The sequence below is a fragment of the Labrus bergylta genome, chromosome 15, assembly GCF_963930695.1.
Source record: "Labrus bergylta chromosome 15, fLabBer1.1, whole genome shotgun sequence".
In the NCBI taxonomy this organism is placed as follows: Eukaryota; Metazoa; Chordata; class Actinopteri; order Labriformes; family Labridae; genus Labrus; species Labrus bergylta.
The window spans coordinates 14,477,062-14,763,073 of NC_089209.1; the positions used below are offsets into that span (position 1 = coordinate 14,477,062).

At 39.4% G+C, this 286,012-nt stretch overlaps 13 protein-coding genes, 1 long non-coding RNA gene and 1 other non-coding gene across 23 annotated transcripts; 6 read left to right on the forward strand and 9 right to left on the reverse strand.

Annotated features, from left to right (window-relative positions):
- The first annotated feature begins 12,005 nt into the window (after positions 1 to 12,005).
- On the forward strand, positions 12,006 to 19,498 carry baalcb (BAALC binder of MAP3K1 and KLF4 b). Of its 4 annotated transcripts, none has more exons than XM_020638905.2 (5): positions 12,006 to 12,455; positions 13,724 to 13,908; positions 14,385 to 14,606; positions 16,975 to 17,174; positions 18,594 to 19,498. In XM_020638905.2, exons 3-5 carry the CDS (start codon positions 14,426 to 14,428, stop codon positions 18,756 to 18,758), a joined length of 546 nt encoding a protein of 181 aa, XP_020494561.1. In that variant the 5' UTR covers positions 12,006 to 12,455; positions 13,724 to 13,908; positions 14,385 to 14,425; the 3' UTR covers positions 18,759 to 19,498. The 4 variants fall into 4 exon arrangements, with proteins under 4 accessions (XP_020494561.1, XP_065820039.1, XP_020494559.1 ...); XM_065963967.1 differs by having other exon boundaries at positions 14,389 to 14,606; XM_020638903.2 differs by having other exon boundaries at positions 13,724 to 13,809.
- On the reverse strand, positions 18,930 to 23,469 carry nme6 (NME/NM23 nucleoside diphosphate kinase 6). Its single transcript, XM_020638902.3, has 6 exons — positions 23,204 to 23,469; positions 22,882 to 22,977; positions 21,709 to 21,811; positions 21,445 to 21,484; positions 20,853 to 21,013; positions 18,930 to 19,940 (listed from the first exon to the last, which is right to left on the reverse strand). Exons 2-6 carry the CDS (start codon positions 22,972 to 22,974, stop codon positions 19,789 to 19,791), a joined length of 549 nt encoding a protein of 182 aa, XP_020494558.2. The 5' UTR covers positions 22,975 to 22,977; positions 23,204 to 23,469; the 3' UTR covers positions 18,930 to 19,788.
- An 8,539-nt stretch (positions 23,470 to 32,008) lies between these two features.
- On the forward strand, positions 32,009 to 34,633 carry LOC136182712 (uncharacterized). Its single transcript, XR_010668754.1, has 2 exons — positions 32,009 to 32,879; positions 34,202 to 34,633. It is a non-coding gene; the product is annotated as an uncharacterized lncRNA (long non-coding RNA).
- Positions 34,634 to 36,105: 1,472 nt separating this feature from the next.
- eif2b4 (eukaryotic translation initiation factor 2B, subunit 4 delta) lies at positions 36,106 to 43,185 on the forward strand. Of its 2 annotated transcripts, XM_065964133.1 has the most exons (14): positions 36,106 to 36,189; positions 36,703 to 36,740; positions 38,057 to 38,237; positions 38,346 to 38,555; positions 38,651 to 38,733; positions 39,137 to 39,169; positions 39,652 to 39,743; positions 39,883 to 39,997; positions 40,968 to 41,044; positions 41,194 to 41,296; positions 41,443 to 41,570; positions 41,778 to 41,955; positions 42,105 to 42,285; positions 42,552 to 43,185. In XM_065964133.1, the coding sequence occupies exons 1-14, from the start codon at positions 36,168 to 36,170 to the stop codon at positions 42,749 to 42,751; spliced, it is 1,641 nt and encodes a 546-aa protein (XP_065820205.1). In that variant the 5' UTR covers positions 36,106 to 36,167; the 3' UTR covers positions 42,752 to 43,185. The 2 variants fall into 2 exon arrangements, with proteins under 2 accessions (XP_065820205.1, XP_020494535.2); XM_020638879.3 differs by lacking the exon at positions 39,137 to 39,169.
- A 69-nt stretch (positions 43,186 to 43,254) lies between these two features.
- On the reverse strand, positions 43,255 to 46,262 carry atraid (all-trans retinoic acid-induced differentiation factor). Its single transcript, XM_020638880.3, has 7 exons — positions 46,108 to 46,262; positions 45,811 to 45,944; positions 45,408 to 45,476; positions 44,949 to 45,020; positions 44,731 to 44,852; positions 44,519 to 44,619; positions 43,255 to 44,403 (listed from the first exon to the last, which is right to left on the reverse strand). Exons 1-7 carry the CDS (start codon positions 46,198 to 46,200, stop codon positions 44,299 to 44,301), a joined length of 696 nt encoding a protein of 231 aa, XP_020494536.1. The 5' UTR covers positions 46,201 to 46,262; the 3' UTR covers positions 43,255 to 44,298.
- Positions 46,263 to 47,537: 1,275 nt separating this feature from the next.
- snx17 (sorting nexin 17) lies at positions 47,538 to 75,091 on the forward strand. Its single transcript, XM_020638883.3, has 15 exons — positions 47,538 to 48,378; positions 54,039 to 54,113; positions 55,941 to 56,058; positions 57,671 to 57,735; positions 60,011 to 60,121; positions 62,151 to 62,241; positions 65,423 to 65,510; positions 68,484 to 68,553; positions 69,224 to 69,316; positions 69,568 to 69,771; positions 71,910 to 72,038; positions 72,271 to 72,348; positions 72,721 to 72,795; positions 72,882 to 72,923; positions 73,034 to 75,091. The coding sequence occupies exons 1-15, from the start codon at positions 48,319 to 48,321 to the stop codon at positions 73,151 to 73,153; spliced, it is 1,419 nt and encodes a 472-aa protein (XP_020494539.1). The 5' UTR covers positions 47,538 to 48,318; the 3' UTR covers positions 73,154 to 75,091.
- Positions 75,092 to 75,476: 385 nt separating this feature from the next.
- On the reverse strand, positions 75,477 to 86,016 carry znf513a (zinc finger protein 513a). Of its 3 annotated transcripts, none has more exons than XM_020638899.3 (5): positions 85,879 to 86,016; positions 84,449 to 84,585; positions 82,581 to 82,721; positions 78,205 to 78,969; positions 75,477 to 78,061 (listed from the first exon to the last, which is right to left on the reverse strand). In XM_020638899.3, exons 2-5 carry the CDS (start codon positions 84,486 to 84,488, stop codon positions 77,112 to 77,114), a joined length of 1,896 nt encoding a protein of 631 aa, XP_020494555.2. In that variant the 5' UTR covers positions 84,489 to 84,585; positions 85,879 to 86,016; the 3' UTR covers positions 75,477 to 77,111. The 3 variants fall into 3 exon arrangements, with proteins under 3 accessions (XP_020494555.2, XP_020494556.2, XP_065820204.1); XM_020638900.3 differs by lacking the exon at positions 85,879 to 86,016 and adding an exon at positions 85,550 to 85,805; XM_065964132.1 differs by lacking the exons at positions 82,581 to 82,721; positions 84,449 to 84,585; positions 85,879 to 86,016 and adding an exon at positions 79,877 to 81,039.
- Positions 86,017 to 88,666: 2,650 nt separating this feature from the next.
- si:ch211-278j3.3 (E3 ubiquitin-protein ligase RNF19B) lies at positions 88,667 to 113,564 on the forward strand. Of its 2 annotated transcripts, XM_020638867.2 has the most exons (11): positions 88,667 to 88,857; positions 97,313 to 97,629; positions 97,774 to 97,953; positions 99,023 to 99,519; positions 103,352 to 103,557; positions 103,729 to 103,876; positions 107,152 to 107,314; positions 107,700 to 107,814; positions 110,621 to 110,752; positions 111,324 to 111,591; positions 111,966 to 113,564. In XM_020638867.2, the coding sequence occupies exons 3-11, from the start codon at positions 97,801 to 97,803 to the stop codon at positions 112,276 to 112,278; spliced, it is 1,995 nt and encodes a 664-aa protein (XP_020494523.2). In that variant the 5' UTR covers positions 88,667 to 88,857; positions 97,313 to 97,629; positions 97,774 to 97,800; the 3' UTR covers positions 112,279 to 113,564. The 2 variants fall into 2 exon arrangements, with proteins under 2 accessions (XP_020494523.2, XP_065819975.1); XM_065963903.1 differs by having other exon boundaries at positions 97,313 to 97,953; positions 103,735 to 103,876.
- A 1,088-nt stretch (positions 113,565 to 114,652) lies between these two features.
- On the forward strand, positions 114,653 to 157,173 carry si:dkey-71h2.2 (low density lipoprotein receptor adapter protein 1). 2 transcript variants are annotated; one of them, XM_020638869.3, is made up of 10 exons: positions 114,653 to 114,977; positions 136,190 to 136,332; positions 138,562 to 138,674; positions 145,543 to 145,657; positions 146,048 to 146,120; positions 146,224 to 146,310; positions 147,533 to 147,654; positions 149,128 to 149,162; positions 152,140 to 152,168; positions 152,971 to 157,173. In XM_020638869.3, exons 1-10 carry the CDS (start codon positions 114,893 to 114,895, stop codon positions 153,015 to 153,017), a joined length of 849 nt encoding a protein of 282 aa, XP_020494525.1. In that variant the 5' UTR covers positions 114,653 to 114,892; the 3' UTR covers positions 153,018 to 157,173. The 2 variants fall into 2 exon arrangements, with proteins under 2 accessions (XP_020494525.1, XP_020494524.1); XM_020638868.3 differs by having other exon boundaries at positions 114,656 to 114,977; positions 147,527 to 147,654.
- Positions 157,174 to 161,998: 4,825 nt separating this feature from the next.
- fndc4a (fibronectin type III domain containing 4a) lies at positions 161,999 to 188,248 on the reverse strand. The gene is made up of 6 exons (XM_020638827.3): positions 187,391 to 188,248; positions 179,271 to 179,386; positions 177,038 to 177,242; positions 167,999 to 168,088; positions 165,269 to 165,402; positions 161,999 to 164,054 (listed from the first exon to the last, which is right to left on the reverse strand). The coding sequence occupies exons 1-6, from the start codon at positions 187,464 to 187,466 to the stop codon at positions 164,013 to 164,015; spliced, it is 663 nt and encodes a 220-aa protein (XP_020494483.1). The 5' UTR covers positions 187,467 to 188,248; the 3' UTR covers positions 161,999 to 164,012.
- Positions 188,249 to 197,511: 9,263 nt separating this feature from the next.
- Positions 197,512 to 206,352, reverse strand: blk (BLK proto-oncogene, Src family tyrosine kinase). The gene is made up of 14 exons (XM_020638888.3): positions 206,198 to 206,352; positions 205,116 to 205,202; positions 204,908 to 204,998; positions 204,728 to 204,752; positions 202,918 to 203,011; positions 202,722 to 202,820; positions 202,508 to 202,611; positions 202,203 to 202,352; positions 201,570 to 201,722; positions 201,309 to 201,488; positions 200,636 to 200,712; positions 199,432 to 199,582; positions 198,337 to 198,468; positions 197,512 to 198,230 (listed from the first exon to the last, which is right to left on the reverse strand). Exons 1-14 carry the CDS (start codon positions 206,263 to 206,265, stop codon positions 198,028 to 198,030), a joined length of 1,614 nt encoding a protein of 537 aa, XP_020494544.2. The 5' UTR covers positions 206,266 to 206,352; the 3' UTR covers positions 197,512 to 198,027.
- Positions 206,353 to 211,546: 5,194 nt separating this feature from the next.
- On the reverse strand, positions 211,547 to 228,530 carry rp1l1b (rp1 like 1b). The gene has a single exon (XM_065964037.1). It carries the CDS (start codon positions 228,494 to 228,496, stop codon positions 212,486 to 212,488), a length of 16,011 nt encoding a protein of 5,336 aa, XP_065820109.1. The 5' UTR covers positions 228,497 to 228,530; the 3' UTR covers positions 211,547 to 212,485.
- A 9,013-nt stretch (positions 228,531 to 237,543) lies between these two features.
- trnal-cag (transfer RNA leucine (anticodon CAG)) lies at positions 237,544 to 237,626 on the reverse strand. Its single transcript has one exon. It is a non-coding gene; the product is annotated as a tRNA-Leu (tRNA).
- Positions 237,627 to 248,280: 10,654 nt separating this feature from the next.
- Positions 248,281 to 252,235, reverse strand: sox7 (SRY-box transcription factor 7). Its single transcript, XM_020638875.3, has 2 exons — positions 251,758 to 252,235; positions 248,281 to 250,754 (listed from the first exon to the last, which is right to left on the reverse strand). The coding sequence occupies exons 1-2, from the start codon at positions 251,987 to 251,989 to the stop codon at positions 249,772 to 249,774; spliced, it is 1,215 nt and encodes a 404-aa protein (XP_020494531.2). The 5' UTR covers positions 251,990 to 252,235; the 3' UTR covers positions 248,281 to 249,771.
- A 2,350-nt stretch (positions 252,236 to 254,585) lies between these two features.
- Positions 254,586 to 279,594, reverse strand: pinx1 (PIN2 (TERF1) interacting telomerase inhibitor 1). Its single transcript, XM_020638874.3, has 7 exons — positions 279,542 to 279,594; positions 277,836 to 277,945; positions 277,658 to 277,750; positions 276,562 to 276,643; positions 276,041 to 276,136; positions 271,309 to 271,391; positions 254,586 to 256,693 (listed from the first exon to the last, which is right to left on the reverse strand). The coding sequence occupies exons 1-7, from the start codon at positions 279,558 to 279,560 to the stop codon at positions 255,875 to 255,877; spliced, it is 1,302 nt and encodes a 433-aa protein (XP_020494530.2). The 5' UTR covers positions 279,561 to 279,594; the 3' UTR covers positions 254,586 to 255,874.
- Positions 279,595 to 286,012: the final 6,418 nt, after the last annotated feature.

Sequence of the window (286,012 nt, forward strand, 5' to 3'; positions counted from 1 at the left end):
AAATGACACCAACAAACACATACAATGAACTGACACGGAAGGGAAGAAACACAGAGACTAAATAGACATGGGGTAATCAAACACAGGTGAGACTAATGACACAGGTGAAGACAATGAGGGCAATCGCAATGGAGGGAAACACACAGAGGAAGGAATGGACACAAGAAACACTGAGGACAACTACAAAATAAAATACATGAAACACTGAAGACACACAGAACTCAAGAATGAACAAAACACACTAGAACATAGAGAAACACTAAACACTGAAAACACAAAACTAAATAATACTAAATCATGACACCTTTAGCATCCACAAATATCTGAGTTAATGTAAATGTTATTCTACTGGAAAATCTAAATAAAAATCTGCATTGCTGTTTGGATCATTTTTGAAGACAGTGTGGTTTACGCCTATCCCATATTGATACATATCTGCCTGGCTGTGCACATAACAACGGCGCCATTGAGAATCAGCGTTTCAACGTAGCAAACAGTTAGCTTGAGTTGTCTAAGTTATAATGAGAGGAGGAAGCAGAAGACCTGTCTACAGTTAATATTCATTTCAGTTGGTCACAGAATAGTCCTTATCATATCAAACAGATAGAGTACACATGCAACATTATCTGAGATGTCTATACTGGTTATAAAAGTATGCTTAATGGTGACTCTGTAGCATTAGCTTGTGCTACATTTATAAGCAGCTAAACTCCCTCCACCATTATAGCGTGGGTTTTGAGCTTCAGTTTAACACCTGCCCCTTTAAAATAGTTCATAACAGTCCAAACTAAAGACCAGCAGCCAAAAAAAGACCACTTCAGTTACCTCGGTAACACCACAGACTGCTATTAATGGACGAAGCCTGACGTCAGCCATCTGTTACGGCAGGGGTCTCCGGAGGCTCATCGGCAGTTGTGTGGCTTAGACAGGCCAAAATCTTAAAAAGTGTATCTGGAGAAAATTACCAACCCTGCCTTTAATTTATGCTGTAAAAACTGCTTTTTTGCCTGTTGTGTGTATGTGACTTCCGAAGTTCCTGTAGCCAGCCTCTAGTGGACATTAAACAAACTACAGGATTTTGCGATTTCACATTGGCTGAATTGAAGACTGGAGATTGCCGCTTGGGTAACACCCACAACCGTTCACACTTAGCCAGAGGAGGAGCCTTTTTCATGTGATTGGTATGCAGGGGTTAAATGCCCAACTGTCTAACTCCATTATCAGAGATCCCTTTTCAATCTGTTTTTTGACTTAATACCCCAAAATTCTAAAGCAAAGCTGCTCAGTCTGATGAAGCCACTAGCTCGATACAAGTCGCTGAGTGTTTGTACCATGGATTGGTGTAATTGTCTTTGTGCTATTTATTTAAGGTTAAGGTAGATTGTTATATATTGGTGTTTTGGGTTATTGATTATCATATCATTTATTAGGATTGTGTTGAGTGAGGGGATGTCGGGTCACATGGGTATGGGCGGAGATGTGTTGATTTAACTCACCTGTTCACCTTTTGTTCTCAGTGGAAGAGAGGGGGTGAGCTGGGTGGCCGTATTTGTTGTTGACCGCTATTGTTTCTAGTTCACTGTGATTATGAGTTAATGCACGTTATTATAAGTTAAGTTGATTATCTTTTTTACGTTAATAAAAAAGTCTAACTTATTTTTACGGATCACAGTATTCTTTTGAAAGCGCGTCGGACAAATACATTAGGCCCAACCTCAGCCTCTCAGCGGCTTCCTATTCAGGAACGCCGCTACACTGAGTATAAAAAGGAACGTAGGACTTAAGTCTTGTTTCATGTTTATGTGGCTGGTTAATGTTGTGATTATGTGTAAGTTAAGTGTCTGTGATTTCTCAGTTATTCAAGGCGAGGTTGTTAATCCAGAAGTTTTTCTTGCTGAGCACAAATGACAAATTATATGAAATCAGCTAATAAGTGATAACTCTCCAATAAAATAATAACTGTAATAATTATCAACTTAGGGGAAATTCATTCACAGTTGTCTAACTGTGTATCAGCAGCAGGTTAATTAGCATCATCACCTGCAGTTAGGATCATCATCCAAATGAAGACTCAAAGCTGTTGACATTGAACTGATGTGTGAAATGTGATTTTGTCAGCAGGTGCAAACTGCTTGGTAGACAGACATGAATCAGCGGTATAGTGTTTGCCAAGATGAATGACAAAGTCACTCAATAACACCGTTAAAGCTGCCGAAAGTTGACACTGGTGTCACATTAGATGAATGTTGAGTGGAAACAGCCATCAGCAATCAGCAGGACGACGTCACATTTTGGCGTCTTAGTTTGTTTTTCTTGTTTCTTTAAACAAAGTGGTGCTTAGATTATGCAGGAGTATTTTTGTGTTCTCTGTGCTTCCACACAAATACACACAGGTAAAAATACAGAGTGGTTTTTAATTGGCTTCATAAATAATTTGTAGGCGTTTAAAATATGTCGCTGCGCATGCTGCCATTGCCGTGTGAGGCAATTATTCTGAAATGTAGCACTTACGGGAAATGATTCATTGTCTTTGTATTTCTGCCTTTTAGGAAGCAGAATGTAGGGAACACTTTCAACGTTTTGAATATTCATATAGTCTACCACGTCATATGATTCTTAGGTGAACCAGCCGTTTGAATTTTTATGAAAATATTTTGAGACATAAATTAACTTTTTAGTTTTTGTTTTCTAACCAGAAGAGTCAACGGCATTTGTAGAAGTAGTTTTCAACATCGCTCCAAAAATGCACTTCATTCACTCTCATTAAGATCACCACAAGCTGTTACTGTTGAATGAACTAAAATCAATCCAGCTTTCTTTTGATTTTGTTTTGTCTACCTAAGATATTCCTTTCATCAGTGTTTGTTTGAATACTTTGTGTAAAAGAAAAAAAGACATTTAATAAATCTTAGGTGAGATCAATTTTTTTTTTAATTAAGTGTGATTTACACTTTGTATGGCATTACCGCAAGTGTCCAAAAAAATGCTGTATTGAACACAAAAGCTGAAATCCTAGATATTGTTGCTTTAAGCAAAGTCACCATTTTCTGAGCTCAGCAGCAGCACATAGTGAAGCATCACTTTATAATACCTTCATACCTTTTATCCACCCATGCTGTGGTGATGTACAGTCAGACAAACTCCTGCTCCTGCTTTCACTGTTATTACTCTACTTCAATGATTTCACCTACATTTACTTTACATGAGCCATTAAAGGTAAGTGGCTGCCTGGGTTTGGTTTTATGACCTTTTTCGGTTGCTTTAAAAAATCATTTTGTGCAGACATGCAGCTTAGGCCTGTTGTAGACGGGTTAAAGAATGCAAGACGATAAGTAAGGCAGGCTTTTGTGGTTTAATAAATTACAACACCTGACTGTAAACTTAGGAGATTGCACTGATATAGCATTAGTTTAGACGGTGTTTCACTTGTAGCCCTCACCTCTTCTGTCTGTTTGAGTTGTGAGAAGCATACGTCAGGCTATAAGCTAAGGATGCTCCCTGTTCCCATTACAGTGAATCAGCAGTGTATGAAACAACCCCATCTGCTGCACAGTGAGTGCCATATTTTTTTATCACCACGCACACTTCTGCAACCCTGTAATGTGGATTCATTTTGAAATGTATTGATTCTCTCTGCGTGAGCGAGCTGTCGGTTTGCAGTTTCACCTCAGGAGAGAGTGAGAAGTTTTAAAAGTGTGTTTCAATAGATGTTCAACTCAAACAATTACTTGCGAGGAATAAAATCAGTAAGTGTTGCGCAAGGATTCAAAACAAACAATGGAAAAAGATGACTTGATACACTCAAGGGTTGCCAGATTGTGCCCTGTATCTGCAACAAATCATCACTGTATCCTAGCAACACCACTCACAATTTAATTAGATGGACTAGATAGTGAAGAGCCTTGAGTCAGATGTTAATCTCCTTTCGTACCCCCAAGGTGTTGTTGGTGGGTCTGTATAGTCTCATGTAATAAATATTTTATTAATACATACAGAATGACACAGAACTTATGGAGGTCTTGAATCTGCTGTCTGTCAGCAAAAATATATACTGAGTGTACATCAGGAGACTCTTATTGAAGTATACTCAAATAGTTTTTTTGAATGGTTATATCTTTAACAAGCATTTGAAAGGTACATGAAAACAGAATGGCTGATGGAATGGGATCCACAGTTCATTGACGACTTCCGATAAAAATAGCAAGAGATGAATCTGAAGTATTTATTTGATTGCTCTGATTGACTTTATAAATGTCTCACGTCTCCCCTGGAGAGAAAACGTTATCGTTCCTAAATGAGCACTGAGCGACTAATTACCCAAATTATCTCATAGGCTCATTGGCTTGTGATGGTAGCAAATAGTGAGACTCATTCAGAGCATGTTTCACAATGCGTCTAAATAGTGTCTGGCTTTATTTTACTCCAGTTAAACATTTTGTATTGAATCATTTTGTATCCTATTGTATTGTACCATATAATATTGTATCATATGGTATTGTATAATTGTGTATCATCCTTATGTATCATACCATGTCTCAGAATATCTCATCTTTTTGTATCGTAATGTGTCTTATTGAATCGTATTCTTTTGTATCTTATTGTATCTTATCGTATGATATCATTGTACTATCGTCTCCTATCAGTACATGTATTATCATATCCTAAAGAATAGTATCCTTTTTCATATTGTGTGTTAATGTATCATATCGTGTCATGTTTAATGGTATCCTATTGGATTGTATCATTTAATGTAGTATCTTGTCGTATTGTATCGAATCGTTTTTGTTTCATTATGGGTTGTATTGTATCTAATCTTGGGTTGTGAGAGGGCGTGTGGGGGAAGGGATTCACTTTTATATGTTTCACTTTACTTGGTTCCATCTCTGTTTGGAATATGCGTATGTAATCTGTTTAATTATGTTGCCAGTCCCAGGTAGAGTAGCTGTAGCCATGTGCCGATGCTAATGGGGGATCCTAATAAACAATGAAAACAATCATTTCCCATAATATGAAGATACTTCAGTCATTCAAACAAACATTTTCTCTACATGTAGGTTTTACCTAACCTGTCTGATGATGATGGAAAGTGTTGCTGCATTTATACATCGCTACATAATATACTAAAAAAAAAAAGAAAAGATGTGTTTTAAAAATTAAATGCTTACCCTTTTGATTTATGAGGTAATGAAGCACAATCGATCATGGATGAATACATAATAAAGGCTAGATATCTATGTTAAAATTGTGAGGGCCCTCCCTCTTTCTGCTCAGTGAGAGTGGTGACAGAATCAACTCATTTCAGTCGGGTGTGTTCGTGTCACTGATTGGCTTTGATTAAGTCTAGGTGTAGGGAGCTTTTATATACTCTGAGTCTTCACTTCTCTGTGCTGACTCATTATCTCACCTTCAGAGGTCGACTTTCAGGGACTTTCTTCCTGCGGTTTCTTGAGTTTGTGTGTGTTAGATTTCCATTGCCTGTCTCCTAGAGTATAACTTTGTGTTAACAAAGGTCTCCCTGGCATCCTTTGCTTTTTGATAAGTGCTTTCTGGGTCTCCTGGACAATTTTGGTTTGAGTCAGCTGTTTGGCCTCAGTGGTTTAGTTATTCATTTTCAGTGCATTATTTCATTTAGGAAGCTTGTTGTGGCTCTAAACAGTTTCTGTGTTTTTTTCCCCTATCCAATCGATCACTTGACATCATTATGGTTATCCTTCTGGGATAACTTTGAGACACCCCTGGTTCCGTACCTGCGTCCTCCTCCCCTTGTTGACAAAAATGGAATGCAGAAAATTTAATTAAGTGGCGTTTACTTAACTGCACGTTCCAATACATAATGGATTAGTGATGACACTTCTATTTACAGGCTAGTTTTCACCAAACTAGTAAAAACCAAGGTGTTAAGCTTATAACCTCAAATGTCAACCTGATAGTGGAGGCAGACGGAGAGGATCTCCAGAGTTTTCAGGATACCTCGACTTGGAGCCTTGAATTTGTTTTAATTTGTACAGAACTGAATTTCAATCCAGCTTGTAGATGTTGAACTATTTCGGCCTTGATGGAACCCGACAGCGGACAGCAGAAACTCCCATCCTTAGAATCAGGGAAGTTATACGGCTTAAAACTTCCTGTCTTCATGTCTTACACATGTATTCATAATCATCTTTGAACACTTTGCTACAGCTCCACTATCCATTTAGAAATCCTTCAACTACAGGCAACATCATTCTAATTTATTCTGGTTTCCATGTGGCCTATAACACAGATATTATGGGATATTACAGCGTTAATTGATGGATATTTTATTGCTAGTGACAGAAATAGCCCCTGTACGTTTGGGACTTTGTGACTGTCAATCTCAGACTTAAGAGAGTCTTTATATTTTGGCTCCCAAATTATCCACCATGTACAGCTTTGAATACTAATCTCAGTCTTCTTCTGGTTTCACCCTCTAGGCAGACTAAAACACAGCTCTCAGAATCGAGAAAAGAAGACCAAGCCTTCACTTAACATTCACGGTAAAAGATTCTTGTTACCTTCATTTTTTCTGATTAAAAAAAAAGAGCTTATTTGTCACTATATGGTGAAGCAGATCAGATATAGTGGGGGGGGGGGGGCTTCTAAAAGTTACAGGTGAAATACATGCTAATGCAAGAACTTGGCATATTGCAGAACACTCTTGGGTAACATAATATATTATATATTACATGTATATTATTTGCTTTGTTGTTGAATCAACGCAAAAATATGCAACCCATCAACCTGACCATGTTTCACCACCACACTCAGAAGGAGAACTCCTGCTTTGTTTCATCTTACAAACTCATGCAGGATTCTATTAAACAAGGACCAGTAACTTCTTTGACCCTTTCTACATGACGTACCGAGTTGTTGTTTGTTTGTAACACGCATGGATAAACAAGGTCACAACTGGTCCCAAGCTGCCTTATTGACACCATGATGCAAATGTATTTTATATTGGTTATCAAATCGCTCATTGTCATGATGAAACAAAGAGCCATCCAGTTCCACAACACTTTTTAAGGATTTTAAAAGCAAAACTTGTGCTCGACAAAAATGTTCTTTCTCCCTGTTTTTATGGATCAGTGCAGAAGCTATGTGTCAACAATACAAACAATCCCTCTGTAGAGTCCATATAGTAAAGTGCTTCTTGAACTTTGGGGCGTGGCAATATGAAAAGGGGGAGGCAGGTGGCCCAGGCACGGGTGTGGCCATGCACAGAAAAGGAGCATTCGTCGCTTGGGACCCCCTTAAAATCCAATTGGCCTCAATGGGTGCCAATTTAAGATCCTAAACTATGACTGGCTTTTTGCATTGTCAGAGGTGGGATTGAAAGAGGAAATAAACGTTATTGATTCCTGTGTTTGCACAAACATATGGGAAATAAATCTTCAGAATCTAAATGGTATTGTCATACATTTTAACTTGGCCCTTTTTAGTTCTCATTTTTTTCAGGTGAGGGTGGGCAAGAACTATTTTCCTCCTCCAACGGGGTGAGAAAGACTGCTATAGTGAAAACGTTGGGAACAGAAAATAGGCTTCACAGAAAAGGAGCAGATGAGAGGATGGTCAGTATACACTACTATAGTAGCCTCATAAAGAGAAGCGTGAAGTGTGTACTGACTAAATTGATGACCTTAGAAATTCCTACATGGAAACAATAATTAAGTGGACTGCTTGTCCATTTTTAGAAAATCCCCAAACCTCATAACCTTTTCAAGCCCTAATTGTTGCTTTATCTGAAACCATTCAGCATGCCTCTATGCTTACTCAAAGTTCACACTTATGTGAATGAGTTTCCCAAGATGATTTCCCTTATACTAAGAGTCTGTCCCAAGAAATCCCATGAATACTAATGCTCCGCTCTCTCGCTCACTACAGTATGATCCCCTCTAATGCCCCTTTCTGGAATATTCCCCGCCTTTGATAGGATTAGAGTTTTGTGTTTAGCCCTATAAAATGAATGAAGCACAGAAAGTGCAAAGGCAGCATTTATCTGCCAGCCTTCACCAGAATTTAAAAAGGCGGAAATGTCAATGGAGGCCAGGAGAGGGGCTAAAGATCGATTTCTAGCACTTCCTCTGATCATTTAAATGACAGTGAGGAAAATTACATAAATCAGTCATGGAGAATGACAATGTTATGGTTGCAATATTAATATTTGTGGGTCAAAGGCGGCTTCTCACACTTAACACTTTGAACTCCAAGTATGTCCTAAGACAACTTATCTACTGTCATTAACTTAAATAAAAGGCTGTGTCATCAAGATATGATGAAATATATGAACGTAAACATTCTGAAATGTATACAACTTAAACTCAATGATGCTGTGCGATGCATTTATTCCAGCCCTGAAAACGTACCACTTATTCTTAAATATAAAGCTTTAGCAGATTTATCAGAAATTAATAATTAATGGTACAACAAAGCTCTTGGAATTTTCTTATTAACGGCAAGCGTAAGCAATAAAACGTGACTCTTAATTCCACAAATCTTCTTGTTCGCCCGAGGGCTTAATAAACTTAAGAGCAATAGAGCCTTACCCATCCATATCTCATATTATCACTTTTGGCTATAAAATACTTTTGTGTTTACTCCTTACGCTGATTTTGGGGCGTTGTGGTTGCCTCTCCTCTCTAGCACTTTGCACTAATGAAAAGGTGTCATGTTTGCTCACACCATGATGGATTGAAAGAACACAACCTCCTGAGAGATCTCTGGCTCGGCTCATCTGCAGACAGGGTAGATTGTCGTTTCCAGTCCAGGAGAAGGAGAGGAGAGACGAGGCGTGTCTCTTGCCAGGAACAAAAAAAGAACCAGAGATGTGATTGATGCCGCTGAACCACAACCTCCAGGCAAACGCTCAATCTGGATAAGCCGCTTGTTGTTTCGCTGGAAGCTCCGACATCGACAATTTGCTGATGGAATCTGGACAAGTGAACACGATAACATCTCAGTAGCATTTATGGAGATTTTTGCTTCCTTCATAGCAAAGTTGGATTGTTATATAAATGCAAAAAACCCATTCTTTTTCAATTTGAGGCCGAGTTGGCAAACTAAACAATTGCTGTAAATTTAACAAAACTTAAACTCTGTTTTCCAGTCACCCTCCCCCTCCATGGCTTTGTTTTAAGCAGCTGCTAAAGGTTGATAGCAGACTAAATGGGCTCTCCATTGATTTCCAAAGTTTTGCAGGGCCGGAGAAAGAAATGTATTCCGTCAAATTCTGTGAGGAAGAAGATTGAATGAGCCAATGTGCAGCAGTGAAGCAGCCATATCCAAACCTTCACTGGGATTTCAGTTACATCATTGGAAAACTAATTATGACGCTGCCTTGGCCTTGGAGAGAGGAAAAGATCACTGGGTTTACCATCAATTTGGTCATCAATTTACTGTTTTTGAGTGAATGAATGGACAACTTCTGTTTCAAAAACAGGATGGCTAACTTGTAGACACAACACTGCTCCTCATGGTGAAAGAGATGTAGGGACTTAAGCTGAAAGCCTGAGACATGGACTGAACAGTAAGTCAGCAAGACACCTTCTAGAGAGTTATCAGGGAATTGGAAGCAGTGTCATCCTGGCAATGAACCTGTGAGGCACATAAAACCCACACATTTCTGTTTTCAATGCTCTTTATACAGATTAAAAAAAGGGAATAAACACATTTGTTCATTTATGAGTTTTGAAGGCAGATTTGGTGACTCATGTACAGCTGTTGTCTGTAAGCTAAAGGATATATTGTTGTCGCTTCATATTCAAGAAGTTTGTTTCATGGCAGTTATGAGAGTGAAATGTATTATCCAACTGCTACAAGAAAGTTAAACGATGTATTCCCAAAAGTTCCCAAAAGTTTCCTTTACAGAACTTTTCATTTAAAGGGATTGATCCCTCCCATGTGAATCACTAATAAGTATAGTTATGAAATTCAAATAGCTTTAAAGATCATCTTCTCTTAAACTGAACACGTCAGTCAGATGATACCACTGCAATCAAAACAACGTCTAACAGTATCACAGACAGACAAGAAGGCCGTTGTATTGGTTAAACCTGATCTAAAGTATATTTTCAATATGATTCAGTGACATGAATCCTTGTTTGCAGCTGAGAGCTCTTACCCATGATTCTCTCCAGTGTAGCGTTTGGCAGTGCGCCACATTAATCGCCAGGGTAATGGGAAGACAGGCCTATTGAACCGGCAGTCCAATAGGACAGAGGGGCAGGACATACAAATCAAAGCTGTCCAGCTTCATATTGACCACACTGTCCACAGGAAGCAAATTCATTGGCCGGGTTGATGAGGGAAGCAGACAAGGAGGAATGAGCACAAGAAGTCACAGGGATTTTATTGAGCTCAGATGCTGCCCTGCACGGAATCAAGGATGAAAAGGGCAAGACTCCAATTAGAAGATAGTCGTTTTTGATAATCCCCCCCTCTGTGTCGACATAAATGATGTGTCTGTGTCTACTTTTTGACTGGAATTTAACATAGAGGGTTCACACAATGAAAATGATCATAGTATCAGGATTGCACCAAATTTGCACTTTGATTTTGAGTGGCATCAAGTCAGACCAGCACAGAAAAGTACTGTTTATGAACTAATGGATGGAAGTCGATGCCTATTAAATCTTTTTCTCAGGCGTGCTGTGTGACAGAAATAACCGGCAAACTTCCTCATTACTGAATTGATATGAGAGTCGGCGCTCCATTCTTCTTCTGTGTGATTCAATGACAGCTGACACATCAGAAGTTAAATGAGCTCCATTTACAGAAGTGGATCACTCATTCTTAGCTGCTGTAGAATGTAATCACTTCAATGAAGCGGGACGTGAGATACTCTTTAATGTTTCTTCAGTTTATTGCGGGAATCAGAAGTCCAAAGAAAAGAACTTTGATCAATGTTAATGTGGCTGCCAAGTGAGAAGTTTCATTAGCAGTAAACGAGGTGCAGCTTTAGGAGAGAATCGATTACTACAAGCTTTAGTGGCTATTACAGGATGGCATTACTTTCACATAATGTAGATAAGCCTTTTTTTCACACATTTTGACATTTATTTATTTACATCGGATCCTCGTTAGTTGTTACAGCTATTCTTCCTGGGGTCCATGCAAACAAGACAGAAAAAAACAACAACACAAAAATATGATCAATCAAATTGACAACATTAGTGTAGACAAATAAAATACAATCACAGACAAACCAAGGACTGATACCATTCAGACAATGCATCATGTCATGAGCACTTAGATGAGACAAGTTTACCTAATAAGCATGACAACTTCTACCTTAGTCAACCAAATATTATTCACATTCATATACAAGTCACATGCAGGCCAAACGGATTTCTTTATAATAAATGCGTTCCTTAATCTCTTTTTAAAACTCATCTTATTAGTGATCTGGGTTCAACGTAGTGGCATTTAATTCCAGTACAACATTGCCCTGTACATGACATGCTCTTCTTAGCATTGGATTATTGGATATGTCATTATTGGACATCGGAAATGTCATAGAAGGAAAAGCACGTGTAATTAATACTACTGATACAAATGATTCTCAGTATTGTGCATGCTGACTCACTGCCATAGCTTACTGAGAGCTATGGCATACTGCTTTCTAAGACTCTTGAACACAACAGATTCATTGACGTGTGTTATTTAACATAATGTTTTAAAAAGGCTACACTTGTTGATTTCAGAGAAGAGCTCCACAGATCCAATATATTCTAGACTTGTAAGAGTGTCTTGTAGTGGTATGATTTGAAAAGATGAGTAGATCTCAACAACACATAACCACCAATTACACAAATGTTCACGTCGTCGCATCTCTACAGAATTTAAATACATACTGTAGAGATGCGATGACGTGAACATTTGTGTAGTACTTCAATAAATACTGTACATGAACGTAGGCTGAGTAGTCTTTACTTTGCTAGTCTTGACTGCCCCCTTGTGGGCACAATAGTAAACCGTTCTATATTTTCAGTCAAGCTTATTAAGCAGTAAAAAGTGAGTAGGCCTATTCTATCTGATTAGAACGAAGACAGCTAAGACATTAGAGCTAATTATCGTAGTTTAAATGTGGCCCCCATCAATTGAATGCGTATTGGTTTACAAGTGGAAATTCAAAAGAGAGAGCACAACGTGATGATCATTAAAATCGGCATTGTTGTTTTTTTTTTTTCCATGGAAAAAGCATTTTGGGTAAACGTCTTGTAATCATATTTGCGGCCTCAGATAGCAACTGATCTTCTTGAAAAGATGCTGGATGAAGGCGAATGTATGAAGAGAGGATGAGGATGGATAAAGGAGCAGAAGGACGCTCAGCGTGGCCCCTTGGGGAGTTTCATTATTGACAACATGTTACAGGTCCTTCAGACAGCAGACGGCACGGAGGAGCGCCGGGGCGACACCAAACCACGGACACCCCAGCACTAGTAAGCCTTTAAACATCATTTAGCCTTCTATACAGCGTTCATTCGCGATTCTGCCATTTATCTTACATCGCTGGTGTTTTGGATAAATGTCACTATCATTATTTTCATCTTGGCCCGTAGCGATGGTATTGCTGTGAGAGCTATATTGCTTAAAACATACATTTTAGTGTGCGTTTACTGCGCTTTAAGCATCGCTTGCACCTTGCAGGCGACGCCATGACTGTGTATTGTCACTGACAATGACTCTAAAAAAAATAGGAATGCCTAAAACTGGTAATATATTTATCAATAGGGTGCTTATGTGTGGATGTGTTAGTGTAGGAGTACAACAACGACTGTATTCAGATAGGTCCTGTAACCGTAAAAGGTGGGATTCAAGTCTGCAGATGAGTTTTTTCTGCAGCCTTATATTTGACAAGAAATGTTAATTTTCTATTGGCGGATAGATAGTTGGAGTCGTGTAATGCACATTTAATACAATAAACTGACACAACAGATGTGGCTGCATCAACACAAAACAATACATCCCACAATGCAACAGGAAGGACCAAAAGCAAAAAAAGAGCCAATCACTCACCCCTGAGTGAGTAAAAAGAGCAGTTTTAATGGTGAACATAGTGTGCCAAAAAAACTGTTTCATTATTTATAATTGTGTTGATGTCTCTGGGAGTGCCTTTGATTGGTTCTCCAGCTACCTCAGATAGATGTTTTTCTGTGTCACTTCGTCCTTCCATTTGAAAACAGCTGCTCTGTCCAGCGGTGTGCCTCAAGGATCCGTCTTGGGTCCTATTTTATTTTCCTTTTATATTTTTCTCTTTGCCCATGTTATAAGCATGTATCTTTTCAGCCTGATGACACTGACATACTTTTGACTTTTTCTTAACTATCTGAACGCCTGGCAGAGTGACAACTTCCTACAAATATAAGCAGACAAAACGTAGGTCCTTATCATTGCCTCTGATAATATTGCCTCCAAGGTTGCTACGTGGGTTGTATCTCTTTCACCTTTAGTAAAATATAACCTGAAAAATCTTGGAGTAGGCTCATTTTTGATCAGGCAATGCTTTTTGATCAACATGCTGATACCTTATCCCATTAATGTTTCATTCAAGGAAACATTATTATTGTTTTTATATAATGTGTTGTATTTATCTCTGTAATGCTGGATTCCTGTCTGCACATCAAATTTACCTTCTGGTACTAATAAAAAAACCATGAACCTTATTGTTAATAATAATAACATATTTTACTCCTTCCTTTTCTCTAAGGTGAGGCCCTGCTTTGGGTGATCTACCTGCCCCTGTGTCACATGGTCTGCTTGACCTGATTGATCCCCAGAAGATGCTGCCTTCAGGTGCTGATAAAAATATGTAAATGAGACAGACAAAGTGAACACAGACAGACTGATGGATAGACAAGATTTGATGCTTCTGACGCAGCTGTGAGCTGTGCTGTAAGTGTTTATGCTGGTGACCAGTGAGAAAAGAAAAAGTCAAGTGTTTATATTTGTAGGCTTGAAACTAATGAATTCTTCAGTTTGTTGTTTTTATTCAGTAAAAACGGGAAAAAAAGTATATTTCAATTTCCTTAAGCCCAAGTTGATATCGTCAAATTGTATGATTTTTCCCATAACATAACCAAAACCCAAGGTCAATTAGTGTACTATCATATAAGACAGAGGAGAGTAGGAGATCCTCCTGATCCACGTAACCTTTCCTGAAATATATTTTAACCTTGAAGTTCCATTTACAACCGTTCCATTCTTGAAATCTGATGATACCTAATAATACATATGTATAGGATAGCAAACTTTATTAAAAGTGGTGGTTATCAAAAACTAAAATAAATTACCTGGCGGATCAACTTAACAGCTTGCTTTGATTACACTGAAATCCAGACTTGACTGCCGCTGGTTTTCTTTGTGTGAAGAAAGGTCCAGTAGGAGATTAAAGGTGTCCTGAGGCAGAGCTATGGGCTGTGGGGGGAGCAGGACCGATGCTCTGGAGCCTCGATACCTAGAGAGCTGGACCAAAGAGACAGAGTCCACATGGCTGACAAGCACGGACACCGACATCCCATTGTCGTCCATCCAGAGCATCCCTTCTGAGGGCTCGGAGGCCTGCTTCACTTCTGAGAAAACCATCAGCCCCGGTAAGAAGAAACAATTATGGATGAGTAGACAAGATGAGTGGATACTTTGCTGAACTCTGAAAAAAGGGGGGGTTGCATATTTATGGTTGTATGAATTGGGTCTTATTCATATGTATACCATAGTCTTTCATACATACCAAATGTTGTTATGTATCTGTTGCATCCTAATGTATTCCATTTGTGGATCATACAAACTTCAAAAGCCTGTTTTGGTTAAATTCATCGGTCTAGGCACCTGGGAGTATTAGGTCGGTCTGGGAGTATTAGTAATTGCTTAATCACAAATACAATATTAGTTGTGTTAGTTTTTGTTCACACAGGGCCTGGGTAGTTCAGACTATTAGTCAGTTATTACAAATGATTAGCATTGAGTGCGCCTTTTTTTACTTCTATTAAATCAAAGTGTACAACACATAAACTGGCAGGTCTGCTTTTTAGAGATTTTGCTCGTTTGATCCAAAGACAAATTCATTTTTACTCTCTGTAAATTGAAATAAAGATGAAGAATTGAATCAGAGCACTCATGCTGTGCGAAATAAGGATGCTCTAAAACCCTTTGTTCTTTGAGGTGTGTAGTTAGTCAACACCTACCGCTCAGACACAGACCAATCTGCCCATAATTATGCTGTTCTTTGCTAATTTATCTTTTGCCTTGAACCTTGTGTGCCTTCTTTTTTTTTTTTTAAGCCTGGAGGACATGAAACAGTTTACAGGGATAATCACATCAAGGCAGCCACATCAAACGCTGCAGTGCTCATACAGTACCCGTCTGTCATGGCAACAGATAGAGCTGTGATAGCACGCAAGCTGAGGAGGAGCCTGGATGTGATTGTGAGAGAAAAAAATTCACTGAAGCTTCCACTTTGTAGCGATGAAACAGGATCAGGAATCGGCAAAAATCGATCAGCTTCCGGCAACCCCAAAGATTTAAACAAACAGTAATACCACAGCATGTCTTTGTGTAAAACACCAACTCACTCTGCACTCACATTAGCTCAGTGGTGGTAGTAATGCTCCTGTAAGCTTTCTGCACGCTCTGACCTGTCACTAATGCTGTTTGAATGACACATTTCCCAGGTCTACACTATGCAATTTATAAATAACATCATAATAATGATAATTGTAATGTACCTTTTAATGGTAATTTAAAAAGAAAAACACTCAGTGAATCAATAGTCATGAATAAATGCCTAATGCACATTTAGGTAGTCCTCTATCAAAACTCACATATTGCAATGATCCTGTCCTTGAATTTGTAAGAAAGGCTGTTATGTTTAGATTTGAGCTCCTGATTTACTTACTTTATGGATCCATTATATATCAGTCAGCTTCTGTTTCCTCTTTGTCCAACGAATTTCAGTTCCAGGTTTTTGGTTGAATGATCATAACAGTAATGATACTTATTTATAAAGCGCTTTCAATCAAAGTGCTGTACATGGCTAATAAAAAAGGACAATTTAAAAATATTTAAAATCAAAAATAGTTAAAAACCCACTTGTACTCCAAGACAAGATCACATGGAAACATACAAACAACAATTAATGACTCGTATGAATTGTAAACTAGTTGATAGAGTGTGGATAATCTCCTAAATGGTCATTTAAGTATGACTACATAAATTATTACAGGAACATAACACATGCTTCCTTAATTAAGGCGGGGTGGCAGTAGCTCAGTGTGTGTGGACTAGGGTTGGGAACCGGAGGGTCGCCAGCTCAAGTCCTGGTGCGGAACCCAAATACTGAAGCTGGAGAGGCGCCGGGGCGCTTCCCAAGCACTGCTGCACCGAACCCCCAACAACTCTGGCGCTTTCCTTGTGTAGCAGTGTGGCACAGCCCCACTCTGACATCTCTCCACTAACGCATGTCCACAGGTTCTGTTTGTGCATGTGTGTGATTCTGGACTATGTTTTGTGAGAAGCAGAGTGTAAAAACCAGAATCTCCCTCAGGGGTTTATAAAGTATATAAAATAAAAAAAAGTTAGAATAGTTGTTATTTTATTTCTCCATAGGTAAACAAAAAAAGATCGTATAACTTCATATAATGCTTTGATTTACACATTTTACAAAGTACTATCAGCCATTTAAATGTTAGCTTGTACAGGCATCATACTGTTAGCTATGGCTAGAGAAATAAATAACTCACTAATGCACAATCTGCAGTTTTGTCTACTTGGACCTCATTTGGTCAATATGGGTTCTATGTATTGTAAGTCTATGATCCATGATCCTCACAGTCAGAGAGTCAAATCCAGCAAAAACACAACCTGCTGCTCTCATGGGGCAAAGAGATTTTAATGAAGCCTTATCATTTTGAGAGTCTGATGTTTTTAAGGAGCTAACACTGTTTCGTTTTTTTTTTTTATCAGTTCCAGATTTCTTTGAGGACAGCCTCCCTCTGCCTGCTCAGGCGTACCTGAAGGTGTGTTCATCCATGTCTGAAGCCAGCCTGAACGACGTGAAGCCCAGCAGCCCCCCTGCTATACTGGGCTCTCCCCCTAAAGAGACAACATCACCGTCAGCAGGCACCACAGTGCAACGTAGAAGTGTCCTGCACACAGAAGAGATTGTAAGACAATATTCTTGAAATACCGGTACTTAAAGTCAATAAGTAATATAAAAGCATTTCTGTAAATATTCAATGATTCATTCAAAATCATGATTGGAGTCGAGAGATATTCTCGTAGGTGTGATAGATCTTTTGTTAGATTACTTTGTAAGGGCGTTTATGCATTTGTTGTAGGTAGGAGAATGGATGGAGTAGGAAATCGAGGTGAGAGAGTGTGGAACGATTATGTTGGCATAGTGCCCGAGGGTTGGAGTCAAACACTCTGTACTTCTTTATCTCCAAGGGTCAGAACATTTGCAAGGCTGTCTAACCACTCCGGTGTTTTCTTTGAGAGCACAAACTGTCTGTGCACACACAGACAAGTAGTCAAAAGAGAAGTAATCACAAAACGGTGTATCACTAAAAACAACAGTGAAATCTTGAACTAGGTTTTTCTCTTCCACTCCTGCTCTAGCCTGGGCCTCAGTCAGTGAGTTGGTAGATAGCTTCAATTGCAAATGTTTTTGAATCCATTGCTCCGACTAAGGTGAAGGTTGTCCCTGGCAATGAAAATGGTTTCCTTGGATACATGCCATGGCAAGCTCCAAATTCATTGTGACACCTATAAAGAGAGACTTCACACTTGTAATTTACAATTGAGGAGTGCAAAGCAATCGTTTTTCTCTAACAGCATCACTGAAACTAATATTAAAAACACGTGCCTTGTTTGCTACTGTCCACAGGCTGAAAAACCCTCCTGTGTCAAAAGCACCTGAACTTGCCTCTAATGAGTTTGCCATCTTCTTTTAGTGAAACTAGTGTGTCCACTTAAAATCAATTTAAACACCGTGACACAATTTTATAAATTGTACAATCAATAACACAAACCTTAAGGACATTATACAACACGTTCATTCCTCCTCCTGCTTTATCTTGACATTCTACCTACAGTTTCTCAAAGTCACGGCGTCAGAAGAACTGATACAGATAAAATTGTCTCTCCTCTCAGGTGTCTTCCCACAGGCCTTGAAAACAGCAGTCATCAAACCACTGTTGAAAAAGACTTTAATGAACAATTACAGGCATATATCAAATCAAAAGTATTTGAAAAAGCAGTTTCTCAACAGTTAAATTACTTATTGGCACTGAACAACTGCTTTGATGTCTTCCAGTCAGGTTTTGGACATCTAAGCTCTGAGATCACTCTTGTTAAAGTTGTTCTAGAAAACAACAAAGTTAGTTATCATAACTTCCATACAGACCTCTTTTGGCAACCAGTGGAGCTACCAACTACTACTGGCCATTAGAAAGAATGTTTGAGGCACATGGGAATAAACTTAACTCCAGAAACAAAGAGGCTTCTTTCACTTCTTATTAACAGATTATCTTCACTCAGTTACTTTTGTGTTTCTTTAATTTACTATTCATCCTCATTTCCAGACAAAATGGCAGGACAATCGGATGTCGACCAAGCAGGTAACCATCACTGTGACGCAGAGCATCCATCAGGTTGACAAGAACGGGAAGGTGAAGAAGTCCCTCACCACCTATGAGGTCATGAAACCTGTGGAGGCCCTCAAACAGGTGACCACACAAAACACCTGAGAGCAGGAGAAACTGATGAAAAGCCACAAGAGGAAGAAAACTGTGAAATAAAGAGACCTGATGGGAGTTTTTATTGTGGGAAAACTCTTTAAGGGCGGATGGCTGATGAAAGACCAGTGATGGTTGTTTGGATGGTCTCGGCTCATTTTCTTCAAAAACAATGGAAGAAAGAACGAGGCTGTGTTATACTTTAATCTGTCTTATGTATTTCTATGGTGCCTGTTACAACGTTGAACTGTACTTTGACACATTGAAGACACAGAAATGTTAAACTGTTGATCAGAGAACATTTAAAACACAACATTTAACTTGAAGGATCAAACCAAAATGAAAGACTTCAGGGTTAAGCACAGCAGAATGTTTGAAAGCGTTGAAGAAAAGCTGATTTGGCACATTTCAAATTCCTGCAATGAACTGTACAGCATCTAAAGCCCAATTTTAACGTATGCTATGATAAATATTTTTGAAGCTATTACAACAGAATTAATCAACACTACAGGAAGGATTTCAGTTCTTTCTCACTGATGCGCGGCATGTGCTGTGCTACAATCTGTATGGCTCAGGAAACTGAAGGTGAAGGTGAAGATTGCACTATTTACAGTGAAGCCTGATGGGATTTTGTGACGACAATGTGAGAAAAATAGTCTTAATTCATCGTGTTGTTTTGTACCGAACAGTGTTACATTTTCATATCTAGTCATTTGTGTTTTATAATGACAATAAACTCGACCTAAACATTGTCAGTGCTTATTTGACATTTCTTTACAAAAGGTTCTAAAACCTACAGAGATCAATTCAAGAAAAATAAAAAAAAGTTTAACGACAGAAACATGAGATAGACGTGTTGGCACTTTGAGGAACAAATCAAAAATGTTACACATGCACTTTTTGGGTTTTTAGGTTTCCCCAGTTTGCATCATATATAGCATTTAGCATTGTAGCATCTTCTGTTGCAGCTTGCACTTTGTATGAACAATGACTGCAAAGTGACTAAGTGGTCCTTCAGGGGCTCGACACAGCAGTTCTCGGGTCAACTTTGCTCTGATAGTGTGTGAATTTGTTTTTGTTGGTCATAATGAATTTGTCCCGATCTGAATGATGGCTCTTCTTTCTCCATCCACTCCTCTGTGCAGAAGTCAGGGAAGAAGAAAAGGATTTCTCTTTGTGCTGACTCAACAGAATCTGCAGAGAAATAGATATTAAGAAATTACAATTTCAAACATCAAGTCAGTGGTCAGTACACCAATCACACAGCGTTAAGCTTGACTGAACTGATCAACAGACCTACAGGGTTTCTACAGAGTCCAAATTGACTCCTTTGTTAATTATTTTACTAAACACAGGAAGATGTTAAAAACTGATGAATTATCATATCCTTAAAAGATCCTATCAGGGTTCTATCAATGGTTTAAATATCCCACTCTGTTTTTAAACAGTTATTAAATGGCAGAGGGTGAATATTGTGCTCTATAACGTAAATATGACACGTTATTTGATGTGATCAGTTAATTGATTGATTTCTATTAAATTTACACTGATGTGTGTTTTCAATAAGGAGACGTGTAAGTTGACGAATGTTTCTTACTGAAGGATTGATTGCACAAGTTTTAAATGGCAATTAAAAAGGGCAGCTATTATAAGGCACGTATGAAGGGGACCAAATATTTAACAATGCAACTCGCCTAAGAGATTTTTGGGGCCATTTTGCCTTTACATGACAGATCAGCTAAAAAGAGACTGGAAATGCTGGGAGGAGAGAATGGGGGATGACGTGCAGCAAAGGGTTGGATTCAAACCCACGGCCGCTGAGATTAGGACCATAGCCTCTGTAGATGGGGCGAGCAACATAACAGCTAGGACCATCCAGAGTCCCAGAGACAAGATTTAAATATACAGCAGTTTGTGGTTTTTTGCTCTACAGTTACCCACTATATTTGTCTGCAAAACGGTAACCCTGGTGCAAAAGTATTATGTGATTTCACAGCCCGTGTGCTGCTGCATGTAGGAGTAGGACATGTTATAAAAATGCTGGCCTGTACATTAAAGACTGAGGACTCTATCATGTAAAAACATGACCTTGAGCAAACTTCCTACCTGAGCCGTGAGTGGTGTTTCGTGTGTCTGTGAGTCCATACTGAGCTCTGATGGAGGCAGGCGAGGTGAATCTGGCTCTGAACACTTTGGTCGGTCCCATGAGCTCCCTCCAGTGACGTATGGCGTCCTCTCTGGCTAAAATGTATGCACGCATGGGACCACTGTGGGAAAGATGAGATCACAGTTTGAATAACCGTAAAACAGTGATATAATACGTAAGCGTACATGTGTGTAGCTGTTACAGATACTTTTTAAACTGGATTCTCTCAAACACTGAGAGCATTCAGAGAAAAGTTACCCCTGGCAACTACTGATTCACTGTTGTAATGAGACAAAAAACGACCAATGGGAACACAAGCACCTTTTGCTATCTTCTGTGGCCATGCGGCGCTAATGCTCCAGGGGTGCTCTGCTAAATTTAGCAGTCTGCTTGACTCTTTGGTGACTCAATGAGCAGGAACATCGAGCATCACAACAGGGGAGGTGGGATTTTCTGGGTCAGCTAGGTGGGTTATGTGTCATTGCAAATACTAACAAAATCCAGCAAAGCACAACTCATTCATTTCACATGGGTGTCTTTTCGAAGGCTTACCTCGACATAAATTCAACAAGTCTTTGGTAGAAGAATCGCCCTAAAATCAAAACAGACACAACAAAGTTCACCACTTTAGAGACGAGACAATTTGTGGATTTTTTTAATACTGTTCCTGACATGACGCCTTCTTTTCTTCCTTTCAAAGTGTGGTTACATAATACAGGGAGGAATGACTCACTCAAATGGCTCTATGACAACCTTGTTTGGTCAGAGTCACTAAAGCAGAACTTCATTTTTTAAACCTGTTTATCGTGTGCTCACCTGAATGTTCAGCGTAAAACCTCTCAGAGTCCTGTCTCCTCCAAACAAGATCTTTGTATCGAACGATCACAAAGTTGTTGTCCAGGATTCTCTGGTGAAGAGCCTGAGGGGGGAAAAGGGGCGGTAGTTAACTATTTGTGTCAAACTGTAAAGATTTTAAATGGAACAGGGTCGACATATGTTTAGATCAGCAGGAACAACAGACAGGGTTCTGTGTTTAGATTTATTTAGAGCACTAGAGGAAAAGACGGAAGCATTACAGTGTTATTATATTCTCCACTGTCAGACCTGCTGGACTTTATATTCTTCTCATGTGTAACAAAATGACAACAGATGCTAACTGTGCAAATGTGTGGGACTTAGAAATAGGATCTCTGCCTGATGGAATATTTCATGATCCGCTTAGTGGCTTTGAGGCCATTAAAAAAAAAACTACAATACAAAAAAATACAGAAATTCAGCTCGTAGTAATTACTAAAAGTTTGTTTAGTCAAATAGTGGAATTCTGGAAACTACTAAAAGTGATCAAATTCAGTTAAAATGTATATTTGTTAAAGTGATTTGACAGTATTGGAAACATATTTATCTGACTTAAGGGCATGTTTTTTGCTGGTTGTGTATCGTTTGGCCATGTTGGTTGCATTCTTAGCAGGGAAAAGATTATTTATTTAGTTGAGCTGTACTTTATTGAGTTGTATTTAGAGGAAGTCAATATAGGTATTTTTTTATTTTTTTTTAAGTGAACGTTATAAGAGGGCCACATGATATGTTCATCCTGCTAAACTGATGTTCCTTTTCCCCCCATGATGACCAGCCCTTCAGAATAAAAGCTCTAAATCCAACCGCTTAAGTGACGTATCAGAACTGAATACAGTCTGAACATATTCACAGTGAGTACTAGACCTTTATTTCATTTCATTTATTTATTCATTTCAAACAAATAGCTAAAATACACTGACAAAAGAAGCAAATAACAGTGAGAGCAAACTTTCTGTAATGTCTGGATTCTTTTTTTTCCAGTCTTGATCAATTAATCCTAAACTTTCAAAATAAATACATGTAGCTAGGTCAGTAACAAAAGCAACAACAAATAGAATATGTGACACAAGTGTTTTGTTTATAGCCTAGAAGATGACTGCATCGCTACCGGACGATGGGGTGTCGTGAGCTCACCTCCAACATCAGAGGATGAGCTACAGCATCCGGTTTGATGACCGCCAGGGTGAGCTGGAGCACTTTGGACAGGCTGCGAGCTGTGAGCAACATTATCTACAGGAGACAAATGACAAGTTCACATAAGTTACTGCTCTCACTTTAGTCAGCTACATACATGTGTCTAACTCACAGGTGACACACAGTTGTAACTAGTTATACATATTAAAGCTATACAAGCAGATGTAAACAACACTTTACTGATGGGGGTCTTTGATTAAACTATACTGTTTACTGTTTAACAATACTTTCCTTCCACATTCACTCTTTCACAGATACTAACCTCTGCTGTGATTGTTTTCCAAAATAATGGTCACTTTAAAGAGAAGAGCGCCGCCATACTGAACATTTAAATATATAAATAATATATTTAATATAAATATCCTCGTTACTACATTAAGCCTCCCACACGTGTCGAAAAAAACCGCATTATTTCATTCGGTTTATATAACTGCATGCCACATTTTAGCCTATTTTAAATTTAATGTGCGATATTTGCTGAATGACTTCTCCCCTCACGGGTCAGTCCGTTGCTTAATATTGTCCCCGGAAACTAAACCGGCTCATTTGTTCCTTACTGCGGGAGGCAACAATTAAAATAAAAATATATATATATATATAAAAAAAACATTAACAAATCAAATTTCACCGCTCAATTTTATACATGTAAATATATAGATTTGTTTTGTTCAACTCTACTCATGCTCACTATAGTCAAGAGATTTGACAAAGTGACACAGGATACATTTTAACTAGTGCAGCTGTGATTCTAAGAACCTTGTGTTTTTTTTTTTTCTCATATAGCCAATATTTGTAATAAATGATTGTATCAGATATTCTAGGGACTCCGCGAGTCAGATTGATCAAAAAAAAAAAAAAAAAATCAGCCAAAAACATTCCTCGTATCTTTGAATGTTTCTGCAACCCATGCCTTTTACTCATTTAAAACATTTATCTTGTCATGTGACTTCACACTTTGATTTAAAATGTGACTTTCTTCATGAGCTATGCATCGTGCAAAAGAAAATCCTAAAATCCTGTTTGAATATAAAAAAAAAATCAACGAAACCTAATAATCACAATGTCTCATAATCATGACAGCTTCTGAGTTTCACTTTCCAAAAGCCAACAGGCTGGCCTGTTTAAATGTCCTGACAAATCAGTGACAGATTATCTTTATAGAAAGGGAAATGTTTAGGCTATGAGTAGACCACTAATGATGCTCTCTGGTAGCTCACACGGCTACAAGCAGTGACTGCATCGAGGGAGATTTCTGTCTGTGGAATGTCATCAATGTGAGAGATCAGACATACAGTATGAGTTACAAACACGGAGCACATTCCAGCAACGCAAAATGGCCACACCCTTGAAAAGACGAGGTTGTGTGTATATGTCCATGTGCGCAAGGTTTGACATTCAGAGAGAGAATAGGAGGGAAGAAAGTGGGGGGTGGATGTCCCACATAGGTTTCTCCCACCTGCCCATGTCATGTGACTCGGGGTGATACCACAGCTGTTACCACCCATGAAGGGGATGGAGAGGACGAGAGGAGGTGTTGGCTGGGTGAGGGGTTCAATGGAGTCATTTCCCAAGATACAGCACACAAATCTATGTACCTATACAGTAAAAACAAACAATGTCATACGTTTTGTATTATTATTTATCATGCAGAATTTTGTCAGAGAAGAACTTAGATGATTTAAATTGTAAAAATAATATAAGCCATAATGAGAAATGGTCTGTTTAATGTACTGAAAACATTCAAAGAAAACTAATGTGTGTTGTTAAAATGGGCCATTGCGACTTGCACATTATAAAACATGACATATTGATATCGATCTGCAGCAATTTACTGTAGCAGCTGGCCAGTTCAAGGTTTGCAACCTGAGGCTCAGGTCAATCCAAAGGGTCACGAGATGAAGCTGAGAGGTCGTCAGATGTCTAATGGGAGAAATGTAATTCCTGCCTCAAAAATCTGATTAACACTACTGGACCTTACTCTTATCTCTGCCTTGTATGGGGAATAACTAGATCTTCTTCTTTCTTTTGGTTTTGTTTTGATTTGTTTTTGGCCTTTTTGTGCCTTTATTGGAGAGACAGGACAGTGGATGGAGTTGGACATTGGGGCGAGAGAGAATGACATGCGGCAAAGGCGCCACAGGTCGGATTCGAGCCAACCCTTCGAGGACTACAGCCTCTGTACATGGGGCGCGCAAAATAACCACTACGTCACAAGTGTTAATTACATAATTTAAAAAGTTTCAAAGAATAAAACATAAGAAGTTTGTAGGGTTAAAGTCTCTCTGTTGGAACTTCTTACAACTCAGACACACCAGAAACATGACGAGAACTGATGAAATCTACAATCTGTTGTACTTTCAAAGCGTTTCATGTAAATGATTTATAATATGAATGAAAACTAATGACTTCAAACCTGGCAGATAAATGGTTAAAAAGTACATTTCAAAATGGTAGCTAAGAGGTAGTATCATGAGTAGCATGAAATAGACTAATGCAGAGGAAAAGTGTCTTAAATTGTACCTCAAGTACTTTTGTGAGTGAACTTAGTTACATTCCATTGTGAGCTATTTTACAGTGTTCTATTTAAGTGGATGAACAGGAGAGCAAAGGGGACTCAATACACGCATGAAGACGATGATTTGTAAAGCTTTATAGTAACAGAGTGTAACACATGTTGCTGGTGATTAAGATTATGACCGCAGTTACTCACTGGCTGTTTCAAACAGAAGCCTCATTGTTTTGCTCTGAGCCCAGAGAGACGACTGAGAATGTATAAGAGACTAATGTCAATAATGGCATGAACAACACGTTAATATGTCAAATAAACCTCAAGAAACCAAAGCTAATTCAATCAAGTGTCAGCTTAATAACTAAGGGTTGTGACTCATCATGTTAACTTATACATTGCGGTGACGAATTGATCACCAGGAATGGCATCTCTTAACCCTCATTTAAATCATTTTCTGTGGCACCTTGCTCCTACTTGGTGCCATTATTTTTGCCATTATTTAACTAGTACTCTATTTTATGTATGTCATTGTGTCTGTAAAAGTGTGAAGAGAAAAAAAGTTTAACTGCCCGCTAAACAGAAGTAAAACTCTCGGTTGTACAGCTATGACATGTTGTCGTCGTAGAGACACGGTCAAATTTCTTTCTTAACTTCACAGCAAAAAGTGCAACTAACTAACTCTCTAAAAAGCTCAAGTGTTCTTTGTTCAGGACTCATATGCAGCCAAAATTCAACTGAGATGAAACCTTTTCAGAAGGAAATCATCGCTGTGATCAAAATCTTCCCTTCCCTCTTTTTAATCAGGGTCTCTGCTAGACTTATAAGGACCCCCACAAACTAAAGTCCGGATATTTGTGGGATGAAAAACATTAAAACCATGCATTGTTATAACAGCTTTCAGGATGAACGTCAGATAAGTTGAACAGAACAGTCACCAGTCTTGATCTCTGCTGACTCTTGTGTTAAACATCCTCAGCTGGGTGTCTGATTCAGCTGATCCCCACCCCCTCCCCCTCTCTGTGCCTCCATAAACCCCCACATCTCTGTTTTATCTGCTGCCACTTCTGCTGCTGTTTCTGCTGCTGCTGCTGCTCACTCTCCTGCAGTTGTCGTTCCCTTTTGGTGGGAGCCCGGCAGCTGACTGACGACCCCCACAGGCCCCTGAGCGTCCACAGGCTCCTCCACATTCAGCCATGCAGCAGGAGCCACAGTAAAGACAGGATCATGTCAAAGTATGTTCCGCGTACAGCATTATGAAGGAGAGTATTTTTCCTGTGATGGCTGACATATTTGTGAGACGTTCAGAAAAGTTCAAGTTACATTGCATACAACTGTCACAGAAATACATATTGACATTTTATAAGACTTGTATTTTTTGTCACAATGTCTCCTAGAATAAGTGTCATAAAGGCTCAGAAAAGTTAAACCTCATCATATGTGATTATATATTACCTTATAGTGAGACATTTAGATGTTACTACACAGTCATCAGCACACACTGTTCATCTGCTGCATCACATCCCTGAATGTTCTTTTTGCTGCTCTTTATACACCTTTGTATTGGTGCATCCATGGGTGACACTTTTAATGCACAGGTATATTGGTAAACAGATTCAGTTTGATATGTCCTTTCTGCTGGTGTGTATAACCTTAACACTCTAACTATGGAGAAAACAAATTGACACATATAATTGACGACAGAGTAGTTTCTAGTATGATCGAGATGCATTTGTACGCTCAGTCCCGATCCAGAAAAACGATATTTAAACTAAAGATGTATTCTGTTGTCCTTGTTTGTGGGTCTCAAAAGATGAAATGTTGATGCGTTACAGAGCTTTATAGTAAATTTGACTTTTGAAACATCCTCTAAATGTAGGTCTTCATTGTGTTTTCATGGTAAAAAAAACAAAAACTATTTAGATTTCAAACAGGCAGATCTTTATATTTTGGTAAAATCTAAATAAAAACGGAAAGTTTTCCTTGTGTAAAATTAATAAATGCTTTGGTGCGAGTTGTGTAGTTTGATGCACACTGATCCTCCACATTGTGTCACCTGGTCACTCAGAGGCCGCCTCGCTGTCACACACACACACACACACACACACACACACACACACACACACACACACACACACACACACACACACACACACACACCAGATCAGGGCCATTTAATGGAGACACAGGCCAAAGTGTGACACCCAGAACTCTTTTATGTCCTAATTGTTTGCTTGGTGAGAAAATGTAGGGATTTGTTTCCTGTCATCGCACCTTTTGTGACAGATCAGAGGCTAATGAGGGTGCCATATCTCAAGAAATCTGAATGATTTAAACTTTGATGTAATCGAGTGTGACCACCTTTTGTTTTGGTCTTCGATTTTCCGATGTTTCACCGTAGTTTAAACTGTTTTTTATTTGTTCTTCAGGTTTTTATAAAATGCAATTCACTCAAATATGTGGAGAGTTTTTATGTGTTTTCTCTTTGTTTCTGTAAGACTCCAATCAAACGACTCAACACAGCTTCTTTGGCCTGCATCATTAGAGTATTTAAAGTAAAGTATTTTTTTTTCAGTGCCTCATTCTCAGATCTAATGACCTCAAAGCATCCGTCCAGATTCTCTCTGAGGAGCGAGTTGCCTTCACCTCTCCCTCACCTGTTCCCTCTTTTAGCCTAAATGCCGCTGACCTTTGACGTTTTCTGCTCCGTTGCTCCGCCACACAGGGACCAGCTCTCTCTCTGTGACAGCTGTGTCAACCTCAGGCCGGGCAACTTGTGTGCCCAGAGAAGGACGCAGAGAAGGCATTCATGTCAGAGCGCACTTAATGAGTCAGCAACATGGGACTGTTTTATCTTTGTCAGGATCATGCAGATCACTGTTGCATGTTGGTTTGTCATTGAAGCATTAAAATGTTCCAGAAAAGAACAAAAAACAGGTTTTCTTAGATGATTATAATAGTTTTGAGCAATGCACTCAAGAGCATTCTCTAATTCAGCAATAGAAAGCATGTGTTGTTTTCATGAAGAAAGTTGAACAGTATGAAAAAGTACTCTCCTTTTGGACTAACCAGCAGGCTATCTAGATTGTCAATATGTGTGTGTTGTATATTTTGTCTGTGTTCATGCTGTATTGAATACTCTTCCTTGTATACTGATTTATTTTTTGTATATTTAGGTTAATCGGAAAAAAAAGATGAACAAACACAACCTTAGAACATAGAATCACTTGTTGAAACCTTATTCCCAGCCAGATGGGTAGTGGAAAAACTCAACCTAAATCTAATAATTAAATTAATATTGTTCAGTCTTACAGAATAACAAAAACAATCTAGAGGAAAATTCAAACTATGTTAAAAAAAAATGTGTAAACCTGCTTTAAGAATCATAATGAAATGTCAGGTCATCTCTACACTTCCTGTAGAGACTTTCCTCTGAAGAACAGTTCAATATTCTGCCAGGTCACCCCGTCTTGTGCATGTGCATGTGCATGACCTGATCTGGTGTCAGCTGCAGATTTATTTATACCAATGGAAATCCATGCTATCCACTGCAGGAGGAACCACTCTGGGGTTAGTCAGGCTAAACTCCTACCTGATGTCCCGAGGGAAATTATTTCCTCCTGCCAAGAAAAGTGTGTTGTGACCTCCGCTGAAGCAGAGCTGGGACGTTGGCATTGGGGTTAGATAGCTCTGACAGAGTGGGGAACAAAGTGATTAGCAAACGGGGGCCCCGGTATGTGAACATGGGTTATAAATAACCTCACTGACCTAATTTGTAGATTACATGCAACACAACTGCAGAGCCTCTGCGCCATCTTCTTCACATTTTAGATTCTTTGAAAAAAAAAGATTTGAAATTTAAATCTTACATTTAATCACACATCGAATTAAAAACTTCAAGTTCAGGTGACATTCATTATTTTCACAACCCATGCAGCAGCACAGTCCCTTTTTCTTCATACCACAGAACAAAAGAAACCGAAGAGTTTATAAAAGATTGTTTAAAAACGTACCTCAAATGTCTCATATTCTAACTCAAAAGAAATGATAAGGGTGTAGATTCATACATTCTCAGTATCTCTGAGAAACGATGGCACCCAGAGGGGTTCTTTATACCTTCAAAGTTTTGGTCAAATCCCAAATTTCCCCCTCTCTCCAAATCCCTAAAATGCCAACGTTTTGTTTCATAAATATTTCTTCAGCTGATGGATAAATGCAGCTCCTAAAGACCAGTCATATTTAAGATGCAGCTATCCTAAAGACCAGTCATGATTCAGCTGCAACATGGCATGTTGATATACTTGTGATTTTTTAGGGGCATCATAAAGAAACAGCCATTATGCATTTGTCATTGTTCTGTGCTGCTTTGTTTTCTATGCCACATGTTTGTTTTTGCAGTTTATGTGATTAGAAATCGAGTCAAAGACAGATTTCCCTGAGGGGACAAAAAAATGCATTGCATCATATCCTCTTGAATCATCGAATCATGTTGTAATGTGTTGTATGTTATTATTTCATTTTGCATCGCCTCGTGTCAGGATATGCCGTGTCGCGTATCGTATGGTACTCTTTGTATCGTATCATATCTCATTATATCGTATCTCATTATATTGTATCTCATCATATTGTATCTCATCATCTCGTATGTCATCATATCATATTGTATCGTGACATGCCATACAGTACCATACCGTATCGGGCTGAACTAAAGCCCTGAAATGCAGACTTTTGGAACTCAAGGAAAAGATGGTACCATGTCAAAATCGATCCTGTTTTAGTTTTAGGAACCTTTCAATGTGATACTCTTTTGACTTCTTATAAAGCTCATACACTTTTAAGATCAGCAGCCCTAACTGAATGGAACATGCTGCCGAATATTTGATTTAAAAAAAAAAAAAAAAAAGAAATTTAAAAAAAAATACCTCGGGAAGAGTCAATCATAAGCTGAGGAAAAAGTTTTTCCTTTAAATCAGGGCCAAGACCTATGCCTTTCACAATGAAAATTTTTTGAAAGTTTTTGGGGGATTTAATCGTCTTATAAATGATCACCAGACTGATGATTGGACCTTAAAATAAATAAAGCAGTAGAGGGGTTGACAGATGCGAGAAGAATCACAGAGTAAGATGAGATCTATTTGCATGATGTGTGACACATGACGAAAGAGGAACAGATGATTAGATGAGACGCTCCTCATCTGATCTTTTTGTTGGCTTATCCTCCGCCATAAGTGACAGTGATCAGCTGTTAGGAGGAACAGCAGGATTATGATTTGTGTCTTTACCATTGTGTCCGGTATGAGCGACCAAAGAATCCACTCAACAACAAAAGTCATCTGATATTCTCAGCACCGAGATATATCTGGCCGGGCCTTTGTGCATAGCTGACATTAGTGGAAATGTTGCATTTGTGATACACCCTGGCTTGAAGCCATGGGAAATATAGAACAACTGTCCAATTTAGACAACATCCTGTGTGCTAGGAGAGAAAGAGAGAGAAAAAAAACAGGAGCTACAAAGATGCAATGGGGGGCTATTTGTGGATGGCGAGTGCCTCGAAAATAGCGAGACTATTAGGTTTCAATATAAGCCCCCCTTTCTGAGCTGGAGCTTTCTGTGAATGAGGCCCGGGTTCCTATCACACCCAACCCCGCTCTGATTTTAGAACACAGGTGTTGACCTTAGCGGAGCGGCTTGTGCTTGCAGCAGAGGAAAATGAACCCCAGAGCCCCGGCCTCTACAGTATTGGTCACTGTGTGGTCGCACAGATGCTCCAAAACAGTCATATAAGGATCTACAGAGTCTTTATGATCACTCAGTAAGTAATAAGAGCAAGTAAAAGGAAAGAAATCTAACTCTCGGGGTGAACGGTTGAGCAGAAATCGTTTTTTTTTTTTTATACAGTGTTGCCCATTCCTGTACGTTCCCCCCCCCCCCCCCCAAACGCAGATCAAATGCAGCTTTTGTTTCGTCCAGTGTTGTATCGAAGTGTCATGGCGGTAGGATGGTCACCTTGTAGCCACTGGAGGATTTATTGCTCAGGTTTTATAGGGCCACGAGAACACCCATATAACATTTTCACACTCCTCACATATCATTGACTGAGCTTCATTAACAGAGGTTTACATTACAGCAGATTGATTGATTTGTCTGGGCTTTCTCCCAAAGGAAAAGCAACCCAAGACATCATGATGTCACTTAAAAACAGCTTTTGTCAAAGGTTAGCTTGATAACAGTCACTAGTTCCTGCACTGTAAATGATACAATGACATGAAGTCAAACGCAAAAACCAAACTACATTGAAACTCAACCTTGTCTTCAGCTGGGACTCCCGGCCTGCAGTAACTGCTGCTTCCACTGTACCCCCAAACCCAATAAAACCCGCCCATCCTGCAGTTGCTTCCTTGTTTCCTTGTATCCCTCTCCTTCCCTCTTTTTTTTTTTTTATTCTCAGGAGCAGCCATTGACATTCGGTGTAAAATACATGCAGGGTGGGGTTTTGGTGGGGTCCGTGGGGTTGGGGGGGTTGAACAGAGGAACGGCAGGGGTGTAGGGTGTCTCGAGCCCAGTGTGAACAGCTGAGAGGTGTGATTTCACAGGCTGGCTCCCCCCTGTCAGGGCCCTGATTGGGCCGGACAGGAGGCGCAGGAGAGGCCCGGGCTTCTAAAGGACACCAACAGGTGGGAGGCCGCTTTGGAGGGGGGCGCTCCCGAGCGGGATAGAAAAGGCCGATCTGCAAGGCCTGCTGTGGGCACAATCCATCGGGTCAGAAACGAAGGAGGATGGTCATTCACAGGAGAGCTGAGATGGAGGGAAGAGAGGGGCATGAGGGAGTTATTGAATGGTTTAAAGGAGGAAGAGGGACCCTTTGAGTTGAGTTAGGGCTTATAATTGGTGTAAAGGTAAGCTTTTGGTACAAGGAGCAAAGTTGTGTTGAGTTGAGATTCAGGACTTTTTTTCAGGTGTTTTTGGTCACATTCCTTTTGAAATCTCTGTTTTTTCAAGTTAGCTCTTTATGTTGGTTATAGTTTGTTATTAACTTCACACTTGTTGTCCTACTAGTTTATTTTTTCATTTATTTTTACCACAGTTTGTGTAAGAATCAGGCGTCAAACTGGTAGTTTTAGTCTTTCTGCAAGTTTTACGATGGACTCGGGGGCCACAGTGGAGGAGCCCGACACTTCTGACAGGTGAGAGGAAGTTGAGGTGTGACACAGGAAATAATCAGGGTATTTTATTGATCTGACATTTGTTTCTCACAGTTCTATCAAAGTGAAAGGTTAGTCTTTATATGGCCATTTGGTTGGTAGTGGAGTGCTTAGATTTATCAAAGACGTAGTCACAAGTAGAAAGTGTAGCCAGACTAAAGAGGCCTCCAGCTCAACTCCAGCTGCCTCTTGAGAAGAGCACAAGAGGAGACACAACAGACCTCAAGGTGAGTTAAGATTTTCAAACCATCCATGCTTAATTGTGGTAATATTTATCCATCACTTTCTGTTCATTTCCATTCTTTAAACAGTTGTATAGAGCACATTGTTCCCACAGCAAATCAGAAAGACTTGGCATGGTGTTATGTTTAGATTTGTGACCTTTGTGTGCTGAAAGTCAGAGTTTACCTCACCCTCCACAGTTATTTAATCATGAGGCAGCTCAGCATCACCACATCGGCATTACCCTTCAAAGAGAAGCAGGGGTTGGTATTTCATTTAAGAGCAAGACACATATCTTTTTTTCTCAAAGTTTTAAGAGTCTGTGTTCTAAAACAAGAAAGCCCAGCAAATAGCAAGAAAACAGCAAAGCCTCAAGTAAGCCGCTTTTTCGACAAATGTAAACAAAAAAACTTTATCTTTTAGTCTTTTAGAGGAAAAATTTGAACAAGTGTTTGCCGCCATCATCAACCACCTTCTCTCTCCCACCACCCCCTCCCCCCACCCCCCCAACATCTTGCTCTGTCACAGTTAACCATTGTTGAGCCGGGTTGTTCCTGCTTCTCTGCATCTGTGTGGCTATGAAAGGCTGCTTTGTGCCCCGAGGAGCAGAGCGTGGAATCCAGTTGTTGCCCCTTGTGAGGACATGCTTCCTTATATCCCCATATTAATTCAGCTCTTATGGAATGTAAGGAAGTGTGTGGTTTCAAGGGGACAAGAGCATCGACCACACTGGAAGATTACACATTTCATATTTAATCTAAAAGAAGGATTTACTTGTATTTTTTCATTCAGAACAGTTGTTGGAGTTCGCCTTTGTCTGTTTTATGAGACGGGAGGGGGGAGGTCAGGGTTCATGAGCGTGTGTGTGTCAGGACAACAGGTGAAAAGGCTCGCTCCCTCTCCTTCAGCTCAGGCACGCGTGTGCAGTTTAGGGTTACTCCCCGGGCAGCTCATCAGATCTCAGGGACTTCTTGAAAAAAATTCCTGCCCAGCCCCACCGGCTGACAGTCAAGGAGGATTGACAGAGCACAGCTGTCACCCATTTTAGCACCCACAGGACCCTCAAAAAGGGAAGGGTGGAGGAAGGAGGCAGGGAGGGAGGGAGGGAGGGAGGGAGGGAGAGAGCTGTCAGTGAGGGTGAAGGTTTTGCTCCTGTAGGCCGGATTTGGATGGAAGTAGGGCGATGTCACCAGCTGTCAGGGTTTCCAAGTCTCTAAATAGGAACTGTCTGCTCGGTAACATGGCAGCACTTGTTGCTATTCTGTAGCTATGCAGAGTATTTTGTGAGTGAGTCACTGATGATATTTCTCTCTGTGTGTTTCATCAGGTAAGGCTGAAGAGGACACGATGGCCGAACTGCTCCAGAAGATGATGTCCAGCTTCTATTTCTGTTCCTTCTCCTCTCTCATATCCTTCCTTTTCTCTCCTCCTCCTCCTCCTCCTCCTCCTCCCTTACTTTCCCTCTGTCTCGCTGATGCAACACGCCTTGCTGTGGCTGGTCAAACGGAACCAAGTCAGGTGTTTCTGTGAGGTTTGGTCCCCTTCAACCAGCTACTGCGTCGTGAATTCAGTCAGCAGACACCAGCGTGAAAGAAGCAAAGACACAGAGGCCGTGCAGTGTAAAAACCTGTTTACTTATACACAGGTGTTAGTCTACTGATAAATGACCAATCATTTCTTATCTTAGTTGTTTGGTGTCGCTTGTTTCTTGTATGGAAATGAATGCTTAAAAAAATAAAATTAAAGATGTGAAAAAAGGGTGATTTTTTTTTTTGTGCATGTGAAAGAAATCCAACTAATTTTAAAAGACTCCATCAAAGAGTCAAAAATCCTGAGATAACCCAACTCAAATGTGCTTATTCTGGTTTACAATTATTACATTTAATTATTATTTTTAAATGTAAAACTCATCTTACTGTTTCTGAGTATTTTATAAGTGACAATAGGCTTTACTATGGACAGGTCTCATGATTAAGTATGCCTCTTACATAAACTCAGTAATATGTAATTGACATAAAGTATTAACTGTACCTTTTTAGCAACAAGTGAAACTTTGTTCTTTATATCCTCACTGTTAGAGCACTCATCTGTAGTTTTGTACTTTCGTCTTCACTCATTTCAAATACTAGGCTAAATATAAGTATGTAATGCTGACAAGTGACATTCCTTCAGATGGAACTGGACATTTTCTTTATGTTTAAAAAAAAAGTCCCTAAAACTGTATCGCAAGCACATCAGCACAAAACCCAATATCATTCATTACTTTTGATATCTTCATCACCAGACATGTAATGTATCATCTAATTTCAACCGAAACAGATTTTTTTTATTCCTTTTTTTTTGTTGTTTATTTGTTTTACATCACGTGACAAGACCCATTGGCAGTCAGATTACAAAGCAAGAACTGTGATCCCTAAAATAATTATGATGTTCAGAAGTTTTTGTTGTTGTTGTTTATGATAATGCTCCTCAGTCCAGTGGTCGGTATTTTAAGAAATCTACCTTAGATCATTATAGTCCAATGCTTAAAGCCTGTATTACTCAATGAGTCAACATCCCCCAACGAAACAATTACGACACTTAAATAAAGATTCTTTGAAATAGATGACACTTCTGCCTGTCATTTGCTTGGCTTAAGAAACATGTTGAGTTACTATATTGTGAAGTAGGCCTGTTTCAAAATTGTAAACATAAAAGAGAATAAATGGCTGCATATTTGGCATGGAATTAAAAATTAAGACTTTTAAAAGTCAAGGCTGAATGAGTGCTTTATTTACATAACATAAAGCTCAGAACAAAACAAGGTGGAACTATTCTGAAATCATTCGGACTATGACGTAATCATCTGTACATAGAGTCATTTACAGGGGAGGGAGATTTACAGACAAATTAATAATTATTATAAGTATTGTTGAAAGTTGGACACATGTAAGATAATAAGGCAATATAAGAATAAATAATTTATAGATACAGAAACAATAGGATATTGAAATGAATGAGTAAAACTGTTGAAAGTTGGTCTAACAATAAGCTTGTTAAAAATCAGTAACCCAAACCGATTAAATAATAGCTCAAAACTTACAAAAAGTAAAGAATAATTATTATTATAATTTACCATGAGATATCAATCCAAATCTATTTTTATCTCATGCCTCAAAAGCAATTCAAAAAAGAAAAAGTGTTGAATATGATCGATGAAAGTTCTTCATTTGTCCACCAGGGGTCAATATAATTTTTTGGGGGGGGGCAGTAGCTCCTCAACCAGCGGCCGGAAGTGAAGCGGCAGCGTAAACATGGCTGACAGTGGAGACCCAGGTGAGTTTGAGAGTATGGAACAGCTGGACTTTATGGATATTTTCTGGTAGTTCGATACGTTTTTCCGTAAACACAGATACAAGATACCTTCCAATGTATACTCTTGTTTTTTGGTGTTTGGGACTGGCTTGTAGGAAAGTTGTTTTCCCCTTAGCTGGTGCTGCTAATGTTAGCACTGCAAGCAGATCAACAGCACCAGGCAGAGTGGCTTGACATCGCGATGTTATTGCATCATCTTTTCCCTAATTCTTTTTCTAAAGTAACAGAACAGGTAACGGTGCTGTTTTAAGTCGTCGCTGCGCTTTACAGCTGATGGTAGTCTGCCGGCTCTGAGACTGGTGTCTGTAGCATGATGCAAACCTATCAAGTCCAGTGTCATACAGTCCGCTGACAGCATCACCTGAAGGATGGACCTCTAACGACAGGTCGATCCTGTCAGTGCTGCCTGTTACCAGAGATGGAGTAGAAGTAATGGTGTTGCCAAATGTAATCACATTATCTTTGTTTTGCAAGAGGGAGCCGGCCCGAAGGATGGGATTGTCCAAGCAAAGGTTAGTTTATGTTACATTTACAAATTATCCCTGCACTGCATGCTCACTTCATTTGTCTGTCTACTCGCCGTTATATTGAATAGTTTCTGCTTATTATATGTCCACACTCATGCACTTTAACTTATGTCAATGCTGTCCATTTGCAACTCTGTTTTTGCACATTTACATTCAGTCTTTCATATTTAATTTACAACCATCTACGACTCTGTTTTTGCATGTTTATATTTAATCTTTCATATTTAATCTTCCTATTTAAGACTAGTAATGCTTAGTTAAATCCTGGTTGTATATATTTACATTCTTATTTTCTTTATTCTATATATTTTGTATTACTTATTTACTTTGTAGTTAATATTATATTATGTTTAGATTTGCTAACATTGTGTTTTTTTACTCATATTGTGTGTTTGGATAACCTGCTGCTGTAACGCCACAATTTCCCAGTTTGGGATCAATAAAGTAATTCTATTATATTCTATTATTTCCTTGATTGTTGTCATTGTCTTATGGCTTCATACTTAATAGGAGCTCCATCATCCTTAACCAATGATTGACAAGCAGCCATCTACCATCCTAACCTTTAGTTTAACACCACACTCAGCCTTTTCTTTAACCAAGATATGAGTTGTTGTTGTTTTTTATATGGAGATGACGTTTTAATGAGTGTATGTCATTTGAGTCATTTCATTTTGAGTAAAGAAAAGTGAATCATGTGCACACCTCTACTAAACAATGCTATTCAAGTACATCACAGAGCTTTTCTCTGACAGCTGGCTGATCTCCTCTTGCTGTTTGTCTGCATAACCTTTGGAAAATCCCAAATATGAACTTGGTTATTATTTTTTATTTATTGATACATTTTTTAAAATCTTTAATATTTATTAGGCGACTGTTATTATTTTTCATTAACACACATGACTGTATGTTCAAATACCAGAGGCGTATCAAAGTTATATCAGCCTTTTGAAAGGTAAAGTCTGTTAATGTGTACTTTTGAACTGGGTAGTGATTTACATTTTGACTTTAAAAATGGTCATTGTTACCATTTTCCAGAAGGTGGGTTTTCTCTTGGCTGAAGAGATCAGTGCTTGATTGATGTGGTCTGTTTCACCACCTTTTTCTGATTGGTGTTCTTAAGATTAAATGTCATTATTTACCTTGACACCTTGTGGCATTACAAAAAGATCAGTATTCATTGCTATGGTTGTCCCTGGAAATTGTCTAACACCAAATTGGTAGACATTGCCCAACCTTGATACATAAGGCCCAATTGTGTTATAGTTGCTGACCCTCTTTTTGACACGTTTGCTTATTAGAATGAAGGCAGAGAGATGACCAAAGAGGAGAAGCAGCGCCTGAGGAAAGAGAAGAAACAGCAAAAGAAAAGCAAAGAGAAGAAAGATGACAAGGGTTCACAGGATGGGGGGAAAGAAAAGAAGCAAAGCAGTTCAGATCCTCCATCAGCCCAGCCCACAACACATACCAATACCCAAAAAGGTGACTATTATATTGACAGCACTAATGGTTGTTGTAGTTTGTACATGGGTACATACTTTTCCAGCTGTGGTACATCACTTCAATAACTCTGCTCCCTTTGTCTTTCAGCCCCTTCAGCAGTGCCTGCTCCTGTTCCTGTGCCTGCACCAGAAACTGCCGCCCCGGCAGACAAGCCAGCTAAGAGCAAAGGGGAGTTAAAAGCTGAGAGGAGAGCTCGACAAGAGGCTGAGAGGGCCTCCAAGCAGGGCAAGAAGGGAGACGGCGGACAGCAGGCGGCCACGGGGAAGCCGAAAGCACCGCCTAGTGAGCTGCAGCCAGGTACTGTAAAAGCCTGCAGGTCGTTATCATAACCACGCAGACAATCTCAAGCAACACGATATACAGAGAAGTTTACATCTCTCTTGTGTTTTCAGTGGTGAAGAGGCTTCCAGAACACGTGCAGGTGGACAACCCGGAGGTTTTAAGGAAACTGGCAAAGAAATTGGAAAGACAACAGGTTAGCTTCTTTATCTGTTAATTTAAAGATCAGTATGGTTTAGCTTGACTTGTCGTCACCATGAGCTGTTAAGTTCTGCTTGTCAAACTTTGTGAGCACCCGATGTTGAAGAAATGTTGTTGAAACACTCTTTTGTGAATAACACAAACTAATGTGAGATTGCATGGGTCTTAGTTGTTTTAATACTATATAAATAAGTACAATACTGTATAATTTGTGTAATCTACAAATGAAGACTTTGTCATTAATTGTTATTTACTTTAGGAGATTTGCAACAAGTTCTCAAAATCTTACCTACCATGCTTTAATAGTGCTACAAAGAATAGTGGGCTTTTGAACCATTGAATCCTCACTTAACCACAAGTCCTCTAACTGCATATGCTTGTACTCACATTTCTTTCAGACACCAGGGTACAATGCTGATGCAAAGGCCAAGGTCATATTCTTAAGTGTGCCATTTAGATTTATCTTATTTTGTTCTGTTTACTAACTTGTTGATGCAACATCACTCGAGGGTTCAGGATGCTCATCGACTGGTTTTAGTTCTTTGAGACAGAAGCGGGGCTTCAATGGGATGTGTCTGTTTGAGGAGTTGTTTGATTCTGTTTTGAAACACTGTGCTGGTTGCTGTGCTGGTTTATGTTTGAATCCCTTTCTGCGCTGTTTGTGTTTGGAGAGAGTTTACAACATTTGTTTTTTAATGTGAACAACTTTCTGATGTTTATTTCAGAGCAGCTTCAGATTAGTAATATAAGAATTCCTCCATCACTCTTAGCCCTTAACTTTTACTTACTTTTACTTTTTTTTTTTTTTGCCTTTGCTGTGTGTCTGATGTATGCTTTCCTTTCCTCATAATCTCAGCTTTCTTATGAGTGACTTGTTATTAATGGCAGTGGAATCTCATCTGTTTTGTTACAGATCCCTCTCCGGTCAGACTACGGATACAAAGTCAGCCTGTTTTCTCATCTCCACCAGTACAGTCGTAAAGCCCCTCTAACACAGCAACTCGGGTAAACTGACAAATTGTGCAGAGTGCAGTTAGGTGGCTTGTGTTGGCTGAGCAGAGTTTGATTCATTCCACTGAATCTCATAAGATTACCTTTAATCTCAAATTATTATTGGTTGTTGTTTTTTTTTTATCTGTTGCAGCATTCCCTCCACAGTCATTCATCCTGTGATTGTTCGGCTGGGTCTCCAGTATTCACAGGGAATAGTTGCAGGATCCAACGCACGCTCCGTCGCCCTGCTGCATGCCTTCAAACAGGTACACAGCACAGCATATTATTTGTGATATACATAACACAGCAACAACAACAAGTCAAGGTTTTACACGTTGAAGTGTTTCTGTAATGACAGTGGAAGATGTTAACAGATATTGTGAATATTGTAGATATTGCCTTAAAGGTTGTATTCATGTAACTGTTGTGATAAAAACAGATGATCATTCCATATTATTGGAAAAACTCTTGTCAGTTCACGACATGCTTTGTTTGCAACGACACATCCTGCTTCTGTTTACATGTTAACTTATACGCACTCTGGGGGAACTTAGTTTCAAGTATAAAAATACTTTTGAGCGTATAAACAGCATTACCATGATACTCATGTCTAAACTAAGGATGTTTTTAATATAAACTGCAATAAAAATTAATAATAAAATAATAATCAGTAGGGTTGCTATGGGAGCAGCCGCGTACATTTTCAGGAAGGTTTCCCTTTATTATCTACAGTATGTTCTTTCTCACCTCTTCCACCTCGTCAAACATGGAAGCTGTTTTTTGACACTCCAGAATGAAAAAAACTAAACTGCTATGTTTCATGACTGTTCAAAGTATTGGATATAATGCTCAAGGTTTAGTTGTCGTCAAGTTGTTGAAATTACTCCACAGTTTTCATTGATCAAAAACAATCAAGGCGTTTTTTTTTTGGACCGCAGGAACTTCCTCATAGTTCGAGGAACTGTTGAAACTCTCCTCCTCTTCATTCTGCACCGCAGGAACTATGAATTTTAGTTCCTAGAACCCTGTTTAGAGGAACCTTTTTAGCCTCTGCTTTAGAGTAGGTGCCATGGCGGAGCGAATGCAGACAGAAAAAAAAGGTTGATTTTTTTTTTTAGCAACCATCAACATCACCACAGTGTGATCAGATATTGCACTCTCTAGTGTGCGCTTGACTTTTATGTGACATTTTGGATGTGTTTAAAGTTCTAAAAAGTAAAGTTTCTTTCTGCTCAGGTCATAAGGGACTATACTACACCTCCAAATGAAGAGCTGTCAAGAGACTTGGTCAACAAACTGAAACCATATATCAGGTACAAAAAACTGCTGCAGTGTTATTCATGTTTAAGTTCTTTTCTATTATAATCTGTTCTTCAAATTTTAGGTTCATAAAAGATTGGAAATTGAACAATACTACAGATAAAATAACATTTTTTTGTCATTCTTTTTTTTTTTTTTGCAGTTTTCTGAATCAATGTCGCCCTCTGTCAGCCAGCATGGGTAATGCAATCAAATACATCAAAAAAGAGATCTCAAATATCCCCAGTCAGTGCAAAGAAGAAGAGGTTATTATCCAACTTTGTCTTTCATAATTTAGCCAGAAGTCATAAACCTGACATGTGGAAGCTAACTGATTCTATTCATCCAATAGAAATGATTGACCCTTTTTTTTTTTTTCTCACCCTGACACATTTCCTCTCTGTCTGTTAAGGCTAAACGCAAACTGCTGAACTGTATCGAGTGCTACATTAATGAGAAGATCGTCCTTGCTGCTAAAGCTATTGCCAAGTACTCCATAGAAAAGATCAGTGATGGGGATGTCATCCTAGTTTACGGATGGTAAGCCAGGAAAAATATCATGAAAGTATCTGTGTTCCTTGTTTTTGGTTAGTTTCAGATTCTGCAGCTTTCTGTTACTAGTCACTGTGATTGTTTGTCGTGCTAAATAAATGCATAACTTGCATATTCAGGCCGCAAGTCCTACTTTTAACCTCCCTTAAAACTTCTGTTTCCCTTTTTTCTCCGCCGCGATCTCCCTCTGCTCAGCTCATCACTGGTCAACCACATTTTGTGCGAGGCCTTTGAGAAGGACAGGAAGTTCCGTGTCATCGTGGTTGACAGCAGACCTCGGCTGGAGGGCCGGGAGGCTCTGAGGCGTCTGGTCCAGAGAGGCATCAGCTGCACCTATGTCCTCATATCAGCTGTCTCCTACATCCTTCCAGAGGTAACTAGGTGTTCACATTTCCCACAAAACAGAAGCACACGTTGTATTGTTTTAACTCAAATAAGTTTAAGTTAAATTCCTGCACTTTTTTTACTCCCTGGTTTTTATTTCTAAATGTTGTAATAATGCCTTGAACATTGATCTCATAGGTATCAAAGGTGTTCCTCGGTGCTCACGCCCTGTTGGCCAACGGCTACGTCATGTCTCGTGTGGGGACGTCGCAAATAGCTCTGGTGGCCAAAACCTTTAACGTGCCTGTGCTGGTGTGTTGTGAGACTTACAAGTTTTGCGAGAGGGTGCAGACAGACTCCTTTGTGTCCAATGAACTAGGTAAGGGCTAAAAATGACGTAGCTTGTTTTTTTTTTTAATATCTTAAGAGTGTCTCTGTAGCCTTTTTCAGATTGCGATTCTACAACAGTGCCCTAATGATGCTCTGCCAGATTAGGTCTTTTCTTTCATATTGATACGCACATTACGCCTCTGTGACATTCATGTTGAAGGCGAGACGTCACATGGGCTGTAAATATTGCGCCCTGAAATGGGCTAGTGTTTAACTGTATCACTTCGAAAGTTCATCATCATCTGTGCTTTCCAGATGACCCCGATGACCTCATCGTGACACGGAAAGGGAAGACCCAGCTAGAGCACTGGCAGGAGGTGCCCTTACTCGGCCTGTTGAACCTGGTGTATGACGTGACGCCGCCTGATTTTGTGGACCTAGTCATCACAGATCTAGGAATGATCCCGTGCACTTCGGTGCCTGTTGTGCTGCGAGTCAAAAACGTGGACCAGTGAACGACCTCCCGCTGCAGCCTGGAGTTTTTGCGCTTGGATGTCTGCACACAACACAAAATATCGTGCTTTTAGCATGCAATAAATATATATCTGAAATGGCATAAGCTTTTTAAACAGAGTCCATGTGTGTATTTATGGGAAAAATTCCTAAATTACAGAGGTGTATCACCCTTGTTGATTGAGTTTTATATATTTACTAGATGGCAAGATGCCTCAATAGATCCTTGTCATGAACTATCCTTGTTACAGACTATTTAATTGCCATTATTTAGAGGATAAAATGTAATTGCAGCTAACAACACTCTCCCTGCATCAACCACAACATGCAATTTCAAATGAGCCAGAAATAGTTACGTAATAACTGTGACCTCCACTTAAATTCCTCCAGTGAATGACCTGATCCATTGAATGGAATAAAGGAAGTGTGACACAGATTGTAAAACTTTTTTTTTTGCAAAAGAGCTCAGCTCATTTATTGTTTTGATCAAAAAGTCCACACATGATGATACTTACATACTTTGAATTTCATTTTGGCACAAATGACAACAGAAGAGGGGAAACTAAACTTGGAGAGGGCCGGGTTTTATCCACAGCTACACACCGAGTGTTTTCTGTAACAGTAGTCAGCCAGCAGTCGATGCATTAGTTCTTATTGATTCAGTTTTCAAGTCCATAAAAGCGTTCAAATGAAGGTCAAGCAAAACAGGAATGTGTTTTGTGTTTCCCATTTCACATGACCTCTCTCAATGTTATTGGGAAGAGGTAAATGAACTGCAAACGTATCAACATCAAAACGTTTGCCAAGTTACCAAGGTTAAAAGATAAATGAAGAATAAAATGACAAGGACATACATCACAGCAGATTGTGGAGTGTAACAACAAGTGAAAACAAGCTAGAAACAGTCGGTGACAACGACTCCTCTTTACTCGCGTAGTTCAACTCAATTTTTCCCTTTTCGTCAAACTTATTTGAATGTAACTTAATGTAAAAGATTTAAAACATAGATCCAAGTTGAACATCAGTTTTCAGTGATTTACATGTAGAGAACCTGACTTCATTTTTCCTTTGTACATGTTAAACATGCAATACACAACTCGCCAAATTGTACCAAGTTTCCTTAAATGTGGAAAAGTACATTCAAGTTCCATTGTGTGAATTCAGACATATTCAGTGCATATTTGGCACAGTAAACGTTAAGAAAATCTTCAGAATGATCTGAAACAAAACTTCATTAATATCTTGCCTCAGTTCACTGCGTTTAAAATACTATTTTAATCAATAAATATAAACAATTCAAAACTTGGGGTAACATGTTAATAATCATTTATTTTCTAAAATGCCCTGAAAACGCAGTCATTCGTTTTTTTTAAATGTCCAAAATAAAATGTATAGCTACCCAACCAGAAGGTGTTCAAGTAAACTAAAAGTACAATAATGAATAGAAACCTGGGGGTATACCACACTTTGTGTCAGTTTTCCCTTTCAGAACAGTCAGTTTCAGCTAGGTCGATCATTGCACATGAACAAGTTGACCGCAGTTCAACCTTTAGAGTGGCTTGACTTTCCGCCTCTGGGTGACCCACAGCAGGAGAGAGAGCACAACGGTCGATGCTACAAGAGGCCCAAACACCTGCAGAGTTGGGAACGTCCCCTAATCAAGAGAAAAATAAAAAAATATGACTTTAAATTATTAAAAGATCCAAGTGCACCAATATATTTAACTTAGCAATGTGCAGAATAAAGTGAATGATTAGAACAGAGCCGACCTCTCTGAGACACTTGTACCCATGATAGTTGTCAGCACAGCTGCACTGGAAGAAGCCAGGGCCGTAGGGGGCACACAGGGAGTTCTCCGGGCATTCACTGGCTGTGGGTCGTCAACAATTGTAAGATAAACAGATGTCACATATCACCAGAAGGCCACTGTAGTAAATTGAGATTTATGTCCCAGTGGAAGAATGACGAGATGGAAACTTACACAGCTGTCCAGTCTGATTGCACATATCCTTCTGGCCTTCACAAAGACGATTTCCCGCTTTAACCTCGACCTTTTCCCAGGAGGAGTTGCCTCCAGGACAATCTATTTTTTGTGGCAAAATCCTATAATGACCCAAAAATTAAAGAGTTAAAATGACTTTAAAAATACCGGAGCATCTTACTTAATTTTTTTTAAATGTTATTACACATAATACTTACACATAATTTAACTCACTGAATCCTTGAAAGACTGTGTCACTGATGTTGATTATGGGATTCAGTGAGAGGTCTCTGCAAAGGAAAAATGTATAAATAAACAAATTGGGAGAAATGGTTATTGAAAGTAAAAAAGACATTCACTGCATATTAGCAGTGCTCTTATGATGTACTGAATATTTCCAGATCTATTTATTTAGATCGTTTTAGGTTAAGTTGGAGGATTTTAGTCCTTGCCAGAGGGGTTGGGTCTACCAAATTGTAATTCAAAGTTGTCAAAGTAAGACTACACGTGTCAGCCCCGCATCTTTTTCTGTTTGTTTGTCAAGCAAATAAAACACACCATGATCAACACTGTCAGCATTATTTTCACGCTATACAAATACCTATTATCCTTAAAATATCAGTAACACTCCATCACATCAGTTTCACCAAATCTACAATGGATTTGACTGTACATACATCATTAATGCCTCTGTCGCCCCCTGCAGATCCTCCACCCGAGCTAGTGAACAATTGGACAGATCCAATCTGCACAAAAAGAAAAGTCACATTATTTACAAATCTAGGCCTGGCCTACGTGTCTATTTTAAACCTTTTTCAACTCCAATTAAAATGGACCAGAGGTTGTTGTCATTAAACAAAATTACATATACAGGGGAAAAAAAAAATCACATTTTTGTTGATGTACTTAATAATAATGGATTTATTTCTTTATCCAGTTATTCATAGGTAGCCTATGTTTAAGTTTTGGATAGCTCTTACTTTTACACATGTTTCTGTTCCCAGGCTGAATTTTACCCGACATCATAAAATATAAACTCTACATTTCTGATAAACCATGAAGGCATCATCAAAATCCTACCCAATGATGTGTTCATGGCCACTTGTGTTGTCATTTCTGAAGCAGCAGCGCCCGTGTACCCGACCGGCTGATGAGGCGCAGAACTGACCCACTACGGAGCCATTAAGCACGGCCCCGCCGCAGAGCTCACATACCTGGATCACAAACCATGACAACGAGGTAAAAGTGCATTTGTAAACAACAGTCCCAGCAATGGCTGTACAAACATCAAAACAAGACATTTTACACTGTGTTTAATTGACTCGTCGATGTAAAGACTACAGCTGTTATGTTGGCTAACGAAAGGCGTAGGCCTACCTGCGGCTCGGTCAGCTGAAAACTTGCGTAAAAACAGAGATTAAAGATCAAAATAAGCAACGCAGGTTTCAGCTGGCTGCACCAAGCTTTCATTTTCTTAGCCTGAAGTCATATGATCGACTGAAGCGGACATGTGACAGGAAGTTGCGCTAGTCTTTCTACATCCTGCGCTACAATTACGCATACATTACATTTTAAATATTAAATGTATTTAATACGATTGTTTTTAATAAAACAAAAATGACACTTATATTTAACGACTTATTGGTTTATAAGCGTACGAAATGTCGTTTTATATACCAATAATTTTGCAGGTAATCTGAGACACCTACTATTCAGTATGCACACACAGTAGGCAGATATTTGTTCCTACTTCTTCTGATTCATTTAGTAAGGAAGTGACGTCATTTACGTTTCTGGAACCGGCCGCATCCACCCCCTTTTTTTTTTTATCTTTATTTAAGAAGAGTAATGCGCATATACAATCAGGTAAACAAAAAAACAATATGACAATGTAAATCAAGTAAAAGACAGATTAAATAAGTAAATAACATACAGTACATAAAGAAAAGTACAAATGAAAGACAGTAATATACAGAATATAAAATAAACCAATAAAGACGCTTTTAAATAGTTAAATCATTATTTAAATAGACGGGGGGAAAGGTTTTATAATAATGCAGACATTTGTTATATTTTATGTTGTTAATTAAAAGTAGTGATTTCAGTCGGGACTTTAACTCTAGATTAAAAATGTATTAAATTAATCCACGCTCGTTTGTTTTGATTTGGAGGCGGACGTGAAGTGATGATTTTATGTTTACTTTCGCACAGCATTGTGGGTGGTAAAATACAATTCATTTCCTGTAAGCACCCATACTGCATAAAACCAGGAAGTTAGTATGCATACTGAAATGTTCAGTATACTGAAACTCCCTACTGAATAGTACGTACTGCATACTGAACTGTGGCTATTCGGAAAGGGCCCTCTTTTAATCATAGACTGTAGGTTTTAATGTAAGGAATACCTTCTGTATGAAAACCCTTCAAGCAGTCTTGTTTTGTGCAATAAAGCGTACAAATCAAATTGGCATCAACATAAACGGTGATGTTTTAGATTTTTTTATTCCCTACAAATGTTTACGATATGTAGGCTGTACGCATTTCTGTGATTGTAATGAATCTTGACTACGCTTTCACTGTAACATTGGTCTTCACCAAATAAAGTGGACACTTCGGGTTTTAGCGATTTTAAAAGATTCCAAAAAATAGATGTAAGCATTTTTGTGGCTCGTGGAATACATTTAATGAACATATTTTATCATCGAGTGCGAAAAATAAACTGGACTTGTGCTATTTGTCTTGTTTTTTAAACAGGACTAACTGCATCACCCCCACCCCCCCTGGCTGAACGCTAGATGGTTTCGCCCAGAGGGATTGTTGCAATGTCTCTTGATGGGCCGCTGGGTGCACTGAACACACAGCAGGTCTAACGGTGATGATACATCGACGTGTTCTCTCTGATATTTTGTCACATTGTATCCATGAGTTTCCTCCGTCACTTTACGGATTTTTTTCTTCAACAAACCTAGGAGACAGGAAAAACCCAGCAAAACCAACGCAAGTACAAGTGTCTACCCTGTTATTTCGAAAGGTTTGCCATCGGCTCTGCGACGCTGTGTTTTGGAGAAATCAACTGCACCTTTTATCCGGGGGAACTTCATCTGGTGACGCCAATGAACGGAGCTACCTGTGTACGCTGAAAGTCAAATGCGACAGTAGGGGATTTAAACTGCTCACGTATTACTTAAAAGTGTGCCAAAAGGAATATTACATCGCCAGTAGTGAAGGTATAATTACTTAACACTTGCAACATGGCTGCTGCGGGAACGGCAGTGAGAAAAGTTTGACACTGACGTGGGAGAAGTTTTAATGCCAGTGCTAGTTCGTACATGAGTTTTCTGGCAGATTTTAAAGTCGTCAGCAGTTTCCCCCCCCCCGGCCTGGCAACGCTTTCCCTGGACTTGCAGTCCAGTGGATGTATCGTGTGAGACCCCCCTTTCCTCCTCTGTAGTCACCGCCGACAGTCACTGCAGCAGCAGTGGTGGACTTCGTGGAGAAACTGTGGTTGTCTTCTTCTCCATCGTGAGCTGCGGTGGCGTTCAAGGAACTCTCGTTGGGCAGCAGACTGCAGTGTGTGTTTGAGTGAAAATGCATTTTTCCATCCCCGAGACGGAGGTTCGTTCGGGAGAAAATGGATCGACCTATGTGGTGAGCGTGATCATTTGTGTTTTACCTGATTTCACTAAGCTCGCGGCCACAGGCTTCGCGACTTTCTATGTTTACCCTTTATAAATGATCTCACTGCAAGAGCAGGGATTCACCACCATAGGGCACACTACTACATAATGCATCAAAAACATCCAGCTACAGCCTTTAGACCACAAAATGCCAATTTGTAACAAATGAAGGCACCATATTTCGCAAGGATTAAAAAAAAAAAAAATAGGGACATAGTTGTTGAAACTTTTAAGGTCATTCATCAGGAAATACCCCCCCCCCCAGTCCTAATATTTCAGGATGAATTTGATCAGCTATGTGTTATATTGTTGCCATACTTCGTATTTAGTGTAAAGCCACCCAACACAGTTCCTTTTTTGTTGAAAAGGTTTAAGTCAGCACTTTCTTCCTTTTTAAATTCTTTCTCAGATTTTCTACAATAATACAGCAGTCCTCCTTTTCTATTTAGAGAAAAAAAGCACAACCACATTGCTTAACTCTATTGTTCAGTGCTCTAACAACTCCCAGTTAAATATATAACTGTCAACAACAGCAGTCATGAAGAGCAGTAGACTAATCATGTTTGGCTCCATCATCTTCCATGGTTTGCATGCTCATCTTTGCTTCTATTCTGTGTTCCTCTTTCTTTTTTTGTTTTTTTGTGAATGTTATTTCATGCCATAATTTATTGCACCTTCAGTTGCCACTGTGTTGTGTTGTTACACCTTGCATTGCCTTGACACGTTGGTAGACATGCTCTTTAGAGTTCAGGGAGGATCATTCATGGAGGCTAGTCAAGGACAGCTGCAGTGAAGCACCATGAACTTCTTTTTTTTTTTTTTTTTTTTTTTAAACTTGAGGAGATGAGTCTGCTGTTTTCCTCTTATACCAGTGACAGAAACAGTGAGGACACAAGTCTTGGCAGAGGCAGTATTGTTAAAAAGAATTACTGACCGCCCCAAATAAGTTCTCCTTTTCTTGTTCTTCTTGATGATTCAGACAATAGCACCAGCATGAATGTGTCTATTAACATGCCCCCCCCCCCCCCCCCCCCATCCATGCTCACACGTCATTATGTTGCTAGGAAACAGTTTTGGTTCATTTTCACAGTTACTTATGAATCTGTGTTTTTATGAACAAACACCAAAGCAAATAAAAAAATCTTAAGGAGCATCAAAAATAGTTTTAATTAGAAGAAGACTTAGTGTCAGATGTTTTGAAGAAGGGTGCTGTGGCTCTCATAATCCGCAGATGTTGTGAAATAACATCTGCAACATCTGATTTCCATGTGGACACACAATGACTGTTCTCTATGTCATGCACCTGCTAACAACTATTTTTCATCTTGACTCCATGTGCTCCAGAGATGGGAGACATACAGTATCTTGGAGTATACTCATTAACATTTAGTTGTGTCTGCTTCGAGAAGCACCAGCGTCGCTTAAGATGTAAACTTTGCCATATATTTCTAAAAGTATTGATATTTTCTATGCTGGAATTTGATTTTGATCTGTTGTAGTTTAATTCAACACATCAGTCTTGCTGTAGAAAATTAAATTGTTTCTAACCCGGTGCCATCTAGTACTAGTACTTTCCAGTTGGCTGAGCACACTTTCTTGCTGTACTGCAGTGGGAACGTTAAAGTGCCTGCTTTTCACCTCGCTGCCTGGCAGTCGTGTGACTGTCAATGTGACCTTCCCTTAACCAGCCAACAGGAAGGGACTTTGCTTGATTGTAATGCTGAGAGATGGGCTGTTTACCTTTGAACCAGCAGGCCACAGAATCTGCCGCGTTTGCACAGAGCTTTTTAGAATAACAAGCTTTGCTTGCAAGTTTTTAAATAGGGTGCCATTCCTGTGCAAGCAGAGACAAATCAAAAGCTCTGCCACACTTCCTCTTGCCTTGTAGACTTGTAGCTTCCTCTCTGCTTCATGTGACATGTACTGTAATGTCTCTGGGTGTTTGTGGGTGTGTTAGAGAGAGAGAGAGAATTTGCTGCTAAGTTATGGTGACTCATTTACTTTGGTTAAAGAACATACTGGGACATAAGAACCAAGCCTCTGTTTATAGTTTTGTTAACTATGTTAGTTGTGCTCAACAGCCTGCCTGAATCTAATCGAACAGTCAAGAGTATGTTCACATTTAGGGACACAAAGATGAAAATGTTTTCAGATAAAGAACTATCTTAGTATTCCTCTGAGTTGATCTCATCTCACAAACATGTCGTTTTATGTGAAAAAGAAAGAGCATAAATACACACATCACATGTTGGGGCACGGCTACTGGAAACAGACGGACGCCTCCTGTCAAACTACACATTTATTTAAAATGCAATGTTAAGTTCTAAGTCAGACATTTGTTAAGTAGGGCTGCTACAAACAATTATTTTCTGAATATTTGCCAATTATTTGAGGATTAATCCTTGGGTTCATGCTTTTTGTAAAACGGTTTACATTACGTCTCGTTGTCCAAAATGAGGTCAAATTACTTCCATTTTTTCAAACTGACAGAACAGAATGAGTACTAATGACTCCTCGTTTATTTTCATATACTGTACATTTTGACAAAAGAACTTTCACTGACTTGAACTGAAGAAAGTAAAACCAGAGAATGTTTGACTAACTCGCTTGACAATATAATTGACACACATAATTAAAACGCTATGAAGGAAAATGTACTGGGAAGTAGGATGAGAAATCTTAATCCAATATGTGCCAATTTCTTGATTTGAAAAGATACTTTTTTAAAGCTTTTCTGACTTTATTATCTTGACAAGACAATATATAGGGTATAGGGTTATATTATAACTTGATTGAGAATTTTTATTGTGCTTCTGAGTTACTACATGATTGAAAGTATCTCAATTATAAAACTGGTACTGAATTTTATAAAACTGCACACAGAATGTCAAAGCATTTTCATCTTCTTACATATTGAGAATATTTTAAGAAAAGCCATTTTGACATTAATGTTACATACCCGTGATTTAGTTTGACTTGTACATAAGTATGGCCAACATGTTTTTTTTAGGGCTACATTTCTTTTTCTTTGCAAGCCAATCTTATTTCTTGTACAAATCTCTTAAGTCAGGATTACTTAGATTTTACAATATGCTTTTTCCGCATTTGAATTCCATGTTGTACAGCTTAATCTAAAGACGGCATGTTCTCCTGCATTCTGAGAACATAATTCTCAAGTTTTTTTCTGAGTTTCATGTAGTGTGTGTTGCTGGTTTGGTGACCGCTCACTTTTCACTTTCATGTTTCAACAGGTTGCAAAGTTTTTTTCTTGATAGTGTTTTGTGATGTGTTCAGATCATTGATGCTGATGCTGGTTGTGTCTTTGACTTTTCTCTTCTTGTTTAGTTTGAACTATCTGTCAGATGGGTTTTGCAGTTCTTCTTCCTAGCTGTATTTTCCGCCTGCGTTTTGGTTTAATCCGTCATCTGTGTTAAATATCAAACACAAAGTGGACCTCGCTAAGATCTGCTTACAACCATTTCTTAGTTAAACTCAAACTTTCACTTGGGACAACACAGGTTGCATTGCTTGCACAACATTCCCAGAAACTTGTGGGCTGCTTTATTTTGTGTCTTATCAACAAAAAAAAATACACACTAGACATTGTGCATACTCACTCTAACTTCCTGCCTGGATCCTACTGACATGTGCATCTTTTAGTTCACTCACTGGCCTTGTCACATATTCTTTATATTTCCTCTCTTCTTCAGGACTTTCACTTACCTTTTTTGTTTTCTTCGGTTGACTTTAAATCATCAATGAGATGCAACTACATGAAACAGGGTTGTCTGCAGTCTTCAGAACTTTTTTTTGTTCTTTTTCTTTGACAGATGACCAAACATGTAGACTTTAGATATCCACTGAAGGAGATTAAAGTGCCACCAGTTTTTGCAAAAAGGGAAATCCCCGAACAAGCAGACAGAAGCACTTCCCCATCCTCGGCCAGAGCCGTACGCAGCCTGATCAAGGCAATAGAACATATAAGGAGCGAGTATTCTTATGATCGTTATTACCACAAGTCAGTAAAAAGTATCATATAGATAATGATTATTCTGTGCAATTTAGCCCCAGCTGTTATTTTTTCATCACAACAGAAGAGTTTAAGCTAATTTCAGCCATGACTTCTGATTTCTTTTAGTGTTGGATTTTTTTTGTCTGTGTCAGGATTTCTCTCTAACAGTGATGACGGTGTTGTTGTTACAGTGGAAGTGATGACCTTGAGAAAACTAAAACAGAACACTTTTTTCAAATCAGGCTTGCTGTCTTCTGGCTGAGTTTCTGTTTGAGCAAACTTGAAAGATTTTCTTTAACCTCAGACCAAACCATTTATCTAGAGTAATTTCTAACACTTAATAAAGAATCTGACATGGAAAAAAAAGATTTTCTTTTTTAAATTGGCTCTAACCATGATGGAAAGCAGATTTTTGGATGGCTGATCCCTGTTGTTGTTGTTCTTGCACAGAAGTATCCAGTGATAAGTCTTTCTCTACTTGTCAAAACAAGCTGAGGGGTGCCAGTGAGAAGGAGCTAAAGATTCCCCTTGCCCTGACTCTTGCTCTTCTGTATTTGTTAGCCTCTGCATAATTCAACAAGGCGTTGTTGTGATTGAAAATTGTGCGGCAGGTTCTGTTTTCCTCTGTGGAAATCAGCAGGGTTTGATCAAATCCGATTCACACTTTGTTTGTTTGGCCCTCCTTAATAAAGTCAAGGAGTGAGGAAACTCTCCATGGTTAGAAACTAGAAGATGGATTGAGATTGTGAGAGAAATAAGAAGTATAATTCATACTACTTACTGATATTTATCTACGCTTTATCATTTTAAATCTAGAGTTAATTCATTCATTTTTTTTATGTCTTCAAACTTCAAACAAGCTTTTGATGCATTTCTTTGCATCATGTTGGACTGTGATATTCCAGTACCATTTTCTTCCACACCAATTCTAATAGTTAGATTTGAGCATTGGCGGATACTACGTAACTCTCCAACCCCGGCAGGATTAAAATAAATAATTAATGCTTCTGTTGGATAAACGGTTATTACTTCAAGTGTTACCATCTACATTTACATCCTCGTCATTGTACGGTTATCCTTATTCCGTTATGCTTGCACATACCAAAATTAACATATTCAGTGACAACATCCTTGGAACAACGTCCTTGGGAGTCTTCCATTCCAAATTCCTTGTAAGGGTGGCTGTGGCTCAGTGGTAGAGTCAGTAATCTCTCAACCAGAAGGTTGGGGGGGTTCGGTCCCCAGCTCCTGCAGCTACAGGCCCGATGTGTCCTTGGGCAAGACACCTAACCCCAAGTTGCTCCTGCTGCTTCATTGTTGGTGTATTAAAGTGTATGTATGGGATTAGTTAATGCTGATGGTCACTTTACTTCACAGCCTCTGCCGTCAGTGTGTGAATGGGTAGTGTGACAATTTACCATTTACATTACATTCTTCAACAGCACCAACCTGTTATTATTATGGAATCAGTACAGTTCCCCCCACCCCCCCCCCACCCCCCCCCCCACCCCCGTTTTCAGCGGGGCGATTTTGATACTCTTATCAGTATCAGCACAACTCTGAAGTCAGACCTTTAAACCGTTGTTCTCCTTACCTTTGTCCTCACTTTTTTCTCACAGGCCTACAACATCCACGTCAATGGAGTGCTGCACTGTCGAGTACGCTACAGTCAACTTCTGGGCCTCCATGAACAGGTAAGCCTCCAACCACGATAATAAACGCAGTGCTGCTGGTGTGATTTGGACCACAAGAGTCAGTCCTGCATGTTAGCTGCACTGAGAGCTGTTTAAATGCCACCACATCCACCCAACGTGACCTTTTCGCTCGTCTCGGTGTCGCACGGTCAATACGCTGCCCTCCCATCACTTTGAATCACGACCACGCTCGCTTGAGGTTTGGTGCTGTGTTATTCCTCCCAGACTCAAGACTATTGCATGTTAATAGGCGGTATTGTTTGTGAAAGAGGTTAGTGGAGGAGGCGGGTGACATGGAAGGAATGTTCTTGGCCTTTCTTCCACTTCACCTGCTGGGGAAAAAAGGAACCAAATCTGAGAAAGAAATGTTGATGGAAAGTGTTTGGTTCCCTGGTCTCTGCGTTACTGAAGCTTCACACAGAGCCTCAGACATTTGTTGGCGTTGTTTTAAGACACTTAGTGGAATCGGCATGCACCTTTTTCTTGAAGTGCCATGGCTGATTGTGAACTAATTTGTGAGAAGTCTTTATGTACATATTGAGAAACAAATCCAGTTGCAGAAGGGGTTGCATATTTCTGAATAGGGAGATTTATTTGCTGGGCCCTTGAGCTCTTTGCACTATAAAATGTACACTGCAGTATATAACGCAGTCTTATAGACATGCCTCCTGCTTTCACACATTAATAAATAAGCAAGCAAGGGGCCAAACTTTTGCTATCTCCCTCCTCAAGTCTGTGTTATCCAGGCTGACAGTTGCTGGTGTTGCCTGGCAACAGGGTGTGGGGACGACACACTTGAATCTTTAAGGACCAACCCCACAGTGGCGAATGCCTGACCCTGAAACATTAATGATAACTGGGCACACACAGCTAATGCAGGGAAAATGTGATTGTTAGTGGTTTCTATTGTTTTCTTCTTTTTAATGATTTTCAGCAAAGTCATACTTCTAAAAAAAAAAAAAAAAATGCAGACTTGTTTAAATACAAGAGTGCAAATAAGGAAAGATTTTCTAAAAAGCCGCAGTCCCAGCTCTGATTTAAGCTCCACTTTGTGGATACATCCCTAACCTGTGCTTCAGTGTGTGTGGCTGTGGGAGCTTATTGGTATGTGTGACCAGTGCAGGCTCTGACGTACGGAAAATACCAAAGGGTAGAACACTGAGGTGAAAATCACCTCTCTCTCTCTCTCTCACACTCTCTGCCCGGCCTCTCTTTACACCATATGTGTAAAGCATGAGTAGTTTTACAATCGGGGGGGGGGGACTTCCCGGGGGGGGGGGGGGGGGGACTTCCCTCATGATGAGCGTCATGTCAAGTTTTTCTCTGTTAAATTAAAGCACGTTTAATTTGTGAAATATTTTTGTCTTTTTTACGTATGAGGGTTTAATAGTTTGAGACGTGCACAGTTCAAAGCAGCCAGCCCTCAAGTGATAGAAAGTCGGAAGAAATGAGTCAAGAAGCTGGAAGACAAAGTAAACTTGGACTGACTAGACATTCAGGCTTCCAGATGTGTGTGTATGTGTTTCTGTGTGTGTATGTTTGTGCTAAGGGATGGAAACTTCACTAGCTGGTCGATGAAATAAACCTTAAAATAAACCTGTGATTCATCTTGAGCAGCATGAATAAACCTCTTAAAAGACGGAATCCACGAGTATGTTTGAAAAGGCTGCTCTGTGCTGAAGTGAATGGCTTCAGGCGAATTCCACAGATGTTCTGAAATTCATTAAACAATGAATTTAGCCATCCAGCATGAATGAGATTAATAACAGTTGTATTACCTGCAGTCCTGCAAACTCACCTTCACTACTTGTGTTTTGAAACCAACAGATAAAGAAAGAATATGGCAGCAATGTGGTGCCTGCTTTCCCTCCAAAGAAGATCTTCACGCTGACTCCTGCCGAGGTCGAACAGAGACGAGAGCAGCTGGAGAAATACATGCAGGCTGGTAGGTTATTCATGCTGAATGGGCTCGTCTTGCATTCCGTCTTATTTCTGTCTCATTTCTATTCAATGTGGTTGATTTTGTCAGGGGTTTAAATTGGATACAATTCTTCCCTGACTTGCAGGACTCAAATCCCAGAGGTTTTATTTCACCATTTTTAAGTAAGCGGGTATTTGTTCTTTATGTGGAGAGCGAAAAAAAGATCAGACTAAGACTTTGTTTTCTTCTCCACAACAATCACAGGAATGAGTTGGCTTGGTATCTGCGGGGAGCCCAGCCACACACACATATATACACACACACACACACACACACACACACACACACACACACACACACACACACACACACACACACACACACACACACACACACACACACACACACACACACACACACACACACACACACACACACAAACACACAAACACAGACACACACTGGTCTCTTGATGCCACATGAAAACATAAAAATGTCTCACTGAAGAACTGATGATGTGAGCACAGACTGAGCTGGGACACTGAGCCAAAGCCTCACTAGACAGAGTTATGCTGACACACCTGATGTGAAAAAAATAAAACCTCTAGCCAGGATTGCAGACCTGGAAGGATTTTTAAATGTTTTGTGTTTATTGGGTGTAAAAACAAGCAGAGAACTACTACCTTTTACTTCAAATTCCTCATGGCCGATTAGAAAAGGAAATATTAATCACGTTCAGCACCCAATTTGATATCGGATTTGGGGGAATTTTCGGCATATTTCTCAAATTTTGCAAACTAGTCAGTTGTAAACTTTCCGCAAAACACACATGAATAAGTGGAGCAGTTAGCAATGCGAAGGGGTTTGTTTTAATCCTCTCAAGCACTGGCAGTTACAGCAGAACAAGGAAGCGTTGTTCTCGTGTGTATTTGCTCATAGTCTGGGAGCAAACGCACACAGGGTGTTCTTGGCTGCGAGTGCGCTCGGTTACATCATGGCTTTTTGCATAGTTATGGAAAATGAACGGCCACAAACACAATCTTTTCTGACGCAGATGGCTTACAAGTTTGACATTTTGTCAGAGGGTTAGACTCATTTGTTAAAGGACAATAGTGTACAGTACACACACACACACACTCACACTCGGGCATGTTGTAGTCATGCAGGGTTATCATGCAGATAATTAAATGCACGGCTCTGCAGCTGAAAATCACCTCATTAGAAAACAAAGGACATGAGCAAAAAAACATCTCATCAGCTATTTACCCAAAGAGGACACTACTACAATGTGATTCAACTGCTTTGTAATAATTAACAGTTTATTTAACCTTTGCCTGATAACAAGTGATGCACTGCATATACTGGACACACTTCACAAACTGCTGTTTGTTGCAAGTTAAGATAGGTCACCCACCCATTTTACCGCAGCAAAGTTTAAAAACTGCGAGGGAAACTAAAAAGAATATCTCCGCCTGATGAGGTCTTTGTTTACATCCTGTAAAAGACCCTTAACTTATTGCTGAAGAATGTTTTCATGACATCCTCTGCCCTTACCATAGCACTGAATAGTACAACATGATTCTTTCTCCTGGTTGGTCTCTCTTATTCCTCCTTTTGTGTTTTGTTTTTTTCACAGTGCGTCAGGATCCTTTACTTGGAGCCAGTGAGATGTTCAACAGCTTCTTAAGGAAAGCACAGCAGGTTGGTAGACTTTGGTCCTGTACCTGCACTTGTCTGTTTTCTGCTGTGTCACTGTGGTCAGCAGTGGTGCTCCTTGAACCAAAAGGCTGATGCATTCATTTCTGCCCGGTCAGTAATTACTTTTGGCATTGTGGTCCAGTGAAGAGGGAGCTGTCTTCTGCGTGTTTGTCACAGTTTTTCTTGGGTCATGCCATCTGTACATTTGAGGATGTTGTGATTTTTCTCAGACTGTGTTTGGCTCTGGGTGCAGATAATGTGAGAAATTATAAACATAAACTGAAGGGGGGAGCAAACATTCAGCAGCAATAAAAGTCGCATCGTGTGGGAGCTGGGTCTCTCTTGAACTATTATGTCATTAAAAAATGGAAAAGATGATTCATCCCACCTCATTTGCCAACAAGTCCTTTCTGCAGAACTAAAATGTTAAACAAAGAGGACCATGCTCTAAGAGAACAAACTCTGCTGCTGCTGTTGTTGCTGCTGCCTGACATTAAAGACCATTTCAAACGGGTCGGGTGTTGATGACTTATTTAGACCAGGTAGAGAGGTTGAGACTTCAGCATTCAAGCTGTGACCCGTGTTGCCAGGAGGGCTGTAAATCCAATAACCTTCACAGACAGATTCATCCGTCTGCAGCCATGTCACACTCATTCTGCTTGTCGTCGCCCTCCCCCTCCTCCTCCTCCTCCTCCTCTGTCTTCTTCTCTCCCCTCCCCCCCTGCAGCTCCTTATGTACTGCGAGGACAGCAGGTGCAGAATAGGAGATGAGTTACCACCCCACCTCGTCATTTTCATCTGAACCTTCAGTAGTAGGGGATGTTGTCAGAGACCCCCCCCTGCTGAGAGAGCAAGGATGATCAGAGATGAATTAACAGGCGTGGTGACAGAATGCCTGAGGGCACGAGTCGCTGAGCTTAAGATTTTATACTCCATAAAATAAGCTATCAGTGTTTGTTTTTTAATATTATTCCCTTTTGGCAGTTGGTTTATTTTCCTTATTAATTATTCATTCGTTTGGGGTGTTTTTGTTTCATCACCTGCCTTGTTCAGTGAAGGAAACACTGAAAAAAAACAAACACACCGTTACTGATGAAAACCACGTTCTCATCTCTCTTTGAGTTGACATGGTTACACAACTGGAGGGGAGAACTAGATATGCAATAATCTGTCAGATGATGAATTGATTGAAAGAAAATGAATCTGTAGCAATCTAGATAATTGATATCTTGTTTTGCCTCCTTATGAAAAAATCACCTCAGTTATTCTTCCCAGCTTCCCATTGTTACCAAAAGGAAAACATCACTCTGGACTTTGGGCTTTAGGAGACTTTTTCTTCCCTTTTCTTAATACTGAATGGAAGTAAAAGTCTGCATGTTTGTTAATAGAAAACAATCTATTAATAATTAGCTTGAGTCAAATGGAAAACTGAAGTTAATTCAGCATATTTATGAATGTGAAAACTGAATAGCAAACAAAGACGTTTGGATATGGCTATCACTTTTAGGAGGATATTAATTGTGTTGCATTTAATGCATTTCACATTTCAATGTTGTACTTGACATGACATATGACATAGTGCTCAGTATAGATTGTTTTTTTTTTTTAATCTGCCCCATTGTCAGCTGAATCTGTCTGAAAATAAGTTTGACTGTTTTTTTTTTTTTGGTACAGTCATTTTGTCATGAAGATAATCTGAATCAAGCCACCTCAAGACACGATCAAGCGGGATGTTTGTTTTCGCTGCTTCTGTCTCAATCTTAAAGCTCTTAAAGCTCTCGGAGGAGCTTTCTCTTCATGTTGATTTTGGCGCCCTCTGTGGACAAAGTGGTACCACATTTTCTTTGTGTATGATGCATGTTGTGTTACTGTGTTGGAAACCAAATGAACCAAATATGAATGAATGAAAAACGGGCTGTTTGTGCAGTATGCTGTTCATCACTTCTTCTGAGATCTACCATACGGCAGCAGGTTCAGTCAACTATGTAATTTATGTATTCCTGATAGACTTGTTTGCTTTTGTAAGTTATAGAGAGTTAAGAGTTAGACACTTAAATATGTACTTAAGTCTGTTTAGTCAATGAACTTGGTAAGAGTGGTTCCTGTCTCGTCTCTAGAATATACCCAGCTGCACTTGTAATATATTTTTGTGCTCACATTTCCGTCTGCTGATGTCCCTGTGTTAGATTTTTTTTGTTATCGACCTACAAGAATGAAAACACGTAGCTTACCCATGAAGCTTAAGGAAAGCCTGTTGTGTTTTGTGTTGCTCCCGCAGGAGACGCAGCAGATTCCCACAGAAGAAGTCTCTTTAGACATCTGCCTCTCCAACGGTCAGAAGGTCACAGTCAACATCCTGACCTCGGATCAGACGGAGGACGTCCTCGATGTGAGTGCTCTAAAGTTGTTCAAAAGCACATAAACAAAACAGTAGACATGCTAGCTTTTCACTACCGGGGGCTTGTACTTGAACTTGATCATAAAAAAGTGTCAGGTTTAAGATTTTTTTAAAGTGTGTACATCCAGTAACTGGTGCTCTACTTGTTATATGAGAGAGTAGGTTATATAATCAGGTGTTTGTTGATCATGAACTTGTGTTTATAGCTGGAAATGATATGATGAGTGCAAATGATATGATGAGTGCTGATAAGCACTCATCATATCATTTGATAAGGTTATCATCTATGAGTTTATTTACAACCTCTACAGTGTTCATGTCACTTTAAGTAGACACACTTGATCTCTGTTGTTAATAAAAAAAAAAACTTCCTGAATGTCCTTTAGGTAAGCAATAATGTGTCAGGCCTTTCTCTAATAATTTAAATAATACTATTTATATTAATTTGAATCGCCCCCTTATAAGAAAAAGGCAACTAAACAAATTAAACATCACACTGAGGGGAGGCTGGAATAAAGTAGGTTGGATCAAACAACCAAACTAGAGATTATGATGAATGAAAACCTGAAAACCAACACCTTGATCATATAAATATGTGCTTCTTTTTACACCTAGTACTAACTGTGATGCAACTTTATTAGTGAATCCACTTTTCTCTGATTGACCATCACCACACAATCTGAAGAGAATCACTACAGGAAACTGTTTACTGGAAAACTGGAAACTGGAGAAGTTTACTGATGTTTCATCATCGTGTTCTTTATTTCTCTTGGCTGTAAATCCAGCTTGTTAGGTGGCTCTTAAAGTGCTATTATGAAAGTTTAACCACAGTTAGTTAACCTGTGTTCACCTCAGCAGGTGTCCGAGTAGATATCAAAACAAGGAGGACTGTGTTGTCTCTAAAACCAACAATTGTACTCACATGGAGGATCTTTGTGGCCTTGTTTGGAATCTAAGGAGTTTAAATTTAGAGAAAAGATAAAAAGACCACTTAGCTCCTCTGTAAACATTATGCCGGTAAATATCCAGTGTTTCGCTCCTGATGATGATGATGATGCTCGTTTGTGTACGTACAAGCACGTATGACGAGCACGCGAGGGAGAGGGAGCAACAGGTTACTGGTGCAGTTCGCCTAACGGCCATGCAGTATCACTACAAACACAGTATTTTTGAAAGTTACATATAGCCTCTTTAAACCTACTGCCAGCTGATGTTCAGAATCAGTGATTGGTAGGCTTTTTTTTTTTTTTTAAATGTATGGTTACAGTATAGCTAGAAGTATATCAAACTGGACCACTGACATCCTGAAATACACCTGGATGATCCTGCAGCTCCTTTATGAACAGGCGGAACTCTCCTTGCTCTTGTCTTGTTTTGATGTCAACAGACCCGTTTTTTTTTTTCTTCTTTTAAGCAGTTAAAGAACCACAAAATCTACTTAACTGCTTGATGACTCTGCGTGTACGAGACATTTTGTGTCATACTGCAAATTTTCTCAATTAGAGAAAAATAAACGCATTGGACTCAGTGTGACAGGTTTCTGTGCGCATCCAAAAAAGACTAAATCAGTGTGCAAAGGCTTCAATTAAGCACTGATTTGTCTTTTCTGTCATGTGATAAAGTTGTTGTTCTGTGTGAGAATGTTACGATAATGCTCTATGCAGGTCTCAGAAAGAGATATTGCTTTCATGGTGCACATAAGTTAGCTTAAACACAATCATAATAATGCAGATAGCAAAACAAAGCCGAGACACATAATCATTCTGTGAAAAACTTCAAGACTTCATCCCCATTTCAAATCACTCACTTTTAAAGTGTGGTGTTGAAAAAGACATCTGAAGTATTGTGCTGGTTTTGTCCTAGTTTTTGATCTCCATCTGTCACAGTACAATCTTCATGTAAAGAAAAATCAAATTTTCATCTTGTCTGTTCTTCAAACACTCTCACTTCTTTACATAGGAATAACTTGATTACATTTGACCTTGAACATGAACCCTCTTTGTGTCTCATCTCTCTGCAGACTGTGGCAACAAAGCTTGACCTTCCAGACGACCTCGTGGGTTACTTCAGCCTCTTCCTCGTCCGAGAAGGTGTGGACGGAGGTTTAACATGTAAGTCGCAGAACAAGTTTTACGAACGCATTGTTTAATCTCCAAGTTAATTATTATTAAAAGAAATAGGAGAAGGCAGAGTAAACTCTCAGTAGAGGAAATCTTTAGTTTAATAGTTCTGATTATTTAGAGTCGGTCTGGAATTAATTTTATGCATTATAAGAGCTTCTTTTTTTAAAATCCTGACAGCTCAGATCAGATAGGATATTATGTTTATCAAATAAACTAAATGTGCAATACAACTTCATGAAATCATCTGAAATGTACTACTTTATCATATCCTCTCTGTAAACACACACAAATAACCCCGTACTCAGAGTACAGATTCTTCAAACAGGGACACTTACGGACAGTTACGTTCTGTAATTTCATGCAGAAAGTTTCTTACACTCTAAATTCCCCTCAATGAAGCGTAAAGAGTTTGCTCTGGCAGCAGTTCAGCAGCTCTCTAAATCTGTGTCTCTGTTTGGATATTCACTGTGGTTTATTTTTAAAAGATCTGCACGGCATGTGAGGGTTTGTGTGCGCTATCTGAGTTCCTGTTGTATCTTTGGCTTTAATGCATCATTCATGTATTAGGACCATCACAGAGTGTCGGTTAGAATCAGCCTGTGTGTATGTGGGTTTGCTCATTCAACACAGTAATGCAGTCAGTGTTTAGACTGGCGTGAGCTTGCACAATAGACTCATCAGGGTGACAAACGATTGTTGCAATTGGAATTCTAAAAAAAAACCAAGAAGCTCGTTTCAGCTGCGAAACAGCCCGGCATCCAACGCCAACTTTGAATGATTTAAGTACATTTTCTGGAGACTGTGAGGGGAGTCCACAGTTCTTCTGCAGACAGTCTGATTTGATTTCAGCCAGAAAGAGACAGATATAGACAAATAAATAGTATTGTGTTTGGAAGAAAGTATTTGTTTTTTTTTTAATCTAGAAAACATTTGTTTATAATTCTCTTTCCAATCTTTTGTTTGTGTTTCGGGAATGTTTTTGTACATAAATAAATACAAATTCCCAACAACTCTGCATCCCCAAAGTTCTTCACTGTTTGTATGTGAAGTCTGTTGTCAACAACATAAAACAGATAACTGAACTGGCGCATTATTTATCAATTGTCAGACTGTGAAGTCACAGCAGCCAAATATCATCATAGGAATCAGAAAGAAAACATTCTGGGAACACTCGGAGAGGGGATATGAAAAAATAAGACGTTCAAACACAAATGTTTAAAATGATAACTTTTTCCTGTTACAAGCTGATGAAGAGTGTCTGCTCGAAATGTTTGTGTGGCATTTAAAATACAATTTGAGTGCTGTCCTAATTTCTTTTCTTGTTTCACATTATAACTTGACACAAAGACCTTTATCTTATTATGCAACTTCACACATTTGATAATAGATCCCCAATATAATAGTCACATCATGATGCATCTTTGGTTTCAGAAGTTAGACCTGCCTGCTACATTTGTTAACCTTTTAAATATATACAACAATATACCAATGACCACACTAGTGTGTTGTATGTTGCACAAAACATGTAGGTAGCCCTACAATACATCTGAATTTATAATATTCTAAATATGATTTATTTTCTACTCTAAATTTTTTTTTTTTAGGTAAATTTATTTTCAACTTTTTATTGATTGTACTCAGAGAAAAATAATTTCTTTCCACTTTGTATTATGTAAAAGTTTGTATTTGATCTATAAATGTGAGTATTATTTTGTATTCTTCTGTAGTCAGAAGCAGTTAGGATGGACGTTTAGATGTCTGGATGTCTTTTTCTTGACTCGCTGTTAGTGCCATAGTTTTTCTGAGCCATGCCTCAGCTGTGTCGTCACAGATTCTTTGTCGTCTTTAATACTCCACATCTTTAAGAGACACATCAGTTGAACTGTTGTACTGTTTTAAAGGCACAGATTTCATTCTTATCATTTCCTTAAATCCTTTTCTGTTCTCATGTAATCCTCTGATCTATACAAAGTAGCTCCCAGGAGGCGCTGACACATTTGTTTGCACAAATGGGTTAATTAATTTGTGAACACCAATCATGCAGGATATTTTCACCCATATTTTATGTCAAATGAACACAACACAGTCAGATCACAACATGTTTCAGTTTTCTATTCCCTTTCTTTCCATTTCATCACAGCCCTCTCTGCTCAAAACCCATTTAGTCCCCGCCAAAAAAAAAAAAAACTCCTCTCCCGTTTTCCACCTGCCAAAAAACTCCCCCAATCCTCCTGCCAAATCCTCTCCAGGCAGGCTTAAAACCCTGCCAGGTGAACTTGGAGGAATCTGTAAAATATTGCAGGCATGTTGTATATTCTTGGCACAGCTTAAGTCTGAAACTCTGAGCTGTTTGAAAGAGAGCGGCCATGTGTTGAATATGACTCGACTACTAGAATAAATCCAGCGCAGCAGGCCACGATTCAAACAAAACTGGTGGGAGTATTGACACGACGGGATAACTCTGAGGAGTCAGTCCCTCTCTGACAGGCAGTACGTTCTCCACAAGTCTGTGTGTATCAAAGTGTGAAGTAAAATATGCAAAGACATGTCAAGAAGAAGCAATTGGAAATAGTTCTGCTGCTGTTCTTCTCCACATTTTTTTTTCACTTTTTTTACAGATTGATTGCTTAAAAAAAGATTCCAAAACATTTTAAGCCTTCAGTTAGCATCTGTTTTTTTTTGTTTTTTTTTAAAGTCTCTGCAGAGATTCTCAAACATCAAAGTAACGTGTATGTTTTCCTGCCTCCTCTAAGCATCTTAGCCTACAAAGATGTAAAAAAAAAATCCTTTAACAGACATAATTGCCAACTGAAGGGCTGTTCAGCCATCGGATTTGAGGTGTTCTGCTCATTTTGTTGATGCCTGGAAACCCAGCAGCAGCATGGCTAAGCACCTGAGATCTCCTCCACTCTCCTTAGGGAACAGGATGCAGTGAAACAGCTGCAGATTAGGGACACACACACACACACACACACACACACACACACACACATAGAGCCCATTATCTTTCTTTTCTACATTATAAAACTCACACATATGAAAAGTGTTAGCCTCCTGGGACCTGTCCAGATGGAGTTCTCCAATCCTTCATTGTTTGTTGTTGCCATCATTATCCACATGTCCTTGGGACTTAACTGAAGTTGTTTCTCTCTCTCTTTCTCTCTCTCAGTTGTCCGGAAGCTGCAGGAGTTTGAGCTGCCTTATGTTTCCATCACCAGCCTGCGGAGTTCTGAATTTCACATAATCCTGCGGAAAAGGTACCCACCACCTGCTCACATTATGACTTTGTATTGCATCAAATAATAATTATTACTGCATTTCATGTATTATTTATCTAAGTCAGTATAAAGGCAGCTGGTTCACAGTAAACAAACTGAACTGCTAAATGCGGTATCATTTATTTCAGTGGACCAGTTTAAGTGTGTCATTCTGGGTGTTGCTCCTTTAATTCCTTATCTGCAGTGAAGCATGCGTTCTTAATTTGTCGGAGCAGCCCGCTGTTTTATCTGACTTCACCATCTTCTACAAAGAGCTATTTAATTTGGAAAAGAAACCAGATTTATTTGTTTGACAATTTATCTCTCTGTTGATGATCGTTATCAAGAGCAGGAAGGTGGAGCACTTGACTGTGGCTCAAGAAAAAAATCAGGGATGAGACGGGGACATGCATCTAAAGTTTGATCTCAGAACAGTATTCATTCTTTCATGTTTGACATTCTCTTCATCATAAAGGGGAATATCTTCTGTGGTTAACCAAACAACTCTTTTGAATGATTTCCACCTTTTGCTTTTGGAAAAAACTTTAAAATACTCGTGAGTTTGCATAACATGCCAGATAATGTGTTAAAAGACTTGACGTTGAGCAAGTTGAATCCTTGAAAATTATTCAAAGCATCAATTCCCACAACAAGTTACCGACACATCTCTGAGAAAGTCCCTTAACTGACCTTATACGGTACCAAAATGTTTTGAAAAGCCTTTTTCTCATAGGTTGGCGATTTAGATGAAGGTTATTGGCACTAAAGAGAAGAGGAATGCTCCGCTCAGCATCAGCAATCATTCTGGTTCCATTTTAAATACAAAGCATCCATAATGGGCTCCGGTTTAGCGTGGTTGGTGGATCAGGTGCCCCATGTACAGAGGCTACTGTCATCGAGTCACTGGTGGCAGGTCAGACTCCCGATCCTGACGCTGTTTGGTGCATGTCATCCCCCACATTTCCTGTCTCTCTGTGACTGTTCTACCGAATAAAGACCAAAGCTCCCCCCCCCCCCCCCCCCCCCCCCCTCAATTCTCTACTTCCTCACGTGTCGTCACCCAGCCTCCTGCTGACTGAGGTACACAGGATGTTTACTTTCTTTCTGCCTCAAGGAGACTCTTAGTCCTCCTGACCTAGTTTCTCTGAGGAGTGTAGAGCAGCGAGGGAAGAATGAATGTAGAACTAACAAGTGGAGGTGGAGGAAAAACAGACCCTTAGTGTACGAGATCCAGAGGAGGATCTGGTCCAAAAGAAGTAAAAAAAAAAAAAGCTGTTTTCTGGCTAACAGAGCATGCTGAAAATGGAAGCAATGTCGCCTGTGTCCAGTGAAACCTCGAACCCAAAAAACTGTAATTATTTGTTCACAGAATTCAAGAAATTGAAACAGAACTGAAATTGAGGACAGTTGAGTTCTTGTATATCAGGAGTAGCACTTTTTTTTTTTTTAAAGCAAACATGCTGCATATGGCATGTACTCTTTATTTGCATTGAGTTCATTCAAAATCAAATTAATTGAAATACCTCAGCAGGTTTTCTCAATGAGTCCACTGTCTGTATTCTGTTATTCCCTTTCCCTCATCCTATCACAGTTTCTCAGTCTTCTTCTCTAACCTGCTTTGAATAGCTGAAGTAGTCATGCATCCTGCTTCTCATCAACTACCTCTGCTTCCACTAGCAGCCTTGGTGTCACGCAGCTACAACATGTCAAATTTCCATGCCCCCCAGCAACGTGCTGTGTACGAGTGTAATGAGATTTTTGCCCATGAGCATTTTAAATTCAAAGTCTAAAACATGTTTGGCTTTTTTTGAAGCACATTTTTGGCCATGTTCATATGTAATCCCAGATGTGATTCCCTCTCCTCAAACTGAATTCATGCATTTTTTTTCGAATGTCACGCTCCACTCTTCAGACTGCCCTCCAGCACCCACACATCTCTGCACAGATTTACCAGAAGAAGAAAAAAAAACACCCTCTAATACATCCACAGTGCTGCCTCAGACACCACTCTGATACACATGCCCTTCAGACAACCCAGGGTCAAGGAGAGAAGTGTAATGTAGATGTTTACACCACACTCACTGGACAATGAGTGAAACAGAAAGGAGCTTGCAAGTCTTTCTCATTTCATTAATTTCAGAAATATGTCAAATAATTCATGGTTTTAAAGGCGATTATATATCAGGTCGTTTTAGGCATTTCATTATTAATAGTGACAATTCAGATATTTGTAGAAAAACATGTATATTACCTCATTTAAGGTTCAAGATTTTGTTAGATAAAGCGAAGGATGAAGCATTCCCTCATGAGTTCATATGATTCTGTGTTGAGTTTGGGGTGCGGCTGACACAGTTTTCATGTTAACAGTGTTGCTTATATCCTGTTAGCAGGTACAGCCTACAAATTCCTTTCTAATTTGGTACACTTCTAATAGGCTAGAAAGATGACATTACATCTGCTTGTAAAAGTCAAACATAAACATTTCTTCAACCTCAGTAAATCACGTTTCCTTTCAGCTCACAACATACACATGGCTCCAATCCACATATAGCTCTGATGCTATGAGATGTCTTACACATGTATTACAGCTGCACAGACCTAAAAGAAGAATTACCCTTAGATGGTCAACAGATTTAAATAATTTATCCACAAAATTATCAAGATGAAAGAATCCAGGAAAATTCATATTCACATTCTGGTACTTCTTATTTAAAAAAAACTAAATGCATTTTGACCTGAGTGAAAACTCATTAAGAGATGAGGATTTCTTTGAGATGTGTGTGATTAGCAGCACAGCTGCTGATTTGTCGTGTTTCATGCTATGCAGACAATCACAGCAGATGATATATTTAGTGACAAATAGAAGCTATTTCAGGTTTTGTAAGTAGGTGTGGAATTGTAGCCGTGCCTCTTTGTTGAATGTAATTCATAATAGAAATAGATTAATAAAGATTGTGTCTTTATTCTCTGCAGCTACTGGGACATGGCTTACGATAGTGATGTCATGGACAACAGAGTGGGCCTGAATCTGCTCTATGCCCAGGTAAGAGGCTGCATGACTTAGCTGATCCAGACACTGTTGTTTATTTTCAGCAGCTGAAGTGCTCTCAAAAATACCTTTTCAAATGAGTGTCGCCTTGGGATGTAGAAGCAAACAGAAATTAGAACAAGGCGTGATTTAATTTGTTTTCATTTAGCTTCTGTTCTGAGTTTGCCTGGCACCAGCGAACAACAGAGCCAAACCAAGCTTCACTATGAGCCTCCAAAATGCTTTTGTCTGTCCCCTGGGTCCCTCTATTCTCTGTTAGCGATGTCAGCTTGTTCTGACTTTGCAGCACCTTGACTCTCGTACGTCTTTGTGTTCCTCTGTGATCCTGTTAGCAGCACATCGCTTTTGATGCAACAACTGTGATCTGTCGTGTTAAGCAGGTTTATTTTCAGGGGTTGCGAGCTTGATTAAAATCTGGAACTGCTGAGTGCTGCCTGCACGTCTAATAGGAAAGGTTTTTTTAAAGGAAATCAAGGGGAAAATAAACAGTGCTTGCAAGAGTGTGCATGTTTCTGCGTAATTATTCGCTGACCCGCACTGTTTACATCAAAAGATTAGGGTGTGATTTCTCCCATGTGTACCCAAAGAAACACAGAAAACCTGCTTTTGTTTTGTAAACCCATACAGAAAGATGACGACCTACTTCTTCCTTTTGTATCTTCAGACAGTATCTGACATTGAGAGAGGCTGGATACTCGTCAACAAAGACCAGCACAGGCAGCTCAAATCACTGCAGGAGAAAGGCTCCAAGAAAGAAGTAAGCAAGGGCATCTCCTCCAGATGATTGTGCCTCTACAGAGTCTCCTTGGATACAGCTGTTTCACAGGGGATAATTCTGTCGAGAACAGCCAAAAGTACAATCTGTGATGCAGTTAGCCTCTTTTTTTCCCCCTTATAAGAATTTTAAATAATTCAGCAGATAATTCAAACGTATTCTCTTTGGGGATTAGACAAAGACTGTTATTTTTTTAATTTTCATAATGTTTTTTCTTCCGTGTTTTCTCCCAGTTCATCCACCTGGGTCAGACTCTCAAATATTATGGCTTTATAAAGTTTGACCCTTGTGTCACCGACTTCCCGGAGAAGGGCTGCCAAGTCATCGTCAGCGCCGGCAACAACGAGCTCAACTTCCACGTCAAGCTGCCCAACGAGCAGATGAAGGAGGGGAGCTTCAAGGTCACCCGCATGAGGTGTTGGCGAGTCACGTCCTCTGTAAGTGGAACTCTGCGAGTGCGTCTGTGTGAGAAAGTGAGGGGGAGTGGACTCACCTTGAAGCTTTTCTGTATCTCGTAATAATAAAACAGTAATAATCCAATTGGAATCGCTCCATATTGTTATGAAACGGTGAGCTGGCGGAGAATAGATGCAGCAGCCTGTTTGTTTATGTACAGCCTTTCGCCGCCGCTGCTGCTGCAGTAACAAATGTCTTGAGTTCTGCCAAGCAGTAGTTTTTACTCCTACTTCTCGCTGAAGTGCTGACCTCCACACTATCCATCCTCATCAGTCCAATGACCCAAACACATAGCCCACACAGGATGGTGCTGCATTGATCGAACCAGCATCACACACACACACACACACACACACACACACACACACACACACACACACACACACACACACACACACAGTAACATCCTTTCTTTAAACTGATAATTGTCTGTTGGTGTGAAGGAATAGTGCTTGCTTTCGATCTGTAGTGGAAACAGCTACAATGCTTCTCTGTTTACATCCTCCCCTAACAACTCAAATGACATCATAATAAATACATAGTTTCAAAGTAAAACTTTACAGGAAGAAAGACACAAAACAGACCATAAGACTAATATATGTGGCTTGTTTATTCGGTCACCTCGTGACTGAATTGATCAGTGAACATGAGATTGCTGTTAGACTCAGTTGAGTGGAGGACATTGATTGATTCATCAGGACTACATACTGATTCACTGTAATTAATCAATGCAAGATGTTTCACTGCCAGTGAGAGAGAAGAAAGGAACTGAAAATGATTACGTTGTGTTATTTTTCAAGAATTGTCAGAGGCTGATGACCCATCAGTCACAGTCAGCTTTACATTTGTAAAAAAGCTTTTCCTGATGAGCTGATGATGATGTCATTTGACTTTAAATAGTAAATAGTGTGTTAAGAAAGGGTACATTAAAAAGAAATGCCAACTTTAGATCCATTTCCTTTTTATGGGCAATTCCCAGTTCAAGTTCCCAATTGCTTAGTTTGAGGAATTTAAAGCTACAGCTAGTGCTACACCTACAACACATTTCAGCCATCCTGCACCTCACAGTTAATCCGTCTTTAATCTGCATGTTTCTCTCCTGCTTCCAACGAGTTGTTCATCTTGAAAAGAGACAGCATGACGATCTATTTTTTTTACTTTAAAAAAAAAAAAAGATGACAAAAGCATGCTGTGCAGCTCTATCCACATCATTCCAGCCAGCGTTTGGAAAGATGAACATTCACAGTCGCAAGACCTAATTTAAATGGTGATGGGAACACTGCTCACTTTTGCGTTGCATCAGCATTGGAACAGCAGAGTCATTATGTGAATCACAGAAGCTTTTTATGCTTCTCCAAAAGTACATTTGCACAGAGATGTGGACACATAGCAACACATCTAAAATTAAAATACATTTTGGCTCGTCTGATTATGGACTGAGCCCTCTCGCTGTCCAGTGGGGTGTTTAATTCCTGAGCGCATTTTAAGAGGTCAGAGTAATTTTAATGAGCCCTTTCCTCTCCGACTAACTATTCAAAACATCACATTCGGTGCTTATGTTATCCTCGTGTGTTGTTACTATGGGAGGTGCAGACACTTTCTGGCCCACAGGAAACCGTCACAGTGAGGAGCAGAGGCTCCATTAATGAGGAATGAGGGCTCATCTCCAGGGAGCTGTGTGTGTGTGTGTGTGTGTGTGTGTGCTTCGTGAAGGCATTTAAAATTCTGCACTTGCACATATTTCTGTCTTTCTCTCTTTGCACCCACGTTAATCTTTTAGCACGCGTCTCCTTTAGATTTGGGTGCCTGTGGTTGGTGATGCAGCAGCTTAAGAATTGCAGCTTACACATGGAGATAAAGGATAGCAGATGTGATCTAGCTGCTTACACAACCCTCCAGTTGATGATGTTGAATAGCAGGCTTAAGAATGCAAGCTGGGGTTCGGTTAAGGATGACATATTTTACTTGAATGACAAAGAAATGGAAATTGTAGGATAAATTAAATAATAAATCCCAAGCGGTTGATGATAGCAGTTGTGGTGCATGGCATCGCTAATTTAAAAGAAGATAATGATGACGACCGAATCCTAACTCTCCTTCTTTGTGTCCCACTCTGCAGCAAGTCCCGATAACAAACGGCACGACAAATCCCTGCAGCTCATCCAAATGTGAAGTCAAGCTGGAGCTGGCCTTCGAGTATCTGATGAGCAAGGACCGCCTGCAGTGGGTCACCATCACCAGTCAACAGGTAAACAGTCAGACGGGCTCAGCGTGGGGGCTACCAGCATTAGGCGTAGTAGAGCATTAAATCACAGTGATTGTTATGGTCAATGCATTCAAGCCACACTCAAGCTAGACCGGTATGTATTTTCAAAATGTCTTAAAAGATGTTAAACCACACTGGAATGAATACTCATCAAACAAGATATGTTCCCATCATCATAATGATTGAAGTCTTTTTTTTTATTGTGTGATTTCAGGCTATCATGATGAGTATCTGCCTTCAGTCTATGGTGGACGAATTAATGGTGAAGAAATCAGGAGGCAGCATAAAGAAGGTACACACAACATATCCATTTAATAAGTGCAGTGATGTCATTAAATATCAGCACAATGGTCCACATCCTTTTGAATATTAAGATACTCATATCTGCATAGGATGTTACACCTGCTTCCCCTATTGGATATGACAGGTTTTATTATAGATTTACTTATGATAACACATAAAAAGAGCCAGAGCCTCTTTTTTGAGCAGAACAGATTTATCAAAAATATCTTTCTTTTTTAATGTAGTGATTATAGGATTAGTAGTTCATTGGTTTGTAGTGCTAAAATTAAAACATCTTAAAGTAAATTTAGCAATTTTCGGGACATTTTTTTTTTTTTTTTTTACCTTTGTCGCTTCTGCTGCTGTCTCCATCCTCTTCTAGATGCTGAGGAAACGACACAACGGCTCCATCCACAGGACAGACAGTCAGCAAGCTGTGAAATCCCCCCCTCTACTGGTGAGAAAAGGAATAGCATGCTCTTACTTTGACTTTTGATAGATTTTAGTTGCAGAATAATTGAACTCCTGTTGTTTTTGCTGCAGGAATCTCCTGACCAGAGCCGTGAACAAATCGTCAAACTCTCAGTGAGTCGATTTTTTTCACCCTTAAATTATTTGATGGTGTGAGAGTGTTAAAATGTTTTCTAATAAATCACCGTCACTGTTAAATACATCATTGATTTTTTTTTCTTTAGACCAAGCTGAACTCGGTGTCACTCCGAGGGATCAGCGCCTCCAACTCCGCCAACGACATCAGCGGCAATGATTTCCATGGAAACTACGCTTTCGAGGGAATCGGGGACGACGACCTGTAACCCATGATCCGCCCCACGCCCCTCTTCATCGCCCACTCTCAGCAACTGGGCCGACAAAGATTACAAGCTGAGCTGAGCCGAGCCATGTGAACCACACAGGTGTCCAAGTCTGCGAGATTGTAGCTTTTTCCTGGAGAATTTGCTGCCTTAAGCTCTCATTTAATCTTTGACAGATTCATTTATATTACTCTAGATTTGAACTTTAGCTTCAATCATTTCAATTTCAAAATCCCTGTGCTGTTAAACTCGTGGCCACATACAGTAACTAGCATGTAAAGTTACAGGTACTCAAATAGGGACGCTTGCAGTACATTAAGGTCTGAAAATGTCTTACTTCAGATTCATTGGTGTGTCATCTACAGCAGAAGTAAAGTACTATTAGGCAGTTACATTCTTAAGGTACAACGTAAGTCTAAAATATAAACTACATGAAGAAAAAAAACCCTGCTAGATCCTCCCTTAGTGGCTGCATGTTCCCTCTGAACCAGAAGGCCAAAGTTTGAGTACGACCTGGCACTAGTGATAAAACAGCAGAGCTGGATGTTTGGGGTCATGATGATCAAGAGTCCAGTGAATGTGTTGAAATTGACTTTAAAAACTGTAGACATTTCACAGCAACCGCTTACTTCTATGTATGATCAACGTTTGGCTTGGCTAAATACCAAAATGTCATGTTTTTATACTGTAAGTGTGTCACGCTCCTCATGTGCCAAGTCGGTAAATATCTCAGCAGATGATGAGTCATGTTTTTAGAGGCACAGTCACTCATACTGCCTTCAGAAATAGTCTGATGCCTTAACTCGTACTTTTTATTTTGCCTCGTGGGCCACCGTATCATTCAACAAGACATTGGTTGAAACTTCAAATAAGCGCGAGTGTCAGCCGGTGTTTCCTAAATCTTGCCGAACTTTGCACAGTATTACAGGTGGAGATGAATGTTTGAGTGGAAGCTTGACTTTAAACATTGTGTGTGGCTCTCTAAATCCATCGAAGATTTTTTTTTTTTTTTCAGGACCAATTTTTTAAAGGTTTCTCATAAATGCCAAATTATAGTTTACTAAAGCATTTTGCACAAAATAAACATAAAAAATTATGACAATGTCACTTTTTATATTATGTACATGCAATTAAGTATTCTGAACATTTACTAATATGTTATCATCAATAGCTTATTGTAATCCAATAGATCAAATGTAATCTAAACTGTATAGAACACAAAATTGAAATGGACTAACATGTATCATGGTTTACATTATGTGTAGAGGCATTTTTTTTTTAGTTCAAATGTAAAGTGTTTACAAATTCTGCATCTGATTTTCTGTCTTTTCTGTGGGCGAGTGATGGCGTCGTAGGAGCGTTCCTCCAGGCTTCAGTTCATTGTAATTAGTATGTACATTGTGCCAATCATCTCAGAGGATTTAGAAGATAAGGTGCTTTGATGAAGACGCTCATGTGATCACAAGTGCTGGAGAACAAAGTTTTTAGTGAGCGAGCAACAAAATGAACAATTCCCGCTTTTTTTTTTTTCTTTTGAAGACGTCATTCCATTTTTATAGCTGTTAGCATCTGTCATCGTGTTTTTTAAGCCTCTACATGTAAACGGATACCAACCTATCAGCAGCTTTACTCTCACTGGTAGCCTAAACTGTCGGCATAATGTTCTCAATATAAATGTCTCCTTCTGACATTACCAATCATTTTTTAATTTCCTGTCAAATTCCATGTATGTGGAAGCTTCAAGGTCCTGCTTGTTCATTAATGTGTGTTAGGTGCCAAACTGAAAGTGCATTTATCATCAGCATCACTTTTAACAACAAATGTCAGATTTCATGAAGATTGTATCGACTTTCGTTCATTCCGCTGCGTTTCATTTTGATTGAAGTGTAAAAGGTCAGTGACAGGAATTATGACGCTACAATAAACTCTGAAATCAGATCATACTGTGGTCTTTGCTTTGTTTATGGGCCATGTCATGCTTTCATCATTATGAAGCGTTCGTTTTCAGATGTGTCATGCAAAGAGCAACCAGGAGATGAAAATCTGAACTTCTCAACAGTTTGTTAGAGAAAAGCCTCGCTGCATATGAAATCAGGTTGTCAATTTACACCCCAAGTGCTTAAAGGGATTTATCAGTGCAAAGGAAATATCAGCCAATATTTTTTGCCTTACTATTGATTTAATCTGACTCTGGTATTTACACGTTTAGTATGAGATCCATAGTTGTTGATTTATGACTGCTGCCACGCTAGCAGCCATGTGCAATGAGCTTAATGCTAACATCCTCCATGCTAGAGGAAAAAAAACAAAGATTCAGTCTGCTGTCTGACATTCAATGACATAAATTCCACATGTTTATTTCAAAAATCCTCACTTAAGGCATTTATGAGACACTGCATAAAGACAGAAAATGGACACTTGGGGGATGTCAGTACTAATCAATGGGCGCTCCATCCTGTCACACAAAGTTGGCAACCTGAAAAATCTCTCTCTTGCATATAATAGTAATTCAAAAAGACTCAAATTAAAAATCACAGTTCCTATTTTTTCCCCATGATACCTACATGACACATCACACATTCAAAATGAAAAAGACAAATCTATATATTTAAGTATGCACATCTAGTATGCAGTGTGTTACAGTCATATAAGAAAAATCAGACGACTATGATACACACACATGCTCACTAATGGTGTCATCTTGTTTTTTTCAAAGTAAAAACACAAGAGTGGGCTAGTTTCACAGTCAGCAGTGATCAAAACAACGGTGGTTTGCTTAAGGCAGCAAAATGAACACGTTAATGTCCTGCACATTTGAATTGTAATGATGTGTAGAAAGAAAAGAAAACCCAAAATGTTGAGGATACAAATTGTATTGGCAACATGCCAAATTACATAAAAGTGATGTCAACACATTATTCCCTTTACAGCTTTTTTGTAAACTTTCCAAACGCACCTGTTTAAGTTTATCATTGTGCTTTTTCTTTCAACGAAAAACAAAGACAAGACTGGGGTCTTTCAAAATGCTGAGCATGCAATCTATGAAGTTTTTTTTTCCTCTTTCTTTACAATGTTAAAGAGGACCAGATCACATTTTGTAATCCTGAGGGATTTGGCAAAAGTGACTTTTATAGTTGAAGACACTGGAGATTGTTTTTTTAGTCGGAAACACAAACAAATGAAACAATGACGAAGTGTGAGACAATTCCAGTACTATTGAATAGCACTTTGCTAGTAGTGCATACACAGGCACATGCTCCAATGCAAACAGAGCACAACAGCCGCCTTTACAAGGAGCCGTCTTTCATCTTTACTGAAGCTGCACTGTGTAGTTCATGAAAACATGCCAGAAAATGTAATCAAATTATTTAAATAACCTGACGACGCAAACCAAATATAAGTCGGGTAAATAATGGGATGGGGAGAGACAACGACTAAGTAACAAATCATGGTATTTTTGGCACACAAAAAGAGGACAGGTCTGTCTTAATATAGAAGTCAAAACTGATACAAACTACACAGTGCAACTCAACAACTCAGGCAAAAAATGCGCACAAGTTCAGTTCATTCGAGGTGTATTTGGTAGTGTTCTATGTCATAGGATGAAAAGTGGCATATAGTATGTGGTAATATAAGGGAGATATGTTGTAATAGACTAGTGTGGGGTAACTTACACAATGAGACAGTCAACTTGTAAAGAAGGAAATTCCCTTTTTTCTTGACTCTAACACCGACTCATCCACCTTTCTCAAACCGAAAAGGGATGTAGAGATTCAAAATAATAGTTTTTCCATATTGTGCGAGATTCTACAAATAAACAATTAGCAGCCTTTGAAGACATCTGACAAACACTTAAAGAATGACAACACACTTAAAAACAATATAAAGGCTCTGTGCGAAAAAAAAACTAAAATAAAACAAGTTGCTGGTAGCTTAGTTTTGCTGAGTTTTTTTTATTCTTTTATACAATCTCCAGTTTGTAGCATGAGGGCATCGTCTGTCCTCCCTCTCTGGACATGAACTGCATATCGACCCCTGTTTCTTTTCTGTGAGTCTGACTGCCTGCTCCCATCGCTTTCCTCACTTCCTGTTCTTCATCATGGCCCGTCGCCGGGACTTTGACCCAGCCGTCTGTGGCCAGGCCGTGCTTCTTCTGGTGCCTCTTGTAGTTGTCCCAGTGGCCAGTAGTGTAGCCGCACTCCGCACATTTGTACGGTTTCTCTCCCGTGTGCCGCAGCATGTGCCGCTTCAGGTTCATGCTCTGGTTGCAGCTGTAACTGCACACAGCGCACTGGAATGGCTTCAGGCCCGAGTGCACACGCTGGTGGCGCTTAAGGTTGGCCAGGTTCCCGCAGGCATAGTCGCACAAATGGCACTTGTAAGGTTTCTCTCCTGTGTGCACCCTGTGGTGCCGCTTGAGGTTGTCGAAGTGTGCTGAGGCGTAGTCGCACTGTGGGCACTTGTACGGTTTCTCGCCGCTGTGTGTCTTCATGTGGCGTGCCAGGTGGTTTGGGTAGTGTGTGAGGAAAGGGCAAGAGGCGCAGGTGTAAACCTTGTCACTGCGCTCTCCTGGGCTGTTGGGAGACGAGGACGAGTCTTTAGTCAGCATTTCAAGGGTGCACTTGGCACAGATCTGGGCGGAGGAGCCGTCCTCGTCCTCAAGGACAACGCCACACAACCGGCAGGTGAAAGGGAAAAGTGAAGATGGGAGGGGAGCATTGTCTGCTACACCCCCTCTGTTCACTCTGCCGCCTGCATTTCCCATGTTCTCCAGCAGGGGTGGAGGTTGGTGGCTAGGTGCCGGATTAGAGGCCGGTACGGGTGGTGGTGACGCCCCCTTTAAGCCATCAAAGGTTGGCAGGTAGTCGTTCTGGGTGCCCAGATTTAGATTTGAAGTCGGCCTCACAACTTCTGAAAATTCACAAAATAGGAAGGTGACTGATTACATAATTATACAACAAATAGTTCTGAAAATATGATCTCGTTAGGCCAGAGGATTTTCATGAGAGTTGAGTATAAACATTTTTTTATGGAGATGAGGAAATGATACATACCCTTGGCTGAAGCACCAGACACTTCCTCATTGACTCTCTGCCCAGTCACATGCCTCTTAAGGATGTTTTGTCCACTGGCAGCTTGTTGTGGTGTGTCATGCACCGCCCCCAAAGTGGGAACATGCATGCGCTGGTGCCTCTTGAGGTTGCCCAGAGAACTGCAGGCAAAGGTGCAGCTGTCGCACTTGTATGGTTTCTCGCCGGTATGAATGCGCAGGTGTCTCTGCAGGTTAACCAGCTGGGCCGAGGCGTAAGTGCACAGAGGGCAGTTGTAGGGCTTCTCCCCGTTGTGCGTCTTCATGTGACGCTTCACGTGGTTGGCGTAGCGCGAGGAGAAGCCGCAGATGTGACATGAGTGCAGTTTGGGGAATTTGTCTTCAGCCGTCAGTGCTTTGTCCACCATGCCGTTCCCCACGCCTTCATTGTCTAGCTGCAAACCTGAGCGGATCCCACTCATGCTCCCAAAAGGTGAGCAGAAGTCCGTGCTCTTGGCTTCCCTTGAGGCTTTGCAGCAGCGGAGGCAGTACGGACCCAGAAGGTCTATGCCCGGTCCTAAAGGTTCATCGCGGAGCTGACCGCAGCCCCTGCATGACAGGTAGGGAGGGAAACCGGACTCTGACTGGGACGATCTGCCCTCGTCTTCCCTCCCGTTGTCGGTGGCATCTTGTGAGTTTTCTGGATCACTCTCCATGCTGAGCTGGCTGTAGGCAGGGCTCTCCTCATCAGCCAGAGGGTACACGGAGAAACCGATCTCTGCTGCTACTTCTGTACAGGAGGCAAGGGAAAAAGACGTTTTCAAACACTGCACCTTTAATCTCCAAAAAAAAACAGTCTAGGGTGTGTCCCAAATCTTTCTCTCTTTCAATATGAGCACAATGCATGGTGATGGGCGATAAAGAGCTGGATAAGTCACCACTGGTTGCGTAGTTCTTGATAGCATGCATTGTGGCATACTTTTCTACATAAGTTACAACATTTCTAACTCAACATTCAGACAAAATGTCAAACGCGCTATATAGTATGAGCAGTAAGTGATCTCAAAGACAGTCTGTATATCATTTCAGCATATATCCGTCCTGCTATTTATTAAATCTACAACATTTATATATAACTATTTCATGTTTTCTAAAGTAAAAATATCACTGAAGCAGTACATTGTGGACAAATTCAACACTCCAATCACTAAAATAAAATGTGACTTCATTTTCAATTTAAAGTAAATGGAACATGCAGAGCATATATACACAGAGCCGGTCTAGACGGTAGTCTTTGCTATGTTATTTACAGACACCCGACTTTATCCAACTGTTAAATCACTTGGCAACAGTGTCAAGAAAAAAAATCCTGAAACATGGAGCAGAACCAGACTCATGTATACAAGGATCAGAAAGAGCATCCTAATAAAAAGAGAGCTTATGACATAAAGAAAAAGAACACTCTAGACTTCCAAAGACACTACTTACACTCTTCATGAAACACGGTTTATAAGTGAGACCCCTGGAAGCAAAAGTCCAATCCAAACACTATCCCTGCCGACGGATCTCAATGAAAGGATCAACACTCTCTGATCAATGAAGAACAAGCAGCCCGAGTAAAGTGACTTCATCACACATGTGCTCTCTCTTCACAGCGAAGCAAAGTAACATTTCAGAGAGAAACATTTGATACTCACAGAGCTACCAGCAAGATCACGTTCCATCTGAAGCGTTCAGACAAAAGAAAGCAAAAAAAAAAAAAAAAAAGAGATACTTTTCCCTGAAGGGATGAAGAAAAGCTTCAAGACCACCCTGTTCACTGTGGCTTCAGTCGGCTCAGGGAGCTAAAAGAAAAGCACCTCACTGCTCGAACACTGAGGCGGGATGTGAGGAAGGAGAGGGTCGACGCTGCCCTTTTATCTGCCCCCTGGAAACCCCTCGTGGATGATTACCAGCCTAATGATAATGATGATGACTATAATGGTGAGGCTGCAGCTGATGATGATGATGATGATGATGATGATGTTGATGATGATGATGATGATGATGATGATGATGATGAGGGGGAAACGGTAATGGTGGTGGGAGCCGGGGCTGATGATGATGATGATGATGATGATGATGATGATGAATACGTACCCTCTTATAATGGTGTCCTTGATGGTAATGGTCCTATTTTTATGACCATTATATAATAATGGCGTCTCAGCTCCTTTCTCTACTTTCCCATTTTTCAGATCACTCTCTCTGACAAAGAGGCATGCTGGGAAATATGAGCAGCTAGTTCCATTTCTCTTACTGTGGCACAGAGGGGGGGCGGGGGCACTCTTCATCATCAAAAGCAAACCTACCAGTCCTCTTTGTAGTACAAATGAAACCACCTCTGCTACGTGTCCTTTAGGGTTGAAACCATCCAAATAACTAACATAACAATTCTATCATATTTTCTGAACACGTGTAGTTAAAACTAATGATAACTTTGTGTTTCTCCTGTTATCTTAACTGTTTCATCAACAGACACATTTGCAGGACATGAGAGAAAATGCCTGTGAATTATACTAACACAGAACCAGAACACACAATATTTGAAAGCAGGGCGACACTAAAAAGGAAAACAGAAGTAGATGGTAAGACTCTGTATAAAAGGCAGGCTCTTAGGGCGCGGTCACACTGGCCATCTGTACCGTGCTGTACCCAAGCACGATTGCCCCCCTGCAGTGTCATCCCCCCCGCTGGCCGGCGTGGCCCGCGGTCACACTACACAGGACTATCCGTGCCTAAGCACGGTTACCTCTTGTACATAACGTCGTAATACAACACATGCATGCTTTATGTTATTATGAAGCGTGCTCAGTTTACAAACAAGCAGACGAGAGAGAGAGAGAGAGAGAGAGAGAGAGAGAGAGAGAGAGAGAGAGAGAGAGAGAGAGAGAGAGAGAGAGAGAGAGAGAGAGAGAGAGAGAGAGAGAGAGAGAGAGAGAGAGAGAGAGAGAGAGAGAGAGAGAGAGAGAGCGCAGTCGAGTCCGCGTCTGCACATCAGAGAAAAACACAGAACATGACAGCTACTTTACAGCTTATTTTAAGCCATTTTAATCAGACACAACAATAAATAAATTTAAAAAATAAAATAAGACGCGCGGCCGACTCGGAGAACAACACAGAACATGACAGCTACTTTGTGTCTTATATTGTGTCATGTTAGTCAGATACAGACATGAAACTCTGGATTTCTCCATAATGAAGGCTGTCAGCGTTGTTTACCCGCGTGCTTGTGCTCGTGCATGAAGTGTACCGTGCCAAAGCACACCTCTCCCAAGTGTGCCAAAGCCAAGGAAGTGTACCGTGCCTGAGCACGATACGGAGCGGTTACACCGGTAAAACAAACTGGACTTTAGCGTTGAAGCGTGCTTGGGCACGGTACAGATGGCCAGTGTGACCGCGCCCTTAAGCTACTGTCATTAAGACTTTAAAGACATCAAACTGATTATTATACTAATTATAGTCTGATTTCTCCTGCAGTAGCCTTCTAATGTCTTTACCTTTTCTAAGTTTCTCTCTTTGTTACTAGCAGCTGGTACCGCCTTTTCTGACCTGCTGTGAAATTGTTCTGCTTCACAAAAGAGATTCCCAGAAAACAATTTGAAATGTGATTACAAATAAAATGGTTTTAGTTTCAATACATTTCGACACAAACAGTCTAAGTTAAAGGGAAAATGCTGTTTTCATTGCTGTGCTTTGTTGAAAAGCACCTTCAGTGACAATTTCTCTTCAGTTTACTTTTATTGCAAATAAAACCTTCAATCAAGCATTTTACGGCTTTAAATGTCACATATTATGCAAAATACACTTCACCATGTTTTTCATACACTAATTTGTGTCCATAGTCTGTCTACAAAACCCCCAAATTATTATTAATAAGTCTTTTGACAGCTAGCGTCGCACAACGACGTCAATCCCTGTCTACACAAACACCTTAAACTGAGGTTCTGACATTCTTCACCCTGGAAAGGAGTTTTCCAAAAGGTGCATTTTCAGTGATCTAAAACGCAGGTAGCATGTGTACGAAGGCCAAAGCGCACAGACAAACCTCAGTTTTCAAAAAGACCCGCCTACATGTGGACTAGGCCTGAGTCTGCCTTCTCACAATAAACAACAGCGCATGGAGCGAGAAACCCCGAGCCACATCCCCCTCTCGGAAGAGGTTTACAGGCGTGCTAAAGTGAGTGGATTTTTGGCAAGAAACTTCACAGACTTGTTCTGAGACTTATTTAAACTAGTTGAAAAAAAAGGAGGATAACAGGAACAAATCTTATTTCTGATGTTGCCCAATCAACCTTAACTGAGCTCTTGTGCAATCCAGAACTTAATACTAGATCATGAGTTTAGAAATGGATTACAAACCTGAGAACTTTTCCAGGCCTAGAATCCTGTCTTCATGATCAGGATCATCAAACTCGAGGTTGTCTCCTAGAAGGAAGTCTGTGTCTAAGATGAGGTTGAGGTTTTCTGGAGCTTCAAATGCTACACCATCTTCAGAATCCACTGCAGAGAGGAGAAAATCAACAACATTACATGACTATCATTTAACTAATGGCTCAGTTGTAAAAAAAAACAAAGAAAAGAAATGAAAAGACAAAAAAGAATCTGCATCAGCATTACTAAGTTTGGCAAACCATTTAGACATGGAGAGCAGAAAGCAACAAGCCCTGAAGCTGCTGGAGATTCACAGTATGAATCATTACCGGTTTCACATATTAACTCCAGAAAATAGCACGAGACAGCACGAGTGTATCCGTAAATATCTGCCTCTCCATTGAAAAATATTAATTATAAGCTCCAATCATAAAAAGTCAGAAACAAAATGTTTTTGACATATCTATATTACACAGAATTATAGCTGATGATACTGAGAATGCTGCTGCCTTACATTTAACTTAATATGATAATGATAAATCTTATAGTTAGTGCTGGTGTAGACCAGCTCCTAGTTATGCTGCTATGGGCTTAGACTACCGGGGGAACTGGCACCTTGAGCCTCTCTCTCTCTCTCTCTCTCTCTCTCTCTCTGTGCATATACAGTACATCATATTACTACATGTATCTATCTGTAAATCTCAGTCACTAACCACCTACTTTCCTGGGAGCTCTTGAGCTCTCTTAGGCTCCTAAGATCGTTGGTTGACGGCCTGCCAGAATAATTGAATTGAATATAACTTTCATTAATTATACAACTTTGTTCTGAGGATTTAAACTCTATGCAATAAAACACATTACATAATTTTACATAGATGTCAAAAATCCAAACAAACAGACCATTCACATGTTGCAACAAATGTCTTGGTCAGTAAAAAAGTTTTACAGCTGCCCTAAGTTCCTTCATCACAACAGTTTCCATTCATTTTAAATTAGGCAGTAAAAAGTAAAAGTCCAACATTATCGAATGTGATGGTTACATTCACAGCGATAAAGTAGAGAAAATAACATTTTCTAAAGTAAAGTGAAACGCTAACAGTAGACAGATGGGGCTCTGTTGCTGCAGTCACAGCTAATGATGCCTGAAATTCTTGGTCTTGGTTCCTCCAGCTTGATGGCGTCTGAACAGCTATCACACAGATGTCACTGTTCAGAAAACTACAATGAGGCCAATTCAAGGGCATTGTGCTCTTTAAGCCCTTAATGAGAAATCCTCAAGAAACGCAATCAATGCTGCCATCTGCTGGTCATTCATTACAGGGTTTGACATAATGCCAATATGCATCAACGAGACAGTGTTCCATATCTTGATGAATAAATTAGTACAAATAGATGACATCAGGCTCATACAACAGATTCTAAATTAATGTCGTGGACATAAACGCACATAACGTCCTGTCTACACATAACAGAGGGTTAACATCATTTAGAGTAACCACAAGTAGTGGCCGTCTCTGTTTATACTCGAGAATTGTCATGCAGTGAACACATTTCACGTTTATTCTGACATATGTAAGATTTAATGACGGATTCAACGGCAGAACTAGTCACAGAAATGAAGGTCAGCATGATTGATGTGAAACATCTCGAGGACTCCATCAGCAGCACCTTGTGTTCAGATGTGAAACAGGACGCACGTCGTAAACGACCCTGCCATCAATCAGACGACTGTTTTGAAATAATAAGATGAACAATCAAGCCACGGTAACGGCTCGTCGTTAGAATACAGATGTAGGAAACTAGTTCTGGTGTGTAGCTGTGGACACTACAAAGCTCTTCCAAGTCCTGGTACTTACACTTGACTGGCTGTGGATTCTGTTGTTTTTTTCTTGGCATCTTCCGGTCAGCCTCTCTCTTTTCTGGAACGTCTTCTTGCAGACTTCCACAACCATCAGCTCATTCTTGTCAGACAGGAAGACAGTCTTCAGTATTTCTTTGAATACAAAAGACAAAAGAAACAAAAATAAATCATTATGCAATAGGGTTGGGTCGATTGACGATGCTATCGTCCAAAATGGATGGCTGACAGCCAACGGCGGCTGTCGCAATTTACTGATTCACTTTCAATGGCACCACCACCGCCACCCTGCGATTAATGAATCTGATGTTCAGACATGTACGCCGCCACCAAGTCTTAAATAAGTTCCACTTCCACCTGATGTAAAAAAAAAATGTGTGACGACACCTTGAGGCGTGTAACAATGTTTCACGTATTAAAATTGTTATCAGGGCTTAAAAAGACAAGTGCCAACAGTAGGCATTTGACAAGTGTCCTACCAATCCTTTAATTCGTCTTCCTTACAGTCAAAACCCCACACATGCATGCAGTAACATGTAATAATCAGGGAAGAGTATGAAAAGCAATTAATATCATTTTTAAGAAGCTTGGACCAGTGACTTTTTTGTAGTCTTCAATTTCTTAAATAAATGACTCATTGATGATACATTTGCATATGATAAATTCTCCACTGAATAAACAAATAGTTCTGCTTTTTGATAGGTCAACACACACACACACATATATATATATATATTACCATGCACAGACCACTTTGCATGTGAAAGTCAGTCTTTGATGTGGGTAACAGAAGTCTTTAGAGAACAGTGATGGTGTCATTAAATTCATATTTGTCCACATGTTATAACCTGACACAACAGAAACCGTCACAGTATTGTCATTGTAAGTTAGTTATTGTAACATAATGTACGACCTGCAGCTGCTTCACGTATTCAAAGCCTTGTTTATTCTGCCTGCAGTGTCTCTACCATGTTCTTGCAAAACCTCCTGCTAGATGACACACTTTGCAGAATAAACTCCAGCTGAGCAGGTTTCATGTTAACACACACACACACACACACACATTTTACACCCCAGTATCTCCAGCCTTCAAGCTTACTCAAGCAAAATGGCAGGCTAACCCATTAGCTCTGCAGCCCGACAGAGAGCAATCAAGCGAGTCAGCTAGCATTTTTTTTAAAACATGTCCTCGTAGCACACAGCTAGCTGATGTTGTCACTGAACCTCACAACAAGAAATGTCAGGAAAAAAAAATGTTTGATAACCGAAGCTGCGCCACCCAACAAGAGGCGAAACAAAACGCGTCCTCGCAGGCAGGTCAGAGCTAATGACTGGCAGGTGTTATCTTCAGTGAATACAATCCGCAGCTAAACATGTTAACCTACAGCCTAAAGCTAAATTAGCCGAGTAGCTGTCAAGCTAACTCACCTGAAAGACGTAAATATTCCTGTCGATTGAGAGGCTTTCTATCGCGTGTGTACGAGCCATTAGACGCAGCAAATGTACAAAGTCTGGAGATCCGCCATTTCTTCATGAGCTGCGGCGACAAAGAAAGGCAATTAATGGTATTTTTCATAACTTAATTGATTTTCTGATTCGTCTGAGATCCGACAGCAGCAACAACAAAATGACTTCCGGTCCGAAACCCTTCAGATTAAAAGCCATTTGTGTAATCTCTCTAAAAGTGACCTGTAGTGTAAATGAACAAAAAGGTTTCCTTCTCTAAACCCTATTTAATCCGTAGCTCTGTAAAACGAAAGCTTTCAGCTTTACTTTGTTTGACGATTTTATCATGTAAAAAGATGTAGGCTTATGTATATACCCAAGTTCAGATACATAGTGGAGATGCACTGATTGTGAAAATCAGGGCTGATTCCTATACTAATGTTGAAATGTCTGGATCATGTCTTACAAACTGCATTTTGCAGATCTCTACCAGAGATTATGTAAGACTCTAGTACTGCCAACATTTTCTTTCACATTTCCCAGTAGAAACAAACAGAGTTTGACAAACAGCAAACTTCTTCCCAATAAAAAAACTATAATCTGAATCAGCATTAACTTGTTGTGACACAACATACACAATGATACACAGCCGCTACTGACATTGGTGCATGCTATAGGCTATTATTCTGCAGATGGGCCGATATCACCAATGTTCATCCGATAGATCCTTGCATCCCTAATGCATTTACTATTTACTGCAATGATACAGGGTATCAAAACAGATGTAGGCTATTATTACTCTTTGCTTTTTGTGATATTTTTTAGGTAGAGGTAAAGGTAAAAAAAAATGTAAGTTTTACATTTGTTTTTCCTGTACGAACTGTACAGCATTTATACCATAGACTAACTGTATAGCCTACATTATTTTAGTTCTGTGCTTTTATTTTGAAGGCTAGGTGTTGCATACCGGATGTCTCTTAAAGATGCATCTCAGACACCTTTACTATTTACGTTTGGTTCGTATTTCCGTTTCCGAAACTAATTAGTTTGAAATTTACAGTCTCGCGTTTTGCCTCATCATACTTATCTTGAATCCTTCTATAACTTTAAGTTGCCCTTATTTCATTTATATAAAATGAAAACGGAGGCATTTCTGACTCCATATCTCGACTGAAAAATTAGATCTCAGGGTTTGGATATTAAAAATAAAGTGCTGAACTTGTAACAGGACTCTTCTGTAGAAAATATATTTTTAAGTGTTACAATCAGAAAACTCGCTTTTTTTAAATTGATTTTAACAATCAAATCAAAATAACGTGTTGCTACTGAGAGTATCTTAAAATATGCATGTGTTATAGCCTAATACTTTAGAAAAAAAGATTGGTAGCTATTTCAATAAAAAACAACAAACGTCTGTTAATCATTTGTTAAAGCTCCTGTGAGGAACTCTTGAATTGTGTTGTTTTTTGTGGCCCTTGTGAACATTATGGATCCTTTGGTTATTTTGAGTAAGTAAAGAGTAAGTAAGCTTTTGTAGGCCTACTTTTTATGTTGATTTCAGCCTGTTTCATAATAAGCTAAAAATACTTCTAGCTGTAAGTTGCCTCATGTCATGGACAAACTAAAACTGGACATAATTTCTAAAGCAATTCTGTCCAACCCATTTCCAGAGATGTCAGAGCTCTGCTATAGGCCATGTCTCTCTGTTAAAAGTGGTCTGTAATGTAGTTCATCCCGCTGGTATTAAACAAAGCATTCCTCTTTTCAAATCTTTAATGACAATAACGTAACATTACAGTATTACACTTTAGCTCCTGGCTGCTATACAAATGTATTACAACTTTTCTGGTGCTACATTTTCCCTCCAAAAGAGCCACTGCTGTGACATTCGGTAGTTTGAGAATTCATGTACTTTTTTTCAAATTTCTACATTTTTAAAGTCATGCTTTGCTATGTTTTCAAATTCTTTCAATAATTTGTAGTCTATTTCGTTGAGTATATATCAAATGGCCTTTGATGCCAGGCACTGATCGTCCCCTGCTGCCCTGCTCAAAGAGCGCTTAATGAGTTCAGCCCTTTTAACTTCCACAACTTTACCTTCCCATACACAAAATATATTAAAAAAATAGATTGTGGTCCTTTTTTAAAAAAAAAAAAAAGAAAGAAAGAAAATAAAATACTGTGCATAGTCATGTAGCCCACACTTTTTGAATCTATCTTCCTCAAACGAAACATAATAACTTCCTCACTGATATTTTTTTTTGCTTTGACATGTAAAAGTGCAAACATACAGGGGCAGCAATTTCTAACTTAAAACACCCAACATTTTTTTAATTTACATTTTTAACACAAAAATCATCAACTAATGTCCAAAAACATGTAATCACAGATTCAAGGACGTCTTAAAGAACTTTAGGAGACCCCTGAGTTTAAAAACAAAATCATATTACCTGTCAAAACTTAAAAAAAAAAAAAAAAAGAATTAATATAAGGAGTGTGAAACAACTTCTTAAAAAGAGAGGGCATGTGTGTACATTTGGCACTGAATACATGTGAAAGCCCCTGTTTTTTTTTTTTGTATGGGACTGGGGCATTTATGAATAGGAGATCCTGGGTCTCTGCGTCATCTCATTGGTTCGTGTCACTGCAGTGTGCCTCCCCTCAGGCCGCCGCACAGCTCAGCCGTCAGTCAGCTGTGAACCTGAGGACGGCTCTCCTCTTCACCGCGACTCTCCTCTGCCTCAGCCCGGGTCTACCCCCCCCCCCCCCCCCCCCCTTGCACCAAACCACATCTGCATGGACCGCTGGATTCCCATCCTCTATGCAGCGTTGGCGGCGACATACAGCGTGTTGTCTGTGCGGCAGTGAGGAGGAGGAGATTTCTCCGCTCCTGTTTGGTGCGAGGGGAGGAGTCAGTTGTTGATTTCTACGCTGCAAAAGAGAGAGGCGCCGCACACAGAGGTAAGATACCGTTTACGTAATAGAAATTATTGTGTTTTATCTGCAGACTTTCAAAGCCGCATGTTGACCGCTAATGTCTCGCTGTTACTCATGTCTCTGATGGATATAACGAGGTGGAGTTGAATGCGAATACGTAGTCTATTTAACATGCCACTCCCTGTAATAGCATACTGATGTCCTAGACAGACCTGTCTTTATTTTTATTATTTTTTTTAAAAGAAGTGAAAATATTCTTTTTTTTTTTTTAATGGGGAGGTTTTGCAAGGCTGCATATCATGAGCGCGTTTTTATAGCACCTTACATTTACAAGTGCATCCCCTATATGTAACCTGCAGGCCTGCCCTAATCGAATATTCGGTTAAATAACACGCCTTTTATTTGATCTTTACGTCACTCAGAATACATGCAACACGGTCATAACAGTCCAAGAGGATACTAGTTGCAATGATAACACGTCATGTTAAACTGTATCATTCTTATTGTGGTTATTCAATAACATAAATAAGAGGTCAATAAGAGATTGTTAAGCGCCACATGGTACAGAAGAATCATTTGGTGAAGGATGCCGCGGAGTACAGGTGTGTGTGTGTGTGTCTGTGTGTGTGTGCGTGTGTGTGTGTGTGTGTGTGTGTGCGCGCGTGTGTGTGTGTGTGTGTGTCTGTGCTGAGGTCACTCATATGCCTCTGAAACCCGCATTGCTGATGTGGGCTTGTGTCCAATGAACAGATATTTAATATGGTGTATCATCAGGTTTCCCTCCGCTAAAGGCACAACTCAGCTCATCAGACTAGAAAACTGACCTCCTTCTCTGTTCACTGAGTGCATAGCAACAGCTTCCTAGCAAGTGTCCTCAAACACCCAAAAGTGAAGTGATGAAATGGTATTATGGTTCATGCTGAGGACAAAATTCAGGGAAAAGGTGTCCTATTTCTTTTCTGTTTGTTTTTTGTTTTGTTTTGTTTTTTCAAAATGAGGGGAAATGATTTAGGCAGATGCTGCTGGTTGTGTAATAAACCCATCTGTCATTGTCATTTTATCTGTCATCACTCAGCAAGAGGCAGATCTGATGTCACATGATTTGGTCAAACCTATTGACAATGATGTCCGACATCTCGCACGAAACAATGTAATCAAAAAAATATTCTGCATGCATTGGATTACTTGCTGAACATTTTGTCCAGATTTGATGAATGAATGCAGAAGAGGAATGTGCTGAGAAAAAAAAGAAACCTTCAGCGCTGCCTTTAGTTTCAAATGATTTTGGATTTAATATAATGTTGTGTTGATACAAAGCCAACTGGTACCCTCATTCATCCACTGAAAGTGTTAAAAGCTATTTGGGACCCAAAAAAGATCGTGGTCAAAGTAGGAAAGTAGAAAAGTAATTGTTAACCTTTAGAGGCAAAGATAATCACATTTCACAAGTGTGGGTCAAGCCTTAAAACCACTAAATACTACATTTAAAACCTACAGTATAGCCTCATTTTATTTGACCTTTTATACTGGGAAATGTCCATGTCTCCCAAACCTTTGACGTACATTTTTAACACACATGTGGCTTATCTCGCAATTTGGAGACTTTTTTGTTTTTTGCCACAACGCCTAAAATAGAGGGATGGATTACCTGACACAGGCCCAGGGATCAAATTGATCAGAGTCCCTTAGACCTAAACTTAAGCTCAAAGATTCGGACTAATTGCCTGTCTATTGCCTGTCAGAAATACATGGAAAAACAACGACCACAAAGAGACACAAAACAACAACAAAGAGGCACAACAACTACAGAGATGTCCAGGTTGACAACAAAGAAACAACTGGGACTAATAAAAGACAGATAAAATGTCAAAGAGAGAAACAAGTAGACTCAGATTGACAATTAGGGTTAAAGACATAACGCAGAGACATAAAAGACAACAGAATGACACACACAGCTTCATGGATACACACGAATACAAAGAGATGCAAACAGCTACAAAGAGACAGATAGTTTGACTCCAGAGAGATGTAGACAACTACTATAAATGGCTGAGAAAATACACAGAATGAAAACAAGATACTGAAGGCGAAACAAAGTTACATACGAAGAGATGCAAAACATCTGTGAAGAGATGCAGAAGAAAAAGAAACAACCTCAAATGGACTTTGGAAACATGCATGTTTGGAAACATGCCTACAAATAAATCATCTCTAAGTCTCTGTAATGTAGCAGGACTGAGGGCTCGGTGTTCTTTTACATGTCTGTGCTCAGGAGACAATTGACTCATCTACTCATGTTGAACTTAGGTAACCCCTGTGACATCATTAGGCTTATGTCATGGGAAAAACTGCTGTAATTATCCTTTTAACCTCAAACACACCTGGACTTTTTTTTACCTGAATGTTATTCTATGTATGTGTTTAAATATGTGATGTATTTGTTGTTTGATTGAAATAGATGTGAATTAGCCTGCTGAATCATGTTAGTAGGTAAGAAAACACGACTCCAGCCAAAGGCTTAGTGCATTATGTAATGATCTGCGGTGATGCTGCTGGCCAAAGGATCACTTTCCTTCTGCCTGTTAGAAATGAATTAGAAATGAGGGCGCGCTGCCGTAAATTGAGACTGAGGTGTGCGAGGCAGAAGCGCTGTTTTTCTTTTTGTCAAGCTGATGTAGCGACATGGTGTCTTTCACTCGTAAGGTCACAAGGTCAAGCAGCCATCTTGTTCAAGTCCCCCATAGAAAGACAGGGAACATCCACTTCCTGCAGTGCAGACTGAAACAAGAGTCTGAAAATGTGGAAGGATTGCCTTAGTGGAAAAAAAAGACTGTTAAGTTTTCTATTGTTTTAAATTCATTGGGCAATTTAAGAAAGGATGGTCTGGATTACTTTATTGTATAATGCATAAATCTGTTATAAATGACCCCCCCCCCCCCCTTCCCCCTTCCCCCCCCTTAACTGGAAACACTGCAGTAAGAGTTACTCTTCGGAGGATTTCTCTTTCAGGACTAAAGTGGGTTATTTGCCTCCCATGAGACTCACTTCAACAGTATTGATTTTTTTTCCCTTCTGCAGTGGCGCAACTTAACTCTCAGAAGTACTATAGGTGTTTCTCAAGCATGTAGCAGCAGCAGCAGGTTATTATTCATTCTACATTTATGCACATTAAAAGCTGATCTAGTGTGACACATGACTTGACCAAAGGCATCTTCTTGAAAAAGAGAAGAATAAGTGTTTGAGCTCTTTGTACTCTAGCACACGGAAAACAAGTTCTAGGCCAGATTTTGTATTTGTACATTTATTCCCCGTAATCCCCAGTGGCGCTTTAAGAATTTGTAATTTGTGTACAAGTCTGTGTTAGTGAACTGTTCAGTCTGCGTGAGGGAGTCAAGTATGAAACATCAAAGCAAGGGATCCAGTGGAAAGAGGAGAGGTCAAGTCTTCAAGAGTGTCTTTGGCCTCAGGGGGAATTTTACAGCATACTGTGTACACTCACAGACACGCACACACGCACACACACACACACACACACACACACACACACACACACACACATTCAAGAGAAGAAACGCATTAAGCTGTAAACTGAATATGCTCCCTCTCTTTCCCAGCAACATCTGTGTCCGGGCCTTGTGATGTAAGCTGTGTTGTCCCTCGTGTCTTGTGAGGGTGCCCAACACTTCTTTAAGTCTTTAAACTATTACATGAGAACAAGCTTTTATCTGCTCCACCGCCACTTCCAAAACATTTTTCTACGAGTTCACATGTGTTCGCACTTTATTTGGTTTCTACAGCGAACAATCAAACAAGACCATCACATTTTTCTGATTGAAGACATTGTGCTGGGACATTTAGATTTAAAAATGCTAGCTGAAGACTCTTGATGTTCCCAGACCGCTTGTTATTTGTCTAGGTTTTCGCTTTGACTCAATTTGAGTCAGCCTACTTAAACCTCAATTACATTTCTGCAAATCCAAAGGTCAAACGAACAGCATATCATTACCAAGACTGTTTTCTGTTATTCCTGTCTGTTCATCCACATATCTAAAATGTGTGTTTGGATGTCAGCGCTTTTTGATTGATTGATGATCTGATTCGAGACGATGATCTATAAAAATGCAAAAGATGTTCTGCACAGGATTCATGTGGTGAAAATGATCTATTATGAAAAACAAGGTTTAGACAAAAGAAGAGAGAAAAAAGAAAGCTACACTAAAAGTTCTATAACCATGCAGCACTTGCCTTATCTCTGCACACTTTCTCAAACTGGGTTGGGTCTTTCTGCCCGCTTATCTTTCATCTTTACTTTACTGTGTTAAAAAATCAACAAGGTATGTGCAGATCAACGCTTTTAATAACTTGACTATCTGCGTTTTTAGTGTGCAGTGACGAGCCTTAAAGTCTACTGAGCCATCAAAAACACATAAAAAACCACTCAGTCCTGAGAGTGTTTGCCTGTACATGCATCTGTGTGCGTGTCTGTGTTTGAGCGTGTCTACTTGAATGTGTAGAGATGGTACATATATATATATATATATATGCTGCATGCAAGCTCAGCTCTTTTGAATGTGTTATATGTGCGTTTGATGTCTTCATGTGTGGGAATAATTTCTATAAATAAACAGCAGCACAGTGATGTGTTCATCACAGAGGTTGCTGCTTTGGATCCTGTGCTTTGGCTAAGTAAGTCAGTCCCAGTGGGATATGATTGTTGCAGAAACAGATTATGGGGATTGGATGCAGAAAAAAGATACCCTTGATAAAAAACTAAAAAACTAAAAAACATGTATTGTTGCTGGGAATTCAGTTTTTCCATTTTTACAGAGGGTGACTTACTCAACACATACTGCTCCACTGCTGCGTCTGCAAACAACGGCTTCCCTTAATAGGAAAGACAATGTAAAAGTCTGAAAGCTCATTTTGAACTGGACTAATACCAAATCAAGATTTTATGATCATAGATCGAAAAGACCAGAAACAGCTGGATTCACAGCTGTTTCCAAATGTAACTCAACTGTTTGACCTTAAAGGGAACTTGAAACTGGAGCTGCAAGTTTGTTTCTGTGTTCTGCATTTTGTCTCCAGCATTTTCTTAGAAGCAATGCCAGCATCAACCGTCTGGGTATGGGCTCTTCAAATCAAATGCCATTCCATTTTGTTCCTTGTTTGCATCCAAAGATGAAGATGTGTAATCTCACCCTTTGAGACTCGTTAATACATTTGTGTTGGCAAAACTCTATACTCTATAAATCTGTTCCTTCATCTTGTTCATTGTGAGAAATGTAGCTGCAACAATTGACTGACTGATAAGTCGATAAACTAAAAAATAATCAACAGCTGGTTTAATAATCGCTGAATCTCAAAAGTAGGAACTGCTATTTTCAGGATTTTGGACTGAGAAAACAAAAGATTATTTCAAAGACATCATCCAGTTTATTTTATTCTCTCCCTTTTTGTGAACCAAAACAATGATTTCAGAATCAGAATCGGTTTTTATTGCCAAGTACATTTACACATACAAAGAATCTGTCTTGGTGTTTTGGTGCAAAAAATAAAGCAAGAACTTAAATGAATATACATATAACAATTACAAGATGAATAAATGATGAGTATAACTTTCTGTTGAAGATGTACTTTTTGTAATGTTTCACTGATATATTTTTCAGTGGATACATTTAAGAGTTATTTGTTGACAAATGACAAATGGAAGCTATGTTGAACAGATAATTGTTGCATTAAACACAATAGGAGAAACTGTACACCAAACACGCCCTAGTTTCAGTAGTTTTGATATGTTCTTATGTGCTGGACTCACTGTTTTTTCAGCTGAACACACAGTTACAGTACTTCCAGCAGCGCAACAATTGGAAAAAAAAAAAAGAACTTGCATCCAGAATATCTACACTAATTATCAGGTTATGCTGCCAAAGGGCAAAAGATGTATTTTCTATACTCTCAAATTAGCATATATAATGATGTGCTACTGCAAGAACAGCATGCTATTCATGTCAATTTGTACATCCAGAGGACTGGAGTATAAATACGACTCCAACTCCTCGTCTCTGTGCAAGAAGGCAGGTTAGGCTCTGCAGTGTTGCATGTGTCCAGACGCTTTGTGCAACTCTGGTAAAAGAAAGATGGAGCTCATAGTTACTGAAACCATTACCTGCCTCTGCCAATTGCGGGGAAAAATGGGATATGATAAAGTTTTTTTTTTCCATCTTTACAAAGGCTATCCATCATGATAGTGTATCTGGTGTGGTTTCCATGGTCTGATCTGAAGTAGTGGCGATATGGAGACAGCTATTTTAATTGGTCTAGGCCAGTGGTTCTCAAACTTTTTAGACTGCGTACCACCTCCGAAAATATTTGGCTCTTCAAGTACCACCATTATGGTAGATGTTAAAATACACCGTAGGCCTATTTCAACACACATTTCATGCAAGAGGCAAATTAATTCATAAAAAGAATATTATTTATTGTTGACTGTTGGCAGCCACACTGTAGGACTACTAAGGGCCAGCGCTAGAACTTGCACACACAAAAGTGCAGAACAGTAAAAATGACAACTTTATACCAACAACCTGTTTGGAAATATTTAGTCTCCAGTGTTTCCCACACAAAGACGATACCTGGGCCCAAGTATATTTCCAACCTGTTCTCATTTAATTTGTCATTTATTCATAAAATTGGTGCGTGCCTGAGAGAGCGAGAGGTAGCGGGGGAGAGAGAGAGAGAGCGCCTCTGGGCCTACATTAACAGAATATAATATATCTGTTAATGTAGGCCTACATTAACAGAACATCTGTTAATGTAGGCCTACATTAACAGAATATCTGTTATTGTAGGCCTACAGCTGTTTGCTGTTGTTTCAGTACTGAACGATAACGGAATATCGAGTGGAACTTTTCAAAACACGAGGCGTACTCCTGTTGTTGTTTATGTCTGTGCGCGAGCATAAATTGAGCAGATTAAAGTTGTTTGTTGCAAAAACTAGATTACTTTAGAGGGGAAAACACATTTGATATAAATACAAAACAAATTGTTGTTTTATGCTGAACGGGTTTCTTTTCTATATTGTGGAGATTTCTTTGCGTACCACCACAGGGCGCCCACGTACCACCGGTGGTACGCGTACCATAGTTTGAGAACCACTGGTCTAGGCCTACATGAATCACCTCTTTGCTCTCTTTGCTCTCTGGGTCTGATTATGAAAGCTCACTGAGAACTAATCGAGACAGAATGAGTCATCTGTGCCGTCATTCAACTGCCTCTCCTCTTCCTCACCCTCCGTCTCCCTCAAACAATCACAACTCCCTTCACCCGTCTGCTGGCTCGCTGTGTCTAACAGCTCTGACCTTACTGCTCATGTCTGCGGCCGGGTCGCAGGGACTCTTAAGGTTTACTCCATATAAATGGATCTCCAGGGATATATAAAAAAGGGATTAATGAGGGAAAATGGCAAAGCTTATTTTTTGAATGTCTCTTTTTTTGTAACACTTTTTAAAAGGTCAGGTTTTGAACATTCTGGTTTTGTGTCTGCTCAAGTTTCCAGTTAATGTGAGGGACTGAGCACATGGTTTCATACATAATATATCTTGTATTTATGTGCAGTTGTTCTGCACTAATTAAATATGAATAAGTTGCTAATGATGATGAAGTGAAACAACCACAGAAACAGATCTGATTGAGCCAGCTATGTGTCCGTTTACCTCTGTTGTTCTGTGTAATGCAACTCCATCAAAGAAAAGGTTAATATATAACACATTTATATTCATGTATGAGAGGTTTACAGAGAGGTTATCTTACATCATAAACGTCCAGAAGAGAGGAAATATGAAGAGAATAGAATATGTATTGAGCAAACCGTGGCTGAAGCAGTTTTTGTTTTTTGATTTAATTTATTATATTGTTGCTTCGGTTTAAATAAAGTCCGTCCGATAATGTTTATGGCATCCATGAAGGGCAGGATAATATTTTAGCCTTTAAAACAGAGAATTATCCGCTTGCTTCTTGCAGCACTTTGTCACAGGGTGCATTTGTCTATTAGAAGGAATTTCCTTTCTTTTGCTTTCTTTAAATTTGTGCTGAAGAAGAAAAATCATTGAAGAGGAAAGGGCCACCAAATTAGAAAATAATTAATATCCATTTTCAAACGTCTCACATATTTGATTTGATATAGAGTTTTTTAAACATTTTTAATCATTAAAAAGAATACTCATTTTGAACATAAAGTCAAATCATAGTATTCATGAATGCAGTATTTGTTTTATTCTTTTGACTTTGCAATTGTAAAGCTCTATGTCATTACAGATTGATATAAGATCTTTTTTTTATCATCGCCAAAGCCTGTGATGGATTTAGCAGCTCCACTTTTCAAGAGTAGACTTCTGTAGAAGAAAATATTCGGCCAAATCCACATCCTATCATGTCTGTTTCACGGTTATTTAGTCATGATTGTGATGTTTGTTTCCAGGGTAAAGGACTGAAGAAAAGACCTAAAAAGATGAAGCACTGTCGGCCAGTCAAGGACTAGCTCGTACCGAGGGAACTGCAGTGGAGGTGGAGGAGGAAGAGGAAGAGGAGGAGGGACAGAAGGCAGAGGAGAGAGAGAGAGAGAGAGCGAGAGAGAGAGCGTGTTTGTTACATGACCCAGCCTCGGACAGGCTCCATATCAGCGATGCCCCCCTCAGGCAGGGATTACCTCCTCCTCCCTGCTGTCTACCCCTCCATCTCTCCCGCTCTTTCTCCCACATTCAGCAGAGCAGCCGCCCAGATTGAAGACTCTGAGCCGTGAGAGCTCGCTGCATTCACCCACCCACACATACACACTGCACACACACGCACACACACACACACACACACACACACACACACACACAAACTTAAACACACACTTTTGCATCCTGCTCATGGTCGTTGGCCTGCCCTCCTCAGCTGCTGCTCTCTCTCCACTCCAACACCATGAAGAGGCCCAAGCAGCAGACAGGGCCACTCAGCTTCCTCAGCTTCTTCAGCAGAAAGCCCAAATCAGAGGCGATGCCCGAGAAGTCTGTGGAGGCCCGGCCCAGAGAGGAGGTGGCCATCACCCTGACACCGAGCGAGCACCCCGAGCAGGTAAAACTGAGGGATACTGTGGAACACTGTTTTTGTTGACTGAGAAGTGGGAGTTAGGGAGAAAATCCATGTTGTATTTTTTCTCCTTGTTTTTTTTTTTTTCACATTGAATCAAATAGGATCAATTTAGTAGTTTTAATGAAATGTTTACCTTTGTTTTTTTAAATTTCCAGTTCGAGAGAGACTGTTAACAGCACTGTTTGGTGTTTTTGGCGTAATCATGGCTTAAGTAAACACAGTGACATTCAGTTTTTTCAGTTTAGTATACTTTTCAACTGTTTAAAATCCTCTATCTATTAAAATGAAAACTTAAATTAATTTATATTGAAAGATGTGGTGAAGTGTCTGTAGTAAATCTGTAGCACTTTTTAAGTTTACAAATATTGTTGTCAGTGGTGGCTTAAATTATATTAATTGCAAAATATTTTTAAACTGGTCATACACATTTTGTGTGTAATGTGTTGTATATAGCTTCTTTAAATGTTCTCAAGTTAGATTTAAGGATTGTTTACGGATGAATTTAAACGTTTTTTGCCCAATCATCTACTGATCCTCCTTTGAAAATGTGGGACACAGTAAAAATATTGCTAGTTTTCATCCTTCAATATATAAAGTCAGAAAATAAAAACTAGTTTGTTTGTTGTTCAGTTATAAATGATTATTCAGATTACTGTTAAGACTGAAACATATTAGTTTCTCTGTTCTGTTGCAAAGAACTAGATGTCCAAACAATTGTTGCGTAAGAAAGTAGAAACCTGAGGAGAGGCTGTAGATGATTAACTCCTGATGTATTAGCGTCTGCATGCTTCCTCCAACTCACATATTGTTATAGCCCAAATCCATTAAAGTGTTTATTTAATTAATTGGTAAATTAGGGAAATAATGTTGCCAAGAAACCAAGTTACACCAAATAGAAGAAGTATCTAGCAACATACACACTCCCCTTCACTGAGTGATTTTCAGTTACGACGCTCCATTTGAGAGAGCATTGCTCTTTTCACAAAGTTCACTTTTTCAAATGTATCAGGACATTTCTAATGCATGTTTGGATCGTTGTGATTGTTCACAGGAACTCGAACTCACGGCAGAGGAGGCTGGAGAATCAGGAGCTTCTGGAGGAGAAAGAGGAGAAGGAGGAGGTCAATCAGCAGCAACAGCAGCTGAAGCCGCCGAGGATGGTGCTACTACAGCTGAGTGCGTGGGTGGGGCCGGCAGTGGCTCCACTGGCGTCCTGTCACTCTCCTCCTCCTCCCAAGAGCAGCTCCTGGATGAACACCTGGAAGAGTGCCCTCTGTGCCTGCTCAGCCAACCACGCTGCCACTTTCCACGTCTCTCTTCCTGCTCTCACCGAACATGCTCCGACTGTCTCCGCCAGTACCTGCGCATAGAAATATCAGAGAGCAGGGTGTGCATTGCGTGCCCGCAGTGCCCTGAGACGCTCGCGCCACTGGATGTTCGTGCCATCCTGGATGATCAGGCACTGCTTGAGCGGTTTGAGGAGTACCAGCTGAGACGTTTCCTGGCTGCTGATCCAGATACTCGCTGGTGTCCAGCTCCTGACTGCAGGTGAGAATCAGCCTTATTTCAAATAATGTTTCCTACCTACCTTTTTGCAAAAAGCTTATTATGACAATTGAGTAGAAAATCATGGATTAAAGGAGAGGAAAGGCAGAAAACATGCAAATAACAGCATCTCTAGATTGTCATGTTTAAAAAAAAAAAAACTGAATATCTCAAGTCACAAAGTAATAATTAACTGTTCTGTAGCCCCTGAAAAGACAAGAAAAGAACCCTACAGTACTTCTGTGTTACAATATGGCAGCTCCTGTCAAACCCACGACCTGCTTCACGTTGTAGAAGACAAAACTGGTGCAGTTTTCCCCTGTCAGAATGACTGACAGAGCTTTCTAAAGGATGAACTGTCAGCGAGTGAAAGCTCCTTTTGAGTCTGCATAAATCTCAACGCTGTAATCATTGTAACATTTTGTTGCGACCAAAATATTTTTCAGATCCTGAAAGAGAACAGACTTATGTGAATAATAAAGAAAGCCTCTTTCTTGTAAGGCTAATATGGGTGTGAATTATACACCAAGCTTTCTGCATTGGCATTTTAAGGAAGAATCACCTTTAATCAGTTTGCCATTTGGTGTGCCTGATATACTTAGGATTATATTTAGTATTTCAGGTTTCATTGCACAATCGTTCTACTTGGTGTGAAGAATCATCATCATCCTAAAAAGTAATATCAACAATTCCCTAAAGTCATACAGCAGACATTTTCCTTGTGGTTGCTGTTAATAGTTATAATGTTTTTGCGTTTTAGGTTACAAATTGTACACATAAAACCTGACAAAGTATTAATGTTTCACTACTTGTAGATTGAGTAACTGCAAACAATGAATAGTTGAAAAAAGAACATGTGATAACCAGCTATGGAAAAAAACAGTTCCTACGTTATGTTGGCTAGAAACTGGTTTTAGCTACTGTTAGACGACTGTGTTTTCAAAAAGAAAAGGAGAAGACGCAGTGCGTTGAAACATTAGTCCTTTGCACCAAAATAAATTAAGTAATTTGTGTGCTCCAGTACTTTATTTGGATTCTGCCTGAGAGAACGAGTCCATTGAATTATAATTTGAGTGTTTCCAAATACTTACTAGCATTACATTTTAATCACTAAAATAGCAAGGATTCCAAGCTAATGATTTTTTCAGCTAGAGATGTTAGCCAGGAACTGGATCTATGGCCATGTTAGCTGTTGTGATTTAGCTGTCCTAATGAATTAAATATGTTGTTTTGATAACTCAAAACCAACATCAAGGTCCAAACAACTATACTACTTAACTAGCTCCTAGCTAAAATTACTGTCGATAAGCTAGCATTACCATTAGGCTAGCTCTAAGGTGCACCTTTTCTATCATGTTAATGGTAATATTAGCTATGAGGAAGTGGAAGTAAATAGTATATGGCCATATGTCTCTGAATTTGAAATAATATTTTCAGTTATGGATCAACAGGCAACAATGACATAGAAGTTTAAGCTGTGAAAAACAGCAGTACAACATAATGAAAGCATTTGAGCTGTACCCCTGAGCATTTCAGAGAGAATACAGCTTCTGATAGAATACAGTGAATGTAAGTTAGCGGCATCGGTAGACCACAATGAAACACCACAACAGAACATGTTCTGAGTTAACTCTCGTGTTTCTGCTGCTGTTTGCAACATGTACAGACAATGATCCTTGGCTTAACAATTTATGGATAAGTAATAGGATAGGGCTGCTGATGGGAAATCATAAAGTGTGTGGCTGTGTGCACATGTTGTTCTGGGTACTGGGTGAATATCTGTGGTCAAAAACACACATGCACAAGGACTGGTAGACAGTCTGTCTCCCTGGCTGTCAGTGCTCACAGCCTGGCCATGATGAACGAGTGGAGAAAAATCAATACGCCAATCTGTCTGCTGCTGTGGTGAATTAAATATAACAGGGAAACTAGAGCTCACATTTCAAACGTAGCCTATTTGAAAAAAAATCTGCAGAATTTTATAGTGTAACCTATAAAAAATGTTTACAAGTAGAGGTCAGGGTGTTCTGAATTGTAATGGTTCCCACATAAAAGAGCCTTAGAAGAGTTGACCCATTATGTAAACTGGTCATTCTCAGTTATGGTTTGTGTATTATTATGTTCCCAACATACACACATTCCTTGAGGTCTTAGTGACAGAAGCTTAGTGGGAGATTATGTCGGCTCTGAGAAAGTGTGCTTTGTGTGTCCACACACTTGTATCTACGTGTGCACATTTGGTCATGTTTTGTTTTGCTACTGATTCTACTGTAGATGGTTTCAAAACAAACTGCACACAAACAGAATCCGCACTGCATGGATTACACATGGGATTCCTTAAGTCTGTTTTGATTTTGAATTACTGTAATATTCATCATTTTTATAGTTTGATGAAATTGAGGGGATTTTTATTCTCTGGAATGAAGTGTTTTTGGTTTGATTTTCTGGGTATAATGTGTAGGCTATACCTACAATGTTCAATAACCTAGGGTTAGTTGCAGAGTTTTGTGATAAGAGAGATTTTAATTTAAATTGTTTAAATATACAGTATGTTACTCATACCAACTTATCTGAACTTTTGTCCCCTAAAATTGTCTTAAAAATTGATTAAATGTACTTTGCAGAGATTATTTGTATTAAAAAAAAAAAAAGGTTTGCATTCAGTTTCTCCCCTCAGAGTGCCATGTGTGAATTCTGTAGTCCTAATACATGCATTAAATGCATTTTCCTCATTGAAAAATTGCATTGCTGATCAGAAAATATTTTCAGGCCTAGTTAACATCTGCTAAAAGTCTTCTTCTGTCCTAGTGTTTCTGTCGTAATCCTGTGTTTCTTGGCACGCCAATGCCACCAACTAAATCAATGGAATGAGTAAAACTGTTCCACGTTTTCCATGCATGTTCATTCTTGAGCACAAGCTATGAAATTACTTACTAAAACAGAAGTATCAATTGGTGTATTATGGTGGCGCTAATTAAATGTCTGGTGGCATCACACATTAATTTTGAACCTTCCAAAGTTGTCCTCTCTGGTACTGTATGTTTTTTTGTAATGTCATAACTAGCAATCCATACTGTGGCAGGGCTTTAAAGCAAAAGTGTCCAGTAATTGCAGGTTTTTGATAAAGGTAGGTACCTGGGAATGTTTTTAAAGCTAGTCCTAGTTCAGTGTCAAACACAGAATCAGACACCATCTCAAATCTAGACTGACACTTGAGTGGGAACCAGGCAGCAGCCTAATTATCTTCTTGTGTGTTGCCTTCAAGTCTGTCTGATTCTTTTACCTTTCAGATAAATCTGATAACCACACAAGGCTGGAGATGCTGAATGGAAAAGCCTGAAGGAGCTTTTCAAGCACTTCACAGTAGAGCAGCACTGCCTTAATCCCTAAGGCCCCCGGAATCACTCAGTCACTTTCACTTTGTATTTGATCAGAATCACATGATCTTTTAAATATTAAAATTTATGTTAATGTCACCTCTGAGGAGTGAAGATTAGGTCCATGGGCGTCAGGTTCCACATTATCATCACAATGACTGTTCAAGATCAAAGCATGGGATTATTTCAATCAGGTGTTGAACTCAGGAAACTCATCCCACTGATGGTCGTACATGATTCTTTGAGGCACAATGCAAACAAATGTTTATGAACAAAGACATCAATGAACAATTCTGTGTGCTTCACCAGGCTGAACAGATGCAATTACAGGGCGATCATGCAATATCAGAACTTACTGCAGCATGTTTAAGATATTGCAGTACACACTAACGGCAGTGAATTCCCCGTAGGGATCAATTAACTTCATTTTCATCTGCATTTTCTCTCTCTCTTTTCAGCTATGCAGTGATTGCCTACGGCTGTGCAGAGTGTCCCAAGCTGAGCTGTGGCCGTGAGGGATGTGACACCGAGTTCTGCTACCACTGTCGGCAGCTGTGGCACCCGAACCAGACGTGTGACCAGGCCCGTCGTCAGCGAGCTCGCCACACCTCGGGAAGCAACGACGCCTCCACGCTGTACGTCTTCAATGAAGAACCTGGAGGAGGTGAGACCAGAAGCAGCTGTTGTTACCGCCTTCTTGTCTTTATTTCAAAACCGAAAAAAACTTTTTTTTTCCTCTCTTTTTTTCCTGGATTTCTTATCACATAAAAGAAAGTGCAACATAAATATTGCAAAACGTGTCGCCACTGCTTACATATTTACTCTGTTGCCGAAGATGCAGAGGAGATCAAAGCATGCCCTCGCTGTGGTGCCTACATCATGAAGACTAATGATGGCAGCTGTAACCGTATGAACTGCACTGTGTGTGCCTGTCAGTTCTGCTGGCTGTGTATGCAGGAGATCACCGACGTGCACTACCTCAGGTACTCAGCCCACACTCAGCTCACCTGACACAAATGGCTCAATGCTGTTTGTTTACATTTGGTGCTCTGCAATAGAATTGCCAGTGCCTACAACGCTGTTTGATTATTGTGTGTGATTGTGAATAACAATGGCTTTTGTGGCTAAATATTAGGAAGTGTAATTATAATGTACAAAAATTAAAAATCAATAATTGGATTCCTGTAATAATATATCTAGGTAGCATTGTCTACAGAGAAAGTGCTGCACGTAAAAACAAGAGAAAGAGAAGCACAATTTGATCCCACTATTAGCACAGAAAGTGCCTGGTGGCACAAGTGTGAAATGTAAACCACTGAACATTTTCTTTAGTTCTTCCGCTGGAAAAAGAAATCAAAGAATATACTTGCCTCATCATGAAGGCACTTTCATACGTACTAATAATTAATATATGTATTTTCTAAAACTGTATTCAGATTTTTTTTTAAAAATGGGTCAGTCAGGAAGACTCGGGCATTACATCATTGATTACAAGCTGCTTTCATTGATTTTTACAGTCCTGGAAGGGAGTCAGTGCTGACTTGTCATCAGTATAGAATTTGTGTCTGTGTTGAATGTTGAGAATGTGTAACTCAAGCTATAAGACTAGCTGCAGGCCGGTCTGTTACATTTAAAGTAAAAGTTTAACCCCTCCTCTTTTTGAGGAGGAAAGTATAACTACTGAAAGTGTGGATATAAATGTTTACTCATCCTTTAATGTCTTTTCACACCCCCTCTCCTCCTATATCCCCCTGCCTCTGCAATGTTTCCCCCCATTAATCCCTGTGTGTCTTTCACACTAAATATTACACCGAGTGTCCTATAGAAGGGCAAAGCTTTTAGCATCTGACTGCAAATCTGCCATGTCAGAGCAACAGAGCGCAACCTTAATATCTCCATATAAGTCCCCACACTCAAGGCTTTCAAAACCTCAAGGTGACATTTGCTGCGGTAAAATAAATGCATGCTTTGAAAACTTATAGACCTAAGGTGCTATTTGTGTTGTTTACTGTCACTGCTGCTGCTCCTAGAATGTAATTGCTGCTTCATTAGGACCAAACAGCATCAGTCAGTGTTGTACTGCGTTAGTTGGCAGTTACAATTACAATGCAAAGTCCAATACTAGCTTAAAGAAGAACTTGAATGCGACACTTATTGCATCAAACGTTGCAGTAAGTGATTGACTTCACATATACCGACATAAATTTATCTAACAGCAGTTTGTAAGATTTGATTGGTAGATGCAAACGACAGTAATATGAGTAGAAGAGACAAGGCAGATGAGGTCATCAGTTTTAGCTAATGGTGTAATGACAGCCATCAGACAGACAGATAATAGTGTTGTTGTTGTTGTTGTGTTATTTATGTTCCCCATGTCAACGTCTGCTTTATTTTAAATATTCAGGAGCTACTAAAGGTTTATGTGTATGTTTCTTTTTGATGCATTTCCCCTTTGGTCAAACATTTGAATGTTGTACTTCAGTTATGCTTTTTAAACCTACACCCCTCAATCTTCTTATTTTCTCGTGAATTCTGAACAACAACAATATTAGCATACAGGAACATTGTAACATGAGGACCTAACAAATAAGAGGATGATCATGATTGGGTCTACTTGTCATATGAGTAAGAATGATCTGCACTATTAGGGTTAAAATAAAACCAACAGTCATGCTCCTGGCTCTGAGGGATTCCTACAGGAGACTGGCGGGATTTTGAAAATGTCGAACGAATTAGCAGAGAATATTGGAAGGGCCGTTTTGGCACCAATTCAGGGTTTTCAAAGCACTATTTCTTCGGTGTCGGCCACAGGATCAATGGTTGGATCGCTTCCTTGAACTTTTATTTTGGTGCTTCTGGTGGGCGGTAGAGTGAATTTGCATATTAGCTAAATATTTAGAAATCAAAGCTCAATATTTAGAAATCGTAGCTAAATATTTAGAAATCAAAGCTAAATATTTAGAAATCTTTGCTAAATATTTAGAAATCATAGCTAAATATTTAGAAGTTGTTGCTAAATATTTAGTTTATATTCTATATATTTAGCTTTGATTATAAATATTTACAATCTTAGCTAAATAAATAGGATCAAAGCTAAATATTTTGAATGTAAACTAAATGTTTAGAAATGTAGCTAAATATTTAGAATCATGTATTCTTAACATTTATATATAACATTTAACATTTAGATATAATATTTAACATTTATATTTGCCAATGAAATGATCTTACATTTTTATTCACAAAAGTAAATATGACAAAGTTCACAAATATTTCTCTAAATGTGAATAAAAAGTGATGTTTTAGGGCTAAATTTGGAGAAATGTTGTTGTTATTTGTAGTGTGCGCAACTTTACAATCAGCGCCCCATATGTCTCCTCCTCATTACAATAACATCAGCCTGTTGTGCGTAACGCTGTGCTCCTGGATAAGCACGTTCCTTTCAAAGGTGTTAAATTCAGACACCTTCATAATCACTGCAGTTTTTGTCAGGCTTGGTCAATCGCAATGCGTGTACTAACTTAACTTCTTTGCATTTTGTCCTCCCAGTATTTTGCACGCTAGGACAGAAACGCCCCATATTGCATATTCACTGAGCCAAACATATACTAAATGGACAATGCGTGTTGTTTTGCTCATATTAAAGACGCAATCCTCACTGCGCACCGTTAGTAGATCAGATAGTATATTTATATACTATATACTATATTTATATATATAGTATCAAGTTTGCACACGTTTTAAGACACGCAAACCTTTATTAAATCAGGCCCTAGGTCCCCTTATCCTCAGCTAACCTGTTAGCATGCTAACAGTTCTTTATTAGCACCAACCACAAATAACAGCTGCTCTAGCACACTGCTGAAGAAGCTTTTTTTTTTCATTCTCCATAACAAAGATTCATAACAAAAAACGAAACAAAAAAAAGCAATAAATATGAACAGAACAAAATCAGCAAAAAGAAGAGAGATACCACTTTATCCACAGGGGTCACAAAAATCAACAAAACCAAAAGTTCCTCACAGGAGCTTTAAGATTAAGATATTTTATCTTGGAAAATTAAATTACACAGCAACTCACATGATAGTTATTATGATGTAAGACTCAAATAAAAAAATGTCGACCTCATGGTGAACTAGAGGAAAAGTCTGGAGATTACAGGTTTCAAAATGCTCTGGGTTTTAAGAAACAAAATGTATTTTCTTAACGCTTTGCATGTTAAGAGTTTCCCCTCTGCTGTGTCTTCTGTGTGTCTCAGTCCCTCAGGATGTACTTTCTGGGGGAAGAAGCCATGGTCTCAAACCCGCAAGGTTCTGTGGCAGGTGGGCATGTTGCTTGGAGCACCTGTGGTCATTTCCCTCATAGCGGGCATCGCCATTCCAGTCATCATTGTGGGCATACCAATCTACATGGGCCGCAAGGTACAAAACAGCCTCAAAATCCTGAATCGCATTTAATGTTTAAAGGAACCTGTTGAGATTGTGTTCTGGTGAGCCATTCAACAAGCTGGACCTCAACTGGCTCTATACAGCTCTCTTGGATGTTTTATTTGTTACCATGAGATAGTACTTCAAATAAACTGTTTGTTAAAACAGAAAAAAAATAATTCTAACGTTAATACGTAAATATATAAACCATCCTAATGTGTCTGCTCTGTGATAACCTGGACACTTCCTAATTTCCCCTCATGCATGCTGGGACACATGCACTGATGGACATGGATAAGTGATGGCTGCAGAGAAGGAGACAACAATAAGGAACTAATTATATTTCTATGATCTCATTTATGTTTAATTTACCTTCCAGGTCCATGGTCGCTGCAAGAAAAACAATATCTCAGGAAGTAAGCACTACTTGACTGTAGCGAGCGGGGTGATGATGTCAGTGTTTGTGTCGCCGGTCATAGCAGCTGTCACTGTGGGTAAGGAACTGCAAACAATATGGCCGCCCTCAGTCCTTCAGACTGAGAATTAAAATGAGTTGTTATGTGTTACGCATATTATTTTATAACAAAGCAGTCGTTAAAGCCACCGGTTGATCCTGAAACACAATTTTAATTATAGAGCTCCTGTTTACTATTTCAGGCGAGAACTCATCTGGATAAAAAAGTCATTCAAGATAAAATTGATCCATGTGGGTTTGATCAGTAGAGTGCCTTCTGCATGGTTATGAGAAAAAAACAACAATTTTTATGAACGACACACAAATGTTAAACCAAAATATCTAAAAAAGTTCTGCATATTAATATTTTATTGCCCAAAAAAAAGGACACAACTCTTCTATCTGTATGCTTAATATGAAGGTATCTTTTGCACATGCAAGTAGCTTATTTTAGTTAAATTGTTTCATGTTTAGGCAGTATACATTTATATATCCCATGTATGAATTTACATCATTAGTTTTTGTCATCAATAATCATGTGAGTATACTTGTGTAAAGCTGTTCACTATCATAATTCCTCCCTGCTCCCTCATTCCTGTGGCGACCCTGGGACATTTATCCTGGTGTGTCAATTGAAAAACAAAAAATGTATAAATTACTTTACTTTAGCTTTTCCAGCAAAAAGTTTGACAAGCAAATCACACAGAGATGTCAGCAGCTGGATTTTGTTAGCTTAGGACATAGCCTATGTACCTGATTCCCCTGTCTGTCCTTGAATTTAGCTAACTGCAGGAGTGTCACATTCATCATACAAGCAGATTTACCAAATTGCAAAACTATTAATTGATCTTAAAGTGTCATGAGTATGCAAGGTAAGCAAACGTTCTAAATGCGTTAAATACCAAACATACATAAAGTGTAACGTAGCATTTTGATGACTCATGCTAGATGCTTGAGTATGTAACCTATAGCTCCTGACAAACATTTGACAAACAAATCCTTAACGTGTTAGCATCCTCACAGCTTCTTGCTGCAGTGTCACAATCTTTACTAGAACACACACTTTAAGTCAGACCCTAAACACACAAACTCAGACGGATTAAGCCACATAGAATGCTCTTCTTTTTTGCACCCCCTTGGTGCCAGACACGCTGCCTTTCAACAGGTAAGGCAGGCAACTGCTGAGGACCCCAGACCAGTAGGGGGCCCGTGAGGATTCACAAACTTAAAGCAAAGCAGTGGCCCAAAATGTGCAAACAGTCGGAACCCTCCCTAAGAGGGCCCCATCTGACAGCATTCACTCTTGTTGCCCTGCTAAGCGTCAGATGCATTATGGCTGTGAAAACCAAAGTTTGTCAATGAAAGTCACCAGAGAAAAATAGCTGCAGGAGACAAAACAGGAAAATAAGAGGAAGAGGAGTAAGCATTGGCTGGCAGACATAAGGGTTATGAACGCTGGTTGGAGGGCCCCCCCCAATTCATTTTTGCCGAGATGCCCCAACAGACTCTAGAATCGGCTTGCTGTTAGCATCACAATCCCCATTTTTATTTTTGACTGTTTGTCACTTTAGCTTCACTTTCTTTATTATGAGTTTGGTTATTTTTGGCGCTTTCACCACACTACAGTTGTGATTTAGTTTCTCATGTTTCAGTCACAGCTCACTATCCTGTCGCTTCAGACACACACCAACATACACACACAGCCTCTCACAGGCTGGCAAGGCTCATCCTCTTGCCCTGGTTTCACCCCGTTGCTGTGTCATTCGCGTCCAAGTTCCCGCTGTGTTAATGATGTCCCTTTGTTTGGTCGTCACTCTGCTTTGTGTTCCCAAATTCCTATCTCAATCACAGGTTGCATAATCACACAGCACGGGGGGGGGGGGGGGGGGGGCTGCTGCCCATCGTCCTTTTCAAAAGCACTTTTGGAAGGTTATGAAGGAAAGTGGGGAGAAATCAAACTTAAGTTATTTTGTATTTTAGACTTTACATTAAAGCAGATGATCCATCAGTGAGTACTTCATATATTAATTTATATATTGTATTATTTGTTCTATCATGTATTGTCAGAATTGTACATGGAAGACCTTGTCTTTCCATATCCCATTATAATAAATGTATATTCATTTATATACTTTAATCAACCAGGAAATATCCCAAATGAAATAAAAAACAGCAGCACCATCTTTTGATAAATGAAAATATGCATCAACAGACTGACGACAATGATTTAGATCAAATATGAATAGCATAACATTTATTTTCAAAGCACACAAAGATCAGACAGATTAAATTAGATTGATGAAATGATTCCAATTGATAAATAATTGCAAGTAATATTCAGAGATAGCAGAAGATTCAAATACATGCGTACAATTGATGATCAATGTTACACCAGGTTTCCCCCAATTAAAAGAGATTGCAGAAAATAGTTGTACTGACATTATTTGTAAAACCAAAATTGAAAAACTATGGAGTCTAAATTGCCAACAACACTTTTGCAAATTTGTTCTATGTGGGGGCCCAGTGAAGCAGAAGGGGCGCCCTCTTGTGTTTCATTTGGACAATACAGCAATATGAAAAAGCTGTTGCAAATTTGTATTTTGGAAATTGAAAATGAAAGCCATTAAAAGGTGAAAGGATCTTTCAGGCATGGGGGGGGGGGGGGTCTACTAGTAGATGATGTGCGTTTGAATTATGGGAAGTCCATAATCCAGTGTGTAAGCAGACTGTCAGATTCAAGTGTCTGAAATCAAATTGTTAAAAGATACTTTTTTGACAAAAACCCTAGAAATATGTTTGCAAGAAATGCCTTTTTAATTCTCATATACGTTTTTGTTTTCCTGCAGGTGTTGGGGTTCCTCTAATGTTGACTTATGTCTATGGGGTGGTCCCCATGTCGCTCTGTAGAAATGGATGGTGTCGACCGCAGAGTGAGCCCCCTGAAACACACAAAATCCAACTGGAGGACTTAGCCAGCTGTGAGTGCGACATTATGAGAAATGATTTACTGGCTTTCATTTCAACAGCTAGATAAGGACATTTCTACCAACCTCATTTCATTATAAGTTATGGAGTTGGAGCCAGGAGGTTACTAGCCTAACTTAGCAACAAGACTGGAAGCAGCATGAAGCAGTTAACAAAAAAAAAATATCCAGCACCTATAAAACTTAGTGATGCTTTTGTTACATCTTGGTTGATTAATCAGTACACAAACAATACTATAAAAACTACAAGCTGGGGTTTTATGAGGACTTGAGTGCTGGAAATATTTATTGTTGAGCAAAAACAAAGCACAGTAAATGCCTGTCATCTTGCTGGTTGCCTGGCAACAACAATGAGAGTTAAGAAACAAACTGTTTGGGGTTCAAACAAACAACATAAGTGTGCCTTGGATTTGCTGGAAGGCATTTTTTTGAATTTCCCACCACTTTATACCTCTGTGTTCAGCTAAGCTAATCATCTCCAGCCTCTCGCTAGTGAAACAAGTAACTTGTACATTTTAATTTTGTTGTGCAGCTTGATCTGATGAACTCTTTCCTTCTCTTATAGATCTCCTTTTCTCTCATGTGGTCAGCGACCACTGGACGGGTCAAAACAACCCAACGTCCAGTGACACTAGCGTCCAGGAAGTTAGAGTCAGTGTACAGGAAGTTGGTGTACTCCCCAGTACAAGCATCACACCCCCAGATTTAGATAGCTATGAGGTGTTTGATGACGCCTCGAAACCCCAGTACACCCAGCAGAACAGCCAATCAGACTGTGAGGTTGTAATTGTGCCTGATGGAAAGCTCGATGCCACGCAAGCGCTTGCTTTGAGGTAAATTTTGTCTTTTGGCAAAGTTTTAGCCTTGCTGAAGGCATTGCTTTGAAGACTGCGATGTTATTCCATCCAACACTATGGGTTCAGTTTGAAATGTCTTGATAACTTTTGGATGGATTGCCAAAACATAAAGTTAATTTATAATAACTTTGGGGATTACTTATTTTTTAGATGGATAAATCATCTAATACTTGAGTCCATGTCCAAAGAGCTAATTGTAGTATATAAGCCTGTTGTTTGTCTAGCATGTGACTGTGGGAGATATTTACTGAATGCCATTTTTATTGCATAAACTTCCTGAAGTAATTAACATTATGATTGCCAGGCAGCTTTAAATGGATTTTATTCTGTGTTTTTATATGTCCCTGCAGGGAAGGAACCAATATTGAGGTCCATGTTGAAATTGAGACCCATCCAAGAGGCGCCCGCCAGTCCAGCCTCAGTAGCATCCTGTCTAGCCGAAGCCTGTCAGTGGAGTCCCTGGGAAAATCACAGTCCCTGGGACACTCGCAGTCCCAGTCCCAAGACTACCTGTGTGCCTCTGAACCAGAAGAAAGACAAGAGGGAGGAGGAGGAGGAGGAGGAGGAGGAGAGGAGCAGGAGGGAAGAGAGAAACCAGGAGGGGAAGAAGGAGAAGCATATGAAGGGACAGTTTACCCAGTCTTTGAAATAGATGGTGTATGAGGTCCTCTGATGCAGGCTTTGTGATTGGTTGAAGATTAGGCAGGTTTGTTGGATGAAAACAAATCCATGAGCTGATGTTCCAGCTGGATTGACCTGAGAATCGTTGTCCAAGGCCACTTCCTGCTTCTAAGACAGGCCCTCCCACACGATGCCTTCAAGCTCCAGCCTATAAGAATGATGCCGATAAGAGAAAGCAAATGAAAACACGAGGGTGTGAGAGTGTTTGTATGAGACTTAAAGCATGAGACAATGATAGAAATATTGACGAGGGAAAATCTGTTTTGCAGACATCAGGATAGCATCTAAAACAGAAGTGGCTGAGAGCATGTTCGCTGACTAGTTCACACTTTTATTTTTCTATGTTGTCTTATCTGTTAGGATCTATTTTACTCCCCCTCTGTCATACATCTACTACATGAAGCCCTCTTTCTGTCCACTCTTACACTTATTTTAGTGACCTCACCTCCCTCCAAGGATTTTATGATGCAGTGGTTAAACCTAAATTGGGGAACCATTAACAGATGACGCATGCTTCACTGTCTGTTCACTCTTTTGTGAAAAATGTCCAGTCGAAAATGACATCTGGAACTGTTGAAGCCTGAACCTGTTGTTCTCTTTTGGAGTGAAAGGTGCTCTGTGACATTATGGAAGTTCTTTTTTTTTTTAAATAACCAGAAGGTTTAGAAACACCATCAATGATAACATTTAATCTCAAATCCACAGTCTTCCATGGGGCGCAGACAGAGGGCAATGTCACTTATGCATTGTTTTAGTGCAGCTGTATTCTGAGACTCTAAAGAGGGAGACATTGCTATAGATTGTTTTCTATTAAAATTAAGGCAACAACATGGCAGCAATACTGCAGTGTTTTTCTGGCAAGTTTTAAATCCAAAAGTGGCTGCATGATTCTGCTACTTGCTGTGTGTGCTGGATAAACACACACAAGCAGATTCAAACATGCACATTCACACACACATACACACATACTGTATATGCCCACACGCACAGCAGTGTACTTGCAGTAGAGTGTGCAGCTAAAGCATTAAATATAAACTCAAGACCCTCTCGAATGATCACAGAGCACCAAATTACAACAGCAGCATGCCACCTCAGGCTAAACTCTAACAACCCCTTTTAGATGATTTATGAGAAATACATGACTTTACATGCGCTGCTTAGCTTCCTGAGTGTGAAATATTTGTAAGATCTGAACTCAGACGTGACATGAGAACATGAACTGAGTTGTTGAGAGAATTTAAATAAAGATTTCACCATGAAGGACAAAATTGCAATGCATGTTTTGTATCTGTCATGAACTTGTTTTCTCTTGGAAACCAAACTGGGGATGTTGCAGACTATATCTTTTTTTTATGTTTTGAAGTCTTTACTCTTAAATGTCAAGTCAAATTCAAAAATCTTATAACCACCTGTTATTTGTTATGTATGTCCTGATATACAATGATCCATTACAAAAACACATATAGGCTATGAGGTGACAATGACGCTCAAACATGTATTTGTATTATTTTAGGGATGATTTAAAAAGTGATTTCTTATTTATTTTGCTAGAAGGAACTTAACACATTCTTTTAGTACTGTACATTTAAATATTACTACAGAGTACACATACTGAAAAGATTGTGGGGGGGGCAAGCTTGTAATTACAAGCTTCAATCTGAAGAGGGCGCCATCATACTGAAGTTTAAAGCATTAGTTTCAATCGGTTGACTGTATCATTTGATACTGAGCATAAATTTACGCCAAAGTACCCATTGTCAAAAAGTTAACATCACTTTAATGTTTCAACTGGAGAAGGTGGTCCCAAGTTTGATTTCTTAATACTATTGTACACTCATAGTAATACATCATTATGTATTGTGTAACATTCACTGGAGAGTTTGAATTAACTTGAAGCCAATGTTTTTTATTTATATTAAAAGGCATATTAAAGTCACTTCCAGCCTCTGAAATGTAGTTTAGATGTATAAATGGATTGACTATATCTCTATAGTACCCAATAACTTAACATTGAGTTACTCGATTAAATGTATTCTCACCATCGAATTTTAGAAGATATTTTTGAACCACCTTAACAACAAGGGGAGGCAGGGAAAAGTTCATCAAAAAACAGCAGCGTATTGTTTCTGGTGCAGGTCACTATAAAGGGATAATGCAGCTCTTTTATAGAACAAATACAGTGTAACATGTAATAGTCAATAAACCATATATAACTCCTGTGAAAGTAGAAGCAATTGTAAGCTCGTTAACCATTAGTGAATCTTTTCCACGGTAATGTTTATGTCCTGAAGGACTTGAGCCTAGAGCACTTCAAAGGGCGCTCGGTGACTGTGAGATGATCAAGGTTGGAAGGACACGCCCTTAACTTTGGCAGCGGTGCAGTAGGTGCACGTGCTGGGCTCCTCAGTCTGTGCGTGGAGAGCAAACGACAGCCATTAAGGGTGGGAACTTATATTACTGGAGCTTCCTTTCCGTCTTTTCCTCTCTGTTGGTGCATCCACCGTCGATTCCAGCTTGCTGTATTTTGCTCCCCCTCCCACCCCTCGTGGTCCGGAGACTGGGGAATCCACCTGCCGGAGAGCAGACACACCTCGGGATGGATGCCCTCAAATCCGCCGGCAGAGCGATTATCAAGAGCCCCGGAGTCCCGCGGCACACATGGGGAACTTCAAAGCACGAAAGTGAGTGAGACGAGAAGTGTGTTAATGTTTGGATTTGTTACAATGTTGTCAAGATTTTTTGGCGATGAAGCAGAAGCAGTAAAATGTAGAGAGGAGGGGAAAAAAAGAAGGACACTCTGTGCCTCTGGCTGCTGACGGACTGTTGGTGTTTTCTTCCTCGAGAGCTTTTGTTTGTCCTGTTGCCAAATCTATCCAAGCTCAATGTAGGCCTACTATTGTTTCTCAGTAACAAACAAAAACAGCACAATTACAAGCTGTAGCCTCTTGTGGTGTGTTGTGTAGTTTTGTCTCAATTGTTATTGGTTTATTTTACTTCCGTGTGAGCTGTTCCCACTGCAAGTTGTCCCTTTCCCATTTTAACAGCTGTGGCTGTAAAAAAAAACCAAAAAAAAACTAGCGAATTCAAACGGACACCGGAAATTAGCCGAATAATCGATTATTTGAGTCACAAAGAATTCATCTGAGCAAGATGTTTTAATAGAGAAATTGTTCTAATTGTTCAGGAAATTCAAATACAAATGTGAACTTTTCAGTGACTAATAGTTGAGAGATTGATGTTGTACTCTGTCACATGTAATTGAATTTATTATGAACAAACAAAACAAGAAACTTGTAGACTAAAATAAATTTTAAAAAAATCAAATAGTTCTTGATTAATTATTGAAAGGTTTGTTACTTTTTCATCTCATAATGCATAAACCTGAGGTAGATTACAATATAACACTGAGCCACTCAAGATGAAATAATTTATAAGTTACACTTTATTAATCACACACAAACAGGATCCTATGGACGTGCAATTAATGGAGAGGTCTCAGAGTGAGGGGGCTGCCCACAGTGAGCGCTTCAGAGCTGTTTTTTGGGGGGTTTGGTGCCTTGCTCAATGGCACCTCGGCAGTGCTCAGGAAGTGGACTGGCACCTCTTCAGCTACCAAGCCAATTTCCGGACTTGGTCAGTGCCCGGACTTAAACTGTCGAACCTCCGGTTCCCAACCCAAGTCCCTACAGACTGAGCTATACTGCCGCCACTACATCTTATTTAAGGCTGGGCGATATATGAAGATTTTCTGAGATATCGATATATTTTCAAAAAAGATATAAGGGAAGACAATATCGTTTTATATTGATATAGTTTATGTTGCATTCAAATATGGTTTTATGTGTCATCCGTAGAACTAGCAGTTCACCTAGTTTAGTTTATAGTTTTGTAATTTTTCATGTCCATGTTGACATTGTGCAGCCGACTGTTAATGAAAGACATTTAGCGTTTGGCCCATATGAATTTGTCTTAGAACTCAACTTACATAGATTTTATTATTCTTTAAAAAAAAAAAAGTATGAATATATCATGTATAATATCCCCTGACAATATCGAGATATGAGTTTTGATCCGTATTGCCCAGCCCTACTATTATAATCTTAAACACATACAATACTATAAATCCCATATTGAAGTAAACCCAATGCTTTCAAAGGTGTTTTTCATCCTCAGAAGACAATTCAAATGACCTGAAAGACAACTGTGAAGGAATAAGGGAAGTGCAACAAAATCACTATCAGTAGCCTACTTGAAAGTACTGTATCTTTTGTTCTTAGTTATTCAAAAGATGGAAGATGTGTCATATGATATGTGCATGCTTGCTCCTGGGGTCTAGTGAAGTACAGGAGGCTGTGAGGGCTGACTGAAGGGTCAGAGCATTGAACCTTGTCACACCATCAGTGACAGCAGAGAAAGAGGGGGGCTGCCCTGCTGCCTGCAGCTCTGCTGTCTCACCGATGTGTGAAGTGTTGTCTTGAACGCTCCCTCCCTGCAGCTACATTTGCCCGTGAGCTCTTCACTGCCTTAAATGCTAGCATGCTGCTTTTGCCTCATCCTGGATTCCTTCTTAGTGAATAATCAAACGTCCATGCCAGCTTCCATTAAACATGACTGATTAATTTCACAGCCAGGAGAGCGTGCTCCGTGTCTTCCCTCTCTCTAGGAAATGTTCTACATAAATTGAGTAATGAGTTTTAAGGCTGTGGGACTCAAAAGTTTTCTCTTGGGAATTTAATGAGTCTCTAAAATGGCTTTGGATGCATTATGTTTCTGAATTTAAAGGAAGAATGTGCAACTATCTGATCCAGTAGATGTCGCACTTGAGCACCAGAACTAAACCAAAACACGCGGCTGTTTGGCGACACCTCCGCTGTCCTAAAGCCTCCGTTCTCCTCCAGCGGCACACTTCTAACCCCCCCTCAACCCGCGTTAGCAAGAAGGAGTTATCAAATAGAACGCACCATTAAGCGCAAGCGGTGGACAAAATTGTCCTTAGCGCGAGCTGCAATCGCCCGTGGCCTGCATTGTTGCGTTTGCAGGCTAATGTTAGCACACTTTGCTTAACTCATCTTCATATTGCACATAAATTTACACGGAACGACCGTGATCTGAAAACACTTACGTGACATTCAAATAAGCCGTGAGTAGATTGTTATTATTCTTTTCTCTTTAGTCCTTGATTGAAACGGCTTTATACACAAGGCCGTCCTGTCCATGTAATCATGAGGTATGCACGGCTTTGACATCTGTACAGCTGGTGAGACTCACGCTTCTCACTCATTGTAGACAGTCATGACTCAGAGAGACATTTACAGAGGATGTTTTGGATTTCTGCTGTATTTATGTGCACATTCTGCCTTTTTAAGAAGAAAATGTCAACGTTAAAGTTTTTCCTAAACGGTTTGTTTGCTTGGTGGTTGATGGACTAAAACTTTTGATATTTGTTTCCAGCATCATCACTTTACAATCTCTCTCTGTCTTGGCCATGGGTAATTCATGATAACAAAAGATGGCAAACAAACCCTCAACACAGATATTGTCTGAGTCACATTGTTAGCAAGAGACTCTGGTTTGTGTTCTTCTTCTCTGACTGTTGTTGATGTCAGAAAGACAACGGGGGGGGGGGGGGGGGGGGGGGGGGGGGGGGGGGGGGGGAGGGGGGAGCAGCAGGAGCAGGATGATCACAGCAGAATCCAGCTGCCTGATGACAGGAGCAGTTTGTGTCTGAGAGACACTAGAGGAATCAGGCTGGAAAAAACGTGAACACAGCAGTCACAAAGGGTTACACACAGACAGGGAGGCTGCTGATGTCCAGAAGCTACTTTGCAGGCAATTTGGAGAGAGGACAGCATCTGTATGCCAGCATGTGGCAATGCGACAAAGCTGGCTGAAGGAATGCAAATAAGGCAACTGTGCAGCTGCAAACTAGGTGTGAGTAAAGTTAAAAAAAAAAAAAAAAAAAAAAAAAAAAAAGGGATTCATTATTTGTGTTCTGTCTACTGGCTGAGGTACATTTCAAGCACATTGTAAAGTGGGTTTAGTTTAGTAACCTCTGTTATTGACTGTGCAATTAATTTGTCGATAGGTTCTTCATTTTAACTGTGGCTTGCCAAGTTGTTAAACAGATATGTTGAAGGTACTCTGTAATTTAATGGAGAATCAATATCAGAATAAATTAACATCAGGCAGGAGAGTTACTGTTGAGAGATGAAGTGTTTTATATCCCAAACTATCGATGTTAAAGCTTAAACATTCATGCTTTGTTTTAAGGGTGAGGTGAGACAGAAGCATTTGACCGAATAGAACAGTGCAGGCCCATTGGAAAGACCCTTTAAACACACTTTGATTATTTAATACAAATTGTATTAGCACTTGACCTTAAACACCAGTTTAAGGGTACACTTAATGGAGGGATACATTGGTCTTAAAAGCATCATGACATGCACCTCCGATTTTATTTTATTCCACCTGTCAGTTTAATGTTTAAGAGTCACATGTAGAAGTCATGACAGCCATCCCACTGGGAAAGATAAAGGAGCATACCTCTAAAACATCCAATGAAGCAAAAGTCTGATGTGAACGCTGTGAGGTCAGCGCTCAGGCTGCAGCAACAAGGGACAGTCTTGAGATAAAATTAGCAAAAAAGCTTACTGTACCTGCTTTGACTGCTTAAGAGCAGAGTAATACATCAATGACTTCAGTTTCTCCTCCTATGCAGACCAAGAAAGATAAATTGTTAACAACTCTAAACAAGACAATTTAAAGTTGTTGAGAAGGTTCTTCTCAAGTCAATTATCCAAAAGAAACCTACAACCTCTGATTATTATCTGCGCCAGCTCCCACCTCTAATTGTATTATTGTAATCATGCAACATGTGTTCTATATCTAACTATCAAAAGAGAGGTTAAAACCAAAGGCTACAACAATAAAATACATAAAAATCTTGTGAAGTACAACACTGAAGCAGCATTTTAGAGAACAAAAGACATTGTTCTATTGTAACTGTTCCTCCTCTGTTGAATCAAGTATTGTACATCTTCTCATAAAGGTCCTGTAAAGTCTAAATGAAGCCTAACAAACATACATGGAATCGCCACCTATGTCTTCATGACCTGTATCTTTAAATACATAAATGTATACAAAAGATATCAAACAGAGTAACACTTTACAATTCAATGTGAGACATACACGAGGAACCATGTGTGGAGAACTTGGCAGGATCATGGTTGAAGGTTTTGCAAAAAGTTCTGCAATGATGGGTCTAAGGGGGATGCTGGGGGATCGCAGAGGACCTGCTTATGATCTCCTACCAGAAGTTTTGAATGTATCGGCAGAGGTATAGAGCAAGTAGTTATCCGTTGTAATGCAGTTGGACAATGTGAACATTGGCTGATGCTCTTACGGTAGAGCCTGTGAGTGGTGATGTGGGTTCTGTAAAGGACTTGATGCTGTAGCTGGGTTTTTGGAGTTGCATGATCTATTATTGGTATATATTTTGCCAATTGAAGTGTGTTGGAATATTACTGGGGGGGTGCACTCCTTTTTTTTTTTTTAACATGTATAAATGTTTCCCACATGATTATGAATCTACTGCAAACCTTCTTTACAAACCACAGAGGACCCACACAGTCTGCACGGTAAGTAAGTTAAATCCAGGATGATCGGGTACTGTAGACATGTTACCGTAGCAATGTAAAGAGGAACTCTTTCAACGAGTAAATAATCAGATTTTCACTCCAGCTTACTACCATGAAACAACCTATTTCTGGACTGGTACACAGTCTTCAGTTCCCTTGCCAGCACAGCACTGACATGTACAGCCCTTTCCCGTCGCCCCTCGTGGCCGCTAGTCATCATCTGTTGAGGTCAGAGCCCCTGGCAGAATGGCAGAGGACACAGCATGTGCCTGGAGTACAAGCCGTTTCTTTGGATCACGTCAGAGAGCAGCAGAAAAGACCTTTCTGTATCTCAGAAGTCACACACACTTGCCCTTGGCACCAAGGACGTTCAAGCTGTATGCATCAATTTGAGATGGTGTAGCTTTGGGACAGACTCCATTTAAATCCAGTAAGACTTTGTCCTTTGGGTTTAAAAAGAAAAAAATGTTGTATTGTTACGGTTGTAAATATCAGACCTGGTTTAAGCTGCATGGCACTTTGATCAATATAAAAGAAAAATACAATAAAGACTGTTTTTTGTTTGAAAGCTTTTAAGCTCTGAGGCAAATATCAGAACATGCAGTTTTTACTGGTGTGCTTTGAAGTCCTTAAAGAGCTTTATGTGAAACGAGTGGACTGCACAAATAAGGCGGTGAGTCCGAGCCTGCGCTTGTATTACAGCTGACAGGGTCATGTCTGAATGGCATTCAGGACGCAGTGGTGTCGGTTAGCACTGACCCTGGAGGAGCAATTATCTCTCAATGGCTCGTTAAGACTCAGTTACCCATGAGTCAGGGGCAATGCAGTGAGGAAGAGGATGAGCAGAGGCAAAGGGAGGGCATGATGGGAATATACTGGGTGATGATCACGCGACTGTCAGCAGTACAGTGTGTGATCGAGAGGGACGAAGACAGGGATTAGTGTTTGGAAAAAGTCATTAGGGATCATTTGCTTCCAGATGAGGAGTTGATAAATGGGGACCTGATGGAGCATTTTGTCTGTGTTATGATGCAGATTAAATGCGGGAAAAACACAGCCTGGGATTACCAAAAAAAACCTGTCTGTGTTGACTGAGAAGCCAATTCAAATTACAGAAACCTAGCCTATGACAAACAGTTAGCAGAACAAATATTTCATTTATTTCTTTGGTTCATACTAAGGCTGCATGATGTTATAAAACATGTAGAAAATGGAACCAGAACCATAAAAAATGCACAACATGTGCTCACATTGTTCAATATTTCAATAACCAAATGCAGTGCAGTAAATAAAGAAATATAAAAGTGTGCATAAGCTATGACCTCACAGTTTCTGTGCCTATCTGCTGCAATATATCAGCTGTAGTGCATCATTTTATCACACAATTGGCACCAATTATTCTAAGGGTAGCTGATAGCATGGTTAGTATTGCAATGTCTGCTTCCAACAGGTGAGAATGAAAACGTTGACATTGCAACTTCTTGTGCAGCCCTATACCACTGTAAACTTTGAGAAACTAGTGGGACTAATTCGCTGAACCTTTACATTGTCCCAATGCTCCCTCTCCAGGGGTTAGGGGCATGATTTATCTAAGATGATGTCTACAGTAAAGGTTAGTAAATGACCTTTACAGCAAGGCTCTGTATCTAGAAATGCACACACACACACACAAAATCAAGCACCAAGAATTAGAATGAGAGAGAACAACTTGAAGATACAGGAAGTGTTTTTTATGTATAAAGTGTTCTGAGTGTTTTATTTTTAGGAGGATTTTCAGAGAACATCAGATGTATTTAAAGAGAGAAAGCTTTAATCTATCCAATATTTGTTAGTGATGAAGCTTCCTTCAGTCGGCTTGCGTACTACTCTCCCTGATAAATAGTTCAGGCAACTGTTTGAGGCTTCACTTTCAGTTCTAAAGCAGAAAGTCCTTGCATAAGAAAAACATTCATCAACTACACAAATGGTCAAAGCATGATGCCACACTGTGAACTCTTAAGTGAGTATTTTCAAAGAGGACAGCAAAGCTTTAGTTGTTTTTATAACCTCACGGCCCATCATCTCTTGTTGTTTAAAGGAGAAATCCATGTATTGCACCTTGCACTTCCACAGATCTGGATTGGATATAGAACACACTCAGTCATTTATAAGATCAGTCAAGCCAATATGTGTTCCGAGCTGAGCTTCAGTGTGTCATCCAATGATTTAACCGAGCAGATTTCCAACCTATACTCTGCATAATTCATGCTCGCACACTCCAGTCACAGTCTGAGCACAGATAAGATGATAAAGTGCTGCTAATGAGCTTTCATGGAACGTGCTTTGGGGAAAGTTACCTGTCTAATGGATTTTGTAATTCTAAGATCAGAGGCTGTCCCAAGTTGTGAGCTTCTGCTTGCATCACATTTGTGATTTGAGTTATTAAAACCCATTGTGCAGGCCCAGGGTTTCTCATTTCGCAGATTCAAAGAGCTCCCATTTCAGATTAGATTATCGGGATTCCAGCAGCCTTCTATTGACCAGAGAGGAAACATTACCTTCTCTGCATTCTGTGTAAGTGGTTAATTTGCTTGAAATGGATTTTGTATTTTTTCACCGTGGAAAAGTACTCGTTAGCCAATGCCCATTTCATGGACAGTAAATAGTTTAATATATTTATCAAAAAAAAGTAAGAACACAAAAGTATTACCTTCAAATGAAGTGTTGTTTAGCGGTGAGAGTAACACTAGAGATTTATGTTTGAGTGCATGACCTTTTTTTTTTTTTATTTCAAGTTTGTCAAAAGAGAACGACATGAGCTAAATCCTCCGACAGTGTGATTAGTTGGATTATTGTCAAAAAAGCACAGCTAACTCTGTGACAGCTCTGCACAGACAGGCTTCCCACTTCTCTCCCATAAGTTTTCTTTTCTGTGGAACTTTCTACACTTTTTTTAATGACGGCCTTCTTCCCCTCTGTTTGTGACATCAGATGACGTATAATTATGCCTGTCCCATATAAAGCCCTGCTTATGTGTGACTTGTGTTGTTTTAAACCATGCAACAATAAGGGCTCATGAATTGTGTTCTACTAAACAGTGCTGTTCACACTGAAATGTGTATGCAGTTCATTCATTGATTACAATGAAATATGGACAAATACAGTGTAACCCTCTTGTTGTTTGTTATCATGTAGCTGCAATTTTCCTCTGATGTCGCAGTTTGGTTTGGAAGCTGAAGTCATAGCATTGTACTGCTGTGCCTATAAGTAAACACGAGTAACTTGATAGTGAAAATCTGGATTGACATTGAACCATACTTAAGGTTTTTTTATGTTGGCTGAGAAGTAAAGTAATGATCAGCCAGGAATTTACACCCCTCCTGTTGAATCATGTTGCTCAAACAGTAATATTATGGTTTGTTCCATTTGATCTCGGAAGTAAGAAATTCTGACTTACCGGTCTGTTACGTCATCAGCCCCCCTGAAGTCGGAATTCTGACTCAGAAACTTAAAATCCAACATGGCTGCCACGTGCATCAACAGTCACGTAAACTTTAAGATGTAACTTCTGTGTTTATTAGCAGCTTAGTCCTCTTTTGGTGTGATTAAATCATTCACACTGAAAGTATCGCTCGAGTTCTATCTGTATTTCCGCATGCAAACTGTCAGGTAGTGTGATGTTATCAGCAGGTAGTAACAAAACAAAGGTACTCCTGGGGGCGTCCATGTTGCTTGTTTGACTTGCAACTTGAACGCGGTTAACTCGGATGTGACGTCATTCCCAGCTCAGAGATTTGACTTCCGAGCTCAATGGAACGCACCATTAGCTTCCAACCAGCTCCTACTTGTAATATTATGTAGTGTGTGGCTGAATGCCAACGTTAGCTGCTGTCTGTGCTTAGCTAATAATGTGTATATCAAATGATTTGTTTTTACCTCAAAATATGGTCGGATTTCCCTCCAGATTTCCCTTCTTCGTTCTCTTTTCAGTTGCTTATCACTACGGAAGCTATGAAAACATTTAACAAAGTTAAGCTAAACGTTGAAAGGAAGAGAACAGTGGCACAGAAAAGCTTCTCTTTAACAGGCAGCAACCTCCAGCAGAATTATACTTGTGTTGAACAGCAATCTGCTGTGAGAAATGATGTAAACAATTTAATAAGATTCTGTTTGTGTAAATAGAGAACATGTGTATTTAGGATTTTGTCACACAAACCATGCTTGGATTAGGTGACATGAAACTGTGCAGCATTTATTTATGGTTTGTTTGTGCTGGTGAACGCAGCACTACTCTACCCCACGCTGGGTCGCCAAGCACCCCACTCCACTAAACGCTCTTCTTGTTGCGCTTGTCGTCTTGTGCTATAATCCTGAGGTTGCCATGGCTGTTTTGAAATGTTATAATGCCTCTTTTCTTTTTCTGTCCTAGGTCTTGGTTTAGTCAGAGCTTAGCGGGTTGCCCATCTGTCCTTTATTCCACAGCTCATTTTGGTATTAATGCCTTCAAATCCCAAAAGTGCCAAGGAGAGTCACCTTAATTCTTCCACGTGCTTTAAGGATAACAGGGGATGTTTTTAGCCGAAGATATTTTGAAAATGTGGATCCTACGTTGCTCTGTTGTTCGGAACAAAGGTGCGAGGGATCGCTGAGGTGTTTGTGTGTTTGTTTTTGTTTGTGCTGCTGGAGTGTCAGCGTTTTGTTAAATCTTTCAATATCCCATTTCTGTTTAGTTTGGAAAATGTCAAAGTTTGCCTCCTGGGGCAACAATTACCTTTTTATGTATTGATTTAGTTGCATCTTTGTTTGAACTCTAAATTCATATTCTGAATCCAATTTTTCATGACAGTACTTTTTTCTTCTTTCCTCATGCTGTCTTGTGCCTGTTACATTTGCATCTGCGAGTGATTTTCCTTCATAGTTGCCCTCCACAAATATTGATTTTTCAGCCTTGGCCTCATGTTATTAAAAACTGCTCCACATCATATTTTATATCGATTTTCTTCATGAGACCCCTGCGAGTTGTTTTTATGGGAAGTGTATAAAATGTTGTCATGTGTTACGTACATTGTGTCTGCTGCAAGTGGTTCAACGTGTGGTTACTTTTATGTTCTTTTTTAAAGCCTTCCAGGATCTCTGAGTTTAAATTTGATCGTGTGAAGCGGATGTGGATTTCATGAAGGCAACGTTCACTCCCACGTCCTAGCTCGGATGTAAACGTGCCTGGCTCCCTGTTTCACCTCCATAAACACATGACTCAAACTTATATACAGCTCATCACTATTCTGCTGCTCTGTGCAGGCTCTCTCTCTGGGCTGTTTTTAGCACCAACAAGTTCCCTGCCCTGAAGTGAAGTGAATTATGCAACACCACGAAACTGAGGGGCCCTATCTACGGAGAGCTGCAACATCACACTCACACACAGTAACACACACACATATATATACTCGCACATACATACACACACACACTTAGACAACCCTCTTGTTTAGTGGGTACAGTGGGGTCCTAACATCCAGGTACTTTCACTGTTTGATATCTGACAGCTGTCTGTTAGACTGATGGTGTCACTCAGGTGTCAAGACTGTTTTTTTACTCTGTCTCTGTCAGTGTGTGTGAGAGGGAGATTTTTACTGCAGATGCCTGTGAATATATGTGTGTGCATGTGTGTGTGAGTGCATATCATCTGAACCTACTCCTCCACTGGAGAGCTGAATCCCATCTCCCTGTTCTGTTCTCCTGAAAAATTCAAACACCACTCACCGTTTGTGACACATCATGTCCCCATCTGAGCTCAGCACCGAGGAGCCCCGACTCCTAAAAATAACTTTATACCACTGAGGTGGAATGGAAAACTTGTGTTACCTATTTTTTTTTTTTTTTTTTTCCAAAAACAGTATTTTTGTGAATTCTGGTTAAAACAAAGCACACAAATAAAGCCACAGTGAATTCATGGTTGTCAATTAAATGGAGCAGAGCTGCTGAGCTGATTAGAGAGATATTTGAATCAGCATCAACATTTTCCTCTGCAGTGTTTCCCCTACCATTATATATTTTGGGCTTTTTGTGCCTTTCTTGTAGAGATAGGATAGTGGATAGAGTCAGAAAATCAGGGAAAGAAGTCATTTAAGGATACCTTTCCGATAGAAAAGGACAGCTGTCATTAAAAGTAACACATGAACACCAAGATTCCTTAAAGTGTTTGTGCCGGCTTGTCCCCACCCCCCCCAACGCTGTAAACCTAGGGGAAAACACTGCTCTGATCATCTTGATATTAATTATTTAGCCAGATGATTTTTGACTTCAAAATCAGCTGAAAATGTTAAAAAAAAACAAAAAAAAACTGCGTAGTTGTCTTTGGTAATAATCAATTTGAAACATTAAATTGTTGAGTACATGCTTTTGTAAACATGGTAACCATTTTTGTAATACTTTATTATTTGTTTGATTCATACAAATATATGCCAACATAATGGCAGGAGTTTATTTATAGTTTATCACTGACCTTTTTATGTCTTTGGTTTGAAAAACTGATTTAACCCCCCCTTGTTTCTGAAACCACACGTATACTTACACCCTTCATGAACAGCAACTTTCTGAAACCAAAAGCAACCCAGAATCTTGTAACATACACATTATAATTGTGAAGAAAAGTAAAGAAATATACCAAGCAGATGGGTATCATTTAGTTTAAATGAGTCATTGTAAACTGTAAATCTCAGCTCAAGCACTAACATTGATTACTCCTCTAATCCCCGTGATTCCTCTGAGACCTGAGAGTCTGCGGTATCCGCCTGTGTCAGACCACCTTCCATCACTCAGCTGAAGGGTCTAAAGTGTTTTACTGCATTAGAGGGGATTCCTGTGGGAAGCCCTCAGCTGTTAAAGGGTTGGAGAGATACACCGTCTCAGATTAGATCAGCAGCTCCTCTTCAAGGTGACTTGTTTAGCTTCAGTGTGATAATGGATGGGAAATTGGGATCGAGGAACCTGAGGTTTCCGTTTTTTTTTTATCCTCCACAGCTTTAAACTTAATAAAAAACAAAATATTTACAAGAAAGCTGTTATTTTAATGAATGGATTCCTGTCATGAGAGCTGTTTATAGATGATGGAGATGATGAAATGGGAGCTAGCAGACTCCAGGGAGAGAAGATTAATATCAGCAAAGAGAAAATCATACCCTGTTTGAATTGCTAATGGAAACAATACTTCCACGGTGCTTAGCGATTATTCTTTATGAAGAAATATGTGAGGAAAGATTTCCCTCTGTTTGGAAGTGTCTGCATTGTAGATGGAGTTTCATTATTTTGCCATGATTTTTTTTCTCCAAGTGAACTTGACTATTCCTTTTGTCTAAAAGTCCTGATAATCTTTTTCTCTATGTATTTTTGAATTCAGTTTATTCTCCCCCTTTTTTCTCATTTAAACTTATTGATATTATAAAATATATTTTAAACACGTCTTTAAAACCTGAATTATTTATTCTTGGATGAATCATGCATACGGTAGAATAATTTACTTTATTGCTTTTGTGTGAAAATCATAATTTAACCGACAGCATGTCAGCGTAGACAAACAGTGGAATCTGAGTCACCCAATAAAAGTGATCCAAAGCACTTTCAGTGGACATTTACTGTGCGAGTATCCCTCCATTTTCAATGCCCTTTAGTCAATGATAAATTACAACTGTCAGCAGATTACAAACAGTCTGTAACGCACAAGCTCCCCTCCTGTGCTGTTGTGTTTGATTAATTGGAACATGGTGAAGCAGATAAATGAGCATTTAAATGGTTTTACAAAAGTGTTACCGCAAAAAGCCTTTAATTACCAACAGAGGGGTCAACTTGTCCTCATAACCAAACAGTGAAATAGTTTGTTAGTCAGAACACTCCCCAACGACCCAAAAGAATAATTCAAAAATGATTTATATGAGATCGGTAGCTGTTGCCCTTTTAAACAGGCTATGTGGTAATAATAAAAAGGAAGTTATCATGGTCATGTGTTAAGGCAGCTCATAGTGACGGGTGTAAGGGCAGATCTGGTCTACTTTACTAAAGTAATACCTTTATTGCTAGCCACCAACACCACTACAGTTAAGTTTTGTGACTCTTTTTGTGAATCTTTAGAGAGCAGTCATCATTTGAGAGGCTCCTTGCTGGGAAAAAGTTGTTCATTTAAAATATTTGCTTCTGCCTGTCGCCATAACCAGCGCCAAGGAGGGAGAGATATTGGCTGTTGAAAGAGGACTTGGAAGCGGATGACTTTTTTTTATTCAAATATTATGATATTCGTGGCTGGTGATTTAAAAACAGTACTAAAGCAGAATTTGTGTACATTACATTTTCCCCTGCTGTTTTTTTTTTTTTAGTTTAATTTAGTATCCTACAAAAGTGCTGCTGCAGGGACATCCAAGTCCAAGACAAGATGTAGGCTAAAGTCCAAACCAGCACGGTCTAACTCAGAACCTTAAGGTTAAAACACCATTAAAGTGGATGTTACTGTGGTGCCACCCTTCAATGTGAATTCTTCATCCTGGACATGAAAAACAAAGATTGTATATCTGGCTCAGTCTTCCTGCCAACATCATCACCACCAACTGTCACTGACTGCAGAGCAAATATTAACACAGTTATCCCCTGTTGGAAGACTGCTATAAATAGAATACAGGAAGTCATTCAGGAACATTAGTCAGTGTCTGTATTGACTTTTAATTTGGAGTATGTAATAATGGCTGTCTGCATAATAGCTAATCTTATTTAATTCTCTGGACACTTCTTAGGACAAAACAGGCTTCTTAGAGTCGAGAAGATAAGGCTGTTTAATACAGAATATAAATATGGACTTGATCCTGTCTAATTAAGCATTCACAGAGCCTTTGGAGGATGCTTCCTGTTTAAAGGTGGAGGGGGATGGGAGGGGAGGGGAGGGGAGGGGGGGTCGAGGCTTATGTTTTGCATCATAACTGCTGTCAAGGGTAATTACCATTGAAGACATTATAAGACAGTCTTTCATCAAGTTGTGATTGTGTTCTTTGTGATCTTTTTGAATAATTTGGTTATCATACGGTTTATCTTTTGTGCTTGAAGCGACACTTAACATGTAAATGCTGTTTTTAAATGAATAATCACACGGTAGTGTTGTCATGACACCAAAGTTTAGACTACGATACCGATACCAAGTTTAGTGTCACTATACTCGATACAGAAATGATACTCGAACACAATACTGGTTCAATACTGGTTCATTTACAATTAATTTTTAATTTACATATTTAGATGAAAGAACTGCTTGGCATGAAGGTAAATATTGTTGTCTTTATGCTTAAACTTGATGAATACTGTGATTTTTTTTTTAATTGTTTTTTTTATGCTAAATATCAAGCTACAGCAAGCAGCTTGCTAGCCGTGTTAGCAAAGACTGGAAATGGTGAAATAGCTACCCTGGCTTTGTCCAGTAAAACCACAACTCATTATTTAACTCTGTGTGGATTAAACAAACCTAATTTATTATGCTGATTCATACAAATTACAACTACTTTTTACCTTCTAACAGAGCCAAGCTAGCTGTCGTTGTGCTAGGCTAAGTTTAAATGATGGTTTTACAAAACTTTTGACAAGAAAACGAATTACCCACACATTTGACTATCCTTTTAAATTATGTATATTAAAAAGTTCCCCTTCTTATACTGGTAAATTCATGTTATGAAGGCTAATTATTGACTACAATTAGCCTAGTTATGCTAGCTCATGTTTGATTCTGTGTTTTCTGATCAGCAGTTGTTGCCATAAATTATAAAGCGACTCAGTGTGGTTGTTAGACAAACTTATTATTTCTTCCTTCATATTCCAAAACTATCCTAAACAGCTTCCACTTTGCAGTGTCTTCATCTGCTCAGACAGACCGATAACCCACATCATCTTCATTTTGATTAACAGCAGATATAAATTGAAAATGGAAAGCAATTTATGAGCCGATCATGCTGAAACATTGACATAAGAACTGATTCATTCGTAGTCTCTGGTGCAAACAGTTGATTCATAAACCTGGATTATTTTACCCATGAGGTATTTTCCAGTCAGGGAAAATGAAATAAAAGCTTGAAGGAAATTGTTTTCTGTGTGCAGAGCCTTGTCGACTCCAATGTGCTTTGAATGTGTTTTCTTTGACGCATATTAAATCTGTTTATTGTCTTCGAGGATTTCAATCATCTATTTTATTGCTTTTGCAAACATGCGTCTATGTCTGACAGGTTTTGGCAGCAGAAAATGAAAAAGTCACATTGAGCTCAGTGAAATCTCTATTAAAAAGAGCTTCAAAACACACAGGAATTATAATTAATAGTGATTTAATGGCAAACAAGCAGATGGCTGCTCTGGGGTTAGTGATCATAATGAAGGAAGGGACCTCAATTCATCATTTTTAGTTTCTGCCTCTCTAAGCCATACTTCCATGAAATTGTCTTACTGATACGTTAATTGTCACTTTAACAATAAAGCTGACATGATTGGCAGATAGACTGAAAGTTGTCTTTATTTTTTGTACTTTTTCTTTTTTCCAAGGTTGTTTTGATGAATTACTTTTTCAAGCAAAAAGGCCAAACCTTCTTCTGTTTAGGCATAAACAGACATACATTTTAAGGATTTGCTAAATTTGAAACGTTTACTGTATAATTTGGAGATCTATGGATTGCACAATATGAGCGAAATAAGTGATTGCATTGTTCAATATTGTGTTGGATATGAAGCGCTATTAACAGAAACGAAAGAGTACATTTTAGAGTGGCTGTTATACTCAGGCCGTCATCCAGAGGATAAAATGTACACATACTGAGTGAGAAATCATTGCTTCTTTACATAAATTAATTCAATTATGCATTGCAAAAATTCAGAGTTAGTCATGAGTTTCATCTGAATGCTCATATTGCAATAACAGTGAAAGTGTGATTATTGGTCAGAAAAAAGTCCTGCAGATGGAATATGTATATTAAAATTGGCCTTTAACATTTTATTTTTTTATATTTTACAGCATTGCTGCAGTTTCTCACTGTTGTAAGACTTGCTTTGTAATCTTTTGCAACACTCTGTTAAGGCAGCAAACGTTCAATCATTGAGAGGACTGTGGAGTTAAGGCGAAGTGGTATAATTTTTAAATCATGACACAGTTTTGTATTTTTTCTCATTGGATGTTTATGGGATTCCTGAGTTGGGAGCTTCATGTGGTTCTCCAGGGTAATTCTTCTGTTATCTGATACCGTTATATGGTGTGTACACGTCTTTTGATGCCTGGCCAAGGTGTTCAGTATCGCTATTATCAGGGACCGCCTCCTGGCTGCTGCTGAGCTGTTGGTGAATCTGTTGTTGCTTAGTAACAAAGTCTTTTGGACTCCATCTTTGCTATTGTTGATGTGGTACAGTAAATGTTTGAGGAGTAGTTGGCGCTGTAGCTCTGAAATGAGAGATACTCAATATTCCCAGGCCATTCTAATTGGCCAACCTCTAAGATAAATGTGAGGAGGGGGATTTCTTTTTTTTTGAAGGGGGGGGTTCAATCCGAGCTAGAGGAAGTGAGGTGAGAAAGTTGAGCGGAGGGATAGAATTAGGAGAACGGTAAGAAGAGGAGGAAAAGCTTGAGAGGTAGGACTTAGCTTTACACCCCCCCCCCCCCCTCCTCCTCCTCCTCCTCCTCCAGGGCAGAATCAGAAAAGCAGATATACCCCCACCCACATACACATACACATACGCACACACACACACTCACACACCATGGTAGCCCATCATCCCTGAATGTGCGGCCTATTTTCTCTGTCAAGGTGGTGTCCTAGATTCAAAGTTCCATCGGATGAGTAAAAAAGTACGACACAGAGATTAGATCAAGAAGGATGTTGGAGGATGGGGGTGTCACTTGGGTCTTAAAAGCAGGCTGAATGTTTCCTTATACTGACATATTGATGCTGTTTTTATTTCATTGGATTTGTACCAAGATAGAGTGTGAAACCGATGAAGCCTGATAAAAATAGCCTATTCACTGATCTGAGCAAATTCTAAAAAGGATTTTTTTTTTTTTTTTTTTTTTGCAGTTTGACCCTGAAGCTCACACTTACTCAAACAGTTTCTGCAATTATCCTGGGAATAATCATATGTGTGCCCGCAGTGCATATGCCCTGACTTACTTGTGTATCTTCCCGCTCCTGTTTGCTTTATTAATTAACAGTGGATGGAGGTGTTCAGCTGGAGCAGAATTCACCCGGGTACGTTTTTGACGTCTTAGTGCAAATTCAATTACTGAGCATGGAGCTCAAAGAGACAGCTGGTGATCGCTGCATGTAGCTGAAGGCGTGCGGAGCACATGGTACTTGTTTTACTACAACAGCCCGGATCAACTACTGTGAAGTGCGACACTTATCAAATGCTCATTCAGCAGACTTTCAAATATTTTACAATGCTGAACATCTCAGGGCAATGGTGTTATAACTTGTGTTGCTTGAGGCCCAGTGCAGCAAAATGTTCAGTTGCTCTGTTCCTTTGTTACAATGCATTGGTTCCTTTAGTGCGTCCCGACTGTGAGGCTCTTGTGTGAACATAATGGTATCAGAACACTTGCTGCAACAGCCGGTGTGTCAAAGTGTTGCCAGGCATCAGTTTGATAAAGATGCAAATGTCATCGGTGCACCGCCACAGCCCGGCCCTTCCTAATCTTGTTTTGTGCAATTTTAAATTAGATCACCCTGGCACACACTCAAACGCACATCACAACACACAGGATGCTAATAATAAAAGCTCATATTGCACACTTTCTTTCTTCCTCAGTATTTCCCTCAACATGTTAAAATCCAATTAGCCTCCCCCCGCTTGTTCCTGTCACTCTTATCAGTCCCAGCCCCTCTGAAGACACACACAGGATTTATTAAAAATTTAAGCGCTCCTCTTTTAGGGGGATAATATATTGGAAACCCTGCAGCATCAACATGGAGCCCTTTTAATAATTCATGTGTGTAGCCTGCTGAAGACACAATATGGACTGTAGCACTTCAGCTTTGTGCTGCTGTGACATTTTGAAGGGTGCAGCCAGGCAGTAAATCTCTTGACCACAAGTCAACAGCTTGGGATGACCAAAACCATACTGGTTCAGGGTTGAGCGCTCTATATTTTTGATTTTGAGAGTTGACTCTTTGGTAAGCCCAATCACTTCTTGTGATTTTGATTTCGCTCCAACAGAAGACCTACTGCTCAAATTATTAATTACAATGTTAAGTGGACTTGAGCTTGTATAGCGCTTTTCTATACTTAATGTTTTTTACACCACATTCACACTTACAGCAGAGGCTGCTAAGGAAAGTATCCATCAGTATTAACTAATCCATTCACACACATTCACATGTCACTGACCCAGCAGCGGGAGCAATTTGGGATTTAGTGTCTTGCCCAAGGACACATTGGGGATCAAACCCCAGAGAGTCCACCGACTCTACCACTGATCCACAGCCTCCACTAATGGATCTCAGTGGGTCTTTGATTTTACGTTGGTTTAAAGGATAATAAAAAAAAAGTGCTAATGATAAAAAAATTATGTGAGCTGAGAAGATGAATGTTGGAGACTTTCTAGCAAAGTTATAGTTCAACAAGTTGGTTTTCAAATTTGTCAACCGCTTGCATGTTTAAAAAAAAAAAAAAAAACACCTTGTGAAAGGTTGTCCCAGGTAAATTAAGTTATCATTATAGGTTATGGTAAAATGTAACCAATAGCCTTAAGTAACACAACCCCAAGTAACATTTAATCTCTGATTGCCAGCATGATCTGTAAATTGCATTTTGGCTACGACACAAAACATGGTATGCTCTCCAACGAACCATCAATCTGTGATACCAAAAGATTAAATAGTGTAGTAATATAAGCTGTACTGCTCCTTGGCCCTAGCAGTTGATAGTAAGCTTGTTAGTCTAAGAGTAGCAACTATCGCCAAGTTAATTTAAAAAAGGATAAAAATTATATATATATATATATATATATAATTTATTTAGTGTAGTTTCCATCTTTTCATTATGGTTTTTTGAAAGCTGAAATCTGGCTTGTATCACCAGGTGCTTTATCTCCTATAAGTCATTTTTGGTGATGAGGTTCCAATTTCATCATCCTTTATAGGTAAAAATAGACCAAACAGTTTTTAATAGGGTGGTATTGGACAAAAAAATCTCAATCCCACCCCAATACAAATGACATGAATTAAATTCTGTTTGTGATGTTTAGAGCATTAAAAATCCTAGGGCCGCTGGTGGAGCAGTGGTTAGTTTGCGCACCCTGTGTACTGTATGGAGGCTATTAGTCCTCCAAGTGCGGCCCAGGTTTGAATCTGACCTCTGGCTCCTTTCCCGCACGTCATTCTCCACTCTCTCTCCCTGATTTCTGACTCTGTCCACTGTCCTTCCTAAATAAATCTTTGAATAAAGGAGCATTCATTTCCTTAAAATACATTTAACAGTATAACCCCGTCTAGGAATCATTTCCTTTATTTGATTGTGTTCCTTCAGCGTTCAGTGCCAAAGACTAACACCATGTGTGCTGAGCTTGACCTCTGGCTCACATGGAAATTGGAAAGTGAGGGGATGAATTCCTTCCTCGTGGATCGATAAACCGTTAGAGAACCTGTCTTGGTTCAATGAACTCTTAAAATGACACCTTTTAATCCTTCCCCTCACATAGCTCTGATCCGGGACATCGAAAGAACAAACCTTACTGTTCGCCATGAACCTCAGCAGTCACATTTAATGTCATCAAATATATTCATTGGTTTTAAAGCAGCCCCTTCAGTCTGACTAAAGATAGTTAATAATTCAGAGTTGTTGGACGCGTCGTGAGGGGATGGTGTTCTCTGCTGGTCGCCTTCACAGCTGCATGGGGCCTGCCAGTGACAGATGGCTCCATCAGCCCATGTGGAGAGTTTGGTGCCAGTATTGCAGAACAGAGTGTTGGACACTGATTGTGTCTCACTCTCTTCCTGCATGCTCTTCTTTGTCCATACTCTTTCTCAATCTAAACCTCCTAATTCAATTTCAGTGTGTATGTAATGAACAGAACTGTCTCTGAAAGGAGTAGAACACTAACCGTCATGTTCACTCAGTGGCCATTTTCTTCTGAAGTCATGCAAAGGATGAGAAGGTCAGATGCTGTCATAATGTTTGATTGCTGTTAAAATACATTTTATTTCCAGGTTTAAAAATGACTTCAACATTCTTGATTTACCAGCTTCTTGAAATGTATTGGATAGTGAAAATGTTGAGGCAAATTTGACAATAATTTGTTTAAACTAAAAAAAACATTATCTGGCTAAAGTAAGTGTTGCTTTACATTACTGTATCAATCTGCCTTGTTCTCATTCTAACTGTGATTAGCTACTAGTGCCATTAGCTTGGAGTTTTCATCTTGCTATCATATGCCTGTCACTGTGAAACATTAATAATACAGCTGCGGTTGAATGCGAATATTAGCTGTTGTCTTCGGGTTGATTTTGGGTTATTGAAACTTGTATTTTCACATGAAATGTGGCCTGATGTCCATCCGTACATCGTTAGTTTCAAACCAGAAATCAGGCAGAGAGTTTGGGTAATGACATTCGGGAAAGGAGTCCAACCCAGGCTGCCCATTCGAAGGACTACAGCCTCCGTATATTGAGCACAAGCACTAACCACTACGCTACCGGCGCCCCAGGATGTTGTGTTTTAATGGACATTTTTTTTTTAGAGATATTTGGAGCTCTCTTCATGTCCACAGTCGTCCTCCTCCTCTGTGCACCATGATCAGCTAGAGTACAGCTTGGTGCCACTGGTTGGAAATCACATCCCAGCAGGATATTGATGCCCATGTTGTGCAGTCGATCAGAGCCCAGTGGATTCTGGGTTTGTGGCCTATGTAGCATTTTTTATTTTCTGAGATCAATACTGTTTACTTATCAAGCAGTGAAAGCAGGCAGGCTCAGTTAGTAGTATCAGAGATGCATTTTAAATTCATAAAGTTTATGCATAGTGTAGACTGTGAGGATCAGTCAGTGCTGAGTATTGGAAACGGTATGCTCAACCAACATTAAAGACTGACACTAACTATAAATAGAGTATTTAGGCAACCCTTCATAAACTATTGATTTTTCTCACATTTGTATTCATTATGCGAGAACCCATTCCCAATATGAAAAAGATGCTTGTAGTCTTGAATACCTTTGACTCTTATTGTACAAACTTAACCAGAGCATTTTGTTGATTTCATGATCTGCTGTCTTTTGTCTAAGCAGAGCTGCCAGAGAACTGGACAGACACGAAGGAGACCCTGCTGGAGGGGATGGTGTTCAACGTGAAGTACCTGGGTATGACTCTGGTGGGCCAGCCTAAAGGAGAGGATATGGCCTCAGCTGCTATTCGCAGAATTGTTGCCACGGTGAGTCACAGTCAGGTCCGCTTCAGACTCACACAGCCTTAAAAATGGAAGTTATATTAAGTCTGACATTGAAGAGACACTGCTCGACAAGTCTTGCATAACTTAATGGATTTTAATGTATGAATATTGATATTAGCAACATTGCATACGTTTCAGTCTGCAAGGTCAGCGTCTTTGTTGCGGCATGAAATTTCAAGACACAAGTGACATTGTGACGATTTCAATTACAGCGATGCTTTTTATAGAAATTCTCCTGGGGTTTCGTGAAATTAACGCCTCAAACTAGAGTGCACATTATCAGAAAGATTTAAAGGGCAATACGTTTTTTTTAATTTTAGATGTGATTCACCTCTTTCTTTTGAACCAGGGAAATGTGTATCTTCACATAACTTCATTACAACCTAAGGTACCACAGACTTTGAAAGGATGCCTGCATTTTTATAGAAAATTTCATTTATGGCTGTAAATCTTTTAGTTTAAGTTCAGAGAAAGTATTTTCATGGTCTGAAAATGACTGTAGAAAAATATTTATTTTAGTACTCATGTATCAGTGTGGACTTTAAAGTCGCTTCATTCCATGAAAAAAGTTTAGAATCTGTAAAATCTGTACCTGCCTTACTTGAACTTTTGTTGTTTTCCTCAAACTGTTTTTGTCTCGGCATGTTCATCAGTGGGCTTCATGTTTTTTATCAAGGTCATTTTGGCAGCATGGAAACCCAGCTGTTACATCCAGGATTATCAATGGCAGCACATGTGCAGCAGTCAAAGCAGTGATATGAGGTTTACTTAACAACACGGAGCCAAACAGGGGATTTAACTGAGCACAGTTTTCTGCATCCAATCAGAATGCTGCAAGATTTTCCAACTTAGATTGAAATCGATTGACAGTTTTTCTGAAAACTTTCAGGCTCTAGACGAAAAAAACACCCCAAATAATTGAAACGTTTTCATTCTCACATTCTCACACACATGTACACCCTTTTTCAGTGAATCCTGCCAACAATAAAAAGTCTATTCTATTGGCTTTTTCTGCAGAAAGAAAAGTGTGGCGCAGGCAGACAATCACAAATCTCCTGCTTCTTCATTACAAACTCAACCAAACCTAATGGCAGGATTAAGATTCACTTGATTTACAACAGGACACAAAAGAAAGACACTCTGTTGTCTCTGTCTGTTCCCTTGGAAACCAATCAGCCTGAATGGGATTACTGAATACATTCATGACTTTTTCCATTTCCTACATGCTTCAGTCAGTAAATGATAAGACAAGACCAGAGGGGGACCTGATGTATAAGTGAGACGCTGAACTTGGCGTATCTCAGGCTGACAGATTGCTTTTTGCCTTTTGGCACAACACGAGTAACATGACAGAAGAAAATGTGATTGTTAACACTTCCTACATGAATGAGCTGCCACCATCAGCCACAGCACACTCTGCCTCTCTTATCATAATGATGGTTTTTCCATGTAGTAAGCGCAGTGCAGAGTGTGCTGTTCTCCTGGGCGTTTAGGCTGCTACAGAATCTCAGCACCATACCCGCTGTCCTTCAGAAGTCCTTTAGTGTTTGTTCCAGCACAGATCAAACTCCTTTTCATCCTCAAAGCCTCTTCACTTTTAGCTTTTAGTTCACCTCCCGTCAAAGTACAAGTACTCTGATGCAACATGAATGTAGAAATAGATGATGCAATCTTTGCTTTTTTTATATCCCCCATCTCTTCTTTCCCCTCTGCTTTCCAGCACCGTCACTCTACTGATTTTTAACCTGATATCATCTGGCTGTGAAACTAAACTGCTCTCATTTGCCAGCTAATTGCACAGTAAGGGGGTCATTGTCATTGTCAACAGGCGCTCTCGCAGTCCGCACGCTCAGCACTATATGGCCCTTTTTTTTCTGAAACTCCAGATGGAGCAGATCTGCAGGGGGAGTGAATGGCTGCCAGCCCGACCTCAAGGACTCATTCTGGGCTACACATAGCAGCAGCACAGCCCCCCCCCCCCCCCCCCCCATTCCGTTCTGTCACCTTTTATAAATTCCCCACATTTCTGGGACAACTCATGCAGGCTGCTTAGTTCTGCACAGCAACTGTCACACTAGAGGGTTCTTGGTGTGTAATCAGATGTAAGATCATCTTTTATCTATGTCAGAGTGACGGGCAAGATCTGACTTCACCTGTGGCAAGATTTTCTCAGTCTGATTTTTAATGTATGCGTGTATTTCCTTTCCATAGGCCAGAGCCAGTTCTAAAAAGTTTCGGAAAGTGACTTTGACGGTCTCACCGAAAGGCATCATCATCACAGACTCGGAGACGACAGACCTCGTAGAAAATGTCTCCATATACAGGTAAATAAAAGTGCTAAATTAAAAAAGATTTCAAATGGAAACCTGCACAGTGGTTTGGCTGGTTGAGACTAACACTCCAGCAGAGTGCAAATTTGTACCGCACCAGACTGCACTCAGATTCGAGTTGAATACAGATATTTTTAGACATGCTAGTTGCATAGCACCATGTTACTGAGAAGCATGCTGTTCATCGCTCCATCTGTCCTTCTGTCTTTCAGTCTGCCAGACAGTGACTGAAGTAACTCTATATCCATAAGATGAAAATTAAATACAGACATTCATTGTTTCCAGAATATGAATCCTTCTGGCATTTAAGATCTTTTCTCTTCACAGTTGCACCACTAAGGGTTCATTCTTTGTGTTTAAAGTGAAAAAACTTAATAAGGCTTGGATAGATTGTTGTGAAATTGGGAACAGGCATTCTGCTCTGTTCCAAATTGAAAATCTTTCAGATCGACGGCCCACTGACCCATTTCTCCAGCACCGAGACTGGGTTTAAATGTGTTGTCTAACATAGAGTGTTGGTAAAATGTATGAGTATATTGACCATGGTCAACATTACCATCACTTAACATTAGCATGTTGAGCTTTTATAATACCGACAGAGAAGCATGCAGTGTGGAGGCACTAATAAGGACAAGTGCTTTTTATGTTGCAGATTTGAATGACTTTAAACTCAGTATAAGATAGAATAAGTTAAGACATAACTTTATTAATCACAAAGGAAATTCTGGTGCCATTTTTCTCCAACATTACAGAACAAAATAATTAAGTATAGTGACACAGAAGATCTTTAGAGCATCAAATACAAGTGAAATCCAAAAACATGAAGAGTATAATAAAGTATTGAGTGGATTGTTAATTGAGACCATGCCTGAATAGATGTATGATGAGATAAATAACAAAGTAAGTTAAGTACAAAAGTAATGCTGTTGTATTGATAGTAAAGTTCAAAGGTATGAATAAAATATACAATGAATGTTTGATATATGATTTTGAACGTCATTCTACATGATAAAATAAAGTGATGATGTGTTTGGGAAAATAAATCTGCACATGACTATAAAACCTTTAAAACATAATATAGCCCATGTTAAAAAGTAATAGTGCATGTGATAATAAAGTAATTATTGCCCTCGATGTTAGACATAATTTAGCTCATTATGGAAAAGCTAATGCATACAGTTCACTCCATTTCAAAAAGTATTTTTCAAAATGTGATTTCAAGCTAATTCTTACTCAATAGATAGTCTACTTAAAAAAAAAAAAAAAAAAAAAGTGTTCTTTAGTATGTCACAGTGAGAGTCCTACTGACCTCATTTACAGAGGAGTTCTGGCTTCATGCAGATAATTGAACATTTCTTGCAGACCACGAAGAATTCCATCACTGAATTCACAGTGTAACTAAAAGTGTTAATAAAGTTACCTCAACCATGTTCATGCCTCACTATGAAAAATGTTTGATCAATAATATCCAGTTAACATGGGTTTATGAAATGTGTTGTTTAAGAACCAAATATTAAAACTCTATTCATATTTTTTTGCATTAAACAGTCATCACCTATGCCTGACAATGCTGGGGATCCTTCAAGTTGATTTCTCAAAACTAAGTAATCAGCTTCATCTGATGCATGATGTCCTCTATCTAGGTCACTCTCCCCTCTGTCCATCGCCTTGGCTCCTTTTGCACGATTAAACCACGATCTGCTCAGAGCTGTTGTGATTCTCATGTTTGATCAATTCACTGGGAGGCAATAATGTGAGGGCAGGAGGGGTTCGCTGAGGGGGGGGGGTCTGTTATTGTCTCTCAGCGTCAATGAAAGCTAACCCCCTTCAGTTACATGCTCAGCTCCCTCTACCAAATCAGTGAAGTGTGTGTCAATTGAGATACGTTTGGCTGGTTTCCTCTTTCTGGAAAGCATCCTGTTATTTGGCCCCGGCGTCATGTCATCGAGGATTACAGTCTAAATATCATATGGCTGGACTGTGATTACCAAACAGGCTGTGATATAGACAGGGATAAGTCATTTGAGTGTATCGGTGTGTGTGCTTGTGTGTGTGTTTGTGTGTTGGTTCACATCCCCTTCTGATCCACCTTATCAGCGCTGACAGGCCACAGGCGAAGAGGAATCATCCTCGTCTTTTGATCTCCTCCTCTTCTCTCCTCCGCTTCCCCTCATCTCCTTCCCCCTTTCATTTTTACTTTCTATAATAGACCTTTCTTTTCTGCTCTTATTAACATAAACAGGGCTACGAACCCAGGAATACCCGCGACTAATTGGCCTCTTTGGAGTATAGACTGCACGAGTTTCAGAGTGATGATAGTGGAGAGATTGAAGGGGCCACATGCAGAGCTTTGGTTTACTGAAGATTGATTATTTTTTTTTTCCCCCCCTTTTATGAGACCCCACCCCCACCCTCCTTGTAGACCTTCTCCCCTTTTGCCCCTCCTTTCTCGTGTCTTATTTTAGTTGCACATAATCCATTTATTGGCCAAGAAAACAAGTGAAGTGTGAAAGACTGAGGATTCTCAGAGAATGGATCAAATGGACTGCTGATTGTGCATAACAAATAAGAGGGAGAAACACAAGGTGTGTGTGTTTGTTTGTTTGCACATACTGCCTGTCCACACATGAATTGACTCGAGAGCATTGAAGTATGCACCTCACACACAGAGTGTGTATGTAAATGTGTGTTTTTTTCGAGTTAATTGTGGATTCACAGTTAGTGGAGGTCGGGTTGTTTCCCCTTGGGGGGGGGGGGGGGGGGGGGGGGAGCTTAGTGAGGATAGAAAACAGTCTGAAGATATAGTGCATCTCTTTGGGAATGGGATCCTCCAAGGCATGACCCACCATCCATCCACAACCCCACACACACACACACACACACACACACACCCGAACACACTGCCTTATGATCCTGTTATTTACATTCAAGTTTTCACACTTTTATATCAGGATATTTAAATCAGCAGACTTTAAAAGCACTCTGCTCCAGACAGCGAACTTTCAGCTTACAGTGTGTCTTATTTGCAATATCAGACTTTGAAATAGTTTTATCATCAGCTTGAACCCTCCAACACGAGCAGTACTTCCTTGTAGCACTGCTGCAGGTCAGACTGTTGGCAGGGATAAGGCTCAGAGCGACACCAAGAGATGTTTTTACTTACAAGTGTGAAAATATTTCAGAGCTGGCGGATGGAGTTAAGGTATGAACACAGATGTTTTTTTTTGGGAGGCATAATTTAGACCAGATCTGGAAAAAAGAAGATTTCTATTTTCTTTTGGCTTTAGAAAAAGATGCTGGCATTAAATGTAACTATTTCTTGGTCCTATCTAACCACACTGATACTTACATATCCCTATGCGCAGCACATTGTGAGGTGTTGAGCCTCCATCTGGACTGGTGTTACTGATTAATATTCTGACGGGAGCTCTGAGAGTCCAAATAGCATTTCAATCAGAGCAACACTAAAGGGCTGAAAGATAACTGACAGTCCACCTGGTAATGAGGCTCCATGTTCTGACACATCGTTAGCTCTGTGAGATGTGTCCGTCAGATTCTTAAACAGTGTGTCTGAATATTCATGGCAATATTTGAACATTTTTTGTTTGAATTTTCAAATTGTTCTGATGTTCCTTTTTCATATTTGAACTTAAGATAAGAGTGAAAAGTAAACAATAGTAGTGCATTGTTGAACAGCATATACCTGCTTTATTCAGTGTTCACACATGGCTTTGATGTGTGACGTTTTACTGAGGCTTTGAACTGTAAATATTAAAATATTTCCATTGATATTCCCTTGCTGCCGCACAAACAGCGGTGCTCGAGACAGAGGAGATCAAAGGCTCGAGTCCACAGAGCCTCTTTGGAGATATGATGCAGACTGACAGCTCAGCTTCTGTTGTTCATGCCTAGTGAAAACGTTGCCACGCTGTCAATTATTTTCTTCAGCTTTTGTTTCAAGCTCGAGGATTGTTTTCGCAAATATGATCCATTGTTTGGTTGGCAGTAATTCATTTCTCGTATTCTAATTGTCCTGTGATGAGGTGAATCTGCAAACACAGGGATTTTTAGGAGTTCTTTACACACCGACACACTCTCAAAGAACAAGCTTGTAAGTCTTTACCAGACAGATGAAATCTTGAATGTGCATTCACTCCAATGTAACGTATTCATTCAGGGTAACATAGTTGTCACATGGATTCCATATAAGAAGGAAAACCAGGCATTACTAGAAGTCCCTTTTAACACTATTAGAAGTCTAGCTCTTGCTAACAGGAGAAAACATAATTTCCCCAACAATCAATGTAATACTTGGATGGAAAACACAGTTCAATGAAGACTATTCCTGCTGAAGTTTTATCCTCACAGGCGCTGAAGTGCACTGACCTATTTGCCTATTTCTCCTCTGCCTACAGCTGTATGTTGTGGGACATCTAACAACATTTTGTGGACGTTGGATAGCATCTCTTGTGAAAGTGTAACTCTGTCTCAGAACTCTCTCTTGTGTCTCTTTTATTTTAATAAGAGAGAATAGTCTGCTCATTCCCAAACTTTGACTCTTTTGGCTGCATTAAGTATCTGCCTGTCTGTGATTACTAGAAGAAACCTTTGTGCAAACTTTAACTTGACTTCCTAAAAAAAAAGTTCAAAAATGGACCTTTCAGATAGAACTGTGATTTATTGTTCCACCCCAAAGCATTGATTATCTCATCATTGCTCTAATCTTTGTGACAAGCCCACAAATGCTCAACCATTGTTGCAGTTTCTAAATTTAATTTTGATAGAAAGTAAGCTGCTGCCAATGAGACTGAACCATTGTATAGTATATACATTATTATCTTATTATAATAATGAATGCACAAAACAAATCAATTAAGGTCATAAACACTGCAAAGATGCAAATCCTTGACATTCCACAAAGAAAACTCAAGTTCAGGTTGTAAAGGATATAATAGAGAGAAAGTTTTTTTCAACATCTCAATAAGATGATAATTAAGTTTAAATTAAGCACGTTGGTTATATCACACTTGTTTTCTCAAGTTAAATAGGCCACCCCTTTCAACTTTTTCTCTCCGCTCATTTTTATGCAATTAAGGTCCAAATAGAGGCTGTATCAGGGAGGAAAGAAAAGGGGGGAAATACAGAGGCTGGTGTCAGGGGCATTACAATGTGGGTCATGCATCAGTGGTGCAAGCCAGCAAACACTCTGAGAGGAAAGTGTGAAGGCTTGTATTTTCATGCTTGTTGTTTGATCGAATAAATTGCTGCACTGTCAGTGCTCCTCATTGAAGTCGGGCTGCCGATGAGTGGCTGCCAGCTGCAGATGTTTGTTTTTTTTTTGGATACAGCGTAGAATTTTGAAAGATAATTTAGACATCAACATGACGGTTACAGCAGTCCTGTGGCGTCTTCACTCATTGCAGATCACATTCAATGGGTGTCTCAAACTAATCGATACCAGGTGATTAAGAGACAAACAACGACTTCTGTCAGTGTAGCAGAATTTTATACCAGGCGAAATGAGGGTCAAATGCACCCAATCTTGTCCTTGTCCTGCTCATTACAAAGGATGTGTGTTTAATTAGAGTGACAAAGGTCAAGGGTGTCACTCTGTGGCTCCTTTACACGTCTATTTAAAGCCACAAACATGACACGCTCTGCTGGTTCAGGTAGCAGACACACAGGCTGACTCCAGATCAATACGGCTTCGAACAGCCTGGATAAAATCTGGCAAAACAAATCCATCGGATCTATGTCTGTCGTTTCAGTGAACCCATACAGGCTTTTTTTGGATGGTGGTGGATTTGTTCGAGATTGGTTTTAGATAACTGTTGAATGTAATAGGACATGGAAGGCAAGTCATTCAGATGTCTTGAAGCTAGAAATAAGATCCAGGTGAGATTCAGTGTGACTGCTGGGAATGAGGTCTGAAGTGCTTTGCAGTCACAGCGGAGATCGATTCGTAACTCGAGATTTTTTTTCCCATTTCCCCGCCGACACAAGAAATGCTGACATTTCAACAGGAGTAGCAATACATTACGTGACTGTCAGGAAGTTTACTTCAGACATCTGATTTCCAGCAGTGTCACAGGACTTTATGTAGTTGTCTCAAGTGAAAAAAATAAAACTTGAATGTAGAGAATTTAACAAAAGTTAGCCTAGCCCAATCACAAATATGTTTATGTTCATTTATTTCATTATTTGATGGCGACGGAGCATTTAAAGGAAAAATACCAGTTAGCATCTTTAGTTCTTTCGCATTGTCCTCCAATATTCTTACACTTGCCTGAACGTTTATTAGCTCAGGTGACTGTTGAACAATTCAATCCACAAAGAAATATTGTGTTTACATTTGGGACAAAATGTAGCATCAAATACACTTTATGTGAAAATATAGGGCACTGAAAAGTCCAGTGAAAGCTTGTAGCATCTCTCGTGGATGTCACCGCCGCTCTCCAGTCTCTTTCTCCTCCATCCCCAGCTGTGGGACTTCATCAGCATAATACTCAGAACAACTGCTTTCATCCAGCCATGATTAGTTAGCTTATGCATATGCAAGAGGTTGAGGGTTGAAAAGTTATGGCCCTGTATTGACATATATGCTTGTGTTGCTTCCTTTGATATATGAGGTGTGATGGAGAGTGCAGGCAGCCAGCTAATGCACAGAACAGGATTTCTCTTTGTTTGCATGCATGTCATATAAATAAATAGGATGTTTGCCTTGAGACGTTCATGTCATACATTGATTCCTTTCTGCTGCAGTGTCTCATTTGTCATCATAAATGCAGTCATGTCAGTGGGATTTATAGAGTTGGTAAATTCAATAATGCTTCTTTTGTTTTTCTGCGTTCTCTTTTCCTAGAATCTCTTACTGCACAGCAGATAAAACTCAGGATAAGGTCTTCGCCTACGTCTCCCAGAGTCAGTTCAACGAGACCCTGGAGTGCCATGCGTTCCTCTGCCAGAAGAAGAAGATCGTATGTGATCAGACACTTTGAAATGGGTGTATTTTATGTTTGTATTTTCTTGATGTGTGCAGTAAAAGCTAGTTTGTCTGGACTATGTGCTGAACATTCAATACAATGAATGGCACCAGCAAAAAAAAGCTTGAATGTAGATGGTGTGTGGCGCCATCTTGTGGCTGATTACCCCACAGCTCACAAGATTGTTCTGTGTTAGTGAAACCTTTTTAAGTAATCTATAAGAATGAAACTGTTATCTCATTATCACAGCAAATTGTAAAAAAAATCTTTGTAAAGATGTTAAAGCAAACATTCTTCACCCAATGTCATCACAACTGTTGATTATGTTTTAAATTGTGCCCTGTGTGTTTGGAAACTGTGTTCATTTTCCCTTTTCCCCTGCAGGCCCAGGCTGTGACATTAACTGTAGCTCAGGCATTTAAAGTAGCCCTCGATCTGTGGGAGATTGCTCAGGAAGGTGAGTCAACTGAACAAAGGGAAGGCGATGGATCACAAAGATGAGACCTATTCTTACTGGAGGATTCATTTTGGTTTTCTTTTGTGTTTCTTCATATCTGCAGACAAAAGTAAGAAGGCTCGGACCTGCTGTTCCTGTGCTACAAACAACGGGCAGACGGAGGCGACCGACACTCAGTGTGTTCCAGGAGGTGTGTAGGTCTGATTGTGTTTATCCACAGTATGTTTTATATACACAATGACATGAAGCTTATTGTGCTGGATGGGTTCAAGATCAAAGTCTGACATTCCCCAGCTAATCCTGTGTAACTGTCGCTAGATACATGGTTGTCTTGGTAACAAACAATCAATTCTGTGACTAAACGCTCATGACCACAATAGTTTCTAAAAGGATTAATTAAATACTAAGAAATAAAGAATTCAAGTTAAACTGCTTTTTAAAACTGATTCCATAAGTTCATCCTAACATTTCTAAAACTTTTATTCTTGTCAGCTTACGTAATGTAATTTTATTTCCAGTGCTAATTTATCTGCGCTGGTTGCTGGAAAAATCATTTTGTTTAGAGGTTTTATATTTATTGGCAGGTCTTCGTTTCTTTTTCACTTGATGTTTAAACTTTAAATGATGAATAAAACATGATGTGATGTCATCAGTAAAGACACAATGATCACAGTTTTTTGTTTTAAAAATGTGAAAGGTAATCAGCTGCACATTCAGAGTACGTAGTTGCAGATACATTGGAGTAAATTCTTCCAGATGTAATCATCCTCACAAACAGTTTCACATAAACATGCTGAATTAAAGCTTCTGTGTTCATCTCCATTATGATAATAATTTAAATGACCTTTCTGGTTCTTGCGTGCACTCAACAGCCAGACTAGTAATTTCATAGTTTAGCACTGAACCCTCTGACACACCAATTAAACGGCCGCCAATCACGTCGAGGGACAAATCGGCCAATTATAAGCCACTCATTAGTCATTCAGGGGAGCCGGAGATTTTCTAAGCACCCTCCAATGGCCTGACATTTTTATAGGTCAAAATGTTTTTCTGCTCCTTTTTGGTGTCAAAGGGTTTCAAAAAAAGAGACTTAATCAACCATTCAGGTTGATTTTAGTTAATAGCTTGCTTTTCCTAATTCTCTCCATTAAAACGTGTTCCACTTCCTGCAGTAGAGTCGTAGGGCCAGAAAGATGTGTGATGTGAAAGCCTGGAGGACTTCAGGAGTAATCCTGCACTGAGAGATGGATGAAAAGATTTAAATTCAGAGAGCAGGGAGTGCCACAGGCTGAAGAGTAATGGTTGTGCTGCAGACTGAAAACTTACAAGTCTCCCCTTTTCTCTTCTCTCTTCTGCGTTACTTCACTTCCTCCGTCAACTCGCCTGCAACCTGGCGACTCTGTCAGATCCAGAAACACATAAGCCTGTCAGGATGGAGGAGAAGCTGCGGAGGCCCTTCTTCTCCGCCTCACTCAGCTCGCCCTCACCTCGAAGTAACCCGACACGAAGGAGACCAATCAAACACGACTCCTGGGTAGGTCACACCATCCGCATCCAAAACTGCTGATTGGATTCAAAATGATGTTTTTAAACCTGTTTTATGATTAGATGACAGTTTACTTATGATACCTCTGATCCAATTTCTGCTGCAGCACCTCAGGTTACATGTTGTGTGTTAGTGCTGCCACTGTCCTCAATCTAAAAAAAAAAGGATATATAAACGCAAATAACTGCTAATGTATTTAGAGCACAAGCTGTTTATGAGGTCGTCAACATTTTTCCATTATCCTCATAGGTCAGTATTGGTGCTAGCTTGTAAGCTATTTGTAGCTTTTGAGATGTTTTTGTATGAATTTTTTTAAATCACAATATCAGTGTCTTTCTCCTTTTGTATGGAAAAGTCTTAATGCTTAAAATTTATGTTTTCTATGAAGATAGTACTGTCACATTATCTTCAATAATAATAAAAAACTGTAAGTGAAGTTGTAATCTAAATGAAACCCGGACATCTCATCATTTGGGGAATTTAGGACATTATATGTAATCTGGATGTCATTTCTCACTTTGAGTCAATATTTACCAAAACAAGATGTAGATAACTATTGTGTTGACAGATGTCTTACAGTGATGAAAGAAGTCACTGCAGAGTATTTATTTTGTCAAAGTCATGAATCAGACTGAAGTACTGTTAGCTATACCCTCAGCATGATCCTATAACAATGACATTTACTTAATTTAATTCATAATTTAAAAATGTTCAGATGGGGTTTACCGTGAATAATAAAAAATAACTCTTGCAGATATGCTGGAGGGCTCTTTTTATTTCAGTTTCATTTTTCAGTAATCGGAGCAGTTTCATTCTATTGTTGTAGGAATTTTAAATGTTTGTACTGCTGAGTCTTATCAATCTCCATCCTGGTGTGCATTTAAAGGATTCCTAACACTAGAGGTCGCCATATCATTAAGAATACCTTTCCTAAAGAATGAGCTCACACACGTTCATCTACCTTTTTTACATAGTTTTCCTGATTCTAATAATGGGGGGAAATTCTGCTTATTTAAATCAGATGTTATTTGCTTGTCCGTCTTGATTCTAAATGCTCACCTCTCTGACTTAGAGTAGTTTTTCATGTTAGCCTTACAGAGGGCTGAATAACATTACATAAATGACATAGTAGTTTAAGTATACACTGGACATATTGAAGTTATACATTAGAACAATGCACAAAGATTTAAATTGGATTGACGACCTAGCTTACTGTAATGCAAAAAAAAATTATCCTTATCTTAATTTTTTCCAAACTCCTCCCATCTCGTTGAAGTCTCTTACCCACATAAACATCACAAATGCATTTTTCAATGTCTGACCCTTCAGTTTATTAATGAATCTGTGTGCCACTTGGATGAAATTAGTTATGAGAAACAGCTGACTCAGCCAAATGAAATAGTCCAATCTGTAATATGAAATAATTGATGCATGCATTGATTTCTGTTTATGTGCCAACAGGACGTGGATGATGGACTGGATGATGCCTTCTCGAGGTAACCTTGACTGAGTGACTGCATGTCTGCTGAACTTTGGGAGTACTCTCTTTAATGTACAACAGGAAACACGATTTTTATTGTGCACGAAATTCTCAAATATTCCCAACAAAACAAACAAACAAACACATTTTTGAAACAAATGTTATGTTGAAACTGACTCAAAAAGAGGATTGATCCCCCGTTTTTATCCTGTCAAGTACTTTTATTGTCTGTCGGTCACACTGAGGGTGATGGTCAGCTGTCAGAAACCTTTCACACTACTTTAAATAACAAAACCTACATTGGGCACGGTGACTGACAGTATTTTTTATTGAAATTCACACTGAGAAACAGACACACACAGTGACATGCAGCAGGCTCCTTTTCTCAGAGTGATCCATGAAACAACTGTCTGAAGGTTTCAGATTAGTGAACACTATTGATTTGGTAACTTAATTTCGTGATTGAAAAACGTCCTGTTTAATTAATCAGGGACTGATGAGTAGTTCAAAATAATATGAAATATAATTGAATAGATACATACAAAGGAAGTTAAAAAAAAATAGATTAGAAAATGTTGTTTAAAAAAAACTGAGAACAGAATCATGTGGCAAAGATCATCATTCTGCAAGGCCAAAATTTAATTCCTTAAGTTCTTTTTTTGTATTTTTAACACATTCTTTTATGTCACATAATCATTAATCATTTCAATGCCTCTTTCTGTAGCATTTCCTGGTTTGAACTTGTTCGAACTTGCTCTCGACTTGCCTCTTTTATTTACTAGTCTTATTTATTGGATTATGATTATGATAATCATATCTCAGTTGTTACATTTTTCTACATTACAAAACAATAAACACAAGCTATCGCAAGGACTAAGCTAATGTAATATACTGTAGAAGATTCTGGACTCTTGTGAACTCACTCTGCCACTTTGAACCAGTGAAGGAAATAGACATGCTCACTTCCTTCCATGCCGACATGATGGCCACCATTCCTGACAGAGAAGCCAGGAAGCCCTCTCGTCCACACTGCATCAACACTTGATCACAGAACTGAGATTACAGCACAACAATTTCCATTTTCTTTCCAAGTGTGACAGTGTGTGAAATTGTCATTTCATGACTGTGAGATTCCTGCAGAGAGAGGCGACAGTGTGAGACTCGGCTCATGAAGGTGTGATGACAATAAGTCTTTTTGCATTATAACTGCTCATGCACACACATGGACACATAGAGGAAGTGTTTTGTGTTGTAGTGTTTTGTGTTGTTGTTTTTGTACACAAAACAAACATGATACTTATACCCTCAAAACCCATCCAAGCTCTGAATAACGCCCTTTTATTCACAACAAACTGGCGGCTCTGAGGTCCAGAGAGTGTGCGAGCCCTCTGCACAGCCCTGCAGTGTCTTATAGAACCATCTGATGTGTGTGCATGTGGGTGTGTGTGTCTCCTGCAGAGCAGTATTATCCCATCAGAAAAAGAGAGAGCAGCAGTGGGATGGAGCGCCTCACATTTAACAGAAAGCTGCTCATTAGCTTGTCTTGCCTGCGGCTCACAGATCGGTGTGTTAGCCGGGAGGATAAAACACTTCAGTTAAAGCAAATGAATAAATGAGAGGCAGAGATTAAAAACACAGAATGTGGAAGCTTGCTCAGGTTGAAGAGAGATCAAACAAGGAAAGCAAATCATCACCCACGATGTTGTCAGCAGGGGGGATGAGATGCTGACCTCCAGTCAGGAGTGTGGCTCATGGTTGTGGATTTGCGGAACACTTAGGGAAGAGTCAGATTCGGAAATGCTAGAGGAATAGCTGAACGACTTGTAGAGTATTAGGTCGGACTTGCTCTGCAGAGATTAGCATGATGAGGAGCTCAGCTGTGAAGATGCGCAAATGTTGGAGAAGAAGATCTGTCCTGAAACTACAAAGACTCAGGATGACATTGAGTTGTCATGGCTTCCTGTGACACTCCTTTGGTGTTGCATAATACATTTGGGAGTGCTTTTAGTTCAGCAGCAGTGGCTTGTTGTCTTCGTCCCTTGAAACCTTTTCCAGTGCTCAGATGGAAACATCTTTGACAGCTTGATAACAAATTCAAAGCAAAAGCTACAATGCTAAGTAAAAAAACAAAACATAAAAAACGTTCTGCAAAAAAACGGAGAGCATTACTGTTCTGCAACTTTGGTCTGTAATAATAAATAAGCAAAAATAAAGCAAAGTGACCTGCATAGATCAGCTCTTCAGATTCTTGTCTCATCCAAAAACACTACCTGACATTTACTGTCTTCTATTTCTGTAGATGAAATGCAAATTTGCTTATTTCATGTACATTGTCAAACCTTAATTTGCTGTTTCTCTCTCCTTCTTTGTTTCATCTTCAATTTAAGAGTGTCTGAATTTAAAGTTCCCTCATTGGCCAGTTTTGATGTCCTTGCATTGCTGGTTAACTTCATTTCTCTTAAAACACTACAGCTTCTGATTTGGCGCTAGCACTGCTTTATATTGTTCCCTAAATTGAGCTCGAACAAAAGCAGTCACATCAGTAGACTCATTTTTTAATGAGGACTTTGAGCATGGGTCAGGGTTTAGGCCTTTGTGAGGAATCTAATTGAAAGAGAAGTAGAAAATGATTCAAACAGAAGCTCCGTAAATTCAACCTTTACACCTGGATTTAATTAAACGCTTGATTTTGTATTATGGATTGCTAAATGAAAGGAGACCTTAGAGGAAAGAGGACTATTATGTAAGTGACAGCTCGGTGCTGAGGTGTTTAAATAATTTAACCTCATGTAAATGTTATGAGTTCTTTCTTTTGTGTCATTTGAACCTTCTCTGAGTGCTTCTCAGACTGAAGAGACACAGACTGTGTGCTCTGACAGATTCTATTTACGAATGAGAAGATACTCAAAGAACTGAGTAATAAAATAATCACACATTTACAGTTTAACCATGTTTCTATATTTATGATGTCCTCTTTCTTTATCTGAATGCAGCAACATGGAGGTAGAAGAGATGGACACCGGTAAGTTTAAACAATCAAAGTCTTATTTTTCATACTTTGCTGCATGTTGCCTATGACCTAATTTTAAAAAAACAACACTCAGTCCTGTACAGTCCCATCTCTGTATTTTACAATGAAACTGACAGATTAGAAAAAGCAAATTGTCTTGATAAATGTTTCACATCCTTGGAACCCCCAGGAAACCTTTTCCATTTGAATAACTACATCTAGTTTATTAAACTGTGATGTAGCACATATTCTCAAACCTGTATGTAGGTGTTTTCTAGGTGCCCCTCCCCACATCTACAGCTATTAATTCCCAGCCTCCCATTCCAAAGCCAAAGCACCCTGTGAAAATCACATGCAAGTTATTGAACCTTTCAAATCCAACTGGAATATCAATAAAACAGGCCAGATGCTTTAAATGCACAGGAAGGTTGAGATGTGATATTTGGGTTAGGACTCTTATTCTCTTGTTATCTAAAAAAATATTCTTAAGGAAATAAAAGACAGACTTTAAATGAAAGAATATATAGATTAAAATTAAATGTGCCAAAATGTTGTTGTTTTTCTTCTAGGAAAAACAGATTTTTAAATCTTGCCTACATTTGGAAGTTTGTGTTTCCACCGGCTCGCTCTTCACATTACCCTTAAACATGTCCCCAGTCATTTCAGGAAATAAAATAAATGTAATACTCACATGCTCATGCTTCATTTTGTCGTTTTTTTTATTCCAGTTTTTAACTGTTCAACAACTCAATATTTACCGCCTTTGACCTCTGTAGCAAAGTGACTTTTCTCTCTCTCTTTCTCTTTGTCTAAGACTGGCCGAGTCCTGCGCCGAACCCGTCTCTGACAATGCAGCTATGAGCCCCTCAGGAGCTCTCCAATCACAGTCCTTTGTACATCCACAGCAAAGAGTTGGAATAACAGAAGCCAGCAATGACTGCCCAACTTCCAGCACCACTGAAATGAGACAGAAATCTAGCACAGGTCCCAAGATCAACAGAATAAACCTGAAAAAAAACAAAAAACTGAAAAAACATTCAACACTTGAACAGAGAGGAAAAACACATCACACTCCCCTGTGCACAAACCTGAACCAGAGATGCTGTTTGATATTCTGTGGCTGCTGCAGAGAAGCCTGAATGGAAACCCTGATATTATAAACCGCTTTCTCTGTGAATGCCTTCTTGTCAACACGCACACTCTCCATTCAGTTTAAACGGCCGTCTCCTGCCATTTTCACATCCCCAACAACTGCCAGATGAAAGATGATGAATCATGTGTGACAGCAACACTCCAAGACAAGAAAAAATACATATTTCAACTCAGATGTAAAGACCAGGATGGATGCCAACTTTAGAATACCCATCTTTAATCCAAATGTGTACAGAAATTGTCCTGATTGTGAGTTTCTGTACATCAGGATATCAATTTGTGTGTAAATAAGTCTGTCATCTCATTCTGAAATCATAAGAGTTGTCTAATTTTGTTGTTTGATGGTGAAATAGCTGCCATCCAGTCACTGGAGAGTCCAGTCTTTAAAATCATCTGGAAATTGGTACCATTTATCAACCATGGTGTTTACTTTGTTGTGCTGATTTAACTGTCGAAAAGGAATGTGATATGGTGATAAGAAATGAAGGCCTACAGTCATATTGCATGTATTTGTCTTCCTTTTTTTTTTTTTTGACTGAACCATAACTGTGTCACAGACGAGGCAGGAATCAACCCTAAAGAGATATGTCTAAACGATGATGGCATATATCATGTATCACACAAGAAAGCATACATACGCCTGGTTTTTTTTTGTAGCCAAGAAAATATAACCAGAAGGACTGCTTTCTTTTTGAATCAAAGACTCGAAATGACCATATTTGGCCTTTGTCTACTTCAGATTTTGCTCATCTATCAATAAATCGCTTTACTTTGTTATATGTTAGGTGATCAATTTGATCAAGTGATAAAAAAATCGACTAAATAATACCATCAAGCTGTAACTAAAATTCAAAACCTTTGCTAGAACTACATATTGATGTTAATGGAAGTACTGCACTGAGTTAATCATACACTTTAAAGGTCACATATTATTCTCCTTTTCAACCAGTTTAAATAAGTCTCAGAGCTCCCCAAAACATGTGTGTGAAGTTTCTTGTTAAAAATCCACTCTGATCCTGTATTTTATCAGGCCTATTTACTGCTTTATTTCAGCCCTGCTCAGAACACGCTGTTTTTGTGTCTGTTGCTTTAAATGCAAATGAGCTGTCTCTGACCGCGCCCCTCTCTGGAAGGGCTTGGGCGGCTCGGGCTTTCTCGCACCATGCCAAATAGTTTAGTGAGAATGACGAGAATGAAGATGAGGGAAAATCTCCAAACAGCCTGTTTGAGCACACTTTCTGAAAAGTGGAGCTGGCGAAAAACAGAGAGGATTGACTTTTCTCCTAATTAGGTGGGTTTGTAGACAGACTGGAAACACATATTAGTGTTAGAAAAACATGGTATAATGTATTTAGCATAATGTGTGACCTTTAATAGACTGGAGAAACTCTAATAAGACAGATTTAAAAATGCAATAGATTGAAGGCGAAGCATGTTCACCTGCAAAAAAAAAGCAACCCCAAAACGAATCCACTGGTTCCTACATTTCCCATTATGCAACTTGATAGTGTCTTTTGTACTCTTTCTTGTGGACACTGACTGACCTCATCAAACAGATCTGTATATCAAGCTCCACCCCCTTAGATTCTAAGTCAGGCTTTGTGTTAAACATGATTTAAGTAAAAAAAGAAAAAGAAGCTCATTGAAATCACTACGACATCATCAAGGTTATATGTAATATTTTTTTTATGAAACACAACGCACAACAAAATAGACAAATACAAAATAGCAATATAATCTATAAAATGGCAACACAAAACATATTTCAAAACAAGAGGAACTAAGAATCAGTTTTCAAAATGTGAATAAATTGAGTACCCTGTACTCGCTTGCTTTTTGTGAATAGGTCAATTTTGTATGCAACATTGTGTTTGTAATATAAAGGAAAACGCAACCTTCCTCCCCGTACACAACAACAATAACCTTTCTCTTCCAGAACCATCCTGATATGTCTGTAACAATCAGTTTCATCACTGTCTTGAACTTGAACGTATCTTATGTAAGCAACACATACACGACTACTCTCCATTCAGTCACCTCCTCGTGCAGCAAGCTGTCCCTGTACATAGAGGTGATGTTGAAAGAATAACAATGATGTGAGCTTATAACCATGACTGTAAAGCGAGGCCACACTATAAGAGTAAAGAAAGATATTTCCATATGCATTATTTTTTCAATGTCAAAGCTGTGCCATCTGTGTGTGTGTATATTGTATCATTATAAATGAAGTAGGATGAGTAGATCAGGGCTTCACACTGGTTAAGATAACTAGGACTCTTTTTGAGATGTGACTGTGTAGATGCTTGTATGTTTTGCATTAGGGTTAGACAGTTTGTACAGATGTAATTGTATGTTTTATATTACTGCATATTATTTTTGACTAATTATCAGCCCATGCACAGAGAATAGGACAAATGTATTTGACTTGACACGGACTGACACAGCTCGTCTTTTCCTCTCTTCACTGTAATGTGTAGAACTACTACTGCAAATGATTTTATCCCATACTATGATAACATTCATAGTCAAGAGGATATAATATTGTCCCACCCATCTGTCTGAAGGGTTCTTCTCTTTGCAGTCACAGCGTCATGACTGAGACTGAGAACGCCGGGCTGGAGTGGGGTCTGTGTTGTCATGACACCCACTGGCAAATAATTGGTAGGCTTATCAGGTTACGCCATGAAGCTTAATTGCATTGTTTAATCTCTGCTTGGCAGAAATACCAGCTCTGTTGCATATATTAAAGACAGCTCTATGTCCTCTCTTAGGATCTCATAGACAGCCCCCCAGTTTGTCTTGTTAGCTGGTTTTTGTTTTTTAACATTGACTGTGTAGTTCAAGGTCAAACTTTAGTCTATTTTTTCTGCCTTCATTTTCTCTCTCAGCATCTTGATGTGTCCCCCCCACCCCCCCACCCCCCCCCCCACTAAAACTTTCTCACATTTTTTCCTCCATCATTGACCGAGCATTTTGATTCATGTGAAGATACAGAAGCATCTGCTGAATCAGAGATATTGAGTGGTATTAGGAGGCGGGCAGCTGCCCAGGAGCTCGAAAGCAAGTTTGGTTTAAGTAATGCAACAAGAATATACATTTTCTTAATGCATTTAGTCATAAGATTAATGCTTTAATGTCTTGATAGCAAAAGCTGGATTTGTATCAGATGTAGCGCCATGTAAATGCATTGGCACTAATGGTTTATACTATTGAATTAAGTCTTCACCCAGAATTTTCCATTTTCAGCTGCTTTTCAAGCAAACAAAATTGTCAATGTATAATTTGATTCTGCAGTCGAACCTTTCTAGGTCTCAATTTAGAACGCTCAATCCCTCTTTTAATAATATTATGGCACTTTTCAATCTTCAGGACGACACAGACTCCTTACAGTTTCTGCTCACCTTACGGTATGCAGCTCTTTTAGATTCCCGGCATATCTCCAGTAGTTGCAGCTCTTGTGGCCCAGCTTACAGTTTTCCTTCTGGGAGAGGGTGTCAGACCTGCACTCCGAGGTACAACATGCCAATTGGAGTCTGGAGTGCACTGAATACAAATGAGTCTGTGCGGAGGTTTGAGGCCAGAAAATATTCGGGGGCGCAAATTCAACTGGAAAAAGTGAAGAATTGTCAGATGAGCTAACCCACTAACGTTTACACTGTTTCCTTTCCAATCAAGGTGCTTATTTGTTTTATCTATGCAATCAGTGGGTTTCCAACAGTGTTGTGATGTTATAATGAAAGCAATTGGTGTAGAAACCTCAAGTGATCGTCATTAGCTGAGTAAAAAGTGTACAGAATTTGTAAACCGTTCTGGTTTGTAATGTATTTATGCAAAATAAAAGAGTTTGTACAAAACTTTCACTGCACTCACACTGGATTGATGTCCATCTGTGTAGATAGTGGTTGTGACCTGGTTTTGTTAAACTCCAAGGAAGTATCTTTTTCATAGAGTTTAATTCTAGATATACAGTTTGGCATTCAGAAGTGTGAGACAATAAAATGCAATGTATCTTTTTGTTGAAAATCCATTTCAATCCAAAATTGCTCCACAATTTGATTAAAAAGATTTTGAGCAAACACAACCTCAACTCTGAGTGCAGACAAAAAAATCAAACACTTTACTGAGCCTGTATTTGATCTATCGTGGTCCTTTCAGACATTCCAGCTGAATCTAATCCATACTGTTTTTCTCTCCAACATTTTGCAACTCTCTGTTGTCGATGCAAAGCAAGGTCACTCTGTTGTTCGTCTCTCTAATTGACACAATCACATTGATGTCTATTCATCCCAACCCTCTGCTCGTGATGTAAAACCTCACAGAGTGGTGTACCAAGTGCAGGAAACAAAAGCATATCTGTTCTTGTTGTTTTGAAAAGTCCTTGAACATTTTCATTCCAGAATCCAGTACATTATTTAAACACCAATTAAATCGTTTTATTTATACAAGCAAGCAAACATTTGCAAACTGAGGGAGGCTTATAGGAAGAATGTTTGTATAGCTGCACCTGCTACTTGTTTGAAATATTTATCAGTGTGAGCCTAATAAATCTTTAATCTGTAGACAATGAGCATGGCCCAAAGAGGGACGGGACTGAGACAAGGATAACGAATTTTCAAAAAGCGAAAGCAGAATGGCATTTTAAGGAAGAACTATTTCTTTTAAAGTGCTTTGAGAATGAAGGTTTCTGGTGCAAGTGCTCCTGGATCACTTCATTATTTAGATTTTTGGTTCGGATAAGGGTCTTTCCTCCAGTTTTTGCTAGCTTGAATCTGATCTGATAACATAACTGTGCACAGATCTGTGAGTTGGCAATGCCATATGTGAGTGTTTGTTCAGTGTGATGACTGTTTGAGGAGCTATGCAAATATCATTTTAATTTCTGAAGATGTGGGTGGGTGCATCGCTGCAGGGTGTCTCCAAACTCATTAGATGGTGCAGCACCAACAGAGGAGAAAAACAAAACACTGCATTTGTAAGATCACGTCCAGGGATTCTGCAGAGTGGGTGTCAGAATAACGAATCAAATAACTATTCAAATAGAAAGTTTTATAATACAGTGTTTTACTTTTTTATAATCATCCCTTGCACTTTAAGCAGCCAGAGGGGAGGAGGGGGAGGTGAGCTGCAGCCTCAGCAGCACTCCTGCCCTCAGAAGTTTGGTCTCTAATCCTGGAGGACTGTCCAGAAAAACTCTATGTGACCGTCCTGTCTCGTATCAAAGACTGTGGAGCAGCAAGGCTCTGTGTTCAGGAAGGGGATCAGTCTGCAGGGAGCATCAAAGAAATGCTGCAAGAAAGTAGCACTTTGATATTCTCAGAGAACTCACTGGAGACCTAGAGGCTCCTCAGTGTTCATTCACATTTATGGCCTTGTTGCTACTCTTCTTCTGGCTTTACTTTAGTGTGATGACAATTCTGGATTAAAGTGCTTTAAAATGATCAACACCACAGTAAGCTGTTGTTACTTAACATGCCTTCAAAGTGACATCATTTCCTTTCAAACTTGTACAATTTTAAGAACATCACTGCTCAACAAGTTTTCTTATGTACAAACATAAGTATGAACAATTTCTTTATTCAGAATTATATTTAGGAGACCCACACTAGAACTATTGAGTCAAAGATTAAAGACAGTCTGATTGTCCCCCCCATACAGTGCACTCACTGAAAACATACTACCTGGATGTTATGTTGTCAAAGCAAAACCCTGCATCCTAATACCTTTTAAATGTCCCTCATGTGACCCGCAGAAGAATCGGGGAGAGAGCTTTCTGTTTTTTAATGTTCCTAAATTGTGGAACTCAATCAGACCGGTGACCTCTCTGGGCCTTTTTCAAATTAAACTGAAGACCTACCTTTTTAATCTGCCTTTAATTAGGAGAGATTCTACAACTTTAACTTTTCTTTATCATTGTTTTCACAGTTCTTTGATCTCTTGTTTTTATTCCATCTCAGTCAACCTTTTTACCATGTGTTATTAATTTACTGATTTTTCTCCCTGTTGTTTACATTTTTTTTATTTTTATTAATTTGATCCTTTTTAATAATTGGATCACCTTCCTTTATTGTTTTAATCTCTTTCTTTCTGTGTCTGTTCTTTGTGAAGCACTTTGGGCTGCATGTTTGAATGTATGAAAGATGCTATATAAATAAAGCTTGAGTTCAGTTAATCCTGTTTTTTAGAACATATTGTGTTTCAATTTATAAGTATTATATGATAGTATTTATATGTTTTGTGACTGTTAGTGGATGGTATAATTGCACATGCTTACTTGTACAGCCCTCTACTGATTTACTGTGTGGCATCCTGAGCAGGGACATAAACCACCTCTGGCTTGAGACATTACATTTAGGTTTGATAAGTTAGATTAAAAAAAACCCCACACAAGTAGAAGGACTAATTTGTCACTATATCATATTTCATAATTATAATTATAAAATGTCTATTCTCTCCATGCTGTCCTGGGATCAGCTAATGAAGCTCTTTCTGTATTCATCAGCGTGTCATTAATTGCTAACAGGCTATTTGATGTAATTCAGGAACAGCTAATTAGCTGCTGATAAAATGTTTCACATTGCTCTGATGGCTTAATGTTGTGTAAGTAATGGCTGTACAGTTTGATATTGAGGATGTATTGAGACAGGGTAAGGGGATGACAGATTAGTTTGAACTAGTGCACATAGAACGTTGCTTATAAAAGAAGATAATGGACATCTCATCCAATGTTTCAAAGTGTAGTCAGAAGTAATGACTGTGCAGGCCCTTTTTTTTATTGAGCAGTGAAGCATGGCATGTTCAATTTCTGCCGTGTTAAGTTATATGTGCAGGGTCAAACTAATATTAAACATGCTCTATGTTCTACAGGTTTATCATGAATGGTTGCATTTACAGAAATAGTACATTTACAAAAAAAGGATTTCTGAAGCATCTTTTTTCAAATTCAGCCTCCCATTCATCTCTTAAAAAACAAACCAAAGAAGCCTTGTAAAAAAAACACTTTTATATAGATAGATAGATAGATACTTTATTCATCCCCTGGGGGAAATTCAGGAGTAACCCATAACTCACAAGTTTAAAACTAAAGATCGCTGAACAAACGGTGAAAAGGACAATGTTAAAAACTGTGTAGATACTATTAACAGATGATTAAAATAACAAAAGTCTATTTAGCGTTTTAGGAAGCCTTTCAATAATTTTTGTGTGAGTGTATTTTTACTTTAATTGAATATTTTTACTTTAATTGAAATGTCTGGTCTTCTTTTCCATGTGGTTCTGCTCCATTTTCAAATAGACGTACATTCAATCAGATGGAAAACAGAGGCTGCTAATATATTCCTGCACATGGAAACAAGGGACCAAGGGCTACAATAATGAAAGCAGGCTCCCCATGCCAAAACTATATATAACATTCTATTTATTTATTTATTTATGGATGCAATATACACTTGGATCTCTGAATCACATCTTAGATCAAACCAAAGCTTATCTCAGCCATAACAACAGCCAATAAATCAGCCGCACTACTAATGGGAAAAGGTCTGCAGTGCTGCTGAGGGCGAGATAGAAACATGATATTAATTATTAATCACTGGGACGCTGTAATCACTTTCTATTCTGAGATGAGCTTCATTCTTAGATACTTTAGAGTGATTACACTTGATTGTGGGAACTTTTAAAGGCCAAGTGAAAGTGCCCTGAAAAGTTCTGCAGACAGTACAGGCGATAGCTATTATCAGAGAGGTTTTTTTCTTTACTAAGTGTATACTGTAGGATATACTTTCTAGTAGTTGTTTCAGTATCTCTCAAGGTTTTCTACTGAGCTTTCTCCTGCTCGAATAGTCTGTCATAACATTATTACTCAAAGCATCCAAGCAGCCACACATCAGGAAAGCCATTCACTCCACAAGTGCTTCAACAAGACATGAGCTTATCTCCTCCAAATGGCTGTCTGGTCATTCTTTACATCACAATTCAGAGTTTCTTATCAAGTAGCTGCCCATCTTGTTCCTTAAGGAATGACTTAGAAAATCAGCCTTGTTTGTCAATCTAAAACTTTGAATCTTAATGTAGGAAGCAAAAAAGAAATATGGACCACAACCTTCAGATCATTACCATTTAAAGTCAGTCCTGGTTAAAAAAAGTCAAATATTAAAAGCATAATTTTTGTCCTACATTTTGAAGAAGACAGAAACATGAAATGAAAGGAGTAGATATTAAGATTTCTTAAATGCATGTTGTGGTTTTATTGTTTGAGATTTTAATTTATGCTGACGTGTTCACCACAGTGGGAATATTAGAAAAATGTTCTTCTTTAAGGAAAGTGTCACATGTACAAAATACAGTCTATATAAAAGCGGTAGTCATGCAGAAAATACTGTTGACGTCAGGGTTTAATGAACCACTCATATGCACTATGCATTTAGTATCTCTAAATGAAGGCAGTGATTTCACACTAATTCAACCACTTTATCACTTTCCGGTAAATATGTAGCCCTTGGAATGTGTTACTGGGATTAAAACAGTTTGTGTGATGCGCCTTGGCAAACATTTTGTGCATGAAGTGCAGTTTTCTATCATACCGTAAGACCCAGCCAGATTGAATGAACAAATGCACCTGAGTGACAGTTGATGTACGGTGAAGAAAATGGAAATCTTTCAGTGAGAAAACACCCATCACATTTGTAACTAAGTTGGGACATTCAAAAGAAGGTTTATTTTACATGGCAGGAGGTACAATCATCAGGAAATATACAATATTTAGAGGATAATATGAAGTGTCCTGATCTAAAGCAGGTAAAACAGCAGAAAAAAACATCTTCACAGTACTTCAAATATCTTTATTTTCTCTATTTTTGGCATCTAACTTTGATTGCACATCAAATGTTATTCTACAGGCAAATGACCTGCATGCAACTTCATTTAGCAAATGCATGAAATATGTACACACATGTTTTTTTTGATGTATGAAATGTGAAAAAATACAATGCTAAGTTAGGCAGAAAATGGCATTTTAATATCAGTAACTATAGGAAAAAGACATGTTGTGTTTTTCACGTATTCTCTTTTCTGTTTATTAACAATCTGCCTGCAGCTGTCACATAATAATACAATGATGGCGAGACAATAGATGAACCCTATTTGCAGTGAAGAGATGTAGATTCATTTTAAAGCCGAGTTTTCTACAACAAGGTGAACGTGAGTGTCTTACTGCACATGCTGATATCAAAAATACACTGCCTATATTTAAAGCCATGAAGACAGGCCTCCCAGAGATGATACGTTGTATTGTGTGTTTTCTGTATTGCAATAACATACCAAGCACCTGGCAAACACCTCAATGTTAACTGCACCACATGTTAACACAAACTCATGTTCTATTGAACCTGCAGGAGCTACTGTACTGTAAGGGGGGATTGTGGGGGATCAGGGTGTGTAAAGACTCATGGATCTCCACTGAGACGCTCAACCTGGTCCAAGCCTGGCCGTAACTCAGTCGTCAGTGTGGGTTAAGACCAGCCTTTAGACTAGACATGCCTTCAATTGCACCAACCAAACTTAAGCCTAGTCCTAACTAAGGCTGCACATCATGGCCATAAGAAGTTAGAAGATAAGAAGCATTGAACCATAAATATCAGCTGGAACTTTTCTGCTGTTCAAACCTGCATCCAAAATAATTTCAAGTACCAGAAGTGCTTCACCACAAGGTCTTCACACATCACATTCTCTCACCTTTTTCTGCTTTCTCAGTTATCTTGCCGGAAGCCTAACAAAATTGATATTAACTAATCTGAGGCTAGAGAATAGCTAGCAGGTTTCATTTGATTGGCCAAACTTTCACATGCTGACACTTGCAGATCAAAATGTTTATTCTGCTATTAATGGTGATTCATGCAGTTTGAAGCAGTGCGTGCCTTGCATCAGTTCAAAACTGCAGCAGTCATAAAACTGAGATTTATTGTGCAACCTTAATTTAAACTACACTTCACTCAGTTGTGTGAACTCACACACAACTTTAGCTTTTACCTGCCTGCTATGATGCTAGAATGCAGTGTTTAATCCTTTGCTGTGTTGCTTATCTGTAGGTAATCTTTTATTTTTGGCATTCTCGCGGGTGTTTAAAGACCAAGAAAGACAATAAACCGACCTGTACAGCCAGCACATTGAAACACTGCCTACCAAGAAGTCAAACGTCAAATCAAATAGGAAGAAGCAGTCAACTTGTTGAGAAAAATGTTAGGCCATATACTGTATGATTCTTCACAATCCAGTCGCCTTACTTGGAGATGTTGGACACAAAAAGAGAAAAGACTTCTCAATTCAAAGACGAATGTTTTGTAGAATTCAACAACTTGACCTGATCCTGATTAGGGGTGTCAAGTTTTCGCATGAACAAGGCTTAAACCCAGATGGTGCAACTGATTAAACTTCTAGGTTTGATTTACAATCACAGCTGACTGAGTCCAACACTAAGCTAATTCTCTCTGGGTTCATACTGAAGTTCAATGTTTCCCTTCGAACACTGTGTGCATGCATGTGTGTCTTATAAAAGACAGCATCAGTCGACCTTATTCTCTGATGATGACCCACAGAAACTTTAAATCCTCTCATCTCTTTTCTTCATCGGGGAGAAAGGTCAGGTGGCATTGATGGTAGAAGACCGAGGGGGGGAGGGGGGGCGGGGGTTAGACTTCAGCTTCCATCCTGTCAAACTTCAATGATGTTGATGGACGGCACAGAGGGATGAAACTGCAACAAGATGTGTGAAGATCAGATCAGGATTAAAGACATACTTTTTATCAACAAACACCAGAGCTGATGCTACTGAAGGATACTAGAAGATACTTAATATCAACATCCAGCCTCCTCATAATCTCGACACATTTAAACAAAAGAACTTAATGTGTCGCTGTGTGAAATGGTAGCCAGAGGTTAAAACTCATTGTAAATGAACTGAATCATAGATTAGTCATGGCCTCTGTTACTGAGCTGTGACTGTACGCTTTGTCAGCGACACTAATTCAAATGTAATGAAAACATTTAATTCCTTCACTTTTCACTGAACATCCCCGAGATTCAACCTCAAACATACTTTGTATTCTCATAGTACATGCAACATTTCTTTTCCTACAAATAACGGTAACATTTAAGATCAGGAATTATGTCACATTTCTTTAAAGGGCAATGTGAAGAGGCATGCAGTGAGGAAGGCAAAGCTTGACGGAACATAGAGCAACGATGCTGAGAGTGAAAATAAAATCAACCACAACACAAACAAAAAAAATAGACAATGTGATGTGAAAAAATGAGTATTTACATAAAGCATGGCTTGGAATACATCTATGTGACTATCATTGACATATTTGATACCTTCAGATATATTATATATTGTATACCGTCTAGTATAGACGCTCTTTCTCTGTGTCACAATTTATATTCCCTTTTAAAATAAATGTCAAATTAACGTTTTGCATTTTAATTCTTGCAGACAGTTACTTGTTGATAATCTATTTTAAATGAGACAAAAAGCAGGGGAGAGAAAATTCATGTAGTGTCTCCTGAGGCTAAGCCTAAGGCCAACATCAATTGTCTTTTTTTTTTTTTTTTTTAGTTAGTCATGAAGCTTTGTTCAACATTAAATCCACTGTAAGCATGAGATGAGTTTCAGTGTTGTCGTGTTGCTCGCTCGCACACTGTGATGGATTTCTGGGATAGATACATTGTTAATGCACCTGTTTTTCTCCTATGTTAGATGCCTGCTGTGTGGTGAGAACAACACAGCAAAGTGATTGAAATGGATGGTGACACAAACAGCTGCTGAAAGGATTCTTTGAGGTGGATGCAAAGAAGCACAGGAGCCAATCTTGAGTCACACAGTCAGCGACGATGTTTTTTTCAGCATGCAGGAGGATCATCCATTCAAAGTGATGGAGATGGAGATCAGCCTGTGTGTATTCATTCACCTTGCTCCTCAGCAGCCCTCCGCTGTGGTGCTCCGGCGTGCTCCTCTCCGACGACGGCTTGGCCTTCTCCTTGTTGTTGCTCGAGTCGTTGTCCTTGATGATATCATACTGCCGACAGAACAGGGCAATAACAGCTGGCAGGAGGTGACACACACACACATACACACACACACACAAGAGAGGAAAGGAATTCAGTCAGTGTCACTCTCAGACATGTCACGGCTTCCTCTCAGAGTGCACGTTGAAAGGCCATGTGGATAATGGAATTCTGCTCCCAGGAGAGTGTGGTGGCTGAGCCTTCATCTGGAAGCCTGAAGACAGTAATTCTCTGCGGGATTTGCTTTGTTAGCATTTGCAATTTGCCAGAATCAGTATACTGCTTCAAGTTTGCATGAATGCTCTGAGCTTACAATTAACTTCCCTGCTTCACTGACGTTATGAATTTCTATGAGAATGATATCATTAAATATTCAAAAACTGTCCTGGTAATGACAGGCAGAGCGCTGGGAGAGAACTACTCAGATACATGGCATACATTCATTTAATTTACAAATTATTATCCGTGCATGGTGCTTGTGCTCTGCATTCTAGCAGAAACACATTCATGGCAGGACTTTCACAGTTTCAATGAAATGAAATACAGTTCAACTTTCCTCAGGTGGTCAGTAAAAACTTCAGCTTTGCAGATTTGGTAATGGGAGTTACTCTATAAATAACATCCCTTATTTTGGCCCTGTGGAAGAAACTGACAGAACCAGATGTCATGCTCTAGAAGTCATATAGGCCTACATTACATTAATTAAAGGAAGAAAGAAAATTGATGTGTTTTCAGAGAGTTTTTAACAAAATGGTTTGGCTAAATTACATTGTATGTGGTTGTTATTTTGTAATTTATTTCTAGAGATGCAGCAGTTGAAAGGTTAAATATATGAACTACAGTTAAACAGAAAACCAAGTGTTGCTTTTATATGTTTGTAGTGGTAAATATACAATATATCTTCAACAAGAAAACAATGTCATGCAGATTATTCACTTGTGGAGGTGTTTGACGCACAAAACTAGGTTGGCCTTAATTGAATAGTTCATTGTGGAAAAGCAACATGAGGTATTTTTAGTCTTTCACTCCCACTCCGTGCAGCCTCCGTGTTACTTTAGTTTCTCTCATTAGTATTATTTAACATCTCACTCTGGTGCTCGTGGGAGGGAAGCCCTGCTCTTGGCAGCCCGTCAGATGTGCCACCTCTCATTGTGCCTCAACACTTCATTAATCAGCACACTTCTTCAAAAGGAAACTCAGGCTTCTTTAAGTAGAGGGGCTTCCTTGCAGAGAATAACTCAGAGGAGCGTGATGTTTTGAAAAAGCCTTTGACGGGATGTCAGGCATTGATTTATTGTGAGTGTTACTTAGTTTTATAGACTCTTAACATCACCTTCATAGGGATCCTATACCTGCAGGGCCTTTGCTGGATGATGGTTTATTGATTAGTGGAATATGGATTGGTGTGTCGATGTATTGATCGTACAGCTGCAAGACAATGTAAGGTGTGAAAAACCTCTTAGATGTGCACCATTAGTCTGCATCATTGAGAATGACAGTAAATCTTGAACATTTTGCAGAACCATGGGATGAGTCCAACTGTCATTCAGCTTGTTAGGCAGGATTTTAATGTAATTTCACTAATGGCAACAACTACTCAATAGCATCTGACACTTGGCATTGGATTTATATAGATATACGTATTTACTGGATTTACAGTTTGCCTATTAGTAACCTCTAAAGGATTAGACTGTGTCACCCTGAATGACCAGGATGTTGTGGTTGTTATTTAGATAGTATCACCCTTTTTTTTTTTTACAAACTAAACAGTTCTGTGCTTAAAGCTTCTTGTGTATCAATATTTACTTAGTGTGTTTCCTGTTTTATTTTGTAATTTCTTATCCTCGTTCATTCTTGAGTTCTCTGTGTGTCGTTAGTGTTTCATGTTTTATTTTGTAATTTCTTATCCTCGTTCATTCTTGAGTTCTCTGTGTGTCTTTAGTGTTTCATGTTTTATTTTGTAGTTCTTGTCCCCAGTCTTTGTTGTCTTGTCTTACTTCCTCCCTTTGTCTGGTTTCCCTCCGTGTTGATTGCCCTGATTGTCTTCACCTGTTTCATTAGTCTCACCTGTGTCTGATTGCCTCAGTGTCTATTCAGTTTCAGTTTTCCTTCCCTCTTTTTGCCAGTTCATATGACTTAACTGGAATCTCCCAGTGAGTCCAGTCTTTTTCTCCTGGCTCCTTGTTGTTTTGCTTTTGATTTGGTTTTGAGACTTTTGGCAGACTTTCAAGAAGTAGGCCTTGTTTTTGCCTTTTCGTTTAATTCAATATTTTGTATTTGTGTATTTTATAATATTTTTCTGAATGTGTATCCTCCTCTTTGTTTCTGACACTCATGACTCATATTTCTATAACAGCGGCTCTTCAACACAAGCTCACAAAATTAAAACTTCAACTGACCAGTCAGAAAAGCAAGGACATAAAAAAGAACCCAGAAATCTGTCATAGATATTCAAATTGTCTGAATATAGGCTGAAAACACTGTGTTCATGTACAATGTCAATGCTCAAGAGTAAGACTGTGATTGAAAAATATGTCAAGAGCCTATGTGATATTTGTCCTATTCTCTGGTTCTCTGCTGCTTTTCTAATCTTCTTTACCACATCCAGTCCACACAAAGTTTTACAAACCTACCTGCCCACATTACCAGGACCACCACAATTATGATCATCTCTCCTGTTTGTAGGTGCCGTGATTTATCCAGGCCCTGCACAGTGGGATCATCTAGAACAGAGAACACAAAGGACGGTTATCATGCTGTAAATACAAACTCTGGAACATAAAATACTGAGGACAAAATCCTGGATATTATTGCCTTCCCTTCTTATTTAGCCAACATAACATGCAGAAAATATCAGAACATAAAACATTAAGATGAAATTCAATAGAATTACATCACAAACAGAGCACTAAATCATTTGCATGGAGTAGAAAAAAAACATTAAAAGTCTCTGTAAAACCTGAACTTACAAACTACAAAGAAAGTAGTGAGTTTTTTTCTATAACTTCAGATTTTCAATATTTATCTCTCATGACTTTTTTTTGCCATTAAACAAAAACTGTAGTGGAAAGAAAATGTGGTGGGCATTCCCGTCTGACCCTGTAGCATTAATCCTCCTTTAAGTGGATTGAATATTTGCGCTGATTTCCACTCTTCAAACTATCTCTTTACCCGCATAGATGGAACTCTTCCAGAGCACCACTCATCCCAATTGCCTCTTTTAGTGAATCAAGTTGTCAAGAAACTGGCCCCTAACACCAGACTGTCAGCTCTCTTTACATGATAGCTGTGGGTGGGGACAGTCAACTATAATGTCACTGTTTTTAGTCATGAGAGGGATGTTTTCAGAGCATGTCAGGGGGAGAGAAGGAAGTGGTAACAGAATAAAAAATGTGGAAGATAAGAAACGTGGAAGTTAAAATGAATTTATTTTTAAGCCTGGTAAGGAGGATACATTTTCAGTATTGTCTGTCAGCAAGATAAAATAAAAGCTGTTGTCCTGATAAATGAAACTTGGTGAAAGAGTGAAACATTGGCCAAGGAGGAAGCCACAAACATTTTTGTTTAACTTCTGTTTTATGTCCTTTTCATTATGAGGTTACATCCGGTCCTGCTTACAGCTTTCTTTGATGCCGCCAGAAGTATTTCCGCCAGGCATCTGTCTTTGCCTTGTATGTTTCCCTGTGTTGAATTTCCCAGATATATCTTCTCACAGGTCTTAGGATGTTCATAGCTGAAATTTGATTTAATTCCTTTCCATACTTCACCGCATTACTGATGAGCGTTGTCAACATTATGTTCCGCACACAGTCTCCAACAACGATGTGGGACGAGTGAAAGTTTGGTGTGATGAAAAATCTAACAATATTCCTTCAACAGTTCCCTCCACGTTCTTGAGTTAGACGTTCTCTGCTATGTCCTACACATATTATAACACTCTTACTTGATTATAGCCATTACATTTTTAATGGGATCCAACTCATGAACTCACTCATGAAGTGAGTCCTACTAACGAATCATCCCCAATGTTGAATGATGTATAAAACAGCATTCTAAACTTTGGCAGATACCAGTCACAAATGTGTGAACACGGTTTATTCTAGAAAGAAGCAGCCAATTTGATCATAGTATTTGAATCAAATTTTCATATTTTTAAATACAGTATGCACATAATAATGGAACTTAAATTTAAGATTAATGTACAGCTAAGTTAATTCAGATTCAGCAACTCATAGCCAGGTTTTGACATAATTCTCTTCTATACATAAAGACTAATATGTGGCGGACACACTTGTAGATTTACATAATTAAAAGTGTAATTATGTGGTTATTATATGGTTGAAACGACTTAACATCCCATTTGTGTTTTTTTTGTAGATTATTCATTTCTTGTAACAAATCAGGAAAATGCATTTGTGAGATAAGCAGCAGAGCTGAGTATGTGGGATGAGCCCATAAAAACTTGCCAAATCTTCTACTTTTTGTGCATTGTTAAGAAACGTAACTGTATTAACTCAGAGCTCACAATAGCTTATAGATATTGTTATAGATAGTTATCTTGCTTGGGCACAAAGAAGGGATACTTGAAGCATGTAGTTTCACTCTCAACAGACAAGGAAGAAGCTATTGACCTGTAGTGGTTTAGGTTTTAAGACCAGAAATGATTACAACTCTCAACTTAAACATATATTTTATTGTTCTATACAGACAGAGTGGAATATAACCCAGCAAACCCTTTCAGTAAAATGAGATATGCCTTTATCATCACTCAGGTCAGGAGTCTGGTCAGAGCTGCAGTGAGTTCTCCTCCAGTTTATTAATCCCACAGCTGCAGTTTTCTATCTGAACCCAACCCACTCAATAATAAACTTTCCTCTACTGCATATATGAAAAACAGACTGGATGCTTTTTTTGGTCTTCCTAGAAAGCCGAGCCTTATTCCCTCTTTGTGTGTTACTGCTCCTGCAACAAACTTTTCACTTTTCATCTTTGAGGAATAGTTGTTTTACTTTTTGTTTTCTAAGTTATCTCTAGGTATTGAAAAACTGAAGATAGAAGTGTTGGAATGATGACAGCACATGAAAGGACCTGTCAGTTATGAATACATTCTTTGAGGCCTTTGTCTCCTAGTTTCTTTGACTTACAAACAGAACGTATCGTCTTGTTTACAGTTTTCACGTTTTGATATACTGAATCTTATAACTTGTAAAAAATGCTTTGTGTTCATGCCGACTGTGCAGTGTGCTGATAAACAAGATGTATATGTTTATATTTGACGCATTGATTTCATAGCACAGAGCGAGTGCGCATGCTGACCTGAATATATGTCCTGCTATTCTGTTTCATACATATTTCATGATGTTAACCCACTCCAATATGCTTTGTGGGTCTCTGCTGGAGGAGAATGAGCAGATTGTGGTGCTTTACGGCACACAACAGTTAAGGGTTGAGATAATTAGTCCACCTTCCCTCTTCTCTCCACAAATCCCATGTTGTTGTTTGTGACTGTGAACCGTGTCGGGAAACTGTTTAACAACTCACAAGGGTAGCTGTGCTGATGCCACAAAGATGCCTCATGTGATTCATTCCTGCTTCATGTCTCCTTGAGACTGACAAATTGTGTTGGTTTTAGGTTTCATTACACTGTAAAACAGTTTCAACTGAATCAACGTATTATCCCTGCTGCATATCAAACAAGTGAAGATGTGATATCTGCCATAAGGGATCTCTGAATCGTAACACACAAAAAAGACAATTTGTTGACTTTGTCCAGGAACAAGGCATCATGGGAGTTGTTGTGTTCATTGTAGATTTTTTTCTGTTGACAATTTATGTGGCTTTAAATACATTTGATTCATGATTTGTTCAGTGAATTTCATGTATCTTGCATTGATCATAAATATGATGAAATAGCTTCAGATGTCGTTAGCTGTTGTTAGCATTATATGGCTTAAGGTTCTTTTTTTTCTTTTTTTTTTCACATTTTTTTCTTTTTTTTATTAGGTGCAATAAAGTGACAAACTGGTGATATACAAATGAGCCAAAAAACAAACAAACAGACAAGGTCAGGACAACGGCTCCAAAATACAGTAAAATAAAAAATAAGACAAATAAAGACAGCAAAATAAGACATCAATAGACACACAAAAAAACTCCAAAATATCTGAAATACCTAAGAAAGGATACAAAAAGTGAAAGAAGCAATAGAGAGAGAGAGAGAAAGAGAAGGGGAGCGAGAGAAGGTGCTTAGTAAGGGGTACTTGAGAGGTGGAAGAGAGTTGAAGAGTTGAGCAGTGGTATGTGTTGAATATGTTGATGTTAAACAATGTTGTGGTGTGAGAGGTGAGAGTTAGTGTAATGATTATGTTTTAGCGGAAGTTGACTGTAGCCGGGGTTTTGGGGTTGGTTTGAGAAAAAATAAAAGTGTATGAAAATGCAGTCACTTATGAATTGTGTGTGTGTGTGTGTGTGTTTGTTTGTGTGTGTGTTGGGTGTGATTGGTGCACAGGAAGTAAGAGTTGATGGGTGGGATGTTGTGGGGGTAGTTATGAGTTGAGGTTGTTGATTATTGGGTTCCAGACAGATTCAAATTCGGCAGTTTGATTTCTGAGTGAGGCAGTTAGTTTTTCCATTGATATATATTCGGTGAGTAAGTTTTTCCAATGACTTAAGGTTCTGACACACCAAGCAGACGGCAAAGAGCCAGTGGCTTCGAAGGCCGTCTGTGGCGTTGCCTCACGTCGACTCTTGTTTTGGCCAAAAAGTTGCACTAGAACAAATTGCAGACTACAAAATAAAGACAATAAAATATAAAATACAATAAAAAAATAAAAAAATAAATAAAGACTACAGCCGACGGCCAACCACCACGTATGTTCTGCGCATGCGTGAGAGGATATAACTCTCCACGCCAGCAGGCGGCGGTTGTCCGTTGTTATGAAAAGTTGAAAATGGCACTGGCATTGATTCCGCTCAACGGCCACCGACATTAATTCAATATGTCAAATCGGCCAAAAAAACCCTTTAAGGAATAAAACGTTTCTATAAGTTGGACCATTGTTGGAAACATTTGAAGATTATTTTTACATCGAAGATATATCTTTAAATTACTAGATTCCTCAAGACTTCCCATGAGTCATTGCAAATTTACTGAACTTGAGTTTACATTCAACTGTTCAGTCACAATTACAAACGTTTACATCTCTGATGTGTTTTCATATATTTTTCGAGAAGTTAGTTCTTCAATTCAATCAAAGAAATGACAGCTGTCATCACAACTTGTGCACCAAAAAAACAAAAAATACAAGGCTACGCCCTTGGACTTGAGTACATTACATTCTAACATTAAGAGTGTGTGTGTGTGTGTGTGTGTGTGTGCGTGTGTGTGTGCGTGTGTGCGTGTGTGTGCGTGTGTGTGCGTGTGTGTGTGTGTGTGTGTGTGTGTGTGTGTGTGTGTGTGGGCGGGGGACCATAGACTGACCATAAATGACCTTATAGTTGTATATATTTAAAAAAAATCTCCATCAGATATACAACAAATATTAGATTATCAGCAAACCAACATGATATCAGTTGAATGTACTCAAAACCTTAAACAAAGTTTATGAAGCATGCAGATGTGATAAAGTCAGAAGGATATATAACGGACATCAAACAGTGTGTGGTATCTCTTCGTCTCACTCTGTTAATGAGAGAGTCGAGGTGTGTTTTCTGACTCAGCAAAGACAGCTTGACATCTCTTTGAAGTATCATGCAGTAATTGTGTCTAAGGGGACCTCCTACCTCGTTAGGTTTCGCTGCTCAAGCGTTTATCCTTTGAAATCATTCTTTTGTTTCTCCCGCGTGTGAAACACTTTGACAGCTAAGTGGCTCAGGTAACACTGTCAGTGTGTTAATTTGTCTGGAAATGATTTTGATGACATAATTAGATTTTTTTTTTTCTTAATGAATTGAGCATCTCTGTGCATGGTAACAAACACAAAAATGTATGACTGAAGAGAATCACCTACAGAGTGGTATATCTCACATTTGAATCTCTTGTTGTCAGTATTATGTATTATGATGGAGGAATTATCTTCCCCTACATTTAAGGTAATACTCAAAAAACAGCCCATACAACAATTTTAAACTGACAACCTTATCACAACACATGCATCACTTTTAAATGGCAGGCAAAGCACATAAATATAAACTCTGATTGAAAGCTTTCCATGGAACTAATGGAATTGAAATAGGCTTTGGTAAGGCATATTGATCCCAGGAAGAAAGAATCCACTAAAGCCTATTCAAATTCAAATTCATCTGCATCACGTGGCATGTATACTGCCAGGAAATGCTTTATATGAAATAGATGGAATCTAAATCAGGCTAGACCAGGTGTACATTCAGTAGCATATGCACTAATATGTAATTACATTATCAAAGGGAATTACATTGAAGAAAAAAAAATGCATTATTGATTCATGGGTATCAAAGCTCCTGCTTTCAGAAAAAGCCTGGTATAAACCACAAATCGATTTAGTTTCAATAGGAGGCACTTGGCTGTGACAAAAGATCTCTGAAATGGCTCTGTGAGGGGAGGGAGTCAGGTAGATTAAAAAGGCTTTTAGGAAACAATGGTCAGCCACAAGATCCTGAACAAAAAACGTCACATTAGATTAAGGTGCATTAAGGTTTATGAAGGATACATAGTTGTTATTTTAAGGAGGAAGTGTTGTAGACATCCTTTCAGAGTGGGCTCTGGATTTTTAAGAGATAAAGCTACAAAAGAGATGACATTTAGAAATTGATGTTTTAGGAGTTATGTGAATTTCTGAGGATAGTATATTTCTAGGGAGATCTTGTGCTGATGACCACAACAGCCCTTGATTCTAATTGGTGACAATGATCAGTCCCAGTCAGGGTTAAATTCGTGTCCACATTCTTCACTCAGTCACTCACTCTTTTTCTCTTTTTCTAGCCTTGGCAAGAATGTCTATATGAGTTATGAGCTAAGACATGAAAGTTTACTGTCAAGACTTTGGGCCAGAACGCAAAGTTGTAAACCGTTAACCCCCTTCTCGAGAGATCAAAAAAGTTACATGGCTCAAAAATAATACGATTAAGAGAAGTGGAAGGGAAAAAGCCACATTTTTCCCTACTACATCATCATCATTTTGAAGCTGCTCTTTTTAAGATAAAGTTGTTATGTAATTCTACTTTGAAGCCAAATGTGACTCATTTGAGTTGTTTTACTGTTTGAATCAGTGTTTTACTTTTTTTATATTACACAAGCAAAGCTAATAAGGTTTCAGTTTTTGTTATGAATCCTTTCAGCTTAAGTATTTTTTCTAAACTGTCAGTATTAGCCAATATAGCTATGAATGTTTTTTTTTTTTTTTCCAGCTAATTTAGGTTGTGTGTCATTGTCCAATGTGAACAGGGTGAAGTCCACAATAAATTGTTAACAACATCAGAGTTCAAATATACAATACAACAGGGTCAAACACACAAAAAGACAAGCTGAGTAGTGGACTAAAAGGAAGTGATTGGACTCTGAAACTGGGGCAGGAGAAGTCAGCATTAGGCAGCAATAGATTTACAGAGAGCTGACACTGATTGGCTCTACACTTACGAAAAACAAACTCTCTCAAATGAAGCCCATCCACTGAATGGGCTCTTTTTTCTGACCCACTTGGATGACTTAAAGCGAATTAATGTTGCACAGTGAATCTTTTCCATGAGTCTTGAAAAAGTAGCGCATCACCGGCTTTAGGTCTTGTCATGCTCAGCGCTTTGCTTGTATAATGTTAGGCTAACTCTCTTAAATCCATTGCTTTAAACTTTGAAAATAAGCACATAAAGTGGTTTCCTGGGGCTTTAATGTTCAGAAACATGCAACGAGTTTAATGGCACGTCCTAAATTGACTGAACGGACATCACAGGGGCTCTTGTGCTGAACTTGAGCCTGGTTATTTCTTCTCTTTCACTGATCTTCCCACCTTGAATTATGGTAGCAAAACTGAGTCAGCTAAAGAGAAATGTCTACGATTCACTTGCATCAGCACTTCCAGCACTAACAACCTCAACCAGACCATGAGATAAGAGAGGAAATTAATTTGAGGTATGAGGCCTGTGTCTTAGACCAATGTCAAATGCAAGGTGACTTTATTTTAAGAGTTACCGTATTGCCTCCTTCCATAAGCAAAGCAGAACTAATGTAAAAAAGATTAGCAGAATGGTTACCTCCAAAACGCAGACTCGGCTTGTTATATAAACCAGATAGGTTTTCTTCATCTGTGCTGTAGGAAATGGAGAGCTACTGAACCCATTCTTTGTTGGTCACGCTCTTCATAATTCCTCCAGCCCATGAGCTGAGCCCAGACAGTGAATCCAATGTGTTTCAGAGTGCATGTCAGAATCCTGATTAGGCACCCGGAGTGATATAGAGTTGCATAAATTTAGAGGAGCTTGCCTGCGGCCATGCTTGAAGTGTCTGTCAATAATGAATTGGTTTCTGGGAGAAAATAAATCCCGTAAGAAGAGCGAGCATTTTGCCCCCCCCCAGAGAGACGCTCCAGGACGAGGCTTCAGGTTACTTGCACTTATGTCGGCTCTGGCCTTTACTCTATACCTCATTTTTAAAGTCAGGGTGCTTAAAAGCATTCAACAGCCAGAGGAGGCTTTATAGCAACAACAGGAAAAGCATCTATAATGGGTTTGCTCTTGTCCGTGCCTTGGGAAAAAGGCCTGTGGCGGATCCTATACTGTAGAATTTAAAGCAGAACTTGAGGTTATGTAACAGAGTGAGATGAAAGACTTAAAACTGTTGCCATGACCGATGATGACCTAATCATCTATAGGCCTACTGCATTTTGACAAACAATATAGCATCTTGTAGACTTGAGGAGAGATTTTGAATTAACGCAATACCTAACAGTTAAGTAAGTGATCATGTTGTGAATTTTACCAGCTCCCATGATAACACCAAAACAAACACTGATCTGTCCAATGAAGCCGTCTTCTTTGTTTGCGAACCCCCGAAAGCTCTGCGCCATAGAGCTGATTTATCATTCCAAAAACATTCAAAGCACATAACGGGACGCTATTTTTCTTCATTACAAGGACTGTTCATTTTAACACAACTTTGAAAACACATTTTAATTTTTCTAATTACAAATCCAGACTGGTCGAACATTAATTACCATGATGAATTCTTTGTTCTCTCTGCTTTGCTAATTGGGCCACACTATGTATGACATATTGGGCTCTCTTTAGTTGGTCCACCATTTAGGACCAGATTAAAATATCTCAACAACTAATGGATGGATTGTCATGACATTGGATACAATAGTTATTAGATAAATCCTAATGACCTTGGTGGTTTCCTGACTTTCCATGTAGTGCCATTTTCACAGGAAAAGGCTAATTTAAAGCATTGAAAGTATGTTTCATAAAAAAAAAAAAAAAAAATTCCATCAGCCTGACCTGCAGTACCTTCTTAACACTGGCCTGTTAGCATTGCCATTTTGAAACATGCACATATGCTGACCTTTGTAGCAATACTTATATGGATACTACAAAACTTTTATAGCAGCCTTAATATTGGTAAATGCTTCATCTCTGAGAACAGGGTGATTTAAATTGTGGTAACACAGTTAATTCTATGCTAATAAGATCTCAGAGCCGCTTACCTTGATTGGAGCTGTTGGAGGGAAAGCGGTCAGTCTTCTTAAGGGTGCGAAAATGGACCTTCTTACTGGCTTGGCTTTCCCCATAGAGGCCAATCGACTGGACCTGGATGATGTAGTCTGTCTCCTCCTCAAGGTCCCAAAGGACACATGAGCGGCTGGTGGTGTTGACCTCCCGTATGAATCGCTGCATGTGTCCCTCCTGCCTCTGGGAGGGACAGAAAACAACAGAATGGATCTTTGAGTTAGATAAACAAGTCGATAAATAACGCAACAATCAATACGGTGGACACAGAGGTGATCATGGTGACAGAACAGTAATACCAACACCTGCAAATGTGTCCCTAAGGAAGACACTTCCTTCTACAACAGACTTGTTTCGGTGACCAACCAGAAAATATTCAAGGTGGTTGGAAGCGACATGCTGAGGACTTTATTATGTGAACAGTTGGCACTTAATTTTCACCATATGGAGTCTTGTCTGAAAATTGAAAAGTTGTTAAAGTCTGCTTAATTTAGACCAAGAGTGTTGAGGTGCGAGCTTTCAAAGTCTTGTTTTTGACATTATGGAATGTTATTGGAGAACTCAAGACCCAAACGATCGTGGGATTTATCCATTGTACTTTCATGCAGAGCTTTTCTCTTAGCATGCTCTCTAGTCTGTCTACATACAGTATGAAGCGGCTTTTAGGCCACATGCTGTCTTCTGTGTTTTCATGGCCCTGCTTGACTGATGGAGTTGATATAAATCAGCTTGTGACTCTTTGTAAACAATGAATAATGTAGTGATTAAACAGCCATATACACTCAAGTTAATTACCATTCGTGTTTAAATTTAGTAGCAAAACATGATGAAGAGCCCTGAGGAGAGGCCTTCAGGCGTTTTCCAGCCATTCAGCCACTCAGAGTGAAAAGCAAAGTTAAATGGTTGCGTAACATTTGGATTTGCAGAAAGCATAAACATGATTACAGCAGCATATGGCACTCTTGTCAGTTCATTTTAACATTCAATGGTTTGCCTATTTTTAAGTCTTTGAAATCGTTTCATCCACAGAAATGCTGTTTGGCAGCTTTTCACGCACTCATGTGGAGCCAATTCATGTTGTATCCTTGTTTTCTCTTGATATAAATAATCCATGCCAGGTTTAATTCTGACTTCAGGCTTGAAGAAAGGACTTAGTCAGCCTCCCGCATGCTAAGCAAAGCTTCCAGGAGGGGTTCTGAAGAATATACATCTAACATTTTAGCTTGATGCACAAAATGTACTGTATGGACTCCTGTTAGGGAAGAGGTTATCATTACAGTGTTGGACAAATATATATACACTATATGTTATCCCATTCTGTTCAAAGGTCAAGCACAGTTAAGTGGTAGAAAATGGATTGCTGGGGCATTTCTTCATCCTGACAACTAGCTGAATGGTGTTCCAACAGATTTTTTACAGGTCATTCTGGAGGCTCGCTGCCAAACTATAAATGCTAGACATAAAGTTCTGCTTTTGTTGCTGTGATCATTATCTCTTAGCGGGGTGATAAACTCTTAACATTTATTACCAAGTGGACTGTTTTGTTGTGTTAAACTGATGTGTTTATCAGCCAAAATTAAATTTTCTCCTCTTTAAGTGGGTTATACATGTTCTTATCATTGTCTTCTAATGTGATATTCATTTCCTGGTTAAGGTTGGTGCGCTCATTAACACACACACACACCTGAATGCCCCTTTCTCCACTAGGTAATAGGAAGGTGGACTGTACCATGGGGGATGTTTGCAGGGGGGGGGGCTTCCTTTCCTTTAAAACTTACCATAGTAAAATTAACTGTATTGAGTGTTAACTGTAAAGGGTTATTGTACATTTTAACGCCTGAATGAAAAGATTGAAGTTATTTCTTGCATCCTTTAGAGTCTGTTAGATTTTACCTTTGCTTTTAGAAATGTATTTTTTGCAGGAAGTGTAGGAAACAATTATTTTGTCCTCACAGCCTTTTGTCAGTTGTCTTTGGATCACTCTTTTAGGTAAGTTTACTATTTGATTCGTATTGACAGCTTTTTTACTTAAAATGTGTGTAAAACAGACAACAATTTAAGTTTAAGTGAATTTAAGTTCCTAGACTTTGTAATGCTTTTGCTTTTCCAAACCTCCCAGAACTGCTGGTTCACCTCCTGATTGTCAGGGTTTAATGAACTCTTACACCTTCCCATAGTCTCCCTGCTTTACATCTGAAGTTCAGGACTTACCTGTTGCGAGATGGAGAAGCCAATAATTATATCTCCCTCAGGAACCTCCCAGGATACAGTAGCCGAGTCGGCACGCAGGTGCATGACGGACACGTTGACAGGGGCTGGTGGCCGGTCTGGAAGAGAGAGGAAAGTTTTTTTTTTTAATCTAATTGCGTCTCTAGATTTTAAATTAACTACATCATCTGTATCCACCTGGAAAGGTCCGAGCTTTGTGATGGAACCTTGAACACACCACAAGTGTTTGCTTTGGTTTACTCTCTGATTTCCTCTCTGATTTCTTTCACAGTTTGAATTAGACATCAGGAAATAAACTTAATTACTTTCGTTCACGACTGTTTTCTGATCTACTTTACTCAGTCAAATAAAACATCAGCCTGCCATCTCAACATATAACACAACTACAGCAGTGTTGTTTAATACTTTCCATCACTCATAACTACAGGATTAATTAAAGTCAGTGCTTAAACCTTAGTCAAACCTTAGTCAAGGTTTAAACAATTCTTGTCTAAACAGGGATGTAGGTTTGGTGTCCCAAGGGATGACAAAGACAGATGGTCAGTCTGAAAGAAGGCTGATTATTAGAACTTGTAAAATTAATGCAACATGTACAATGTGTGTTTTTGAGATGTGGCCATGTTACTGTATTGACCAGTCAACTCATCTACTTAGCAACTGTATTAAAAAAACATGTTTTTCTTTCGACTATGTATGTTTTAGATGTTCCCTCCTTCACTCAAACAGTCTCGTCAACCTGACAGTCTGTCCTTTTAAAATAGCCACACTGTCTATCGCTTGTCCTCCTCACTCTGACAGGGTTACATCTCATCACCCTGTATCTTTGCAGCCATCTATCATGATTCTGTTGCTGGTGGACACATTGATTGCAAAGTGGAGACAAAATCTTGGGAGGCAAAAGCCAGGAGAAATAAAAAGAAGGCGACAGATCTAATAGAGGGTCCTGAACGGCTTCACCGTCAGACTGAAGCAATCGCTCTGTCCAGATGAAAGGTAAGATGGGATTGTCTGGGCAGAAGGGGACCGGGAGGCCATCTTCGGGGATTTTGTCGTTAACATGGGTCTAATGGACTTTTGTGTTGTTACAGACAGTCACAGATGCAATGTCGGATGGGTAAAGAGAGTGGACATTTTCTTCAGCTTTATGATATGTGAGGGATAATGTAAAGGTGAATGAAGGTAATAACCAAGCAGCAACCTCTGGTCTTGAAAAAATGAAGCAGAAGTGCAAAATCCTGCAGTTTGTCAAGTGTCAACTTGAGGCTGGCTCCAGGATCATTGGAAGTCACATACACACAACAGGCGAAAAAGCTGCTTTTTCAGCATAAATAAACATTTTTACTGCTTGGTACAAAAAAACGAAATAGGTCTGATTAGCTATTGTCATCACTGGCAAACACTGTACGGGTGGGGGGAATTTTTTATTATTTTTTTTATCCATAGTTAGGCGCGTAGCTGACATGATTGACAGGTGGGCGCAATGTAACGGTTTGTCAAGGGGCTTAAAACCCGCCTCAGCTCCGGCTCTAAGCCTGTCGTTAGGTTGACTGAAAGTAAGGGTTGAGACAGCATTTCCAGCATGGCGGCTGCTGCCAATGAGCCTGCGGAGCCCCCTGCTGTAATAGATGGCTGACGTCACTCAGGCTTTGTCCATTAATATTCACAGTCTATGGTTATTACACAGCGACATACTGAAAAAAAAAAACAATCATTTGACAGAACATTTAACTTGGAAATTACTGAAAATACTTTTAAAATGATGTTTAAGTATTCGATTTTTAAAAAGTAGTCCCTTTACCCTCTTTACTTTCTACTGTTCAAACTGCTTCCATGGCAAAGGTCAACACTAGAGCCTCCTTAAAGTCAGTGTACAGCAGAAACTCAGGTTATCTTTCTTGTTACTGTCAAAGTTTGTTGTTATTTTCTTTTGGCCTTTTTACCTTCTTCTAATTCCACTTTCTATTCTTTTTTTCACATTACAAACAGACCTACCTCAAATGAACTTTCTGCAGACTGATATAAATAAAGTTTACCCTCCAGAGTCTGTGATTAGAGCTTCACAACTTCTATGGAGAAATAGCAGATTTAAAGTGACCTAACTGACCAATGAGGATAAAGTGTTCAACAGAGGAAAAAAAGGAAGGTAATCATTAAAAGAAAAGTTTCTTATGTGTGTTACAACTAAGAAGATAATATACATGTATATGTATAGGTAGATGGAAAACATGCACTAGAGATAGCAATTCTATCTCTTATCAAGGATTTCTACTTAAAGCTTTCTGTAGCACTTCATTTGAAAGCTATAAGGTACTAATTGACAGTTGTACGGTCCATTTGTATCTAAAACATTTTATTAACTCACAGGGCACGGATCTAATAAGCCATAACACAGTTTTCTTGAGATGACAGCCAAAGGCCTTGTGCCACACAAGGACGATATTTCATCCAAAAATTGCTCTTGAGAGAGAAAGATGTAAGACAAAATGATGCAATTGGGAGCGATTTCAAATGATTTGCTGTTTTTCTATATCTGTCCCTCTCACATCCCCTCTTCTATCATTTGCCCAGATCTCCCCTTTTATCGCTCCATCCCTCACTCTGTCTCTCTCTCCTGTTCTCTCTCTCCTTGTGCACTTCTCTCCGTTTTATCTTTCAGACAATCAACGATGGCCTTCGTGTTGGGAGCGAAGGATGACATTGAGGTGGATCCCAAGACCCTCGGGTCACACTAGGCTATCGGTCACTTCCTTTGAGCCCTGGTGGCATTATAAACCACGGGAGGGTCGAGGTCGAACACAGGCATGGCGTGCAATTGTTTGCTAAAAGATTGGTTTTATAGAGGAGAGCGGATGAGATGAACAAGAGCGCAGGCTAATGCTCGGCCTTCACTAACGGATATTGATGGAACTGTGGAGAGAGCAGAGAGGAAAAAGTGGGCTCTGCTGTTGATCACGTTGGTATCAAGAGGTTAAGAGGCTCCGCTATGTCATTTTATCCATTTAATGAGGATCTTTTTATGGACGCGGGTGCCGTAATGTGTAAAGATAGACGTACAGTAGGTTAAGAGCGAGGGCAAGTTACATATCGTATATTTTGTCCTTGATCTTTGGAGAGCTGCAGCGTATGAGTCATACATATATTTACAATAATGGTTTCTGAGTCCTTCTGCCTCAGCCATGTCTAAATGACTCCTAATTTCATGTCACCAACATTTTTATAATTATGCTAATGAGCTTGTAATTGGATGTATTATCAGTATCACAACATGCTGGGACAATGCTCATGACAAACCCTCAGACGTTGAAGACGAGAGAATGATTCTTCTAGTTTCATATCATCTCATAATCTTTCAAAATTAAAATTCAAAAAGCTACACAGAAGATTATATTCTTACAGCTGCAGCCCCTCAAAAAAAGTATAAATAAATAAAACCCTTTGGCAAAAACAACAGGCATATTTAATTGCTTGGATAGGATGAATCTGATTAGTTAGCAAGCAAATCCATCAGGGCTACATTGCTGTCAGCCTGTGTTGTACAGCTCTAATAGACACGCTGCTGAAGCATTTGCAACATTTATCTAAAAGGGGACACCTTCATTTCTCTTGCAGCTCATTGTCCTTTAGGTAATGGGGGTTACAGGCAGACACGCATGGGCAGAAAAGCAGCCAGTAACCATGATGCATCGTCTGCGGGTCATTTGCTGGCGATGGAGCAAGTGACACTTTGGTTGAAGCAGGCCATGAATCATCAGCAATGTTTAAGTGCTCTCTTTCTATATGTTGTTTCCATTCTAGCAGGTCTAACAGGACAAGTTCATTTTTAATATGAAGGGACTGCTGCTGCCATTTCAGAAAAAAAAAAAAAACTTCATCAGTATCACTTATTATGCAAACAGTTGATTGATCCAAGATATTTTCCACATCTTCACAAAATGTTGTCATGTAACAGGATTTTCTTTTTATATCAAGACATTTTAAACACAATTATATAGATATATTCATAAGTTATCTGCATGTCAATTCTAGACACTGTCATGTTACTGCAAGACATTTTCTCATTGTTTCACTATATTTTCAGTCTGTTTTCTATAGCTTAAAACTATTGAACTTATAATGTGATAGCTTATATTCATATAATGGAAAACTTGGTACGCTGAGAAAAGGAAAACTGATTAATGTGTATCAATTCGCCTAACATCAACTTCATGCTTGAGGGAACAACACTCTTTTATGACATGGTACTGATCCATTATTTACTGCTTTTCTTCTGGCAGCAATATGCTTCTGTACCGCACACTACCACTGTTGTATTTATCCATTTTAATGAATAAGACGACAAGTTCCAAATGTTTGGAACCACTGTTGGCTCATGAGCAGATAACAGACGGCGTGATTTTCTACTACAAACGTAAGTCTGATGGTCCAATCTCCTTCCAAATGTGCACATTGGGATTGTTTGACTTTCCCCTCTACAGCAGTAGGTGTCATTGTGGACACTTCAATATTTGTTGTCGGCTACTACGTGTCCTGTGCAAGCCCCACTCCACCTAACGGGTTACGTAAAATCAAACAGCAATAGGTCACAATGTCCGAGGCGTGTGTCAGTGCAAACAAATGGTAAGACCCTCTTGGGATGTGGGCCCACTGCCAGGGTGAATCATAGCGTAAAGCCAAAGCCCAGCACATTAGCTACTCCCCATCAAACCTGAGTGCACACAGAGATAGTGAAAATGAGGCCGGATGGCTGAATGGCTGACGAGCCACGTGGAAAGGAGCCCAGTTTGAATTTGTTAGAGCGAGGGACGGACACGGCATCTTAAGTTTTGTCCTCTATATTTGCTTGCAAAGCACATTAGCGTGACTTCTCTTGATTTACACCTGGTTGTTTTTTTATGATTGTTCATACTGTACAGCATCACAGCAGAGATTTATTGTGGAGGTTTCATATGGTCATACAATAAGAACGTAGAGATTTATGACAAGCGATCATCTTGGCTAACCATGACACATTCATTAAAATGCAATGGGAAAAATGAGACCAGAATGGAAAATTGGAGATTGCAATTCCTGTCGGATTGCCTGGGAACATAATTTGACAGGTGACATGGCATTTTCATATAGCTGTTTTTAGGAGCAAATTCTGTGTTTAGTTGATCCCCATGAAGATAAGCAATGAGTGAGCCTCATGGTGTAATTCTAATTGAAGCAACTGATTGAAGGCCTTTATATTTTACCACTATTTATGGAAGTTAATGTATCTTGAGGTCAAGCACACACTGAATTCTTCTAATTTATTTTGAAATGTGTGAAAGCACAGTAACCTCTTCTAAAAGACCACTGTAGTTTTATAACCTCTTCGAACTCTGTTCTCTCTTCAGGGTTTGTTGAAACAGAAACACAGAACGAAGCATTACGTTCAAAAGAACTCAGAAAAACATCTAAATGTCCCAAATACTAAAAAGCTGCTATTAGTCGGTTTCACAAACACTATCGAGTCGAACATGAAAGAGAGTCTTAAACCTTCAGATGGACTGATCGATGCACTAACTACATCAAACACCCAAAGTTACAAAATTCATAAATCTTTGACCGCATTCACAAAGCAAACACTGTGGTTTACTATGGTTATCGACTCATTGTGTTATCAATCATATTTTTGCCTCGGAGCAAGTGACAGGATGAAGTGCTGCTTAAAATGTAATCCTGTTATAATTCTAATAAAGCCTTGTTCCCCCGGTGAGATGATAGAATCACCAACATCTCATAAATAAAGGAAATGGCTCATAACAGGTGCCTTGAATTTTGATGCATTGCCCAGTCAATCCTCAAACAGCTTCATCTGGATGTGTCTTGGGAGTCTAAATGTACTTCTATGCACCCCGAGAGTTTATTACACAGCTCGTGTTGCAAATCAGCTGCTAGTTGAGCTCTTAAGCCGGAGTCTCGGCCAGCCTACATACTTGTATAACCATTCAAGACCATTTTCTTGTTTCATTTCCAATCTTCTATTCCCTCCTGATATCGGGCCTTTCTTTCACATTTGATGCCATGTGGGAGGAGTGAGTGGCTGTTTGTGATGTTTGCTTAAATCTCTCCACATCATAAAGGGGTTTAGATGTTAAGAGATGGGACGACTTGTCAGGCCAGGCATGTCTCAGTCCTCAGCATTTCCTACACATTTCACCGCCTTGCAGAAACTTACTGTCTCCTCCTTTTAGGTACACTCATCCTTTGAGCCTGTGACAGACAGTATAGGACCGTATGGGAGCAGGTGCCAGTCTAAGGTAAATGTGATCACTGCCTGACCTCTGAATCTTTAAGCTGGTAGTAAACATTACTTCATCCTCTAAAAACTGTAAAGGCTAGCATGCTGTGGTGTTTAAAAGCAGATTTAGGAACAAAATCTTAGTTGGTGGCTTCATTTGACATGCCGCTAGGTTTCCTGGCTTCACTATAAGCATGGGAACGAATGTGAAATACAGGATATACTTGTTAAACGTTCACTATCCGACAGCAGATGGAATTATGACAAAATAAGCAAACCTCGGCCTTCACTGTGATGGACTCAGCTCTAATACATTTGTCAAGAATGTGTCACCAGGTTTATGAACAGCAGATTGCCAATTTGAGGAATGATATGAGTCTGGTGCTCCAAATAAATCCCATTCATTTTAATTCACATTTGCTCAGTGCTTACAGCTCCAGCTGGGCCTCATGTAGGATTCATTTTGTAGCTGTCTTGTTTTTCAGACTGTGTAAATGTGGATACTAGTTGGTTTTTTTTTGTCAGTCAAGACGAATAATTCATTTTAGCCTTGGGAGATTGCGTCACTCTGTGGTTCTAGATTTTACTCCTTGTAAAACCTGAAATGCTCCCTTTCCTACGTGGGTGTATAGTTTATATTTTAATGGCAATCTCAGTGTGGAGCAAAGAGGCTCACAATTAATTTAAAACGTCCTCAGGATGACGTGCCACCGAAATTCCCACAGTCTCATGGCATGCAAAGGGCAGTCAGTAATGAATTCAACTTTTATTTTCATTCACTTTGAAGCTCGTCTGCAAGAGCCGAGTTTGTATTTCTGAGCGCTGCATTCCTAATTTTAATCGAAGGTTTTCCTGCTCCTGAGAGACCCTTCAGAACTCCACTGAGATCTGAGCAGCTCCTGCGCTCCACATGTCAGTGCAGAGCACGGCTAAAGCTCTGAATATTTGTATCAGGCAGACACACACGGAAACACCGTGGTGCCAATCTGATTGTCTCAAGGCGCTGCCGCATGTAGGACTCAGTCCCCTTGAGAGGCAAGGGAGGAAGTGATGGAGGGCGACAGGTAGATGGAGAGAGAGATACTGTAGATGCACACGTCACAGAAATAGAATATATACGTATCAGAAGCTGAGCTTGCAATGGAACGAATGCATAATAAATACGAGCTGTAAATGCACCATCTTAAATAGAACCTTTAGTCTTCATTGAAACCAATATAGACTCTCAAACTCCCCTGGTTATTTTGTAATGCTATGATTTAAGAATGATTGGTCTACTGAAGTCATAAAATTCTTTAGAAATACCAAGTAGCATGCTCAATGGGGAAAGCTGAATGTGGGCAGCAGATTCACAATCCTCTTCTCTTTTGGAAGACACCTGCAGGTTAATTCCTAAAACATCTTCACAATAAATGCAAACACTGATTTATGTCACAGGATATTCTCACAGTGAATATATTGTTGTGAATCTGTGAATGTAAAACCCAAATTAAACACTTGCATGACTTTATAAGATGATTCAAAATGGTGAAGAGCGTATAACAACCTTCTTATACCTAAAACATGGTTGCAAAATGTTCTATGTCTTGTCAAACAGGTGTTGCAGGGTGTTTTTTTTTATTTTTTATCATGCACACAAAAAATAAACATTTAGTAAACCTGATTATAATGTGGGATTATGTGCAAAATCAGGTACAGATGAAAACACAAGAGCATCGTTAAAGTTGACGATTTGTAGGACTTTGTAAGGTGCATGTAATGGTGCATTTTACAAGGCTACTTGTGCACAGTATAGCCTAATTGATTTGACTCCTTTGCTGTAGAGGTTTATACTTACTTGCCCCTACTAGGAACATGTCGCTGCCCAAAAGCAACAGGACGACGGAGTTGACCAAAACCATCAGACGAGCCATGTCTCAGCGGGTATCGATGCTCTTCTCACGCTTTAAACGCAGATCTCCAATGCTTGAAGGGTAACTAAATCACAGCGGTTCATTTTGGGTTATTTTCACAACATGTTGGAATTCCTCTCATGAATGAATGAATTGTATTCTATTGCTTCAGTCGGTCTCAAGCTGGTCAATAAATCGATAACCAGCGAAAGCACGCATCAAATGTTTGTCTTCAGAAACATTTTTGCCGAGCGGCTTTTTTTCATTTAGCCTTTTTAAATCCACAAGTCCTTCATCCATGTCCTCGGGCAGACTGAGCCAACCTGACGTCCCAGCGAATCTTCCATCATTCCTAGGCTCGCACAAGCGCTCAGGTATGAACAGGTCGTGGTGAAAGGAGGAAAGATGACGCTCACAGTCGGCACAGAGGAGACGCCATGGGCAGCGCCTGTAAGTTTTCGGAATGTCCCCCGCAGCTCAGTCCGCAGCTCACCGACTACGGCTCGGACCTAATATGATGCTTTATTATTCACGGACGCGGTGTAGGTCATCCCTGCAGTCCTCTACAGCCCAGGTCCAGAGCACTTAGCGCTTCAACTCAAGTGCACGCGCAGCACAACATCATTAATCATCCGCGTGCCACGAGAGAAGTGAGCAGCAGGTAGAAATACGCCTACCTTTGATACAGCTGCCACTCACACTGCAGCATACTTCTACAGTTTAAATATTTCAGTAGCAATGCTAAAATCTAATATTAACCTATGAGGGGCTATTATTAGAGCTTGTTTATGTTTATTCCTGGAAGAAGCAGCCTATGATATAACCTGTAACATAAAAAAAAAAAGACGCCGCAGTAGCCAACTTTGTTTTCCTTCACTGAACTTTGTGAGAAACTTAATAAGCCTGAAGTATTGTAGGCTTATTTTATGAGTCCCTCGTGCTGTTAAACCCAGCAATAGCAGCAGGTCGACATATGCTTCCCATTCAGTATACACCGCGCGCGCACCACCCCGTGTAGACGCACGGCACGTTATCAAAAGAGATAGATCACGTTGATGAGATGAGTGCATTGCCTCATGGGACACACGTTTCACGTCAGACGCTCGTCTAGGCTATAGAGAATCTGCTACCAGCACATGCAGGCCAGTCTTTATTATGACGGAACAGAAAAAGACATTCGTGTGTGTGTGTGTGTGTGTGTGTGTGTGTGTGTGTGTGTGTGTGCGTGTGTGGTTGTTGGCAGGGGTTATCACATCTTATGGGGGAAATCAGATCAAACCAAATTTCAATTCAGATTTTCAAATAAGAAAAATAACTCCAAATACAGATGTGCCTGTGTTCCCATTAAAACTTTATTTCCAGATCTTTGTCGACTAAAATTAACCTCTTGAAACCTTTTAGTGCTCCGAAATTGTTCCGTCTCAGGTGTTGCCATGGTTTCTATGAGCTCATGTGGTCCTTTAGTGAGCTGAAGCAGGGAGACAGAGCAAGGGGTGGGGGTGTGGGGGGGGGCTTTTGTATATACACGTTGTTTAAGCAAGATATGAGATGTTGGAGTTTCCATGACAGCTGTCTATTTGTAGCTGACATTTATGTGGCATTTAACTCAATCAGAGCTTTTTTTTACCGAAACGTCTATTGCAGTAAGCACTGTATTAACTCAACTCTTTTGTGATAGCCTATGTGGTTTTTAGGAGACTATATGTAGAGACTACTCCTTTTCTTCTCAGCTTGCAGTTATTTATTGAGCACAACAAAATCAAATAAAGTTTCTAGCTGTAAATGTCAAAGCAGTTTGAAGGTTTTAGATACTTTTTTCATATCATGTTGTTAAAGTAAAGATAAATTATGAGATTGTGTCAGCATGAGACTCAGATATTTAACAGTGATGTGTGATTTATTAACAAGGTGCTTAGTTTGAACCATTCTTTGAAGTGTGGCTGTATTGGCACATATATAGCAATACAGATAATAACTTTACTACGCTTTGATTTATATTCTTGGCTTTAAAAACCCCCTGGGTGAGTCTGTCCAGCCCTGAAAAAGAATCAGCAGAGGGATGTAGCGCTGTAGCCAAAATGTATGCAACTTTGTCCCTTCATTATAAATGACTATAATCACTAGTTCTTGTGTCCAGTGGAGAGTATTCGAGCCTTAGAGGTAATAAATCATTTGACATCATATGATGATCTGTGTAATGATGGAAGATTAGCAGGGACTAATGTATGTGTGTACCATTGGTGTGTACATAGGGGAACGTAGCAGCAGCACCCAAGGTTTTGGCCTCTTAACTTTGCCCAGAAACATGTTCTTCTCTTCGATTCCACTCTGTCCTGTTTGTCGGCCGAGTTGTTTGTTTTGAACATAATTGCTTGATTGCAAAAGAAGCCCCTGTTGCTCAGCTGCGGATGCATTTGCAGTGGCAGATTTGTTTTGTGTGTTTTGGGGTCTTAATAAAGTCAAGCTCTTTTCAAAAATACACAGTTCACCATAATGGATTGAATTATTGCTCTCAGTGTAGGAGCTCCACTTATGACTGATGAATTGTGGGACGCTCTGTCAGAGCTATTATGCGCACACCTCTGCAGAATTTGGGAACTGAATCAAACACTTTGAACAGACTGCCAAAGAAATGGTGTAGCTCTTTATACATGTAAAGAATCCATTCATGGCCAATACATGTCATTTATTTATTGGTTTAATTAATTACATGAAAGGAGATATTAAGTACTTTAATGCTTTAAACATATATGATGCTGTGATAGTGTTTAAACGGTGTCACCTTCACATTAGTTGCCTGTTGAATTAATGTCAAGCACGCTTATATGGCGGGTAATTGAACGCATGCAGGTGGTGTCATAAAGAGCTTGTTTTTAATGAATAAATTAAGGAAGTAAAAGTGCAAAAGACCCCTAAAAGGCAGAGGATCACCTTCAAACCTCTTCCGGGTTTTGAACGCCATTTATCCCAAATACCTTGCTTTACTTCTCAGTCTCCTCTGTAATGCTTCGTCATCACTTCGCAAACTTTCTAACCGGATCTCAAGAGCCTAAAAGAAACTTCCTCTGGCTGGAGGACAGACTCAAAATGTTAATTGCTTGGTGTTCAGTGCCCAGTAAAGGAACTTTTGAAGAAATGAGAAGGAAGGAGGATGGCAGTGATTTAATAAGTGACTGCAGACTGTTTTACGGTTCATTATTGTCGATCCTCCTGATGACTCTCAGGTACTTAACGGTGTGAAGTCGGAAACAATAAGCTGGAGGAGTGTTTCGGCTCACAGATGTGTCAGTCACTGTTCAGTAAAATGGAATGATGAAGCATTGTATATGTATCTCCCATTGTTTACTAGCTTTGATTTTATCACAGAAAGTGTCCTTACAAGTTACACAAATTGCGTAAACGTGAAGTTCTTTCTGTGTTTCTCTCTAGATGATACACTGAAAGTCAATCAATCATATAAATCAATCAATCGATCAACAACTTCATTAATCCAACCAAGGGCAATTTGCTGGAGCAGCTTGTGTATAAAAGCATAAAAACACATAACTACAGGCAACAAAGTAGTTAAGTTAATATGGATATAAGGATTAGTAAACAAACGAGATAACACTATACGATAAACAGTCCTGACAAAGTCACATCTGTCTGATTCAGGCCTATGTGTGTGAGAAACATGTCTTTCAATAACAGGGTGTAAAAGCAGAATTACCCTCATGGATTTATATAAGATTCAATTAAAAATGAAAATTGAAAAAAAACAAAAAAGCAATTCTAAATCAATAATCAGTTATTTGGTTTTAGGTACATTTCTGTCCAAACAAAGCCTCCCCTTCAACTTTTCTTGTTTTCCATCTTATTGACATTGAATATGAAGAAAAAAGGAAGAAAGAAAGCATATAGCCTACTACAATATATAGTTGAGCGGATGTCCATCCAAGGTCAAAGCCACACACATGAATATGTACGTTGACATTTACTCCAGAAACCACTAGGTGAAGGGAGATGAGGACAGCAGGGCTCTTAAAACATGCAGATGCGGTACTGCATACTGATCAGGAATGATCAGCTGTCTTGTTTGTGAGCTATCAAAAGACTCCATGACACCAGATATCAGGTGTTAGGTAAGTCTGCAGCTGTAGCCTTGTGTTTTACTGTCCATTTAGCTGAGAGACGGATGCTAGCTCTAAAACTACAATTCAATAATTAGTCAGATTCTTCATTATTCGTTTAAAACACATATCATAGTCGCTCAATGCGTCATTGTTGGGAAAATAGATACCTTATATTATATGGTCACTTCTGAGCCAACATTGCATATAGGTCATCAGTACTTTTAACTGCGCTAGTGCACATATAATTACATGTCCCTGTAGTTACCGGTGCCCTTGACTCATCATTGTGCACAACCGAGGTGTTCAATCACCAGATACATTTGTTGGGGGTCGGGTGAGTGTGTGTGTGTCTGTGGGTGTGTGTGGAGGCAGGGGGTTCCTGCTACCTCATGTCTTTAAAGGCCTCCTTCGGTAAGTGAATGGATATAGACTCATATATCAAGAGGAAATATCAATCTAGCAGATGGTTTCTCAAATCCTACCCAATCAACCCGAGCAAAGGAAGCAGGCTTCTGTAAAATGTGCCTCGTATGCACATTTCTTTTGTATTGGCTTCATCAAAGAAAATTCCATTAGCAAGAAAGGCGCCTGAATAAGACTTAATTTTGGTCAGAAAAAAGCGAGTATAATCTGCCTACTGTATAGATCTATAACTTATGCCAAGAAGGAAGTGCTTTCTTTCTTTTTTTTTTCTATGTATCAGTTCTTCCTTAAGATAGATAGATGTCTACATTATTGATCACAACCTGGAAAATGAGGGTTTTGTAGTTTTATGTTGGGGCTAAGAATGCGCTAGCATTCTATCTATATCTATATGCAACTGTGTGATGGTTATCTTATAGAGCAGGGACATTTAGGTACCTGTACTTGAAGAAGAAAAACGTACCATATCTTGAGTCTCATTCAGACAAATTAGAAACATTTTCCAGCAGATATCAGGGCAGCAACAGCCTCACAGATTTCAAGTAGATTTCAAGTAAAGTGCTGAAGTCTGACCTTGTGACCAACGTGATATGATAATAATTTACTTTAGAAAGGAATATTTGCAATGCCTTTTTTAAAGGGTTGTTTTTCTGGCTAACTTGTTAATATAACTACAACATTCACTCTCCTTTTAGTTTTTTTGGTCTCCACCAACTTCTGTCAATTTAGATGCTGAATTATTTAGCAATGTGTTCCCTGGTTAGTGGGCCTAGCTAACTCTGCTAGCTGTTTGGTGCTTTGCCTTGAAAGAGTGCTGGGATGGATGTATTCTTTTCAAGCAATAAGGAAACCAAAATATAAGGAGATAAAGGGCCCAAAAAAGTATTGGAAGAATGTTTAAAAAAAATCAATTGATTATGTATGCTACATGAACATTACAGTATAGTTTCACTCTCCAGACTCGTCCTTCTTTTTTCTGTTCAACTGTCCAAATGCTCATTTTGCAAAATGTTCTGTACACCTCTTCTGTCATTGTTTCAAGAGCCCTCAGAACCAATGGACCAAACACTCTTGATTGATGGACACCATTAATTTAATGACATCAAAGCCCAGGAGAGAAAGCATGTTTATGAGGAGCGTAATCCAAATTGAATACCATTGACAACAGCAAGATTATTGTAAGATGAAAGCACATCTCTTTTCATCTGTGGTGATGCTCTTTGTTTTATCATCCCACAGGACAGAGCAGGGTTATACTAAAAGATGCTAATGACGTGTTACTTTCTGGAGAGATCAGTCATCAATCTGTGTCCAAGCCGCTGTTTCCTGTCATTATTCCTGAAAGGCAGCAGTGATGAACAGGAGGAGGGGAGAGGGTGATTAGGCCTCCCAACCTTTATCCCACATGTCTTGTCAACTTGTGTTAACATCATGGCTCACTCCAAGGTGAGGCCGCTTATCAATCATACTTCGGTGTCAGATTTATTTATGGTAGTTCACTTGCTTCATCAGATGAAAGATTGATGTTATCAGGATTTGTGCTGTGAGATAGCTTTTTTAAAAGTGAGAAAGCCGCTTCTACCCGACATATTTGCACAGCGGCCATTTTCCCCTTGCTGCTTGAGATGGTAAGCTCAAATGTTGTTTTAATGTTGTACTGCTATTTTACGGTGTTGTGAATCTTTTAAAGTAAGGGAATCTGAAAATATTGAATTGCAAATGACTCAGCACTGACAGCACAGTCAAAACGCATTAGTTTTAAATAGATCCATATCCAACATTACTGTTAGCTAACATTACAGTTCAAGCTCACATAGCTTTTGGCTTAAGTTTATTTAGCCTGACTAACTTCCCCTTTACAAAGCTAAAACATGGCTAACATTTATTTTACTTGATCATATTTTTGTAGGAAAAAAATAATGTTACCAGCTCACAATAGGCTACAGTTAGCAAACAGAGTTACCAAGCTTACATTACTTTTAGCTAACATTTAAGTCGTCTAGCTAGCTAACATTATTGTTGGCGGTTACCGTTGTCACCTAATTTACATAAGGCTAGTACCCATTAATAGAAAAAAATAGCAGTTAGGAAGTAGTTTATGTTAATGTTAGCTTTTGTCTAACAGCTAATAGTTGGCCATAAAAGTATTTTAGGCTACTTTGAAATTCCTGTGTCTGTCTAGAATTCACTATCCATTGTATTTAGTAGCTGAACTACTGGGAAGCAGCAGAATGGTAGCCATTTGTTTGACCCAGCATTACTACATTTTAAAAAGGCAGTAGACAGCCAGACTATCCAGGGTTGCTAAACTGGGGCACTGATTTATGAAGGAGTGGCATGAAGTTTGTGAACACACACATTTGAATGAAAGTATTTATTTACCTTTTCTATCTCTTTTTATCACCTCTACTTTATCTACTAACATTACAGTATCATGAAGATAGTATTAATTGTGTTCTTTTTTCTTTAAAGTAATGCAACAGAGTAGAGTCATTTAAATGTTCTTAACTTAATACTTTTTTTGTCCAAAGTCAAAACCTAAAATACTAATCAAAGAAATGTAATACACAGAAATGTAAAGAAAGCTACTAGCAACCTGCAAAAAAAAAAATAAATAAAATAAAATAAAATAGTTGATGGTAACATAATTCCCACCCTCTGGCAAGGCAAATAGTCAATCATTAAGAATTTTGGGGTGGCTTCTGAGGGTGGCCATTGCTATCGCTGGCCAACCCCTGGATCATGTCTTTGATCCGGCCCTGTTTCACATCATTTGAGCTTCCCCCTGACTGTAACAACAGAAAACAACAGAAAACAACAGATTGCTGTGTTAGTATGAAGAACAACATTCACAGAGAGTTGCTCTGAAAGAAAAATACAATCCCTATCAACAGATGGTTTCTTCTCACATTTGCCAAACCGAGCAAAAGCAGAGTAATGTAGTTGTTACCCTGCAAGAATAAGGCTTAATTTTAGAATTATTATTCTTTTTGAGTCATACAGGATAACAGAAACTTAAATCAAACATTATTTTCTAATCTTTTATGTCTACCAGTAAAATTAAACCTCCAAGACAATTAAACAGGTAAAAGCCAACTAAAACAGAAAAGTGTGATATGGTTGTTGTGTGGCAGGATGGCCCTATGGTTAGAGCTGTTGTGACTCTGACCATGGTACAGGAAAGAATATATGAGGTTTTACACTGTTGGAAGCTTTCCACATAGCTGCAGGTTTTATGATAGGTCTAAAATAGGATTAATGAGGAATTTTCAAACATAGCGTCCAGAGTATGTCCACGCATTTACAGCATCTTCAGAGGATGCAATTATCTGCTGTCAATGTGAATATTAAATCCAAGCTAATTGTTTATCAAATTCTTAGGGTCGGTTCGGTTTCAATCATCATCTTTCTTTTACCTTATCCTGGCCAAGTGTATTTTTTTTCCCTTTATGAGACGTTATGGTGGATTTCACAAATGGGGATGGATTAAGAACGTTTCTCAAGTCCCCTCTCTGAATTGAATCTAAATGGTCTTGTCTGGTCTAATTTGATGTAAAGCTCTAGTATTATACTGTTATTATTGGTGGCAGTTTAAAACAGGACAGCAAAGTAAATTGTGTGACACTGACCCCTGTAGGATGACAAGAGTATGGTAACTGCTTCAAATGAGCTTTTTTCACCTTTTCAGTTCTCCCCATTTGAAAGTACTTTCAATGTCTTTTTTTTTTTAACTAACATTGCATAATTTACATTTGATTTGTATTGTCAGCAAAGGCCCATCTGACTTCGGATGATTTTTCATTTTCACATTAGAAGTAAACATCTAAGACACCACGGGCATTAAACTGACGTGAAACTGCCTTTGCTTGCGATTATAAAAAGATGGATATCACCCTAGTTTTGGCAGCCAATGAACGCTTGTATGCATACAAATATTGATTTGATTACATTTAATGGAATATGTGAATTATTTTGGGGAAAATTGAAGATGCTGTTGTTTCTGGTCTCTCAGTTTTGTGCCACTTGGAAACCTGCCAAAATTGATTGAAAATTGATGTCAGCCTCTGTTTGTAGAGAAAGCACTGAGCTCACTGATATAACATCCAATCAATCGCTGTTACTGGCTGTTTTGATGACACAACAGGATATAGCTGGCCAGTGGTACATAAGAACTTGATCATTACTGTGAGACTTATGGCAGAAAACAATCAGTGTAATGAAAAAAAACCTTCTCAGGAAGTTTTTCTTAACCACCCAAAACCAAACACATTTATAAGCAGAAAAACATATCCAAATCGTCCTGTGAGGTTGTTCTAGCTGTGTGGCATTTGCGGAATGCTGACTCACACTTCCTTTTTCCTGTACACTCAGGAAGTGGCAGGGTTTAACCCCTGGCTGTCGCGGCCATTTCACTCTTATCTTCCTGATACTGTCTGGCCCCCCCCAGGAGCCATTTAGTTGAAGGATCAAAACCAGAGTAATTTAGTTCAGTCTGTGTCTTTAAAGGCTTCCTGTAGGCTACTGTTGTCTCTCAGAATCACACAGTGGGGGAAACTTTCACTATATAAAGTTTGTCTTTTAGGGTTGGGTCAATATCCTATTTTCCTTCACTTACTCATTTTAAACATGACTTAAACTAGGTTTGTATTGGACATCCTGTTTAAATACAAACTCTCATTATTCTTTCAACCTGAGTGCCATCTGCATTTTAATGTCTCATTCAACACATCAAAAAAGCTGTTGAGCAAGAGGCCTCTACACATTCAGCTTTATGTAAAGCTTGCTTATAATGAAGTAATCCCATATTTCAGTAACTCTTTACAACCATGGTTCTCAACTGGTGGGTAGGGACCTACAAGTGGGTCGCAGAAATGTGTTCAATGGGCCACAGATGTGTGCCTTGGGAAAAAGTCTGTGGCAATAGGTCTATGCTGTGCTTTTGAAGGATTTTGAAATGTATCCTATGATTCAGTGCACGTGCATCTTTGGGGTAGTTTATGAGTAATTATCTTTAACGCTATTGCCATGAAATGCAAATTTGACATGGAATACAAAAAAAAAAAATGGTTTTCATACATCAAGGATTAATTGTTGAAAACCCTCAGTGTGTTTTGTACAGCAAAGTGCTGGCACCGTAAGCCATAAAGCTGAAACAGGATAAAAAATGAATGATTGAAACACTCTGCTTTTAAAGACAAACCTGTGGAATACTTAAATGATTGGTGTACTTTTGTCTTTTGTGATGTTTTGTCTTTTCCGCCTCAGGTGTAAACAGCACCATTTTTTATTAAACTAATTTGAATGGTTGAAAATGACCAAAATTGTGTCAAGGTTTTTCATTATGGAGGTGGCACCTGATTCTGAGGTTTGACCATCTGAAAACCACTGTTTTTACAACCAATCATACAATCACTAATTTAAACAAGAAACTATTGAAACAGGTTGTAGCCCCTAATCTCTGACTTCAAATGAATAGTAGTAAAAGTGATGCTCTCAAACTAACTTTAGTGACGCACAGGCACAAAACAAAGTTTTCAGTAATGTGAATATTTATTTACAGAAAAACATTTGTGCATTTGAAAATTCTCTTTAGGAAGCGCTTCTATTCATCCGGTGTATTTGTATTAGTGCAAAATGTTGTGCATGAAATCTCAGGCTGCTTGTTTCTGTACCATTAAAAATGTTACTTTACCTGTGTAGTCTTCCCTATAGGTCCAAAGGCTTTTTAAACATCATGCATGTGCTGTTATTATATTTCCTTTTTCCTTTTCAACATCATATGTCAGTCTTAATAGTCCTCATGATGTCTGCTCATACGCCATGGCTGCTGTAGTTAGTCAGTAAAAAAGACTCTTAGCAGATGTGACGAAGGAAGTCATAAATATCTTCTACATTCCAGATAGGTGTAAAAAAAAGTGTCCATTTAAAATCTATATATTTATACAAAAAAAAGGAGTTAAATCATTTAAAAGAGGATATCGTGTTGGTCTTGCGTTTCTTGCGTCCAATTCACATATCGTGTTATCGACAGGAAATGTTTTCTTTATTCACAGCTGCATCTCATATTGTCCCTCCGTGGCAATAAAGAAGTCATTGAGAGTGTTCTGAAGGAATTCAAAAGTCGGCCGGTCCTCAGGCCTTTCCTTCCAGCACACCATCATCATGTCATAGAGTTCCTCAGGGCATCCATCAGGACATGGCATCCTGTACAACCTGTCCAGACACCTGATCACCTCTGGATTAGTCATCCCTGTTTAGAGAAAAGAAAAGAGCATTTGTGAGCTGTATTTCTCTGCAAGCTGCAGAGTGTGTTTAAGTATGTGGCTCTTTTTTTATTTATTTCTCACTCCTCATACCTGGGTAGGGGATTCTTCCATAAGTGCATATCTCTGTGAGCAGGATCCCAAAGGACCACACATCTGATTTGATGCTGAAGGTGCCAAAGTTAATGGCCTCTGGAGCTGTCCATTTAATGGGGAATTTTGCACCTAGTTTTCAAAGAACGGGTGAGAAAAAGCACCGAGAGAGAGATTATGTTCTTGAGCTGTGCATTCTGATGGGTGGTGGCTGCTGAGAATTTGTCCGTGTGTTGCTTTGTGTGTTTGCTAATTCCTCTTATTGCTGCGTGATATGATAGTGTGAACCCAGAGATGAGAGAGATTTGATTGGCAGATAGGCGTATACCTAGCAACTCTGCATTTGTTTCTCTCGTATTTGTCACTTTCCCAGTAACTGTTCTAAAAATACAACAAGTACCTTCTTTATTAGTGCGCTGCTTTATCTAAAACAGACAATTCAAATATTGCATTTAAAAAGAGATGCATTTTAAAATGGGCTCTCGATTGTTCCTGTCTAATGTTTGCTGTGGAAACATGTTTGCATGAGATCCACTGCAGCGGTCTGTCAGAGTAATGTTTGAGATAATGCGCCTCTAACTTTAGAATAGAAACGATGCGTTCAGGGCCACAGCCTCCTGCACTGAAGTCAATTTTCTGTTTTCTTTTTGTCCCTTTTTACAACATATTTGCTGAGTAAATAAAATATTTCTTTCATTGGTTGGTTGCCATATTTTAAGACATATAAAATGATTTACTTCGCCTTGGATAATGCTTTATTTCTTTTTTTTTAAAAGCAGTAGATCGGTTGCACTTCAGGCATAAATCTCTTGTACCCTTTCATTTAAATGCGCTTTTTTAAAAGTACGTTGACTTCCAGGTTGCTGGAGAGGAACCATTTTATGGAAAAGTACATTTTGACTTAACACATTAAGTAAAAATATATCATATATATATATACACAAGATTAAGAGTTATAAGGCCTTCTCTTTGAAGTCTGCAAACATTTAGAAGAAATTATGGGTCATTAGATGAGGCAAACTAATGATCTTAGTCCTGGCTGCTGCCCTGAGTGCATTTATTCTCTGGTATGGGCAAACACTGCTCATACTGCACCTTCTTGAGCTATGTATTCTGTCTCGATGATCCTTGCCAGGCCAAAGTCTGCTATTTTACAGTGCAGCGTCTCATTGACCAGGATGTTGGCCGCACGCAGGTCTCTGTGGATGTAGTTGTTCCTTTCGATGTACGCCATGCCTTCAGCAATCTGTCGTATAAAAAGGGAAAGAGAAATATTGGAAACTGAATCAGAAGCTACGAGTTCATTACGTTGTCTTAAGTTATAGGAGAAATACGCTGAATCGTGTTAAAGTGAATCTATAGAATGAACTGAAATGTTGCAGACAGACAGTATGGGTTTGTTTCCTTTGTTTATGGGTACAGTTGTTTTGGTCGGAACATATGCAAATGTGCAGCTGCAGTAAGTGTGTAAACTTGTGTTTCCGTGTATGATATCAGCAGTTAAGTGCCAAACTATCAGGAAGTGAAAAAGCTTCTTTAGGCGGGTAAAGAAATTGTGGGTGGTGGTGGGGGTGGGGGGGGGGCTTTCTGTGGATGGAAAATAACACTACTTCCTGTCCGGATGTTAATAATTGACGTAGGGTGAGGTTTTCATGCCAGATGAGCAAAAGCTCCGCCACAGAAACCACACTGACAGTGTGCTGACAGTTTCCATGTGTCTTCGCATCTTCATCAAGCCTGGTGTTAAAGCACAAAGTGCAACTGAGGAGCAGCTAGTGTGTATAAATAGTCCCTGAGGCCAGTTTGAAGGCTAGTGTGTCTATTTGTAGCAGAGGGTGAAATAATCCATAAACACAAATTGTTTTTTAAAGTGCACAGTGCTTTATGGAAGAAAAGTGAAAAGAAGGGCCTTTATTCCTTTTTTTTTTTTTTTTTTTTTTTTTAAAGATTTGTTTTTGGGCCTTTGCCTTCATTTGAAATAGGACAATGGATAGAGTAGGATATCAGGAGAGAGTGGGGAATGACATGCGGGAAAGGAGCCGCAGGTCAGACTTGAACCCGGCCCGCCATTTTGGAGGACTACAGTCTCAGTACACGGGGCGCGACCTAACCACCAGGAAATCAGCGCTGCATCTATATTTAACTTATTTCAAAGAAAAACATTATTTCATTATTCCGCTGAGATGTGAGAGTTTAGAAAATGATGAAATGAAAAAGTCACAAAGAGCTTTGGCTTCAGGACATGCAAAGAGGTTCATTCTGTAAAATATTCGATTAGAATTAAACTTCCTTTTTTTACCTGGGCTGACATGTCGATCAGTTTATGTAGCTTCTGCTTTTTCCCTTCATCTGTTTTTAGAAAGTCCAGAAGACATCCTGTAAATAAGAAGTACAACTGTGTCATCGCCAGAAACCGAAGATAACGTTTTCACGTAGTAGTTCCTTAGAAACTTAAAGAAGTCGCACAAAAATGAAAGACTGAGGCAGCTGTTTCTAAAGGCAACCAAATTCTAAACCAACTTTTTACATTTTTTATGAAAAGAGAAGTCATGATTTTGTTTAAAACCAAAAAAAAAAACAATAACCATTTGTGATTGACCTGAAATGATGACAAATTCATCATTTATTTTCACCAAACATGACAATCATGCTCTGATTCCAGCTCCTCAAATCATTGGATGTGGTCAGCTTCCCTCTGTTCTTAATACAACTGTAAATATTATTTGCAGGATTAAGAATTTTGATTGTTGATCGGACCAAAAAAATATTTTTGACCAAATCTGATTGTGTCCTTTTTTAAATTTCTGACCATTGTTTAAAACTGAAGGCTAAAAAATAAAAATCTCTGCCATATTCAACAGTCATCCATATATTCCTTTCTCACAGCCATGTATAGAACTAATCATTGTCTCTTACTAGAGAATCTTTAATCACCAACAATCTCCGTCCATCACTCTTGCTTTGTGTCTCACCATTGATCATGAACTCAGTGACGATAAGAATGGGCTCCATCGTGACCACGGCGTGGAGGCGCACGAGTCGCTCATGCTGCAGCTTCTTCATCAGGTTCGCCTCCTGGAGGAAGGCCTCGGGCTCCATCGTTCCCTCCTTCATCGTCTTGATAGCAACTTTCTGTGTGTTCTTGTAGAAACCTATGTATTCAAATGAGGGCCTCATTTACCGCACTCTTGCATGTACAAATGTGGCCAATAATGGGATTATCTTTCTCTTACCCATCCACACTTCTCCAAACTGCCCGGCCCCAAGTTTCTTCACCATTTTCAGGGTCTCTCTGGGAATCTCCCACTCATCCTGTGCCCATGGCTGCTGCGGGGCTTTGGGCTTACAGGGAGCGACGAGCTGCTGACACAAGCCGTCTGATGTCCCTGCACCCAAACGTCACACAGACAAACATAATAAACCAAATTGTGTAGCTGTTTTTTAAGCGTACTTACTAAAACAGAGCAGGGTTGAAGCGTTTTGTTCCCCTAAATCTCTTCGAAAGCTTGTCTGTGTATGCTTGTATGTTTAAACGTGTGTCTTATTGGTTTCTGTGCGTTTGTAGCATGTTAGGGATTTAGCTGTTTATCTTGTGGTTTAGTCACCAGAGAGGAAAGACTATCACTCTTCTCAAACAGGAAATGCATAATGCACCACAGAGGGTTTGAAGTCTTCCTCTCAGTCGACTTCAGTGCAAATGGACTATAGAGCAGGTAGCAAAATAAAAATCTTTCAGAGTTATGAAAAGTTTGAAGACCCTCACAAAGTCGTAACTTTTTTAAATGATAAAGCTGTTCAAGGAAAATAAGATCAATAGAATGTTGTAGGTTACTGAATGTATAAAATGTGTGCAGTGTTGAACTTACGGCTGTAGTGTTTAACCAGGTCATGTAGAGACGGGAATGTGTTGGAGGGGGAGATGTAGTAGCCTCCTTTGTCCAGACAGCGGATCTTATAGTGTTTTACCACATCTCCCTGTTCTGGTACATAATCCCTGATTGACAACGAGAAAGACCCTGAAAGGAAAAACAAATTACAACGACCTTTAGAACTGTTTTAAAATTAGATTTAATAATACATTTCTTGATGTGCTTCCTGATAAACACCACAAAGCAAACTATGATTTTTATTAAGGGGATCATTAAAGAGAGCCTGTGATTGCAGTGGTCACCTTTACTCGTCTCGCTCTCTCGGACAAGAAAGGCACCCGCTTTATTTCCGGGGGCTAAAAGCATCCGTTCAGTCTCCCTCCTACTCAAGTCCTTGAAAAACCACCTGAAGAAAACAAAAGTCACTGCTTTTAATAATAACATACACACGTTCATTCAGCAGACCTTTAACAATGTAGTTTGTATTCTGACAATATGTATGAAATTGTCTCTCACTTCTCCACCTCCAGTGTATCTACTCGGGCTACATAGTTACACGGTATGAAGCCCTCGTCGCCAGTTGTCAACGACTGAGCCACCCACCATTCTCCATTTCTACAAAACATGCCAGATCATTTCTCAGGTTAGAACCCCTGGGTCATTTGTTGAATACATGCTGTTTACTTGAGGATAAGGACGATGCCACACTTACGCCTGTAAAACCTTCAATTTGTCGCCCTTTTTGAAAGGTAGATCGCTGTCATTGGTCCCTTTGAAGTCATGCAGTGCCACAAACACAGCTTCATCTAAAGACATGTACAACGAAGAGTTAGTCCAAATGGATCGATCACCCATGGTAACGGTTAGAATCAGTGATTAAAAATGTTCAGCAGGTGACATTTCTCTACTCCGGCCTTTCAAGTGAGTATATCCTCCTTAGACCGTGAGAAATTGAAAGTTTGAGAATTTCAGTCAAATCAAGATAAATTCCACCAGTCTTAAGTCTAAAGGTATGAAAAAATAACTGCCTCTGTGATAATATTTATTCATTACTTTTCTTTGTATTTTATGGAGCATTAGAGCAAAACCCTGCTGCACCATCAGCACTAACTGAAACAATCACCGAAAGTAATTCAAATAAAAAGTGAGTTAACCTCAACAATGTTAATCTTTCTGGCAGTTTTCTGACAATTTGGTGCACAATTTGTTGCAGATACAACATCAGCAAAAACAGGAGCGCAGTTTCCTTTGCAGCAATAAATAATAAGGAATAACGTTATCATAAGGCTACGCTCACTTTAATAAAAGAAAAGTACTGTAATCCAGGTATCACAATGCTCACAGTTGTTTTAGGCCACACTAGATCACATCTTGTGTCAGTCAGTCCAAGACTTCTGTTGCCAAAGTTTAAGAATCTCTCCGGGTGTAGGAGACAGCCTATCTAACAGAATACCACTAAGAATTAATCCCCACTAGTTTACGTAACGCTTCTCAAGAAACCTACGAAGGTATTTTTAGAGCAAAACCCCTGAGCACCTGTGACAGTGGAATTAGTATACTTGTAGATAAAGTCACAGAGAAAAATGCATTAGGATTTGCAAACTTGTAGAACTTTTGGTCTCTCCCACAAACACAACACAACAGTAACACCTTCTCAGGTTCATCATTGCAGGTGCACAAATCATATTTTACAAATCGCCAATTAGGAAACTTATACGCTCATATTTTTTGCTGCAGTTGTTGCAGTTGAATATGGTGCAAAACACATCAGCACACAGTTCTCACAAATATTATTTTTTTCTTGGATATTTTTCCAGCACAAACACAAGTCAATAACTACAACTGCTGGATTCTACCGCTACGAGTCTCAAATGCTGGTTTTTCCGCTCACAAATGAACCGCCGTGTGTAACTGTTAAGTTGTGTTTGTGAGAGACAAAACATTCGACAAGTTTGTAACTACTAAAGCCTTTTTCTCTGTGACTTAAAATCTACTGATTCACATGTGTGACTATTTTCTACAAGTACAATTTCCACTGTCACAGGTGCTCTTGGAGTTTTGCTCCAAAAATACCTTTATAGAAACCAGCCATCTGAAAATACACTTTACACACTTTTTCACTATTTCCTCATCATCTGCAAGCTCAGAGTCTCAGTCTCCTGATTCATTCCAAGGAAAAATGTTCTTCACCTCAGTCAAATCCCTGTCACCATGTGAGACCATACGTTTTTTGTATAAAAACAGATTAAGTAAGTACTGATGTCACAATGGAGGACACACACCCAACGTACACTGAGGTGGTGACAGTTTTGTGCACATTGCGACCAAAATTTAGATTATTTTTCATCCAATTAGATTGAATTATTAAAATTTTTTGCATTTGTGCATTATGCAGCTTCCGGAGATTCAACCACAGGGGACAAGATTAAATGACCGGATAAATATTACACGAAGCTGCATGAAAGCACACCATCTGGTTATTTTGAATAGTGTTTGATGTATGTGTTGAATTCAGTAATTACCATTATCCGAGTTTCCACTTGGCCCCTAAAGGATGGAACAATATATGTATAAGTCATCAATCTGTAAATAATAGTACATCATTGAAGGCTTATAATTTAAAGTATTCATGCTAAGGATTCAAAGTACACTACTATAGTAAGTTAAAGGTCAAGTCTTTTCCTTGTCAGCGGTGTACTTACGTGATTGGACGGGTGGGAGGTGTAAGCATTTTGCTTTCCTTTGTAGAACTCCTCACTCACTTGTTTCTGGCCACTGCAAGCACAGCCCATCCTGCAGGAATAAGTGAAAACTCTTTCAGCCATACTGTTTGTAACTAACAGGATCACTTAAATGAAGAATACCACCAATCATCTTACAGTTAGTGGTACGTTCATTCTATATTCCTACCTGATAAAGCAGATGAGCTTTACTGAAGCTGCTCTCAGTCTCCACTCCCCCAGCTGCACGGCCTTCTCTGTGACTTCATGCCTGAATCTAAAACAACAACAAAAAAAAACCTCGTACTTTCCATCACTAAGAAGTCTTTTCGGTATTACTTCTTGGTTACAAATGATCTTAAAATGAATTAGTTCTCATAAGTGGAAATGTAAAACACATTTTCATCTTCTATCGTAGTATTTGCATTTACAGTTGAGATATAGCCGTAGTGTCCAAATAAAAAGCTATAAAAACTGATAAGGGGAACGAGCAGAAATGCACACTGAGCTCCCCCTGTTTAGCATGTTTTCATTTATGTTGCACCTTTTACTGCTGCTTCTGAGCGTATTTCCAAAAAACATTACGAGCTCTGTATGCTCAAACTCCAGGATAGATTTTTAAAAATGAAGAGACCATAGATGTAAGAGCAGCAGAAAGGCAAGTTCAACTTACATTATGAATTATATAAAAGACAATTTATGAACCATGTGTATCACTAAAGCTTGAGTTTATGGTTGATAAATTCCAAATCCTTAACACTGACATCGTCCTTCACACACAAAAGCCTTGAGGCATGGGAGGCTTTTAGATTTCATACTTTTTATTTTTGCAGATTATTTTTGTGCCTAATTTAATGTGTTCTGAGCCAGTAGTTTAACAGGAATAAAAACTATTTAATTTTATCATCAAACAAAATGCTTACTTCAAAATATCCATTGATGTATTTTATAAGCTGTGGCGCTCATAAGTGAAAGTCACCAAGCTGCTAGCAGCAACAAATGTTTGTATTATTATATTTGCTGCTATCTTTAGATAACCCTTATAAGCTTAACTTTATGTCCCATGTCTGTTTACATAAAATAAGTAACTGACAAGGATTTTAGTTTTCCAAACAGTTGAGGTTAAAATGTATCACTAATTATGCAACCCTACAAGCCAATATAAGGCTTGGCATGAAAGTTAATTGTCATCACTTGTAAAATTTGCGCTTAATTTTTACAATTGTGAATTTAACCACCATATTTTTATGTCAAATAAACAGCAGATAATACCTTGAACTTGTCTCCAAGGCTTGTGTCTTCAGAAGTCCTCCAGATGCAAAGTGTTTCAATTTCCTCATTGAGAACTAACAGCTTGTCAGTGTGTCACTCTCACTCGTCCTTCTGTTTCTAAAAGCTGCTCTCTCTCTCTCTCTCTCTCTCTCGCTTTCTTTTTCCACTCTGTGTAGACCGCGTCCTCCCTTGGGGGGCCACAAAGAGTTTACTGTAACAGATAACAGTTTGTCTGTTTATTTCTGTCCCCCTGTTGCCTCTGTGCCAGATTGTCTCAAAACAGTACAAATGATGGTTAGCCTCAATAAGTAAACTTTAGTCAATGGATGATTAAAGTGAGAAGAACAATTCTTTCTAAATCTGTTCAATCATTGATTTATCCCAAACGAGGTCAGGTTTATTGCTCAAATTAAAAATAAATAAATTGTTTATGCTAAAATGTTACTGTGTTGTTACTGAAATGTCTAATGTCAAATGAGATCCATAGTGAAAGAAGTTAGGTTGTACTGTATGTGTGACTAATAGGCTGCAGTGGCTCTGTCTTCTGGGACCTGGTTGTGAACTGGAGGGTCAAAAGTGTAAGTCCTGTTGTGGGCCAAGTATGGAAATTGGACTGGTAGCTGGAGGGCTGCCAGTTCACTTTCTAAGCACAACAGAGGTGCCCTTGAGCAAGGTACCGGCCCCCTGACTGCTCGGGCATTCTTTCCTGCAGACACTCACACTGACTGACAACTCTCCATTAGTGCGTTTCCGTGTGTGTGTGTGTGTGTGTATGTGTGTGCGCACACGTGTGTCCGCACGTGTGTGTGTGTGTGTAGTATGTCTACATAACAGAGTGAAAAATTTAATATCCCTTCTAAAATGAATGAAGTGTATCTTCTCTTTCTAGGGTACAGTTTAAGTGGTTGAGTGCTGGCTACTCATGAAGGGTTAGTGCTTTCCATGACATACTTCTCAGTTCCTCTTGTGGTGTAAAACACAGCTACATTGAAGTACGGCCGGGTATACAATTCAACAAAGCAACACAACCAAGTGTGGAACACATTTACTGTTTGCAGAACTCATTCTTACCACAAGATGGAACTCTGAGCTTGTTGTAACTCAGACTTAGAAATGAAGACTCCACAAACAATGTTCAGGGGCAGGTAGATAGGCTATATAAATAGATCTATATGTTATTAAGTAAACATGTTACTTTTTTGAGTAAAAAACAATGTACCTGGATTCTCAACTTTGGCCTCCTTACCCAACAATCTCTCCTTTCAACCATCCTTTTACCTTTATTACAGGCATTTAAATATACTACTGGAAAACACTGCTACTTAAGGCTTGCTTTAGGCTATTACGGAGAGCCATAATCAAGGCATTAGGGCCCTTCTGAATAATATTTTATTATCATTTAACAAATTTGATTAGGTTCAAATATTTCTTCTTCTTCTTCTTCTTCTTCTTGTGCTCTCTTATTTTCACATTGTAAAAATCCCTTTTATGACACACAAGCCTTTTAGCCTTTTCAAAAGAAAATACATATCTTTACTGTGAATTGGATACATTTCTCTATCAATCTAAATCCCATTTAGACAAACGTATGAACTGAAACTTTAATCAGAGTGCATTATTATGTAGATGCAATGGATAATACAGTATTTGCTTTTATCACACAATCGACGATCATATTGTCATCTTACATTTAACAAAATCGTAACAGAATAGTAATGGTGACTAACCCCTGCCTAGTATTGCACCTCGGTTATTATGAAATAATTGTCTGAAATGATGGGTTGATAATTTAACTTAACATGGATGATGAAGCAGCATTAGTCATTTGGTTGAAACTGATTTATATTTATGCATTGATAAACCAATAATTAGAATATTTTGTTTTAGAGACCCCTTCTTTTAGAGCACCACTCTTATTAACCCTCTGACACACATTTATTCTTTTGTGTTTTAGCTTTTCTCTTCAAATGAATAAATAAAACATATTCGTTAAACTAACTTTAAAATTGTGTCAGAGTTTTAAAATGTTTTTCATGGCTGAGGTTTTCCACAATGTCAACACAAGAGGGCATAGAAAGGCATGTTTTAAACCTGTTTCTCCTTAAAGTGGGTCCATTTGAAGATACTTTGTCAGCCTTTCTCTAAATACATGATTTAAGATAACCCTAACATTGACCTTTGATATAGAAACGTGTGTTGAACTTTGGGGGATTTCTGTTGCGTAATGCTTGTATATCTCTAACTGGTGCAGAGGGGCATTGTGCGGATGTGAATACAGTTGCAAAGTCAGTCACATTGAAAGGAAAAAAAATTGCAAACTGATGTGCGGTCAATCTATCAAAGTGTAACAATGCTCTGGTTTTTCACACCATGCATTACAGTTAACCAGCTCTTTCCTTTTCTCACCACACAATGCGCTGAAGAGGGAATTCACCTCTCTTCTTCAGCAATGGGAACCATAAACACAAAACAATGTGTCCTTGAGTTACCTGGCATTTATTATCACCCTTTTGTTTCTGGTCTGCATGATAAATTATGATTAAACATTATTAAAGAGGAATCAAAGAAGCTTGTAAGGAAGGTATCATTCAGAGTGTGTTGTAGGCAGTGAACAATAAATCTTACAGCACCGGAAGTGTTTGTTTCCTATGGGGGGCTTTATACAACACGCAACGTGGGGATATTACTCTCTGGGCAACACTTCACAGGTTTTTGTTTGGACCACCTGTGCTGTGTGTGGACTGTGCTGTAGTTCTCTGAGCGAGCAACAGACACAAACACACACAAACACACACAGAGGCTGCAGGTGCACAGTGAGTGTTATTGAGTGCGTCCTGGTTACTAGCTGCTGTTTCTCTTTATACTGCCCTTCTCCTGGTTTTCCATCAGCCTCTTGTTTTCTTCCCAGGGCCTCGGCGGATGCTTGTGTACAGCTCTGTTGGGGTCCCCAGACATTGCATCCTGCCTGCATGAGGGTCATAAGTGGCCCCACAGGATAACCTGAACAACGGTGGGAAAGACCAGGAGCGTGGGTCTCCTTAAGAAACACAGTCCTGACCACCACTATGCCAAAAGCATACATGCTGCCAATGAGCGCTTTGAACTTTCTTCATCAATGTGGGTGAGCAACTCGTCACAATACGTGATAATGTGTTTTTTTATAAAACTGGGAATTCAATTATTTGAAATCAAATTAAAAATATAATATAAAAGTGTACTGTTAAACACATCAAATCTCTGATTTTATGAGGTAGCACAGGCACAAATTAACACACGGACGCACACGTTCCCTAATTTTTGATTTCCCCAACCCCTCCCCTTCATCACAAGAGGCCTCTCTTTAGCTTCCTGTCCGTGTGGGAACCATTTTTGTCCTCTGTCACACATGGAGTGAGAGAAGGACTTGTTCCTGCATTAGCCTTAAAAGACAAAGTGATTGTCAATAAACAAGGAACAATTGAACTCTCCAATTCATTCAGCAAGCACATCCCATACATTTTATGAGCTTCTTTTCCTCTACACAGCAGACTTCAAACAAGCCTTGGAATTAATTACTGTATGTGCACGTAGTGTTGTTGTTTTATGGAATGACCTTATTTCCTGATATTTAATTGTATTTTAGTACAAGCGTAGATGGAAGATTCCATGATGAATCAATTACAGTTTTCATCCGTAACTGTGTTGTGTTAAGTCACAAAAACGGTACTTTTACCCATTAAAAAGGATACCTGCAGTTGGTTGTTAAGGAATGTATCTCAGAGCAATGTTATGCAGCTGTTCCAGGGGCAAGTTGCAATGAGGTAAACATGGTTGCGGGAAAGCCCCTTATTATTGTGCTCCGGATGACGTTCCTCACTCCTCCAGTGTTTACTGTGGAAATAACTCTGTGCCAGCAGGCAGGTGCTTCCTCCAACACTCTTGACTTATCCAGAAGATTTAAGGATAGATTTGATTCCGCCAAATCAAACACCAATGCTGCATTATTTAAAAAGTTGTGCTAAGTGTTTATTAGAGGAGTAGTGTTTATTTAATTTTAAAAAACGGATGCATTTTGGTTTTGGCACAAGTCTTGTGATTCTGGTTATCCAGTATCTTGCAGCTTGCTGACTCATCAGTCATATTGTCTGATAAGAAGTCTTCTAAATATCCATCCTCCATCAATATGCTGTTGAAAATGTTATACCCAGTTGATGTCTTTTTTTAATGTCACGAGTAGAGTTTAAGGATGTTGATTTTATTCCTTAATCGCTTCACCATCAACCAAGAGCAAATGTCTAATTATCCAGTTATTTGACAGCACCTGTGAGAAAGTGTTGCCCTTGAAAGTAATGAAACAAACTGAATTACTAAAAACAAAAACCATTCCCCCAAATCTTTACACTCTTGCACTTGCTGTGAGCTAGACCTAATGCGTTTTAGCTAGCTGGCACAGTTGTTAAAGCTAGCAATGCTAGCTTATAGTGACTGATGAACCAGCAGACATGGAGGATCCACATTATCAACCACTGGGAGTTGAATTTCTGGAAAGCTGAGTTTCTGGAACAAGAGAAACATGCATCCATTACTTTTCAGTCTCCACCAGGGAGTGTATCAAATTGCTGAATCTAGATAATTTGACTTTCTTTTGTAGTTTGTGGCTAAATCTGTCTGTTAGCCACTTGGTGCATAAAACAGCTGTTTGCTACTGTTTATATGATTAAACCATGTAAAACATTTTAGCCTCTAAAAGAACTTAAAGGCTACATATTTGTATTGGTATCTCGCTAAAGAGTGATACTCATACGTGGGAGACAGAATTGAATCTTTGAAAAATGTCGTCAGTTTCTTCCCCCCATCACATTTGTGTGAAGCTAAACTTAACATAACAGTGTAAATAACCATGCTATCCAAAAGAAGCCTACTCAACATAATGTTACATCAATTATAGTCAACATTATATTAAAGGTTGTATGATTTCTTTATGGCTCAATGACAGAAGTTGAGATGGTTGTACTAGACCTACTGCTCCTCACACTGGTGTAATGCAGTCAATCAGAGTGACACCAATTATGTATGTCACATGAGCACAAGAGACCACAAATGGAAAGTCATAGAGAGGGACATCCATCAGCTCTGTGTAAGGGGGTTCACAGTAGACAGAGAATGAATGAATTCTCAATAGACTTGCACACTCATTCACTATAACTCTACACGGAAACTCATCGAACTTGTGTTTGTGAATAGGATGGAAAATATCAATGACTTATATTCAAAACTGCTGAAATGCTCTGTAGCCTATGTGAGAAGCCATTATTGGCCAGAAACCTTCTGATTTTAAGTAATTTAGGCTGAAGAAAATCTTTCTGGAGGACACTGTCAGACTCCAGTGGTAGTGTTCAATGTCACCTCTGTAGCTCATATTGATACTGCACCTGTGTTGGTTTGCGTTTATAATTTGTCCAACAAAACTAGAATTGGTTGAAAGTTCATTTAATAACAGAGAAAATAAGTACAGTACATTCCGCAAATGATTTAAGCCTTTCAGATATGTTTGTAATCTGCTATAGAAACCATTCAAGCTATTGCTCAGTAACCTGATGGAAATATAAACATGCATACAATGATGTTAACCATCATCCTGTTCCGCTCTTTAGATCCAGCACTTGAATTCAGTCATGACCAACATGGTTTCTGCACAATAATATCAGCATTTTCTGGCTTTCCAGAAAGAATACAATAGTAACTAGAAAAATATATTATTCTTTACTTTACCCATAGAACCAAAAGTTGTTAAATAATGCTTTTGATTAGATAAATAACATTCACAGACTGGCTTAATTCTGAAAAACAATTTTGAGCAGCACAAAAGGTGTTAATACACTTAAGTAATTTGGAGGAAAAACTACAGTACTACAGAGATGGATTAGATAACATGTAACCAATACTCTATGACTTATATTGCATAAAAATAAATCCCATTTAGTTGATCATAAACAAATTCAAACCTACATAAAATATATACATTCAAGTATTAAAGATTCTCTTTTCATACAACTGTATGAACAGTACTGTTTGTTCTTGTGTACAGTATTAGCATTACAAATGCTAGGAGAAAGTGCTTGCATTTCTGTAGTGCTAGGTTAACACAAACTTAAAATGAGAAGAGAAAAATCTACATTTCTTCTTTCTTAACAGTTCTTCTTTTGTCACCTCTTGGAAACTTGACATTGTGGCATTGTGAGTGACTTCAGTGTGCATATTGCTTGTAACCTGAAAAGATTCCCAGAACCTTTGCAGAGTCAGTCAGTTTTATGACGAATACTTTTGCAAACTTTTGGACTCAAGGCTTGAAGCTTCTTCTTGGCTGTTAACGTCAGTCTCAGAGTCTTCAACATCAGCGTAAGCACCTTCCTCAGATTCCTCGTTTACTTTGTGTATCAAATCAAGTGGGATCAATGTTGTCTTTTTAGCTGCTTTTTTAGCTGCCTCTTGAGTGTCAGTCTTTCTTGGAACAAACTCTTTCTCTCCTTCATCCGTTTCGTCTTCAGGTTCTTCCGAATCTTCCTCTGCCTCATCTTCTCCATCAGCTGACTCTCCCTGGTTTCCATGCCAGCCTTCAGTGGATGTCTTTGCATCCTCCTCAGTTTTAGAGGCTTCAGTATCTTCATCATTATCATGGGTTCCATTTGGAATGGAAATACATTCACATTGTGTTACATTTGCCCCAGTATCTCCATCTTCATCTTCCGTTGGTTTGTCATCACTTTTTTGTTCATTGTTTTCTGATGCTTCCTCCTCTTCCTCCTCCTCTTTATCTGGTTTAAGCTCCACCACATCATCAGGGCCTTCTGTTTCATCGTTTGTCTCAGATAAAGCATCTTTTTGATGCTTGTCAATCATTTCATTCTCTTCGTATTTTTGTTCAGTTTGGTCAGGATCAGTCTCCGATTCACTAACAGCATTCTCAACAACCTCTTCATCCTCCCCATCGGAAAGGTTCTGTCTGCTATCTTCTGCAGATTCATCTCTTGGGTTATCAGTGGAGTCTTCCCCTTCAGTTACCTCATTTATTGTCACTTCAGGTCCTAAAGAGTTTTCTTGTGCTGTTTCTCTCTCTTCAGTCTCATCTCCTGTTGTTGCAGACTCTGTGCAATCTTCTGACTCCTCGTCACTTTCATTTTCAGCAGACTCCTCCTGATCGTTTTCAGCGTCCACCAATTCCTCTCCCCCATCATCGTTAATAACTTTTGAAGAATCCACTTCTCCTGCAGTGTCATTTGCGTCTATTGTCGCATTGTTTTCAGATTCATTTTCATCTGTTGCTGATTCATCACTCGCATCTGCTGATTCATTTTCAGTGGCAGCTTTGGAGCTTTCTTCTTTTGCTAATTCAGGAGCTGCTTCTACATTAGCTCCCTTTTCCACAAGTTCTTCTCCATCTGTGGTTATGCCCTCTTCACATGCTTCATTGTCAGCCGTACTGATTTCCTCTTCAGCTGAATTTTCTTTTTCTGCAACTGGACTAACTTCATCAGTATCTTCCTTGGTGTCATCCTCGTCAGAGGAAACAGCTTTTTCCATAGAAACCTCATCTCCAGTTGCTGCCTCTACAGATTGTTCTTCTGAAGAATCGTTAACTTCGACTGTGTGATCATTCTCCTCTGTGGTTTCTTCATAGTTCGTGGTGGCATCAGTGCCTTCTGCTGAGTCATCATCTGTGCTAGCAGCAGTTTCTTCCAAATCTTCAGTTATCCCTGCCTCCACAGCCTTTTCCGATTCTTGGTCAGTTGTTTCTGCCAAATCTTCTCCTTCATCTTCCACTCCAGCTGCAGTGGCTTCACCATCTTCTTCGTCCATTTCCTCTTCACTTATGGCAGGAATCTCCTTATCTTTAAGAATATCATCTGCAACCGTCCCATCTTCCAGGTCCTCCTCTTCATCAGATCGATGTTCAGTTGTTTCTGCAATATCTTTTTCACTTTCCGCTCTGGCTTGGGTGGCTTCAACATCTTCTTCCATTTCTCCTTCGCTCGTGGCAGCAATCTCCTCGCCCCCAGCAGTCTCATCTTCAGTTGTCCCTGCTTCCAGGGCATCTTCTGAACTTGTGCCTTCTACAGCAGCTTCATCTTCGCTGGTGGCAACAATCTCCTTATCTTCAATAACCTCATCTTCAGTTGCGGCTTTTTCAGTTGTTTCTATGTCATCTGCACTGGTGTTTTCCAACTCATCTTTTTCAGATTCTTGTTCAGATGTTGCTCCAACATCAGCCTCCTCTGCTGCACTTTTTTCTCCAGCTTCATCAGCATACTCCTTACATTCAGCAATTTCTTCTTCAGTTGTTGCTTTTTCAGACGTTTCCATCTCATTTTCCTCAGACTCATCAGCACTGGGTCCATCCACAGTGGCATCATCTTCAGATGTAACTCTAACATCAGCCTCCTCTTCTGCACTGTTTTCACCAATTTCATCTTCACTGGTGGCGGCAATCTCTTTACTTTCAGTAACCTCATCTTCAGTTGTGGCTTTTTCCAATGTTTCTATGTCGTCTGTCCCAGACTCATCTGCACTGGTGCCTTCCAAAGCAGCATCTTTTTCAGATTCCTGTTCAGAAGTAGCTGCAACATCAGCCTCCTCTTCTGCACCACTGTTATCTCCGGTTTCATTTTCACCGGTGGCAGCAATCTCTTTACTTTCAGCAATCTCATCTTCAGTTGTGGCTTTTTCAGATGTTTCTATGTCGTCTGCCCCAGACTCATCTTCACTGGTGTCTTCCATAGAGGCATCTTTTTCAGATTCTTGTTCCGATGTAGCTCCAACATCAGCCTCCTCTTCTGCACTATTTTCTGCAATTTCATCTTCACTGGTGGCGGCAATCTCTTTACTTTCAGTAACGTCATCTTCAGTTGTTGCTTTTTCAGATGTTTCTATGTCGTCTGTCCCAGACTCATCTGCACTGGTGCCTTCCACAGCAGCATCTTTTTCAGATTCCTGTTCAGATGTAGCTCCAACTTCAGCCTCTTCTGCTCCACTGTTCTCTCCAGCTTCATCAGCAATCTCCTTACATTCAGCAACCTCATCTTCAGTTGTGGCTCTTTCAGATGTTTCCATGTCATCTGCCCCAGACTCATCTGCACTGGTGCCTTCCACAGCAGCATCTTTTTCAGATTCCTGTTCCGATGTAGCTCCAACATCAGCCTCCTCCTCTGCAGCACTATTATCTTCCGTTTCATCTTCACTGGTAGCACCAATACCCTTTTCCACAACACTTTCATCTTCTGCTGTTGATGCATTATCATTATCAGCAGTTTCACTTTCATCATTAGTGGCAGCATCCTCGCCAATCCCTTCTTCAACAACCTCATCACTGCTTGATTCATCTTGAGTTTTGGCTGCCACATCAGACTCCTCTGCAGTGTTTTCTTCTTTAACTTTGGTGGCTTCTGCCATTTCTTCTTTTAAGTCATCTTCACTTGTGACATCCATCTCTTTTTCTGTAGCAGTCTCACCCTCTGTTGTTGCTGCTTCAGTTGAATCATCATCACTGCTGGCAGCTGTCTCTTCATTATCGTCAGCCATCCCTGCTTCTGCAGCTTCCTCTACATCTGATTCATTTTCAGTTGTGGCTACCACTTCTTCACTTCCCACTGCGACTTGGGTGGCTTCAACATCTCCTTCTTCCATTTCTTCTTCGCTCATGGCAGCAATCTCCTCGACCCCAGCAGCCTCATCTTCAGTTGTCCCTGCTTCCAGGGCCTCATCTGCACTTGTGCCTTCGACAGCTTCATCATCTTCGCTGGTGGCAGCAATCTCTTTATCTTCAATAACCTCATCTTCAGTTGTGGCTTTTTCAGTTGTTTCTATCTCACTAGCGCCAGACTCATCTGCACTGGTGTTTTCCAACGTATCTTTTTCAGATTCTTGTTCAGATGTAGCTGCAACATCAGCCTCCCCAGCACTCTCTACATTTGATTCTTCATCTTCCAGTTCTAATGATTCTTCAGCTATGGCCTCATCATTATTATCATCCTCACATAAATCTACACTGGTAGAGGCAAGCTTTCCTTGGTCATTGCTTATCTCTTCTTCAGTAGCCTCTTTGTCTGATTCATGTTCACTTGTAACTGCTATCATAGTCTCCTCTGCATTTTCATCTTCAGCTGTAGTGTTTTCAGCAGCCTTTTCCTCAAGTTCATTCTCATTAGTATCAGCAGTTGCCTTTTCGAGGTCATCTTCTAGGGATGCTTCTTCAGAACCTTCCCATGTCAATTTATCAGACGTGGCATCATTTTCCTCTGCTGTTTCTTCTTCCATTCTGGTTTCATATGGACTATCAGCAGAACCAACAGCACTGGTTGGAGCAGTCTCGCCAAGGTCCTCAGGTGCCTTTTCTTCGTCTGCAGATTCTCCTTCTTCTTTGGATTCATGTTCAGTTGTGTCTGCCACAATTTCTGCTGCATTTTCATCTTCAGTAGTGTCTTCCTTTGTTTCATCTTCACATTTAATCTCCTTCTCTACGGCAATCTCATCTTCAGTTGTCTTATCAGTTTCTTCATTTAACAATTCTTCAGCTGTTGTCTCATTTTCCTCATTGGTAGATTCATCTGCAACAGTAGAAGCAAGCCCTTCTTCATCATCAACTGCATCTACGTCTTCAGCCATTTCTGTATCAGTGTCATGTTTTGCAGTGGATACCAGGTCACATGTGGCTGTGGTGGCTTCACTGGGCTCTTCCTCTATTTCATTTTCACTAGTTGCAGCAATCTCGTCTTCTTGTTCAACTGCCTCTGTCTCCACATCCTCAACTTTGTCAGATTCATGGTCAGTCATGGCTTCCAAAGCTGCCTCTGCTGTTGCTTCCTCTGCTATATCTTCCTTTGAGTCATCTTCATTCGTGACATCAGTCTCTTCTACATCCATCTTGTCTTCATTTGTTGTTTCTTCAACTTGCTCCTTTGATGACTCATCAGCTGAAGCTAGGTTGTTGCCTTCATTTGCAGAATCATCTGCAGGAATCTCCTCATCACAGAGTGACCCTTCTTGTACACTTTCATCTTTGTCTGACTCATGCTTAGCTAGGGTGGACACAGGATTATCTTCAGTTGCAATTTCTTCTTCAGCAATCTCTTCTTTCGTTTCTTCTTCACTGGTGGTAGCAATCATTTCTTCCACATCAACTGTCCCTGTTTCCACAGCCTCGTTTTCACCAGATTTGTTTTCAAGTGTGGTCTCCCCATAATTCTCTTCTGCCACATTGATATCTTCAGCAGTAATGGCGGTAACAGTCTGTTCCTTAAACTCATCAGAATCCTCAGCTGAAATTTCTTCCTCACTTTCCTGGCACTCATTACATGTGATAGTGGTGGCATCATTCTCCAGTGTAGCTTCTGCATGATCAGTTGTTGCCCATTTGGGTTCTGTTTTGCTTTGTTCCTCATCTGCATGAGCAAAATTCTCTTCTTTTTCATCTGCTGCAACTTCAAGATCATAATCTGTTTCAGAGTATACTTCATCCGCTTCCACTTCTCTTACGGCGTTGCTGAGGACTTTTTCTACGAGGGTTTCTGCTATCTTTGTGTCATTATCATTTCCCTGTGTATTGCAGGGGTCTCCATGCTTCATCAGCAAAATCCTTTTCAGATCAAAGGCCATCACAACAGGTGCAGTACTCGTATGTGTTGGATCTGGCCGAGATGCCATTTTTTTCTGTATACATGTTTCACACGGACAGTAATCATCATTTTCACTGCGCTGGTCACTAAATGATGTGCCTGTTGCTGAGTCATAACTTTTATCTGCTTGGGGATCAATTGATTGTTTGACCATTACCTTTAGCCTCATCCTTCTCTCTTCAGTTTGCGTTGTTGAAGCACGAGTCATCGCTTCTTTAGGAGGTCTCGGTAGGCCTGCTCGACCTTGAATTTTTCTCAGTTCTCTGTCTATGCTTGTTTGGATTCTTTTTTGGACCTCAACTTTAAGTTCACTTATCATCATGTCAAGCTGTTCATTATCATCCAAGTTCCATTTGCCTTTGAACTCATTCATGGCATTGATATAATGAGTCATGAACTGCTTTTCAATTTTTGTGAGTAAGTGTAAGACCCAGACGGGATCCGGATCTTGCGAAATCCTTTTGGCTAACTGTGCTCTTTGAATAAGGGGAGGAGAGTTAGACTTTATGTTCGCTTGGATTTCAACCTCCTCTCCAAGTTTTGGACCATTGCTGTCTTGTCCTGAACTCTTGTTTGAGGAGGGTGGTGTTTCAGGTAGTTCCCTTGGACTATCATTGCTTCTGATGGTTTCATCTGTTGCTTGGCCGTCTTCATGTTGTTCCTCGCACATTTCTTCCTCTTTCTCACATGTACATTGAGCATCTTCATTTGCTTCATCTTCAGAGACTTCTTGTACTTTGTTTAACATATCTGCAGTGGTATGTGGCTTGGAGACATCCCCATTCACACCATCACTACTCTTCCCAGAGCCCGTGGAGCCACTGTTGACATCAACACCAGAGGATGATGTGTGATTGAAATCTCCGTCCACAGATTGATGATCATTCTTCTTTATCACATGTTTATGTTCAGGAAGATCGCAAAGCCAAAGAGACTTAAGTATATTCATAAGCTCTTGGTATCTTTCATCATTTTCATTTGCATTTTGAGGATTATGGTCTATTAACTGCAACTTCACTAAGCAATCCAGAAGACCTCTGGCTGAAGTGCTTAGTTTACGCCCATACACTTGAGAAATCTCTGGTAAACTGTTACATCTGTCAAGCTTTGGACTAAGTAGTACTTTCATCACTTGAACAGAGGAGGAAAATATTTTCGAGGCGTCATCTCTCTGAGGACAGGTATTATCTGCATTCGTCACATCTTTACTTTGTTGGCTGTTATCATCAGCAGTGCAGTTCATCACATCTCCTTCATTTGTGTCATTTACATTTTCAGCTGCAGATTTAGCATTGTTGTCCGTATCCTCGGTTCTCATAAAATCCTCCGTTGTTTTGTCATTATTTTGTCCATCACAGTTTTCCGGAAATTCATCCATGTCATACATATTACTATCTGCGGGTATTGTTTTCAGCCATTCATTCACAACCTCTGTAGGAGATGCATTTGGTAGGCTAGAGGGGACCAGTTCAAATTCCACATCATTTGCGGCCTTGTGTATGCATTTGCTGCTTTTGTCACTTTTGTTATCAGTAACACTTTCACTGATTTCTGCCGCTTTCAATGGACCATTTGCTGTCCTCTTAGAAACACTGTTTCCTCCATTTGCTGAAGTCTCACAAATGTCTTTGACAACATCTGAACTGGAAAGCGTTTGTGACATATCACTTTCATGTGACTCAGTGTGACTAAGCACATGCTCTTTGTTTCCTCTTGGTTGTTGTGCACTCTGACAGGTTTCTGAAACAGAAGAATTTGCACCAGAATTTGGCTTGGAAATAACCTCTGCAATTGCATTTTTTATTTCTTTCCTGCTTGACTTGCTTGTTTTAGAATTACAACTCCTCCTATCGGTTGTATCTTGCTGTTCCTCCTCTTCATGCAAACTAGATGTGGGTTTACTGTCGTCTTCATGGTCCACTGCTTCAATTGTAGCCAGAACATCAATAGCTGTGTCCTCATTTGCATTCATTAAAATGTCTGTGGCTTTTGATTTTCGAGATTTCATAGACAGATTTGACTTGACGGATAAAGAACTTTGTGACCGTGCTTCTTTATTCTTTTCTTTAGCCATTGAAGTTGCTGACTTATTTGAACGTGCAGAAACCTTAGACTTTGAGGACATCCCAGTTGGTGCTCGGTCTTCGATTTCCTCAACTGTCACTTCTGGGACTGCAGACCTGCCTAACATTTCACAATGATCACATTTTGCTGACACAGGGCTCAGTGTTCTCTTCTCCTTCCCAGATACCTTTGACTTATCTGATTTCCTAGATGTTTTTGACTTTGCTGATTGAATTGACATGGTACTCGGTGCTCTATCATCGATCTTCTCAGAATCGACTACACTATCTTCTGCTGAAACGTCAGTGTTTTTTTGACTTGACTTTCCAGTGGACACCAATGATGTATTGGACACAGCACTTTGTGCTCTCTTTTCAGCATCGTTTCTATGATCATCCTCATTTAATAAATTATGAGAATTTTGAGATGCTTTAGATTTTGTTGATGCAGCTGTTACATTTGACTTCCCAGATTTCACAGACACTGAGCTACCTGCTGTTGCCTCAGAATCTTCCTCTATGTTTTCATTAGTAGTGTTTGCACCATCTTCTGCAGGTACCTCGGAAGCCTTTGATTTCTTTGATACTGCTGAAGCATCGGACCTGGCTGATCTGACTGAAGTAGAGCTTGATGCCCGATGCTCCTCATGATTTTCTTTGGGGGCAGTAGAAGTGTTTGAATTATGAGACTTTGCTGAAATATTTGATTGTGTTGATTTGGCAGAGCTAGCTGATTTAGCTGAAAGGGTGCTTAGTGGTCTCTGTTCGGGTTCCTGTCTGTCATTTGCAGTGTTTTCTTCAGAAGGGACTTCACATGCTTTTGAACTCTTTGATGAAACAGAAATATCTGATTTGCCTGATTTGGCAGACATGTTACTTGGGGCTCTCTCCTCAGTTTCTGCCTCAGGAGGTTCCTCTGGATCATTTTCAGAATTTGATTTCTCAGATATTGCACTTGGTACTCGCTCAACTGTTTCTTCAGCATTTGCAGTTTCTTCTTTCAAAGTCAGAGATTTTACAGAAACATCTGATTTGACTGATTTAGAGGACATGCAACTCGGTGCTCTTTCTTGACTTTCTTCATTTGATTTTAATGACATGTTGGATTTGGCTCTCTCTTGAGTTTCTTCTTCACCAGAAATGTCAGTAGATTTGACAGAACATACTTCACAAGCATTGGATTTTTTGGATTTTGCTGACAGTGCACTAGGGGCTCTTCCTGTGATTTCCTCATGTTCAGCCACATTTGAAGCACCAGAGGTTTGTGACTTAATAGATCTTTCAGAAACATGAGACTGTGTTGATTTGACTGATTTGGAGCTTGGTGGTCTTTCTTCAATTTGCTGTTCATTTGGGTCCTTGAGGGTTTCTTTAGCTGGACCATCAGAGCGTTTGGACTTTTTTGATTTAACAGAAAGAACTGACTTGACAGACTGAACTGACATTGAACTCACTCTCCCTTCATGTTCTGCAACGGTATTCACTTCAGAAAAGGAAACTGATAATTTTGATTTGTTTGTTTTTGCAGATATATTTGACTTCATAGACATTGCACTTCCTGCCCTATCATGGATTTCCTCATCATCATTTCTACTATGAGGAATATTAATATTAGGAGGGTCTTTAGAAGCAGAACCATTTGACTGGACTGAGTGGGCTGACAGTGAACTTTCTGATCTGCTTTGCTCATCTTCATTTGCATTTGCAGTGGTATCAGCAGTGTGATGGGAACAACTTTTTGAGGCTGTTGATTGGCTGCTCTCTGCATCCTTATCGTGATCTGCTGTGATTTCTTCGGCTGAAAAATCTATATCTTTTGAATTGGTAGATTTTTTAGAAATAGTTGACTTTGCAGTTTTGGATGACATGGCACTTGCTGTTCTCTCTTCTGGTTCTTCTTCACCATCAGTGGGTTTCTTAAATCTTACTTCTACTGGTTCTGATCTGATAGATTTTGTAGAAGCCTGTGACTTTTCTGATTTAGCTGACAAAGCACTAGGTGCTCTCTCTCTAGACTTAATAGAAATTTCAGAAACATGTGATTGGACTGATTTGGCTGACATGCAGCTTGGTGCTCTTTCTTCATTTTGCTCATTGCCATTTCTTTCATTTGGACTTTCAAGATGTACTTCTGCTGAATCATCATCTAAACATTCTGACTTTTTTGATCCTTCAGAAACATTTGATTTCACTGACATTGAGCTTGCTGCTCTCCCCTCAGCCTCCCCCTCAGCAATTTCTTCCTCAGGATTGTCAACACAATCTTCCAAGGGTGCCTCTGAAACTTTGGATCTTTTAGATGCCGATGAAACATTTGACTTAACTGATTTGCTTGATCTGACTGACATATTACTTGGACTCCTCTCAGCATCAGCTGTATTTTCTTCAGCTGGCTCATCCATCCCTTTTGATGTTGACGCTTTTGAAGATCTAGTTGACTTTTTGCTTTTGGCTGACATGGTGCTCTGTGCTCTCTCCTGAGTTTGGTCTTTATCATCTACTTCACCAGGATTGGATGCAGCTTTGCAAGAACAAACTTCAGAACCATTTGATTTGATCGATTTTGTGGATATATGTGACTTTGCCGATTTAGCTGACAAAGCACTAGGTGCTCTCTCTTCAGTTTCCTCTCCAACATCTACTTCCTCAGGGCTGCCAGCAGTTTTGTCTGAAGACACTTCAGAAGCTTCTAATTTTATTGGTTTTGTGGAAGCGTGGGACTTTACTGATTTGCCGGACAAAGCACTTGATGCTCTCTCTCCAGACCTAATAGACATTTCAGAAACATGTGACTGATTTGATTTGGATGACATGCAACTTGCTGCTCTTTCCTCATTTTGCTCTGGGTCATTTATTTCATCGTGACTCTCAAAATACTCTTCTGCTGGCTGACCAGCAGAACATTTTGACTTATTTGATCTTGCGGAAATATTCGACTGTACTGATCGCGCTGACATTGGGGTCATGGTTCTTCCATCACCCTCAGCCTCAACTATTCTTTCCTCAGGATTGTCAACACAATCTTCCAAGTTCACTTTTGAAACTTTGGATCTTTTCGATGCCTTTGAAACATTTGATCTAACCGATTTGCATGATCTGACTGACAAATTACTGGGAGTCCTCACTGCATCTTCATCATGATCAGATTGATTTTCTTCAGCTGGACCATCAACCCCTTTTGATCTACAGGATTTTGCAGAGATAGCTGACCGTTCAGTTTTGTCTGACAGTGCGCTTTGCACCCTCTCCTGAGTTTGCTCTTCATCGTCTCCTATATCTGGAGTAGGATTAGCTTTGCTTGAACATACATCAGAAGCATTTGATTTCATTGATTTTGTTGATGTATGTGACTTTGCTGACTTAGCTGAAAGAGAACTTTGTGTTCTCTCTAGAGTTTCTTCTTCAGCATCTTCATCAGAAATTTCGCTAGTTTTGTCACAATGAACTTCAGGAGCTTCTGATCTGATGGATTTTGTAGAAGCTTGAGACTTTGCTGATTTAGCTGAAAAAGCACTAGGTGCTCTCTCTCTAGACTTAATAGAAATTTCAGAAACATGTGACTGATTTGATTTGGATGACATGCAACTTGCTGCTCTTTCCTCATTTTGCTCTGGGTCATTTACTTCATCATGACTCTCAAAATACTCCTCTGCTGGCTGACCAGCAGAACATTTTGACTTATTTGATCTTGCGGAAATATTCGACTGTACTGATCGCGCTGACATTGGGGTCATGGTTCTTCCATCACCCTCAGCCTCAGCTATTCTTTCCTCAAGATTGTCAACACAATCTTCCAAGTTCACTTTTGAAACTTTGGATCTTTTCGATGCCTTTGAAACGTTTGATCTAACCGATTTGCATGATCTGACTGACAAATTACTGGGAGTCCTCACTGCATCTTCATCATGATCAGATTGATTTTCTTCAGCTGGACCATCAACCCCTTTTGATCTACAGGATTTTACAGAGATAGCTGACCGTTCAGTTTTGTCTGACAGTGCGCTTTGCACCCTCTCCTGAGTTTGCTCTTCATCATCTCCTATATCTGGAGTAGGATTAGCTTTGCCTAAACATACATCAGAAGCATTTGATTTCATTGATTTTGTTGATGTATGTGACTTTGCTGACCTAGCTGAAAAAGAACTTTGTGTTCTCTCTGGAGTTTCTTCTTCAGCATCTTCATCAGAAATTTCGCTAGTTTTGTCACAATGAACTTCAGGAGCTTCTGATCTGATAGATTTTGTAGAAGCTTGAGACTTTGCTGATTTAGCTGAAAACGCACTAGGTGCTCTCTCTTTAGACTTAATAGAAATTTCAGAAACATGTGACTGGACCGATTTGGCAGACATGCAGCTTGGTGCTCTTTCTTCATTTTGCTCGTCATCACAACTTTTCCCTACTGAAGCATTAGCAGAACATTTTGACTTATTTGAAACTGCAGAAGCATTTGACTGCACTGACCGGGCTGACATTGAGCTCACTGCTCTCCCTTCAACCTCCCCTTCATCAATTTCTTCTTCAGGATTATCAACACAATCTTCCAAGTGGCCTTCAGAAACTTTGGATTTTTTAGATGTCCGGGAAACATTTGATTTAACTGATTTGCTTGATCTGACTGACATATTACTTGGAGTCCTTTCTGCATCTTCCTTGTTGTCAGCTGTATTTTCTTCAGCTGCACCATCAACCCCTTTTGACTTAGAAGATTTTGAAGATATATTTGACTTTGCAGTTTTGGATGACATTGCACTCTGTATTCTCTCTTGGGTTTCCTCTTCACCGTCTCCATCAGGGATATTAGTATTATTATCAGAACACATTTCTGAAGCTTCTGATTTAATTGATTTGATAGACGCATTTGACTTTCCTGATTTAGCTGACAGTGCACTAGGTGCTCTCTCTGCAGTTTTTATAGATATTCCTGAAACATGTGACAGGACTGACTTGGCAGAAATACAGCTTGGTGCTCTTCCTTCAGGTTGCTCTTTGTCATTTTCATCATCAGGGCTTTCAATGCTGTCTTCAGCTAGGACTCGAGCAGAACATTTTGACCTATTGGATCTTATAGAAACGCTTGACTGAACTGAACGTATTGACATTGAGCTCATCGATCTCCCTTCAGCATCTTCTTCAGAATCCTGACTACAGTTGTCAGAAGGTTTTTCAGAACTTCTTGATTTCCCAGATACTGAAGCATTTGACTTCATAGATTTTGCAGAGGCAGTTGACATATTGCTTGGAGGTATTTCGCCATTTTCTGTATGAGCAGCAGAATTTTCTTCAGCTAAAACACAACTGTGTTTGGAAGTATCAGATTTGGCAGAATTGATTGAATGTGTTGATTTGGCTGACACATCTGACTTTGCTGACTTTATTGACATTGCACTAGTTACCCTGTCTTCCTCATTTTCATTAATATTTTCTCTGTCTGAAACGCTATAGCATTTTGACCTACTTGATCTTGCGGAAACGGTTGATTTGTGGGATTTATCTGACATGCAACTCAGCGACCTTTGGGGATCACTGTTTTTCTGTTCAGTATCTCCTTCATCACACATGTCATCATCATGTTGGGGAGGAATATCAGAAGCCTTAGATTTTGTAGATACTGCAGAGGCTTTTGACTTTGCGCTTTGTGCTGACATTTCACTTTGCGGTCTTTCTGTAATTTCCTCATCATCATCACTGTTTTCGTCAGACTTGCCTTTAGATTCTTCAGATACTGCAGAGGATTTTGATTTACATGACTTTTCTGAAATCACGCTAGATGCTCTCTCTTCAGTTTCATCATGTTCAACAGGGTTCTGCTCAGCTGAAACATCACAGGAGCTAACTGTTTCCTCAACATCATCTTTGCAACTTGCTGCATTGTCTTCAGTTTGCTCTTCAGGACTTTCCTTATTTGGGATTTTGGATGATTTAGGTTTGCTAGATTTTGCAGAAATATTTGACTTTTCTGACTTAATTGACATTTTGCTTTGTGGTCTTACTTCACCTTCCCCTTCATTCCCATCACCTGAAATGTCAAAGCTTGTTCTAGCATGACGGTCAGACATCTTTGATTGTCTTGATCTTGTAGATGCTTTAGATTTAACTGACATAGCACTTGTTGTTCTCTCCATTTGTTCTTCATCTGCATTTACTTTAATATCATCACAGCATTTGGACTTTCTAGAGGTTGCAGAAGCATCTGATTTGATAGATCTTGATGACATGGCACTAGATGCTCTTCCACTTTCTTCATTTTCAGTCTCTTTGTCCTCAGCTGAATGATCCGAGCCTATTGATTCTTCTGATGCATTAGTTTTTTCTGATTTTCTGGACCTTGCAGATGTATCTGACTTCATGGATTTTACTGACTTGGTACTTGCAGCTCTTTCAACAGTTTCCACTTCCTCCTCTTCACTGTCAGCTTTATCTGATGTCACTTCTGACAAAGCACTGGGTGTTCTTGCGTCGATATCTTGCACTTCGTCAGAATGTTGTTGCAATGCAATTTCAGAGGCTTTAGACTTTGATGATTTTGCTGACATGGCAGTAGATGCTCTCACTTGAGTAGAGCCCTTAGCATTTTCTTCATCTTGAATATTAGACTTATTTGAATGATTTGATCTTGCAGAGGTATTGGACTTAGTTGACATAACACTTGGCACTCTTTTTGGATTTTCTCCAGACTCCTCAGCTTCTTCTTGCTCAACATTTTCATCAGCAACTTGTGACTCTGATGCTGCACATTTTTCCTCTGATGTTTCTTGAGGTGGAGATTCAGATGTTGTTGACTTATTAGATTTTACAGAAACATTTGACCTCACAGACATTGAGCTTTGTGCTCTCTGTTCGGCTTCCGTCTCCGTTTCTTGAGCTGGATTCAGAATGCTTTCCTGTGCAGATACTGATGTAGCTGACATTGAGCTGGGTGTCCTTTGTTCTGTTTCCTTCTCATCTTGTTCTTTATCTAGGAGAGACTGAACTCTTGATCCCTTTGACTTAATTGATGATTTGGATTTTGAAGACATAGAGCTTAAGACTCTTTCCTCAACAACTTTTTCCTCTGATTCTTGTTGTTCAGCTGCTACTTCTGACTTCATTGATTTGGAGGATTTGGAGGATTTAACAGACAAGTTACTTCTTGGCCTTTTAGGAGTTTCACCGTCGTCATATGTTTGCAATTCTTCAGCTGCAACATCCACAACATGAGAATTACATTTTGTGGAGGCATTTGAATGAACTGACATGGCACTTTTGGGTCTTTTCTCCTCTTGGTCTTCAGAATTTGTAATCTGTACGTCAGACTTATCTGATCTGCCAGTGGCATTTGATTTGACAGACATGGCACTTGATTGATCTCTTTGAATCTCATGTTCTTCTTCAGCATGGGCATTGTCATTTCTTTTAATATCACCCTCAGGATCACTAGACACTACACATGTACAAGTGTATGATTTCTTGGATCTTTTTGACCTGCTGGAGTTCCCTGAGGCATTTGATGCCTTACTGGCCGAGCTCTGGGATGAATGATGCAATGGCGATCCTGTTTCCAACTCTGCACTCCCGATTGTCTCTTCCCTGCCAGGTCTACTTCTCTGAGAAGATGCTCTTGAAACACTAAGTGGGACATCATCATTTTCATCCTCCTCAATACCAGATAAAACTTCAGAAGAAGCACAAAGAGCAGATTCTGTTTGCTCATCTTGCTCTGATGTTTGAGCAGTTTGGTCATTGGCCTGATCATTTGGAGAACTGTCAACACATATCTCTGAGTTGTCCAGTTCAGGGGATTGAGCCTTGCATCTTGGTGAGCAAGTTTTACTCCTGGTAGTGCAATACTCAAACGTTTCAGCTTCCTCAACAGTCTGCTTCACACAAGTTTCTCTCTCCACAAATTGTTCAGAATTTTCTTCACTTGACCTCGACGTAGTTTGTCTTTCGACCACTGTCTTTCTAGAGACCACTGTATGTGAGGATGCACTTGAGCTGGATGTTTGAATGTGGCGATTTGCTCCCTGTGTACCTTTGATGTTTTGCCAGATGTCATAATCTTGACAGTGACTGCAGCACTGAGGACAGTGTGGCTCCTCTATATGTCTTTGATGGCGTCTGTGGATATACGCCTCTTCTTGCTCATCAGCTGAGATGTTTTCAGATTCTGAACAGCTTCTATCACTAACTTGTGCAAAATAAGGACTATTATGTCCTTGGAGGTAATCACAGGTTCTGCCTGTTGTCTTTCTAACTTGCGTCGACCAATGTAAAGTGTCGTCATTTTGTAGACGGAAGCGTACTTTCATTTCCATAGACAAACTGCCATCTTCATTCACATGAACCCTTTTCTCAATATCATCCTCCATTATTCCTTCACCAGTGAATTGGCCAGAATCCACATTATCTCCTGAGTCAGTTCCCTCTGGTAAGGACTTGTCAGATGACTCTGAATGCCTGGTAGGTGTGTTGACAGATTCCAGTTTTGGACTGATGACACTTTGCTTTGTTGGCGATTCTTGGTTTACCATCATGACCGGAAAAAGACAGAAAACAAAAAGAGGGATGAAATTTGTATTTTTCACTTGATCTGTCCACAAGACAATCATATTGTAAATAGCACATTCTTTTCGAAGGCATAGTGCTTCAAATGTAGTCGAAGATTTATTTCAAAGTCAGTATACAAAAAAGGAAGTCTGTGACATAAATTGTCCTCATACCCTGACGTCTGTCATTGCAGCCACTGATGCGTGTCCTCAGCTTTGGGAGTTTGTCATCCGAGGTTTTCCGAAAGTTGTCTATGATGGAAGGGTGAGAGGGCTCACGTCCTACACAGACAATGATACTAGGGCACTGAATAAGACTCTGAACAGTGTCGATCTGAAATAGAAGAACAGAAAGTAATTAATTCAGAATAACTTATATTGTTGAAGGTTATAGCATGTAATAGCGATCCTACCCACTAAGCTATATAACTGTTAAACATAGCTCTTGTTAGATGAGGAAGGACACTTCTGAGGCCCCTTTCTGTATTACTTCTTTATTATTTAAGTATCAAGTCAGGGTTTTATTTTCTTAAAATGTGAGTTTATGCTAGTTAGTTTTCAGGGTTTTGTATTTTTCTGTTTTTCAAAAAACATAATACTATGGCAAGTCAGAAAACATTTTTGAGCATACATTTGAGAAGCACGTGTAAGGAGAAGAATACTAAATTGAATCCACTGGTTCCCTCTTTGGGCCATTGACTGATCCAAATCTGTTAACAGAAGGCTCTTAGTTGAGCAGTGAGGCACTGGGCAAATATCTTAAGCCAGGATGATCTCTGGGAAATGACATGTGATGGGTTCTTGAATTATTGAGCTGCCACTGTCACTTCTAATAACCATTGGTTTTGACTGGCAGTTTTTCACTCATCTTATAGATTTGATGCTATACTGTGATGTCTATATATATTTGAAATAATGCAATTGCACTGTAACAATTTCAAAACCCTTCAAATCACATGCAGCTGCTTTAACTTCTGTTTACACCTGACATCTTCAAAAGAGAACAGGTAGACTTTAATATTGAGGGTTTTGTTGATTTGATTTGCTTGTGAACACTCAGTTTGATGAGTTTGCAGTTTTCCATTTGAAATCTGTTGTTGGTAAAAGCAGATGAATGGCTTCCTCTGCAGTCACACGAAGCCAAAGTGAAGATAATTTATTGCCCCTGTGGAAGACACATTTCTGAGATACCTCTGGTATCAAAGTGGCGGGAGTGGAGTTTCAACATTGACCTGTTTTTCCTCTCTCAAAAATAGCTCTGACATGATCAAGATTAATGGGGTTTGGAGAGATACCCACAATGTTACTGTATGTGTGAGGGAATATCCCTGTTTTTCATCCTTTATGCACACACTCAAAAAATTTGTCCCAGTAGACCTAGATTATAACAAACTAAGTGCAGAGTAAATGAAACTGATATGGTATACGTGCTTTATAAATGTCAATAAATCTACATATATAGCAGGAATTATTTTACATAGCAAACTACCATTCTGTAAATGCAAACTTAGTAGTCAGTCACAAATAAACAGAAATGCATGCTGACAAATATCTGCTTTTTAATGCTTCTTTCCATTTCAGCCAGGTTTTAAAGTACAAAAAAATATTTACTTTTTTTTAAAGACATTCAATGTTAACACATAATGAAATATGATTTCAAATGATGCTTGAATCCTCTCTAACTTTGAATAATGAGAGGAATTTGACTGTCCAAGGTCTATATATTATGACAGTGATAAAATGTTTGATTTAAGGGTTGTTCTTATTATAAAACCAGAAGAGCAATTTGCATAAATCATTTTAATTGTATGCCATCTAGCATGACAATTCACCTGAGATGTTAATTTCTGTAAAGGGATTTGTGATAATGTGATGAAGTAATAAACTAATCTAGTTTGGTTTTTCGATGTGTGGGGATTCTTCACCATTTTTAGTCAACATTGAAGTTGCCTTTGCCATTGATTTTCTGCAAACCATATCACCACTTTTAATGCTTGATACGCTACAGTGCAGCCCCAATTCATGGTGTTAGAAATATAGTCCAATACTTGCAGTCTGGCTGATAGATGATAGAGCTTTCAGCTGGGATTTAGAGCTAAGTCATTCCTGTCACTAGAGGCCTCTCTTTCACTCTTTTTTTATCTGACGCCTGAATGACAGCAATGTAACTGCATTCAAATCAACTCACTTTTCAACTTAGTTTTTAAAAGCCAGGTTGATACAAAAACAACAACAACAACAGCCTAAACCTTTGTGCCTCTGTCAATTCATGATTCAACCAGCCTTTTTGATACTTTAACCAGCATGGGAAGGTTTTCACTATAGGGCAATAGGCTTCATCTTAGAAATAGAGTTTTCCTAAAACATATTTGAATCAATTTTAAACTATCAAGTAACTCCATAATGCTCTGCAGGTTGTGCAAGAGAATACAGTGAAATTAATCAACCAAATCTTGAGTTTCAGGTGTTTATGTCCTTACCTTGCGACCCTCTTGGGTGTACAGCTTCCTGATGTGGTACTGCATGAGCTCAGAAACTTCCTCTAAGAAAAGCCCAAAGCTGCGTATACTCCTGCGGTGCAGGATGATGGTCTTCCTGAATGCAGGGTCACTGTTCTTCACCAGAACCACCCTCTGGTGTCGACTGTGATGAATGTGGCGGTCGTGGCCTGAATGTGCCATGGGGTGCTCCTCTGGCCTGGTGGGCCCCCTGAGAACATACTGGTGTGGATGATGGTGTTGATAGGGGTGGTGAGTGTGACAAAAAGGTGGGACCTGAGTCTCTAGCGCTTCCAGAGCCTGGGCGTGTCTATACTCAGAGCAAAGGTAGCATTCCTCCAGAGGGTCTTGGCGGGCCACCATGCCATGATGGGAGATCCTGGGCAGGCGGGTGGTGTGATGTTTAAAGGGAAGAGAAGACATATGAGAGCCTTCGCTTCCTAAAGCATTGAAGCACTGGAAGCTGCGTTTGTGGGAGGACATTTTGGATGGTAAGTCCCTCTGCTCTGGCTGAAGGATGGTGTCACGTGAGCAGATGGAGATGGCAGGTGGGCTCAGGCAAGCCGCTAAAAGGGGTTAGCATGTTTCTTATGCTTGCACTGCACGTCTGCATGGCTCCCACGCATCCCAGGCTGAAAGAGAAATTCAAATAGGTGGTGATAAACAAGACATTACTGCATTCTGCAAATACATAATGGAAAACCCTTCTTCCTTTTCATGCAACTTTTACATTTGTGCTAACCTGTGTGCAAACAGTGAATTTGCTCTTGCACTTAAGTGCCAATTTTAGTGTTTCTTGGTAACCCAGTGTGGCTAAAGTCTTAAAGTCTAAAGTAGTTTGTAAACATGTTTACTCTGGGTTTACATCAGGCTCATCTGAAACCGAAAATCCGTGCAAAGAAACACTTTTGGCTGAGGGAGTAAGCAGCCTAATGCTGTCTTACATCTTCTGGGAATCTTTGTAGACATTTATCCAGAGGATGGTTCAATTGCTGACTTATGGTCACACACTAACAAGCTCTCCTACACGATTTTACTTTCTAAACTTCCTCTACATGTCATACTGTCATATATTTTTACTCAAAAAATGCAAATAAATCAAGACCAAGAAAAGTTGTCTTCACAGTGTAGCAGCGGTTGAAAATCTCTCACCATTGCAAATAGCTCCCAACATATTAAAGTAGGATACACATGACACGGTTGTTAAAAACTATATGTACAGACTGTTCAGAGGATCAAAGAGTAAATGAAGACAGGGATAATGAGGATGGAACCACAAATAAATCCCACAAGTGACTTTAAATAACAAGCTTAAGTCTCTGTGAAGTGTAAAAGTGGACATCACCTCAGTGATTATCATTGAAGAATATATGCAATAACAATACAAACCCAGCCGCCTTGATCTGCTCTCAAAAATGCTAAGGATTAAATATAAAAAGCAATATCTGCAATAAGCACAATGTATTTATACTGTGACAACACAACAAGCAAAGATAATTCATTGTTGCGTGATGGAAAGGCATTTTTTTTTTTTTTTTTTTTAAATGAATCAGATTGTGTGACTCGAAAACAGGCTAAGCTTGACTGGCACATAGAAAGAACAGGTTTGGCCGTTGTCCTTGTTCTTGTATTAGCAATGTTGTAGATGCCGACTAAAGTAGCAAGTGTTTCTGCTGGCTGCAAATGTTGGCAGGAAGAAGTGATTAATTGTTGTAAATAATCTTGCATGTCCTGTTGCCAACATTAGCTTCACAGTCTTGAGGTTGAACCTACAATATTCTCATTTTCAGCTCCTCAAAAAAAAGATTTTGGTCCTCTTCATATGTAAGCTGAGTAGATTTTTTTTTGGTCTGTCCTCTATAATCCAGGATTATGAAGGCCAACTCTATTTCTGTTGGTTGTTTTGGATTTATTTTTACCACAGACGGTGCTGTTGTAATATCTACAAAATAATCTGTGTCCTATAGTAAAGAATGCTGATATTGTTAATCATATGTTTCATGACTTTTGAGTACAAGCCCGGACATAACATCAGAACAGACCTGATAGGAAAAAAAATGTTTAAAAATGCATTTGCAGGGCGCTAACATTGCAGGTAACACAGACTGGTTTGTGAGTGCAATAAGAAATTGTAATAATAATTGATAAAGGTACATGTGAGTTATCTGATTTACGTTGTGATAACACAACATACATACAGTGTTTTACATTAGTTTGCTCAGTCGCTGATCACTGGTAACATGGCAGAGATTATTCTATTTCGTTCTTGATGGATTACAAATGCAAAAAGGTATTTTTCTTTATTCGACCTGACCAGGAAACATATATGGCCTTTGATCCTTAGAATAATACTTTTTATCCCTAAGGTGTCGTTTTTGCAAACTGAGGTCCCTAAAAAAGTTCCAACAAGGAGAATAAAAATCCTGCATACAGGTCGGCCTGGGTTCGTCCAGTTGAACATGAAGTAGTATGTTTGTTCTTTGTGGAAATCAAACAAAGTACTACCTAACATGACTTAAATTTTAACTTCACTTTGCATGTACAGTCATTGGGTTTATTCTTTTATTTATTTTTCGAAGGTATTAATGTTGTTGCACTTATACCATTAAATGCAGATTTGCTGAATTTCCAGACAAAATATAAAATTCAAATACATGTTGTATATACTCACATGATCCACCATCTTGAAAGGACCAAACTGAACGTAAATATTTCCAAAGCTGCAGCGGGTAAGATGTAAACTCCCCAAGGAAACAGCCGAGCTTATGCACGCAGAGAGAACAAGAAACCAGTTCAAAAGCCTCCCTCCAGAAGCGGGCCTACCTGCTAATCACATCTATGGGACGCTAAGGATAGAATGAAAAGCCTTGCTAATCACTCTGAGATTGGACTGAAATCTGCTGAGGCTTTGGACACATGACTTGGACTTCACCATTGCATAAAGGGAGTTTAACACGTCTTAAGAAAGCAGCTGAAGGCTCAGTGACAATGACTGGGCATAATGTTCCTGTCTATATCTGCCAACTTTTGCCCTCTGTCACCCTTACAGGGATGCAGATCTTTTTTTTTCTTTTTTTTTTTACATGATTTGTCTGTAACATTAGCCACTGGATTATTTGTTATACCTGTTAAAAAGATATTAGAAAGTATTCAAAATATGAACAAAACTTGACTATTTATTTGAATGGATCTGTCAACAGTGACACAGTAAATGACTTTAACATTTATAATAAACCTAAAAGATCATTTAGAAGGAATAATTCTTCAGACAGACTGGGGAAGTTTTTAAGGTCAATAATTCATATCTGAATGTAAACCTTGCCTAACTTAATACCTTTAATTAAGGAAGGATTTGTATTCCTATAATGAATTAAAAAAAAAACGTCAGCTTTGGGTTTTATGTCCCATATTTGGTGTCTTTCATTTCCCAGAATGACTTTCTCTTTTTTTGAAGAGCAGAAAACCCTGACATGTTGTGTTTATCTTTAAAATTGGGTCGATTGGAAAATAGAAAAAACTAAACTCCACAACCTTTTTAAAATCAGCTTTTAGGTGTGTGATTTTATATCAAGCCACCACTCTGCATGTATTGTGTTTTAGTATTGTAGATTGTTAAATGAATTTGGATTGAAGAATAGCTCTTTCAAGTGATGATAACTGATTGTGTTGGTGAATTGTTACCTTCCCTCCTGTTAAAAGCATTCCTGTCTTTCAGTTTGCTTTCTTTTTGTGCTTCAGTTGGTATCCTGAATAAAATAGCAATCGGATATTTTAAGTGATATTCTGCTAAAATGCCATTTCCCCTATTTGCACCAGCTCCAGTAATGTCGAGCTGTGTAATCATCACAGAAGAGAAGAGCTGCCTCAAGGGTCATATCAAGACAAACGGCGTCATTTAAATTACCATTGTCTTTCCATGGCACTGTAATCTTAACTGAAGGCTAATTGGCCTCCGTGAACCCAGCTGCCTGTTTGGCAATGTCCTGACAGACTGCTGTGACAGAACATGTGAAAATCTGTGAGGGCCAAAATCATCTCATCATATGTTTACATGTTTCACTTCATACATGTAAAAGGTTAAAGCGCCTGGATCTATTTTTGAGAGCGCACTTTCCTCGTCTAAATACCAGTGGGGGTCAACTCACTCTTTTCAAGGACAAAGGAACTGCCACAGAATACGTGAGGGGTAACCCTTATCAGAGGTCCACAGGCGGTGTGCCGACCCCTCCCTGTGATGCCGGGAGTGTCAAGAAGTGCTTCATCACAGGAGCACCCACTCCCACAAAGCTTACACACATACACATACTGCACAGCGGGGCAAGCTCTCGTGCTGCCATCTGTCTTTGGTTTTAAGGAGCTTGATGGGTCGAGGTGGGGCAGATTTATTGTGTCCTGACTCATGGGAGAAAACAGCTAGAAGACCCCCTTGCTGAGTCATGACAGTGAGTGAGTGAGTGAGTGACTCTGGAGAACTGCAGAGAACCCGGTTTAGTCATCTTGACTGTGCACTTTCCTGTGCGAGGAAGGCACCTCCCCTCAGTTCTAAGCTTCATGAAGCAGCTCTGTAAGGAGTCATTGTGAAGATATGATTTATCTTTTCATTAAATTTCTGATTCTTTATCCCACATAAGGAAGCGCTCCATATGTTTCTCGGATGAGTGATTCTAACTCCTCCCACACGAAACACTCTTAAACAGTTTAAACACAACAAATAAATCACATACCGAGAACCTGTAGTCCGCATCAATTTGAATTAAATATAATTAGCAGTCCTTCAGTTGTTTTTACGGATGCGGATGCATTTTGGATCCGGTGATAGAAGGACGCCATGACAAGATTAACAACCATGAATCCTGCACGTGTGCACTGACTCTCAGGCTTAGCCCTCCCCCGTCCTGGATCCAGTTTAAATATCAGGTCTAATTAGTGTCCAACTGCTATGCAGCAGGAGCCCTGGTAGGTAGTCCTACAAAAGCTATACACCCACAAATTTAAAGACTTGAAAAAAAGCCCTTATACTGTAAATGCCTATAACACTAAACAGGGTTTAACTCAGGTTGAATCTAGTCTGTGATAAATACTTCCAATAAATGCATAAACTGATGTTCACAAATACAAGCAATGTAAAGTTATTGCATTAATATCGACTGTTAACTGTTTAGTTAAAAGGATAAATGTTATGCATGAATGAAAAACTAATATTTCAATGTTAAGATATAAATAAGGATTAAAACAATGGATTTCACAACATAAAGGCAGCATTAAATTCAGCATTTTTTAAATAGAAAAATCCAAATAGATACAGACAATACACGTTTCTGGGAAGGTGATGATTTCTAGGATGTTTATTTTCTGTATTTTCAAAGTAAAATGCAGGCATCAACTTTATGTTAATGACACTATCAGAAAATGCAACTCTTGCAATTATGAAAGCTGTCATCCCATATATTCATCTATACCTCTGTCTATCCTTCCAATCTGAGGATGAACAAGATCACACCCAGAAAAGGTCACTTGCCAAACCCTGTTAATATAAGACGATAATACATTTAAATTAACAGAGAGACGATGTAAGGATACAAGCCTTTGCCAAGAGAGTTTAATCTATACGATTAAGAACCTGTGTCAGTCTCATGATAACAAGTGACGAGACAGGCCCGGCCTTGGTTCACACTTTAACCTTTACAGGTCGCTGTGAGGTCACAGTGAGGATCACAGGCAGGGAGTATAAATATAACCATGAGAAGCAGCCTTGGCTGCACATTCAGACTCAAAGCACATTTACAGAATCCCACAGCAGCAGGCCCACACTGCGTGACAAATCCTGCTTCGGTACTTAAAGAAAACCTCTGGAGAATACTAATTTGAACTTTGCTGGATTCCCTTTGCAGTTTTGCTTGTATTATTTCCTTCTAAGATGTTGAAAAAAACATTTTTTGCGTTAAGCAAGTAACAGATGTACAAGTTTCACTATTTGACTTATCTAATGAGGAAAAAGGTGAATGCAGTGTTGTCCAGCCTTTTATACCACCCCATGGAAATATTCATCTGACACATCGCTGTTATTGCAGACAGTCAACATACAAAACATACTCATTTTTTATAGTAGGAAGTATAATCATAATTAACATAAAGATCAGAGATTGAAAAGAGTTTGTAATTTTGGCATAATAATCATTTAATTCTTAAATAAGAAATAGTCAAAATCAATCTCTCTCCCTATATATATATATATATATATATATATATATATATATATATGTACGTAGGCTATATACAAATATCATTAAAAACAGTGAACAAATGTCCCTACATGCCACACCATTTCTTGAAATTTGTTGTATTAAGAATAACTTCATATCTTAAAACAAAATTCTGTTTCCCTGCTATTAAATATTAAAATAAATAAGCCCGTAATAATAAGCCTAGTGGGCTTAGGCTATATAGCAAATATTAAAAAAAATATTAGCTGTTGGTTTATTTATACTTATAAAAAAAGGACATGTAGCTAAACCTTCACAAAGCTTGTCTCGCACTTACTAATTATTCATTTAAATGCGTGTGGTAAGAATGAAACTGGATCTTGTCAATCCGTAAAGGAGAAAATGTTGTTGTCAGAAGTGGGATTCGAACCCACGCCTCCAGGGGAGACTGCGACCTGAACGCAGCGCCTTAGACCGCTCGGCCATCCTGACGACATACTCGCATGAACCCGGATGTTGATTATTGACTAAAGCAACACCTGTCGGCTATTGGAGTTTTGTATCGGAATGGCTCAGGTAAGCTAACACCTACCTACCTAGCGGTGTGAAATGCTAGAAACCGACAGTCCTCAAACGCAACACAGGTCAGGGAATTCCTTTTATTATTTCTTAACGCAGTGAGGAACACAGAAGCCACCTGTTATATGTATCTGTAAGACTTGATTAACTTGTTGTGGACTTTTTCCTTTCATTCGACAGTGAAACCGAAATAAACACTAAAAGAATGACGTGCAGAAATTGGACTGAGCTGGAATCGAACCCGTATCTCTGCGATGAGGACCTGAGGTAAATAGTTTATTTTTGCAGAAGCAGAATTTTGAAAAATTCTGGATCATGTCAGAGTATAGGGTTAACTTTATATTTCTTAGTGTACTGTATTAATATCAATCAATGTTGCAGGACTGAGGTGCTTTATGATGGCTTCTGTGCATGTTTGAAAAGTAGTCTTCACATTGCAATCAAAGCTTGGTCTATGTGTGACCCATAAACTGTGTGCAGTCTATGGCGTGACCACTTGTTGGTCACAGTAGATGCATGACTGTGTTTGCTGCATTGACTAATCAGAGCGATCCATTATCACTGCTCTTAACCATACAGCCATCTGTAATAAACATAGACCTATACCTCATATCCTGTTTTGAACCTGTCAACTTGGTACTTTGGTTGATGTGTCTGAACTCTGGGGACAACCGTGTGAGTCATTTCCATGTGTCTCATTTTTGATGTTGAGTCTTAAAGGAAATGAGGCTGAGCATCCAGCAGGAAGGAATTCCTCCAACCTCAGACATCGACAACATCCCGCGTATTACACCCATAACGAAAGGTTGGAGGAATGGAAGTGAGGATGATGCTGCTGTAAACCTCTGTCAAGGTCAGTAAGGGGCACTCTTACCCAGAAAATCTGAGTGTAAATAGTCCACATCAAGGTAAAGGAAACGCCATGTGTCATGACTGACGCACTTCTGAATATGAAGCATTAACTGATGCTTGTTGTTCCTGTACTTAGGCCTTTGGGTGATGGAGACTTCAATTATAACAAAGCCTTGGGCTGAAAGTCTTTAAACATAAAGTTCTGTCTTAACTAATGACATCGTTTAATGTTAATTTAGGCTGCACTAAAAATTAGTTTTGTTATAATTTAATCAGCAGTCCATTTTTTTTTAGTAATTCAAGATTCATTTTTTCAAAGAATCTTCAATGTTATGTTATTTTGTAACAACCTTAAATGCAGATGTTTTTTTTTTAAAGACCTGTCCTCAGCTGATGATACGTTTCAGATCTTTTTCTGATTTTTTTTTCCACTTAGGTATGTTTATAGTTCACAGGATGTGGCGATTGCTTTTCTAAAGCTGTTAATAATCAATGCAGGTTGTTGCCTTATTCCCATGAAGATAACTTCTGCCTCCTTTGAGGTGATGATGTTAAACTCCTGCCTTCCTTATGTACCTACCCTCCTACTTAATAGTAGCTTTTTTTATTAGATTTCCCTGAGTATATGTTGTTGGTAGGGATGAAAAATGTTAAAGATTTTAACTGGAATATGTACGACCCCAGTATTTGCTTTGCTTCTAAATATGTTGGTAATTCTCAAACGCTGCATGTGAAACAGCATATCTCGTGTCACGTACCACACCTTTCTCACACTAAATGATTAATCTCTGATCACTTATTCACTGTAATGTTTGATATTACCTGCTTTAATTGACTTCCCCTTGCCCAAACATATCCCTTTCGCGTCCTCAATAACAGATCTGCTAAGAAAATATCATCTTATTATCTCAGGCCAGTGTAGGACTTTGACTTTTTGAGTTGTCAATGAGCTGGTTGATCAGATAAATAGGACTTTAAAAGACCTGGGAAAGAGCCTACCAATGAAAACAGCTTAATAGTGGACTGATAGCACACAAGGTCCAGAAGCCAAACTCAGCAAGACATCTTCATAAGTCCTCTAAACATAACACTGTTCTATTGGAGTAACAACTTAAGTATGTGTGTGCCTCTACTCAGCTATTTGTTTCAATCACTTCCCAGAAAAGAGGAGTGGACGAGAAGACCAAATGTTGTGCCACATTTCTTCCTTTTCAGGCATTAAGTATTTCCTTGTATTTCCTTGTCCTTGAACCGGTGAGCAACGCCTTTCTTCAGAGGCAAGATATGGCTGACTTGTTCATAGAATGAGTAAACATGTTGATGGAAACAGTAGTGACTGGTGGGATTACACAGTGTATCTAGACTTACAGTTACAGAGTTTGTGGTCCATACAACTTTACTGTGTTCTTTCTTTTTAGCTTAGAATCAAATTCTGCATATATGTTGAACCTAGTGGACTATCCAGACAAGGCCCGGAACATTGTAGGCATTCCTCCAAATGAGACAGATGCTCTCTTCAGATGGCTCAGATATGGATACTGGTGGGGAAACAGGCCATTTTCCAGCCAGGTTGCTGAATGAATGAATGTCCTGAACTATGAAAAGAGATTATGAAAGAAACAAGGTTATCAGTGATGATGACCCTCACCACTACCCCACCCTCCTCCACTGTTAAAATGAGAGTATAAGGCCTCTACCATTCAGGTAGGCCAGCAAAAAGAGCCAGGGGCTTCTCCCTGCTGGAGGGCCGAGACAGATCGCTCCTAATAAATGAGCCTTGGCCACCCATGGGGTCATGGAGGGACCACTGAAGAATAGAGGGCACAAAAGCTGCAGTTGGAGATGCTCTGAACCTTTCTAGCATCAACAATTTGGCCCTTGTCAAAGTTGCTCACAACCATCTGTCAGTTCTCATAATATTTGTGTGTGTGTGTGTGTGTGTGTGTGTGTGTGTGTGTGTGTCTGTGTGTTATATACACTGTATATATTTTTTTTTTTCAAAGTTTGGACATAGCCACACTTTCCCCCCTAATACCATTTTGTGCTACCAGGTGAATACAAAGCCTTGAAGGTCCTGAAGGGGGTAATTTGTTTTATGTTTGCTTATTCATGTGGCATGAGCTATTTAAAACATACCTCGGTCACTACCTAAATCTGAATGTTGGCTGGGTTGTTATTATTTGAATTTAAAAGTTTCACCTTTCCATTGCATCTTGGGTGATTTAATTATCGTTTGGAATGTGATGACATCACCATGAAACCAAAGACTCAGGAAGAATTCTCTCATCGTACTTCAATAAATAAAGAAGTCTTTCTTAATTCAGATTATACAGATCAAACAAACAAAAGTGAAAGTACATGCTTATAGAAGAGCCACCTTTATTCAACAACGTCCAGTTTCACCTCTCTGTAGATTTACAGATCAGGGACCTGTTCAATTCAAAGACTTAACACAGAACGCTTATTTGTTTCCTCAAATCCTCAGTGAAGATGAACTACCAAGGAGATGGACCCAGTGTGGACCCAATGAGAAATCGCATCTTCCTTTTTAGGCACCCAGAATTTGGTATCATTGACCTAGAGAACATTAACCCCCCTGAGTGGCAGATTTTGGCAGAGCATCCTGCTCTTCTTAACCATAACACCAATAACAACATTAACAACAATAATGTTGCAGATTTTGGGCCAGGTCCTGATGTTGAGCATATTGTAGAAGAGATGTATGCTCTAGAGGAGTATCAAGACGCTGAAGAGCAATTCAGGTGGTGGGATGAATTCATGGACAGCGACGTGGACAGCATCCTGTATGAAGGTGAAAACAGTGTTGAGGGTGATACATGTGCAGAAGCAGAAGCAGAAGAGGAGGAGTTGCTTCCTAAAGCAACAAGGGATCAAGAAGATGATGAGGAGAGTGACCACTTAGGGTTCAGGTGGTGGGATGAGTTTATGGACAGTGACTCAGACAGCGGCTGTGATAATAATGACAGCAGTATCCGGTCTGATAATGAGGACAAAGAAAGGACAATCCAAGAAGAAGAAGAAGAGACGTACCTACTTCCTGCTGATTTGCTTTCTGAAGAAACAGAGGGAAACATATGACGAAGGAGATGAAGAAAAAAGAAGTTTAAAAAACTTCAGATCATAACACAGTAGGAATCATTTTCCCTCACTTTACCTCTCAAGTCTCATCTAACCCATAACTCATATGATTCTCAGCACCCGACTGATCACGTTCACCCAAACTGTTTTATGTCTGATCCAGTCCAAAATCCAGATCTTGTGTGAACCCGGTTTAAAGCTCTGTAGGACTGAACTAGGCAATCAGTTCCCTGCCCAGCAAATTTATCCCCAAAGGTTCAGTTTGTTTGACTAGTGTGAGTGCTCCATACCATGCTCAAGCACAGTACACTTAACAAATTTCCCCCCTGGGATTAGTAAGTATTTCTGATTCTGATTCTGACTTCCTTGGCACTGGCATGGTTGAAAGAAGTGTGCTTGGGCACGGTATGATTGGTCATGCCAAAGCACAAGCACTGGTGCATAACGTGGACATCAAATCGATCATCATTCGTCACATTGCATTATTGAGCGATCCATGAGTGTCAGAGGGCCGTATCTGACCACAATGACTCAAAATGAGCATCAAAGTCAGTAAAGTTTCAGTCATGTTCTCCGTGTTGTTCTCCAATGTGCTGACTCTGAGACCGTGCTTACAATGTGATGGCGTATGAACAGAGGTAGCTGCAGCCTGGTTAGGCCTGGAGCAATGTGAGTGCAGGCCAACGGGGGAATGGGGCCAGGGGACAATCGTGCTTCAGCCCAGTACGGGGCAACTGGGCCTAGTCCGAGTGCGCTTTGAGATCACCATATAAGTCTGACCAGCAGCTCACTCCTGACACCCAAGTGGAACATATCACCATCAAAGATTTAAATGCAATGGGGAATTTGACTTTTTTCATTAAAATGTATTACACCCAACACATGGTTTGTTTCTTTTATTTTCTTAGCTTTTAGTGAAGCAAGGATACATTTGTATTATCAAATTCAGCATTATACCAGAAGGGGTCAAATAAAATAAGAATTGTAATGTTATTGAATACATCGTTTGCTGTTAGAGCAAAAAAGTGGTAAATCTGCAGAAAGACTGAATTTAGTCTTCATTTCTAGAATTGTTTTGTGTAGGCGTTAAACATTGGGGGATCATGTTTCTATCCATATTCGTTCATTTTTGTTTTTTTATCATGCTCACATCAGAAATTGACTTGGCTGAATAATCCTCTGTCGATCATTTTTTGAATCTGAAAAGTTTGGAGAAAAAGTCTTTGCAACCTTGTACATCTCTCGTTTGAATTCGGGATTGCATTTTGAAATAGTTTTTAGAATTAATTATTATAATTTAATTTATTATTTATCATATTTTCTCTTGATTTAAAGAAAGAAAGAAAATAATCAAAAACCAAATGTTCTCAAAATGGCAGACTGATCTATATAATCAATCAATATAAGCTTTAAATAAAAAAATCTTTACATTTGTAAACATTTAAAAACAAAATACTGTATAAATTGAAACATGACAAGGTGTTATAAATGATACATTTTTAAAACTGTCTAAGTAAATATGTAAAATAAAATCATCCTTCAGACACATAATGCGTCAAGGACAATTTAAGTCATTTTTTAACTGTTTAAAGTTTATCAAGGAGTATTTTAAACATTTCCTCAGATTTGTAAGCTGTCATCAGGCAGGCTGCTGGTTTGCTTTGTCTATCCTCCCCAGTAGCTGTTAAAAGGGGCTCCCTCACACTGCTGAACTTATAACATCACTCATCTAAGTCATTAGTGCGTCTGCTTTTCAGGATGCAGTCTGAGTAAGCTCTGTCGCTGCAGGATAACAACGGCCACGACGGCAGAGTTGAGTGTGGGCCTTATAACATAGAAAAAACATGAGTCGACAGAGATCAAAGAAATGCAGCATCTTGCATTTTTAAAGAAAAATATCTGAATTTAATTAATATTTAGTCATGCTATTTGCTGATGTTTTTTGTGTTTTTAAAGACAACCAATAGCGAGCTTTCTGAATCTTGCAGGAAAGAGCTGCTTTCTCTTTGTTTTAAACTGCAAATCACACCAAGGTCAAGATTAGGTTTAGCTGTTAGATGGAAAAAAACATCGCACTCCATATTCATCTAAATTAAAACATCAATCAATACGTAAAGTCTCTTCCATTTATTCCCAAAATAGGGGATCACACACTGATCAGATAAGGATGTTCTATCCCTTAAATGGAACAACCACATTGCAATTAGGAAGCACAATAGGAACATCCTCCTGCTCCTTCACATTGAGGTGAAGAGTTACACCACCCCTGGGAGAATCTGCAGCGTCAAAAACAAGCCAGATAGCGCTGCAGCATACACAGACCGGTGAGAGCCAATGTACGTGGAGAGAGTGAGGGAGAGACCAATGCAGGCCAGGCGGAGAAAATTGGACATGCACAGCATCATGATTTATAAATCATAAATCTGTGCATTATACGTTTTGACTTTCATTTCCTTTTCTATCGTGGGTTTAAATTCTTACTTTTTTTTTTTTAAGGAAAGCATTCAAGGAAATGTATTGTCATTATAGAACATGCTAGTATATTAATTTAATAATCAAATTTGGGTCCTGGTCAAAAAGAAAGCACTAATAAATAATAAAACTATAATTGAATTCAAAGACTCAAGGTCAACAGTAAATAAAAACGATATCTTTTTACGAAAGAATAACCATGTAATATTCAATATTAAAGAATGAAAATGTATAAATATAAAGATAGATACATATGTGGGGAGGGAGAACTAACCAAATGGTTTCCAACACAGATTACGGATGTTTACAGCAGCAGCATTACAAACATGTTGCAGCATTAATGTGAACGCTTATATTAAAGTGTAGAGTTAACTGAAATGCACATAGTTTTGGAAGAGCACATTTCTCTATCCTTTTTCGCACATTCTGCAGCAGAGCCTGTGCCGATTTGCTAATCAGGCCGCGCTTATGGGTAAATGGAAATCTAGCCTTCTCCTTTCCTGTGGTTGGCAGCCATGTGCTGGCCTCCCTCTGTGCCTGTATCTGCTTAGAACAGGTGCCGGATCCTGTTCAGCTGCAGCATTCACAGCACAGGTACGGGTGGGAGGCCCTTGGCTGCTCGTACAGTCCCCCAAGTTTTCCAGGGGTCCCCATCTGTGTCCCCGCACATCCTCTGCCACATGGCACCTGTCCCTCGACGAGTCTGGTCCATTCTTCGTCCGGCGATGTACACGCCTGCCTGCCACCCCACACTCTGCCTGTTGTTGAGCCACAATGAGATGAAGAATAGCTGCACCCATAATCCCTTGCTGTGAGATGTGTGCGTCTGTTTTTTTTTTTCTTCCTTCTTTTCCTCCTTTGGCCAGATTTAGGGCCAAGTACAAATTGTAAACAGGTTATTATTCTGCTGTAACACACTCCAACTGGAAATGCACTCTGTCAACATTTAGTGTTTACTGATGGAAGTGTGTCTTTACCCATCGCACAGACGAGTTTAATTTGGTGTAGAGTTCACTGTGTTTACTGTGATGAGGATGTTGTAATGGGTTTGTTGTTTTCCCGTTTGCAAGGCTTAACAGGAACGACATAATTATTCCAGCAGAATCTCTTGGAATAATAACTTTGTGTCATCCAATTGCAAATAATTGACTGTATTCACACGACGGCCGTTTTAATCCGACATCACACTCAGGGTAGGAAGCTAAGGCAATGAGGATCTTTATCATTTCACTGCTTTTGAATTAATCGGCAAATAAAAAAGGAGCATAAATGTTGAAAATCTGGAGGGATATCAGGCCATATTTCAATGTATACCAACAAGTTTGAAAACTTAGTAGCATCATTGGTGTCAGCATTCATACATGCTAACGTTACCATACAGACATGTTACATGATATCAGAGGAAGGTGTGTACATGAGAGCAAGCTTCTCATATTACCTAGCTTCTGTATGACAGTTGCTAAGGAGTTTGTAAATATGGTGAGATGTGGCTATTTTTTAAACATCCACTGTCCATTCATTAGCTTATCTATCATGAAGGAGTTACATGACAATGTTACCAAACTCAGCCCAAACAACATTTGAGCTTTGCACCATAAGTCAGAGGACAAATGGCAGTCTGTGACTATAATAATTTAATGATATATGCAAGCGACGGCATATACTGTAGTTGCATAAGGGATATGCCAGTTTTGTTGAAACTTTCCGCATGCAGTGCCAACTCAAAACTCAGCTCAAACACGTCATAACACATCTACACTTACAGGGATTATAAGGCATCTCATTCTCAGACAACGATACGCCTTAGTCACGTAGTTCAAATCAGCCACTTCCTCTTGACCTACTGTTAATACACAAAGAACGTCATATAGCCCTAATGTGATTGGATGCTCCCTCGCTGGATACACAATGGACGCTGGACCAACCAGACAGTCAGCCTCCTGCGTGCCTCCGGAGGACACGATATTTAAAGTGATCCCTGCTCACCTCAGCCCCAGCAGATGGATAATACTTTACACAGCTGTGCAAGCTTCACGCGGGGGTCCACCACACTGAGCCGTGCGCAGTTACCTTGACAGTTGATGTTCAGTTAGACTGAAGAGGTGTTTGTTTGCTCAAGGAAGTGACATGACGGTAGAGAAGGAAATAGGAAACACAACAGACTACCTGACAGACTCATTCCGCGGGCTTGACCTGAGACTGGAACTGAGCCAATCAGCAATCAGAGAGAAATAACAAGTGGAGACTCTTGTTTGTTCAGCTTTTATTCTTATGCTACACATATTCTAAATATTGAGATCCTGCAAGTATTTGAATAACCTGACGAGTCAGATAAAAGAGAGTAAGAAGAGGGCAGTTCATGTGAGTGAATGAGTGTAAAGTTAATGCTGCTAACAAAAATGTCACACCAGTGTTGACACTTTATTTTCCCTTTCCCTTTGTTGATTTATTGCGGCTAAAACAGCAGTGATGGTTGCCTCTGGTTTCCAGCAGAACATTAAGACTAAAGGTTACTATGACGATGAGGTAACTTCTAGGAAAGGTTTGAGAAAAAGTTGAGTGTTTTGCTACTTCCTAAAAAAATTTAAAGTGACAGGATCTCCAAGTCTTTGTGTATTTTCCTGCTGCGCATTTATTTTTTAGTGCTGTTGTCAAAGAAAGTTGAGACTCAGCACTTTTTCATTTTAAGCTACAATACTTGATGGTCAGCTGTTGTGTAATAATCACTGCAGAGGCTTGTTATGTGACACTTCATCATACATCATATTAGATAAAAAAAAAAAGTATCATGAATAACTGAGTCTAAAATGCATCAATATTATTTATGATCTTTATAGTCACAGTGAAATATACAGTGTATGTCATGAGGAATTTCTCATTTACACAATATTTAATCTTGATTGCATTTGCTTTCAGGTCAAAACATATCCAATTTTTTTTCTGATATAGGCCTGCTGCAAGTAGCAAGTAAACTACTATAAAAAGATCACTGCATATATGACATTAGAAATAAGAAATAAGAAATAACATTTTTCATGAAAACCTGCTCCTCTGTGGTCTTTGTCCTTGTGCGTGTCACAGTGTCCTACCCTGAGGTGATGTGATTGCTGAAACATTTGCCGGGTGTCTGCAGCAGCACCCTGAGCTGACCCTGACAACTGCGGGACTGATTCTGCACCAAGGACTACTTTCTCAACCCGTATGCCTCGGGCACAACCCTGTCCAAAATATGGTTGCCCTCAAATGGGCCCTCTGCAGACCCCACCACTGCAGGCACAGAAGGTAATGATTTAACCCTGAAGACACAAACACACGACCGGCTGACTGCAAAAAACTGGAACACTGATGAATGTTGTCCTTCTTTTCAGTTTAATCACATTCACAGTAAAAATGTGTCAAAAGCGAAAGTATGGGGGCGCTGGTGGTTAGTGCGCGCCCGCCATGTACGGAGGCTGTAGTCCTCCAAGCGGGCGGCCTAGGTTCAAATCCGACCTGTGGCTCCTTTCCTGTATGTCATTCCCCAATCACCCTCCCTTATTTCAGACTCTATCCACTGTTCTATCTCTCCAATAAAGGTACAAAAAGCCCCCCAAAAAAATAAATCTTGAAAAAAAAAAAGCAAAGGTGTGGGTAAAGAGAAAGTTCATTATTGGGACATTTGTTCAACACTATAGTTATTCTCTAGATTTTCTGTAACATGCTTGTTTTATGGATATTTTAATGTTTCCGTGGCTGAGGTACCACAGGCCAGGTTGACGAAGCCTCTCCTGGAAAATGTGGGTAAGTAAAGATGGGCAAGTAAGATGCTAATCAGCACAGCATTGTTTCCTCCCGCTTGCTGAACAGTGGGTTCCCTTCCCTCTCTCTGGCTCTTTAATGCAGGGCCCAGCCAGGCCCAAACATCCTGACGGAGAGAGGCTTTTCCCTTATCAGTCAGGAAACACCGCTTCTCCGCCACATCCTCTTTACAAGAAGCACGACTCAACGGTTCCCAAAAAATGCAGGAAGACCAGCCAGACTCCAGGATTTGTCAAAAGCCCCCTGAATTCCTTTTATCGAAAAAAGAAAAATTCAAGAGAACACAGAGGGTGAGAGGAGAACAGGCGAGGGAGGGGGGAACGGAGAAAAAACGAAGAGGGTGTAAAACAGTGAACGAGGCCCTGGGATTTATTTTTTTTATTTATTTTGCACAGATTACAAAAAAGGCCTGCATCAGCAAGATAGAATAGGTGGTGAGGGGGTGGGGGGACCGGGTGGAGGAGGGTGGGGGTTCTAGAGTGCCTAAGAATGGCACCCAGAATAAGACTCCAAGAAAACAAAGGATGGTTGAGATGGAGGCGGATGGCGACGGCTGTGCCTGTTTTACACTAATCCTCTGAACTGGGATGAAACGAAGGCATGAGGAGATGGAGGGTTGGAAAAAGCGAGAAGGGAAGTGGGAGTCAGAATAGGACACTTGTTCTAAAAACAACTACACCGAGCGAAATATACGGAATACAAAATGAGACAAAATGAGGTGATCGATGGACAAATTGCTTACACCAGATTTTCCACATAATTTGTGTGAAAATATTTGTGTTACAAAAAATGAATTGCAGGAGTCTTTTATTTTCTTTTATTATTCAGGAATCTACTTACATTAATAATGTGCTATATATTAGTCTTATAGTGTGTTAACCTGCTACTAAAAAGTGTCAGATCAGCTTTTTTTAATAATGAAATGATAAAAGTATATAATCCATAGGCAACTTTATTTATATAAAAATTGAACTTTATTTAAATTATTCTTTCACAAACCTAGATCAGCATACAGTTATAGTTACCATTATTATTTTTCATCTTAGAGGTTATGATTATATATTATTAAGTAGGTGAGAGGAAATATAAACGCCTTTTTTTTCATCATAATACACCATTTTTGTTAAATTGCATAAGAAATGTCCAACTAAAACCTCATCCAATTACAACTACTGAGGTAAAACTCTCAAACTAATGAGAGTGAGAACATAGAATACAAACATTTGAATGGAAAGCGTCAAGAAAGCATTACAGTTAGCATTTAGGCGAAACATCAAAGGGACTTAAATTAGCTTCTAGAGAGCGTCTGTACATTGCCGCAGTGGCTACAGAAACATTTACAAGTGGACAACAAGTCCTTCACGATTGTTCTTCTGGTATAGAAATGTCATTACAACTGGAGGTGGTGAACACTAGAGTTTTTTTGTCCCTGAGTTGTCCATCTCCCTTTCCTCACCATCCTCTTTGTTCTTCCCTCGGCTCCAGACAATCATATTGCTCAGTTATCAGTCCAGGAATGAGGTTGTTTAGAGATGCTTATTTGAGTTAGAAATTACAGGTGAGAGCAGATAAATCTTTCCTTACTAGAACCCATTCAAAATGTTTTCACCCTGTAGTGTCTCTGATGAGTCCCCAGTGTAAAAGGTGCTGTGACCCAGCTTACGAGATGTCGTGGTTATTGCAGTAGGCAGACTTCTGTGAGAGATGCTACATAGATATTTAAAATTACAGATGAGAGCACAGAATCTCTCCTTTACAAACTCCCATATGCGGCATCATCTAACATTTCCTCACCTACTTTGTAGTGTCTTAAGTCTAATGGGTGCCATGACCTCGCTTATGAGATGCCATAATTGTTGTAATAGGCCGCTGTAGCATCCGCCAGCACTGAAATGAGGCTGGTTTCTGCAGTGCTGCTGGGACATGAAGGATTTGTAGCGGTGGACGCTACCTGGATGTGTCCTGTGACGGTCATGCTGCCGCTCTGCTCAGGGTGAAACCCGTTCCCAGTTGAGTTCAGGTACTGGTCAAACTCATTGCGGTCTACCTCACCCAGCAGCTCTGTCTGGCTCAGCTGGTCTAAAGTCTCCAGGTGAGCCTGTGTCTCTGGTGGGGGGGACAGCTGACCCAGGTGGCCCTGGTGCATCCCGTGGTGGATCTGGGGGAAAGATGAAGCACTGTAGTAGGAAAGCGGAGGAGGACCAGGGATGAGTCCAGCACCAGAAGGGCTTTGGGGCATGTGGGGGATGTGAGCTAAATGTGAGCCCCCACAGTGGATTTGGGTCTGAATGTAGTCATTGTGGTACGGGGGCGGGCTGCCCATGTGGGCGTGATTCTGGTGGTGGTCATCTGGACAGGTAGCTGAGGAGGAGCAGGAGACAGAGGAGCTACCAGAATAATAAGAGGGGGGGACATGCTCGTGGTCCATGGCGTCTAAGGGGGACATCTCAGGAGGGGTGGGCAGGCCATAAGGGTAGGTGTCGAAGCTGCTGTTTGATCCAGCCGGGTCCCTGAAGCTCCTAACGCTGGGCAGAGCCGGGCTGGGACTGGAGAACCTGCCACTGACAGGGTTAGGGCTGCCCTCATCTTTGTCGAGGGGGTGGCAAAGGGCTCTCTGCTCAGGCAAGGCGTTCTGATCAGGGGCCAGGCCGCTCAGCAGGAAGCCGGGGTCTACACGCTTGCAGATGCGTTTCAGCTGTTTCTTCCGGCGGGGACGATACTTGTAGTTAGGGTAGTCCTGCATGTGCTGCACCCGGAGCCGTTCTGCTTCCTCCACATAGGGCCTCTTCTGAGGCGGGGTCAGGGCCTTCCATGACTTTCCTGCAAAAAAAAAAAAAAAGGAGATTTTTTTTATTATCACAAAAAAACACATCATATTTAAATTGCATCTTTTTGAAATTTAAAGTTGTGAACTGAAAAGTAAGTGAAAAATTAACAACATTAAAGAGGCTGATGATGTTCTCTCACACTTTTATCATTTCTTCAACTTTTAAAATAACCATTAATACTTCAAATATCTTTTTAAATGTTACAATTTATAACAATAATAACATTTTAATTGAGATGTTAAATTTTAAACAAAATTGGATAAAGTGTCCAAACAACTTTAAACTCAATCTACAAATCAGATCGTTTTTTTCTGTATAGGCAAAAATTGTGAGAAATTTCCCCTCCCCTAAATTATAACTCTTCACTCAACTTCCTCTCTTGTTCTAAGTTGTTTAAAGAGGTGTATCTTAAAGTATTGAACGGCACATTATAAGAGAGACAAAGGGGACACTTTCCCTCATTTTAGAAAGCATTGGACACAAATTCTAGTCTCGAATTGGCATTAAAACGATTTGCGCCCTGCCAGATTTTGGGTTTTAAAGATAGGCTAAACACTAATCCAAACATCCTAAATTATCTCTAGAATTAAACATTCTTTTCTGCGCAGGTCGTCTGAACGAATATGAGGCCTGTGAAAGAATGCACTGCCCTTTAAATTCAGGCGATAATCGCTTTGTACTGCATACTATGAGCTGTACGGTTGCGTGATTATTTCATCTCGCTAAACTTAAAGCAAAGTTCAATTAACGCCTTTTTTTGTCATGTTTTCTTTAAACATTATAACTGTTCTTATGATGTTTATATTATAAGAAAAGTTCCGAGTCAACTTTAAAAAAAAAAACTTCAGAACAATTTAGGCCTGAGGGAATTCAGAGTATTTGGAATGTAAAAAAGAGAAATGTATGCTCGCTTTAATTATAACGATAATAGAATTCAAAATACGTATTTATTTCCACACATTTTAAAACTTTGAAAAAAACTTGTTTTTTCTCACCTAACATCTTGCTGAGCTCGGCGTTGTGCAGATCTGGGTTTTGCACCGCCAGCCGTTTGCGCTCATCTTTGGCCCACACCATGAACGCGTTCATGGGCCGTCTGATCCGCGGCTCCGGAGCCTTGTCCGCGGGGCTCCTGTGAGGGCCATGTCCGTCAGACACGTCCCCGTCTCCTGGTGTGCACTCGAAGGACTCGGGCCACGACGAGTACGCGCTAATGAGGGCTGCCATGTGCGCGCACTCTCCTGTCCAAACTTCAGAAGCGCTTCTCGCTCTCTCTTTGACAAAGTTGTTTTGTCGAATTTTAAAAGCAGTGGGGAAAAAAACAAACTATAGAAACTATAGAAATCCAGTGGTGTTTCACTCGGGCAGATCAGTACAGCAGTCAGGTGTCCCTTCAGGTTTAAGAGACAGGACAGATGTGCGCATGCAGCGGCTCCTGCCTGTGACTTATGATTCAGTGTTTCCTGCTGGATGGGGGGAGCGCTTTATATTTGAGGAGCAGGTTCCAGGAGAAGCCCCGGAGGACTCTCGGCTCCTCCTTGATTGCATGTTGAGCCCCGTGAAAAAGAGAGAGAGAGAACAGCATTTCAACACTACTAACAACTTAAAACGACCTCACAACAAAACAACTTTCCACTGAAACATAATGTCTTTTCTGTTAAGCTTTGCTCAACATGAAGCAAATGTGCAGCTCATGGTTACTTTTCAGATTTGAAAGGCTTTAATTCACATGAGACAAAAGCAGTTTTTTAAATTTTGAATATACTTTATATTTAACCTTAACTTTGTTGTAATCTCAAACAGGCATTTGGCAACTTCAGTTTTTTCCTTGTGAACAAGGAAACCATCACCAGGCAAACTTATCCAACCTGTTCTACAGTAAACTCAGACATCATGCAGGCAACTGCAGTGGTTAAGTGTTTTCAGTTTTTTTTCTGACCTTCTCAGCATACAAGAATCAGGTGTCAAAATCTTTGTAACAAAAACACAAAGGTCACATTTTTAGAAGAACCCATTTCCTCTATTTCAATCAACAAACATGCATAGCTTTACACATATTTGCCACATATAGTCCCCGTTATACATTTAAATGCAAACATTACACTTTTGTTCCCCAGGAGAGGGTAAAGCTTCTCTTCTGTTGGTTGCAGATTAGTTTTCTAAGACTGTCAACACATCTGTGGGTGAGGGCAGTGATAAAACCAGCGACACTCACTACAAACAAATCAGTTTCCTTCTGTGGTCAGGAGCAGGGTGCATATCAAATCCAGGAGTTCCTGTTGACAGGATACTCTTGGGCTGCAGCCATGAAGTGGCTCATACTCAACCACAAGGAAACACACACACACACACACACACACACACACACACACACACACACACACACACACACACTGCTCAACAGCTACTGATCAAATGTCAGATTTCATCTTTGTAAAATTCATGTTTTGTGGTTTAAACTTTTTTTCTTGCTGGATGGATAAAAAGTGGAATTAGTTCTTCCTAAGCATCAAACTGACATGTCAGCTCTAGCTTTATGTGTAACTAACCCCCCCTCACCCCCTAACAGGAACAGGATACAGCACCTGAAGCCACAGATTGTGCACGGAGCAGACACGTCAGTGATATATTGGGCCGAGTGAGTACACTCTGCTGTTGTGATTTGAGCCGAGCTGATGTGAAGTCAGCGAAAGTCAGACACACACGGGGGTAGAGAGAGAGGGTGTATAGTAAGACAGCAGACTGGCAAAGTGTGAGACACGAGTTTCACATCATAGTCGATGGAATTAAACCAGTGTTAGTCTGGGGTTCATGAAATGAGTAATGGCTCTGTGTGTGTAATCCACTGTGTGGGTGGGAGCAGTATCAGCCTGCTGTCGCTCACCCTTTCAGAGTCAAAGACATGTGGCTGCTGGAGACTTGGACTGAAACAGATTTCACCATGGTGACATAACTTCTTTTTTTTCTTCTTCATAATTTACACATCAGTAACAGTTCCAAGTACAAATTCCATTGTTGATCATTAGGGGGCCGAGCCAAACCTAAAGTTTTCAATTTTATTATTATTTCTCATCATCATACAGTTTATTGTATCCTTGTCTAAGTCATTGTGAGCAGCATCATTATGTTTAAATGTCAGTAACTGATAATGGCAGAATATTTAGTTTTTTTCATACTTTGACATTATGTGACTTTTGATGGGGGGGGGTCATTCATTTAAACAAGTCTCTATAAAATGTTGCTTCTTCATGTAACCTTAAACCATTGCAGAAAAGGACCCAGTTTCTAAAACATGTAGCCTACTTGTATTTTTTTTACACTCTTAATTAACATGCAATTATAATTGATCTCCTAAATTAAATCAGGGGACTTGTAATAAAACTGGATAAAAACTTAATACTGATGTGATGTGAGCAAGTAAATGAACAGAGAGAAAAGACAACAGCTGCACCTTGGATGTGCTTACTGTCAGTCTGGCTGTCTCAACAGAAGGAACATCTTTGTAATTTACAAACCCAGAATAGTGATGAGGAAGGTTGCAATGCTTTGACGTGTGACACTGTACAGCTGTAGTTTCCCTTTTCCTCCTTTGACTCACTACACAAACCGTCTTCGCTGAACTAGACCGGCTTGTTAGAAGTTCATCTCTCGCATCAGAGAAAAAAATCCTGTAACGTCGTGAACAACATTTGGTAATGGAAAGGGTGACTGTCGTCATTTTTAGTTGATGAGATCTCATAAAGGGATCACTGTTCTCAACCCTTCAAATATCTCTTCAAACATGTCACCTGACGTATGAAGAAAAAACACAACAAACAAAACATTCCTGCAACACTATCTGATTTATTTAAAAAATGTTTTTGCATCCGTTAAATTGTCAACATTTGTTATCCTACAGCTCATACAGATGTCATCTTATTTCAGATTATATGCCAACCATCAAATTGCTTCTGTTCAGTTTTGTCGAGACACACATCATGGAAGAGAAGACACATTTTCTGAGCGTCTTTTTTCAGCCAATCAAAATTGACATGGAGTTACTTTGATGCGTTAATAAAAGTAAAATATCTGGTTTAAATAAACAGAATGCTGATGCATGATTGTGATGGGAAACATGTTTGGAAAGAAACTGCAATACATAAAAAAGATTTACTTGATTGTTTTTTAGTATTTAAGAATTTAGCAATTTGTGCCAATTAAGCAATGAAGTTATATGACAGACACATGCCGGCTCTCATTCAGCCAGCTGAAAACTTGATGGATAAACAGGATCATTTAAAGATAAATGTCATCTTTTGATGACACCTTTAATACATTTATACATTTTAGACACTTTGGAGTCACAACGAGGGAAAGTAAAGTATCTAACAGGTTGAAAGTACATGGAGTCTGGCCTTGAGTTGAATGTTCGATCAAAACCTCTCGTATGTATGCAGAGTTTGAAGCCAGCAACCAGCAGCTGGTACATTTAGCTTAGCATGTAACCTGGATACTGGAAGACTTCAGACTTAGCTCTGATTATTACATTAGGTTTTGTTTTTTATCTGAACATTAAACAGTTATTAAAATGATTTTTTTTCTTTCCAGTGGAAAGTTATGTACCATGTCTGAACTTCATATTAACAGTTCAGACATCTGAGTAGGATTGATCTTCTCATATAACTCTGAGTAATACAGGAAATGTCAAACTCTTTAGGTCCAGGTATTTTATAATACAGTGCAACAGTGTTGCATCCAAGAGGACACAATTACTTGTGGTTGTACTGAACATAAATCAAAGAATCTATTTTACTGTAACCATTCACTCCCCATGCCCAAATCAACCAATCAAGGACTTATCATCAAAACCTTTGTTCACCATGTTAACATGAAGAATACATTTTGAATATTACCTTTCTCGCCGTACTACCAAAACAACAACTTCACAGGATAGATTCAAGTTTTTATGTAATCAAATGTCTGACCTCCCTTTTCTCCTCACTGTAGCATATGAATTAACTATTATATACATGAGACCTTTTATTTTGATATTAAAGCCAATAACTCCATGAAGATGAGTTATTTGTCTGAAGCCTGAAGGACTGGTGAAACTGCCGACTTATTATTATCCTCCTATTCTTGATGTTTCTTTTTCTTTTTCTTGTCCTTTTTGGATTTCTTCTCTACAAGCTCCTCGTTGTTTTCTATTACTACACTGTCCACGTCCTCTCTGTGTTTCTTCTTCTTTTTGTGAACAGTGACAGACTCTACAGGTTCATCCTCAGTTTGTGCGTGTCCGTTTGTTAGCTCACTATCTTTACTGTGTTTTTGATGCTTTTTCTTCTTCTTGGCCAGAGGCAGCTCCTCACAGTTCTGTTCTACAAGAGATGGGGCACTACAGGTCTCATTTTTAGCTTCTTCGCTTTCTACCAATTTCCTCTTCTTCCTTTTCACTGGATGCTCCTGCTCTTGGTCCTCATCGTCTTCTATAACGATGGGAGGCAAAACGTTTTCTACCTCCACCTCCAACTCATCCGATGACTTTTTGCTCTTCTTCCTTTTCACTGGATGCTCCTGGTCCTCATCGTCTTCTATAACGATGGGAGTCAAAACGTTTTCTACCTCCACCTCCAACTCATCCGATGACTTTTTGCTCTTCTTCTTCTTCTTCTTCTTCTTCTTCTTCTTGGGCTCTTCTGAGTCATCATTGCTGGCCAGGATGGGATCTGGTTCATCAGAAGGACTTGACGTTTCGTTAGCCTCTTCAGTTTCTAAAGGTTCTGTATTCTGGGCCTGTCCTCGAGCCTTTTTCAGCTGAGCCATTCTCTGAGCAAAGTACTCCTGCATGGTGAGGGTGCTGGTCAAGGTCTTGGTGATGGACTCCGTATCCAGTTCAGAAGGAGCAAGAGTGACTGTCTTCTCTGTCTCGCTCTGAGAATCACTGCTGTTCTCCTAGATCAAAAAAAACAAAACAAGAGGAGTCAGGATGCCATGCCGCATTTAGAGAATCTACACAGAAATAGACACAATAGTGGACAGAGGGGTTTTAAGTGACCATCAATCAACACAGAGATTAAGCAGGCAGATTTTAGGTGAGTGAAAAGAGCCCAAAATAGGATGCTGATGTGACAATAGGTGTTAAAGGATCGACTTAAAACAAGACATACATCTGACATTTATCATCCTCTTCTTAACACAAAATGTCGCTACGCACATCCAGCTGTGTGTCCTTGAACTGTCATCTCCTTAACAGCCACCACTATTTAAAAGCCCCTCAGTAGTAACACATCCAAGTGTTAGACAATAGTGTCTGATGATGTCTTTTTGTCCAACCACCTTCAACAATGTTAAATCAAATGTGCTGACAGATCAACAAAAGAGGAGTAAATTCTAATAATTATCTTATATTTGTGATTCTATTTTTCATGTTTATTCAAAACATTTCATGGTAGTTACTTATAATAATTCAACTAATTGTGAATATTCAAATCCAATGTCTGAAGCAGTTGTGTGGTTTAAAAGCTGCATGTATTTGTGTGTTATGTGGCTCTGTATATTGTGCTGCTGCCTGTCTTGACCAGGACACTCTTGAAAAATAGTTTTTAATCTCATCAAGTTTCTCTCCTGGTTAAATAAAGGTTCAATTAAATAAAATAAGAAATGAACAGTTTCTACACGACAATAGTATGAAGCAGTGGTTCTCAAACTATGGCACGCGTACCACCGGTGGTACGCAGGCTCCCTGTTGTGGTACGCAAAGAAATCTCCACAATATTAAAAAAAAAAAAAAAAAAAAAACATTCAGCATAAAACGCCATTTTTTTTTTTGTCTTATCTGGCTTGTATCTATTGGGTTGTATTTATATCAAATGTGTTTCCCCCTCTAAATTAATCTAGTTTTTGCAACAAACAACTTTAATCTTCTCAATTTTATGCTTGTGTGAGCACAGACATAAACACCAGGAGTACGCCGCCTGTTTTGAAAAGTGCCACTCAATATTCCTTTATTTATAGGAGTTCAGTACTGAATCAAGAGAAAGCAGCTGTAGGACTACATTAACAGATATTCTGTTATTTATTGGAGATCAGCACAGAAACGGTGGCAAGCAGCTGTACATTAACATTTTTAAAACGGAGCCAGGCGATGCTTCCGTTGTGATGCATTTACAAGAGTGTAAGGACAGTCGCTCACCCTCTCTCTCTCTCTTGCTCTGAAGCTGATGTGATTCTGCACTATTTTGCTGTGTCTTAACTATGCACAGGAGTCCAGAAGGATTTTTTTTCAAAGGGTGTTTTGCTATGTTGAACGCAGAGACTTATAATACAGAGGCTCTGGATGCACGGAGCCTGCTCTCTCTCTCTCTCGCGCGCGCTCACACAGCAATGTTATGAATAAATGAAAAATTAAATAAGAACAGGTCGGAAATATACTTGGGGCCAGGTGTCGTCTTTGTGTGGGAAACACTGGAGACTAAATATTCTCAAACAGGTTGTTGGTATAAAGTTGTCATTTTTATTGTGCTGCACTTTTTTTGATTTGGGCAAATGTCAGTGTTGCCAGTTCTAGCGCTGGCCCTTAGTAGTCCTACAGTGTGGCTGCCAGCAGTCAATAATAAACAATATTCTTTTTATGAATTAATTTGCCTCTTGCATGAAATGTGTGTTGAAATAGGCCTACAGTGTATTTTAACGTCTACCATAATGGTGGTACTTGGAGAGCCAAATATTTTCGGAGGTGGTACACAGTCTAAACAGTTTGAGAACCACTGGTATAAAGTAAGTGGAAGATCTTAACCTTGGCTTAACTAACTGGATTAATCTTTTTGGACATAAATCATGATATCATTTTACCACCAACTTGTCAAGGGTTAGGGGTCAAGGGACCACAGATGGAAATGAGTCTATGGCTGTAATTTGGCATAGTAACATGGTTATATTCATTAATAGGCACTGTGCCTATTTTAAATACATAACATTTTTTGCACTTTAATCATTGAGATTTTAAAGGAAAGCATGGAAACTATTATTTGATTAAGAACAGAAACACAGTTTTCTGATGAGCCGTCAGTGGATGTTTAAACATAACATCCCTTTCTTTAGATTTGGTCGGTATTACCCAGTGACACCTTGAACATCTTTCAGGCATCTTTCCTCTCCTGACAATCCACGATATGTGTGAGCTCTGTTATTCTGAGCTAATGCAGACTTCTTGTGTTTCACCTGTCATCTTGTTTCAAACAGGCTTTTCACCCTCAAAAAAAACAACAAAAACCAAGCAACCACGAAAAGTACAACGTTTTGTTCAACATCTATTCTGGGGACAAATATTTCTATGTAAAGCAAGTTGGCTTCTCCTTTTTTCCGCTAGAAAACAAAATTACTTAACTAGTCCTTTTTTTCCCCCCCTCTCGCTGTGTTAGGGTGCATTCAGGGCCTAGTTTCCCTGTACCGGCTGAAGAAACGATCAAGGTAGCCAAACGAACTGGACTTTGAGGGTTGTTGGCGGTTTTCTTCTTCAAGCTGCATGGCGTGTGCGTATACTAGAAGTTTACGTCAAATTCAACCGAATTAGCGAAAGAAGAAGATGATGAAAAAGACGGAGAGATTAATAGTGTAAATGTGTTTTGGTAATTCTGGGAAAATACGTGCCACAAACTACTATCTACAACCTTTAGCCTACATTATTAAACCGAGCAAACTTTACATCTGAGAATTACAACACCGTCTACATTTTACCTCTACAGCACAAACTATTTGTCACCTCAGCCCTGCGAACCATTCGTCTTCATTTTCCTAATGGCCTACTCAATGCATAATGATTCGTCCAGAAGAATACAGAAGCTCCTCCTGAGGATCGCACTAAACAATACTGTCGCTCTGCAGGTTACCTCAGATGGGGAAGTGGACGGCATTTTTTTAAACCACAAGGATTAGAGATGAACTGAAGACAAAGGGTGGTGTCAGCTCTTCTTATAGTTTGACCTTTGAGCCTTTAAATTCAGATTACAGTGCTTGAACCTCATCAGGATTGAGACGGATAAGTTAACTGATGGGCTGGGGAAATTATGTGGCTGTACATCCAAATGGGTTTTAAGGGATCTGATAATCTGAAATATGGACCTACAAATGAGCAGGGTATCCATGGGGGCTTACATTTCCTTTTTATACAGATATTTATATATTTATATAGATCTATAAATCGTAAAAATGTCATTTCTGTTTAAGAAGCAGCTTCAGTTTAAATCCTACAAGTTATTAGTCTTAAGCTCTTCACAGTCAATATATTTCCATAAGGGAAACATCCATTGTTTAGTTGACTTATATATTGATTTGTATTGTTCAAAATGATTGCTCAGCAAATACACCCCAGTTTCAAATTCTCTGTTTGTGGGCTTACAATTATACATGTCAGTGAGTATTGTTTAGTTGGCTTTCTCTTTTATGTTAAGCTTTTTAATCTTGTAACCTTGTCAATAAAAGTGCGATAAAAAATTAAAGGTATTAGTATTAAAATAAGTAGGGTTGGGAATGGCAAGATATCTCAAAATACAGTAACATATGATCCAATACCAATCAATACACACTGCTTGGCCCACTATGATAATATCACAATTGGATAATTATACATTCACACATACATGTCATAAGGTAGTGATGCGGCCAGTCAAGATGGCAGGGAAATCTGTGTAGTAACTGTTTTATCCACAGGAGATGAGGGTCAGCTCAGCCCATATAGTGAGTGCCACTGAAGACAGCTATTTGTACCATGTAATTGTACCAAATTTTAAGAAAAAATACCTAAATATCAATAACGATGTAATATGATGTACGCAGGCCTAGAGCACCTGATTGAGGCTAAATGACAAAGCAGAAAGACCTTGACTAGAAGGAACCCTAGCTTCTAACAAGAGGGGATACGACCCCTTCAAGTGAGGTGCCATTAAAGAAAACTTTTCAACTTCCCAAAGAAAATCTATACTCCCTGTTACTGCACAATTGCATCCTCTATGCTTCTTGGGAGAGAGGAGATGGGGCTTAGAGCTGACAGTGCCAAACAACGTGTAACTGGGATTTGGGAAGATGGCTGGGGGCCACTTTAGAGCTGCCTGTGAAATTACTCTCAGGAGAGGGAGAGAGGGTGGGCGAGCGAGAGAGAGAGAGAGAGAGAGAGAGAGAGAGAGAGAGAGAGAGAGAGAGAGAGAGAGAGAGAAGTGACTGAGAGAGAAACATCTCCTCCATCAAGGGGATGGCTCAAAGTTGGTGTGTGAGTTGTCCTCACTGCCTGGGGATCTCCATTAGACCCTGATCCAACAGGAGGGAAAGTGCTGTGCAGAGCAAAGGCTGGACACACAAAAACACAGGTGCTCTTACACACACACACACACACACACACACACACACACACACACACACAGAATACATAGATAAAACCCTACAGGTCCGGTTAGCATTTCTGGCAGCCCTGGAGATTTTTGTTTGCGAGTGTTGAGGGGGCAACATGTAGCCAAGAAACAACTCATGTTTCAGATCTTGTTCCCACATCAAGATGTTTGATTTTATCTGGACTGTTTTTCACCAGTCTTCATTTTCTAAGTGCCCATGAAATAAGTGTATCCGTACTCAAGCTTCAAGATGATTTTTTATATAATTGTAACAATACAAGAGTCACAAAAAGAGTCATTTGATAAGTTGGGATATATCTAAATGTAAGCCTTTCCAAATGTATACTTATCATATCATATCTTAATGAACTTATGAGAACACAGCTGTGAGATCACAGTTATGTTTGTGTATTGTATTCAACACTAAATAAACTATGAAATAACAATTACTTTCACAGGAAAGTCATTTTCAGTGTGCAGCGGATTATTTGTTTAATAATCGTTCCTGCAATTGAGAACCTAGGTTGGTTGTGCGTAGGAAATCCTGTTTAATCGTTAAAATTGATAAATTATTTATCTACATTCCTAATTAATAGTCACATCACTTCCTTAAAATAGCTGGACGTACAAAGCCTAGCAGTGAAAAAAGATTACTTAGGTTACATTTTGTCAGGACTTTAACATAAAAAACTGGTTAGGTGTATAGCTCATGGTGTATAGGATCATAAGACTTTAAATAAAAAAAAGATCAATACGGTGGTTTTTTGGTTTAATAAGGTATTATGAATTCCAAACCGAACTTTAAAGTTTTTCTATATTAAAAAATTAATCTTTCAGCCATATATGCAGAAGACCAATTTATAATCGATAAAATCAGCTTACATAATTGCTGGAACAATTCAATAGTGATTGCAAAGGCAGTCCCAGGCTAAAACACAGAGGGGTTGAAGAACACACCTATATCTAGCCATGTCTACTCCTCCTCCTCCTCCTCCTCCTCCTCCTCCTGGACCCAGAACCCCAGGAAAAGGATGCGCTCAGTGCGCTGCGTGCAGTTTTGAGATAAGGCTCCTTCAGCGGAGGAGCGGTCTGGCTGGCTATCGGGCCCTTCCTGCTCTGCGTTCTCCCCTGGCGGGGGCCGGGGCTGGGCAGGGAACACAGGGAGGGCCCTCAGAGGGTCCCAGAGAAAAGAAGAGGGTGGGAAGACATTCAACAGGCCGCCTCCTTCAAGACACTCCAGTTCTATCTGTCCCTGCTAATGTGGCCAACGGAAAGCCAACAGGAAGACGTGTGCCAAGGTGCCTAGATACCGAGGCCAACACATTCAGGAGGAGAGTCAATCGAGCCAGCAGAGAGATGATGGGAAAGGTTCGCCTGAGTGCATGTGAAACTTTTCTGACACAAGATTAGCAGGAATGCTCATGATTTCCACTTAATGTACTGACTGCTTAGTAGATCGTGAACCTTTATGGAGCAAGAAAATAAACTTAATGCCTCAACTATTTGTCCAATTCTTATATGATTGCCTTTTTTTTTTTAAATGTGTTAACCAAGTCTACGCCTCTGCTAATACTGAGCCCAATCCATCCATTTGTTTTTACTGGAATCCAATGAAGTACTAAAGTATGCAACAGTAGGCCTCCCTACATTGTAAGTCTTTAATTTAAGGTTTTCGACAGAGCTGAATTGATCTGCATTATGTAAATACCACCCTTTGGTAGTTGCCTCTTAAGATGTGTATATTCTCACTAGAGATGTGCACAAGTGTAGATCTATTGTGATAAGAACATCTTTTTAACAGCTCAGTTTGCACCACTTGTTGAGACTGCCGGCCGCTCCTCTCTTCACAACTCAATTAAGAGCACTGAGCAGCAGACTTTAAATGTCAATTACTGAACTCTGTTTAATATTTCCATGGCTGTCTGGGGTCAGAGCACACGGAGTCACGACAAAGCAATTTAGATTGTCAAAGTGATTTTAAAAAGCTGTCTTAATACGCTTTTGACTCGACTTACAGAGAAAAGTACATTTTCAGTTTTCCATCCACAAAAGTTGATGATTTTACCAGTTATTATCTGTTTTTTTTTTTTTTTTTTATATCTGTTGTGGTCAGAAGTGTGCTGATCTGATAGTAAAATGTGATGTTAAACGACCTAGAACACTGATTGGTCGGATGAATTGTTTTACATACATACTTTGATGTGCAACTAGACATCTGTAGCTTAAGAATATTAGATGACGTGTCGAGTTAAAAAATGCTTTTTTTATATCTGGATTGGCCTTTGTCCCGCTCTGCAGATTGGCACAGGAAATTCCTTGTATGTTTTATTTTCCATATTGAAGGCCAATATGTGGGCCCCCTCTGGTTCGAAATCAAAGAATCGTTGTTTATGTCTTTTCAAAATATTAGGATATATTCTGTTCCCTGATTCACATCAAAACCCGATCATTCATTGTTGGGTGTTTTAAGGTTAGAGAAAAAAAAGGAATCCCAAGGCATCCAGAAATTCCTAATGCGCATTAGTCGTGATTTTCTACATGAAAGACAAACAATAAACCTGTGGACTGAGTCACTGACAATAACAGATATATGAAGAAATTAAGAACACACTTGATAAGTGTGACCTCAATTTATAGCGTCACCAATCCAGCAATCCCTAACCGCACATAATCCATTTGTAATTACAAACACAGAAGATGTGCAAAATGTGCAACAAAAAGTGAATATCTTTGTAACCACTTCCCTGATGCACTGATAAAACAGGATATAGGACATACAGATCTGTTCCTAGTGTGCTTGATAGTTTGCAGTATATTGGAGAAATCATAAAAAAAAAAAAAAAAAAAGGTATCTGGTTATACTGCAAAACTGGATGAGAGTGGTTAGGAAGTATACTTTAAGTAAATAAAACTGGTTAATACTATGAGTTATGTCTTATTGATTAATTATTCAGAAGGTATAAAGTCACCTCCTTTTACCTAACATGTTAATTAGCATTTGACAAAGCTGCAGTTGCTCATTAATTTTCTTAAAAAACTGCCCGTTCGCATTATTTGCCGTTTTCCTTTTTCGATAATTTCAGCCAATATCGGTTGGGCCTGTAATTGCATGAGTGTGCCCTCATTGTCCTGCCACAATAATAAATTTGGCGATACTCCGGGTCTATGGATCAGGCACTGATTAGCCAGCTGTCTCTCCCTGATGAGCACATGAGTCCAGCACCCCATCCTTCATGAGCATGATGTGGGTGGACAGAAAAACAGGTGGATACCTTATTCCCTAGTAAATAAGCAAACCCTTCGGTTGACTATCAATATTTTGAAAGTAATGTCCCTGTCTCTGAAGAAAACTACATTTATCTTTGTCCTCTAAAGAAATAATAATTACAAAGAGTAACAAAGTCAAAAAGTATAAAATGATGTTCTACAAGCACATTTCAGTTACACATGAAAGCTTACCCGAAGCACTAGTTTTGCTAAAGGCAGACTTTGTGTGTAGTTCAGACAAAATACAAAAAAATAGGTTTTGAAAAATTACACTTTGTTCCAGATGCAGGAACGTTTATCATGAGTAGCAAATGAAGACAACATTATGCATGCAGCGTGACGGCCCTGTGCTTGTTCAACATTGCTAACGTTTGCCGACAATGCCCCCCTCAAGAGCAGAGGGCGACTCCCACATAACCCCACAAAGGGGGAGAAACAGTGATTATTTTCCCCAGCTGTGATTTATTAGATTAAAGAGTCAGTGATTAAACAGGAGGCTGTGGCCATAAACAGCCGAGAGGCTTGAAATCTTTGGGCGGTTAGCTTCAGCGGGCGGTAATTATCCCGGCCCCATGTATTCTACTTTAGGCCAGTAACTAAGAGACGGACGCCCTCTTTTTTCTTTTTTGTCCTGCGCTAATCTGTAAATGTCAGCGAGCTGGCATAGCGGGGAGGGAGCAGCCTACACAACTGCCAGGGAGGTAGGTGGTAGACGTGTGGTGCAAGCGTCTTCAGCGGGAGGAGGGGGGGGGTAAGTTGGCGGGTCTTGTTATTTTCGGCGGTAGAAGCAAAAGGGCCTGTCAACAAACGTGCTTAAGAAAAGAAGAGCTTTTACTTGAGGCAATTAGATGTTATCTGAGAACGAAATACAGCTCTTCAGCTTAACAATAAACTCAGCGGCCTGCATGGATACAGAGTGCAATCCACACTGCAACAACGCACGTCTCCACTAGCATCACCTGTCAACAGATCAACCCTGTGAGTTGATGGACAACTCAGCCAAAGAGTCATTCTCTGGTTCTCCTTGGTGCTGTATTAATCTTATCTAATTATATTGTTAGTTATACAATGCAACGGAACTTAGCTGTGAGTAAAGAAAATCCTGTTAGTGTTTTAACAGGACTGAATCTTGTTCCTGATCTTACAAGGAAACAATTTACATCTAATTGATTTCCACCCCTAAGAGCATCAAAATCTATTCCTACATGATTATAGCAACTTAAGACCGGTAAAATGTTACAATTGTTAGCCTTATCCACATTACCGCATGGTTTTTTGATCACTGACACTAACTGACTTCTCTGTTCACAGGCCTCAGTATCAACCTGTGAAATGTATTCTAAAGTTGCAGAAAATTGTATTTTTTTCAAAAACATTTTGCTTCTGCGCTGTAAGCAAAGTCCACCGCTCAACTCTGCCCATCGGCTCACAGCCCTTTGTAGACGCATCTGTAAATCGCTAGAGCCCCCAACCCGCACTGCCCCTGTCCCATATTCCTTAGATGATAGTACCGGGGGAGCCCCCCGCTGACGTGCGATCCTTCATGCGGCTGACGCGTGGGCAGGAAACATTCGCAACAGGTGCCATCCGATGAAGCCTCATCCTCGGCTCTTTGTGCCCGAGTACGAGTGGGAGTGGGAGAGGCCGCTGGGGTCATGCTGACCCGGGAGAAGGGTGCGCCATACCGACCGTCTGACTGGAGGGTTCAGATGTCAAAACAATCCTCGTTTCAAATTATACTCAACCATTTTTCTTCCCCGACAGCTTAAAGGAGTAAAGAACTAATGAACAGGTAAATATTCTAAGAGATTGATGTTTCAAACTGTCAAGTCGTCATACCCTTGAATCAGCTCTGAAACTAAACTGGTATAAGACATTAAAATATTTTATAGTGCTGATTAAAAAGCTGAATGGGTAAAATGAAAAAAGTGATGGCATTAAGCTGAGGTAAAATGAATAGGAAATTTATTCCTGAGTTTTTACAAAACAGGTTTCTGAAACAAAATGAAAAAAAAGAAATATTTAAGATTTTTCTTCTTATTATTTAACATTCACCCTGATTAATATAATAGTCATAATATCAGCACTAAGATAAGACAAGACTAAGATCAGGAAAACTGTTTTACAATGGACCTTTAGAAATTGAAAAAAGGGTACAAAAGAATTGTGTCTTCTTTAAATTACACTAACAGACCAAAAAGGAATGTAGAAGGAAACATAGGTGGAGAAATACAGCTACGGTTTGTTTCCACCTTTCATCGGAGCTAGCAGCTTTAAAAAATGACTAACTTTTGTTGATGTATGAATCGGCGGGGAGTCTATTTATCAGCAGGCCCTCTGCGGTCGCCCGCTTGGGTCCCTCAAGTCACAAGCCGCGTCGCTCCCCTTTGACTGATTAATTAGCCAATCAGAGGACATTTTTCACTGGGCGGCAGAATGGTTTATTTCAGCTAATGCCGAGCTTTCGAGCAGAGGCCCGTTGGAGCCTCGTCGGCTCTTTCAGCCTGCCTGAGTGGCCGGGCAGAGGGGCAAGGTAGATAAATCAAGCCGGGCTGGCCCTCCATGTGGCTCCCCTAACTAAACCCCCAGAGGAGGGCACGGTGGTGGAGGAGCAGGGGGAGGAGAGGGGGGACGCAGGACGGCCAGGGGCACTGCTCGCCCGCCGATAAGCACAGGGAGCACGGGGCTGCCAAAGTGCCTTCATTTAGAAGTGGCCGGGGCTTTTTGATATGTCGGCTGAGAGGGCCTGTCGTTTGTCATGCTGTGAGTAATTGTGTCGAGGGGCACAGGAGGAGGCCGGAGACGGAGAGGGGGGTGAGAGCGTGGGATGGGTGATGGATAACAGAGAGCCGTATAGATGGACAGGTGCTCCACTACCACCTGATAACCACCACTGGTCAGGGAGTGTAAATAATGGTTTGAAGCATACATTTTCAGGTGGAGACAGGGTGAGGTGGATTGAGGTTGGAGGTGAAATGGTGGTCATTTATTTGTCTGTAGATAATGTTCAGTATTTAACAATCATAACACTACTGTTAAAACTTACTAGCCAGTATGTGTAGGGAGGATTTATCGATTCATTACACTTTATTAAGTTCACCAGAAATATCTACAGCAATAAAATACAACATTTCAAATGATATCCTACTGTAAAATACTTTATAATGTTGTGTTTTGTTGACATAGATGGAAATACAAAAACATGCTTAATACTGAGGACAAAGGTAATTGTGGTATTGAACTGGTCAGCATTATATTAAGTTGATGGAACTAGATAGCACGAGGATGAACAGGTGTACCTAATAGAGAAGACACACGAAAGATGTTTATGTGTGCATATCGAAAGTAATACATAATGGATGTAAATGCTGTTACTTTTCTGCATTATAGAGGAAAAACGGAAGGAGTTGTAAAATGAACGCTTTGATTTTCTTTTTTTAATAATTAAATAATAATCGGTCAATCACGAGCAGAGCATGGAATTTATAATTTCAAGATTGAATATGATGAATATGATCTTAAACGTGTATTGAGCATTAGCAATAAAACACGACTAAATGGCAGAACATCTACGGCCAATATGCTATATTGTTGCCAAGTAGCACAGATAGTCAAGGTGCTTATTTTCTCTCCTTTGATTGTATCCAACATGTACTGAAGTACAAGATCGCCAGAAAGGGTTCAACTACATTTGCAGGAACAATACTCTTAACTCCTATCGTGGAATATTTTACTTGAAAGACAACTAACCCTACGTGTGATACATTTGTGACTCACTCAGTATTTAGTGCTTTTTAAAGATAATTGTACATTGTTTTTCAGGGTCTTACTCTTACTCTACGCTTTTCCTCATGCCTCTTAGATCATCAGGAGCTGTTCCTGTTTCAGTGCATAACCATCGTCCCTGCTTCTCACTCAGTAGGTTGCATGTTTTTTTTCCTAATTTAACTCCTTATAGTGAATATCAGGTGTAGTGCTGTTTCTAAACCATGTAAACTTATGATGTACAGTGATTCAGCACAGCCCTGTGACAGAGGTTGTTGTTACACATAGAGAGGTTGTGGCTAGGCTTAGGTTAGTTATGTCACTCCTGAGTATAGATGCATCTTTGTAAGCTACGGGAGCTTCTAGTTGCTTTGACGAGCTGGACTGAAGGAAAAGCGTTTTCTCAGATCCCTCTGTCTTATCTTGGCTTAACTTTTACAAAACCCCAACTTTGATTAAAATCTAAAAATGTTTTTTAAAATAAGCTTGTTTGCGTTTACTGCTTAATAGTGGTTGGATTCTTTATATTGATATGAAACAAAGATATTCAAAGCTGTCATAGATTTAAGTTTCAACTCAAGACATTCTTGTGTAAATGATGTACCCTATATTATGTTTACCCGTTGGAATCTCCACCTGCAACAAAGCTGAAGTTTGGAAAAGAGGTCTACACAGGACACTAATTCAGGTAAAACACAACAATGGGTGAGATTAAATGGCATATAATTAGGGGGTTGATAATATTTCACATGTACTGATATGCTCTTTACCATCTAGAGATGCCTTTGATGCAAAGAGGCATGTAGGACAGAAGTATGAGTGTGTGTGTGTGTTTGTGTGTGTGTGTTTTCTGCCTGTCTGGGTTTCAGGGAGCGTTGTGAGCAGCGATAAGAGGCGAGCAGGAAGCACATCACTGCTGAGGAAGGAAAACCCCAGCAGAGGGGGACCAGTGGAAGGGAGGCTGGAGAGACAGCAGTGGGTGGTGGAAGATTCATGAGTGGGAAGGAGGGCGGTTCAGGAGGAACCGCTCCAGATTTGGTCAAGTCTCCCGGCCTAACCTTGTCAGGATGCAGATATGTGATAACGGGACATGTGTACACCCATGTAAAAGCCCCCAATGTAGATCTAGCCCCTGGTTAAGAATACAGCTCTTTGGGGTATTGAGATGATTGCATGTGTGCATCTTGTTAAGTGTGATTGTGCTATAACTATACGGTAAGCACAGTTCAGGGTGCACAGAGGGTCAGTGCCAGTGTCACACACACACACTCACAGGAGATCCTGCACAATGCCTAGAGCTTGATTGGTCCATCACCCTCTTTACCTCTTCCCGGCAACCTTAGATGATGCTGGGCTTCAGCACAAGGCCTCATGGGAAGCCATTGTGATTGTGTTCAGTGTTTTCGATACGCTCAATGGTGTCCCTCCTGGCTGAAAAATAACAACCCATAACCAAACGATTAGGGAGAAAATGATGGTGTGTATTGCCTGCATTTCCAATGTTAATCAGCTGGGAAGCAGCAGTAGCCATTGTGATGTTATGGCTCAGCACCTTTGGGGGGTATAGAGAAGGGTTTTTTTTCGCGCAATTTATGGATTTCAAGATGCCAATTCCTTCAAGCTTAATGCTCGAGATAAACCGAGGAAGCCAGCAAGAGGTTTTTCTGTGTCTCCAAGTCCAGACGCTGCATTTATCACTGTCCTGCCGGATCTGTGTGGAATCGACAAAACTTGTGACACCAAAAACAACCGTTATATAAAAGGAGGTGTTTTAAATTGTAATATTATACGTCTAGTGTTTCATTTATTTTATTTTGATGTCTACATAATTCCAAAGTAGATGTTAAGGATAAATGATTCTCCGTATTTGACAGTATTTCACCTGATTTACAACAATTGGTTGTATGAATCGATCCCATCCACACGCCCCACATCTTATTGCAAAAGCAAATAAAATGCAGTGACTTAATACACGTACTTTGACTTTGGAAGGTTTTGTTTAGGATAAGTAAGCAAAAGAACTAGGTTGATCTGAAATACAGCTTGCACCTGCCTGGGCCTGTAAGCTACAAAAGCATGAGAGGCAGTATACCGCCAAATGGCACATTGCCGTTTGAAGTGACCGACCACTGATGCCAAAAGCGAAAAAGGAGAACTTAACTGCATGTGTCATCATATCAAGTTTCTGCACATCTCACCCCAATTTGGATTTGCCCTTAATAATGCCCGGTGGCATCCCAACTACCTGACGTGTGCGCTCCAAGACACCGGAACAGCAGAGAAGAAGTGCAAAGAGAGGAGGAAAGGGTAAGAGTGCAAATCCTTTAACTGGATTTAGGTGCTCTTCCCACTGACAGTGGCCTGTTGGCGTTGTCAAGGCTGCACGCTGTGACATGGCTAATCTAAGGCCACAGGCTGTTCAGGACTGTAGGAGCCCTGTAGGAGCAACTGGGTCACATGATACTGCAGTCACTGATGGAGGCGTCAGCACCAGTGGTCATCCTTAATTACTACCACAAGGGCGATAAGCTCAAACCACCTGGCCAGAGGAGTGTCGCCTCCACCCCTGCGCAAACTTGACATTGACTGGGTGATTACAGATCACCGGCCTTTAACTCAGTCTATCAAAGCAATGTTTCACTGAATATCCACCCTGATTTGGTATGATGGATATTTGTTTTACTCGTGATAATATATTACTAGACTAGAAGGTCCTAGAGAACAGTGAGTGTGATTATAAAATCTGACTGTGAAACAAGGATCAACAAAGATTCTGTCTATGAAGTGAAAACTCTGGAAATATGGAGATTAGTTTCACTTTAAGGCTTTTCATCCTGTCCTTCCTAACCTATGTGCAATCTGTTTTGTCGTTTAGACATTAAATCAATTGTCTCCTTGTGTTTATTTTTTTTACATGCCTACTTTTCATTTTGGATGATATCAGGATCTTTTGATCCGTCTCCGTATTTTTTTAGGACTATAATTTATGGCCAGCAAAACAAAGTAATGAAGCGTGAGCTACATACCGTATGTCAAATTTCCATTTGTTTTTCTTTTTTAATTTAGGAAACGTATAAGCTGTTTGGCTCATGAAAATTTGAAAAGAAGATTTTTTTTTTGATTGATGATGTAAAGAAACTAGAAGTCTCATACCTGCTCTTGCTCTTTGGCAGATCTTCCTCTCTTCCCAAAGATACAGTTAAGGTCTGTTTCTGTACGGGAGGACAGATCCTTTCCTAAAAGAGGCAAACAAAACAAAACCAAAACAAAACAAAACATTATTTTTAAAACCAAGCAATAACGACAACCAAGTGAAATAAATGCTCATTCAAAAAAGATCAAATAAAAACAGAAATCCACCAAACAAAGAGTCATTACTTTGTCGCACTAATGGCTGTTTTTCTTTTGAAAATTTACCAGAAAGTGACCAAAAATTATTCCAAGGCACCGTTTTCAAAACAATCATTGTCCAACACAAGAAATAAAATAACTACAGTCAATTTTATATAAACACAACTTATGGAGAAATGTTTTGACCAGGAATCCTGTTATAGCTTCAGTTGAAAGCATTACTATGTCTGTCTGTGTGTGTGTGTGTGTGTGTGTGTGTGTGTGTGTGTGTGTGTGTGTGTGTGTGTGTGTGTGTGTGTGTGTGTGTGTGTGTGTGTGTGTGTGTGTGTGTATTGCATGTCTGCGTATGTTTGTGTGTCAGTGTGTGTGTGTTGGGGTAGAGGATAAGGGGTGAAGGTGTATGGAGTAAAAGAAAAGGGAGGTTTGTGTCTTGCTCCTAGGATAAAACGGCAAAGACAAATAAACGGACTAAAAGGTCTGCCACGCCACGCCTCCGGATTCCCATTTTCTAGCCGGCCTCAAAGACTCTTGAAGCACACAGTGGCCCGTCTCGAGCCTGGGTCCTGTTCGTACAGCTGCATCCTCTTCCTTCAGCGCGGCTCTGATAACATTTGGTTATTTATTGCTTTTAAACCTCTATCTTCCCTGCTCTTGGCTTTGAAAGTCGCTGCACAGGCAGGTCTAAGAAATAAACCAAGAAAGTATGTTGAAAATTTAAACAAATAGGGGGGGAGGTGGTTGTGGTGTTTGTTAAGCAGTGAACTTAAGGTCAAATGTAAAATTATGTCCGAACTAACCTTTCCTCTGTTTGTGAGAGGAAGTACCTGTCAGAATTCTCAGGCCTTCGGGTGAAAGTGCAAAAACCAGGGTTGTGATAAAAGGGAGCCTAACACCACTTTTCCCATAACCCTTCAAAAGGTGTCTGGACACCATGAGCCTAACATGTGGTGGAAAGTGTTAGTGAATACACGCTGGTTTCCAAGGACATACACATATTAATAGATATCACATTTAAATTTGAAAACAAAATAAATGTTATTATTTCTCAAATTCTTTACTTAAATATAGAAGATTCTCTAAAAGCCTCACCAAAGCCAACCACACATAGCATCAGACGGAGCTGTGGTTAAATTCTGCATCAGCCACCCTTGTTTCAGTGACAGGTGATAGATAGCGGCAGCAATTAAAACTGGGTTACTGGTTTATGCTGTGGGCTCCGGACCTATGCAGCGGAGATTTCGGTGCCTTTCCCCACAAACAAAGGCCATCAATCCTCAGCGCTGGCAGTGAGGGAGCCGGCATGAACGGGATATTGATTAAAAAGAAGCAGGAGAGTAACAAGGAGGACCTGAGATGCTTCAAAGGTTCTTTAAATGCTCCCGTGGCCATGAATCCTGACGCAATATTTCAATGTAGCTGATATTAATGACAATTAAACAATCAGTCCATGAGGATATTGATATTGACTTGACCACTATTCAAGCAAAAATGCTCAGAGCTAATAACCAGTTAAAACCCAGTCAAATCATTCAATTCTAAAGCCTCTTGCAATATCTGGCACATAAATTAAACAAGTTTGTTTACTGCAGGACTGTAAGGTTCACCTTTGTCTGCACTCTTCACATCCAGCGTTATGAGAGGAGTAACTGACTTGTTTAAACTCTCATGTAACGAGCTTAGCAACACTAAATCTATTACTAAACCTTAACTTGGCAACAGCTTCACAGGGAGGGAAGCCTGCTTCCAAGCAGCCAGTGGCAGCCTGCAAACAGGCGTGGCAGGATACATGTTTCCAGGTAACTCCTCGGTTGCCCATGTCAATCCAGACCACAAGCTGGACGCAGAAAGGCAATGTCAACAGAAGGAGAAGATGAAAAAAATTGTTGAGAAAAAAAAAAAAATTCTTGTTTTGCCCACCACTTTCAAAAACACCCAAACATTTTCCAAATTAAAATATTTCAGAGCTGACAGTTTGCAAAGATAAAGCCTGTCAAAAAACTGAAGGCAGGCGGAGCAATGATTCTTAGGTTTCCAATGAAGTTAAGACAAGAAGTGCCAGCATAGCCTCTGCTGCGTGACAACGAGAAGACAAACTGGTTATAGGGGTGTCATGTTGCCAAAGACTGTTAAATAAACAAATCTACACCATCACACACTGTCCTAAGATTATATTCCAGTGAAAACATTGCCGCCTGAATCTCCCTCAAACTGCCCCTCTATCATCTTAAACAGTCTGGAAAAAAAGAGAGAAAAGGTGGATAGCATATACTCTAAAGCAGCAAACAGCATTAGCATCAGATGCTACCCTCTTCCTAGCTGCCCCTGACCTTTAAGCAGCTGCTGGTGATAATGGAAGGGATCTGTTCAAATGGATTAGAACTTAAAGTCCGGTCGGATAAGATCTTATTAGTTCACGACCCAAGAGGTACAAGAGGTCCAAATGCAAAGAGGGCAAACAAGGCTCAAGTTCCCAGTCAACACACACATACAGTACTTTCACAGATGTACACCAGACAACATGGCTGCTGAAATGACTCAAGAAGGGATTTTGTGCCGCAGTTTTTAAGGGGTGATGAGGCTGTTTGTTGGACAAAGGGAGCGGTGTTGTTACACCGGTCCTAACAGCACATGACCGTTAAATATTGTATCACATCGTGCATGATCACACGGGCTGATTTTGACGCTGACGCTCACAATGTGCTGTTAGGAAATGCTGTTAGATATTCAAGGACGGAGCAGTCCAAGATGAGGTGTAGCTATTCATGTCAGTTCGTGTCACTATTGGGATGCCCAAAAACACGGTCAGAATTATGATTCACTCAAGGACTTTGACACATTTTGACAAATTCACTGCAAAGAAAACTGTACTAATAGAGACACCTAACTATGCCACTGATCCACAGCAGCCCCTGGGTGATTTATCCTCAGTAAGTTTAAAGCAAAAAAATCTACAATTATTAATTAACTTTACAAAACTCCTTTGCAGGCAAACAAATCCAACTTTCCAAAGCAATTGTAGTAAAAGTTCCTGACGACAATATCAAACAAAGTTAAGAGTGATTTACATCTAAAATAAAAGCAGTTAAATGATCTGTAACGCAGCCAAAAGAAAGTTTTAACTTGGGCAAAAATGTGCTGTTATACTGAAGTTGTAAGGAGTTATCATCACACCCCTCATGTCTATACTTTGTGTCTTAAGTGCGTAGTGAGGTGTGTCTCATCCATCAGGGACTGTGTCTCTTTCTGGCTCCTGCCAATTTAAGCTCACAAAAACAGAGTGAGAGGAGCTGGGGTAGAGCCCGAGGACACTGTTATCAGAAAGGCTCATCTAATGGGTCGCACAGCCACTGGGAGGTGTTATTTTTGGGGGGGCCAGTAAATGGACATGCCAGATGCCCCAAACAGGAAAAGGGAAGTTGCTATTGAATGACGTAAAAATGTCGAAGTCTGTTCCAGGTGAGGCAAAAGTTGAGACTTGATGATTTTCCCATGTATGCAGGCTTCAAGAGGTACATTTGAACCCCAACACAAAATCTATTATGGATTTACTACTTAGACACATGTTAATCATTTATGAAGCTGCAAAACTTTCTTTAAAAAAAACAAACAAAAGAAAACGACTTTCCAAATGCTGTATTAGTAATACATTTAAATAAATGTATTAAGCTATGCACGGCAAGTCCAAAAGGATGAAATTCAAGTCTAATATAAGCCAGATGACTTATAAATACTCTAACTATCAAATGTGTGCTTTTAATCACTCAACTACACTGCTTCTAAACTACAGCAAATCAGCAGTAAAATATGAGCTTTTTGGTTATTCATCTGGATCCAGTGGTCCTGAACACTAAATTCCTCCTCCGTTATCAGGGTTTTGGCCTTGACCAGCAAATCTCAGCTTCCTGACGTCTAAAGAAGTAATGAAAGTAGAAGGGAGAGTTATTAATAACCTGCCCTGGCACTGACCGGGTCAACTGACCCAGCCGTGTGACCCAGCACAGGCTGACAGATCCTCTGATCAGCATCTGTCTTCTGATCCAAACACTCATACGGAGGCTGTCCGTTCGTCCGTCTGCTCGTACTGTATGAAAGGCTCAACACTTCAAAAGAAGAAGGCCCATGCGTGAGCTGTTCATGCATAAGGTGCCTAGCATAATAAATACAGACATATCCTGACACAAGGTCATTCAAACACATGGACACACGTTAGAAAGAGATTTCCTCTTCTTCTAATACCAGAGCTGTATGCAGTTGGTTATATGTTAGAATATTACCATGCATGGTGATTGCTTAAATGGATTTGAATTTTATCATTTGCAATATAATTTGCATCTTATACTCTTGAAGCATGTCTTTCTTTGTAACCCTGAACCTTGCAAAAATTAAATCCCCTGCCCCGTGTCGTCTGTGTTGTTTTCTGTTTTTAAACGGGGAAAAAAGGGAAAAGCAAAAGCACAATGCGCGTGATTATCGCCACGCTCGGCCAATTTTATTCGCTATTAAGAACTTTTGGCTGCCAAAAACATAAACCCACCTTTAGTGAACTTCATGTAATGGACCCTCTTTTTGGATGTTTTGGACTTTGCTTCCAGGCTGAATCCTTTCTGCTCCTCTGATGGCGGCTCTTTAACTGATGAAGGAAGTGGAATTAGAAATGAAAATTGGTCACTTAGTTACAAATATAAGATGCTTCACACCTCTTTACAGACTCAGATATAACCGATTTCTATGAGGCCAGCGTTAATGAAGATGCTTATTGCATGACAGCCGCTGAATCTGAACGTTGCAGTGCAGCCCCCTCTACTGACCAATAGAAGAATCAACCAACCAGAGAACGCTGCACTTTGATGAAGTGCAGTACTGTGGCAGTTCACACAATGCTGAAGCTTGGTGGTCAAATTTCACAATGAAGATATTTTCTTTAATATTAGCGTTATGGTTGGTTTGTTGTGATACTGTTTAAAGGACACAATACCACTCTATAAAAGATAACACATTTGTCTTAACATGTTTGGAACAGTGTAAAAGACACACAGAACAAATGTCTGTACATACCAGTGGTGTTGTTTTGACCATGGCAGTTGTTCAGCTGAGCGAGGAGCTCATTGAAATCATCTTGGTGGGCAATCCAGTTATCCTGTCAACACATCACATCTCAACAGAACTGAAGAACACATCTGTTTGATAATGACATCTTTTTCAAGTCTCAGTCAATTTTAGAATAATAATATTAACCTGGATTTATATAGAAACCCAAGGACGCTTATATAGAAGAAATATATATAGAGATAAATTTGAAGGGCCGCTGTGAAACTTTCAACCTGAGGTTTTGGATGAAGGTGTAAGTCGACTTAAGTTCTCAGGCTCATTATAACAGATTTGTATTTTTTAGTTATTTAATTACCTTTTTCCAAATGCCCCCCAAATTTATATTTCTATCATTCTTTTAACAACAAAATTGTGAAACAACTTGTCGCCTAACAGCCGACACAAATATGGGCAACATCTACAAATAACTGATGTTTGTAAATAATAACTTTGTTGATCATTGTTAGGTGGGGGTTATTTCTGTCGTAGATGAACAATGATGAAATCGTGAAACAGACTGTGGATCATCTTAGATTTATTCAGCCATGGTCAGACAACACAGAAACACAACACACATGGCTGACAAAGTGCAGACCATCGCTGACCCATGCTGACCAAGATCACACAATCATTGACAATCATTGGCAAAATGGCAAAGTCTTCATCACACAGTGTGGCTTATATTCTGCTAGAAGGTACAGCCCACAAATTCCTTCCCATTTGGGTACATCACTATAAAACAATAAAGATGACATGACACTGATTTGTATACGTATCAGATGTAGACTCTCTGTCTAGCAAACAGTTGCTGACAACATATGGTTGGCTCCTATCCAAACATAGATCTGCTACAATTGACATGTTTCACCATATAAGGTTACAGCTTCACAGACCCAAAAGTAGAATTACCCTAAAACGGTTGACACAATTAAAAAAAATATGTCCACAAAATTATCAAGATGAATGAATCCATGAAAATACGTACTAACAATCATCTTGAGTTTTAAATGTTCTTTTTGGGAAATAAATCAAAACTAATTATCTGATAGGGATGTGCGCTCACCTCATAGCTGGCACTAGTTCCAAGACCATAGTTATTGTTTTTAACTTTCACTTTGATGTGGTCAGTGGAGCCTTGCTCACTTCTTCCAAGGCCCTGAATATGAAAAGAGAAAACACAACATGACACAGATGTGGATCATGGATTATTGGGATATCAAGAGATGAGGTTCAACCCTTACCTTGCCCTTTGACCACCCCATACGCTCCAGCATCTTTTGGCCAAACTTGGAGTCATCCTTGCTCCAGGCGCTGTTCCTGGGGTCCACAGACCACTTTTGTTTCCTCTTGGCTGAGAGAGAGCAGCAGGGTCGTTACAAAACAGTAACATTACATTTATATGTGTTGCAGTGGTTTACTCAAGGTCTTCTGTGCAGACACAGATATCAGATTTAGCCTGCAATTCGGTTATTAAATACAGATCATTTAAAGTCTAATATTCTTGTGAAACTTATCCATTAATAATATTTCTCGGCTAGAAGTTGTACAAACGGCAATATTTGGGTGATTTTTAACAAGTTGACATATGACTCCAAAGTGGAATACAGCGGTGGATGATCATTTCTTCTTTTTTTTTTAACTTAATGGGGCTTAAATGTCTGCCTTTTGGTTTTCACAGCAATTCACTTAAGCTGTCATAACCCAATCAGTAAAGTATAAGGGCAGCCCTCTCTTATCAAGTTTTCGGTCTCCATTGTTATTTTTAGTAGCCACAAAGATAATCCTGCCTCTACTTATAGGAACCAACCATTTTATCACAGCTATGATCTAAAATAAATAAATAAATAAGCACGCCAATCTTAACGGTGCACTGTGGAGTTTTGGTGGTGAAACTTGAACACTTGGAGAAGTGAAACAATTCTATGCTGTATTTTCTGAACATCTTATCTCCAAACAGTGTTACAAGGACCACATGTTCCTCTGAGGGCAGTGTGTGTATACAGTTATAAACATACACCCCAGAATATGTACATTTCTCCAACTTTTAAATGTCTCTACCAAAACTACACGAGAATGTGTCTCAAAATCATTACTTAATATCTACACAGCAAAAACTTGAATGGAACTTTAACCATCATATCTTATTCTAAACAGCCAAATATCTACAGGTGACTGATTCACTCACTCTGATGCCACCCTCAGGTAGACTACAGAACAATTACAGCAGGTAAACAGGCCCAGTCAAAAGGCTGATGCACTTTTCCCTTTTTTCTTTACTGACTCAATGTAAGCTGTTAAAATGTATGAGCTGGGAAACAACAAGGCCGAACTCAATACGTTTATTGTTAATCACTTGGTTGTCACCAGTTTAATAGTCAAATGCTGTTTATTAAAATGTGGTGAAATAGTCAGCAGACCCGACACACAAAGTATATTAGTTTGATACATAAAAAGGCCTAAATAATAACCACAGTAGCTTGTCATTTGGATGTAAACACACAACAGGAACCACGAAGCACAGGAGACAAACCTGGATATGCCCACACTAGTCTGTTTCTCTTTTTTGAAGAGTTGAGCCTGTAAATATTGAGCCATTGTTTTTACAGTCCAACTTCAGTTCATCTAATCTTACAATAGTTTATGAAAGGAGACTGTCATTGGATAAAATATATTCTGACATTTTGGGCAAAACAGGAAGGTAGAAGTAAACTCCTGTCAAGTCAAAGACAGCAACGACACGTGTTTACCGACTGCCAGAGCTAATGACAATGCTACTGCTAGCTGAGCGAAGACTTTAAAAAGTACACATTTCTGGATGTTTTCAGGAGAAAGTCTCTGAACAGATGGTCGTGGGGTTCTTTTGCGAAGCCAATACACACAAATCCACGCGCTAATGTTTAATATTAACAGGAAATATTTAGAAAATAAAAACAAGAAATGTACTCACGTTCAGCAAGCATGGACATCCTGGGGTCCTTAAACAGCTTGACGGAAGTCGAGTTGGGTTTCCAAAAAAAGTGCCTGATAGCAATATGTAACAACAATGTTTTTTTAATTGTAAATAGTCGCTTTTAAAATGTTTTGTGAAATTAAACTTAGCGTCTTAGCTGTATTATTTGACTTTATTTTGAAAGCTTCGGCCATGGATTAATTTAGAAAGCTTAAAAGACAAAAAGGGGTAGAACTGGGTACGGTTTTTCACTTCATCCTACATCCTTTTTCGAAGATGGACTAGATCAGAATGAAAAAAGAAAAATCGTACATACATAAAGTATGCTGTCATTCTTGTTTGTTTTGTTTGCATGTTTTTTTTAAATTAATTTCTAAAAATAAACGTACAAAAATAAATGAAAATTAATTATAATCGTCAACAGAGGGCGCCATATAGCCATAAAGCAAGAAAACGTGTAAACGTGCAGGGTCACTGTGGTTCAATGAACCCCACACTTCATCCCGACTGTACTAAGTTTGAGACCGATGAATTGATGAAAAATAAATACAGAAATTGCATATATTTTAAAAATATATTATTTAATAAAGGCAGGGTCATAGTTGTGAGAGGTTGTAGCTATGAAGACTTTTTTCACAGTTGAAGAATTATATTTCGTATAACATCATATCATACAGTTAATGCACAGTTTTATCACTTTAAGACATAACATGTCTCTATATACCTGGAATGTTACCATTAATGTATTTTTTAAATAAATTAAAGAAACACAAATGTTTAATTCCTGCAGTTTATTTTCACATTTCCAACACACTATATGAACCACTAATTATGTAAGTAAGTAAGTCAAGTTTATCTATACTGCACCTTTCAAGAACAGACATCACAAAGTGCTTCACAATAAAGAATTCACGATGTATCCATTATCAGCAAATGTGAGCCCACTAACTTATCAGGCATCGTCCAAAACTAAACAAATATTTTCCCAGCTCATACAAAGCATTTCACAAGGTGTGCTTTTCTCCAATCTGACGTCATAATGTTTTGAACGTGTTCCATGATGTGTGTAATACCTTCAGTTATCTAACTGCATGTTTTAAACACTTCTAGTGACACAAAGCACAGATACCCATCAACATAAAAAATCTTTTACATGATGCAGAGAAGTGAAAAGTCAAGGACATGAGACTTGACAAGCATCCTTTTCTCATCTCAAACCAGTGCTCCAAATACTCACATTAAAATGAAATCTATTTCTTCCACTCCCAAAAAATAAGACTCATAAACTTAAGCCAACAAGCAAAACTTGAAGGCAGGAGCTTCAGCAACCACAAAGTAAACAGTGAGATGTTGACCAACTGGATCGACATGAATATTGGAGACTTGTTATATAACTTGTAGTCCTACTAATAAGGAACCATATGACCTAAAAAGGCACAGTAACAAAGCAGTGGTAGAAAGCTGACTTTTTTTCCAATTAACTTTTAATTCCTATTTTTGTGCCGTAAAAGTCTAAATGGTTTCAATGGCACATTTCAGGTTATGTGTGATTGTTTTGCAGTTGTAAGAACGAGTATCCTTGAGTTGTGTATGAGTTATGAAAGCATTCCAGGAACATTTGCCAGTTCCATCAAGAGGAGGGAAAATAGACTTGATATGAGGCCACGAGTTTACAATTCTTTGTGTCGAAGGCCAAAACATGGAAGACATTATTTTATTTACAAGTGGTCCAGGAAAGATGGTTAAAGTTTAATAATCAAGCATTAAAAAATAAAGTTAGGGATTAGAAACTCAACTATTTTTCCTGAGAATACATTAAAGGAAAACATGATGTCATATGAAAAATATTTCCCCCGTTTTTTCTCATATTAATCTATAATACATTTAGAAATTTAGATAGAGATGACTTAACACTGATCATAAGCATTTTAAATTGTTACATCCATCCTCAGTTTGGAGGTTTGCAGGGTTATACCCTAATTGTAACATTTTATGTGCAGTATTGACAGTGGTCAATCCCTCCATCTGCTACTAAACATCCAATATATAAATCACTATTATTAACTTTTCAGATAGACATGCCAGTCGAGAGAAAACCTGCAGTGTATTCACTAAGACACTGCAATCTTTTACTGTACGCTACCACTAAGTCTTGTTCTATTTGCGATTTTTTTTTTCCAAAGGGATTAAAGTGAGCTGCTGCTCTAGAGTCAGATAAGAGTGAGTTTCTAATAAAGTCAAGGCTGAGTTGTGAGCAGCCCTAATCTGACCCCAAATCTGTGGTTAAAGTTATCACCTGCAGCATGGGATTAAAGCGAGGTTGTGTAACAGTGTCAGAAGCCTGAGAGGGATCAGTGACAGAGACACATTATCCCAAAAAAAGACGCTGACAGTACAGTTCACGGTATTGGCTGGTGCCATATTGCCAATAAGCTTTGTTCAACCTCTTCTTTTTCACTAGCCTCAACTGATTTATTTCTTATGTTACAGCCATTACACCCTGATTGAAAATGCACAGGTCAGGGGTCTGAACTCAACGTATTTAAAGGTCAAATGTTACTCAAGATCTATGGCTTGTGGATAATTGAATCTTAAAGCTCATTATTTTGACCAAAATAGATTCTTCTGCCAACACAGTAAGAGCTTCTCTGGATGATTGAAGCAGTTTGGAGGCCATTTAATGGTTTTAAAAAGCATTTATTATACAAAAAAGAAGATGATTAGTTTATTTTGCATGTCCCTCAAAATTAACACTTTTATGCTGCATAAAAACATCAAATCTTAAAACAATAAAACCCCAATTTTACAATAGAAAACTTTAAAAGTTTGGAACCTTATGATAAAAAGTGATGTGTTTATTTCTGCCATTATGTAACAGCAGTCAGAAAAAAACTGTTTTTACTGTAAGGAAATGGTATGGAGAGGACCCTTACATTTCTCTTGAGGCTAGAAGGTGGGAGGAGGGAGGGCAGAGGCCCTGTTGCCATGGCAACACATCTCCATGTGTAGTAACAGCTGTGAGACAGAGTGTTATGGCATTTTTGGAGCACCGCCAGCCCCCGGTTAGCCCCTTACCCACCGTTCCCCCCAATCTTTCTTCATGTCTCACCCTTCACTTTCTACACTGGCCCAACGTTAGCTGCTCGCTGCACGCTGTGAGAATCTTGTTACACGATGACAAACAAAACACTGGGGCCCAGGCCACTGAGGGAGCTACCTGATTGGTCGATAGGAGGCGGGACTGCAAGTGTGGGAACACACCCAGGGAGACTTCTTACATAAGAGGGCTCCTTTACTAGAGAGAGAAAAAAGAGAGGGGGGAGAATAGTAAGCTACATTTCACAGACCTCTTTGTTTCAGTGCGTCTACTTGAAAGCTTCTGTCCGTTAGGACAGAAACCACAAAAACAAAACTCATAGTGGCAATATTTGGGCTTGGAAACAGGCTAACATGAACGTATTGTACAGGAGACATGTTGACACTGGTAGGGTTAGGGTAAGGAATCCAGTGCAAGTTATTTATATTGCTACAATAACATGCTTGACACGGTATAGTGAAATGAAGGACTTCCATTCCTAGGAGTGAGAATTTACATTATTTCCTATTCAAAACAGATTTAGCTATTGAAATTAAATAAATGTGTACCACAGGAACCAGTTTCTAAAACACAAGTGACTTTTCGGCTGATTGGCAGTTATTGTGTGCTTTTTAAACTTGCATAGTTAATAAAACACTCAAAAATGGCTTCTTTTCATCATATAAAGAAACAGAACACTCTTTTTTATTTGTGGGCTAAGGTACTTCAGAGGAAATTTCAAAGAACTATGAGCATTGTTTGGTCTTTTCCTGTTACACATGGTGCAACATCTGATGCAAACAAAGACAGTTTTGTTTGCAGAACTTGTCCTGGATGTTAGAACAGTATGAAATCTCTCCTACTGCGTGAAGCTAAGTTGCATTCAATGTCTGCAGGTTTGGTTAGATTTCATTTTTCATCCCAACTGGAGTGTAAACCAGCAGTTTTACTGACAAACATTCATGGATGATAATTAGAGATAAAGCCTTCATTCTGGCCAGTCAGAGCTGCTTGTGCTGGAGGTCATCCTGAAATGCCCTCAAGTTTTGTTGAATGAACGAAGTCTGTGGGTGCCACAGGGAAGTCTATCTGCCCTCTGTGCTCTTTCCCTCTCTGCAGCACGACTGCAAAACAAAACCAAACAAGGTCACCTGGAACAGCTACAATTACCATTACAGAGAAATTGAATGAAGGCCATCAGGCGTGTGGTGAAGGACACTGCTGTCGTCAGGGGTTACACTTTATGATCCCATCAGCTTCGGTTTGCTGCATTTATCGATGTGCTGAGGAGGACTTTTACACAGCAGCTTCAACATTGTCATCGATATATATCTGCTCGCTCGCAAAATGAACCCTGTTTCACCGTTCTCAATCATTTTTGGGAAACACTTTTTTATACTTGACACACACACAAAATGAACAAGGGAAGAAAAAAGACAGTTCAGTAAGAGTTAAGGCCAAGAACAAATCTGTTTTATTGTAACTCTGTGACACATGATTTTGACATTTGAATGATTATAGGGTGTTTAAATACCCTTATTAAAATAATGATGGCCACCCTACTTACTTATATTTGCATGTGTCGAGTGGGGTGGCATTAACCCCCCCCCCTCGAAATCTGATTGGCCACCCCAGGTGCCATCCCAAAAATCCTAAACTGTGATTGGCATTTGGTCCTTTCTGAGGCGGGGTTTATGGCTAATCTGGTTTATTTTTTGACAAGTGGCAGCTTGTAGTTTTCTTTAAATATCCACGTAGCATATTCTCTTTTGTTTGTAATTTAAATTGTAAATAAATACATTGCATATTTATTTCCTAAGAATCCTAAGAATATAATATCCCAAGAATACACTTATATATCCTAAGAATACACTTATATTTATAGCATTTATTTATATTTATAGCGTCCCATTAATCCAGCCATCCATATATACCTACTAATTCACTTTTTTTAGTCTACATCTGTAAGTTTTGTAATTACTGTACATAGCACAGACTCTTGCACTTTCTGCTTATTTGCACTTCTGGTGAGATGCCAAACCTCATTTCGTTACTCTATACTTGTATATGTGTAATGACAATAAAGTTGAATCTCATCTCATCTTATTTGTTAAGACAGGTATGTACGCACACTGTCTTACTTTCAGTTAACTAACCAGGATCAAACCAGGATGTTCTTTTTGCTACTTTGACGGTGCACAAGGGGTTGCAAGTGATTTTTTAAGTGATTTAAAGTCAGACTTTGAACAAGCATCTTCTTGTTGTGTCACTGAAGACTAATAATATATACATTTGTTTTCATTCTATTTTGGTACAAAGTAGATACCATGGGTAGAGATAGAAAATGTAATTAATTGATCAGGCAACCCCTGCACAAGTCAGTGCCCCAGTTGGGCCACCCCAGTCAAAAAAAGTCTGGCTGTGCCCCTGTTTACATCCCATATAAACACATGGCATCTCCATTTACAGACTGTGTATATAAATACAGAATCTGAAGGCAGCAGACCAGATTTTAGTATTAATAGTCCTCTGAATTTGCTTTGTTGAACCAGGCCTATCTCCCACTGATGTGTCATTGAAAACAATCCATGTCGGGGCAAAGACACACAAATGAAATAATGACAGAAGGTTTTTAAGTGCTGGGGACTGATTATACCTGAGACTCCAAAAAGATGGCTATTGCTCCATGTGGTCATGTCTCGCCAACCACAACTGATTGGTTCCAAGATTGCAAAAACTTGTGTAAAGTTTTTTATACAGTATTTTTAAAACTCTATTCTGTAACCGGACAAATAGAAAATAAAAGATCCAGTCCAAATAATGTTCTTATTATCTGTTGTGTAATGGTAGCTATACACAAGTACACAGTGAGTAAGGCTGGCGTTCGAAACATTTTCATATTGATACTCAAGTTGAAATGCACTAAGGGGTGAATTTACGACTGATAAGTTGAGTTAAGGCCGTCTCAAGGTATCCTGACAGCTGGTTCTCAAATCTAACATGCAATTCCAACTCTTGGATTCTTTTCCAGGTTACATGATCTTGTCACATTTGGTTTGACCTCAGCTAAAGTTAAATATATAACACATTACAGGTTTATACCTGCCAACAGCACGCGTGTCTTCACGTGTTGAGCTGAAATTAAATGTCTCTCTACATACCTGCTTTTTTTTTTTCTATTTTCTGCACCCAGACAACACTGATTTCAACCTGTTCTTAAATGCTTGAAATACAATACTTCACATTTTCTTTTCTTCAACATTCTTGTCAAATAAGTGTTGAATGTTAAAGCAGCATCGCAGTGATCTTTCACTTAACTGCACATGAATCTCTACAGAGTGCCCATCAACATAACTTAATGCTTGCTGACTCATCGTATTTGTGTTGTTACA

Excerpts from the sequence above, each read along its gene's own strand:
- baalcb (XM_020638905.2), top strand. The coding sequence starts at position 14,426 with ATGGGCTGTGGGGGGAGCAGGACCGATGCTCTGGAGCCTCGATACCTA. Across the intron at positions 14,607-16,974 it reads TGAGAAAACCATCAGCCCCG|TTCCAGATTTCTTTGAGGAC; the intron begins GTAAGAAGAAAC and ends TTTTTTTATCAG. Across the intron at positions 17,175-18,593 it reads TCCTGCACACAGAAGAGATT|ACAAAATGGCAGGACAATCG; the intron begins GTAAGACAATAT and ends CCTCATTTCCAG.
- nme6 (XM_020638902.3), bottom strand. The coding sequence starts at position 22,974 with ATGTTGCTCACAGCTCGCAGCCTGTCCAAAGTGCTCCAGCTCACCCTG. Across the intron at positions 21,812-22,881 it reads CTCATCCTCTGATGTTGGAG|GCTCTTCACCAGAGAATCCT; the intron begins GTGAGCTCACGA and ends TTCCCCCCTCAG. Across the intron at positions 21,014-21,444 it reads CTTGTTGAATTTATGTCGAG|TGGTCCCATGCGTGCATACA; the intron begins GTAAGCCTTCGA and ends TCTTTCCCACAG.
- eif2b4 (XM_065964133.1), top strand. The coding sequence starts at position 36,168 with ATGGCTGACAGTGGAGACCCAG. Across the intron at positions 41,045-41,193 it reads AAACTGAAACCATATATCAG|TTTTCTGAATCAATGTCGCC; the intron begins GTACAAAAAACT and ends TTTTTTTTGCAG. Across the intron at positions 42,286-42,551 it reads CTTTGTGTCCAATGAACTAG|ATGACCCCGATGACCTCATC; the intron begins GTAAGGGCTAAA and ends TGTGCTTTCCAG.
- atraid (XM_020638880.3), bottom strand. The coding sequence starts at position 46,200 with ATGAAAGCTTGGTGCAGCCAGCTGAAACCTGCGTTGCTTATTTTGATC. Across the intron at positions 44,853-44,948 it reads TTCAGTGAGTTAAATTATGT|GATTTTGCCACAAAAAATAG; the intron begins GTAAGTATTATG and ends GGGTCATTATAG. Across the intron at positions 44,404-44,518 it reads GGTACAAGTGTCTCAGAGAG|GGGACGTTCCCAACTCTGCA; the intron begins GTCGGCTCTGTT and ends TCTCTTGATTAG.
- snx17 (XM_020638883.3), top strand. The coding sequence starts at position 48,319 with ATGCATTTTTCCATCCCCGAGACGGAGGTTCGTTCGGGAGAAAATGGA. Across the intron at positions 68,554-69,223 it reads TGAATCTGCTCTATGCCCAG|ACAGTATCTGACATTGAGAG; the intron begins GTAAGAGGCTGC and ends TTGTATCTTCAG. Across the intron at positions 72,796-72,881 it reads TGAAATCCCCCCCTCTACTG|GAATCTCCTGACCAGAGCCG; the intron begins GTGAGAAAAGGA and ends TTTTTGCTGCAG.
- znf513a (XM_020638899.3), bottom strand. The coding sequence starts at position 84,488 with ATGCCAAGAAAAAAACAACAGAATCCACAGCCAGTCAAGT. Across the intron at positions 78,970-82,580 it reads AGGCCTGGAAAAGTTCTCAG|AAGTAGCAGCAGAGATCGGT; the intron begins GTTTGTAATCCA and ends CCTCCTGTACAG. Across the intron at positions 78,062-78,204 it reads GTCTGGTGCTTCAGCCAAGG|AAGTTGTGAGGCCGACTTCA; the intron begins GTATGTATCATT and ends GTGAATTTTCAG.
- si:ch211-278j3.3 (XM_020638867.2), top strand. The coding sequence starts at position 97,801 with ATGAAGAGGCCCAAGCAGCAGACAGGGCCACTCAGCTTCCTCAGCTTC. Across the intron at positions 97,954-99,022 it reads CGAGCGAGCACCCCGAGCAG|GAACTCGAACTCACGGCAGA; the intron begins GTAAAACTGAGG and ends GATTGTTCACAG. Across the intron at positions 99,520-103,351 it reads TGTCCAGCTCCTGACTGCAG|CTATGCAGTGATTGCCTACG; the intron begins GTGAGAATCAGC and ends CTCTCTTTTCAG.
- si:dkey-71h2.2 (XM_020638868.3), top strand. The coding sequence starts at position 114,893 with ATGGATGCCCTCAAATCCGCCGGCAGAGCGATTATCAAGAGCCCCGGA. Across the intron at positions 149,163-152,139 it reads CTGGATGATGCCTTCTCGAG|CAACATGGAGGTAGAAGAGA; the intron begins GTAACCTTGACT and ends ATCTGAATGCAG. Across the intron at positions 152,169-152,970 it reads GGTAGAAGAGATGGACACCG|ACTGGCCGAGTCCTGCGCCG; the intron begins GTAAGTTTAAAC and ends TCTTTGTCTAAG.
- fndc4a (XM_020638827.3), bottom strand. The coding sequence starts at position 187,466 with ATGGCTCGTCTGATGGTTTTGGTCAACTCCGTCGTCCTGTTGCTTTTG. Across the intron at positions 179,387-187,390 it reads CATGTTCCTAGTAGGGGCAA|ACCGGCCACCAGCCCCTGTC; the intron begins GTAAGTATAAAC and ends TCTCTCTTCCAG. Across the intron at positions 168,089-177,037 it reads CTCCAACAGCTCCAATCAAG|ATGATCCCACTGTGCAGGGC; the intron begins GTAAGCGGCTCT and ends TCTCTGTTCTAG.
- blk (XM_020638888.3), bottom strand. The coding sequence starts at position 206,265 with ATGAGGAAATTGAAACACTTTGCATCTGGAGGACTTCTGAAGACACAA. Across the intron at positions 203,012-204,727 it reads AAGTGGAAACTCGGATAATG|ATGAAGCTGTGTTTGTGGCA; the intron begins GTAATTACTGAA and ends ACATGTCTTTAG. Across the intron at positions 199,583-200,635 it reads TGATCGACATGTCAGCCCAG|ATTGCTGAAGGCATGGCGTA; the intron begins GTAAAAAAAGGA and ends TTTATACGACAG.
- rp1l1b (XM_065964037.1), bottom strand. The coding sequence starts at position 228,496 with ATGATTGTCTTGTGGACAGATCAAGTGAAAAATACAAATTTCATCCCT.
- sox7 (XM_020638875.3), bottom strand. The coding sequence starts at position 251,989 with ATGGCAGCCCTCATTAGCGCGTACTCGTCGTGGCCCGAGTCCTTCGAG. Across the intron at positions 250,755-251,757 it reads CGAGCTCAGCAAGATGTTAG|GAAAGTCATGGAAGGCCCTG; the intron begins GTGAGAAAAAAC and ends TTTTTTTTGCAG.
- pinx1 (XM_020638874.3), bottom strand. Across the intron at positions 277,751-277,835 it reads TGGGGTGGTCAAAGGGCAAG|GGCCTTGGAAGAAGTGAGCA; the intron begins GTAAGGGTTGAA and ends TTTCATATTCAG. Across the intron at positions 276,137-276,561 it reads TGGTCAAAACAACACCACTG|TTAAAGAGCCGCCATCAGAG; the intron begins GTATGTACAGAC and ends TTCCTTCATCAG.